This window comes from Lasioglossum baleicum, chromosome 11, assembly GCF_051020765.1.
Source record: "Lasioglossum baleicum chromosome 11, iyLasBale1, whole genome shotgun sequence".
In the NCBI taxonomy this organism is placed as follows: Eukaryota; Metazoa; Arthropoda; class Insecta; order Hymenoptera; family Halictidae; genus Lasioglossum; species Lasioglossum baleicum.
The window spans coordinates 6,227,006-6,497,620 of NC_134939.1; the positions used below are offsets into that span (position 1 = coordinate 6,227,006).

Here is a 270,615-nt window from a genome sequence, read left to right on the forward strand (position 1 = left end):
GGTCGGTGCTTTCATCACCGACGAGATATGTACTATTAAAGACTGCCAGCCCCTGTGTTATTCAGCGGGACCAGTAAGTGGGCGCGAGTGGCGCGGGGATAACGTGAAAGCTACAGTGATCTGATATACCACATTGCTAAAAGTTCTAAATAGTGCCAAAATAGTGCTAATTAGAAAATAATGCGCTGTCGCGCATACCCATGTTTCGACCCATTTTTCTAGTAAGATTCTAGTTATTTTCTAGTTACAAATCGAGCCTGTAGTTTACCTAAACGAACCGTGAAGCCGTACCCTAGTAGCATTTACGGTTGGCCAACGGTGGCCAACGGTTGGGAGTTTGTTGGGGAATGGTGGGGCATGGTTAGTGGTTTTGCCGACAAATCCCCAACCTAGGGCCAACGAAGAAAAATTACGTCAGTTTGCCGACGAATACCCAACGTTGGGCCAACGACGAATAACCAACATAGGGCCAACGACGAATACCCAACATAAGGCCAACGAAGAAAAATTACCGTCAGTTTGCCGACGAATACCCAACGTTGGGCCAACGACGAATACCCAACATAAGGCCAACGAAGAAAAATTACGTCAGTTTGCCGACGAATACCCAACGTTGGGCCAACGACGAATAACCAACATAAGGCCAACGAAGAAAAATTACGTCAGTTTGCCGACGAATACCCAACGTTGGGTCAACGACGAATACCCAACATAGGACCAACGACGATTACCCGTCGTTCAAGATATATGTAGCGTCGATCGTCATTTGGTATTTGTCGATTTTCACTATTTCATTCTTCTGTGCTGTGTCGAACTGTCGAAGTGGTCGTTCTTTGTGTCGCGTGTTCTACTTCATTTCATTAACAAAAAATTTTGATAATGTACAAAGTGGTGGAATTTAATTCAACACCATTAATTTAATTCAATTCAGCATCATCGTTCGGTAGAACAGCAGCCATATGGATGCAGCTACGCCAAATATTTGTAAGTATATTGTTAAATTAGTAATGAGTGGTTTAGTTTAACAATTATTTATACCTATACTTAATTATACGTGTTACCACGTATTGTAGATACTTTCTAAAGAATGTGTGTAATTTATGCATGCATTCAATTGCAATTAACAATTTTGTTTCCTTTTGCTTTTCTTGTTGTAAGATTAATTTCTATGTCATTTTTCAGATTTTACTGAGGCACAAGTGTTCGATGGATCATCAGCCATGCAGCTACGCCAATATCTATAACTGCGAAAAACAGTTGTATTTTAAGTACGTCGTTATCCGATTCTTGTTTCACCATCTTAAGTGGAACTGTTGTAATTATCAGAACTATTGAAGAGGTGTAATATGAATGTAATATCCTATTACTAATGTGCAACGTGTTATGTATGTAATATGAATGTAATGTCATATTACTAATGTGCAATGTGTGTTATGTACGTAATATAATATGTAATGTAAGGAATCTTACTTTTATAATATGTAATATATGTATACATTTCGTACATATATATGTAAGAAATCCGTTATATGCTAGCGTGCATAATAAGTTAGTACTTATATATTAATATAATATGTGAGGCAAAAATTGTTACCTCACAAAATGACTGATTGTGAGATATAAAAATAAAATATTTTTATAATACACATATATATATGTATATAATTAATTGACCCTACAGAAAGAATCCTTTTGTTGGCTTTTCGTATTATAGTAATGTAGGCCCTACGTTGGGTATTACCGTTGGCCCTACGTTGGGTATTACCGTTGGCCCGACATTGGACGTGATCGTTGGCCCTACGTTGGGTATTACCGTTGGCCCGACATTGGACGTGATCGTTGGCCCTACGTTGGGTATTACCGTTGGCCCGACGCTGGCGCAACGTTGGCTGAACGTTGGCCCAACGTTGGCCCTGACTGTTGGCCCAACTGCAAAAAAGAGCGACATTTCTAACGGTTGCCCAACGCAAACCCCCAACGTAGGCCCAACGAAACGCCAACCGTAAATGCTACTAGGGTAGGGACCTTTTTTTGTGCCACGCACAGCGGGGGGCACAGCGGGCCCGTCGACCCGCTCGAAATTTATGACTCGATTTCCCGCGCGCGTCCTCAAAACTCGCGGGAAACGAACAGTAAACGCACCCTAACACAGGGGCTGGCAGTCTCGTCGGTGCTTTCATCACCGGCGATTCTTGTCGGTAACTGATTTTTTAGCAATGTTGGTATTTCAGGTCACTGTTAGTTCCACGTTATCGCGGGAATTGATCTACTCAAATCTACTCCTTTACCTCGTCTGTGTTATTAGATTTAGAAAAATTGAATAATGTTGAACTTTGATCATTGTAGACAATGTATTTTCAAAATTCCTCGTTGTTAACATAGACTGCACATTAAAACGATTAATTCTCAAAAATGTCGGTATTTCAGATTGTGTGACACATTAGGTGTATTAAAGCTACCGTACTCTTGCGTGTTGATGGCGCCACTATAATGCGAAACACTTTCTTTTACTTGAAATGTAGTGTAGCAATTAAACGCATATTGATTAAATTTTATTTTACGGTTCTCTGAAAATCGAAGTATACAATCATACTTCTACAGAAATTGTCTTAAAATGTATTTTTTTAGGTTTGCAATTTCTTGATTCGCTACAGACTAGAGGCAATTAGATCTGCTATACTTACGTCAATTTAGCATTCGTCGAATTCCATAACTAGTCTAAAACTAATTTCTTTTAATTATCTTATTTTCTGCATATGATTTATAGAATTTCCTACCGTGTAACTCTTTCTCCAATGTGTATTCGTGAAATCTGCTATTAGTTAACAAATAATAATGCATTTATGTAGGCACAATACGAAAGTCTTTCATGCGTGCATTATTCTTCGAAATTGTATACTTTCTGTAATGAATAAATATCAAATTTTCATGGAGTATATATAATAATAGTTCAATTAATATTATTTTCCACATGTATATAACTTAGTCTATATTCATTAAGTTTATAGAAATCTGCTCAAGTGCTCAACTGCTCAAGTGCAATAAACTAGTGTAAAATAAATATTTGTTTCGTTTCTTAAAAAGTTTAATAAGTTTAATTGAAAATTATATATATATAAAAAACACAATATTTTTAAGTGCTGCTAAAGTTTTCACTGCCTTATCTTTCTCCTACTCGTTTCTGTGATAAATGAATGAAATGCAAAGAGTAAAAATTATTATCCTAAATTCAAGGTATCATGTTACACCATTTTTAAGTTCAGTTGCGTGTAAACTAATTAATTGGTCCCTCTACCGATGTTACAAATGCATTCAGAGATGAGTTCGTCGACCACTGTACATGAGAAGTTTCGGACCGAACGTCTTGATTCGATTTGGTGTAAAGTAAGCTTTAGAACCGGGACGACGTAATTTATTGTACGTGCTTAACCGTACTCCATTCGCGTAGATCTAATGGATAGGGGTTACCGCTGGTTACCCTTCTTTCTTTAATTTGCTTCGGATGCGCAATTTCACACGATAAAACTATGTCGAAAGTTACACTTACTTACCTTAAAACACTGTCGCCATTTACTTCTCTCTGGAACATACAACTCCAGCAACCGAATCATTACCTCAAAATAATAGTAATTATATCAAATTGCAGGATTCTAAACTTTCTTGTGTTAATTTAAAGTTATAGCACTGCGCCCCAGTTAGTTAATTCCATTTATGTAATCACAGTTATACGATTAGAGCTCCGTGAACAGTGTGTAATGTGAACGTTCGAACTGTTTTTATTAAATGATACGTACATATTTAATTATTATTAACCAGATGTAAGCGAAACTAGGAGAGTCGACTAGGTGAACCATTTTTGAAACTGGGAGATATCCAATTAATTGTAAATAATCGAGAAGTTAAATAGCAATTTTTATAATTTAAGAGTTAGCATTTTTCGAGCACTTCGGTAACGTATAGCACTCAGACTACCACCACCGGTCAAATGATCAGTTCTATACATATAGTAATAATAAGTAGTGACAAATAATAAAAATGTAATATTCAGCATTATATGCAAATTATGTTAAATATTCAAAGATATATTTCCACTAAACAACTTTGATATTTTATACGTAGATAATTTATTTATATTACACGATGCACACTATATAGTATATAAATACATATAAGTGTAAGGTACGATCCTCACAAAAACAATTAATTTGCATAAATATCCGCATTATTATGAATCGTTCCCGATTATATCATTACTATTGTATTTTATATAAATACGTACATGAACTTTAACATGACCAGGAAGACCATTATCAGCGTAAATGTTAATAAAGACGTGAATCATGCAACTCAACATTTCCACTGGAACAGTAAAAAAGTCCGGATACATACATATCGAAAGAAAATAGATGCTGCGTATCACTTTTCTAGAAAAACCACTGCAATTGGTAATTCCCAATTCATAAAATTAATTAACCTTTTTTTATTTCGCTCATATTGCGTCAAACTATCGGCAGAGGCTAACGATAATTATCCGATAGCCGCGGCTCACCTTTTCTCGTTACCTACGCAATTGAAATCTGGGAAAATGGTAAAGGTCGTTCGTAGGACGCAGCGCACATTAATTTGTTCAGTAAGTCCTTATGGCTTTTACATCTTAATGAATTCTTTCCAAATAATTATCCGTCATTGACGAATTATATTTTTTATACCTATTGTACGTTTTATATTTATACTCGTCATGATGTATGTATTACATTACACGACGCAGTCTTCTTGCATAAACTGCGGATCTTCATGTAAAATAAAAATTTTCTGTATTAATTGCAAGAAGTAGGTGTTAAATAAAAATTGATTTCATCCCTCTTGATAACTATAATACAGTGTAAAGAATATTATGATGTTAACAAATTCATTTACTCTTTCCCTTGTTACACATAAATTTCACCCTAAATTCACATTTGGAATTTTCTTTCAGTGAATTTTCATTTTAAAGTCTATTGTTTTAATGCAAGCTACTAACAATTTGATCACCAAGCGTGGAATGATTTCAATTCAAGATTACTGTTTTCAATAATGTTTCAATTTACTAAGAAAATTGAATAAAAATAATTTTTGATTGTTTTAATGTTTTAAATGGCAGTTCCTCCAGCATCCTTCTTTCTCGCCACTTCATTCGAGAAAATTACCAGTTCTTTTCTTAAAAAATCAAAACCAGTTTTAATTAAAACCAACACCATGTCAATTAAAAAATGAATCTGTGCAAAATTTCTTTCCACTGTAATGCGGAACTGTAGAAATTGTTGCTCTTCTCAAATTGTTGCTTTAATATATTTAATTATGTTACACATCTACTGAAAATCACCATTCCTATATACACAAATCTTGACAATGTTAAGTAGAATTTAATTTTTTTACTAATAATCTTGTGCAAGAAATATGGCCAATATTACAAACTTTTGTAAGTTTTGTATACACACAGATACTCGGCCATATTTAAAAGTAAACGGAAGTATATATGTATGTATAAAACATATCCTGATAACTTGCAAAAGTGATGCAATGTACATGAAACAAAATATAACAATAATGATTACATAAAATTGCAACATTTTTGATTTTGTAAAAAAAGGTGATTTGCGTATAAAAATCTTACCAGAAAGTTCGAGAAAATAACAGGCATAAATGTGAAAAGTTGCAACACGTTCTAACACGAATTTCATTAGTAATTTGAAACGGTGAAACAAAGCTTTGAAGTGCGATCAGTTTTGAGAGGCCTAGAAATTACAAAAAAAAAATCAATAGTCGCGTTAAAGTTATAAATAACATGCTCAAGAACACTGAAAATTACGGGAAAAAATAACGAAGGTATCGAGAAAAAAATTATTGACAAAGGGAAACGTTACACTCTGTATGTTAACTTTTAATACGGCATAAAAATCATTTTTCTAATTTTAATCAGCACTTAGAACGATGGATCATAGTCACAAATGAATGACTATTGATCTCTTTTCATTCAGTATGTTTCTACTTATTTCAGTGAACAGAATTAAGCAATAAATGAATAACCATTTGTTTTACTTCGCGTGACCATAAACAACATGAGATTCTAAAACAACAACAATGATAAGTTACACTATTAATTTACTAATTGATGAACACTTCGTAATATTGAATAGACAGCAGATTTTAATTCACAAAATAAAAATTCGTAGAATCCATAGTCGGTAATGAATTAACGTTATAAATGAATACACAGTGACAATGAGGAAAAGGCTGACCATTGTGTTCATTCAAATGTGTAGGAGTTTGTTAGTACAGTATTGTTCGCTTAAGTGTCGCAGGTTCGAGTCCGCGTTGCGACACTTATCCGGGGGTAGGTAAGTGTTTTAGGAATCTCTTGAGCTTATCTCGCACCGCTTTGTAAATAATGAAAAAGAAAACAATGTCATCATTGCATTAGTATTGTCTCATCGATATACTTGAGCTCATATCATGTTACAGTTTTTCGCAGTAGAGCTACTGGGTCTTTCGAGAGTTTGTACATACCTCGCAGTAGTGGGATTAGCTATGCGAGATTCAAGCGGGAAAAAATGCTTAAGCAATTTATTGTATTTTCAGGGAGATTGACTACCGGCCAGGAGCCGAAATAAGACGCATTCACCGATACGCATTATTCAATTCTTAATGACACGTTGCCGTAATAATAACGAGACAGATTCGTGATAAATCTGCTCAATGTCATGCATATGTCTTTTGTAAATATTTATTCTTTTGTAACCAATATTTAAGCATTAAAATAAATGTTATATTCGAGGGTTATTAAAATTAAAAATGAAATAAACTATTAAACGGGTTGTGCTGCAGTTACAGATTAATGTACATCTCTCAAATAGCCTTAACAAGTTGTTTGAAAATTTTCTTGTTAAAAAATTACTTAAGGGAGTTCTGACTAAATTCCATTCTCATGATAGAAATGGCAACACTCAAACTTAAATGTGTAGAGAGCGCTGCAGCTCTAGGAAACTTTTGAAAATCGCCATGATAGAGGAACAGGTCCCGACCTGGTTAAAAGAAAAAATAAATACTGTAATGATGAGACTGCGGGTTTTTATTTCTTCTCTTTGTCAATGTTATCGGATTGAAAACAATGCAACAGCACTTTGAAATTCTTTAAACATGTTTACTGTTTTACATTTCGATTGAATTAAGGCCGAAGGATTTAAACTTGAGCATCATTTACCATAATTTAAATATTCCCCAACTCATATTTCCGAGAAATTCCCCCAAACAAAGGTCCGGAGGGAGAGAGGTGAGGCTTGAACGTCCATCGAAAAAGGGGGGTAGGTTACCGCGTGGGAATTCTCCCTCAGTACCCCCGCCCGGAGAATACTGACTGTCCCTGGGGGCACGTTAAGCCCCTTTCCCCGCCCACGTTCCCGATCAAACCGTCCACGGTGTCCTCGCGGATTCCCTCCCCTTAACCAGCTTGTCTCGCTCCCTCTTCCCTTCATCCAGCTCATTCCAGACCATTGCCTCCTTCTCCCTGTCCCGTTCCGTTAACCTCTTTGTCGCCTGTCTCTCTCGCTCCTTCTTTTTCTCTTGGTCGCACCAATCGCCTCTCCCCCCACCACCGTTCGTGTAATCGAACCACCCACCAGATCTCTCGTTCGCTTGGCTCGCGATCTTCTTCCACGTTCCTCTCTCGCCTCTGCTCGTCCCATGTTTATCTGTCTCGCTCGCCGACTCGGCGTTCGACCTCTCTCTATCTGTCGTCGTCGCCGTTCATCCTATCTTCGTTCATCCCGCGCACATTGGATTATGAACCTCTCTCTCTCGCACTCCCAACGCCGTCCGATAGTTCCGTCCTCCGCGCTCTCGCTCGCCGGCTAATTAGTCTTTCTCTCTCGTACGTGCGCCGCCGCTGGTGGTTCTGTCCTCATCGCGCTGGTGGGTGCGGAGGCAGGCGCCACGAATCTCACCGCGGACATCTTCGGCCGCGCTCGGTCGGTTCCGACTTGCGGCCAAAAGAATTCGTCAGTGTTCGCCGCGCTGCCCTGCCGGCAAGTTGCATAGGAACGGAGTGGTGATTCGTTTCCCCGTCGTGCGTGTATATATAGTCACGAGTGCGCGTGCCCTGCTACGGAGAGAGAGGCTACGCGTTTAGTCGCGACGTGACGTGCACGCACGCATTACCGTCGGGGATCACCGCGACTCGAACCAGTCCCGGACGTGTAAACAATCCAATAAGGAAACGGAGTAGAAAGTCCGAACCCGGTCGCACGCCGGATCTCGAATTATTTCGAGCAAGGAGATCGCGTACGGACGATCCTGGGTACGCTTACGGAACATCGATGAGAAATAGGAGGAAAGATCATCGACGAGGGAAGATCGGAAAAATATCGATCTCGGATCGCGACGGACGTGACGCGACGATACGGCCTTGCGTATCGATCCCTCGAAAGTGTTCGCAGCACCGTGCTCGACACGAGATAACGGAGCCAAAGATTCTCCTCTCCTCGGAGTGGGCCAAGTTCTCTATCAAAACATAGCCACGTGACCGACGGCGCGGCTGTAAACACAGAGAGTTTGACCACGTGGTCTGCCCCCTCTCCTACACCTCCGTCGCACTCTCTCTCTTTCTCTCTCTTTCTTTCTCTTTCTCTCTCTCTCTGTTTCTCTCTGTGTGTCTCTTTCTCTTTCTATCTGCTGGTCTGTCTCTCTCTTTCTCTCACTCTTCCTCGCACCTTCTGCGTCTCTATCTTTCTCCTTCGCTCACGCGACACGCAAAACAGCCTACAGTGTGTATTCTCGGTCGATCCGCAGCCAGTCGCGGGAGAGTTCGATTCGAGTGATCCGCGACACTCCGCGCGCTGGCTTTTCTCGTACCGTTTCTCTGCTCGTGATTTCGCGTCGGGTCGGGTTTCCAGCGTCGCGCGTGTTGTACCGTGGGAAACAGAAAGGAAGTAACACTGCGACGACAACAACAACAACAACAACAACGACGACGGCGACTCGACGTGCGTTTTGTTTTCGTATTTTGTTGGTTCCTCGAGTGTGCAAATCGGATAGCGAGAGTGACCGGTGGGGTGAGACCGCGGTTTTTCGTTCTCTTCGCCGTGGTGGTTGGTGATCGGGCCCACCACGATTCTCTCGCGAGATCACGCCGTATTGTGTCGGTGAGAGGACAGCACCTCGCGCGAGGTGTTCTCGCTTTGCCAAAGTGGAGTACACGGAGGAGCCCAGCATGATGGACTCGGTGCCGGTTTCTGCGTCGGGGTCGAAGACCGGATTACCACCGCAGCAGCAGGGGGTACCGTACGACCTTGAGAGCGGATTCGAGCCGCAGACGAGAGCCCGGTCGCACACGTGGCCGCTGCCAAGATCGGAAGAGTACATCGAGGGGAACGTGGTCGGGAACGTGGTGTCCGGGAGCAAGGAGGGCGTCGAGGGCGTCGAAAGTGGCACGCCGCCTCAGCATGCAGCTCTCGGCCAAGGTGCCGGCAGCCTGCTTCCGGTCAAGAAGAATTCGTCAAGACGGAACGCCTGGGGCAACCACAGTTACGCCGATCTGATCACCCAGGCGATCACCAGCGCGCCCGACGAACGGCTCACCCTCTCACAAATCTATGAATGGATGATGCAAAATATCCCCTACTTCAGGGAAAAGGGGGAGAGCAACAGCAGCGCCGGATGGAAGGTGAGCGCGCTTTCACTGTCTTTCAGGTCCTAGCATAGTGGAGAATTCGGTGTTCCGTAGATTGCTGAAGACGTAATGATCTTGGGTAATACGGTGTCTACTCTGATCGGGTACCCTGATCACACGTGATCAGATTATTAGGCGCCAGTTTCAAGTATTATTGTTTATTTCATAGAATTAGATGGGTCGGGAAGGTCTAGGTTAGGAGCTAGCTGGTACAAATATCAAAAAGTAGGGTGATTCTTCCAGTAGTCAGCCATTCAAGCTATTTTCTAATTGTTTTATACACGTTGGAAGTGAGAAATAGGCTGATCATTGCGCTTGTTCAAATGTGTAATAATTTGTTATAGTTATATCAAATTTTCTGTTTTGACACAAGCACATCCGTCATTTTGACATCTAATATACATATACAAACATGTAACAAAGGCTTGTTTTATATTCATAATGTATGAGTAGGTCAGGTCTGAGCTAGTTGTCCTACATTTTACTTGTTTGAAATGTCTATTCTAGAAATCCAAATGTGCAGTGACTTCTATTAATATTCAGATGCTCTTAATAAGACGGTCATTGTTTCAATATTGAACCGTTTCGACTTTAATCTCTTTTAGATGTTGGAATTACAGAGAACTTTGTAAAATATTTTGCAACTTATTTATGTGGGTATCTGTGTCAATTATTATATGAAAATTTCATCGAAAATATGTGAAATATTTAAAAATAGTTTTTTTAAGAGTGTTCGAATATTAACGGGAGTCCCTCTGTGTATAGTAATAATTTTTATTTATTCAGTCTCATGGGGGGGGGAGGCTAACCTATGCATTCAACACATACACCTGTTTCCAGTCACTCCTTCTTTGGGAATCACCCTATATAAAATCATACTTTACCCTTGTAGGAAGGTGTTAATGTTCAATTGAAGGAGAGTTTGTATTTAGACGAAATATCTGTTTATTAGAAAGAACTGTTCGCTTCGCTGGTTCGCCTAAGACTGAAGTCTCCTAACTTTTTTGCGAACGCGAAAATGAAAACAAAATATATTTTTGTCGCCCATAGGTGGGGCTACTTTGCACCCCCACTCTCGTGAATACTTCTCTAAGGAGTGGGAAATTCGCGACAGTGACGTGTCGCGAGTTTGCCCTTGTAGCGGAGAATTTCCATGGGCCCTACACCCTCAACATGCCTTCTGCGTCTTCAGGTAACGGGTCCTTTTTACATTAAGGTTGTCGCACACTAGACCGACACGGCGTCTACCTGCACCGCGCCGCTAGGCCGTTTTGGGTTTCTTCTGTGTATTTCAATGAGGATGCGGCGGGTCGTCGGTACGGCCTAGTGTGCGCATCCCCATTGAAATACACAGAAGAAACCCAAAACGGCCTATCGGCGCGGTGCAGGTAGACGCCGTGTCGGTCTAGTGTGCGACAACCTTTAACGGGGTCCCGTACCATCGACTTGGGCCTTTAGAAATTCGGGGTTTTATGACTCTTTGCGAGGGCTATTGAGACTGTCGCTAATAAACCTAATGGCAACCCTAGCAGATTTCTTAATGACTCTACCTGACAGTTTCCTCAAAAATAGCTTCAATTGTCGCGTGAGTCCTAAAACCTCTCCAGCATTTGCACCGCACATGTTAATTCTACTGTGTGCAGCTGGCCGCTACATCCTAATGTAATTTATATAATAACTGTCTATCTCTATGAATGTTTTTAATTATTTCGTTTATTTAGTTTATTTGATTTAACAATTCATAGAACGCGCAATAAATGAATAGAGATATACGACGTAGATTATATTTTCTTTCTGCTTATGTTATCTCAAATTTTCGCCAGGTAGAAAGTAAAGTAAACTTGTCATACACCGTGCCTAATAGTTTTATAGGTGTTACATAGAATGCCTAAGCATTCTGTAGATTAGTAATTATACATTTTACCGCTAACACATACACCGACTCCCGGAAGACTTCAACGATGGGCCTCGAAGATGCACGGAAGGCTCTCGTGGTGAACCTAGGGAAAGCGGCATTAGAATCCCTAGATTCTAGATTGTGTGTTTCTGCAAATTATTTCCGATTAACTGACGCTGAATTAACACTACCGAGATATTTTTTCTCATTTTATGATCATTTTCAATGAAACGTCATTACGCCGCCGTAATTTTATCTGAAAATCTCCTTGTGAACCTATAACTATGTATACATAGTTTGAAGAAGCTTTCAACTATGAACAATTTTAACTTCGGATAATTCATTTAGGATTACACCAAAATGTCGTTTTACACCATTCCACGCAAACCATATTTTTGAAAGACGTTGCCTTTCCAAGACATTGTGACTGTTTCCTGGTAATTAATTGAAATTGAATTCCATATTAAAGGTAATGTACAATATTTTCGAAAATTTTCCACAAACGTATTTACGATCGCTTGATAACGAATCTTGCGTGGGTACAACGTTATCGTGACTTCGACTCTGTTTATCTCTTGTGTTCAATTAATTCGACGAAAGTGGAAAAATCAAGTTAATAAAATTGGATCTGTAGCGGCCAGCTGCACACAGTAAAATTAACATTTGCGGTGCAAATGCTGGAGAGGTATTAGGACTCACGCGACAATAGAAGCTATTTTTGAGGAAACTGTCAGGTCATTAAGAAATCTGCTAGGGTTGCCATTAGGTTTATTAGCGACAGTCTCGATAGCCCTCGCAAGGAGTCATAAAACCCCGAATTTCTAAAGGCCCAAGTCGATGGTACGCGACCCCGTTAATATAAAACGGACCCGTTACCTGAAGACGCAGAAGGCATGTTGAGGGTGTAGGGCCCATGGAAATTCTCCGCTACAAGGGCAAACTCGCGACACGTCACTGTCGCGAATTTCCCACTCCTTAGAGAAATATTCACTAGAGTGGGGGTGCAAAGTAGCCCCACCTATTGGCGGCAAAAATATATTTTGTTTTCATTTTCGCGTTCGCAGAAAAACCAGGAGACTTGAGTCTTAGGCGAACCAGCGAAGCGAACAGTTCTTTCTAATAAACAGATATTTCGTCTAAATACAAACTCTCCTTCAATTGAACATTAACACTTTCCTACAGATCTTTCTCGCGTGGCAATTTGAACTAGCACGTTCCCTTGCAGAACATGTTTACATGCAATTTGATCTTTGATTTTAATGAATACTATTTCATTATGATTGGTGACTTGAAAAATGTTTTAATTTACATTTGGACAGAAAATCGCATTCTCGCAGAATGATCTGAGATAACATTAGCCTTGAATTCAAAATTTCTAATTAAAATGTTTAATTCATGGTACACTGGAAACGGTATTAACAGTAAATGAGAGCAACGTTTATTTGCATTACACATTAATATAAGTCGATGAAAAGGGTACAATAAGTGAATATGGTGCATCCATATCATTATAAGAATAAATGGTCCACGTACATGTTGTTATATCTGTTCATACATTCATAACACATCGAGGCTCCAAAAAATTTTGTTTCCTACAATTATAATGCTTAAGAAGCGCAAGGAGCTCTAACTTAAGTTCTTTTCTAAAAAAATTGTTTATACAGGAGTACCCGTGCAAAAGCTGGCACATGCAACAAATCATTGTTTCGCGTATTACTCGGATACAGCCTGCATCTGTCTAGTCACAGAAAAATAATCAACTTTTATTAATGGCGTAAAATTGAATATATTACTGACGAAGTGAATGAATGAATATGGAATGAATAGATTGCAATACTGCTATATTATACGCAGTTACAATACCTAATAACTTTCGGAATTTAGAATGTGTCGATGGCAATTTTTTAATTGAAGGGATTAAGTGCTACTGCTAGTTATTGGTCGTCGTTATTACAGAGCACGATTTTACACTGAGAAAAGAATAACTTGCAATTCTCCTAATACCAACTTTTGTTTTAGACATCAGTATTTTTAAATAACTTTTTGACCACGTTATATACTGACACAGACTACATTTAGCGATTAATTTAGATTTATTTAGATTTCATGGGCTTTTTTAATACTTTATTTTATAATTTTAATAATTATAAAATGAAAAATACGAAGAGCTTGACCGGCCCGGCGGCGCGGTGGTGCGTTGGGTGTTAATCAAATGAGAGATTACTGCAAAACATTGTTTACATATAATGGTATATGTAGTAGGAAAAAATTCTGGAAAGACGAGATACTAATTTTTTAGCATATAAACACGTTTTTATAGGATCTAGCTCGGACACAAGTCTCATTTTTCATAATTAAATAATGCAGCTGACGTCACTTGTTAGGAATGCAGGTGGGGCACGCCCCGAGTCACACGTATTTTCGGCTCTAGCGAAATATTGGCTAGGCGATCACACACTACGTAGCGTGTGGCGTCAAAGCCTAAACATTGGGACTGCATCGATGGTGGGGACAGGCGTGAGGAGCGAGAGACCCCCTAGGCCCTGTGCCGTCGCAGGCGATTTCTTTTCAGCTCCCAATAACATGTCCCTTGTACAAAGTCGCGGGGGGGGGGGGGGAATCTGATGGAGAGGGAAACATGTAGAGTACTCTTGCAACGATGTCCAGGCCTGTTCTAGATCATAATGCCAAAACGGTAGTGACGCAGAGGTGGTCCTCCGAGAGGAAGTAGGGTCCCTGCTCCCCAAGATCAACGCTACACGGTTTGCAATTATGAACGAGACGAGACGTAGTCACAGGCAAGGAACATTGACTAATGGTACTGTGTGGCGGTGGTGCTTCTTCACTTTCTCCTTCCGTTGCTTTCCCTGTGTTTCTCTAGTTCCGCAAATATGTGCAGCACTTTCCAATGTCGCGTGGATACTGATTTTCCGAATAGATTTCCTGAATAGAGTACCCGATATTTCGGGGTTGGCTCCAGATCTAGATAGTTTATAAAATTCGATATAAGATTCCGTTAACTCTCTCCAACCTTCCGTAGATCCTTCTACTCTGAAGAAGCCTTCTTCAGGATACCTAATCTATAAGAGGCACAGCACGGTCTCCCCGTTGCACCCCATTCCCTGGACAGAGTTCCAGCTTAACCGCCCGATGGCCCCGGTGACGCCCTCGCGACGCCCTGGCTGCCCGAGTATAAGGGAACTAGTTTCGTTCAGCAAGGGCATCGTCGCGCGCGGGGAGGGGAAAGTCCAGCGGAGGGACGCACTTCACACGCCGTCGCACCTTCCCCTCCCATCCCTGTAGGCGTGGTCGTACCATCGCGACCGCCCTCCGCGGCACCTTCTATAAAGTGTCGCAGTTCCCTCAACAGCAGTGCTCGAGCACTTGTTCATCTCCCTCTATCTCTTTCTTTCTCCCCTTCATTCTCGAAAAAAGATAATAAAAGAATTTTTCTTTTTTAGAGGACTTTGAGGCTGTGTTTGACCCTGGAAGTCCGACTTCAACGAGGGGGAGGGGCCGCTGTAGGACTTACCCTTGCATACACCCTCGCCTGCGAGGTCGCCGCATCTAGCGAGATTTTTCGGTGATGTAGTGGCTGAGTCGGCTACGTATAGAGAATAAAAGAATTTTTCTGACGTCACCGAAAAATCTCGCTAGCTGCGGCGACCTCGCAGGCGAGGGTGTATGCAAGGGTAAGTCCTACAGCGGACTTCAGTCGGTCCCTCCCCATCAATGAAGTCGGACTTCCAGGGTCAAAATCAGCCTCGAAGTCCTCTAAAATTAAAGGGTCCACATCCCCCGTCCGAATTCGCAACCCCCACCCGGTCACGCGAGTCCTCCTTCTAGGATCCCCCACTCACGCTATCAAACGCGATTGGATGATCAACTGCCTCAGCGAGGCAGAACTATATCATCAACTATATCATTTTGTAACAATTTCTGAAGTAAAAGAACGTTGGACCTAAAGGGTTAAGACAAAAATAGATGTTTACGTGGTTCCTGTATCTTGCAATTTATGCACACAGTTCTTATTTTACATAAAAATCCGCACTTATTTCTGTTAGGTCAAAATGAATTTCTATTTTCTGTTTTCGGTGATTTGCTATCAGAAAACATACGATCATTTCCTTATTCCAGGAAATCATGAATAACAAAAATTTTAATACAATCATTAACATGTTAATGATTGTTCCATTACCACGTCGCGACGCGTCGGTCACATAAGGGGACGCTAATCTTTGACTAGATTTAGAAATTCAATTTTATCATAGAGGATGCCTATCCTCTTTGCATTTTATTAATTTAATTTGATTCTGCAAAAATTTGTAAGGTTGAGATTCCGACACGACTGATCTTGTTGAACTAAATATTGACATTACTAAACGTTGTAACAAATAAAGTAAATCAGTTCTCACAATCAAGCTCGTGAGAATCTCCGCGCTCCTATGTATCGTTTCGCCGGAAGTGCCATATACAATTTCGATAAGACGCCAGACAAAATACTCTCGGATTAAATACCGCGTCCTTCGTGAGATTACGATGATTCTAGGGAGGTACGACAATTCGCCTAAAGGTAGAAGAGCAATCTACAAACGCCGCGCTATGGGTTCAGCCGTGATCGATTAGGAAGGTTCCCACAAATGCTAGTCGTGCAGACCAGTCGGCGAGAAAATAAAAATTTGTCCGGAACGTAACGCGTTGAATAGAATGTTGAAAATCCAGCGTGGCACGCGACGAACGGTTTCCAAACAAAATGGCGGCGGCGAACGCGTTGAAATTCCTCGTCGGTGAACGGACGCAAGGAATTTATTTGCGATTTTTGTCGCCAGACGTTCGCCGGGGCTTTTCGCGTTGGTTCTTGGAGAAATGGAGACGGATGTGCCGTATGGCACGGTTTAAAACGCTATTGGAAAATAAATAAATCATTTTCTTTCATTCCTCGATTTTTTTTCTATATTACGCATTATCTACCGACGGCCTATTAATAGGATTTTTAATAAGTCCAAACAAAATTATTCAATTAAGTTACTGGGGGTTACTACTTGTTGGCTCACGATTGAAATTGCTATTGCTATTGGAAAATCTATTAAAAAATCTTTAGCCATGGACTTTCGAAGATTAATTATATATATATATATATATAATTTTTCTAATGCCTATACAGTTTTCTTATTCCGTCTATTAATTTATGTCCTAACTATAAAATTCGCAGTCTACTGAACACATTAATGTCCGAAAGAGGAGTATAGTCGTTAAAAAGATTCGAACGTGTCCAGAGTTGTGGCACATGAAGAGGAGCGAAGGAATGGTAGATGGAGAGAAACCAGCAAGTTTTTTTTCGATTTTTTGATGTTGAATACGTCGATTTGGGGTATTCCCTGCTTGTGAAAAGTGGCTATAGAGTTGAAGGAACAGGTTCTCAAGACCTACCGGTCCAGGTTTCGAACACGTTGCTTTTCCTCATTAATACTTAACGAAGTAAATTAACTGCGGTATGTCCAAGTATGTATTTGCATTGAAATCTAAGGATAATTTCTTTTCAAAAAGTGTGTTGTGGCACAGTGTACAATGAATTTTGTTTATTTAATCGTTATTGCAATCACCAAAATTACAATTTCCAATAATGTTATGCTGCATATTTTTAGTCCACGAATGTAAATTAATCCGTGGTCATCCAAGAACATAAAAATTTACAATGATTTCGCTATTTAACATATGTAAAGCGTCATTCTAATAATAAACACAGATTGCAATAAATTTTTCAACATTTTTCAAAACTGAATATAGCGAGTTATACTTGACAATATTAAATATGTAAATATACTTAATCATACTTCAGAATAATGCTAGTAATAATAATAATAAAAACATATGATACTAATAAAAACCAGTTGCAAAAAATATTTCAATATTTTTCAAAAATGGATATAATGAGTAGAGTAGCCCCTTACGTGCACACGGAGATAAAAAGGCGCAAATGATTGTATTATAGTTGATGTGAAGAGTCTCTCGATAGATAAATATAATAGACCGAGCACGATTAGAAGACACAATCGAAAACGAATGACGAGTTAACTCGTCTTCCCCGGTTAACAGGTTAAAAAAAGCCACGTGTATCGATTCGCACACGCGGTTTAACAGTTTACGGAGCTAACTTCTTCCCGCGGTGTAGCACTTTTCCCTCAAAGCGAGCCACCCCGCTTTTGCGAGCTGCGCCTCTGAAATCGAGGGAAACGAGAAACACACGACTGGGTGAACCGGGTAAAAAAAATATCGCGCGCCTTACACACTGCTCCAGTGATTCTTGCCGCTCGCAGTCCGCCAGCTTATGGTTTAAGCGAGCAGAACCATCGGCGCACGTGGCCATAGTGATCGCAGCTATGCGCGACGCACGGTGCGTTGAAATTACTCGAAAGTTATAGGTGATACGAACAAATGTTTCAGACGAAAGTTGTAGGATATACATGTTGTAGAAGAGCATCGTTCAAGCACTTTCTAGGGGCAGTACATTTTCGATAAAAAATTTTTTATCAAAATAGCAGTCGTATCGGAATAGAAATCTATACTCCCTCTGTCCCATAACAATAGTAGCAGTTGATGAATTTAATTTGTTCCATAATAATAGTAGCAAAAGAAAATAAATATAGAACGCAACATTTATTATCAAAAAACAAACAATAAATTAAAAATGTTACTCCTAATTTTTATTTTGAGTGTTCTGATAGTTTCTCTCTCTCTCTGGACTTTTCAATAATTCTGTTACTGCATTTTAAACTTGTAGGTAGGATTCCTTGGCTGCGAAGCTTTGCTTTCCTAATTATTGGAGCCATAGTTCTTCATTGCTTCCAGCATAACTTGTTTTTTCTTCATCTGGCTTTTACAAAGGGTTGATATTCGACTGAAATGAAACAATTGATTTCGATCAGCGGATGAAATTAGAAAAATAGTTACAATTCGTAATAATTAGGTTAACCTAAAAATTGAAAGATGTGTCAAAGCAAATGACTGATGTCATGAAACATTGATTTTGATTGAAGACTTCGCAATTTTGCGCTACAATATAACTTACAGCTGCTTTCGGCAATAATTCCCGTTTAAATATTCACTTGCTACTATTATTATGGGGCAGAAGGAGTACAAGTTAGTCTCACTAAAAGATCCTGAAATATCCGACAGGAGTATCTACAACAGTACCTATTTGTCTTTAACGACACGAGAATGTTGGAAATATGAATGGGTTCAAACACAGTCGCCACGGTATAAAAGAAAAGTTTCCTTCCGGTATAACTTTTTTCCAAAGTCGCCAAGTTCATCAATATTTCACAGAAAGGACTTAGGCTTTCTCTTTGTTGCACTCTGTCACAGTATGTATATCTACATCTGTCGTGTTTGAGTTTTGATATCGGAGTGCTCTGAACGTACAGAATACAATTATACGAATTTTAACTATTTTAAGATAAGAGTCTTGTAAGATCCTCTGAGATCATCGTTACTTTATCATACGACTTTTCCAATTAAAATATTATGCAACTATGTATTTATAAAAACAGCTCTTGCAAAATTAATTCAATAATTTAATTGTTGAATTTTTCCGTTTTTTTAAAAGAGGGCTCCTCGATAATAATTTTGAGATCGCAGCTGAACAATGCCTCATCTCGTTTTTGAAGAATCATCGATCTCGGCACAACCACTTTTACTTGGGACTATAATACTAATAAACGACAACGTAAATTCGCTAATAGTACGAGTCTGTATTTTGTCATGTAAATGTCACGTGATAATCGGTTGATACGCAATTATTAAGTGCAGGCTTTTGATCGTGCTCAAATAAGATTATTTTGTATTAATTATTGATTAAAAGTTAACAATTACAGAACAGTGGAACAAAAGTACTGGAAACAGTGAGAATTCTATTATTAATTAAATGAAATAAATAATAGCACAGAAAGTTGACTCACGTATTCGCACAAACGAAATTCCATTCTCATAAACAATATTGAACGCGCCTGTGTATGGGTGTGTATTCTACTGGTGCATGTGCAATAGCCCAAAGTTTCTTTGTTCAGAACGAGATACATCTTTTCTATCTTATATTAATTTTAATGAGTGCACGGTTCTGCTATTCTAGTTGGACAAAACAGGCTGTCGTTAAAAAAAATCGCATTTCTACGGGAAACTGCAACTAATGAATAAGTTACAATTAATTTGACGAATACAACATATCATACTGTAAATATCTATACCAAAATAATTAATTCACTTAACCACTTAACGCGCCAATTAAGACTTCAAAAGCGGTCGTTTTTCCACCAATTTTTTTCCACCAACGAGTATATTCGGCTGTATTTATACATATAGAAAACCAAAACGCGCGGAAAAGATCGTTTTCTTAAACCCGACTTAACTCGGACGAGTGCGCTAACAAGGGAAGGACCCCAAGTGTCCGACTTCGATTTTGATAATCTTTTGCGAGACGATGGTATATGGATCCCTCATGATGTCTGCAATATATTAGATGTAGTTACTCAATAGTTTTAAAGATATAAACAATTGAACTTTCACGCAACCTGCTTACACGGCTAATTGAACTTCAGTTGATGGTATATCAACAAGATATGAAAGTTTAATTGTTTATATCTTTAAAACTATTGAGTAACTACACCTAATATTTTGCAGACACATAATTAGGGATCCATATATGTACCATCGTCTCACAAAAAATTATCAAAATCGAAGTCACTTGGGGGTCCTTCCCTTATAAGAGGTTAATCAGTGTAGGCTTCTAAGACCCGATTTTATCTGCATCCGCCTATTTATTCATCGGAACATATTTTTACGCAAGATTTTCCACCGGAAAGGGATATTTCCTATGCAAGAGTTTCACGTTAACAATACCGAAGTGTTCGAGGCTTTTGTCGAAAATGTTCGAAGTCCTCAGCCACTACTCGGGATGCGAGACACGAGGCCTTGTCCAATCGCGTGGCGTCTGTGTCCCGTAGACATCTGCGTGTCCGGTGTGTGCTTTCTGCGCACGGTTGGCCGCGTGTGCGCGAGCGTATAAATAAACGAGAATAGTCGGCATTATCTGCGACGTGCATAACTATTGTGTTCGATGGCTGCAGTCCTCGGATTGAGACAGAGCTATTCCATGCTGCACTTTTCTCGCCATGCGCACAAAGGGGGACAAAATGTCAGTCATTTTTCTAGTTTCTTTTCACCTATCCGCGCGCACGGCTTTGACCATCGGCGAGTATTTTAGTTGGACACGTCGCGTCTCGCATGTGCCAACTTGTACGTTTTATAAAATGTAAATTTCGCACGCGAAACCGCGAAACGAATCTCCTCTCTTGTACGTTCAGTTTGTTTAATGTTGGACAAACTCTTTCGACCAAGTCATATAATTTATCTCTCCTTCGACCGATTCATATAATTTATCTCAGTTTTACACGCTTAACGCTACGTTTGCGGAACAACAAAGTGATTCTTTTTAAAATAACAAGAATACGTCCATCAAAATTTTTAGCTATTTGATGTAGAGAAATAAACTTGTTCAATAATTCCTCATGCATGCATCTTTACAATCTCAATAATCGCAAATTAAAAATATTGGAACCGGCCATTTTGAATATTTCTTATAAATGCTCCATATGAAAATTGATTGTTTCAATGTAAACTCTTAAATGTAAATGTAACACGAACGTACTGCAAGTGTACATTTTATTCGTGTTCCAAAAATTAAAAGTAAATATGAAATTCCTGTCGAATAAATTGCGAAAAAAAATATTTTTCATATCATCACAATTGAAGGGGATGCAATAGGTAATTAAATTTTATAGTACGAGAAACATATTCATTACCCATGTGATGGGCAATGTTGGTAACTTGTGGTGTTAAATTTCTAATTTAATAAAGCAACAAGAATTGAGGGTAGTCTGATAATTAACTCTTATAATTTGATCGTCTACTGGAATTGCACCTCGTGCTAACGTTCATTGGCTTCTATTACTTTCTCTAGCTCCACCCAACGATCCTCCTTATAGATCCAACATCTAACAAGCATTCGAGAATTGCAAAAATGAGAACCCAGCATGTGTCCAGGCAGCTAGAGCTCTGACAGCCGCCAAAACTCAACCCATTCAATAAGGTGCTCATTCAGTATTCGCGGTGACAGTGGTGCTTGTTTAATGGTCGCGGGTTCGGGATCTTATTGTGACCATTATCCGGGGAGGCAGAATTCCAGGAATTACCGACCGTTTCCTTTCTCTCCTGCTCGATTGGCTCTGAATGGATTCAGAAAAGCGAGAAGCATCGAGAGCGAGCGTGATACGTAGAAAGCTTATTTAGTAAGCTAAACACCTGTCTAACAACTGGAGGGGATAGAATGCGACTTCCAACTGGGAAACAAGAGTGACCACCAAGGGGGCACCACCAGAGACGCCAGATTAAGACGGTGCCCCCTACGTTCCCCTTCTACGACGCTTTCGCCACGGCCCGATCACGTGACGCGTTTCGTCTCTGACCTGCCTGTGTCACAATGTCACGTGACTAATTCGGTACTTTTAAGTTATTAGTAATTGTCATTATTATATGAAAAAGTCTTCTTCAAACAACTTGATTTAACACCATTTGAGTTTGTTCTTCAGTAGTAGAATTATCTTAATGGATATAAATGTATGTAAATAAAGATATTGGAAAGGACTCACAGAAATAGTCAATTAGTTAACACTGTCTATGATTGTATCGCAGAGTTATTAAACCATGCTTGTCTAAAGCTGATGCACAGTTTCCTGGATTATTGATCATTGAAAGCAACTGCTTTTTAAATTCAATTCTTTTTAAAATATTGGTGCCATTTATATATTTTCTTAACTGGAAGTTCAACACTGAAAATTCTTTATTCTTAAATTGAACGTGAATATGTTAAGAGACTGAATAACTATATAAATTCTTGTTCGTTCCGACTAAGTTTGTAAGAATGACGTTTATCAAGGAAGTTTAATATAAATATAGAAAGCTACCAGTTAACTGTTTGGGTTATCAAATTTGAAAAACATTTCAGACACTTCTTCGTTTTCGACTTTGGAATCTGTCAATTTTGACATATCGAGTTGCAATAGTGAGTTTGACTTTGAAAATAAGTTTCACGCTATTAAGGTTGTCCATACGTTTACGTGGTTTTTTATTTCACATTGTATACAGGTCGCAACAATTGCCTATCAGCACGCGCTATACGCGATAGCTTTTATTTGTTTTCTTTAGCGTGATTGCGCCGTTTTTGTCTTGCGTTAATAATAAAGTGATTAATTTGCAAAAATATGGATTCTCATGCGAATAAAAACGAGCATCTCCGTGAAATAAAGTTGTCGAGGCTACCTACGACAATTATGCTGTGTATGAAGAAACATGCTACTGTCGAGGAAACAGCACAAAAATGGTTTTCTTGTTTTGAGAAAAATATTTTTCGACTACGAACAAGCTTTTGTATCGAATGATCCCGGATATCCGTTTTTAAACTCAAAAGCTGCAAAATTGTGCAGACACGAGATGCAAAAATTACTGCAAAAATGAGAAGTAGTTGGAAACAAATGATGGGGACTAACTAACTAAATAAACATTTACCAAGTCAATAGTAGACACTTCACGCATCGAACGAAAATATCCATTATTAATTCGCATGTCGATTAGTGGAAAATGGGAAATATTAGGTAAAACGTGTTAAGTGGCGGGATATAAGCCACTCTCCCCTATATTTCGAGTGAGCGTTGTTGGGCGGGTTTAAAGCAGGCTTTACGCGTTATTTTTGCGCGAGGCAACCGCGTCGTTGCCGCGTCTCCCTCTCATCTCTCTCTCTCTCCTCTCTGCCGTGACTGTACACGACCCTGCAACCGACCACGTTGCCGATATCATCATCGTCATCTTGAGGTCATCTCTCCGTTCGCCTGGCTTTGGGCCCACGAAGATCAGGTCCGGCAGTGGCTTTCTCCAGGTTCTTTTCATTTTGTTTTCATTCGTACAATTCCCCGCTTCCTTCGATCACAGATCACACAGATCGAGCGTCCCACAGTGCACAGCAATGACCCAGAATTCCGAAGAAACCGGCGTTTATCATTCATTTATACACAGTGCTCCACCTAACTTCTGAATCCTAAATATTTCGCTGAATTCTTCTACTAACAAAATTATCAGATAAAAGTAAGTTGTCTAGACACACATCTTTTATTGAATGATTACAAACTTGGTAATCTGCCTTGGTTCACCCACACATTTTTATACTTCGAGGAGGACTATGCTTTTATATCACATGCTGTAAAAGACCTCTTCGTACCCTGCAATTTAATTTCGTAAATTTCATTGTAACATTTTTAGCGAATTTACATTTCAATCAGCTCAATAGTCTGCCTATGCCTCGCTTCCAATGTATAAATGTAAACAGTACATATACTAATAACAACTATTTTGGATCGAAGATCAATTCAGTCGAACACACAACTTTTGAAAAAAAGTTCAATGTTCTTCGATATCTGGTTTCCGAAATATCTCAAAAGATCTGGTCTCGACCCCCAACTTTGAGGGCTATTTTCACCCCTTCAATGTGGATGGTAGCCGATAAAATAAGACACATTACAAATATTTTTCGCACAACTATGTTCCCTTGTTAATTACTTTTCACAGCCCGTTTTCATTAATCTATGGTCGTTTTGAACAAATGTAAATGACAGAATGTTATTATTTATTTCATTAACTATATTCTATGCTCGGTACGTGTTATTCGGTTGCTCATATACAACTACGAGAAGAGTAGTGTGCGTGTTACTTTGCATTTGCGTGAAATTTTGTGGAAGCGAATATTCCGAACAATATTGAGCATGTTATAGCCAAAAACTAGCAATAACATGAAGAATGTATTTTTGCCGTTATGTACTACGAAACTTAACCCTTACAGACTTGGGCAAAAATTTTTTATTTAAATAAAATTTTTGCCCAACTCTGAACCCTTAGCACTCGAGTGGTGACTCAGAGTCACCACAAAAAATCGCTGTATCATTATTCAAAATATTGTTTAGATTGTTAAGTACTGTACGAGGTATTTTATCAATGTCAAAATCCATAAAATGAAAAAAAAATGATATAGAATGGAATTATTCTGAATCGGAAGAAATGTTTAAATTTCGAGATAAAAAATAGCTCCCTTCTGTCACACAGCGCACATATGGGAATACAATAGAATTGTTTGTTGTGGGTGGAAGCAAGTTCTGAATTAAAATCTGAGAAGACACACAGATGAGGGGAAGGAGCACGAATTAAGGGGAAAAAGTTATCCTCTCTCTGCCAGTACCAGACACACGACATAGACGATACGCGTCACGTGACTTCGCGTGGGGAACAGCGTGATAGAAGGGGAAGGTAGAGTGGGGACACGAGTCTTAATCTGGCGGCTCTGGTCATATGCGCGCTCAAGTCCGATTTCTACGCGGCGTTCTAGCAGTTGTAGGTTCATCGGCGGTGGTCAACACTCCATTTACCTTGCCTGGAGCAAGGCTGCAGTTTCTACGTCGTAAATTGTGACAGAATCATGCCGGGCGGCCGCGCTCTCGCAGTCGCTCGACGGTGCCACGCCACTGCTGTAGCACATGCGACAACGTTCACTCTTCTCTCGTAGAATTTCTCGCCCGGGGCGAGCAGTCTCGAAGACGCGCCGCGCGACAGGTTTCTTGTTATTTGAATTCCTTCCGCGAGCCGTGTCACCCTCAAATAAGCGCAATTATCGTTCACGGGGGCACGCCGCGTGGCTCATGGAAGCCCAACAGCTTTTCACCTTGTCTATCAGCGCTCCGGCCGTGTGGCAGGTTCCGGGGTGGGGGATAAGGTGGTAATTGCGTACGGCTCACCTGAATCTCGCACTATCTGTCTCGGTTTTATTGCCGGTAGTAAATAGCGTAGCAGATATCGCAATTGTACCTATTACTGCGGTATTTTTGCCCAATGAGATTAAAATACGTAAAAATAAATATTTTGTCCTGCATACATTTGTACAATTCGTTTAATTGTACGATTTAAATGGACGAAGCTATAGCGTCGCGAATGGAAACATCCATAGACAACAAAGTTTCCTCCCAACGATCGCTGAAAACCTGCAGTTTTGTTGTGTCTATCGCGATATCAAAATAATCTTCTCGCGGAGAAAGCGTGCTTCATGTTTTAATTATTTTTAGCTAAAAAATAATCTGAGCGTGTTTTCTTCGCAGATACGTTTCTTGATACGGCGACCCTGAAAACTCGAGCACCGTTCAAGCAATGGACTTAAAACTTTCTATACGGCTTCTTGCGTATCTCTGTTATGAATAATAGAACGAGACAAGTAACGTTTTTTCAAGCGCCACTTTTATGCCTTTTGGAGTTAGCTTAATAAGAGATAATTATTATCATATTGAATCGTAATTTACTTCACCTTTTCATTTGAGATGTCATCGACAATCAAACTCTTCACGTACTCAACAAGGCTCTCGGTACAATTGTTATGTCTTATTAAAAAGTTAACTTTTTAACAAAGTAATTAATGAATCATAAATTAATCTGAAAATTTTTATACGTGCTACTTTAAATCTTGCCTGGATATACTAAATATTTTCCGAATTTAAGTCGCGTATAATTATTGCATATTCCTGTAAAGAGCCGTTTGTCTCGGTCGAATGGTCAAGCATAACTCCGTGAAAATAAATTACATATTACACCTTGCTGCATGCAATGCTTACATAAGTTACATGAACATTTTCATTGATCTCCCGGTTTCCGAATTATGCTACCAGTTTCAACGCTCGTGTCTGTATGGAAATGGAAATTCAATAATGGAAGAATAATCAATAACATTTGCATCTCTGCTGCCATGGAAAAGAAGAAAAATATATTGATTCCTGTAACATTTACATTTACATTCCACTAATAAGATTTTAAAAAACTCAAGAAGAGTCAATAGTTATTAATTAGTGAATTGTAAAATTTTCCGAATTTAATTTCAATGTCCTAAAACTTGCTAATTGAAATATAAGTTTAGTACGTAAAGTGCTAGATGCCACAAGATCGAGTATAGGAATTATTCGACATCGTAATTGTAAATAAACGCGATTTTCAAGGCTCTAAGTGTAAATTATGGAGGACTCGGCGAATGCGTACAGGTCACCTGAATCGCACACTATCTAGCTGTATTTTTTCTTCATTCGCAGTAGTAAACGTGTGGAAGGTAATATCATCTAATACAGTCTTGAAACCTGAAAGTGAAGGACTCCGTAACACGTGGGTAGGCGATAATTAAAATATTCCATCGAGTAATCAAGAAACTCGACGGGCGCTTACGTCATTTGAAACGCAACATGGGAGAGTCGCGTGATATGGTAAAAGGCGTCTAGTTTGATCGCGATCCACCATTCACAGTATTCTTCCTTATTCATTTTCTATACATATACTGATTCACAATAGTAATATTATACAATTATTTCTTGCGTAAGGGAGAGTTATTAAAATCGTATCCTCTTTAGAAACGGTAAAGCTGAGCTGCGAAAGTAATAATAAACGCGTCTCAGAAAAGAATTATTTTCTAGAGGTATTCAAATGCGACTCCCATTAATTAGAATTTTTGTGAAAAGTGAGAACAATTAGTTTACCACGTGATGTGAAAAAGAGCTTGTTGAATAATTGGTCGAAATTGCAGAGAAAATACTAAAAGTTGTATTTTCACGTATAATTGATACAGATACAGGCCCACAGAAAAAAAGTTGTAAAATACAGCTTATATAACACTGCAAAAATTTTTGTAAAAATTTAAATGGGTAGGAAACATTGAATATTGAAATTTGCAGAGAAAATACTAGAAGTTGTATGATACAACTTCCAATATACGATGTTTCCTACTGTATTGTTGTATAAGTTGTATTTTACAACTTTTTTATGCGGTCCTATATTGAAAATTTAAAAAATAAATGTTGTATTTCGCAACTTTTAGTGTTTTCTCTGCAATTTCAATATTCAATGTTTCCTTCCAGTTGTTCTAACTTCTCAAAAATTTCCAAATCGTAGGTCCAATATTTAAAAAGTGAACGTCTTTTTAAGAGTCTCCGGATACTAATGGGACCCACTGTGTATATCTGGAGTATACAATATACATTTTTATCAAGCCATAATATTAGATCATCTCATAAAGAATGGGAATTGTTATTTACGAATGTTCTAAAGTAGGGGGTTAAGATAATTTCATCGCGTATTCCATAAAAATTCTTTGTGTACAATTTTACGCGCTCGGAATGCCGTCCACGATTAGAATACGAATGCCCCGCATATGTCAATGCTTTTAAATTATTTTTAGAAGACAGCAATTAAAAAGAAATTTATTTCGTCCGCGACACATTTCGAAGGCGTAAAAATAAATGTGGGACCCAAGTCTTGTAGAACTATTTCAGATTGGTCACTGTGTATACTATTTCCATTTTTGTGACACGTGACTCTGATTATAATTTAATAATATTAATGATTTTTTCTTTTTAAATTTCTTCTCATAAATTACACGAGACTTTATGCAGACACCAATAATAATTCTTACGTAATAATTCCCAGTGATTAAAACTGCAGAAATATTTCTTTATTAGGAGTTGTATTATTGTTCAAATAAATGTACTTAAACGTTTTTAAACATTATTAGTTTTGGAAGATAAAAATGCTATGAAAACATACAATTCATTCATTAAAAGATTGGACTAGTTCAATTCCGAATTATATTTATTTATGACAAAAATGAGTAGGCGAAAGAAATACTAGAACGATTAATAAAGTTTAAAAATATAAGTACATTACTTCCAACTTCTTAAAATGATTGAAAGACGAAATAAGTGTCTATTTGGCTCCTGTTTTTTGAAATTGATGGAGAACATTTTATCTATTTATTTGTAAAGTCGGGGATAACGTCGTATATGTAGAAGGGGAAGGTAGCGTGGGGACACAGAAGTCTGTTAATCTGTCGACTCTGATGCTGAGACAAGTTCGAGAGAATATAAAAATGCGTTTTACCGTTCATGAGGTAGTAACATTCAAAAATCCCAAGCAGTCGAAAATCCAAGTTTTTATTTAATACAGTCGAAGACCGGGATAATAATGTCAAAGACTTTATAAAACGCAGTCAAAGTTCATTCCGAAATGTGCTTCGCATGCTCGAAATTTCGAGAACGCTGATATTCTTATGTTGCGATATATTTTCGGGATTCTGACACGATTCCAAGAAAAATTCCCGACCCGACGTTTTCCGGTGCTCACACATCCCTAGCACTCGCGTACGTAACTGGATAACTACATAAAATCGATCATGCAGGGTAGAATAGCATAACTCAATCACTTTAAATAATTCCTTAATGATGCGTTTCATGAAAAATGTACGCGCATAATATAAAAGTTGCCCTAGTTATGGCTGGAGTTGATGTTCGTTTTGCATCGGTGCATGAAATTTTGCTATTTCAGATATTCGAATATTAACTTCATTATTTGAAACGAAACATCATATTTCGTACTCCAGAAAGTTTAAACAACGTTGAGTTTTTATCGAAGAATGTACTGATAAAGTATCCAAAGGACTTAAAGTTAATAATATTGGTGCTGAAGTTATTATTAAACTGCTGATTTTATGCATTTATGAAAAAATGAGTCGATCATAAAACTACAAATAAAAAAAAATTAGAAGTGCCGTTGTATTATTTTCAGCCGTTTAAAATCGTTAAAAAAATAAATAACCGTGCATGTAGCTTCCGTATCTTGCGATCAATACAGACAATTTTTATTGCACATAAAAATCCGCAGTTTATTAATACATCTTCGAGTTCTTTCTATTCCACCATTTTTTGTGCTTCTAATTACGAGATACTGTTCGAAACTTTCTGTGGACGTTATCAGGAAAATATAAAATGAGAAAGGAATGATAACTGTGTTATTCCACGGGTGATACAAGATAAGAGTAAGACAACGATCAGCGTAATCGGTCACTATTAACACTCCAATTCAAAGTGTTGGTAGTCCCTGTTTAATCGAGACAGTCGGTGAAAAATTGAATTTATTGCTTCTTCGCTTTTATCGCGAAAACAGTATTTTCTTTAGTAAATCTTTTGTATTCCCTAAGCAGCATCCGAGGTAAAGGACTGTTTGTGTACGCTATTGTGCATAGAATTTGCAACTTCCTGTAAAACTATCATTTTCAACGATGTGAACAGTTAGATCATCGAAGTAATTATTTACGTGCATATTAACCCGTTATTCAGCTATTTTATCATTAGATTCCGAATCTTTATTCAAAATAAGAAGTTTGTGCATCAATTGCAAGCCACACGAGTTAAATATGAATTTATATTTTTCACTAATGATAATAATGTATTGAAAATAATACTCTTAAAATTTGTTTAACTTTTTACTGTTTTAAACTGTGCACTTACTCATTTTTGTCATGAATGCATAAAATCTGCAGTTCGTGTGCAGTGCAAGGATTTAATTTATCATAAATAGACAAAAAAATGTTTATGTTGTCAATCGCGAACCAAATATCTATTAATAAACAATTTTCTATCATGAACAAAATTTGTAACCTAGAGGCTTTGGCATCAGAGTCGTCAGAGATTACGACTTGTGTCCCCATTCTACCTTTTAAGGTCTGGTCACGTGACGTGTTTTGTCTTTGCCGTGCATATGTCCAGCACTGGCAGAGGAAGGGTAACTTCTTCCCTTGAATTCGTGCTCTCTTTCCTCATCTGGCGGCTCTACTTGGCATACCATCGTTATCACTGCTCGCTTACGCTGTCACTTCTCGTACATTTTTATTGTCCATATTATTAGTACACTGCATATGCTAATGAATTTATATATAACAGGTGAACGTAAATATGTATAGTGTTAGTATATGCAACCCGGACTACCCTCGTGTCATACCGTTCAATACAACAGTTTCAACAAATTTCAGTGCCAAACATTGTGGTATAAAAATTGTAAGTGGTGCCCTAGTTGTAATGCAAGGGTCGCATTAATTCCAAGAAACGCCCCTTATCTAATCCAAGAGAAAGAGACAATGGAGGTCAATGCACGTAGCAATATATGTATGTGTAGAATCGGCAGTAATTAACCCTTTACGGTCCAAATGTTTTTTGGCATGTATATTTCGAGTAATTGTTGCCCGAGATTGGATATTATTTGTTAAATTTTATATTAATTGGATAATATATTATACTAGTATATATCCCAACTTGCGAACACAACAATTTGACTTCATGCAGAATAAAAATGTTTTGATTTGATTCTCGAAGTTGCAAATTTATAATTTAATTATTTACGTAACAAGCCATACACATTGTTCGTTTTTCCTATTATTTAAGACTCGAACACACAATCGACTTCCTCGAAAGGAAATATTCGTAGAATATAAAAAAATGCTCGTCCGCGAAAGGTTAATTATCCTAATAGATTAAAAATAATTTATTGATAAGCTTAAATTCTTTTAATCCTGCCACTACTTTCATAATAAGCACAATAGTGAGGATCGAAAAAGTTATACATTATATATAATAGTTCGTTTTCCTATTATTTAAGACTCGAACAGAAAATCTACTTTCTCGAAAGGAAATATTCGTAGAATATAAAAAAAAAATGCTCGTCCGCGAAGGCTTAATTATCCTAATAGATTAAGAATAGTTTATTGACATGCTTAAATTCTTTTAATCCTTCCACTACTTTCATAATAAGCACAAGAGTGAGGATCGAAAAAGTTATACATTATATGTATATAATAGTTCGTTTTCCTATTATTTAAGACTCGAACAGAAAATCTACTTTCTCGAAAGGAAATATTCGTAGAATATAAAAAAAATGCTCGTCCGCGAAGGCTTAATTATCCTAATAGATTAAGAATAGTTTATTGACATGCTTAAATTCTTTTAATCCTTCCACTACTTTCATAATAAGCACAAGAGCGAGGATCGAAAAAGTTATACATTATATATAAAATTATAAAAGCCACCAGAAATGAAGGAATAACATTTTTGAAAAATTTTTCATAAAACACTTCGAACGCAAGAGAGTGGAGCAATGGGTTAAACGAAACGAAGAGGTTCGAGTTGAATTTGTTTAGAAACAGGAAGGTTTATTTCGGGCCACGATCAAACACTTCCTACCAGTGGTAGCAACAGGAGGATACGCAAACATTGGCAGCAAGAAATATCGACGTTGCCAAAACTGTAAATAATGGTTTGAAAGTGAAAACACGTGACTGATATCGTCTCGCCTCGCAACGTTTCGCGATACTCACAACAGTATTGTCCGAGGTCCGGTTTAAGTATGCCTGCCAGTTAGTATACCGGGGGCCGTGGAAATCGAGCGACGGATAATGAAGAAAAAAAAAAAGAAACAAGAAACCGAAAGGAACGTTTTCCCTTTCAACCGAACACGATATCGCGTTTCGGTGGCGCTTGCACGTTCTTCAGGCTAAACGCGGCTGTTGCATGTGCACCGATAGATGCACACTCGGTGACGTAATGGTCAGACCCGGAGCGTAACCGCACTCTTCACGTAACATACCCTTGACTCTCCTAATGAGTATCGTACATTCGTTACGTGTGTTACGCTTCGCGGGCAGACGTGTGCACGCGTCGCACAGAGGCGCACCGATCAGCGTGCAGGTTGCACTCTGTCCGCGAAACCTCGTGGTTGCAGTTTCGTCGCTTGCATGCTTAGTTAAATTAGAATCGAGACTTTCGTTTTACTTACCTCCTACGGTGGTATTCCACCTTTGGTAATTTTAGACAAATTATGAGATAAAAAAATGCTTGGTTTAATGTATGCAATTATCTTTATTGCTACTTAAATTATTGTATCATTCAAGCTGCTTATTATTTCTCATGCCTGCCACGATATCACAGTATTGGTGAATCTCATCTTTGTATTTCATCTATATTTTAAAATAACATGGTTTAAATTTTGTGCAATTGTTTTTATTACTATTTAAATTATTATACGATTCAAGCTGAGTATAACTTTTCATGCCTGCCACAATGTCGCAATATTGGTAAATCTTCTCTCTTTCCACACATATAAAATACATAGAGAGAAACTTTATCTTGTGAATTGGAGTGATAGCCTTCAAAACATCACAAAATTTTATTCAAAACAGCAGAGTGATAATTGCTGCCTTTACATAATTTATTAACATCGAACTTGTATCAACATGGAATTAGAAAGTTCGTAACTAATTAGAAATAATTTATGTCCTAGGAGATAACAAAAATATTTAAAGACTGATGAGCGTCAGAATTATACTCTACTGTAATGCCATTGTGATGTAAATGAGTCTGAGCTCGTCAGAAATTAGATAATACTGTGGAATACATAACTATTGAAAACTTCCACTTGAAAATCGTGACGTGAATGAATACTTTATACCATTTTCATCGAGACGCATTAAGAGTAAGAAGTGTACAAAGTTAATGAATGCACGCTTTAAGAACTACGACGTAACGACGTAACAGATAATTGACGTCGTTGGATATTTTAACGTTGCTGGTAGTACTCGCATGTAGGATTTTACATTCACGACGAAAAAAAAGAGAATACAAGAGAGTAAAACCAAGTCATCAGACCTAAATATTAATGAAATGTGTGTATAGAGTTAAGCATGAAAATATATAAACTGTATACTAATTGTAGTATGCAGTTCAAAATTTATTCATTTACAATTCATTAATGTTGTTATATTGATAATAACATAAATGAATCGTAAATGAATAAATTTTTATATTTTACATTATAATTCCTTCTTAGTTTCTAAATTTCTCACTATAAATATGTTCCGTCATCTTGTCAAGAAAAATTAATGAGGATCTCTTTATGATAGATGGTTCACTCTGTTGTTTTTCAATATTTGGACAAAGTTAATAAAAATTGATAAACAAAATATATCGGAGTGCCTACGACTTTACAACGTCGCTAATAACATTTGCAGTTGATGCAGATCGGTGTGTGACTAGCACAATCCATCTTTGTTAATTGTTAAATATGTACATATGAAATGCAGTGTCTTATCGTCAACTATTACACAATGTGTATCATAAATACACCAGCCCATGAATATTTCAGTATTTTGATAATGTTAGACAAGATTAAAACCATAAAATGTCAATTCTAGACGTACACATAATACAAGTTTAAACAAATGAACATTACTTTACAACATGTAAACAGAATTGGTTCATTAATTCCTATAGAAATGGAAAATTTGACTAAGCCATAGGTGAATCTATTAATCCTTACGAATCCTGAATCAATTTTTTTCATATATTTCTTAAATCACTGATTTGAGATCATCTTCCTTTTCTATCATAATTCAAACTGGCTGCTAACAAAATTAATATTTAGTTAAAATTATTACACAAGTACTACTGCTGTAATTACTACTGCTGTAATTGGAAATGTGATATATGTACCTACATATATGTACTCAAAATATATGAATGTACATTATTGTACATACATGTTTACGATATACAGGGTGTCTCAGCTGAAGGAGGCCACCTAAATATCTCATTTATTTTTAATGTCACAACAAATATTTATGGCATAATTTTGGACAAAAAAAATTTTATTCTATAATATTCCTCCTTCGATACCATTTAAATTATGCCATAAATATTTTTTGTGACATTAAAAATACAGGAGATATTTAGGTGGCCTCCTTCAGCTGAGACACCCTGTACAGTACACAGTTAATGTTAACAAAACCTATTTCTTAAAATACTCTAATTTTGTTTTCACCATTGAAGATTGTCTTTCCAAGATCTCTCATTCACTGGTTCGGACTTTCGGACAATCGAGGTTCTGACGGTCGGTAGCTCTAGTGTTTAATAATCGGCAATTTTTAAAAATCGGGAATTGCGTGTTCAAGCACTTTTGGTAGTCACATCAGAGTTTCCGGATTAAGAGTTGTGTCCTCACTCTACCTTCCCTTTCCAGTGTCGCCAGAAACAACCGAAACCGGTTGTTGTTTCCTCTCCTTCTTTTCCCCTTCCACTATCCCAACGTCCCCCACTACGACCGTAGACCACGGTGCTCGTGCCGTAGATTGGTCTGGTTATCAGAGAGGGGGTAAACTGTATTCCCCTCGATTTCCTCGATCTGGCGACACTGTCCTCTTCTACGACGCTATCTACGACGTAACTTGTTCCCCTCAATTCGTGCTTCTTCTCCTCATCTGGCGACTCTGAGCCACAATATGCACGTGTGACACTGTTGCTCCGTTCACGCTTGTCACCCGTCCGATGGTCCTGAATCAAATGAACAGCTTTGTGCATTCAACGCTGCACCGCGGCTTGCATTCAGCGACAACAAAAAATGCAGCCGGGATTTCAGGTGACTGATCTTCACTGTCAATAAAAGCCCATCCATAGACAATAGTGTTAAGTCTTTTCCAACGTAGCCTGTGCGCATCCAGTTATAAGAATACCGCAGGCGTTTACACGCTCGCTGGTTAAGCATCGAGCAGGCCGTCTCTTCCCGCAGATACAAGGCAGCGTCGTGTCGGTTACACAGGCCGTTGTTGACTGCGAACAGATACAATGTATGAAAAATTGCGACGAACAGAACCGGCGATACATACTGCGTTTTTTCAGATAGCAGAAAATGGCCTTGATCGGCGGCCGCGTTTAAAGAGCCGTCGCGCAGCGGGTTAGAGCCAACTGTATGTATATCTCGCACTAAATATATTTCACTATTTTCTGCGGCCTGGCCGCGATTTAAGCAACCGATCCTATAAATCGTATCGACGATTTCTAAAATCGCGTGTGCCTCGTTTGACTCTCTAATGGCCGCTCGTCGAGCATCCAGGTTTCCGTTTTTGTAAAGCTATGTCCACACTGGAGCAACAACCAGCAACTTTTAGAAAAGTCCCTTTACCGAGTAAAAGAAGAAGAACGCAACAACTGGCAACAAAAAGTCGCTCGGTGTTGCCTCAATGTGGGCGTAGCAAATTTGCAAACGAAATATTGTGGATACATATACTCAAGAGAGAAGTGGGGGAAGTATTCAAAAATATGAAGTATAAAATATCACAAATTTCTTAACATTTCAATTTTCTATTTATTCAGCCCTATTCTATCTCTAGGTTTGGGCAGAAATGTTATTTTCTGTTAAAAAACTAGACAGGTCGCGATAAAATTAACATTTTATTTGACTTATAGGTGCACCGAAATATAATATTAAATACAAAATATCGCTCACTTTGTTAATATTTGAATTTCCCACTTATTTAGTCTCTATCTCTAGATTTGGGTAAAAATGCTATTTTTGCTTAAACTAGAGAGGTAAATTTAAATTTAATTTAATTTATATGTGTCGTTAACTATATTCCGAAATAGTCTTGTCTCGGAGGGTTCCTTAGAAGATTATTTTTAATATTTTCAAAAACCTTTGAAAAAAATGCTTCGAGTAGCAGAATGTTACTCGAGGTAAGAGACGACGAATTAGCAATTCCGAGTACGCATCTACGTTTTTCTGTGACGCAATCGCTTTCCATGGATTGGGAAGATTTTTCTTTCGACACGATCGTTCCAGGGGATTTGTGTGTGGTGCAATCTTGACTGACGCGTCGTACTTTCCGAACGAATTCGTGGCACTTCGAAACCCGATGACGAAACAACACGCCGCGCCAGCAGCGTCTCGGCCATCACATCGGAACTTTCAACGAGGAGATTCGGTTCTTGCCTCGGTGTTTCAGCCACGAATTCCAAAGCTATCCTTGACCTTCCGCTCTTATTTACTTTCCACTGCTGTCCGAGGAATTCCATTTCGCCCGGAAGAAAAAAACTATTCCGAAACAATAATATTGGGTCATCCCAAAAATTGCGTCGTCTTCTGACGGACAGCTTCCAATGTAAAAGAATAGTATTTATTCTCGTCTTTGAACAAGGATCGAAAGAATTATGGATTTTTTAAATAGGTCACACTTAATTTTCACATTGGATTCTGTGTTGGATTCTATCGTAGAAAATGTAGTGACTATGTAATTATTTAAAAAGTTCTAATGGGAACAGGTGAAAAAGGATTCTTGAAAGTAAAAGTTTTATGATAATATGGAAATATGTGAACATAAAAATGGTTCTAACAGGTTCAGATGTTCTGTTCATCAATATTAAAGAAGCTGTCGATCATTGTGAAACAAATACTGAATTACATTCAATAAATGTTATCTATTGTAACAATATGGTCGAGCTGCCGAGCTTTTTTTAATTACACAAAGATTTGTAACGAGTACCTCACAATTCTTAGATTTTTTGACGCCTACAGCAAAATGAAAAACAGGGCAAGATAATGAAAGATGCATTCTGCAGTCCATGTTAGTGAAAAACCATGTTGTCGGTGGATGGTTAGTCATTGATGTATCTATGGATCGTCGTTTTCAATGACGTCCTTCGATCTGTCGAATAGCATTTTTATTCCATTTCCAAAAACTTATTTCAATAGAAAGAGCTCCTATGGCGGGTTCATCCCGTTTAATTAACACTAGACGTACTAACAATTACTAAAAGAAACTGATAAATGTTGTGTTCTAAAAATAACCTAATTGAATTTATTCATATTATTTTAACAAGAAAATTCACTTGAACGAGGAAATTAATTTCGCCATTTTTCATGGATACATTGTTATACTTTCAATAATTGCCAAATAAAAAAGTCGATCATTTAACCGCGTTAAGTTTAGTGTTAAGTAAGTAATTATTGTAACATATTAGAATATTTTTACCTAAACTTATTGCGCTAGATGTGTGTTCGAGTAAATCGATTTTAAAATTCACGTTTAAGTAGAAACGGCGTCTAGTGAACAGGCTACCCTGTCACACCACGATGAATATACGATTTAAACCTTTATGCAGGGGTATTCCCAACCTCATTATTCAATTATAAAAAGGTTAAATTGATACGGCAAATAAAATAGAAAAGAAAGACAATGATATATTTATAAATATAGCGGCACAAAGTTTAGATTGTAATGAAAGTAATTGGACTTAAAAACATACTCATTGCTGATTTCAAGTATCCGATATCGTCGAAGTTTTTATCAGTTCAAAAATGCTTGAATCGCCGGAATAACTGGTAAACGGTTGGCGAAATTGTATAGATACATATAATTATTGTTTATGAATTTTTTCAAATTTTTGGTGGGGTGCACTGTGGTAAAAACAAACAAAAACCGCTTTTCTCGACGTTTTTCGAAAGTCTGGTGTGAATTGAAGTTCGAACAAGTATTCTGTAAGCATATTGGTACTGTTAAATATTGATCGATTTACAAACAGTTCGAGCAGATTAACCCTATTCAGTCGTAGCTATATTAACTTGAAAATTATACATTTCATCATGAATATGAATATGAATCAACATGAATATGAAATTGACATAGTACCTCGTACAACATTTAAATGTTTACTAATTGATTAGATGCTGTATTAGATAATGTAAACAGTATTTTGGATAATGGTACAACGATATTGAGTGGTGACTCTGAGTCACCATTCGAGTGTTAAGGGTGAATTTGGTGGTCCAGGGGCATTTGTAACGCATTAAAACACGATCATATATTTATCTTTTCTATAATCAGATCGAATCAACAATTGACAATATCTGCTATGAAACGGACAGAAAGCATCGAGCTACATGTCGAGACCGTGGAGGGCTTGTTTACGATCACAGTGACACCGTATTCACGTAAAAATTGGCGCGCGCTTTTCACGCGTCACGGTGCTGCCGCTCCAAAGTTGTTTTTTCTTCGGCGTTGCTTTTTTTTTGTCCATCGAGAGTGTCAAGTAGGTTCAAGAACACGCTCCTTGAGCGTAGCCGAGTTGCGTCACATTTCAATGATCGGTGGTGTGCGTGTGCGTACGTGCACCGGCCGCACACGCGTGCGCTCTCGCGCGGGTTACCGAATATTTTATGCGGGACATCGTATCTCGCCGAGGAAAGAAAAAGAGAAAACGAGATTCTCCCCCCGAGAAATGGAGAGAGAGAGGAGAGGAGAGGAGAGAAGGCGCGAAAGAGAGCAAAAGAGAGGAGAGACAGGCTCGAAGCCGTTGAAGACGTTCCGCAAAGAGGGACGAAGATCAACAAGGATGGGACAGAGATGAGGCAAAAGAAGAAGATGGCGACGAAGAGGGACGAGAAGGGGCACAAGAGGTCACTGCCTCGAATCGGGGATCAGGCCCAATCAGTTCGAGACAGATAAAACTCGTGTCGTAGTTCCCCGGCGAGAGCTTGCAGCCTCTCTGCAGCCGCTAGTGTGAAAGAAAATTTTTCTGACTTCTCGTTGTATCTTCCTGCGACCCAACAGATTAGCTCTCTGCTTCGTCTGCCGCCGATTTGCCTCTAATGTTTCAGAGAAACTGTTTTACAGTCGAACCCCTATGCAGCGATTTTATGCATTTATGACGAAAATGAGTAGGCGTAATTTAAAACGGTAAAAAGACTTTAAAAATACTGTTAGGTTATTTTCAACCTATTAAACATATTAACAAAGAAGATCAATTTCTATTAAACTCCAGTTGTTTGTTGCAAATCAAGGTAGAACATTTTTATTTTGCATAAATATCTACACATAATTCATGGCACACCTTTTTATTTGGACTTGTATAGAAATTCAAAAAATGCGTTTTGCAGACTCATACAAATCATATATATATATACATGCGAACAATTTAATAAAATTATTTAATTTATATAATAATAAATTTATTGTTGGTAAGTATTGACGAAAGAGGACCCAGCTCCGGTCGCGGTGTCCTTGAAATCTGTTATCAAGCTCAACATTCTGAACAACTTTTTCCTATACATATACCCGTCGCTCGATCTTGGTTTTCGAGATATCTGCATTCTGTAGAGTTGTTCGGAATGTTGACCTTGACAACATATGTGAAGATGAAGGTCATCGGAGCTGGGTCCCCTTTGGTCAATATTTACCTTATGTTTTAATGTATGCTATAATACATTTATCTTTAAATTAATACTATAATAATTATACTTTTACTATAATAAAAATCTTGTTAATTCTACGTACATATGTACACATAAGGCAACGCGTGTTAGTCACTTTTAGCGTGTTCCCAAAGTTTCAATCCCAAATTCGAGGTATTAACAAAATTGATCGATTTTATAGCTGCACATCGCACAAATATGTCGAAGATTTTACCAATGACTGAAACTAGAACTTCGAAACTAGTCAAACCTTGGAAACTAAAATGATTGTGGAATCTTATAAATCTAAAAGCAATTCCTGTGATTCTCCACTTCGAGTAGCATTTTACTTGAAGAACTGTGATTGGCAACTAACCTAACATCGCTGGCGAGTCCACAAATACTCTAAACGCTTTTAACGGATTTCTTAATGTAATATTTATTGCACTGTATATTGTATACATATACATATGTATATATATATATATATTTTTAATTCATATTCATCGACATGCTATAATATATTTAGTTTGCAAAAGTTGGTTTTATTTTTTAGCTTCTCTTTTGTCTCCTACATATTTATCTACAGCTTATGTTTTAGTATACACACACACACAAAACCGTAAACATTAATTTAAGATTAGATTGCCACATCAATTCAGAAATTTTGTTATAAAGATTCTGACTGTTCGAAAAACTTTCCTAGCATCCACGTAACGCTGTGCTGCCCGTCATTCGTGGTATAATGAGATGGAGCAGAAGAACTCGTTGTCTACTAGAATTACGTGTAAATGATACACGAACCTGATGAGTGTCTCTACGAGAATTCTGCACACTACGAGAAATGTCATTGCGACATGTGAATGGTATTTAATATTAAAGCACAGAGTTTATCTGACTGCGTACAAATTTGAAAAACCGTTTACTTTTTCGAATTCGTCAAATTGGAATAGGAGACAGAAACAGAAATATTCTTCATTTTGAATACCGTTTTTTAAATAGACATAATTTACTGTTATTTTGCGAAATAACCCAGCAGAATAAAAATGTGTTCTATGGAAAGTTGTTTTTCAGAGACGAGTGCATAATCATTCTTGAAATAATTAAACACCTGATATAAATGCATCATTCCAAATATAAATAACGTCTAGTTAAATTGCTTTGATTTAAAGCTAGAAGAGTTTTAAACAGCTGTAGCATGTAGTTGATAGGGGTATTACTGAAATAATTAAACACTTAAATAGTTAGGCAACATTCAATGCATTTTTTATCGCGAGGGGAGAAGACACGAATTGGGGGGAAAAGTTACCCTCTCCCACTGCCACTGGATTAGTCATGTGACATTGTTACACGTGTACGACAGAGACGGAACTTGTCACGTGACCGGCCCGTGAGGGAATAGCGTCGTAGAAGGGGAAGGTAGAGTGGGTTCTCGAATTGGTTCAAGGACACTTCCTGACACCATTATACGGCTACAACCTTAAAGGATAACTTCCGCAACTTCACTAAGTGAACTTCAATTTTGTTGAGCGAGCCGAGGGGAATTATTAAGGGCGGTTACGAAGAATCGCTAAGGGTGGAAAATGTTCGCAGAGAGTTCTGCTAATAATTGGGTTGGTGCATACGAAAGTAATGATTGCAGATGGCGCGAAATAAAATGAGAATGATTGACGAATAAAGAAAATCAATATTACAAACTGAAATAAAGTAAGAATAACTGACGAATAAAGAAAATAAATATTATAAACCAACATAAAATAAGGGTAATTGACGAATGAAGAAAATAAATCTGTGGTTGTCAGGAAGAACGCCACATGTCACACACTTTCACTTTCGAGATATAGCCTTTTAAAGTTTTGATCACTAATGCTTCGACATAGGACATCGGTTAAATTGTATTATTTTCTCGAGTCTTTCAAATTTGTTTTCATGACTTTTTTTCTGGTAAATACGTCAATCCTATACTGCGAAGCTCAATGAATGCATGAACTGAAATTTTTTCGAATTGTGACATGCGGCGTTTTTCCTTGCAACCACAGAAATATTATAAACTAAAATAAGTGTAATATATTCCATGATAACGCGAACGTGTTAACTTCAACGTGCACTGTGACAGAAGTGTCTTCTTATCAGCAAGGCCGTTTTATCCAGAAAGCATCTTACACTGTCTATGGCCTGCAGTGGAGGTAGATGAAGAAATTGTACGGTCCAGGAAGAAAGTTATAGGACCTGTAGACACCAGTACAGACCTAGAAAGAGATTGTCAGGAAAGAGTAATAGGAGAGTCTAATGAGAATAGTGGTAAGGGTTGATCGAATGTATTATTTCTTAGACTCTACGTACAGTATGGTACTTTCTTATCAAAACGAATAGGTGGATTGTGAAACTATTTATAACATAAACGTCCCAATAAAAAGGTATGTATAATGTGTACCCGACTGATACTACGATACTCTTATCTCTTCGAATCTCGTTTAAAGACGCACAGTCTCATCACTGTGGCTCGAATGTTAGCTCAAGTGTGCGAGAAGAAACAAAAACACGCGCAGACGCACAAATCGCTGGATCGGCCCATCTCACACATCGTTCCCTGCGTTTATGTGCATGGCAGCAGATTTTATGATAATTATAACATTCTTGTTTAAACAATAGCAAAATATTACCTTTAAACTTATTCATTTATCTTCGAAATATTAAGTTCAATACGATAAGTATGAATTCAATACGGGATACAAAATTCTGCCATTTTTTCATGATGGCTATCAATTTTCAAGTTAACAACGAATTTTGTAGTTTTAATATTATGTTGAAAAATATATGATATATATTGTATAATAATATAATATATAACACATTCTACTTGTCCTTGTGATAAGATGTGTCCTATCATGTTGTTGAACATATGTTTGCAAATTTCGAACATAAATAATTCATAAAAGAGTAGCAGGTGTTCAGTGCAATCGCAGCTGATTTCAATAATCTTGTCATTCTTTAAAATTCAAAATAAAAATTCAGCGTCTTGAAGAAATGTTGTACTTTCTTCAAAGGGGTGTCTCCTAAAATAATTTAAAATAACTAATAATTTGAAGTTCATTGTAACTAAATATTACAATGTTTTCTACGTATCTCAATATAATCCTTCACTTAACACTAAACGAACAAGTCATATGAATTTGGTTGGGAAATATTGTGGCGTACTTATAAAAATATACTTATTAGAACATCTATTTTTCACTTCATAACCAAACTCAATAGCAATGACCAATTTTGAACTCAAATTACACCGAACTTAGCCTTCCAACATCGTTATTTTTTACTGATTCTACAGGAACATATTCTTAACTATAATTCACTGACCGATAATCATGAATTCTTGAATTTTCATATTTCGAGTTTCTGCCAGGTTTTCGGGGCCGCGACCCCACTGTGCAAGGGATAGACGAGGGAGGTAGATACATTGCATAAGGATTACAGATTTACGCTTTCATAATGATTAGCGCAGACATGAAGACGGCTAATTAACCGATTTCCGAGAACGACCAGAGATACGCCCGTGGCGGTAGTCGTTCCGCGATATGTTTTGCATATTGTTCACCGATGGCAATTGTGCAAATACAGTTACGCGTCTTGACACTCGTAGCGTCTGCTCTTATCGGAGCGCGATCACGACCGTCACAAGGGATATAATTTATAATGGGCTGACAAACATCGACTCCTATCGCTAGAAAACCGTTCACGTGCTCGTTGACGCGAGCACAGTCAGCCCCATCCCGTTTTCGCTCGCCTCGCTGCAGAGACCCTTCCTGGGGATGCGATCGACGATCGGATATCCAAAGCAAATATTGAATATCCGTTCGCAAAGATGGCTCGTGGCTGACCACCCCTCAAAATTGAATGAAATCTATAGGGATGATTCGATAACTTATGGAATTGTATCCCTTACGAAAGCCTGCTTGAAACAGTAAAATTATTGGAAAAATTGGATTTCTCTATGCATTGTTTTCAACTTACTAACATTTCTAAACAAAGAGATATTTTTATTCGGTTCTTGTGTGCTACTGTTAACGAAGACCATTTTTATTTTGCATCTACTTACTATAATAATTATGAAAAATATAAGCAATGCCGTCAAATCAATTTGTAGGCACAATTTTTGGTAACTGATAGTTTTGATACATTATTTACACAAGCGTTTTATTTGCTTTTTACAAGTAGAGGCTGCTCTTTACTTTACCGAACTCAAAATTTGTGCCTTTCTCCTACGAATTATGGTATGTAATCCAGTAGATTTGTCAGATCGAAGTTTCGAACCTCTAGGATCAATAGTTGAGGAGCTATGCTTGCTTTTTGAGCATATTTCCAGTTTCTTGACAGGTAAGGGCGTCGCCATATTGTTTTGTAGTGACGGTCGCACGTCGCTTACTGAGTTAGTTAGGATTAGGTCGAGGGCGGCGGGGGCTTATTATGGCGGCACCTTTACCTGTCAAAAATGCTCATCTTTAAGCGACCATAGCTCCTCAACTATTGACCATAGAGGATCGAAACTTCGATCTTCATCCGCGCCGGGTACAAATCTACTGGATTACATACCAAATACATCATAATTCGTAGGAGAAAGGTACTAATTCTGAGTCCGGTAAAGTAAAGTCTACCCCAAGTAAACATTTCAGCTTGCAATGTATCTACTAAGTAAAAGTTAAGTATGCAATCAATATTAAGTGCAAATATGTCAACGTGTTTATGCAAAAATTGTTTAATCTTTGATCACTAAACATAATTTATAATTTACGTGCGAGAATGCCGCGAAAACCAGAAGTTAAACGATTTAAAATTACAATTGCTGTAAATAAAATAAATGTCCTGATGGTATATTCCGCATTGCTCTGCGCTGGAAATATTTCGCGAACATTGTATATGACGGTGCTCGGCACTTCAAAAAGTTAGTTGTACAGTGTCCAACAGAAGTTTACAAGGTCATTAGTAAGCCGATATGGGCACCGTACATCGTTGTTAGATTAACGGCTGTTCGAAGGTTAATTCGTACGTCGAAACCTCATCACGATTAGATGCGCGATTTATTAATATTACAGTTAAGTATTATTACGAAACTGATCGGTGGCAATCAATGTTATTTTTATCGCGAACAGCTGGCGTGAATTTTTTTTCCATATGCTCACATATACGATCGGAATCGTAATACATAATGATGTTGCCATAATGTGGCATGCACGTGATAGAATGTGATCTGGCAACACTCTTTGTTTACATTTTTCATTATTCATTCATTTCATATTTTTCCATTACGCATGGAGGTTCTTTCACCTTTTGAGAGGCAACTGTACGAACGTAATTACCGATAAATAATAATAAAAATAAAATTGATACTCTCTATCAGAAATATACGATACATAAACAAACAAAATAGTGGTGATACAAAACAAATACAACTCAGTATTCCTCGTTTGCAGTTTACGAGATTCATTAATATAACTAATTAAGAGAAAAGTTCGACTAAAATTTCATTTTACATTGCAATATTTTTGTGTATCCGAGCAGCTTCATTACTCGGCCAATTACTCGAATAGTGCAATGAGCAATAAGTAAATGTTTAAATTATCAATCGACAGCGGAGTCTGGGTCTATTTTGACGCGAGAAATCAGAAGCGTCATTCAATTACATACTCAGTTTCTGACGGATTAATTAAATATATACATAGCTGCTGAATTAGCAACAATCAAAAAGATGTACGTGTCTACACGAAGTGCCTTTAAAAATGTGTTTTAAAAATTTTATGAATGAAGCAGTCCGTGGATTTAAACACAATGAATGATATAATTATAAAAATCATCCGCTGTCCGAGGGTTAATTAATGTGCTATGATTTGTAGCTTGACTCAACCAGTCAGTTGAGCTCGCTAGACGAGGGGAAAGAACATGAAATGAGGGGAAAGAGTTACCCTCTCTATGCCGTATCAGTAGAGAGAGAGAGATCGGTAGTCCCCGATCGGAGTGTCCCCACTCTACGTTCCCCTTCTACGACTCTACTCCCCACATTTCCGCCGCGGTCCGGTCACGTGAGGCGATTTGTCTCTTTCATGTGTCCGGTGCTGATAGAGAGAGGGTAACTGTTTCCCCTCAATTCGTGCTCCCTCCCCTCATCTGGCGATTCTGCTTCAGACTGTCGGTGGAATTTTGAAAATGTCGCCCGCTCGTTAATAAACTTCCGGTAACAAACATCAGTCGGTATCATGAGCTTTGTCACCTCTATATTGGTAACGAGTTTATCATTATTGGGAAGATCGGCCCCGATCATTTTTCTACGCTCTCGTTTACGTTATCGAATTCCCCGTAATTTCTACGGAGACGCCACCGTGGCATTGTTCGCTTCGAATAAACTAAATGGAGCAATTCAGACAACCGTAAATCACGAGCAATTGTTACTATGATTTATGGCATGATAACAAAGTGATACTACTCAGATGATGCTTGTTTTTAATCGACAATAGTACTGGTTTATCATACAACATACTGAGGCCAGTACTATTTCCGTCGCATTCTGTTTTGAAAGCGAAATATAGGCTGATAGTATCATAGCTGATATATGTAGGTCATTCTTAATTTAGTCTTATATTAAAAATAGTGTTGTGAAAATAGTATAATGGAGTGGAAGATTCAACGATGTATAAATACTTTCTCGTTCACTACATTCGTACGCTTATAAAAATGCTGCGCATCGCAAAATAATGATCACAAATTAAGAATTTTTTATAGATCTTTCGGAAGTACGGAGTCTGTTTTAGTAAGGTATTTCGAAGTGCATAATTAGATGCAACATTGCATGCTGAAAGTTTGAAAAACCTGTCGACATAGATACATTATACATGTGATTAACAATCGAAAATTGAAGGGTACGGCGAAATCATACGCTAAAGAAATCGTGTAAAAAGACTTGAATGAAGACGGCCAAAGAGCAAAGTTCGCATGAGAAAGAAGACAAGTCAAAGATAAATGAACCGAAGCTGCCAGCATTATTGTAAAGCGTTTCAATGAAGATGTACTTGCAGAAACCAGAGAAACTAGATTTTTTCGATTAAGCAATTTGAAGCTGCTCATCTATCAGTAAAGCATGTGTGGAAATCGCCAAAAATTAGGCAACGAGTATGTTCTTTTTGGAATACGTAATTTTGTCTAATCAGAGTATTTATAACTCCAACAGTTACGTCAGCATGTGGACAACACATTGCGATTATGTGTGAGTTTAACCTTTAATTGATCTGTGAAACTGTTTTGTTTACTTCAGTGATTATTTTTACGATTTTAAGATAATTTGCGTTCGTTAATGTATTAATGTGGAATGATACCGAATTTATCAAAAAAAAATTTTCTTACTCCTTTGTATACTTAATTATGGTTGGTTAATCGTTACAGAATCTGCACGCAGATGTATGATGTGGTAATGGCCAATAAGATAGAATAACTGTATAAGACGTAGTAGGTGTAATTTTGTTATCAATAAGATTGTAAATATAATGCAATATTTGATTGATTTTAATGTGATATCATCGAACATCGAGTGCCGATAAATTGCAATTCGAAAATAATATTTATCTTCCTGAGGATCGCAATTACGACAAGATTGTATTGCCAAGCAATAGATAACGCAGAAGAGGCTACAGTTTTTGGTAAAATTTATTACCAGAAACAGAAAGAACAATATCTATGAAATTACACAAGTGCTTAGTGAGGAAGAACGGACTCGTAATTCACGGATGCAAACAGTAAATTTGAAATTCAAAAAGATTTGTTTCCATGTCTGGGTAATGGTACTGCGTAAATAATACAAATATAAATCTGAAGAACCGTTAACCATGCTTTTAATTAGTTAAGTATCATCAGGTTCAAAGGTGGAGCAACGAAATATTATCTGTGTATATTTATTCTTACAAATTCGACAGGCACGAACTCTTTCGTCGCATTAATTAATCGTCTGATTATTTCTCCAAGGACACGATCACAATATTTACTATTAAATTATGTTCTTATTACTAGAGATTTTAGAATCAATATAGTTAACACGTTGACTAATTAACGATACCAACTCCTGCCCAAGTACTTTATTTAATACAACAGAGAAATTAAGACTTTCAACTCTCGCGTATCGCGAATCGCGATCCGCCAAAAATTAATTTTTTAATCTTCGTATCAGCCGATAACAATCGACGTGTCACGGAATATTAGTCAATCGGATGCAACGAGGTTCGTAAATCACGAAAATTTCTAATGTTTACAAGCTGTTTAAAGTAATTCACGTTCCAGCACTTCTATCGCGTTCGATGCCCGCTGTCGAATAGGAATCGGTTGACGCGTCTGATCATGACCAACCAATTCTACTTCCCTTGCACGCTGGATCACTCGTGAACGAATTTTCAAACTCGATTTTCTCGAGAATGGAATGTCGACCGACAAAATGTTGTTCGTTTATTTTTGCACGTAGAATCACCTCTCGCGCCCCCTAATACCTAAGACCAGTCCCGAGACATCCAGTACAAACCGTCAATAATTTCACGAATTTAACATTGAACTCTAGCTGGCAAGTACACAAGGGAGGGGAATAGGAATTAATGAAAATTTCAAATGGTCTGACAAACCTACTACAGTGGTTAAGGGGTTAATGAAGTCCTGATGAATAACTCGTAAACACTACACGTGCGTGTACATATATGCTCCTCACATCCATACGACACATGATGAAGACACTACTTAAAGAGATGAAGATCTCGATGAATCGCGACGCCACTTTGGCGAACCCTGTATTTACATTGAAATTATTTACGTGTCTATTAATAAATAAATGCCCGAGGGGCGGCGAGGGGGTTCTATAATTAGTACTCGGATCTACGATCACCATCTCGAGCGACGGGGACACGTCTCTAAGTGCCAAGAGTCTCTCGGACTGTTTGTCAAGACTGTACCATCGCGTTTCTTGTGCGTAGTAAACGAAGTAAGTGCTGCTAGCATGGCACAGAGAGTGGACCAATCGTCGCGCGCGACGAAAGGGGCACGACTGGCTCTCGAATCGCGTCGCAATTCCACCGACTCCGTTGTTCGTCGTGCGTCGTACGTCGTACGTCGTTCCTAATACGAGTGTGGCTGTGTGTGTTTCACGTGTGCGACTGTATGCGCACGCATATACGCGTACCCGTACGCAACACTGGCCGAGACGTTTCTGCGTTCCGCGTGTGTATGTACGCGTGCGTGTCGCGCACATAATTATACGCTACTCTCGTCACCAATCGCGCTCGCCAGCTTGGGGTCAAAGTCAACCGCACAGGCGGCGGCGGCGGCTAGAGATCGTTCGAACACTATGTATAGTGCCTCCGAAAGTATCGGCTCGATCAATTTCCGATTTCTGAAAGCCATCGATTTTTACCACATTTTTATTAACTCGCTTTCTTGTCTGTCTGTTTGTCTGTTCGGTACAAATTTTGCAATTGATTTTTTTAAACTAACTTCCCGATGACCTAGAGGCTTGAAACTTTAAACATAGCTCAGAACTGGATGACAATGCAATATTAACTCGCTTGCTTGTAACTGAGTTATATATTTAAAATTGATAACTAAGAAGGATCTGGATCACTAATTTGTTTTAATATTGACATAAAAATCTTATGAAATTAATTTTGCTTGCTTCTTTGTTTTATTTTTCAGGAGAATAAAAATTTAACGGATTGATATATTATTGGTAGGTGGGTGTAACAATTTTCTGTTTCAGATATGATCAGGTGAAGAGAAACTGAAATAAACCTGAAATTTACCACATGTCTCTGTTATAATCTCATCAAAATGTTTAAAATCGATTGAAAAATTTAACACACACAAGACTAAAAAGCAGAAAATAATTGTTTAAATAAAAAAATTTTTAATACACCACGTTTTTAAGACGGACTAAAAAGTATAAAATAATTTTCCCATACAGATTCCTATCCGCATACAGATAGTCCTGAAAATTTGTGATTGTGAATTTTTATGGCTATGAAAATACTTCTAAGATTTAAAACGAAAAACGTGGGGCGCAAGGTAGTAGTAAGGAGTGTAAAGAGTAGCTGCCGTTGAGAAAACTCGCACAACAGTTCATATCATTCGCAGTACAATTTTCGTGCAAGTTTTTCGTTTTCAATCTTACAAGTATTTTCATAGGTATTAAAAATTCACGATCACTTTACAGGACAATCTGTATGGGGTTAGGAATCTGTATGGACAGGGTTAGAAAAAATTATTTTATACTTTTTAGTCCGTCTAAAAACGTGGTGTAATAAAAATGTTTTTTATTTAAATAATTTTTACCCTTAGAACTCGAATGGTATCTCTGAGGCGTCACTAAAAGTTGCTGTACTATTATTCCAAACATTCTTAGCATTATGAAATATATGTCGGTATCTAATCGATTACTAAACATTTACAAATGTTGATGATGTGAATGGAAATATTCTTGGTCGGAAGAGATGTTTAATTTTCGAGTTAAGATAGCTCCGAGTGATAAGGGGTTAATACTGGATTCATCGGGCACAGGCACCGACTACTTCACATTTTAAAAATAACGATAACGTGTCCATCCAAATTTTTAGTCGTTTTTTAATTTATATATTTGTTGGGTAACTCCTCGTGGATATTTATAATCCCAATAATTGTGAATTAAAAATATTCAAGTTAAATTACAATTTGAATGTAAAAAGTCCGACATTTTCGTGGGCCTCTAGCCTCAATTTTCATGAATTCTTTTCTTGTCATTTATTTATTTAGCTACTCTTTCGTCATACAATTTTTTATACAATTCTAATTACAGCGGAATGTCGATTATGCGGACGCCGGTGTTCCGAAACGCCGATTATCCGAATGCAGGATAAATCACCTACATAAGTGCGCAGCATATACTACGTATTTAACGATGTTTACATTTTAGGACACGTACTTACGTTTCCTGTCAAATTTCTCATTTGAGTGTGTCATCTAACAAGGGGACATATTTATGTGTCGAAGTTACGCAGACCGATTTTAGTGAAACTTATTTGGGAGGTGATTTTTAGAAAAGTATTCGACACACATGTTTTTTCGAAACAGCCCTCAAAGTTGGGGCTCGAAATCATGAAGATAGTCAACATTTTTAATTCGTAAAGGAAAATGTTACTTAAAAATGACTTCAGGAATCGCCCCTATGAAGTATAACATTTTTGGTACACGTTGTTGACAAAATATTACGCAAAACTATTAAAATTAACTGTGATTTTCCACTTCATGCTCCACGCATTTATGCGATCGAGTTTGTCAGCTGATTTTGCAGTGATCTGTATCAGATTCGGCATAGTTATTATTCAAATTGAGATGCTCCAATTAATTGCAACGTTGTCTGCAACCGGTGACCTCTGCATTATCGAGGAAAGTTACGGTACCGGTCGCCAGTGACCGGCACATCAATCAACATGCTAATTAGTATATAACCAAGGCCAACGGAATACTGAATTGAATGTTGTTTACAAGGGCAAGGTACATGTCCATCGCAGTGACAACTGAATAATGAGACAGAAAGTTCATTTACAGTTTTCAACTAAAGTCAATCACTTATGTATTGGTTTAACTAATCATCCAAAATTATAAAATGTTCGTCGAAGCTTTTATCTCAAATATGACGGAACCTTTCATGGAGAAAAGATACTTTTCTTCGATTCAAGCAAAACAGTTTATAAATATCTCCTTTCGCGTAAACAACTTTAGTCTACTAATTAGTGCTTGGTGCGTGCGCGAGAACCAGTGTTATTTCACGAGACACGCGGCTTTGAATACCAAACGTGTCGAAACGGTGTCGCTCCATCAGGATTTCGTAACAAAAACACGCGTGAAAATACCGAAGAAAGTGGCCGCGAATGTATGTTCGTTCGTATTAAAATTACAATTGTATTCACATCCGTTTCCACTGCTCCCGGTTTAACGACTCCGATTCGCTCGGACTGCGGAGCGTGTGAATCAAAGTTCACCGCAAGATGACCATCATTTGAATAAATTAAACAAGACTGTTCGACGAGAACGTATCGCGATCAATGTTCTTCGCTAATTCCGTTTTATAGAAAAATAGTTTGGGCAATAATAGTTCCTTAATTCCTGAGATAAGTAACTTTCTCCTGGCTTACGCACCTAATTTTGTACAATGAAACAAACTATTGAGCAGACCGTAACAAATACATTTACAATAATTTTTATTTTATTTCTGAGATTGTAAAACTATTAATAAATAGTACGTCAATTTTTGTGTGTTGTTGTTCGTTTTATGTGTTGCTGTGTTTAAACAAGTTTCAATATTCTGAAAGGTTTCAAGTCGAATGATTTATTACCATATTTAGGATCTTAATGCACAAAAAGTTTATTTTTAATAGCTGCAAAACGTAACTCGTGGACAATCATCAACTCTTGCACGGTAGTTAAAATGTAATAAACACTTGCAGATATTGTCTTTTACATCAACAACAGTACTGGAAATTGCATACCACCATTATCAATTGTCTAGTCTTTATGAGCGTTTTAGTTCGTTGAAATTTTCTATCTTTCAGGAAGGAAAAGATTGTACAAACGTGCTTGGAAAAACTTTCAGAAGGTAATACGCCTTTTGAGAAAGAATAAGAAAGTTTTTTGGTAAAGTTGTCGCATGTAACTTATAGTTTTAATGAAGAATGTGTATTAATGCTTAAGTATATTAATCTTCTGCTTCCTTTTCTGTTGCAGGTAAGTTCGAAGTTCCTCGACTTCCTTCCAAGGGTATATTGCTCATAATAATTAATTATCAGAATTTCTGTCATTCCTCTGAAGCGAGCATGGTGAGTTACATAAGAATGGGAAGAAATATAGATGTTGAGAGGTCATGGAGACAATGTCCGTTCATTGCATTTATGGACATTGTAGTTGTTTTCGCGCCTTTTCTCTTATAGCGAGACCGGTCAAATTAGTGCACACTAAAATAATAATCTTGTTTCGTTAAAATTATGATTAAATATTGTTATAGAGAATAATTATGTACTTTTATACGTTGTACAATTCACACATACACACAATGTTTATATGTATACAACATGATCTTGACGATAGTGAGACTCGCGTTCCCCTGATTAGAGAGTACGGATTAGAATCACTTTAATCAGGAAAGTGTGACAATGTGTTGATAAAAGTTCTACAAAAAGAAACCATTAAAAACAAAAAAGTTTTATGGAACTTCTGTGAGATTTATTATTAGACTGCGGATTTTATGCATTTATGACAACAAAAATGAGTAGGTGTAATTCAAAACAGGAAAAAGATTACAAGAGTTTAACAATGCCGATGTACTACTTTTAACATATAAAAATCATTAAGGAGAAAAATAAATTTTTACTTGGCTCATATAGCTTATAATTGATATATACAAATTTTATATTGCATAAAGATCCGCAGACTATTACAACGTTTTCTATTATTAATACATGAGATTACGAATGGGTTTTTTTTACCATTGTACCTCAATATTTTCTTCCATAGAATGACAAGAGTAATACAACTATACTATTATAAGAAAATATGCGCATTTCCATTAAAAAAAGTAATGCGTGATTGCATTTATAAAAAAATGTGGTCCTAAGAATGTAGTACTCTCCGAACCATCATATTTCTCCTTTGCTATTTTTCTGTAATTGCACTGGTAACGGAGTTATGGCCTGAAACAATTAAGTGAACCGCCCTACATATTTACAAAATGGCTAATTGGATATATGCATTCGTGTTATTTTTATGAAATAATGTAAAATAGTCGCTTTCAGTGCTCCGTAAAAGACGTTCTGGGACGGGGTAGGTAGGCCTTATAGGAAACGCAAATGATAGTTTAGGTTAGATAGATAAAAATGCGATGTGGCCCGCGATTTTGTTTTGATTTCGTTAATATAAAACATACAGTTTATGTCTCTGTAACTTGCGCGGAGAACAGTTATCCTCTCCGCCAATCAGAAGCGATCACTGATCAGTGTGAAAAATCACCGGGATTAGAAACGAACGTGACCGAATCCCGAATGATCCAGAAGTAGCAGTTCATACCATTCCTAGTCATGACGCGTCGGGCGTTTCGCGGGCTTTTTCGCGTTTCGAACCGGTTCGCGCCGCTGCGATCGTCCGTTTCCGTGGCGTCTCGGCCGGTCTCGTGTCGCCACGGTTCTCGTGGTCTCGTTATCCAACAAGTGTCGGTAGCGCGGGTAGAAAGTGGCGGCTGTGCGCGCGAGCATATCGCGGCGCTCTAAACTTAGCCACGCTCATATAAGCGACGCACCGTGTGGTCGCCAGCTTGCGTAATCGCTCTGTACTTTTTAACGGCGCTCCGATGCAGATGTAGATAGGCGGGGTCCGATCGCTCGTCACGATAGCTGCCTTCGAAACTGTTATGTAAAGATAATGCTCGCAGAAAAAGAAACAAAAATTTTGCTCACACGGACGGAAACGTGGTGTGCACGGCGATCTTCGGATGACACGTGCAATCTGTATGCTATAGCCACGCGACGAAGAAACGGCGCGTTCGAAATTCACTTTGACCCGTAATTGTTTCATTTAACCCTTCACTGTATGTATATCATTGTAACCCTTATGCACGGTGAATCGGAATAACATTGGCACGATTTTTAAGGGTAATACGACTTCATAAAATTTTCGGAATATTTACAATTCACACAGGTCTACAAAATTTATTTCTTAAATTTTTAATATACGCCTACATAAAAAGGTTGTAAACAACAACTTGTAGTATTTTCTCTGTAATTCTGACCAATTGCAATTTTTTTCGCGTAGTAAACTAATTGTTCTAACCTCTCAAAATATTCAACTCGTATGATTAAAAAAGTGTGCCAATATTATTTTGATTCGCTTTGATTCGATTAGATATTATCGTGCTTCAAATGATCTAAATCGAAATATACATAATTATCCAGGAAAATAAATGTCTCTAGGAATTCTGTGATTTCTTGATAAGAATGTTCACAACCTTCTTTCACATTCATTGGAACTGGGTATCCGAGTGTTGAGATAAGGGCTAAACAGATTGTACACAAGAGAAGAAAAGTATAATCCGCCCTATTCTACCTATTAACTTTCAAATAAACATCATTTTCACACCTGTAGTATTTTAAGAGATAGTATTAGTCTGCTGTGAGACTTAAACGCGGACAAGCAGTTCGTGTACATAGTAATTACCGACGAAGGCTATGTACATTACAATATGCACATACTAATTAACCACGCATATTGTAAAGAATTAGATTATGCGATAAAGCGTTGAGTTCCTCAGAAACGAGAATGCGTCTAATGTTTTAATTGATTATTTGAATACTTGATGCTAAAACCCTTAGGCCAACAACCTTGCTTCAAATGTTTTTGAATCTCCATTCTTTGAATAATTTTACATCTTAATTCTACGTAATAAACATACGCGTGGAAAATTTTCGATGGAATCGCAGGTACGATTACTCGAAGTTCGCGGAACGCAATAGAAAACGTACACTGTATCTATGCCTGTGCAACTTTTCCGCTGTCGCTTCACGACTCCCACTACTAGTGCATCGGTTCCCCTACTATCTACTATTTCATTTTGCCCCTATACGGTCTCCTAATCTTTCCACCTCCTCCTACAGTCCACAGGCGTTTTGTGCGGAGGACCCAGGAGTGAGGAGAGTCCTTCGATGGAAAAAATGCAATTATGCACAACCCAGAGGGGGGTTCAGGTGCCAGGTGCACGGGCTACCCATACCCACTAAAAAAACCATCGCCTGGGACGGTCAATGGACCGCCCCTCTACTCTCCACTTCACTTGGCTCGAGATTGTAAAATCCTAGGACCCCGCTCTTTGCATTTCTCCAAGGAGTTGGGACTGAGGAGAGTCTGTGGCCTGCGACCTGCAAGTTGTCCAGGGCTGGTCTATAAGGATTAGCTCAAAGAACGCGAAGAGCAAATCAAGCGCCGCAATTATTAGCCGTTAATTTAATGGAATTAATTCAAAATCATTACTTGAATTTACTTTCCCTTCAAAACGTAGACGGCTAAACAAGAAATTTTTAGCGGACCTGCGTTACATATCGATATTATCTTTATACAAAATAAGAACTTTCTACTTCAATTGCAACAAATTGAAGGGAAATAGAAAAGACTTTTCTTTTCTTAACCCTTCCGACTCGAAGGACGTACGGTGCACGTCCTCACGATTTATCGTATGCGGACGAACAACGTACGGTGTACGTCCTGATATAACATGATGGATTATCGTCTTTTTATGATTCTACGATACATATTCTGAATAAAAACGGTATTATGTAATATCTTACTCAATCATTTTTTGATGTTTATTTATAAATCTTCATTTTATTTATAAATATAAAGATATGAAATGAATTCGCGCGAAAACAGTGCGTCGTCGGCTGTGCGATGGGTCAGACGGCGTACCTCTGTCAAAGTTGGGCATACATTTTATTCAAATAAAAATTTTAGCCCAACTCTGACCTCCGTCGGGTCGGAGGGGTTAATATATTCAACGGGTTGAAAATAATATAACAGTATTTTTAAATTCTTCTAATATTTTTACCGCTTTAAGTCATACCTACTCATTATTGTCACGAATGCATAAAATCGCACACAAGCCGGGAAAAATGTTTTTCCAGCGGTTTTGCGCGGAGACATTGCTTGAGACCGTTCCAAGTGCGCTCGGCCTTTTAATAGTGGCTGATAAATACGGATCCGTATTGCGCCTCAACGGCGGAGTTACACGGATAACCTATGATCCGTGAGCGGTATAGTGATTCTCCTGCTCGGAGTGCAGATCTTGCATGCGTAATTGCGAATTATCGCTTGATCGACTTGCGCAATGCTTATAACTCTCGCGGCCCCAGAATTCAGAAAATTGGTCACGGAACGTAACGTAACGGCGCGAGGCGGCGCGGGTGCGGATCGCTCGACGAGGGTCGTTGGATTCGCCAACGAGAGACATCGTCAATTGAAACTATGTGGGATTGTGGAGCACGCGACACCACTAATTATACGCACGAAGTTGCTTGAACTTGTTAAACGACGGAAGACGAAGTTGTTTGCGGTTGCTGCGCGGTGACACGTTGCACATGCACATACCTAGATCATTTAAAATTCTTCCGGCTGATGCGATCGTAATATTTTGTACTCGCATTATAGGATCAATCAGTTCAAATCGTTCTCATTCATCTTTAATTGAGGACATGCGTACAATAAGGGCGCGAGTGCAAGAAATTGATTGTGGGAGAACGGCGTTCGGTCTCGGAAACGTTAGGACACTTAGTTTACTACTTGACGTGGAAAAAATTGTTTACAAAATTGTAATTGATCAGAGTTACAGAGAAAATGCTAATAGTTGTTGTGTACAACTATCTTATGGGCCTATGTTGAAAATTGAAAAAATACTTTTTGTAATTCGGTCATTGAGTTGAATTACTCTAAAAAATCTGTATCGATTAAATGTGAAAAGTACGACGAGATGGACGAGAGGTATGAATAATGTTTCAGTAAAAAATGCATTAATGAATAATTAGGCAAAATATATTGTTCACGAGCTTGTAAACTTCTTTTTCTCTACATTGATGAACTTTAGTGAACGTAACGGTGCAAGGAAACACAGTAAAACAATATGGAAAATTCCTTAATGACGGGGGAAAAATGTGCAATCTGGTTATTAAGGCAATGGCCATGAAACGCGAGGACACCATTTCGAGTGCTAGTTAGAAGCTTTTTCCGGTTTGAAATTCGAAATCGCGCGACTTTAAAATAATCGTTTGCCTTTGAAACGCGAGTGCAGTAGCCCGTACAATTGTAAACAAAAACGTGAGGCAATCGTTCGAGTTGTTTGCTTTTGTACATGTTTTTTTCTGTTGTTTTAAATATATAGGAATTTCGATGTAACCAGGTTTGAAAATAACCGTACTCCGTATACGGCGGGGCGAGCGTAATTTATTTCGTAACGAGACACTCGAGTGTGCTTGTACGCGCGTAATAATATTACCGATCAATGAATGGACGTTCACGTAATTCCTTTCGATAAACAAAGTCGTAGTGTTTCGGTCATATCCCCGGCTATTTTAACGTTTACATCAATACGCCAGCGCTCTTAACTGCATTAACTCGTAGCCAGACGGATACCTATCTAACGGTATGCGCAGAGGGTGCCAGGGACCTCTATTATCCGAATTGGTATGAATACATCAATGCGTACGATTTTCTGATGACTGAATATTTTTTATATACGGCCAGTGTAAAAAGTATTCGTACGCCCTTTAAAACAAGGATAACTTTTTTATAATTGTACCGAACAACCTGACGTTTTGTGTAAGCAATTAGAAGCACTGGTTTACTAATTGATCTGCAAAAAAGGCACACAATAAATATCAAATTTATTTTTCCTCCAGAAAATTTTTAAGGACAAACCAGTTCTAATCACTGCGAAACGAATCATAGCCAACTTGTAGCTACTTCTTGACCGCGAATACCTTTATTAAATCGCGGATCAATTAATTTGATCCCCAAACATCGTGTCTGTTTCACGGTGTTAATCGTCGCGTGCGCGTTATCGTAATCGCGAAACAGGCATTGTCATCCGCGTACAATCTCGAGGACTTCGTTTTTGTCCTCGGCATTCAGCATGCACGTGTACGGCTAACGGAAACGGATACCCTTCGCGTTCCTCTGGCCAGGGAAAAAGGAACCAGCCTTTCAAGTCTCGAATAAAATCTCTCCACAAAATCCGCGTTACCTTCGTAATTTTTCGAAAAATAAAAAATTAGTATCCTAGATCAGATGAAGTATTCGAATTCTGGAATTACAACAGCTTCAACTGCAAAGGGATACACGATACACATGTATTCTAGTAAGAATTATCTTCTTTGTACGTTCCTAATGTTATTGTTTACATCGTATAGCCTGTACACTTAAAAAAAAGTTACGGTCTAAAGAATTTCAATAAGAAATGTGAACATGTGCTCTTGTCGCTGCGACAAAACTAAAAGGCAGTCTCTATTAAGCTAGCGAAACGTATGTGATCAATTTTCGGTGTTAAATACAGTGACTGAAAAAGACGATAACTGTTTTAACAGGATGGGAAAAAAAATTTTTTCCAAAAATTGCAATTGATCGGAATTATAGGAAAAATACTAAATGTTGCATTTTACAACTTTTTTATGTGGGCATATATTGAAGATTTAAAAAGTATGTTTTGTAGATCTGTGTGAATTAAACATATATATTCTGATAATTTCGTCAAAATCGGTCGGCGTTGCAATGAGCTACAAACATATAAAGATGGTAAAAATTTTCACGATTTTCGGCGTATGTCTAAGAATTCTTACATCTTTAAATGCCTGCTGATTTCGATGAAACTTTTACAGTGCATATAATTGACAGGGACCTACAAAACGTACTTTTTAAATTTTCAATATAGGCCTACATAAAAAAGTTGTAAAATGCAACGTTTAGTATTTTTTCTACAATTCCGATCAATTGCAATTTTTGAAAAAATTATTTTTCACCTCCTGTAGTAAACTAATTGTTCTAGCTTCCCAAAAAAGTTCAAATCGTATAGTACAATATTAAAAAAGTTATTGTCATTTTTAGAGCGTCCTAATTTTAATCCGAGTCACTGTAGTTAATGAGCTACGTAATTAGTTAAGTACTTAAATAAATTAGTTAAATAAATCATAAATGGTTAAAAATACTCTATGGAAGAAAGCTAATTGAGACTGACATCAGCTTGATTAAGAATTTATTAGATGAAGATTATTTAGTTACACATATATTACAAAGATATTAGAAAAATGCAGTAGTGCGATTTACAATTATCATGAGAACTAGTGGTAATTATGGTAACAAACAGCCAGGACGTCACAACTGCACGAGAAGGACAATTTTTATGTATTTTCTTGTACTGGGTGTCCCATAAATGTTGTGCTTCCTTGAAGTATTTGAAAAATGAAGATATAGCCCCAAGTGTTCCCTTTACGGACCTGTTATTAAAAAAGTGGACACTTTAGAATTGACGAAATTAAAATTATTTAAAGTGAACGTTACGCCGCGATATACAGCCTCGGGCGGCTGCACACAGTGGGCTTGGATCGAGAAATTTGGTGACATGTTACTATAACTCTTGAATCATAAATTTGCACAATAATTCATTAAAAAATGATTCCTATATCTACTGGAAACTTTTCTTTATGGTATCACATCTAACTTAAAAAAGAGTTAAAAGTATCCGGGTTTCAGACGGAAATGTCCGAGAATTTTATGCCGTTCGTCCTGGGTTCGCGATTTTCTAGATGGCAATCCTATTATTTAGTTGTGCGGTGTATGATGGTGGAGCATGAAATATTAGCTTGTCGGTGTTGAACGGGAGCGTGCGTCGCACGATCGAAAGCGTGCCCTTAAAAGAGGCCAATAGCAAGTTGTTGGAGGTGCTCGCAGTGTCTTGATTCTGATACCCGTTCCTTTCTCGCCTCTGCCCACCTTGCGCCGTGCTATTTCGACGTCGCGGGTACAGAAAATCGAGAGAACCGAGTCTGAGAGAGGTCGAGCACGTTCCAAAAATATACGGCGAGCCCATCGAGCGGCATTTATGCGCTCCCGCGGCGTGGGAGGAGGCGGTAAGGTCGACTGTGTTTTCGAACGTTAGGTTACCTCACGAACGGAGCTTCCTATCCACCTCTGATCTCGGTGAATTAGTAATGTTTCGATGTGGTCGAAGAAACGTTCAAACATCGCATTACACGGTCCAAAACTTTTCGACCGGGGAATAGCTGTCTGTTTAGAGACCTTGCTATCGAATCCGCTAAGACCAGGAGTCGGATCAAATTTTCAATTAATCATGGAATACAGCAGAATCTCGATTATAATTCAATTACTAGACTGCGGATCTTTTGCATTTATGGGTTCTCTAAATTTTCGAAAAATCCTGGAATCTAACATTTGACAGAATACGATTTTGATTTGCTTCAGACCTGTACAGGCTACTACCACTGAAGATTTCATCTGATTCCACTTTCTTAACACTAAACCTATCACCACCCGTCCGAATGACTGTTTGCAGATTTTTTATTTTACAATTATTGATATAATAAAAATGATTTTATAAGAAATGATTCTATAGATATCTTCAGTAGAGCACATATTTCAATTGGAGCTGCACAAAATCTGAATAAAATCAATCTTGTTATTTATATAAGGGAACACGCGCGCGTATGAGTTACTTTTAAGGCTCGTTAGGTTTAGTGTTAAAATTCGTCTAGAAAAATTTCAAATTGCACACCTTGTCTAACAATTATTACTTAGTTTCAGTGCTGAATAATCGTAATTTCATGATTATTCATACATGTAGTTCCTGCAACTTGCTACCTTTGCAAATCGAACATCACTAATTAGTTCTGGCATGCTTCCTGTTTCTAGGCGATACACAAGTTGGAAACCTGCGACAGTAATAAATTGTAATACTGTTGGACTAATTTCAATAACAATGTCGACGAATTCTCGTTAGTACTCGGACCAGGATTTTAAGCTTGTCTCGCTTGAGAGCAGAAAATTTGTATTCTCAACTAATTTTATACGGTTTCAGTAGTGCGTTTCGTGTTTCGATCATGTTGAAGTAACGTCTTCTTCAGCTACTGGCATACTTTCAATAACTTCGAGTAGATGATGTTCCAAAATATCTTTTTGGTCGTACCAATGCACACTACCTGCTATCCGATGCGATGTACCGTGAATTCGGCTAATTTTTTATTTATCCAACCAAATAACTTGCATTACAGTACGATTTTTATTTCTTTTGGTAAAAGAAATACAAACTTCACTATTTTTTGGGGAACCTATCACTGCCGGTCAAATGAAGTAGATTCGATAAATTTCTTTATCCAAGCAATTGTAATAAAAATTGCACAAAATCTAAATAAATAGAGCCTTGTCATTTTTAGAAGCTAACATATTTTAATCGCTTTTAGTGTTCGGTAGGTTCAGTTTTAATTATTATGAGGAGGTATTTAATTAATAGTAAATTTTTAAATAAAATTATTGTAAATAAGGATGGATAAAAAGACAATTATGTTATTTTCATTTTATTAACATCATTACGAGCAGAAATGCATTGTTATTCAAACCCAGTTTCTCATAATTGATGCAGTATATTTTTATTTCGTATGAGGGGGTCTAGTAATAACGATATATCCCGAAATATTGATCAGTTTGTTTGTCACTGCCGTACGAATTTAATTAGTCAACTACACAATCACGAAACATTGTAACGTAAGAATTTAATGTATGTTGTAAGTGCATCCATGTAATACCCGACATGAATCTCAGTTGAGGTTTCAGATGCTTATCAAAAACAAAGTAAAACGACAATCGGATTGAAATGAAAGAGAGGACTTAAAAATGTTCAAGGGAAATTACCACCGGTAAAAAGAACGATAAGGTAGTGGAATCACGGTGACCTGGAGATATTGTTTCTTAGAATTATTGCAAGAATGAAAAAGTCGAATCATAACAAGACAGTCACGTCGAGGTCATCTGGTTGTTGTTGACACACTGAACTATTGAAATATCAATCGATTTGCAATGTATCCAATCGTGCAAACAATTGATCCAGATACTAAATATCAAAGAATCTGTTTATTCATATTGAATTCATTTTTTTCTTGTCGCATTATAATTTTGTTCATAACGCGAGAAAGAACATAAGAATAAAAAAATAAAAAATAAACTAGAATTCTTATTATACAAGAATAAAGATCAGCTTAAAATACAGTAGTATACTGTGTATTTGTTTTGAAAAGAATGCTTTTAGTTTTTGAAAATGATGCTTTCAGTATTTTAAATTTTTCCTATAATATTTTCATAGTTTATACGCATTTTTACTCGTGTATGCTCATTGTCCATGTGTTGGCTGTATTGTACGTATTTATAGTATTCTCTTCAGTTGCTATTATAATCTCTTGTTGGAATTCTTCTTTAATAACAATATCTATTTTTGTTTCGACCTTTTTACGAATTCTGAGTGATTATCTGTACAGAATTTACTGTTCTGCAGATGATTCTTCAACGCTGCAACACGTGTTATGACTTAAACAATTTTTTCCCCGATAAATCAAAATATTTATTATCGTCTGTGCCGAAACGTGTCATTAATTTTTTTAATTTTTTAGTTAAGTTAACATACTGTACATAAACAAACTTAGTATAAAATTGCTACATGCAGAATTGCTATACAGACCAGAAAGTAACTAAATGAATCGCAAGGAAAATATGTAACAATAAAACGGGACGTATCATATCTTTTAAAAAAATTCACGAAAAGTTATTTTCCTCTCGAAATATGAACAAAATTTAAATGTAAATTCTTCATTATGTGCGTGGTAGTGTATGAATAATAAATTTTATAAGACACTTTGACATATTTTACATTTTAGTGTATGTTTCGGAATATGTTTTGTTGTCACATGTAACTCTAGCTCGCCCACGTGGAACAGGTGGCCAATTACGTTATGAATGTAATTAAGCAATTATAATTAAGTAATTGCAATAACCATTTAAAACCATAATTTTTACAATGTGAAATCTCGTATTGTGTTCCGTTCCGTGTGCTGCGTTACATTATTATTGTCGTTTTTATTATTATTTTATAGTCGCATAAAATATGCAATATCGCGGCACGGCGTGATCATTGAAATCGTCGTGATCCTCGAAGACCGACGATCATTCTGTCATTTCGTTACGCAACGGGTGAATGCCAATGAATTAATGTGCCATTAATGACTTCCTCGTGTCTAATTGCAAGCAACGAGACACCCGGCGTGCTGTAATCCAGGTGCTTTCGTTTCCTCGTGGTCACGTTCACGTGCTGGTTTTTCTCCGTAAAATGTTACGACAAAAAAAATTTAATTGCTAATAATAATCTTGTTACACGCGGGAGTGATTCGATACGTCTATTCTCTCGAATTCATCAGAAAGTGACGTTTCCAGGCGCCTCGAATAATTATGTACAGGGTGCACAAAGAGTAATGGTCTTCTGTCCCAGGGATAAATCTACACTTGCCGTAAAATTGTTCATACCATAGAACAATTTTGTTTTTACATCAACAGTACTCATCGAGTACTGACATATGTCGCAAACGATTATCGAGACGTAGACTGTTCAAGTCTTTGTTGTAAAATTGAACTCTCTCTCTCCTCGATCAGTAAAACTTTAGAAAACATGAGGTGTGCTATCTTTACGCCTGTAAGACTAGTGGGTCGCTAATGAATAACGTGTAACTAAGAAAGAATTTTCGCGTTTCGCAGGGTTTTTTCGCTTAAATCTCTGTAGCATTTGAAACGCCTCACGTAACGATCCTATTCGCGGTAGAAAATCATGCTCCGCGGCATCGAGCAATGTGCATCCTCGAACAGGAAGAGATTCAAATGAAAAGGCGTCGGTCGTGGAGCGTGGTCGCAGCGCGCAAAGAACGGAATTCGGCGACATTTTAGCGAGACTGAATAAATTTCGGCCTTCTCTAGAAAGGGACGTGTGTTGTTCAATTTTGAAATACTGGAGAGAAGCACAACAGTCGTATGTAGGACGTGCACGCTGTACGTTACACATGTCGCAAGAAAACAGAGTCATTGGCGTGACATATGAGACGATATCGAGACGGGAATACCTGATAGAAATGTAGCCCGCTTCTTTTAGACACGCCGCTACCCTTCAAAGGATACCCATTCCAATATCCTCCGGTCTGACAAACACGTGTAATGGCGAACCTCGAAACGAAGAAAATAAACATTCCTACCTGTAATCTCAAACGATAATAAAATCACCAACCGATAAGGGGGTAGACTCTTTTTTCCAGGATTGCAAGGGTGCGGGATTCGCATTCTCGTTTCTCGATAATACAAAAATGGGAGTTTTCAGTAGTCGGAAACGCTGGATAAAAGATCGATCTAGGGCGCTGTCGCTCTCAAAAGTCCTACTTTTTTGTTTACGAAGCATAATTTGCATTATTCGGAAGCACGCAACTGCGCATGTAGCTATTTTTATAGCTATCATCCCGCCGGAAGCTTATTATGTACATACAGTTACTCAAATTAATATTCGGACGCTCGAAAAAGACGATAACTTTTTTAATATTGTACGGTTTGAACTTTTTTGGGAAGCTAGAGCAATTAGTTTACTACAGGATGTGAAAAAATTTTTTCAAAAATTGCAATTCTAGAAAAAGTACTAAAAATTGCATTTTGCAACTTTTTCATGTGGGCCTATATTGAAAATTTTAAAAATACGTTTTGTAGATCTGTGTCAATTAAAAATATTCTGGAAATTTACAATATTAAAAAAGTTATTGTCTTTTTTAGAGCGTCCGAATATTAATTCAAGTCACTGTATGTACAAAATTGATACGCAGGTTTCGTGTATATTTTGTTTATTTACAAACTCCAGAACAATCTATCATTTTCTGTGCATTTAGTTCGTCTTACTCGTCACTACGTCACACAAAATCGAGACCATTTAACCACTTGTCTTACTGTTTTTATTTTACAGCTGTAGTGATTGATATTTCTTTATCGTTCATAATTTCCTACAATAAATAAAAATTTTTTCTATTTAGAGTCGCCAGATTAAGACTTGTGTCCCTGTGCTGACAGAGAGAAAGAGTAACTTCCTCCTCAATTCGTGCTCCCTCATCTAACAACTCTGATTCTATTGCTTGTAACTGTCACTGAAAATGTTTATTTTGTATATGGATCTGCAGTTTATTCATCAGAATAACTGTAAATTATAAATGTATGTTATACTCGTTGGATTTTTGTCTGTGTTGGGATCACTAGACTGTATTCCTTTATGCAAACTAAACATTTTCTGTATTTATTTCAAGAAACCAAACACACAGTTTTTTCTTCTTTTAATCATTTTAGTAGACGAAAACTAATATATTGAAATTCTGAAATTTTGTAGATCACTGTTTTATACTTCCCGACTTTTCTCAGAAATGTATAAAGTGCTGCTCGAGCTGCCGAGAGATTGAAACCTTCAATCCAATCGGAAAACTGATCTAATTACTCGCGTCAATGTTACATAAAATTATTTTTCATCGTCTTATTCGATTGCTAGGAAGCTAATCATTACGCAAAAGTAAGTAGAGGGTGCAGGAAAAAAAGATGAATGAAAAATTCAATTCGAATGCCATCGAGCACACGAGTTATTGAGAAGACCTTGGTTAACTTGTCTTGCTTATCGTCACCTATCATCGTTCGATTATTCTACTTATCGTAAGCACCGACGTGTGCGTAACAGAGAAGCTTTTGAATTCGATTTCGTCGAAAACGGAGCTTCGTGCGAACAACGCCCATTTTATTTCGTTCAGAGGACCGCCATTTTGATGGCCCACAGTGGTACGACTGACACAGTGATGGGCATAAGCAATTCGAAATATATTTGAATAATAACTACATTATCAACTAATAATTTATTTTTTTTACGAAATGTATTATATTTATACATATACATATAAATATTGGATTGTTATGCCATCACAAAATAGTTCTACTGAGTACGAATTATTTGATGAATACTTTGGCATTTCGTAATTAAAATAATTTTATAGAAAATCTTAATACTACACGGACAGCTCTAATAATTAAAATTTTATTCGGAGCTGTATTTACCGAACACTTGCAACATTTCGCCCAAAATTCAAAGCTCGATGTAAAAATAATTTACTTTTTATTCAGCTGTGATACTGCAAAAACAAATATTTGTATCTTTGTCAAATCAAAATACGTTACGTTATTTTACAAATAACGTTTTTTGCGAACGAAATATCTTTCGGCCGTCCAAGAAAATAGGCGTTCCATACCGCTTTGGTCACAACTTCGGTAACACCCTGTATGCATGCACCGTGGTTTGCGTCGCGCTTGACCTTTGACTTCTTTTTTGCGATTATGCGACTGCATTGACGGAAGTTGCGGCAATCGCTTCACATTTCCCAGACCGCACGTTTCCCGGTCTTCGGATTATTTATGATGATCCGAGGAATTTCTTTCGAAATTGTTCACACGATAATCGGGCTGCGATTATTACTCGATTCCTCCGATTGCATTAATGCACTGTCATATATTGTTAACCTTAGCACTCGAATGGCGACTCTGAGGCGCCACTAAAAATTGCCGTACCATTATTTAAAATATTATTTACATTATGAAATATGACGGTATCTAATCAGTTACTAAACATTTAGGTATTGTATGAGGTATTATACCAATTTCATATCCATAAAATTTTAAAAATCACAGAGATTGGAAATGTTCTAGGTCGGAAGAAATGTTTAATTTTCCAGTTGAAATTGCTCCGAGTGCAAAGGGTTAATGGATACTTGAAGAAGATTGGACAACGAAACGTAATGTTCACAGATTTTTTCTGGAAAAGTGGATGATCTTTTTCCTTAACTCCTTGCCTTACAATATCGTGCCAGACTCGTGATGAAGATTCTGACCACAGTCTAATAAATATCTATGTTATTAATTTCCTTTAAACCGAGATGAAATTCTATTTTGGTTTTGTTAATGTATAGTTATTGGAGAACATTTAGGCATACAATAGATATAAATTTTCTCCTTTTTTAGCAAATTACGAACTACAAGGAAAGTTCTAATCACTGAAACCGTAAAATAAATCGTAGGGCAAGCGGTTAAAGAAGTACCGTATTTCATTCATTACATTAAGAACAATTTTAACTGCATGAAGAAACTATTTACATATATTTAGTTTACAGTTTTCGTAAAAAAAATATAGAAATTTATGAAGTACCAGTCTGGCATACCGGTTTTATATATTCGTATAAACAATAGTTTTCTATGTTGCTATGGTTTTAAAAAACACTGAAATCCAAGGACTGTACATAAATTTTGTTGGTCACTGATTACAATAATGATAGTTTCGTTTTATTGTTCACGCAGTTGTTCATACGCCAGTAACATTTTTGTTTGTTGTATAATACAATTTCTACGATGTTTCTTAAATAGTACGTACGATCATACTTGGTGCTTAATTGTAACTTGCGCATAATTGTATCATAGGCTAATATTAATGTTCGATCAACTCGGTAATGTCGATGCCAAATATTATCGGCCGTTAATAAATATTACATTGTGATGTGCTAGAATGAAATTTGTCCGGCGGTTTGGGCTACAATATACAGTGCAAGAATTCTTGAAGTTGCATTATCGCGCTCGTTATCACGAGCACACCGATAACCTTAATACAATGCTCAATTTTTGATGACAAATTGTCGAGTCTCAAGGAGAAACTGGTAATATTGATTCGTTTCTTACTCGAAAGGAAAGTTGTATCGCTACCATTAATTAGACTGCTCGTGATCACATAACTGTAGACATTTATGAAATAGTTTACAGAAACTCGAGTCGAACACGATTTTATCTATCCGTTTTACGCTTCCGCCAGATTTGAAATGACATTAAAATCTAATTAAATTTTGTGAAACATTATGTTTGGTGAAATACACCATTCCGTTTTCAGAATAATTAGAATAGCTATGGACAGCGCATAGTCGGCGAAAATGGCACACGTGTTGGTAATTGGTAGGCACGACAGTAACGCAAAAGTAATAATTATTTCCATAAATACGTATTACCTCCAGCTCGAAATAGACATGTGTTTGCAAACAATTGTTGAGTAAACTATTTTACCTATGATGTTCATCTCGCTGGAGAACGCTATCACTGAAATAGTAATTCCAGTACTTTGTAATTGATAAAAAAATTAGTGCGTTGCTTAAAAATTCGCATAAAAAATAATAACTAATTAATCGCAGGATAACAGCGGCACAGAACGGGTTGATAGTGTTCGAGGCATTGTAGTCAGGCCGGGGAAATTGAGGGGAATATACAGTCACCCCCTCTCTGCCATTCCAGGATTGGTTACGTGACATTTTGACACACGCACGACAGAGACGAGACGCGTCACGTGACCGCTTCGCGACGGAAGCGGGGGTTGTTGGGAGATACTCGTCGCCGGAGAAGGTGTAAGGTGGAGTGGGGGAACAGTCTTGATCAGGCCTTACTGGTTCGAGGGTCGCGCGTTACAATCGCGACACACTGCGCGCTTTATCGTCGTTATCGTTATCAGCACGCCGCTGTTAATCTGCCGGATTTTTCGCTCCGCTCTCGGTAGAATTTTCGGCCGAGGAATTTCCAGGGGCCGAAAAGAAGCGAGCCTCCGTTTCGTTACATTCGTGTTAACTTTCGTGACGAGACGCGGGTGTTATCGCAGCACGTTATCGTCGCTTTATCGTCACGTTCTGTTTGACGTGGCTTATATGCTGCCCGTGTACGCGCATTACAATGACTGCCGGCGTAGATTTCAATGGTTATTAAAACGATAATAGTCGGAATTCGTGCTCCTACAACAGGCACGATGATACAGGTCGCCGATCAAGCGAACGCGCGCACTATTGCAGGCCTTTGACCAAGGAACTGATTTTTCTTCAGTTCTAAAGCTGTCTCGTGTTCTAACAATTAAAACCCCAATTATGCTCGAAACCGTGAGAAACTTATTTTGTCCAGCCGGCGCACAGTGGTCTAAACAGGCGATTTAGCTGGACAAAATTATTCTAGCATTATTTTAAGACTTAAAGCCGTAGTTAAGTAGGTCATTGGATTCGTCTTGACACCAGCTACAACAATATGTAATAAAAAATACTTAGTGGTGTTTAAAAAATTAACATAAACATATTTTTTTATTAAAAAAAAAATTTTTGTAAAATTTTTTTATTGGGATTTATAGATGACTGAGTATCGATTAACTTTTGTTGGAAACATTTTCTTGCCAGATTATCCGAAATGTTCGAAACATCGTGGTGACAATTGGGCATTTGCGTCGAAAAGCTGATAGAACTACTTTTGCATCATTCTATTATTATTCTACTATCGCCTGTTGTCTCTTAATTGGTCGGCGTCTTTAATCGAAAACATTTTTTTTTCTAAAAAAAATCATTTTCAAAATTTAAAAAAAATTATAAATTTTCAAAATTGTTTGCATAAATTTTAGGGGCCCAAAAATACGATATCACTTTTACTCCAATCATGTTTTGATATCTTTTTGTCATTCGTGGCTTACGTAGAAGAGAATCATAGAGATGATTCGAAATACATATATCGACATTGAATTACTAAAAACTGTCTCAAATTCAAACGTGCAAGTTCGTGCAAATGAAATTGATTTTTTCGGACACTCTAGACTTCTATAAAGATGTTCCAACATGTTCCATCCTAAAGGTATTTAAAGGTTTTTTTTTGCGAGACTGTCAAAGTTTGAATGCTATATACGTTTGAAGTATACTTTCATTTTTAAGCAAATAAACAATATATTTAAGTTTTATTTGAGTTTTGTCCTTTTGGTTCATGCTGGTATCCATCATAGAATGAAAAATTCCACAAATATTTCCACTACTAGATGTTCACAACGAGATATACTAATGAATAGTGAGGTGTCGAACGACGATGAAGAAATACGAAGTTGAAAAATGAGTTGTTCGTGGGGGTATATTTTATTATGGGGTGATAAAAAGGGAAAAACAGCAGTGGTTCATCTTACCTGGTACCTTACCTCTCATTTACCGAAGCGGGAAATTTTCCTGCTGGATTTCCATTTTTTGGGTTTTGTCCAGCTAAATCGCCCGTTTAGACCACTGTGCGGCGCCGAGAATGATCGAACCAGTTGGTCGATCCGATTCACGAACTTCAAAAATTCGATCTCTTCAATTTTAATTAATAACATGGAGATCGAATCTCTAGCTTCAGACAAAAATTCGCAGACCTCATGTACGTTATGCACTCGATGTTATAGAATATAGTCCATAGGGGTTAATTGTTGAAAACTTTTTCGCAATTGATCGACAAGATAAACCGTCGAACTCCTACGAGATCCAGGGCTATGCCGGAGTCATTTCTCACTCGCACCGATATTTCACTGATTGACCTATTGACGGTCGCTAGAGCTTATATCGTCCGTGAAATTTTTTCAAGGTCGTCTCTATCCCCGACTTTCAAGGTCGTCGACATTTTTTCGCATATTAACACGTGTTTTTCATAATGCAATGTTGCAGTGCACATCAGGCCGAATTCAACGGTGTAAAACACTAACACCTTGAAACGACCTTGAACGAAAAGACTTACAATAACTCGACAAAGATTTTGAAAATGAACATTCTTTGTTTTCGGTGGAAAATCTTTTTTTCATTGACCTTGTGGTATTGTCGAATACGTTTTCTTCTTGAATAAAAAGAGAAAGAAGCTTGATCTTCGCATACACCCAGGCTTGCATCGATATGACAGGTATCCATTGTATGGACCGTTTATTTTGAAAGTGGTGTAGGTCCATTTTTTGTTGTTTCGAGAAAATTAAGGGTTAGCATATTAGTCAATTCAGAAATATAAATGAATTATGTCGAGTCTGGCAATGTTTCTACTAATTTATCAATATGTATAATTTGATTATATAAATTTCATTTAGGCGAATTTAACTAAAATAATTATTAATTAAGAAGAATTAAATATCACTGAAAATATATTTTGTGTTGATCAAATTTTGTTTAGAAATAATATCAAGAAACAAAATAGGAGTAGTATTTTTTATTTTGAACGCTAATTATATTTATATATTGTTAAACTGAGTCCCATGGAAATCACCGACACTGTTTCCACCGACAACATTTCATTAATTTTTTATTTAATAATTAATTAATTAATGTGGATTGAATGAAAATCAGTGGAAAAATGAAATATGAAACCGAGTGTTCTTGAATTAATTAATTAATAAATGAAAAATTAATGAAATGTTGTCGGTGAAAACCGTGTCGGAGAAATCTGTGTCGATGATTTCCATGGGACCCGTTAAACTTAACATAAGATATTGCTATTATTTATTTATGCTCTTTATGTGGCAGTGTTTTGAAATATTCATGGTGCAGAGGAGGTATATATGTATAAGGTAATAAGTGCTCCATATACTTATATTTTTCGTATGTAATAGGTCTGGCATCGTTATACAAAGGCGCCAGGGCATTCTCTCAAATCTTGACGGTCTTCCCCGACATGTAGGTCATAAATCTTAAATTCTGTATCCTCTTTCTTCCGTTAGTATTTTTTCTTACCCGTTTTTGAATTGCGTTTTGTAGATTTTTTGTTTAAACGAAATTCTCTTGTTTCATTACGTGCAAAATAAATTTATTATTTTTTCTACATTGTGTTTTATAACATCATAGTAAACCTGTGGTGTGGTAACCACGTGACCCCCCCCCCCCCCCCCACCTATGTCTATGGAAATTGGACTTGCACCACTTTCATAATCAATCACTACGAAATTTCTTTTATTGGCCAATTTTAAATTGAACAAAGCATTGGCATTTTTTAAGATATTAAATTTTAACCAGTTATAAATAAAAAGTTTACACTAGATTAATCACAAATTATGTGATATCTCATTTTTTTAAAGAATGGACTTTACACCACTTTCAAAATAAACGGTCCATATCATCGAGTAGCTTTATATATGATACATATGCTTCGCATTCATTACATTTTCCGAGCCAATTGTCGCTTCAGTCGTCGCGTTGCCGATCAAAGGATCTCGCAGTGGCTCATTAATGGGGCGGCGTATTTATTCCTCGTTGCTCGTTTCCTCTCCTCCGCGACGGAGAAGAAAGTTCCTTGGCATTAGGCTCGCCACTGCCGGATATTCGTATGGCCTTCGGCGGCGGGTTACGAGACGAATGTAAATTACGTACGAAGGGCCGAGAATCTGAGGACGTTCGTGTCCTCGTACCTACTCGCTTGCATACTTCGGGTTCGGTCTCTCATTACCTTGAACCCAGCTGTGACGAGGTCGCTGCCTCTGTAAAAAGGTCTAGTCGGATCGGCGATAGAGTCCACCATTTCTATTACCACTTGGAACCTCGAGTTGGTTCGAATAATAAATCATGCATGTAAGATAATTATGCATGCATGCAGAAGGATAATTAGCACACTCATTACGTCATTATTTGTGTATTTAGGTTATTATCACGTTGCTTATCGTTAACTAATTTGGTATACAGCAAAAGGTGGAAATCAGACACGTAAGCCCCTCCCATCTTCAATAATAATAACCCACTCAGAATTCGGCCCATTTACTATTGGATACATTTAATATATTTAATATTGGGTTGGCAAGAAAGTAATTTCAGTTTTTTAAGGTGAAATAAAACCGAATTTCTGTATTCAAGCGATGAACTTTAATCGATAAAATATTTTCTTATTTATTCTTTTTGGCAAAAGATCATCGAACAGAAGGGAAAATATCTTACTCATTAAAGTTCATAGCTTGAATAAAAAAATTGGGCTCTATTTCACCTTAAAATACCGAAATTACTTTCTTGCCAAACAAATATTTATTATACACTTAATATAATTTTCGTTTGTTATATTCGTACGAAATGCAACGTGCAAAGTGACCGTTGGTTAGCAGTGTCGCCAGATGAGGGGAGGCAGCACGAATTGAGGGGAAAAAGTTACCCCTCTCTGCCAGTACCGGATCGGCACGTGACATTGTGAGACATGCAGGACATAGACGAAACGCGTCACGTGACCGGCCCGCGGTAGAAACATGGGGGAATAGCGTTGTAGAAGGGGTCGCTAGAGGGGTAACACTTGATCTGGCAACCCTTGTTCAAGGACACGTTCACCAAGCAGATACCCATCGGCGAATGATCTTTCCATCAACATTAGGGAGCCTCTTTACAGCTTAGTGTTCGAGCATCGAAACGAGTGCGCATTCGAACTACCAGTAATTTATGGAAATCCCCGGATAAGATTGTAAATATACAGGTTAACTTCAGCAGCAGAACTTTCCAATCAACCTAATATTTATTCGTGCGTCGATTACGATCGTCGAGGCTAAGCCGGTCGGCGTTGTCTCATTTCGAGCAAATGAGAAACAGATAATCGCGCGGCAAGTGTGTCGCGATAAGATACTGCCGAGGATTTACCGGATTGCCGCCAGTTTCGACACTCGAACGCGACACATTTTAATGTGGCTTCTCGCGCCATTGTCTCCGAGCGAAATCCAGGGCTTTCGAATATTTTATAGGCGTTCACACGCTACACCGAAATCTCGGATACCCGAGCGTTCGAACAACAACTTCTTCGGTTGCGAAATGAAGATCGTCGTGCCAATCATTTTTTTCTACAGAAATATTCGACGAAGTTCTAAAACAACACTAAGATTTTTACTAAAATAGTTTATTTAGACATTTAGAATGGTTTTTGTTTGAATTCGATTTCGCATCAATGTGTTTCAGCCACTAAAATATAACATTTGCCTTTCCAACAAATGCCCATAAAATTCTAGAAACATTTCAATTGTTTTGTGTTGTTCATGCTGTTGCTTATGTCGATGCAATTGCAACTTCCTTCGGAATCTGTATTCTCTTCTTCATTAATTTTGCAGCAGAGATGTAACAGTTACGTAAAAATTTATATTCGAATGATTCATAGATCTTCATAGATCGAATGCTTATAACCAGACGTCGATTGGAAGTAAGATCTTATTTTGATAAAAAGAGATATAAATCATGATGTATGTAGAAAAATACTGAGGCGCCATCAGTGTCCTAATTGAAAGCGTAAGAAGATAGTACTTGACAACGATTTTAATCATTTTTAAAACGAACCACTGATGGAGCATGATATCAGAATTCACTTCTGCAGCTAGTACGATAAAATTAGAGAAACGTTTTTCAAATGTCCCAACTATTAGGTCGTTCGGAAAGTCATTTCGTTTTCTTAAATAATAACTAGACTGCGGATCTTTATGCAAAAATAAAAAATGTCTGCGTCGATTCTAAGACACAGAGGTTAAATAAAATTTTCTTTCTTGTTTTAATTGTCTTATTAAACTGAAACTAGTATGTTGATGTTCTTAAAGTTTCTAAAGTTTAGTACTTAAAGTGTTCTTAAAGTACGTACCAATTTTGTTATAAATGCATAAAATCCGCAGTCTAGTAAAATAACAAATGGAAGCAATGCCACTTTAAGCGACCATAGCTCCTCGACTATTAATCCTAGAGATTCGAACTTCGATCTGCATCCGCGCCGGGCACAAATCTACTGGATTACATACCAAATACATGAAAGTAAAGAGCAGCTCATTTTCACGATTGGGAGCACAATTGTGAATAAGGCAGCTTAGAAATGATGACCTTAAATTCTCCACGTTTTGCTATGTATTTAATTTTCTTTAGTATGTAATTATCATCTGTTTATTATGCAATTGTCTAATATCTGCACGGATATTAGTCAAATAGGCTTTGAATTAGATTTAACAAATATTTAAAGTGTGAGTATAAAACATTTGGACAAACACCTGTCATTAATGAACGATAACATTAAATTGAGCTCTTTCCTTGGACTTTTTACAATTTGATACAATAACAATTGCTATAAATGTGCAGGTATCCACAGTCTCAGTATTTCTAGTCTATTCATATATCTATGCAACACTTAAAAATAATGTTCAATAGCACCAGTTCGATGAAGAGTATGTGGACACCCCTATAAAATTGTTAAGTCTGTTTACAGTTTGATATTGTGTTGCCCGCACATCTTCCTCCTTATCTTACGACATGACGTACGTTTACGTTAATATCAGCGAATGTATTAAAACATTCAATATATATTATTAGTAAACTGTGGATTTTATGCGTTCACGAGAAAAATGAGCGAAGCATCAGGAAAATATAATTAAAATTACCGAGGAGAAAAATTAATTTCTATGGAATTCCCGTTTTCTGCAATTAATGGAGAAAATTATTATTTCGCATAAAGACCCGCAATCTAATTAGTACGCAGTATGTACAGAAAGCACTGATCATCTTTTAGTTAATGCTCTGTCTTCCACATAATTAAACATATGTTCTGCTTGTTCAAAAATCTATTATGATTTCACATTATGCCCACTAGTCTTGTTTAATTGTTCACAAAATTGAAGCAATGAAACCACTTCTTTGGAAAATCATTATTTATTAAAATTCAAGTAGTCCATGATTTTGAATGTATTATTTCAGTTACGTGTGGTTTATTAGTGAATCAATTTATAACTAATACATATCAAATATAACAAAATGAAAATATTGATCGTTTGCTAAAATCATATACCTACTTCTTGAGTTTTTGTAAATACATAATGAATTTCTGAAAAAAATGGTTTTACTGGATCAGTTTTTTGATCCTCATTGTCAATTATTTTATACAATCGAAAATAACAGGAAAATATCCTTCAATTTTCGTCATAAATGCATAAAATCCACAGTCTCATGATTAGGTCAGTTATTTAATAGGCATTTAATCTCAAACCTGTTTCCCACGAGCCGCAGTTCTTACGCTCAGCTATCTTAAGTTTTTCAATCGCATTCGCTGCAACGCCAGTGTCAATCTCATCATTTCCGCATTTTCTGATGTATAAAATCGAGCAGATCAGTTCAGGACACGTTCGGCGACGAGAACGCCGCTCCCCGCGCCGTCACAATCGAAAAACTCAAATGTCTCAGAGTCTACGGAGTGCTTTTCACTGAAAGCTTACACAATTAAGAAAATTTTGTTATACTATTATTACTTGAATGAGTGCGATGGATTGACTTGTTTTAAAATCGTTTCAAATTCATGATCGAAACACTGCAAAAGGCGACAAAGGTTTACCGGAGTGAAAGGTGGATAAACAAGTGCAACATCTTTACCGAGGGACGCACTTCCGTGGTTATTCATATTATTTCCACGCGAAACGCGTAACAATAACAGCATCCTATTATGTGTGTCGGCGGCTATCGGCTATAAATAAACGATCGTATCGATAACGGATCGAGAAAACATTCGTTAAGGGTGTGGATCCCCAGTTGACCTTGACGACTTTTCGATGGTCACGCCAAAAACGAAAGAGCGGCCGCTAGTAGAACCTAAGTAATAACATTTTCGTCCAGTAGGGGAGCTGGGTACATTGTCTGCCGTCACTGCATCAGTAAGGGTGCGTTCCGTTTCACGCTTCAAGCGCATACACTGTATAGTGTAGTATAAGAGTAGTACGGATCGCAAGGGTTCGGTAGCTGACAAACCATTTCTCTATTATATACATTTGGAACCACTACGTAGTCTCAATCGCTAGATAAAAGATCAATCTAATGCGTATGGTGTCTAAGATGGCCAACTTTTGCGTTTTCGAGGCATAATTTTAATTATTCGGCAGCAAGATGTCTGTACCGCGCGGCGCACTTACACACTCACCGCTCGGGCAGCGTGTACGTGTGCCTAGGCGGATCGCAAGGGTCCGGTTCTAGTAAAAGTACGTCTCGCTAATGCACATTTGGAGCCCCTACGTAGTCTCAATCGCTAGATAAAAGATCAATCTATTGCACATGGTGTCTAAGTTGGCCTAATTTTGCGTTTTCGAAGCGTAATTTTCAATCTTCGGCAGCAAGATGTCTGTACCGCGCGGCGCACTTACGCACTCGCCGCTCGGGCAGCGTGTACGTGTGCCTAGCCGGATCGCAAGGGTTCGGTAACTGACAAACCATTTCTCTATTATACACATTTGGAACCACTACGTAGTCTCAATCGCTAGATAAAAGATCAATCTACTGCGCACGGTGTCTAAGATGGTCTACTTTTGCGTTTTCGAAGCGTAGTTTTCATTATTCGGCAGCAATATGTCTATTCGGGAGGCTCTGCAAGCAGGCTTGACTTTGACCAGCCGTACCGCGCGGCGCACTCACACAGTAACCGCTCGGGCAGCGTGTACGTGTGTCTAGGCGGATCGCAAGGTTTCGGGAAGCTTCAAATCATTTTTCGTCCTTCGCCGCCTCCTGCACTAGGTACCTATACTATATCTATATCTATACCATGCAATACCTTCCTATACCTGGTATAGCATAGAGCACTAGGGTCGTTACGGGGAGCTATGGGGAACAATGCTGGCATTGCCGACAACTACTGCAAACCATTTCTCGTCCTCCGCTGCATCCTCCGCCGTATCTTGGGGTATCATGGGGCCTCGCCGTCTGACGACGTAGGAGGAAAATCAAATAATTTCAATTTTCGTCCGGCGTAGGACGAAACAGCGTTCACTTCAAATAATTGTCATGTCGCCAATTTTGAAGTATCCGTATTTTTAAAAACGGGGCCGTAAAGAGGACACTTGGGGCTATATTATCATAATTTTTTTTTTCAATTTTCTGGCGGTATGATAGCAATGCGCCTGTTTAAAAAACAATTGCAAAATAAACTATGAAAACAAATATTTTTTCAACTGAAATCATTTTTATTAAATACTCTTATGGTTACACTATGATATAATTTAATGAAAAACTTGTGACTTTGGGTATTCGGATAGTTTTTTCATATTTTCTTAGTTTTAAAAATCTTAATATTAATAAATGTGGATTCGAAATAATCGTTTATCTCGCACTTTCTAAAACCATTGTGACCTTATTTGTGGAAAAGTAACATAAAGTCGCAAATTTTTGGATTATAACCAAATAAAAATCGGTGGCACCATAGGGTCTTAATAATATGTATACAAAAAAAATTAATGATTAGCTTTGCATTTTTTATAATTTAAAGTAATGTACTCACCGCACTGAGTAATATCTACACTATGAAACTTTCGAAAATCAAGGAGTGCATATACGCAAAAACAACAAAGAAATGAGACAAAATTTTTTCCTTCAAATGTATGTCACAGTTCTTTCCAATGTCAGTGTTTGGGTTAGGTTCTATTACAATCTATGATCGATGCATTAATACTGTAATGTATTTCAATACACATAGATTTTTAAAAATGACATAATAAACGAATTATTGCCATGTTTTGGGGATTTTGCACCACTGTACGACGTACGATAGCGTAGCGGCTGTAAAACATTGGGCATGCAAATGGTCGGGTCATTATTGGGCGATCGACAGCGAAGCTATTTTCCAGAAAGCTGTTTTTAACGCGTCCTACTCATAATGTTTTACTGTAAAGTACTTTTTAATTTAAAACAAGTCAACACGTCATGTCCGATAAAGTGTCGACTTCCAGCTCAATAGTAATGACCTGTCATAAACCTCTCCATAGAGAACAGCCTCGGGAACGGCACATAAACAAATCGAGCCTATCATTGCTAGGTCTGCCTATCTGCCACCACAGCCGCGCCCGTAGTCCCAATGTTTTGACTTCGACGCTGCACGCTACATGGTATGTGTGGCCGCTGTAGCCAATATTTCGTCGACAGCCGAAAATGCGTGTGAAACGAGGTCTGCCTCCTCCGCTCTGATCCAATCGGCCGCTCATTCGTTCCTAGAGACACGTCACCGTAGTCCTGCCTGGGACGCTTCTTCTCACGCTCGCATCAATACAATGTCACCAGTTCGGACCCATACGAGATGGCGCCTTGCCACCCCGACAATCGCGTAGTAGTGGGCGGTAACGGTGTAATATCTTAACCCACTCAGAGTTTTGCTAATTCAATTACAGAATTGAATTACATTGTATTTCAATTATATAGTAATTCGGGCATTGTATTGGACTACTTGTTGGACATAAACAAATTGAAAATGTTTTTTCACTACATGAAAGGTGTCCCATCTCTACTTGGCCAAAAGTGTCTTCCAAGTGGAAGACAGATAAAAGAGTCACTGCACATGGTGTGCGGGTTTGACGGGAAACCCCAAGATGATTAGCTGCAGCCCATAACTGACCGTGGAGGTCTGCAAGGTTTATAGCACATAATTGCTATTGAGGTATAGGGAGATGTCCGAGTTTTTCTTCGTGGCTCCGACAATAAAGTAATAACGAAGTAAATGGATTTAAGAGAGGTTTTCTCTCAAAAATTGCAATTTGAATTTTTTTGTTTACGATTGATCTATGTAAATCGCAGTTTCTTCTAATTGTTTTAATTTTTAATTATTTTCGAGTATCCATACTTCCATGAGAGTTAATCTACATATACATATACAATTAGTGCACATGAATCTTTCCATGCAAGATAAGACTACTGTTTCGAATTTTGTTCAAATTTGAATATGTTGCAGTCTTTAGCAAAATATAGACGTATCTCGAAGAATTCTTTGAAATCTTGAAAACTGTTGGTTTTACGGACATGTAATATGAGTTGTGTGTCACAAGTTTTTCATTAAATTATAACGGCTAAACTAGCAAATTGATGAAACTTAGTTTTGGTTACTCATAGTGAAACCATCAGAGTATTTAATAAAAATTATTTCAGTTCAGAAAATATTTGTTTTCATAGTTTATTTTGCAATTGTTTTAAACAGGTGCATTGCTATGAAAGCACCAGAAAATAAAAAAAATAAAAATAATGATAATATAGCCCCAAGTGTCCTCTTTACGGCCCCGTTTTTAAAAATACGGATACTTCAAAATTGGCGACATGAAAATTATTTGAAGTGAACGCTGCACCGAAATATTGTATGGTGCAAGGGCCGTCCTGTCGGTTGATGCAGGACGAAACTAGAAGGGCCTCTCACAGACGGGCCTACCTGGGCCTACCCACACATTTGAAATGTCTGCCAGACGGCTCTGACGTCACCATGTCTGTCGGTCGTAGGATGCACTGTAGGCGCACCCTTAGTATTTACTGCAACATTTAAAAGAAAATTAATGATACTAAAAATAACATAAGAGGCCTAGTTGGGACCAGGGATTGAAAACTGTTATGATATCGGTTCCGATTCTCGAAACAGTTATGAAGAATCGAAATGGTGTTGTAACTGTTACACCACGAGAATATCGGTTCTGGCTTACATATGTAAAAATCGGATAAGGTAACGGTTTTGGAGAACCGATATTATTTCGGTTTTATAATTGTTAATTTTCGGTTCTGGATGTCGATTCCCGATTTCGGTTCTGTATTCTGTATTGTGTTCGGCCTTATACATATGTATATTCATTATTCAAGTAGTTCTTTATTGTTATTCATAATTTAATAATTTTTAAATTAGTAAATTTTTATAATTTGTCTCTACATGCATTATTTGAATTATCATCTGAATAACAATTTATTGTTGAAACAATAGTTTAAAGAAATCAATTTTCATAATGTATAGTTTGTTTCTATATTCATTGTTTAAATTACCATTTACATAATAATGTTTATTTAAACAATTGTTTTAACAACAAATTATTATTGGAATAATAATTCAATTAATGCATGTAGAGACAAATTATAAAAATTTATTCATTTAAAAATTGTTTAAATTATGAATAACAATAAAGAACTACTTGAATAATGAATATATAAGGCCGAACACAATACATAATACAGACCGGAAACCAGGAACCGACATCCAGAACCGAAATTTAACAATTATAAAACCGAAATAATATCGGTTCTCCAAAACCATTACCGTAATCGATATTTACATATGTAAGCCAGAACCGATATACTCGTAACAGTTACAACACCATTTAGATTCTTCATAACTGTTTCGAGAACCGGAACCGATATCATAACAGTGTTCAATCCCAGGTCCCAACTAGGTATCCTATGTTATTTTCATTATCATTAATTTTTATTATATGTTGCAGAAAATACTAAGGAGACAGGCACTGAAGGAAGTCTTCAAAGGGTTGATAGGACGCGGGGCAGCGCGCGGCGCGACGGAGGCCGAAGAGGCGGCCCGTATAATTTTTACGTTTACAATAAATTATAATAAATTATAAATTATAAAATGTGCACTTTGCATTCCCCGGAGATTCACCGGCGCGCGTACAAACCATATATATATATTTAAATATACTATTAATAAATAAATCAATTTTTATAATGTATTTGTTATTCAATGATCCTATGAATACATAAATATCTTAATTTCATCTTTGAATTTTTATTTAAAAACGCTACGAACTTTCGTTCCAATCTAATAATTAATTGTTAAAATAATTGCTTGAATTTTTATAATGTATAGAATAATAATAACAATTTATAATGCGGCGGAAGATACGGCGGAGGATGCAGCGGAGGACGAGAAATGGTTTGCAGCAGTTGTCGGCAACGCCAGCATTGTTCAACCAGTGTTCGTGCTTCCCGCGCGTCTCGCTCCCCGTAACGACCCTTATAGTGCTCTATGATATACCAGGTATAGGAAGGTATTACATGGCATAGATATAGATATAGTATACCTAGTGCAGGAGGCGGCGAAGAACGAAAAATGATTTGAAGCTTCCCGAAACCTGGCGATCCGCCTAGACACACGTACACGCTGCCCGAGCGGTTACTGTGTGAGTGCGCCGCGCGGTATGGCTGGTCAAAGTCAAGCCTGCTTGCAGAGCCTCCCGAACAGACATCTTGCTGCCGAATAATTAAAATTATGCCTCGAAAACGCAAAAGTAGACCATCTTAGACACCGTGCGCAATAGATTGATCTTTTATCTAGCGATTGAGACTACGTAGTGGTTCCAAATGTGTATAATAGAGAAATGGTTTGTCAGTTACCGAACCCTTGCGATCCGGCTAGGCACACGTACACGCTGCCCGAGCGGCGAGTGTGTAAGTGCGCCGCGCGGTACAGACATCTTGCTGCCGAAGATTGAAAATTACGCTTCGAAAACGCAAAATTAGTCCAACTTAGACACCATGTGCAATAGATTGATCTTTTATCTAGCGATTGAGACTACGTAGGGGCTCCAAATGTGCATTAGCGAGACGTACTTTTACTAGAACCGGACCCTTGCGATCCGCCTAGGCACACGTACACGCTGCCCGAGTGACGAGTGTGTGAGTGCGCCGCGCGGTACAGACATCTTGATGCCGAATAATTAAAATTATGCCTCGGAAACGCAAAAGTTGGCCATCTTAGACACCATACGCATTAGATTGATCTTTTATCTAGCGATTGAGACTACGTAGTGGTTCCAAATGTGTATAATAGAGAAATGGTTTGTCAGTTACACACTGACGCTGCATCATCGTGAGCCGTATAGTGACGTCACGTTTACGTATGAAGCCCAACTTACCGGGAACATGCTTTTTCTCGTCCACTGTTTTACCGATACAGCAGAATCAGATGTTAGCGCCCCGTAGCGAAAAATGCCGGACCTATACTTGGATCCTAAACCTCCGTTTAGGGGTATGTTTCCGTACTTTACAAAGTGTGTGTTTAAACACGTATGGTTTAACATAATAAACGTTGCATTGGCATTGTATGTGACCTCAAAACTTCTGTTGCTGTTTGATTTTTCTATAAGAACCCTAAATTTCTCGATATTTAAGAAAATGTATGTGTCTCGACAGTGGCAGCACTGTCGCGCCGCCCAATTTTTGTCGAACTCCGCTACATGCTGCCGAATAATGAAAATTACGCCTCGAAAACGCAAAAGTAGGCCATTTTAGACAGCAACGGCAATTGGTGGGTCTTTTATCTATCGATTGTGACTACGTAGAGGCTCCAAATGTGCATTAGCGAGACGTACTTTGTAAAGTACGAAACCCTTGCAATCCTCGTGTACATATACAGTGTCTAGCGGTGTGTTAGGGTGCCACCACACTCTCGCTCAAGCCGGACCCACACCCTTAAGATACCCAGCCAATAGGGAGCGGAGCTCGGGCCCCCGTATCTTCCACGAATCTTCCGAGTCGCGCGCGGTTTCTGCACTTCGCCCCGTGAATCGGTCCGCGTCCTCGGAAAGATACAGAAAAACTCACGCGACTGCTGCTGTGGCACCGGAGCTGTGCACATTTCACATAAAAAATATTGCAAATAATCACTAAAATTTAGTTCGCGATTTTGCATACAAGAATCGCACGTATTTAGTGTCCAGAATTTGGAATTATATCTGGGTGCATTTCAAAGAAAAAGTATTGCAAATAATAACCAGAATTTAGTTCTCCATTTTTCATACAAGAATATTTGGAAATTATCCACATACTTATTTTCACAAATTGGAATTATATTTGGGTACATTTCAAAGGAGAAGTATTGCAAATAATAAACAAAATTTAGTTCTCCATGTTTCATACAAGAACATTTGAAAATTATCCACATATTTATTTTTACACTTCTAATATATTATGTACAATATTATGTTTCGCTTTGATTATTATGATACACGTCCACGTATTCATGATTTGATCGAATATCTTCTGTCAAGGGTGAGAATAAAATTGGGGCGAGTGAAAAATATTATATTACAGTCAGTCATTTTATAATGAATATTTCTGAGACCACGTAATTACACAGCGATCGTCAGGTATCGTTCAGTTAATTAAATAAAAATTCAATATGCATTTGACGTCTAGCTAAATTAAGGAAATAAAAAGGAAAATAATTTACATCGGTGAATTGTATATTTTAGCATACAATGCTCACTGTAAGATGATAAAATTCTTACGTGGTCAATGAGGAGGTCATGTGCATTGCATTTTCATATTTTCCATCGATATTTCTTTCGTTCGTCTACGTTTCTCTTTTTCTTTAACTCTTTCATCGTTATACATATAGTGGATGATCAAATTATTATAAACAGATGAAAAAACTATAAAGATAACTCCTACCTTTATTAATATATTATTTGATTATAATCGTGTAAAATTTTATATTTCTAAATGCATTACTCATTATGGTATGTAATAATTAAAATGGAGTATATTCTTTTTCTTTTTTAAATCTTTTTAATGGATGAGTATTATTTTTTCACTTTGGTACAATATTTAACATATACATATTTAAATTGTATCAAATGAAACGCGAATATTAATTGACCAGAAATTCATAGCACGTTTGGAACAGTATTTTATTTTCAATTGCCTTTTATTGCTTTACTCTCAAATTACTCGAAAAGGCAACAACTGCTTCTTTATATTGTATATTGCAGCACATTTTTGACTCGCAAATAATATAAAATCGTCGTCATACGCGCTACTAAAGCAGAACAATATGTTCTGCAATAAAAGAAGTATTTTTATAAGTGGGATATAAATTCCATTTTTGTTACCAAACTTCAAATAAATAGTAGTTTTGAAGTGCTCATAATAATTTGATCACTCTCTGTAAAACCTCGATTATATGATTCTCACTATGTGAATCTTAAAACTATTTCCATTCTTTATCTAAGAATCATTAGATTTATATATATATATATATATATATATATATATATATATATATATATATACTTCTTTAAAAACTATATGTATAAGTTAGTTTCACAAAAATTACTGCTGTCCTTTCTTAGGAATAAAGAGAGAAATTATTCCATAAATATAGCAATGGTAGAAAATACTTAGGCCCCCAAGTGTCTATGACAAAAAGTGAAGACAATGCGGCTCACACTGGTGTTCAAATACGTATGCGCAAAAATTGACCAAGGACACTAAAAACCGCGAGAAAAGTCGGTAAAGAATAGAGTTGAACGTCCGATAAAAAGACAAGGACATGACAATGTCGTGGCTGCCACAATAGCTTACTTTTATCTCTTAATATCCATTTTAAATACTCGTGTAAGTACTGTGCAGATATGAAAAAAGCAAGGATTCTATTCTTTTTGCTATCTCAGCGATGGCATTCGTTCGGAAAGGGTTGAAGCATATTGACCGACCAGGTCCTTGTGACCTTTCGCATTGTCACTCTTTAGAGGGCATGTCATTTTCTCCACGTGATTGATTCTTTACTCTTTAACCATTCCCCTGCACTCTATTCGCTCCGTTCTCTTGTACTTCCTTTTTAACCCCTTGCCATATGACTTCGTTACCCCAATAAGTTCACTTAGCCCTTGCCAATAATTATGTCTGATTTACGTGAACAAAATTTCAATCATATTTATTGAATCGAATTTAACGCTCATTAGAGGGTCAGCACTAAGTACCCTGGTAAACTAGGTTAAAATTTTCTGTACACTCCTTTTGGCTAATGCACTGCAAGATAACTGCAAATATGAAGTTTCTTTAGATTCGTTTGAACTTTCCGATTTTGCAGCCATAAACTGTTCATTCTAAAGTACCGCAGTCATTTTTTGCGCAATTTTTAGTAAGATTCCGAAGTATGAATGAATAGTATATTCGAGAGTTAAAGTACGATAGAGTGTCAATTGTCCGAATGTAATTGCTATGCATTGTACGTATATTTTTCGCAATATACAGTAATTGATCAAATTATTATAGCCAAACGTAAAATTTCTCAACGTAAATAAATATATTCGTAGTCGGCAAGCGTCGAGATACTCCATAAAGGAGTGATAAGTAGACTGCGGATCTTTATGGATTTGTAGCAAAATTGAGTAGACGAAATTGAAAAGTGGTGGAAAATTTGACAAATTGAAAATGTCAATAGATAATTTCTCCTCTATTAAAATCATTAAGGGAAAGAAATAACATGCAGAGAATTTTTATTTTGCATAAAGATCCGCAGTCTAGTGATATAAGAGTTTAGGGAAGCGAAGTTTTCATTCAACATTCAACATTATGATTGTAAACTGGATTGGTACCACTAGCTCGGCCCCATTTGGTTCGGATAAGTGACGCTCTACAGTCCACGGGGCGAGGGACCGAGATCTTCGTTGTATCTCGGCGAATCGCAACGGGAGAATACAAAACGGCGTGGAAACGCTAGTTGGATTAGGTTAGCGTGCATTCCGCGATTGTTACGTCGACCAGTTTGTAATGCCGAACGTTGCCGAGCCGAACAACATTGACAAACGGCGTCTGCTCGTCGTGGTAGATTACTCGAAATGTATAACGGATGCGTTATTGGTAGGGGATAATAGCGTCGCGTCGAGGGGGTGGGGAGGAGAAAGATGGGGGAGAGAGAGAACGATAACAGGCTCACAAGAGATAACCGACTCTCTATCGCTCAAGTTTTCATAGAGGTTATCGTTCTGACCACCGTTGCCACGTCCAGCGCTCGAACTGACGAGTGTTTTCCTCATCTGCGAGTTTTATTCTCGAACAGTGCCATCATTTGATCGGCGAGGCATCTTCCTTCTCCTACGCGACTGCTGAAAAATTAACCCCTCGCTGTGAAAGTAGTTTCCTTATTATGTTCTTAGCGTTCTCTCATTAATCATGCCGTTTGATAAATTCCATTAGTGTTCGAGGGTTGATTAACCCCTTGTCTTGTGATTCTCTTCTCGTCTGTACTCGTCGGAGCTACTTTGTCGCTAATAATATTATAATTTTGTAAAAAAACAGTCGTACGACAACAAACCTCGACACATCTTAAAGCTTGAGAGCAATCTATCGTCCATTTTAATCGAAGATGTTTTTTTACGATATATCGGGTGGGATACTGAAGACACGTTCGTCTGAAAAATGCTACAAGTTGAAACGTCGCTGAAAACTTTGACAAATTTTTTTCGTGACTGTGAGCCTACCATGGATTTGAAAGTTGATCCTCCCTCTTTACAACGATCTCCCGAAACTTGATGTACAATTTTTTTTAATCGCTTTATTGAGATTTGAATGAACTTTAGGGTGAATTATCGGAACGCGAAAGTAGAAGCTTCGAGCTTTAAGGTGAGTCCAGGTTTGTTGTTATACAATTCTTTTCCATGAAGTGTTTCAATACTTCTTCAGTTCTGAAGAAGCATCTGAAGTCTGAATAATAATTTAGAAGAGAAGGGTATTTAATTCTATGTTCAATATAATTCTATACATATTTGTCCTCCACCTTAATTATCGCATTGTATTGTATAGTAATTGTATTTATTAAATTTGAATGTGTCTAATGGAGAAAATTTATCTCCAAAAGTCTTTTTGTTGTACAGAAAATTGAGCAACTTTGACAAAGGGGCTTATTTGTCTTTTTACGATTTCCAGTTTTTAATATCAATTTTCAAAAGCTGATATCGTGTAGAAATGAATTTTTTGAAACTGCTTTCCTACGTTCGAGGCGATATGAAAAATTTCATAAAACTTTATTGTGACACGCTCTCCATTATATGCATTTTGCACATTCAAATATGTTGCAAATGCATACATGTATGTATATTGGATATGAAACCATAAACAATTAATAGGATATAAATTTCAATGAATTTGTGTTTAGTGTTCATTTGACTTAATTAAATTGCTCTGCAAAGATTTTACAATTGTACAAATATAAAATTAGTCACCTGTCTAATTTAATTAGATTCCATACTACGTAATATTACATTAATCACTTTTTAAGTTAAATATTTGATATGTAAAGTGAGATTGGAAAATAGTGTGATAGAGTCATTGGTTATGGCGACACAGATTTTTTATTGGCTCCTATCGAACTTTATTTTTTGTATTAAATGTGATTATAAGGACGTTTGGAAATTACCGGAACAGTTTGACGCCAAACTGACTCGGGTATATGAAATTCGAGCGAGCACGTCGGTAAATATTTTTCAATAAACCGTATATGTATAGCACGGTATGTAGGTATCAATGGATCAACAACAAGATACAAAAAATATAGAAATTGTAAAGCCATTAAAGAAATTCTGTCCGTGTATAATTTGTCGGATATAAATTGTACACGATTTGTTATGTAGCACAATTTTATTGAAATTCTAAAAGTGATTCGAACGTGCACAATTGACGATTTTAAAAGAGTTCTAGCAGATAAATATATTCTACAGAAACGATGTCTATCTGACGTCACACGTAGAAATGCGCGCGGAAGGAAATATTATTCGGTCTGAAGTCTCTTCACCTGTTTTCACTGATAAGAGGCGAAAAAATAATAATTATCATACCGCAAGGAGCTCTCACAGATTTCCGTCTTCGTTACGAGACAGTTCACGGCGCCGTGGTTTATTTGTGGTTAGGATTGGAAAACGCGTTGTCATAAAGATACGGCTACCGCATCCTATTTACAAGTGTCTTCAAACCGACCGGACAATTTAGTTGCTTGTGTGGAACCCTTTTTGATAATTAAAACTCGGAACGAATAAAAGTAAGACTAATGTCACTTGAAACACTTTACACTTAAATGTCATACACATACACCTTATGATGGTTTATCAGTCACTTGTAACATGGTGTGTTTGTATTGAAAATGATGAGGATTAAGATTGTTTGTAAACGAACGACAATGTCATGAATTAATTTTGTACACGCTATATATATTGTATATATTATAAGAATGCAAAATTAGTACAAAACGCGTCGTCAATTGATACAATTGTCCTCTCCTCAATTTAGTCCCGGCTTTTTCAATTAAGTTCCATTTAAAAAAACCGCTTGTCTAACAATAAGAGAGTAGAGCGGGAAGCTCATGCATTTAAAACCGGGGCACTAACAAAGAATCTATTAGGTTGTAAAGAAAGAAATGCAGGATTTTTGTTTCTTTGTTTTAATTGCAATTTTATACCAATAAATATTTACCTTAATTTAATGAGTTACATGTCATTTTAAAGCTTCTTTTACGCTCTATTTAATTATGCTTTTGATATTTAATTTTATTCAAATTTGTATTAAATTGTATTTTATTTCAGGATGTCAAAACACGATTTTCGCATTATTTTTTTTCTATGAGCACTGTTCATTCGTTGACACTTCCTTCGCCCCATACTTCCTTGATATTTCAAGCCGCTTGAGCGGCACTTGGGCCTAGTTTGAACTCATTAGAAAAAAATAATGCAAAAATCGCGTTTTGTCATCCCGAAATAAAGACGAAATAATTTAATAAAAATTTGAATAAAAGTAAATATCAAAAGCGTAATTAAATAGAGCGTAAAACAAGCTTTAAAATGACATACAACTCATTAAATTAAGGTAAATATTTATTCGTATAAAATTGCAATTAAATCAAAGGAACAAAAATCCTGCATTTCTTTCTTTACAACCTAATATTTAGTCGTCTATTGCCACTGGTCACTGATTCATGACACGACCAACGATATCTACAGCTCAAAAGTTAAGAAACATCCATATGTGTACCAGACATTTCACATGTTTCTTCACTGTTCATTTTACGATGGACCTTATAAAAGAAATTCTGAGTTATGTTTGACTGACCCTCGTAGAAATAAAATCGTGGATTTTCTGTGTCAAATTGAGACGTGTAGATAATTGTGTTGTATGATGCAAAAGAAAAAGGGAGACAGGCATTAGTAATTCTTAACATTTTATAAAATCGAACAATTAAATTATTTAAAATTCTGCAATAGTTTCAGAAGATTCTAATGCAAATTAAAAAAGAAATTCTGGTTTGTATTTGACCGGTGGAAGTAGTGTGCACGTGCTCGTGGATTTCCCGTACGAAGCCACGCGCCAGACCCGAGCGATATGTGCGCGCGCGCGCACGTGCACTTGCATGAGTTCACGAATGCATCTTACAAGTTGGTGGGACAGGCCAGAGAGGGAAGAGTGAGAGACGTAGAGCGGGAGGAATCCCGAGCAAATGGGCAACTTGTTGCATTTCGGCCGGGAACGGCTCGATAATATACTGCACAGGAATTCTATGTATACATATACTGCACTGTGTACGTGCCAGGATTGTTTAAATTTCCTCTATCTCGAGCGTTCGTGGTCCTATCACGTTGACTGCCACGTCACTTACCCAAAGGTAACATGGTTTCCGCGTCAAAGTTAAAAATATACTGCCGACAAGATAGTCGATAAAAATATTTTAATTGGAATATTTATTTATGCTTCATCTTCTTTGAAAGATTGTTCTTCAACACCGTCATACGTGCCACATTTTCCAATTTTCTCTCACTGGTGACAAATTGACAAAATGGTCAAATGTGACCGGTTTTTTATTTGCGAATTACTAAAAATATAAAAATGAATTCTTAAAAAGCATTACTATGACCCGAATATTCTGAAATTTCTGTTTCTCGTTTAATTTAATATGAAACACCACCACACTCGTTTATACTTTGATTGTTGTAAAAGCCTACACGTTATTCAATCTTGAAATAGTAGTAAAAATTGCGGATACTAATCTAGGACGTAAACGGTTAAACATTTACCAAAATCCAATAAAAAATTTTATATGTAAATTAATAAACATGTCTTCGTAAAAACCATGTTTTTCTATCTTGGTAATACAATATTCCTGAAGTTATCAAGCAATCTACTTCGTTTTTCGAAATCGTTAACGAACATTTCTTGATGGGGCAGTCTTTCCTGAATCTCAAAAAAAGGTCATAAAAGTGAAAGATTAAATATTCCTATTATTACCAGAAACGGGACACTATAATAAAATCTATACGAGGACAATATTTTTAATATTTAGTGCTGACTTTTATGTCCGATGATGTCATCACACAAACTTTCGGTCACTTTCCAAAAGACTTGTCGAAAAATGTATCTAATTAATAATTCTTTCCTCCTGTAACAATATTAATACATTGAAGACACAAATGCATAAATTGTCTAGTAATTAATGAATCGAGGAGAAGTTTAGCGTACAGTGTCCGGAGAAAAGATTCGTAAAACTGAATTTCGACGATGTTCGAAGAGTTGTTGGAGAGTGGTGGTTAAAGGCTGTAAAAGGGAGTCGGAAGTTACTGTTAACAGTCGGCTAGAGTCCCTGTCGGGGATCTTTTACGGACTTTTATAATAAAACCGACGCGTATTACTGTAGTAGACTGGCTGATTTACGGCGACCCTCCACGGAAGTCCAACGCCGCTGGAGACGCCCGGTTTACCGTTTTCGTTCCTGGTTTTTCTCAAGCTAATGCTTTCATTTAATGTCTCTCGTCCTTCCGGTAATTTGTAACTTTGGCTCAGCTCGGGTTTTGCTTTCTCAATTGAAGTAGAATCGTCTGTGCCACTTGCTGACGCCGACGCCAATGTCGTCGCCATAGCTTACCAACCTTTTTGAACTCGGAGAACCCGGCTTTTTTCTCCCCCCGCCCTTTTTCTTCTTCTCAGGTAAACTATTTCCGAGTGCTGTTTTACGGGTAATTCAGGATTTTAGAATATCAGATTGACAATAAAAAATCATAATTATTGAATTTACACAGTATGATTTAATCAATGTTTATACAGGGTGTTCTAACATGGTATGAACATAGAGAGCTGATTTTATATGAGAAAATCCTCAAGGTAAAATATTTCCCATCGCAGTTGATCTTGAACGACCTTGAAAGACATTGAGTCGTATTGGATGGTACACAGAAAGGTATATCTTTCTTCCGCTCCAGTCCTCTACGCGTCCACCTACCAAAAAATTATTAACATGAATGAACGTCAATTGAGAATTAAACGAATAATTGAGAAATTAGTACAAAGTAATGTGACTATTTTTAGAAGATTTCGCGATGAACAAATTACTTAAAATCACGTCAACTGAAAAGTCCTGGAAGTACATCTACAAAGAGTGTACAGTGACTTAGAGACAACTATGATCAAAATACAGGCAACAGCAGGCAATAATAGACACCATTGCACTGGAATGTAAAGTACTCGCAGCAGTAGAGTACCAGGACAGGCGAACCGCACCAGGTAAAATTATGAACCAGGAAATAACTCGAAAATATCGGCGCATCACAGGAAGCTCATCACACTGCGGACACACCCCCGCAAACATACTGGAAAACCAGGAATGCAAATTCTATCTGGATGTGACCACTCGCGTACATCATAGGATAAAATAATGGCACGGGGCAGGCCTGATATAACCCAGCAATATGAAACAGCACAAATAACATATTTAATAGATAAACGTACCGCAAACCGCGTGGAAATAGGAACGGAATGAAGAAAGGATCAGGAAATATTTACCGCAAACTAAAATGGTTAAAAGTAGATTTTTATTTAATTTCTGCTTCTTATAATTGACCTAGAAAATGTTGTATTTTGCTTAAAGATTCGCAATCTGAACATAACAATCGTCTTATACAAGAGAGGTCATGATTTTGAATAGTAATTTGTCATACAAGTTCTTATAAACTATTTGTTAAATTAATTTGATTTTCTCGTTTTAATCAGAAAACTTTCACTTATTGTAGAAACTCTTTTGCCTTGACAAATTCAGTTTGCAAATCATAGTTTATTTAAGTTTTGTAGCGGCGATCGCATGTGTTTGTCATAATTTTCGAACAGTAAAACTATACATGTGCATTTGAAATATTATAAAACATATAGATTTAAACAGTAGTAATTTAATTTCTGAGTATTTCCTGACAATGACTACCTGGCTCATACAGTTATACATGTCCTCAGTCGTAGGAAACGCGATTTCAACAGGAAAAGTAGTGGCTAGAACATTTTAGAAACATTCCACTAATTATGAAATGCACACACACACACACACAGGAGAAGATATATTTAAATCTCCATCACTTTAGAGAGGACGTACGCCTTGCTCGTTCGTTGATTAAATCTATCTAAGAATAGAAAATCGAGGCCGCTTTCGTATTTCCCTGAATCGGAATTTAAATGTCGATTAAGATCTTCATGTTTCAAATTGGTGTCCATTAATTTTGATAGACCTTGTATATGTTTACTAATACATTACCAGGAATACTAGAATGATACTGAGATGATGACTGAAAACATCTCAAGAATTCTATTTAAGAAGACTTAAGAAAAGAAACTAAAGTGGCTACGTAGCTCTGTTTCTAGCAGCGACGTGAAAAATCTTCATTTTGCATAAAGGCCCTAAAAATAAAACGTTAACCCCTTCCACCATAATCTTTCGTACACCTACAAGAATTTCTTTGTTGTCGTCTTCAAGATAAGTATTGGATAATTGTTTTTAATTTAAGAAAATATTTGAAGTAAATAATTATGTACGCAAATGAAACCTTCAGTCTTTCTGATCAGTACAAATTCTATAAGTTCGATAACAAATGCACCTCCAGTTGCTAACCAAAGAGTAGAAAGCTGACGCTTTATTCGTACATAGCACGCGATTATTTTTTTATTCGGACAGCTGTAAAATATTCGACGACAAAATTATTCGAATAGTCCCGTTTGCTAGATTGTCGACGGAAAATCTTTTCAGATGTAACAGCCTTGATGTCGTCACGTTACCTTTGAGCATGCACGACAAGGACACCTGTACGCACTGCATTTTTCGCGTAATCCCCACTTGGCGGTCTTCAGTCTCGACTTCAGAGCCGCTCTTCACTTTTTAGCCAGTTGAAAGGTTGCTGAAACATCGATGCTGCTTTATACCTGCATAAACCTTCTACACGTAAGTAGGAACGTAATTTCGCGTTATTGCATTACACTGTGTTTTAAGTGCCTCGAAGGACAGAAAATTCTTCTACCGGGTGATTTGAGAAGATATCGCGAAAACTTCGAATACTGATTCGCGTACCTCATGTCTCTTGGATGTAATCAAAACAGATCTAAGTAGGTGGCAAATTATTTTACATGTGGATACATGCAATTTTTTTAGGCAAAGTAAAAATTGTCTGCATTAATTGCAAGATACAGGAGCTACATAGATGTTAGTTTTCTTCCTTAATCATTTTAACAAGTCGAGACTAATACAATAATATTTTCCTCATTCATTTTACCACGCTTATATTAGCTTGCCGAGTTGTCGTTGTTGTTGTTAGATGCGTCAAATCTTGTAATCGAATTTTAAACCACTTCCCGATGAGCTAAAGACTTGAAACTTCAAACATAGCTGAGAACTGGATGATAATGCAATATTAAAAAAACAAATTTTAAAACAAACTGTGCGTCTAGGAAAAAAAAATGTTAATATTAACCGTCACACCTCGCCGCGCAACGCTCGGTAGTACGAATCGCGTTCAGCGATCCCCACTCCGCACGCCAGCGCTCCCTACTCCAGTACGCGTTCCCACTCCGACTCAAGCCCACTCCACTAACCCACTTCGCACCGAAGGAGCTCATCTCAGTGTGGTGTTTCGTTCATTCAGTTCCTTTTCGGACAATTTCGGACTCCATCAAGAGACGTTGTCTCTTGGAGTCATCTCCTCATTCTATCTCACGTATTTCTATACCTTGCGTTTCTATATATCTTACTATTTCATACCACTATTACTATATCTTGCGTTCCATTTAAAAAAAGACAAAAAAGTAGAAAATAAAAAAATATATTAGAAACAACTTTTTAAAAACCACGCGTATATTAAAATGCACTAAAAAGGAGAAAATAATTTTTTTAGGCATTAGTGACTATAAATAAAAGCGTGAGAGCGCCCACGAAGATTACGTCAATATAGTTTAGCGCTCCACGCTTTTATTTATAGTCACTAACGCCTAAAAAAATGATTTTCTCCTTTTTAATGCATTTTAATATAAGCATGGTTTTTAAAAAGTTTTTTAAAATATATGTTTATTGTAACATCTATCACGCTAAAAGCCAAATGAAGCTTGTTCTTCTTCTCTGCCAGGCAATTGCATGGTGCACACGTGTTGCGACCGGTATAATAAGACACGTGAACAAGAAAATTTAAAAACTTAACACACGTCATTTCGTAATACAATCTCGACCATCATTGCGCGCTGACCACAATTACCCTATTCTCCCCTGCGCTATCTTCTTGTCCAGGTATGTAGAACCGTTTGAACCGCGAGGGTCTACCGTCCACCTAAGCAGGGGTGTATGTCTCTTGGCGGTGACGCCCGCGACGAAAGGGTGTAAAAGTCACAGCCTTACCACCTGGGGATGTTTCCTTGTGATCAAGCTCAGCCCTGCTGCTCTTCTATATTTAACCGATCCCCACGTCAGCCAACCCCGTTGCCGCTCGAGTCGTTTCGAAATCTTTGCTCCTCGCCTCGAGAGTTCTCTAAGGCTGGTCTCTCTCTCTCTCTCTCCACTGATCAGGGATGGCATCCGCGTTAATGCAGAGTAACGAGCGCTTTGTAACGGAGGAGAGCTGCCTTATGGCGTTTGTTGGCAAAGGCGAGAAGCGAAGAGTCGCGGCCAACTGGGTCTGATCCAAGAGCACGTCCTCCCGCGAAGGGTAAGAAAGCTCGTGAGGAAATTACCGCGTGATTACGTTCCCTTCGCGGGGAAAGCGGAACGACCGGCTCATGGAGCAACTTTCTTTGCTTTCTTTTCCCCCTCTCCGCTTGGAAATTGAAGATTGAAGGACGCCGCTTCTCATTGGCACGGCCACCGCGGGCCAATTGCCCGGCTTGGTCCACCCGAGAAGCTGCAGGACTGGTCGGGGCGCTTCTTGTCGCGTGCCTGTTCACTCTCCGGCCACGTGTCCCCGGTTATGCGAACAAGACGTTCGCCGAATATTTTCTTCTTTCTCGTAGATATCAACACAAGTTCATTCGTTGTTTTTCAGTCAGTCGAAATAGTCTTCGTACACCCTTCACGGTAAAGCTCTCCGCTATCTGACTGTTTAAATCAGCGCTCGGATTTACTAACTCGCGACCCTTGGCGGTCCTAGTTCGGAGCTCCTCAGGTGCGTTCCATAATCGCTATTCGTGGGAGACGCGCGGCCGGGTCGAGGGGGCGTAGCCTTCGAAACTCGGCTGTCGCGAGTAAGTAAATCCGAGCGCTTGTCTAAATATTTCGAAAACAACGTGGGAAATACAACTATCGTATTTACTTTTCATTTATCAGGCATCTTGAAGGTTATGTGAAGGTTGTTTGAAGGTCAACTTGGTTTTCTCAAATAGAACATATTTATTTCCTTACAGTTTCTTGTTCTATATCAGAAAATTGAAGAAACTTTTGTCATGTTAAAAAGATATCTAATTCGCTAAAAACTTATTTCAATTTTTCCACTCCTAAAGCAGGGAACGTTTACGTCATATTGACCCTTAGCATTATTCGAAATATTGTTTAGATGATTAAGTATATCGGTATCTAATCAATTACTAAACACATTTAGGTATTGTATGAGGTATTTATACCAATTTTTGAAACATTCTAAATCGAAAGAAATGTTTAAGTTTCGAGTTAAAATAGCTTGGAGTGCAAAGGGTTAAATGATAAGGTGAAAGTGACAGCAATTCCATTTTTTTGAGAGTTTTTATTACAAAAAGAACCTCTATAAAATAATTACTGTTCAAAATTTCTATATGCTTTTCGTGTGTGTACATTAATAGCCTTATAAGCGTATACTTACTACTGTATAAATACGCCCTACGCAGTAGGGTAGTTTCAACAACTGGAGCACAGCATTTACATATTGCTAGTCTTCCCGGATAGCGAACTCTGTAACCCACCCTTGAAACCGTCTGCTATCTTTTATAAGGTATCCGCAGAAGCAAGCGCAGCTACTTGTTCCTTAATGCCTAATGAACTGTCATTATTTCAACCACAGAAGCAACATGTACTGCGTCGCATAGTAGTAATAGTATTAGTGTTCAATTCTTGCTGTTTGCCAGTCTCATCCTTATTATACCTCATTATTATTTTATATTTTCTCATCCTTATTATACGTATAACTTCTAATTCTTTCCCCACATTCACATGCAATATCACTTTATTTGCCGTTATCTTCTTGTCTTTAAACTGATTTCTTAATATTTTATTGTTGTTTATATGTTTTCTCATACCCAATCTAAATTTACAATTATGACTCATTCTTACGACAAAGTCCGTTTAAACTTCAAGCTTTTAAAATGTTTTTTTTTTTATTTATTAACACGTCGATAATTAGACACAATTAATACAGAAAAATTGTATGTTGCACAAAGAATAATAATTTTAATTTATAATTAATAACTTTTTTAAAATCTATTCTTGAAGAAATTACTTCATTTATCCACTGTTTTAAATTGCATATATTCACTTACGTGTTAAATGCATCGAATCCGCAGTCTAATGATCGAAAGTCGTATTCTTTCTCTGTAGAAAATCGTAAGTGAGTAAGTAAGAAATCGTAGTAGCCGAGACAATCGCAAACGAAGAAAAATCACTATCGTAAGCTGGTGGCTCGACAAGGTAGATCGGCCAGTAATTGCGTATTTCAATTTAACGATCGATCGAATGAAAATCACGCGTGTTATTGCCAGTCACAGTGGCCACGTGGTCGGAGTGTTGATGGCGTTTCGCGAGACTTTTAACATACTAATCGCCGGAGACAAACGTTTTCGACAACGTTGTAGTGCTTTTAGATAATCTCTTATTGATTTTTCGAAAAGTATTTTCATTCTTGACACACATGAAAGTAAGAATATCAATTCATCCTTTCCACTCGATTAAAATTATTAAAGGAAAAATGAAATGGCTTACATTTCTTACAATTTATGCAGTCAATTTTTATTTTGCATAAAGATAAGATACAAGAAATACCAAGTTTCTCGTAACAAAAATTTATTACAAGCTACCTTGATGGATTTAATGTTGAAACTATACATATAGCCCTCAAATTCGTGAACGGAAAATTAAATATTTGTAATATCCAAATACTGTCTCGTGGTATATTGTGAAAACTAATAAAAACGAAATTTTAAATATGAAAATTGACAGTCTTTAATTAGATTGTTGACGCGATTGTATTATAATTTAATTAGTTATTTAATATAATTAGAATTCTAACGGAAAAATCGTCTGTGGTGATACGAAACCAACACATGAAATTATAAAAAACCGTATTAAAAGTTCATTGGTTGAGGAAGGCGTAAAGATTATAAATCTTGCTTAATAAAATTCCTTTAAATTACTTTAATTTCATTCCATCTGCGGTATTCTCTTTGTCGTTCTCCTGTGCCATTACACCTTACAAAACGAAAATTCTCTGATTTGAATCGTATAATTTATTACAAAAACTGGTATCACGGAATTTGGAACAATACAAAAGTTAAAAAAATTACTGATATCGATGTGTTATTATTCAGAAATTGGAATTATTAAAAACGACACAAGTTTCTACTTGACTTTAGTTTATTGCAATTTACGCAATTGGATTTTGCACAGAGATTCGTAGTCATAAATTAATGAACATCGATTGGAACGATAAAAATCTTAGCAGAGGTTGAAATTTCTACATAGAAAAATACGTCAACTGAACAACGTTCTCGGTTTTCTGTGTAAAAGAAATAGTCATCTGGTAAAGATAACATTTGACAGCGAGAGTTTTGTTATTTTGAAAATGAACTCGCGCGGCAGCAGGATTTTTTCAAACGGTGGAAGTTCAACAGAAATATGATTTTTCCAGAGAAAAAATTACTTAAATGTTTTGTGAAGGTTCCGGTGCTTCTTCCTCTGGCTGCGAATAAAAGTTAATCACAATCGAGGAATATTATACTTACACTATACGAGGAATATTAAATAACTCACGTAACTATACAAGTTCAGAAGGAATGATTGAATTGAAGACATTTCTTTATACTTTATATCGTATTGTTTTAATACTGCCAAAACGTATTGACTTCTGCTGTCTGAAAAGTATTCAAGTAACATCAAAATAATTTATTTAACGAAATAAAAATTTCTTGCATTTCGCAGATCCTGAAGGTACACCGAATACATTAGTGCAAACATTCACTTTTAAATCTGGATAAATAATTCCTGTTCAAAACTCTATACATCAACATATAACATGAGTGAAAATGGAAAAACTACAACGCTAAATTCCAGCGATTAAAAAAAATTTTTTATTTCAGCAACATGACTTCAAAATGACTTCAGAATGGCAGAAAGTTGGACGAAACGAAAGACGTGAAGTTTGACGACATTTTATTTATAGAAGACACGTTTTTTCTATTTACAGTTTTACGTCGCATCAACTGATAGGTTACTAGAAACATTATAAAATAAGTCAGGATACATATATTACATTATTTGTGTTTCTACATTTTTTCAAAAATGCTGCTAAAAGATATTTTTACGAACCCAATGCAATCATGAAATGCGCGAACACAATTGAGGTATTCGAATGCAGAAAAATCTGACATGCGAAGAGAAGATGCGGCGGAATTCGGCCGTGTTTTCTCAGCGGCTCGCTCGTGTATAATTTGACCGTGGGTGCAACGATACGCTCGCCAGTGCAATGCTGTCGCTGACGTCACTGGTTCGGACGATTAGTTTGACAGTGGTTCTCCGTTTTGTTGATACTTCGTCTGGAGCGAAAGGTTAACGCGCAAAAACCGTCTGGTCCGTTCTCCGACCGTTCCGATCGTAGCCTTTCCACGATTTCCCGCGCTGCACAGCGCACAGTAATCTAAACGTTCTTCTCTACCAAAAGTCAATTTTTAAATTTTCATATTTTCATCATATTCCTTCTAATACAAAGAACGTTGCGCTTCATAATGTGAAAACTGTAAAATATATTTTTTTCTTAGTATAGTTATTAGTATTCTCAAATACAAATGTACCCAATATCGAACACGTTGAGTGTACACATACAGTGAGCCACGAAAGTATTCGAACGCTCTTTAACATAGAATAACTTTTATAATTGTACCGAACGACCCGATTTTTTATAATCGAATAGAAGTATTGGTTTATGAAATGATGTGCCAAAAAAATTTTCCAAAAGTTATAAATTCCATGGTCACATGCAAAAATAAAAAAAGAATTTTTTAAAACTTTTCTATTTGGGTCCTTAATGAAAATTTAAAATATATGGTTTGTAGACGCAGGAAAAACGACACGCATCGAAAGATGTACGATTCTGTGGATCAAAAGTCCTGTAAAACTACGATTTTCACCATTTTTAACCGCTTGTAGCTCGTTAATCGATGTTGATGAAATTTCCTGCATGTGTGAAACTTGTATAGATCTACAAAACAAATATTTTACATTTTCTTTAAGGGCCCAAATAAAAAAGTTTAAAAAAATGCCTTTTCTATTTCTGCATGCAACTTCGTAAATTGTAATTTTTTGGAAATCTTTTTCGCACATCATTTAGTAAACCAATACTTCTAATTGCTTACAAAACATCCTGTCGTTTGGTAGAATTATGAAAAAGTTATACTGTTTTTAAAGGGCGTTCAAATATTTTCATGGCTCACTGTACATGATATGGAGCACTTAGTATCGGGCGATGATGTTAATGGTGGTAAAAACATATGGAATGTTTATTTTTTGAGTGCAATTACAGAAATGACGTTAGTGATACAAAATTGATACAATGCTTTATCTGGTTTACATTGGGGTCACGAAGAGTATGGTGTTGTAGCTGTATCGTTCACATGATCGACACACAGACGTGTAGGAAACTGAAAAATTGACATAATGTAATATTAATTTTCAAAAATTGACAAAAACAGCCTAAACAGACTAAAAATCACCAATTATATAAAGACCCAGAGGGACTTATTATCATTTTCTATGTGGAATGTCACTGTGACAAAAAATCTTTTATCTTTCTCTCTTCAAGGTTATATCAATGTTTTTTAAATGGAATGCTATATTTTTGTATTAATATCATGAAAGTAAACAAAATCACAAGTTCCACAAACGTCTTTCAAATGACCTTGAGGTAATTCAAGACTGTCGAGCTGATGGGTTTCTGACAAAACCGAAAAGTAGATCCAATATAAAACATTTAAAGCGTTTAAAGAGATTGTTGTATTATTTTCAGCTAATGAAAATGATTAAGTAAACAAATAGATGTGTATGTGACCTCCGGATCGTGGATTAACCCCTTGCCGTCTATTAACGAGTCAGACTCGGGATGAAGATTTTAACACAGTCTAACAAATATGAATGTTATGCCTTTCTTTCTACATGAAATAAAATATGAAGCGTTTGTAATCAATATTTAAGCATTAAAATAAATGTAGCCATACAAAAAATATACATTTTCTTTTCTCTTCTACGATATTTTTGGGGATAAAGACGTTTTAATTACTGTAACTGTAAAGAAAATGTTACGGCAAGGGGTTAATGCAATTTTTATTTCGTATAAATATCCACCCTCTCTAGGACTAGTTATAAGAATTCGTCCGAAGGTGAAAGCATGCGAGTTGACATTCCGACGAAGCTAACGATATGAAAATGAGTAAAACGCCGTTCGCGAATCGACAGTGCACAACACCACCTATATAACAGTGCATCGAGTGTTTTCGAGGATCGGCGTTATTAAGAACTGCGTTCTGACCGGTGGATAAGAGCGTTCATCGGCAGGAAACCGCTTCTCCACTCCAGAAAAAAGACTGCAGTACGTCCGACGAGGAGGATCGGCTTGGAACGCTTGTCGCCGTATTATGTAATATCGCGGATTGCGACGCGTTATCCGCGAAAGCGACGCCGCGGCGTTTTCCCTCGAATTTTCCATTGGCGGCCAACAAAAAAGCGGTCGATCATCGTCATCGACGGTATCGGTCTCCCCACGCCAGTGCGATGTAATTACGAGTTTGAGGAAAGGAAAGTCAACGGAAACGTAATCGTAATCGGCCGCTATCAGAGTCACTCACGGCCGGGACTGCAACGATTCGACGCGACGACGACGGCGAGAGACGCCGCGGCGATTCATGCGATGTCATTTGCCGCGCAGTTGCGACGCTCGCTAAGTTAATGCAGATAATTTGAATTTGCAAGTCTCATTGAAACGCGCGCGAACGCCACGGACACGTACAGTGTCCCACGAAAGTGTGGCCTCGTGTAATACGCTTCTCGAGCACCAACAGCCCATCTTCGCGAATTTTTATTTCGAATACCACCGGTTTGAATCGTTTGAAATCTGGCATCTGATTAGACACATCCTTTGCCAAACTTATTCAATTTTTTCAGCTAAAATTTTCGTCGAGTATTAGGTTGGTCCACATGAAATGTCCGATTTGTACCAGACTCGCCAGATTGAGACTTGTGTCCACGCTCTACCTTCCCCTCTACGATGCTATTCCCCTTCCGCCGCTGTCCAGTCACGTGACGCGATCTTTTTCCCCTTATCTGGCGACTCTGATTTGTACCAACATATTGTATTATACAGAATTTCTTCATTTACAAAATTATCATTCAGTTCTCTCTAGCATGGACGAATAGTATATTCATCCACCACCACATTCCGATCGAACATCGCATAATGCCACCGTCAATGTATTTGTTATTCCACTCGTACAAAAACGTATGCGACAATCACATTGATTGACGTTTACACAATACGTTATTTAAAAGAAAGGTTACATATCTACACGAAGATAGGACTTTAAAGATCAGTTTTGTATCTTTAGAATAGTAAATTAAAAAAAATAAATCTGCAAGCTGTAACAGTATTTCTTATAATAGCATTTTAAAATCTTCCTATTTTCCTCGGGATTTGTAATAATGTTTATCAAATTCTTCACGCATTTAGACGCTTGCTGTATTGACCTTTCTGAATTTGGATGTACGTATAATGACGCTAGCAAACATTTACAGGCGTCGTGCAGAAAAATCACGTGCGTCTCGCTTGTACGCGATCTATCTGCTTTCAATGTTTTCTTGAAATGATGATTTGAGTGTTGCTGGTGTAAGTTACGAAGTGTTCGGATCCTGGAAAACTAGCTTCTAACAAAACTTCAACATTCGCAAGAATAAGTTTTGTATTCGTGTACATGGAAGATTTATGTAAAAATATTTCCTTAAAATGTACACTATAATACCGTTTAAGAATTTTTCGTATTAGGTCGATAGATTTTGAGCACTGTTTGCAATTTCATAGATTGTTAATGTAAACATGTTCTTCTATTTTCATGTGATTTTCATTTATTTTGTAACACATTTTATAAAAACCTTGTATAGGTTTCCTGTAAACATTTCTGATACAAACTTTCGTGATTCTGAAAAGTCGAAATTAACACTAAACCCTACCACTGCCGGTCAAATGACCGGTCTTACATTTTTAATTTTATGATTATTGAAATGATGACGTTGCTTACGTGGAAAATGATTCGATAAATTTCTTTATCCAAGCACATATTGCAATAATAATTGCACGAAACCTAAATATGTAGAGAACATTATTATCAGCTGAAACATTTTAATCGCTTTCAGTGCTCGGTAGTTTTAGTGTTAAACATTGATGTTGCGTGAAAATATGTTAATAACACAAAATACGCGACAGACTACCAACGGAATACAAATTGTAGCAAAGTTAAACACTATCGATCTAATTGTTGTTATTATCAACCGTAGGTTGGACGTAAGATGCTGCGTGTTTTAAATAATGAAAATTTCACGGATTCTTTCAACGAATCGAACTTAAGCTTTCAACGAGTGACCAGGACATAAAAATCGACGTGCGTCTAGAAATAAATCATTAATTCGACAGTCCCGCCTTTTTCAAAAATAGATCGCCAGTACGGATGATTTCATTCCATACTTTCGTCCAACTGGATCGGCAATTTATCCCGGCACGAATCGCGAGGTCTGATGCGATAAGGCAGATAGGTAGACAGAGAGAGAGAGAGAGAGAGGAACGAAAGAGAGAAGCGCCACGACACCGTCACTTTCGAGTTCTATTCTGAAACGGTGAATTTCCGTGGGGCCTTGAGCCTAAAAAATTCCAGCGAGTCCGCCGACGACTTTATTAAAATGCCTTCTTTCTCGAATGGATGTAATATACATAAACGCATTTAAATTGAATCGGCGAAGGTCACGAGTAAATATCCCCAAAGAAGGCCCGATAAATTCGATGAACGCAGCCGCATACGCACATGCCTGTTTTTCATGGGTTCGGATTCGCTCAGACACGAGCCAGGCCGGCCGAGAGAGAAACAGTGACCGAACAGAACTGCGCAAAAGAGTTCTCGAAATTCTACGGACTGTTCGGTGCACAAAGGTACAGCGAAAGATAAAAGTATTCGTGCATCGTCGGATTGTTTGCCTCGGCCAGCACGGCGCGGTATGGTGGCAGATTATAATACGCGTACCTACACGGGTCTGTGGGCTTCAGGAAACGCAAGGCAACGTCTCTGCACTCGAATTTCTAAACTCCCAAAATATTCCCCCTTTTCCATTCAATTTATTTATTTATTTCGCGGTAGTCGCGTTAACAATAGCGTCCGTAAGTATTTCCTTCCAAAGATTGTCCTGCAATCTTGATGTTACTCGTAGGTGATACAACTGTAATATATCAGACGATTGCGTAAGTTCGTGCACGATCGGAAAATAAAATTCAATGGTTAAATTTGAAAGAGTAAAGTCTTAGTAATCAATTATATATAGAAACCATTCTTTTTTCTAATTGTAGAAATTCTACATTTTTCTTTACACTCCGCTGTGCAGTACAGTTTGCGATATCTATGAAAATCACGCGGGGACGAACTTATGCAATCATCTAATATTATCGTTAGACTGCGGATCTTAATGCAAAGTAAAAATTGTCTGCATCGATTGCAAGAAACAGAAACTGAATCGAATGTTATTTTTTCCCTTAATGATTTTAACACAGGAGAAATCATATATTGATATCTTCAATGTTGAAAATTTTTCAACGATTTTGAATTTCATGTACTCAATTTTTCTGTAAATGCGTGAAGATCCGCTGTCTAATTATCGTATATTATAAAATATATTATCAAATGAGCCGTTGAGAGTGCAAAAGTGGTGTAAGTCGATCATCGACGAGGACGATGACAATGAGCAAAAACTTGCTCTGTCAATTTCTGTTTTGCAGGAATGTTACTCGTAGTAACATAACATAGACGGTGACCGGTTTAACAGGTCGCCAACCGATCAACCAATCATAAACATCCTCCAAAACGGAAGTTATTCATTCAACGCAGAAACTGAAAAAATTAACATTTATCACAACAATTACTATCTCATTTTTACATCTCCTGCATCCAGATCGAATTGATTGCTCTCGTTATATCGATATAGAAGTGAATTTTTTAATCCGGCCAAATAATTGCGGCAATCAACGTGTTAATCGTCGTGATCAATATTACAATGTGAAAGTATGAGACAATGGCGTACGAAGACTCTTTTCCCTCGCTCCGTGTGCGAGAGAGCCTGCAATTGGGATCTGTTACAAAAGCTCGGCCAGTTTTGTATTCGGCTCCAGTAAACGTGTCGCGGCTCTTTTTCGTTCTGTTTCTTTCTGCTTCTTCTCTCTCTCTCTCCCTCTCTTGGTTTTTATTCTTTTATTCGAAACTGCGCATGGGTTCCGTGAATCGCGGCGCGTGCAGCATCGGATCTTCCTCGGCGATGCAACGGAGAGATAAAAATGTCTGTTAACCGCGAACCGAGGTTTTTCGTCGGAAATTCGTGCATTCTTGCACTCGACCGACTTGAAACAATCTTGTCTGCATTAAACAAATTGTATCTTTCAATTTTCTATTCGACAACTAGAACCTCTCCGATTCGAACAGCTCCGTAAGAGAACAGTTTTATTCAGTTCCTCCTCGTTTACCTCCGTCTAGACGCAAATAACCTTAGCCGTCGATACACTTCCTCACCGGTGGACAAAAAAGAACTAATTAATCTGTATACGATAATTAAAGACATTGATAAAAGAAACGCATACGCGTGAATCCAAGAACAGCTACGATGTTACATCGTTGTCGTCATTCTCGACCTTGATGACTATTCGATGCTACGCCACGAAACCTTTCAGACGTGTACAGTTCTGTGTATTTACATGGAATCAGACGAGAACCAGCTTGAACACTTTCTCTAAATGCAGATCGTGCCGCCGCGCAATTCAAGTAGAATACAAAACACTCGTTAATTAAAAAAAAAATTAATTACTTTATTAATAGCTCAATTGTGATGAGAATTATATTTACTATTACACTGTTTCTTTCCTGGATGTTTTATCACTTTATAACCAGACTGCGGATTTTATGCATTTATGACAAAAGTGGATAAATTAAATACGGAACTGAACTGATCCCAGAAGAATTTAAAGACATTTTTATATTATTTTTTGCTTCCTGAGACGATTAAAAAGCAAATACATTATCATTATGAGTGACTCGAATAATTTTTATTGTGCATAAAGATCTGGTTATAACTGTAATAATTAGCATAAGATCATAAAATCTTTATGCAAAATAAAAATGTTGTACCCAAATTGCAACAACCTAGAGTGAAGTAGAAATATATTTTTTCTCTTAATATGTTTAATAGGCTGAACGGTATAATTAAATTCTTCTAATTTGTTTAATGCTTTAAATTACACCTACCCATTTTGTCGTAAATGCATAAAATCCGCTGTCTAGTCATAGGGATACAATAAATTCCGAAAATATCACGAAAAAACACGAGGGTCTTCAAAGTTAGTAATTTCTACTCATCGTTGCATAACTCGAACGGTATCACGTTCCTCAGGTTTTATAAATAGCACTCTATTGTATGCAAATATCAAATGTTTAACACAAAATTATAATCTGAAGAAGCACCGAATTGATGTCCATGCAGCGTATGTCCGAATGGAATAAAAAATATTTCACGTTTCGTACAGTTTCAAGGAGTAAAAACACTTTATATTATGTGTGCAAATAGCAGATTTTATTTATTTATGACAAAAGCGAATAGGTAAAATACGAAAGTGTGAAGAAATTATAAGAATCTGTATTTACAAAATTATATTGAAAGAAGAAATTCATTTTTATGCAATTTGCATTTCATACCATTCACTTGGAAAATTATTATCGTGCATAAGGATCCGTAGTCTACTTAAAATCATAACTAGACTGCGGATTTTATGCATTTATGATAAAAACTAGGTCTAATTTATGACAGTAAAAATATTTGAAGAATTTGAACACACTACTATATTATTTTCAACCCATTAAACATATTCAGCAAGAAATTAAATATTTATTTAATCCCAGCTTGTTGCAATTCACGTAGAAAGTTTTTATTTTTATACACAGTTTCTGGAAATTAAGAACTTCGTTGTAAGCTAATACTGTAAGTTAAAAAATGAGAACAGCACTCGTCATAAATATACAAATGCAACTGTACACTAAGTCTAATCTGGACAAAGTAAAAAATTTCAATGGCTTGAACAGTAAAATCTCGCGAACTCGCATGTTCGTTCCAGTTATTTTATATAATACGAAGCGGTAGTTACACGCGTTTAGAAACGGTATTCATTTCGTTGGATTAATCGCTAAATAATTACACAATTGTCGTCCTCTGTTTGTTGCTGATGGCTGTTCATCTAGCCATGGAATAATTTCCGTTTCTAGAGGATGGGTTTTCCCCGACACGGGCCCGTTCTTTCGATTTCACTGAGAAAATGTCACCAGTACGAATCCCGTCCGAATGATTTCCTGAAGAACGGTGGTGCAAGAGAATATTCAAGTAACCGCGTTTCGCCGTCGCCGATTAAACCGATCCGGTTCTGTAAATCCGCCCGAAATATCAGAGGTTGAATTCGAGCGCGATACGACGCATTTTCGTAGCGTCGATCTTGTTTCGCGGTTCGACGCAAATTTTTCGGAGTCCGTCCGATGCGAAAGCCTGCCGTTCGACGGCTGTCACTCGGAACAGTGGTTCGCAAACTTGCCCCATTCGCCAACTCCGAAAACACCCAACGCTGATTCCTAAAACTGAACGAACCTGGTTTAGGACTCTGAAATATCAGTCGCTTTTAACAATTGTTTTCTCGACAACCAGTTGAACTTTTTCAAAACTTTAGGGCGGGTTTATTCAACATTTAGTGCAACAATAAATTCTTATCTTCGTAACGCTACTGAAGTTGTAAGTTTTCGAGTAACCCAGCGGATACAATTTTTGTCTGGAGCACAAAAACCAAGGTTTTTCTTAATCTACACGGAATTCTGTCGTCGATGAATGTATAAAATTTCAGAGAAAGTGGTAATGACGATTTCAAGAAAAATGTATTATACTATATTTCGAGGATAAAATATCGACTTATTTACGCAAGAAACCTATATAACTTAATATTTTTAGTTCATCGACGATGGTCCAATTCTTGGGATCGAAGCGAATCGAAATGATCCATGAGCATTAACGAAAGATGAAATCATACTTTCGTAAAAAATATAAGGACAGATAAAGAACGCCGGACGTATGTTAAAATAGGTAAAAAGATTTATGAAGTCATTCCGTGTTTTGTTACTGTTCTTATTTGGAATCGTTCTTTGTACCCATAGAATAGGAATCACGCGTTCGGCTTGCGTTTTCCAATGGAAACATTAATTACTCCGTCAATAATGCTGGACCAGATAAACGGAATAGATGACTGCGCTCGGATCAGCGACAGTGTCGTTGGCTGGAAATGCGCACTACGCGGCCGACAAGAGAACTGGCAATGCACGTGATCGCAACTGCACTTTGATCATCTGTTTAGACTGTGTTACCACCATCGTGGAACGCGTGCGCGACGCACCAGTGCAAAAACGCGGGGAACCACTCGAGACTCGCTTCGCGATTCTTATTAATGAGTGACGCATACGATAATATTACGAATTAGTCAAAACGTCGAAAACAAGTTATTTTTTGAGCCGCTCCTCTTAAACCACTGTACGTTCAGCAAACTTTTACACTGGTTTTCAACTCTAACCTCCACAAACAAAAAATAATGCGAAATTTAAACTGACAGCCCTTAATGGCACCTTTCGACAAAATAAAAATTGTCCAAGTCTACTGTGAGAAACGGAAGTCAAATGAAAATGTATTTCCTCTTTTAATAATTTTGATAAATTAATTATATAATATGACAACAATTCTTCTACTATCTTTACACTTTGGTTTTGGATCATTTTTGCCACAAATGCACGAAATCCGCGATCTAGTAATAGTACAGACGGTTGAGTGCCCAGTTCCTCCAAGCCTGAACGGGATCGAGTGGTTCTTAATCCATTTCCTCGATGAAAATCGGATTAAAGCCGATCGATCTGATTGGGACCACCGCTTGGTGCGACGAAAAAGGCTTTATTATGCACGTCAACGTACTGTAGATGCCTGACGGACGGTCAGAATTAGATTGGAACGCAACCTACGCCAACCTTCAAATTTGTGAAGGTGACGTGAGACGAACAGTGATGCGCGTCAGACTCGTCTGGAAGAGTGAAAGAGAGAAAGAGGAAGAGAGAGAACGAAAAACGAAATCTGAGCGACGCCAGACGATTAGCTTTTTTATCGCGACCAATTAAAAATGGTTTAGCGAAGAAACCATTGTTTTTATTCCCGTCGGACGACCCGGAGCGCCGTGACTTACAAGATACAGAATTTGGATTTTAAAGGTAAAGGAGCTTCGCAAAAAATGGCCACGTTAATGGTTCTTTCGGGACGAAAAATTCAATCTTGGCTGACTCGGTAACTCTTCGGCGATAACAAGAGCATAATTACTTGTCGGTGATGAGACGGGAAGGAGCGAAAAGCGCCGATTAATATCAAGATACAGTCTAATCGGAGGTCGTTCACCTTGACCCACGTGTGCCAATAAGTCGAACTTTCCACGGTGTGTGTCCGATCTTAGGGTTCTCATAATTAACCTTTATTTATTCAAAGTTACAAATCAAGTTCGAAATACATAGAAAGGTATACGAGTACATATTATGTGAATCAATATAAAAGTATCTGAGGAATGAGTATTGTTTTATCGTTGTTTTGATATTACTAGTAAATAAAAGGCTTAAAACATCACTATAGGGCGTCGCAAAAATGTACTTCCTTAAAAGAGGTGATTCCTGGGAAAATTCGAAGTAACTTTTTCCTTTGCCAAGATCTTGTCTGATGTTTTGTTTGCGAGTTATTAACTAAAAACACGGACCAATCGGAGCGTGGCTACAGCAGACGGACTCCGGTTCGGCTAATACCAACGCTAAGTTCAGCTGTAGCCGCACTTTGATTGGTCTGAGCGGTTAGATTTTATCAGATTTTACTGTTCCATAGAAAATTGATTTTCCAGCCAATAAAGGCACTTAGTTTACAACGAATTTGCGACACTATCAGTTTGTAGCAATGCGATATCAGATATCAATGTTAACGCTTTGAAGGCTGGTAACACGCATACATGTGACTGCACTGAGTGTGCTGTTATCTGCTGATGTTGAATAGATGTGACATGTGACTATGTATATCGAGAAGTGCACTCTTAAAGCTATCATTCTTGACATAGTTCTATATTTCCTTGTATAGTAGGTAATCTCTTGCATCAATCATAAATAACGTTTTCTTAAATACATATATTCAATTATACATGTCTAACAAAATTTTATTAAAACTTCGAAGCAAAGGAATTAGCTTAGTAAATATAACAATTCAACTAAGTAAGTAACTTTAATGAACGAAAGAATCAGGAATATGTTTATTAACATCGATGTTAACTAAATCAATATTTTTGAGATGAATCGTTCATTCTTGGTAGCGTGTCGAGTTTATGGTAAATATTGATTCACAGACATGCATTGCTTCGTAGTGATCACAGCGATCGTAATTTTAGGGTCGTTATGCGATTTCTACGTATGATAGAGCCTATGGATATGTATGCATGTGCATAAGGAAAATGTATTTATATTTTATTTATATGTTACAACCTGAAAGTGGATTAGCTTCCATACAAATATAAATCAATAACACTCTGTTATTTCTATATTTATTAAAAAATATATATAAAATTTTAGTAAATCACAGGTGTACAATACCAAAATAAGAAAACTTGAAAATTTTATAGTAAACCTTAGCGAATAGTTCCGAAATTTAGTAAAAAATCTCCTCAACTTCGATAAATGATGTTTAATGTTTTTTTTTCACGCAGCTGTCCTGTATTGTTTCATCATGCAACAGGTTCTTTATTGGAAGGCCCCGTGCTCATACGTCACTTTTCCTCATCAGCTTTTTAATTATCACCGGATTATCTCGAGTCAATATTTAAATCTGTATAAAATCAATTTCTTAAAATAACCATAACGCAAAGATTGCGCGGTGTTCCGCAATCTTGATAAAAAAGTATTCTTCATTATTTTCGATGTTAATTAGATCAATTACATAATTAGAATATGGATCGAATACATATAATAATTGAATAGTACAAATTCCGGTTTGGAAAGAAAGTTGAAAAACCGATTGTATATAAATACTGAAATGAATATGTTAAGTAACCGTTCAATTAGAAATGTTCACGTTTTAACTGAGAATCGCCTTGGTCACGAACATGCTGTAGTAAAACTAATCTTCATGAATCAGACTAATGCTTGACATGCAAATCCACAATCGCATTCTATTATGCTGTTCTGTGTGGCAGCACACAGATCAACATATGACATGGTAATTTTACGTTTTCTAAAAATACATTGGGTAAAGAGAACTATTATATATAGATAAATTCAATATAATTATGATTTTACCTATTTTATTTATGTATATTGATTTGTTTCTCTTTTAATTTCACATATATTCGCTAAACAAACTGAAAATTTTATTGAAACAAGCAGACTTCATTCCAAAACCGGTGCGACCAGTTTTTTTTTTGAAAATATTACCGTTCGAGAACCGGTTTTTTCAAAAGGCGACTATTGTGTATACCCTAACGCGAATGCTTCTGCGTTTCATTCTATACGAACGTGCATTCGATGCACACGAGTAAAATATCAATTACATACTGTACTCGAATCAAATCGTACAAATCGTCGATATTTAAACTGTCGTAATTTCGCGTGTACTGTTCACCTCGCCTATTTAATCAAGATTGTGTTATAGTTCCATCGATAATTATAATCGAAACTCCCATCGCGCTTTGAAATTAAAACACAAAGATAAAATTAAGATATGTACTCATAGGTGGACTGCGGATTGTATGCATTTATCATAAAAATGGAAAGATGTCATTTCAAACAGTCAAGACATTAGAAGAATTTAAAAATACTATTCTATTAGGTCGTTTGGAAAGTCATTTCGTTTTCTTAAGTATGTAATAACTAGACTGCGGATCTTTATGCAAAATAAAAAATGTCTGCATCGATTCTAAGAAACAGAGGTTACATAAAATGTTCTTTCTTGTTTGAATTACCCTATTAAACTGAAACTAATATGTTGATGTTCTTAAAGTTCCTTAATTATGTCCATATTTAAATTGCACTTTAAATTGTACGTACCAATTTTTCTTACAAATGCATAAAATCCGCAGTCTAGTAATAACAAATGGAAGCAATGCCAACACGGAAAAACAAAATTACTTTTCGAAAGACCCAATATTATTTTCGACCTATTAAATATATTAAGGAAGAAAATAAATTTCTACGTCGCTCCAGTTTGTTGCAATTGAAGTAGAATATTTTTCTTCTGCATAAAGCTCCGCGGTCTTCTAATATCTTAACCTAAAACAACTAAACCATAGAAGTACTCTTCAAGTGAGCAATAACAAATAATTAATTCTTTCTAGCTTAAATCTGGATTTATATGGTACCTATCTTATAGTATCATCGCGGATTGTATGAACATCCGGACATCCACTGGTTCCGTGCACGCGAGCTTCGAGCGTCATTGGAGTTGCATAGATGCGTTGCGAAAATTCGAGTACGAAACAAATTCGACGGATAGTCCCAGACCTAGTTTCGGCCACGATATTCGTTCCCATGACGAATGGATGACGTTCAGGTAATTTTTTCTCGCGATTTCGAGCGCTCGGTTGTGCGCGGGAGAGATAGATAGATAGAGAGAGAGAGAGGGCGCGCAGGCGCGTTTGCAGTCGGCACACGCGGACGAGCCCGAGTCCGAGCCCGAGAGCCCGATCCGCGCAGCAGACAGAGAAATACCATCGCTTGCATATAGATAAACCAGGCGACTCGTTGTCCGAGGTCGGCGCTCAAGGTTGCCGGTGACGTCACTGGACCTCTTCCTCGATCCCCACCTCCTGCACCTACTCCATCGTGTCGCCGCGCCGCCACCTTCTAATATCGCGGGTTCGCGTTTAAATCCGTAGCACGGTGGAGTCGGTCCGCGCCGGTCCCACCTTTGCTACCTTGTTCCACTTGCGCGTCAACCTGACAAGCGCACACCTCCCGAAGGATCATCATCCGACAAGGACTCCTTGTTCACTTAGTAGACACCAACTGCTTAGAGTTGCCTCCACCCTATGATCACAGACGTCTGCCAGATCTTTAAACGCCGATTTATATACACTATCCGCACAGACACGGACCGGTTCAGTATAAGAATTAGACTGCGGATTTTATGCATTTACATATGATAACGATAGGTACGCACAATTTATAGCAAACGGTAGATCAAAAAGATTTAACGACGAAAGGAAGAAAGAATTTTTACATAGCTCCTGTGTCTTTGCCGCCAACAAGAACATTTTTTATTTTGTTTATTATTATAATCTTTCAATTGGTTTCTCCCTGAATTGGTGGCATTCATGTTCAATACTAGGTTTCCCCAGATATTTTTAATAATGTTACACGATCCGGAGATCTTGCTGACCAGAATTTTAATATTTTCAAGTTGCAGAATACGCTTTTAACGATTTCGGTGAACGGAGGAATTATCATGTTGAAATATGAAATTATTAGCAGCAGTTCTTGTGGCATGTTTATTTATTTGCTCCTGAATAATACATAAATATTTCCGTCTAGTCATTTTGTCACTGATAAACTCAAATTGTATCCTTATATCGATCGTATTTATTGTTACTTTTACAAAGCAATTTTACAAATTACTGCAGTAATTCCAACGTTTCGATCTTTTTTTCAGATCATCTTCAGGGTTAGTATAATTGCGTCTGTGAACAATTATTTTGTTAAGAATATTTTGAAAAACAGAAATGCAAATCAACAGTTAGTTGTAATTTATATTGTTAAGTAATTTATACTCACTGTAGCTTCGTGATAAAATTAATAAATTCGTTGTGAAACTGTATGCTGGCATTCGGCAAGAAGGTATGGGATCATGAAGTACATATGACCAACCAAACATGACGGAATTATAGTAACCATGAAGCAGAGTTGGGCATTAAACGATTAAAATTTTAATAATCATTGATTGATTGATGTGTACGACTAAAAAAAGAAATCATCGAAAAATCGACGATTGATTCAATCGATTGATGAAGTTAATCGTCAATCGTTGATTAAAAGAAGAAATCATCGAAAAATCGACGATTGGATCAATCGATTGATGAAGTTAATTCAGTTAATTGTCAATCGTCGACTGAAAGAAGAAATCATCGAAAAGAAAACATAAAAATACATACACAGAGTTTATATTATAGACCAAATGACAATACACCTAAACTCAATTTACATTTTTGTCAGTATTCATATATGTATAGTTATGATTTCGTATTCCATTTCGAAATTTTAGCAGTTCATCATTAATCAATTATCCGATTGACGATTACAATTGAAAGGAATGTTACGACTAAAAATTAACGACTAAAGTCGAAATTTAATCGTTAACCGCAATTAACGATTAATAAGTATTTAATCGTAACCGCAATTAAGGACTAAACTAGAAAATTAATTGTTAATTGCGATTAACGATTGAAGTAGAAAAGTCGTCAATCGTTGATTAAATTTTTGGCCCAACTCTACCCTGAATATGATCTGAAAAAAGATCGAAACGTTGGAATTACTGTAGTAATTTGCAAAATTGCTTTGTAAAAGTAACATTTGATCGAACCTTTGCGCCGAAAACGTTAGATATTTAATATAATCTCAAAATTTAAATAATTATTTATTATTTTCCACGTCCTTTTTGTTAATCATTTCCATATGTATGTATCTCGTAGTTTACCCTTGGTAATTTTATGAGACGTTTCCCAATTTCCGTCCATCTTAACTTGGCCACCGAAAATATTTTTCAAACGATGTCTGGCCTTTGCTACTTTGTTCCACTTGCATTGGAACTGTGAGGCAGGTGAGGTGCATACACGCACCTGTTCAAAATATTACCATCTAAGGACGTCCTCTTATCGTGAATTGCATTTCTGAGGGATTATCAAACTTCGTTCCGAAAGATTGTCATCTACCTACTTGAAATTGTTGCACATTATTTTATTTACTATCAACACTTAAGTACCACGGTGCATCCTGACGCACCCCCTTATTTTCTTCTTTGTTCATTCATATAGAGAAATTATCATTATGCATTATACGTAAAAATACAAAGTAATTCTTTAATTTCGTCACTTGCTTTGTTTGCTTTGCTTTGCGAATGACGTGCTCACTCAACTGTCCGACCGATGAGGAAGTCGTTTGGTGAAAAACGCATTTAAAAATAAACTAGAATGTTTCCTGAAAAATTGAATGAACGTAGAGGTTTCAAAATTTTGCAGATGTTGTCATGCACCTTTCAGTGTACAAACATATTTTTGAAATGTCTGTCCTACCTTTGTCACTTTGTTCTGCTTGCTTTTGAACTCTCGGAATGACGCATGCACACAATAGTGTATAAAGAGGGCTTCTCATTTGGAAGTACATCTTTGAGTGAGATCCCAAATTTTTAAATTAAAAGAGCGCCAATACTTGAAATTTTCACATATATTCTCACGTGCGTATATTTCGATTGCAAGAAATAATAATAACCAAATAGGATATTATTTATCCCCTTAATAAGTGTTTCTTGCAATCGATGTAGACAATTTTTATTTTGCATTATGATTCACAGTCTATTCATGAAGATAAAGTTCATAGAAAGTGATGGTAATTATTTTAGAGGTTATACTGCAATTGTTTGTAGACAATTGATAAATTCACGAAGAAAGGGCTGTGGACCAATTTGTACACCAAATAAAATGTATAAAATTTTAGTAATTTCTGACGAAAGCGTGAGATACAGTCTAGAAACCAAGATTCAACGTGATGAACCATGTGTAATAGATTGATGTAGATTGTAAAGTGTCCGCAGCAACATAACTGTAAACCAGCGAGGTTATTTATGGTTGAATTCGACAATGTATTTAGTGATTTATACGAGAAAAGTACCTGCACGATTTCACTGGTTGTGAAACGAGAAGTCTAGAGTCCATCGTTCCAAGGAAGTGACGTTTTCTTCTTACATGTAAATGAATAAATTATTTCGTTGACACGGATATCTACTCAAGTGTCACATTGACTTTTTAATGGGGTTTCGGAACATTTTGAGACTTCTTCAGTCGAATTCACTAGAATTTCTCTTGGGAAAGTTACTAGACGATAATTTATAATGCATACATTTAAAACATCGTAGGTAAATCAATTAAAATTTTAACCAAGATTGATTAATTGATGTGTACGATTAAAAAGAGGTAATCATTGAAAAATGGACGATTGATTCAATCGATTGATGAAATTAATCCTTGTTAATCGCCACACGGTCTATCCATAAATTGTAATAAGCAGGGAGAGATAGACAGAGAGCGGAGATGGAGAATTGACAGAAATATATCTCAACAAAACCTCAGTTTGCATACAGTTTTGATTCCGTATTTCATTTCGAAATTTCAGCAGTTAATCATTAATCAATTATCCGATTGACGATTACAATTGAGAAGAATGTAATCGTTAACCGCAATTCACAACTAAAATAGGAGTTTAATCGTTAATTGCGATTAACGATTAAAGTAGAAATTTATTGATCAATCGTTGATTAAATTTTTTCCCAGCTGTGATCTAAAATTTGTTGACAATTTTGTATGTATTAGAAATGTATACAGTGTGAACGGTAGACTCGTTCTTCCGACCTAGAATAATTTCACATTTCACATTGTACCCTCCATGCCTCAAAAGTTGTTTCCTGACAGGAATTTAAATTAAATGGAATGCGGCAGCAAGCCGTCCGATTGTGTCATTTCACTCGCACTTTCGGTTCTAGCCAAATTATTGGCTAAAGTGTGTGACGTCACGGCCTAATCATTGGCTGCGAGCAAGGACCCCTTTTGCCCCAGCGCCGTCTCGAGGGACAACATATTTAATAATATAAACAATATTATGAGTAACGGTACAGCAATTTTTATTGGTGACTCTGAATCACCGCTCAAGTGCTAAGGGTTAGATAGCTTTTACAAATTAAACAACCAATTATTTGAATGTAGTAGGTTCAGTGTTCAGCTATAACAATAACTTATCCTATTACACTAGTACTACGATAAAATTCGAAAAGCTGCCCAGCAAATGAACAAGACAAAATATAATTTTACGCTACATTGATGTTCACCGAAATGACTTTTGTCCAGCTGGGTGGTTCGCAACATCGTTGTGTTGGGGGGAATGGCGCGCGTGGAATCCCTGCGATCTGCCCCACTACACCCACACGTTAGGCGTGTACTTGCCGACTGTGCCTACCGCGGTCTCGTTTTCATTGTCATGAAACTAGCAGCACCGAATATGAATATATCCATTCTGAAATAAACGAAATTGTAGTGTTAAACTTCATTATCAAGTAACTAATAATAATCATTAAGGGGGTAGACTCCTTTTTCCAGGATTATTGTACGATAATACAAAAATGGGATTTTTCCGTAGTCAAAAACGCTAGATAAAAGATCGATCTAGGGCGCTATCTCCCTCAAAAGTTCTATTTTTTCGTTTGCGAGGCGTAATTTGCATTATTCGGCTGCGTAAATTGCATTATTTTCATAGCTACATGCTGCCGAATAATGCAAATTAAGCCTTGTAAACGAAAAAATAGGAGTTTCGAGGGTGATAGCTCCCTAGATCGATCTTTATCTAGCGTTTTTGACTACTGAAAACCCCATTTTTGTATTATCGAGAAATAAGAATGCGAATCCCGCACACTTGCAATTCTGGAAACGAGTCTACCGCCTCAATAACTCAATAACAGGGTCTGTCTGGAAAGTAATGCAACCATCTTTAAAAAAAATCTATTGAACATATGAGTACAAACCTTTAAAATTCTTCAAAGTAGGACCCTTTCCAGCGCGATTTCCATGCTTCGTATGCTCCCTGGAAAGCGTTATCTGGAGCCTCTCGTAGTACCTCGTCGCAGCCTCGTCTCGTTCACTTCCAACCAAAACTTTTCTGTAGATTACGGGGAAAACAGTAAACGGTACTTCTTAGTTGGAAGTGCTCAAAAGACTCTAACAAAGGGTCAACCGTGTCAGAAAAGAGCCAACTGGATGCTTCACCACGACAACGCGCTCAGCCACATCTGCCTCCGCGAATATCTGGCAAAAAATAACATCACAACACTTCCTCAACCCCCGTACAGTCCTGACTTGTCTCCCACCGACTTCTGCTTGTTTCCAAAAATTAAAAATGTGCTAAAAGTATGCCATTTTGAAAGCGTGGAACGCGTCAAAGAGGCTGCGACGAGGGTACTACGAGAGGTTCCAGAAACCGTCTTCCAGGGAGCAAACGAAGCATGGAAATCGCGCTGGAAAAAATGAGTCGACGTCCAAGGGTCCTACTTTGAAGAATTCTAAAGGTTTGTACCCATATGATCAATAGATTTTTTTTTTAATGTGGTTGCATTAGTTTCCGGACAGACCCTGTATATACAAATGAAATAGGCAAGACTTGTGCAGTGTCGCCAGGTTAAGACTTGTCTCCCAGTCTCTAGTCTTCCCCTTTTACGAAGCTGCATGGACCTACAGGACTGAGCATAAGGTAGGGTTTTAGGCGAGAGGGGGCACCAGACGAGATATATCTCATCGGTGTTACGGACCGCAAGTGTTGCCATCTATATAAACTAGCGGGAACATTTAAAATGTATTATACAAATGAATCACGTATATTCACCGCATATTTTAAGGTGATTCTAATTGTAAGTCAATTGTGACATGCGTAATAATGTTATTTCTATTTACGTATGTCTTATCATAAAGGATATATAAATGTTTTGAAAAATTATCAGTGATTTTATAAGAAATATGTAAAGGATCAATAACAACACGATGTACTTAATGGCCAGAAAAATATATTAATTTATTAAAATAATTTCTTTCGCTAATAGCAACATTGTTTTTTTGCTTACAGATATAATTGTACCTGACTTTAACGTAATTATTAATTATACACTTGATCAGGTGATGATGATCGTATAATACATGCTGATGATTACAATGGTTTATTAAAGTAAGAAATGAATGTTGAGTGTCTATTTTTCTTATGATTCCATTGCAAATATGCAGACGCTACACTAGTATTTAGAGTCGCCTATAGAGCGCACCACATGTGGTCCGTAATGATACCCCTTCCGTCTTTTCTTGCACCCCCGCAGGCTAATGCTCAGTCCTGTGGGTCCATGCGAAGCTGTTCCCCCACGGTTCTGCCACGGCGCGGTCACGTGACACGTTTCTGTCGTTTGAGTGTCATAATGTCACGTGACTAATCCGATACAACCAGAGACGGGGTAACGTTTTGATCTAGCGACTCTGTCCATACAGTGACTACATTTTCTTGGGAAATATACAGAACAATTCAGGAATCGTTTCCAGTGATAAAAAATTGGATTTAAAACCTTCTATTGAATAAATCGTGTAGATACATACGTGGAAGCTTGTAGGCTTTAGAGCGCATTTTCAGGACAGCTTCCCTGTACGCGGCGTTGGAAAAGTTTCCGTTGACACAGAAACTGCCATCGCGACGGTGAAAAACACCTGTTAAACACCGATCACCCATATCCATGGCAACAACGGCATCGATCCTTAGAGAATTTTTTATAAAGGCACCCTTGTGCGTGCTCACATCGCTCAGGTGCGTTCACGTAATGCGTGTACATGCATGTAGACGACTGAACGGCGTACCTATATATAGGCTCGCGCTCAGATATATAAAACCTTGCGTATCTTTTATGAATATACAGTACGTCGCATTGAAGTCGTCCACGTTGAACGTGTTCGCGGAATGAGATTTTCTCTCAATGATTTTGCTTGGTCATTATGGAAACTATTTGCCTTAATACACATTTGAATTTATCATTGGTTTGTAAGGTTATAATCCAGATATTAATCATGAGGTTGCACCGTACCTCTCTGTAATCGCCGAGACGAATGGAACACCCTGTAGATATAATGCGATGCGAATAATTTTCTGCGTTCCGAACCGCCTCGTTATCAACGACGAGACGGTATTGACAACGTCAGTGGAAATTAGAAAAAGGTCTGTCAGAATGTGGAAACTTGAACTTATATGTCAACTGTCATTATTTTACTGTACAGTCGAGGACAAAATGAAGTGGACACCCTTGAACAACTAGTCTGATATTGAACCAAACGACTTAATTAAGATTAAGAATCCTTTACTAGGTAATGCATAAAAAATGAGTGAAAAATTACCATTGACGAAGTTCACGATTTTTAACCTTCATATGTGTGCCTACAATGAAAATTGAATATGTGCCTTTTGTCTAAGCGTACGAGACATTACAGCGGTAATGTTTATTTTCAACTTTCTCAGAAAATGTAAGATTGGGATTTAGCGCCTTCCGTTTATACTACGTAATTCCACTTTATACATATTACGTTAATATATTCCTATATTATTTTGTAAATTGTTATAGTAATGTATGCTATATATAGACCAAACTAGGTTTATGGCATCAATAAATAAATAATTAATATGCCTTTTGTCGATCTAAATAAGTTACATACGTGAACAAAGTTTATATGAGCAATCAATAATTAAAAATGGCAAAAATTATTTGATTGGAAAGAAATGGATAATATAAATATATTTAGTGGATTCTGTTCGAAATTTTTACCGCTGGTCTCACTTGATATTATAAGGCAAGTGGTTGACAATAATAGCAAATGTAATGTATAGCTATTATTTAATGAAGTTTAATGAAGATTTCACTTTGATTGAAATTGCGTTAAACTGGGTCTAGTACATATCGAAATTTCCAAGCAGATCGACCCACTGTCATGCCTAGAGGTCTCTCGATTTTATGATGGGAAGCACTGTCGCTAGTTTTGTATCTCGCCACCTTTCACTTCGAGACTCTTATTAATATAGGTGGAAACATCTACCGTTACGTGCGAGCACTGGTATGCATCGCTTACTATAAAAGCAGAGAAGGGGATGTTTCTATATAAAAAAGTTGCTCGAATATTTAGGTACTTTTCCAATGAGGCTTTGTTTTCGAGAAATTTCCAGAAAATTTCCTCTGGTTTCTTATCAATTATAATAAAGTAGTTTTATGTAATACTTGTTACCGGTAGAGTTGGGCAAAAATTTTACTTGAATACAAATTTTGCCCAACTCTGATTGTTACCTACTTCGCGCTGAATATTTTCTTCTGAATTCGTTCCCGATGAAATACGGTGCACCATGCTGTACGAATCAATGTTGATGTAAATGTATATTACTTTTATATGTTGGGTACGTCTGTATTTAATTTTGCTTTTTAATAGATATAAATTAACAATTCTGTTTGAATATTGGTTACCAAACAATTCCTTTTCACATTCGTGTTTATTCCTGATTCCCACTCATTAATCGACCATTTTTAAAATACATACCGCGTCGCTTGTAATTAAGCGATAGAGATTTTATAATGTCCAACACTTCTAAAAGGTAAATAAAAACGTGTACATAAGAACAATCAACACTTGAACATATTCAAGGAATTTCAAAATACTGTTGTATTATTTTTCGTCTTGTTAAAATTATTAAAAAACTATGTAGTCTATGTAGCTCCTATATCTTTTTATAAATTCGGTACTAATCGCATAAGTCGCAACAGAGATTATATCATTTGAGTTGTCCATTTTTTCTACTCCGATTACCGTATCTCCAGAAACAGTGGAATAAACGCACGCAAATAAAATGAGAGAGGGTTAACAATGCATTTATAAGCTCCGTTGATTTTCAAGTATTTGTACTCGGTTCAGATATCGACCGTGAAATCCAGCATTCTACCCACGGCCCGGCATTTTTCATTTAAACACTCTCGAATCGCGTTTAATAAACGAGTCAAAGTTATGTTCGTCATTAATAACGTTACGTCGCTGTACAAGTGATCGAAGCACCCCTTTTTCCATGTTCGAAACTCATTTTGCATTTATCGGTTCGATGGTGCCGCGAATGCAACTGATGCGAAAAAAGACATACTCTTTTTTTTAAAATAAATTCAACACTTGTACAACCCTATACGTTTTAATTCGAGACGATAATAAACTATTTATTATGCATTAAGACGAATATGCACGATTTTGATTACGAAAAATTGATTGCGCAATATTACTTCAAATTATATCACAACTCATACGTACAGTCGACGAAGGTTACAAATTAAATTATTTTTAAATTTAATAGAATTATTTATTTATACAGTGTAATAATTATTAACTGTATAAATTGCTACAAAATAATTTCCTGTATCGATTATTGTTAAATAGTCGTAGTTAAATAGGATTTAATGTTTTATTTGATTAATTAATTTATTTAAAATTTGTTTTAACCCTTTCACTGTGGGAAAGCAAAAATATATGTAGGTAAATAAATATATGCAATTCTCTTTGTTATCAAAAACGTATGAAATCTGCGATATACCAATAAGAATTAAACCAACTAAAATTTTTACAAAACTTTTTCGTATTTGGCCATTTCGTTTCGCTCTTTTTAGCATATATGCATGAAATTCGCAGTTTGAAGATAAAAGTTAAAAAGAAAACGAATATTTTTACAAAATTGTACAGTAGGTACTCGGCCATTTCACTACGCCATTTTTAGAATAAATCCATATCAAATCTGTAATCCAATAGTCCAAATAAAAATAACTAATACTTTTGCAAACTTGTATACTGCATGGCCATTTCGTTCAGCCATTTTTAGCATAACAGCAAAAAATGCCAAAAACCAATATTTTTGCAAAATCGTATAGTGCTCGAAATTTTCTTTTGTTAGATACATTTGTCCCCCGCAGCGACACCCAAATTCGGGATGCATCGCGCCGATTTCGTCGGTCATCATTGTGCAATCTGTTTCCGGTTTGCATACTGCACCGCATCTGTCAATCTCGCATCGAACGTGCGTCGCTCGCCGAGCAATTTAGACACACGGCGTAGATCGTCGATCCGTTTCGACGGAATCCTTTTGGTACGGCGCGGCGCGGCGCGGCGTTCAGCTGGCAATGGACACCGGTGACAATAGTGAAATAAGCAGATGGCCTTAAAAATGCAGATCGGCCCGCGTTCGATTCCCGGGAAAACCGATGGAAAAAGGGGTTAGCCGGACCGGAGAAGTCGAGCAGATGTCGGATCGCGAACGATCGATTAACAGTGCGACGATTATGAGCGGATTTTCTCGCCGCTTTGCACCCTTTGCTCCCACGCTTTGCAGCCGGCCGACCGCAACAGTCCCCCGGGGAAGATGAATGGCCAAGATTTTTGCACAAAAGTCTTCCTTACAGCCGCGCCATGGGACAAATTGCCGATCTAGACGGCTAAAGCACCGGACGGAACAGACTTAAGGGGAGATTCCGGACTGGCGCCGTCAAAAGTAACTCATTCTGCGGAATTCATTGCGAGAGAGAACCGCGGCAAATTATTTCGTCGGAGTTCCGACTTGTTATCAGCCGAGTTTTTGTCAAGCTTCCTGCAAAAACACTAAAAATTCCCGCGATCTTCATAACAAATTTCTGCTTCCGCATAATCGGTTCATAAATATTATGTAACGCAACTGCATATCCACGTGTAGCGACTGTATGATTAAAAATCGATTAAAAATCGATTAATAATCTGAAGATTATCATTTTCAGCGTCAGCGTCATTTTCTTCTATAAAGTGTTTCTACCACTATTTCTACCACGATTTTGTGTATACCTATTTCGACCAAAAGGTGTCTTTTCACACCTTTGCGTTTGAATGCAAATAATTGCCAAAACTGTCGGCATTTCAAATTATCAGTTAAATATAGATAATTTGAGCAATATATTTATTGATACATTGATGCGTGGAATATTTTCACCTGTCGTTTCTTTGTACAGAACTCATACGTTTATTCCGGCTAAATCGAGGATATTGTGAAATACATGCATAGGCCATCTACGGCATGTACATTTCACACTATACTTTCTCGCCACTTGGTCAGTCATATCGACCCCAAATCTAGTGCTATTATAAATGGTTTCTGGAAGACGTTTATTGTTTTTTCCACCGTTACAGATTATAATTGATATGATGCTGCAAAATGGTGTTGAAATCCTTAAGGTGCCAAAAGACACCTCATGGTGGAAATATTAGGTGTGCAAATAAGTTCTCCCTCCTTTTCTTGCAAATTCAAGATTTTATTACATTCTACGTACATAAAATGTAATAAAATCTTGTCTGGTGTGACTCCCAATCTTTCTGCCAATTCTGCCAATTCTTCTTGCGTCTGGTTCGGATTTTCGTTGAGCAATTCCTCGAACCCACCGTCATCAAGCTTTCTCGGTGCGCCTGAACGATCGTCACCTTCCAAATAAAAATTTCCGTCTTTAAACCTTTGGTAGTGCGGAGTGGGGTACGTCCGTCAACGTGGCAAGTGCGTTAATTGGTTATTTTTATTATAATATGAACAAAATTTCTCTGGCTTGTATTTATTAATGTAGCATAAGTTAGTATGAACTATTCGACATAGATGTCGTCCAAGAATAAAGGTGTTTTCCTCGCTTAAATCAATCAATGCCAAACAGTCACGTGCGAGGTACACGTACAACTTTGAGGTTACCCTGAACGTGCAATAGTTTACAAGTTATTAATATATTCTGTGTTGTTATTTTAGGTAAGTACAACAAATATTGATGTAGGTTTACATTAAATAAACCGTTTCTATTGTATTTTTTAAAATTTATTGCTGAGAACACTAAGAAGCACTTGCCCCGTAAATATTACTACACGGGGCAAGTGCGTGCTATCACGGTGGAGTAAGTGCATACTGTATGGGTAATTATAAAACTAAACAATATACTTAATGCAATACAAAGCATTTTGTAGCAGGCTTGTTAATCATTCTTTTCCTGCCCCGTACTACTTGAAACAATAGGTTCGAAAGCATTTTTAAACTTGGTTTTAATATCACTGTATCCCCTTTCATATTTCAGCATAAAAGTACATGTTTGTTTAAAAATATATAAAACTAAACAATATAATTTAATGCAATAAGAAGCATTGTATAGCAGGCTAGTTAATTATTCTTTTCTTGCCCCGTTGCACATGAAACAAGGTTTGAATGCTTTTTTAACTCTCAAAGACGCTCTTGCCGCAATTTTCGGGGCAAGTGCGTAGTAGTTGACACTTTGTACAATATCCTATCAAAATGATAATTTTCAAGCAAAATTAGAATCCTACATAATACTAATTCATCAGTAATAACTGTGGCAAGAGTTTGATACCAAGAGCGTTAAGTTTTTACATACCAGACTGAAAATACATCAATTTAAAGTCCAACTTTGCAAAAACAAGGGCGCACTTACCCCACTCCACCTTACCACTTTTTCCATCTTCTGTAAGATACAGCGTTCTCTTCCAGTGCCGCACAAACCATTTCAGTAGCATCAACAGCTGATTTCTTAAACAAAGGATATATGCAAAGAGTAAGCAGTGACGCAAATGATGCTTCTCGCACGTCATATTGCTTGAAATTGTTGCATAGGACGGGAAAGTCTCAGAGTGTTCATCACGACTCTTCTTAAAACTAAAAGAACGCTCTGTCAGATGACACCAATATCGGGAAGTAATTTGAATTCAGTCAGAAGTTATGATCGTAGAAAAAAGGGGGAAGGAACTTATTTGCACACCTAATAGGTATACCATATGCACATTTTTAGATCCAGAATGAGCTGGAGGAAAATCATATCGCTGAATTAATTTAACAACTATTGTACGAAAAGCCAAAGAAGCAATTGTGGAGAAATTATTAAACTTGGAGAATAATTTTAAGTCAACATTTAAAAAGTGTCTTTTGACACCTCTTGGTAGAAATAGTGTTAATGAATTCAACTACGTGAACATTTGCCTTCAATCAACTAAACTCTTCTTGTTGGAAAATACAAATGTTAACATTTGCACAATCTCTGGGAGATTCATGAATTTTATACTGTTTTATTTTCCTTTGAATTATCTTGGAACAGATCAATGAATCAGATCTGAAATGACTAGATCAAATTACGAAACTGTGAGATCAATGAAGCTAACAATATTGTCCTATTATAGTCTCAATGTATTCAAAATATTTGAAGAAAAAACACATTATCACTTTGCATGATCTCTGGGAGATTGACGATTTCAATGTACATATCCTGTTTTATTCTTCTCTGAATTATCTCGGAATTGTTCAATGAATTCTTGCGTTAGTGGTTCTATGCAATACAGCAACGGCAGAATCATGCAACGAAAGCTCCAAAGAAATGTCAACGAATACCTGTGACCCGCGCGTATGATTAAATATATATAAAATTAATTTACATAGCTTTGAAATATTGTGTGCTCTTTACTCCGTAATTCTTCCCGCGAGAATAATATGTTTTTCGTCTGTTCGAAGAGACGAGCGCGCGCGAAACGAGTATTTCCGGTTTATTTTTCCTCGGTGTACTCATTATGATTAATTTCTTTGTCCAGAAGAGAATTCATAAGACCCGAGGAATTGATCGGCAGCGAGTGTTCCCACCTGTACGTTGGAAAAAATAACGCGTGACTTCGAAACACGTGTGCTCGTATATCCTCATTATCATTGTGAACGCGGTTTCGCGATTTCTGTACTTCCATACGCATTTCGACGGGGTTCATTTTCGTTTTGCGTTCGTGGGCGTGTCCATCGTATTTGCATATAAACGAACTATTACCTGTGAATCGGGCTATTCTCGGCAGTTCATTGATAAATTTTAATGAGAGGATGTCGCCCACCCCGAGCGTTAATACAATTAGACGAGTTTTCCTTGGAACGATATTGGGGGCGGAAATAAATTTAATTAAACGGTAGCACCGAAGAAATGTTTCCTCAGCTCTTCGATTGGTTCGTTTTTCCAACCGGGGAACAGGCACGGTTTAAATAATTTGCCGCAAACAAGGAGAACGAAACTGATGAGTCGAACTGTTTTACATACATTAGGTTTAAGAAGTCTTCTATTCGATCATTTTAATTCGAGAAATGATGTCCCAAATATCGTATATACTATATGTATATTGAACACCTTTTGAATTTCACCTACATTCATGCATGTAAAAATTAAATATATTCATCGCAGGTGCAAAGAGATTGAGATGGTGCGTCGTAAATAAAGAAAAAATGTTCGTGGTGGTACTCTGCAAAGCTTCAAATTTATTTATTCTGTGCTACAATTATAATCTGCACATGATCATTTTTTGTCGTACATGATTACTCGGAAGAAGAATGAATACATGTTATCAGATATATATCGACAACACCCAAATAGAATTTCTAACAGGAAATTAATAATATAGATTTTTTAATGGATGTGGTATCTCAGAAAGGTGTAAATGGTGAATGTATGAAACTCTTGTTGCGATTGTTGTCTTTGAATCTCTTCGATTCGATACTTCTGGTCACCGCGAGGTCGGCAAATTGTCCCACTGCGCGCAGCTGTCATTAAACGGCCATCTTGATCGGTGGTGAACGCTTTAGATCCGGCGATCTGTTGATCAGCTCGACCGATTTCGCCGGTCGACGTTTACTCCCCCGTAATTTGTACTCCATTACGCGGGGCACGCTGTTTGCATTATTAATAAGGTAATTAGTCGAAAGTCTGTGCCCGCTTACGATACGAAGGAACACTCGTATACGCGATGCATCGTGACGCACGCTCTGCATTAATAATGGCGGACAGCACGTATCCGATTATCACACAGTTACGAGAAGAAACGATCGATTCCAGTTTCATTTTTTCGCCTTAAAGTGGATGTCGCGAGAGGCTGCCGATTAATTCGGATTTTTCATTCTCAATTTGCCCCTCAGTATATTAAATTGCGACGTCGAATCATTTAGAAATATACAGGGTGGGTTACTTATTATTATTATTCGTAGCGGAAAATGGTTCACGTAGGGTTGATTGGTATCGAGAGGGGCACATTTTGTCGTTAATATATTTTTTTTGTAGGTGGGCGCGTAGAGGGCATATGAAGGTGATTTTCAAAAATGATTTTTGCTGTGTTTTATTGGGTTGAACCATCAACGAATAACCATGATTCATCCAGTATTTTCAGTTAATTAAAGCAGATTCTCAAAAAGTATAACAATATAGGAAGTAAAACAAAGTGATTTTGAAATTCTTTTTCACGGGATGTCGTACTTCCCGGCACGATTTACGAATCACGACAATTTTTAGAAACATACGAGGTTGGTTTTTTATCATACAAACTATGAATGTAAAACGTGTAGAGTAAAAACTGCACCGCAGGATTATTATAAGCCACACAAATGAGGTCAGAGTAAAAAGAACATCCATCGTAACTTCTTTTTTAGAATACCTGTGGCACGCAGAACACAAAACATCACAAGTCATGTTCCACTTATTTTCTAAAATTATGTTAAAATCCATGAATAGTTATATATTATTAATTAAATAATTATAAGTATGGAATTGGAGCATGTGGTGCAATTGTTTCCGAAAAATTGTCTTGCATAAAAATTCGCAGTGTACGATTTCGGTGACTGATGATTTTCAAAAAGAAGCTCCTGATAGTCAATGTCCATAGCAATCGATTATTCAACAATTTTGAAGAATTGGGAACTAAAAGCTTTCACAGACTATTTTCAAATTTCTTTCATTTCAAATGCCTAAATCGTCGACTTGTCCTACTCTCGTTCCTCCTGAGGAAATACGTGGCGTTATTAATGGCTCGAACACTGCCGATGGGACAGGGCCGCGTTATCTCGATCACTATCGTTCGGGATTTTTCCGTCCGATTTCACCAGAACGCATAGTGTAGAACGCGTAGTCGGCGAACGACGCATCCTTCGCTATTCCGTTTATCGGTTAAGCAATTAGCGACACGAGAATCTGTTGGCGCGGACGCTTTTGATCGCGTGTTAAGGTCCCTCCAAGAAATTATAGACCGGCCTTTCACTGTTCAAGATTTCAACCACGATGCTCTAGTGCCACAACGATGAATATTCTTTACCGTTATTCGAACAACGAGCTATAAAGAAATTGACCTCACTTTAAAATTTTAACCCTCGATCTGGTCTGGTACAATCGGAAAATTTAATCAATTTTAACCCTACAGTGAAGTATAGTGGAAAATATAGCATAATATAGCGAACAGGATTCTTTGAAATCTTTAGCCATGCGTTGCTTCATACGAGAAATATTTATGTTAGTTCTTTATGTTATTATTAGACTGCGGATTTTATGCATTTATGACAAAAAATGGGTAGATGTAATTCAAAACAGACGAAAGATTAAAAGAGTTCAACAAATATACTATTTTTAACATATAAAAATTATTAATGAGGAAAATTAATTTTTACTTAACTCCTATAGCTTGCAACTGATGTATAACAATTTTATTTTGCATAAAGATCCGCAGTCTAGTTATTATACTTATGTCATTCGTGTGGGGTTCCATATGCTGCCTATTTTTCAAATTCTTGGAATTTTCGTGAGAATAGCCGCGTGAATTTTATGCGTTTAACATCAATCCAGTGTCACCAGATCAGGGTCAGTACCGGTCAGTACCGGATTAGTCACACGACGTTGTGACACATGCACAACAGAGACGAAACACGTAGAGTGGGAAGACAAGTCCTAAAGTCCTAAATATAACTCTTGTGTATACGGTCGGAGTTATTAATGATTGTTACTAGTAGACTGCGGATCTTTATGCGAAATAAAAAGTGTTCGCATTGATTGCAGGACACAGGAGCCAAATAAAAATTGTATGGTTCTTTTAATTATCCTATTAAGCTGAAACTAATACATCGATGCCCTTAAATCTTCGTAATTCGTCCACTGCTTTAAATTGTACGTGTCCATTTTTGTGATAAATGCATAAAATCCGCAATCTAGTTATTAGTTACTTGATAATGAAGTGTACACCTTAGACTATACATAATTTATACAATACGCGACCACCACGGCAGTTAACGTATTAATTGTTAAGCGACGAGAGTAATCAATAAGAATGATCTTTTTTACTGTCTAACTTTTAATTTACTGTATATTAAATGAATTCTTACTTCTTTAGTCATCAGTGAAATTCTCAATGCAAAAGGGTTGATATTCTTGTTAATCTAGCGAATAGTTAATTAACCGAGAGCTAGAAAGCGGCATGCAAAGCGCGCCGTGACTGTAAACTTTCAGTAACAGGCTTATTTTTATTCGTCCCCAACCGCGTAATTCTCCCACGTGGATAATAGTTTCGGTCGTGCTTGTCATTTTACCTGGCGTCGTCTTTCGTCGGCGGTTCCGCGGCGCTGTTTTATTGCGCCGCTGTGCTCACATGGATGTCCGCCTCTGTCTTTATGCAAACCTTAATTGCTCATTCGTCGGTCCTTGGTTTCGAGTCGCGATCACCAATGGAGCGCATGCACCGTTCGACGCTGAATTAAGGCGCTCTAACTTATTTTTCACGCGAACTTTCGATCATGTCGCTGCCGCGCCGGGAGATTAGCTGCTGCGCCGCTTGCGAACCTTTCATACTATACAATTTAACACCGCGTAGATCTACCGATCACTGAAACTGATTATTTTATAGTATTTCATAAAAATGACGCATTTATTCAGTTACTTAGTGGATTTTATCACGATATGGACTAGCAGTCGTACATTACACGTCAAAAGGATAGCACGCGTATAAATAAACTTAAAATATTAACAAAGTGAATGATATTTTCTATGTAATATTTCGACTATCTCGATTTATACAATTTTTTAATACTTCTCCCACTTTCTTCAATACGTTGTTTATACAACTATAATAAAGTGTAGGGTAAAGTGTCCAAATATGGTATAGTCCCCTATTATGGCACTACCTTATATCTTGTAAAGGAGACGTCGCACTCTAGTGACAAAATCCTCAAATAATAGTTTACCATGTTTACTCAACAGTGTGCAGTGCATTCGCACCATTCTATAGATTTTAGTATCGATCCTCAGCTAGTCGTGTCTCCACGTGTTGAATATTCTTGTGGTTAGATTTTCGATTGTATCTTTTTCGAGGGAAGTAAGTGATTTTGAAATGTTTGAACATATCTGTAGTTTCAGTTTATTTATATTAGGTTGTCCCAAAAGTTTCTTCCGGAATGTGTTCCTTTAATATCGCTAAATAAATACAAACAATACGATAATGTTTATGTTAATATTTTAGTACTTCTTAATATGAATTTGCATTATGTGCATGCATCGAAAACCAACTTTCGGGACAACCTAATATTTATTTAGCAATATTAAAGGACCACATTCCGGAAGAAACTTTTTGGACAACCTAATATTAATGCTTGCCAACTGTTGGTTTGGGCTGAAATTAATTTTCTCTATGTCATTATCAGTCCACGTGGAGTTCCCAATATGGCACTACCAAGGGTTCTTGGTGTGGGTGCCGAATATGGCACTTGCTGTCATATTAGGGACTCAAGGTGTACCATATTAAGAAACCCTTTCGCTGGAACCTGCGAATGACACAACACAAAAAAAAAATATTTTTCCCAAGCTGTATTAATTTTTGAACAAACTTGAACCCAGAATCTTATAGGGAGGATGTGCATCTACAACTGGTAATTTTTTTGATCGAGAAAGAGCATTCTAAAATATCAAAAAATGACATCAACAAAAAGTGGTTCATATTTGGGCACTTTACCCTATATAAATTTTTTACATGGGGGTATAATGATAAATATGACAGAATAATGTTAAATAATGCGTCAAAAATTCATCTGCTTGACAAAAGCATGTCTTTTTGTAACATTTAATAACTTTTTTGTATACTATTTATACTAAACGAGATGTTTAAAGGTGCTCAAGTCAGATGGGACACCTTGTATATTTTAACACATTTTCTTTATATATTTTACCAATTCTATCTGAGCTACATTTTGGCCTGCAGAACCGCGTGATTGGTTGTTAAAATTGGTGAATTTGCCACGGCGAAGTAGACTTAAGTGCATTACAAATGGCCGATAGAGCTGAAGGCAACTGCATTACAATTAAGAATGCTTCGTTATGCTCCTGAGATTATTGGCGATGCCCGTTGACCATGTCGAAGTGGAGCCTGCTTTATATTTCGAGCAGCCCGTTGGGAAATGGTTCTCCTGCAATTAAGAGATTCAGATATCTACCCTCGGGGGATGAAAAAATTTAATTTTCCGTCTTTTACATTTTTCCGAAAGTACGCAGCGCATGGACTTGGATGCATTAATGTAGGAGCATTAATTATATATTAGCTAACACGTGAGCATAAGTGTACTGAAGAATGATTTTCCCGATGCTGATACATTTTTTATTCATTTTGATTTTGTGCCACTGCATACAAAGTGAATCGAAACTTTTATTGTGATTCAAATGAAAAAAATTGAATAAAGAATCGGTGTATCAACGCTATTCCCTTAAATTATTTTCATTGTGTAATGTAAAATAAGATACAATTAAAATTCTGTTCCGTTTTCTGTTACAGGTGAGTTCCGAGATGATTCTTCTGTACAAGGATATTTGCTATTCGATAAAAGTTCCCTACCGTTGTTGAACTTTTATAAAATAATCAGGTATACATAGTTGTATTTCTTAAACCTACATTTTCTCTTGTTGTTCTATCTTTGTTGTTTACTAAAGTAACCCAAAGTACCTCCATCCATAAAAAAGATTTACTCATTCATATTCATATTCATGTGTTCAATGATATTTAGAATTTGATTTGATTTTATTATTAAATTCCGGCACATTTGATCTGTCAGATTAAATGTTCTCAATGGAGCTTATCATATCAAAAGATATTTAATAACAATAGGATAGGAAAGCTCGAATTAATAGTTAAACATTATCACTTTTACGTAATTTTCTGAATAAATAGGTAAATGTAAACGCACATGCAATTAGCTCTTGAAATTCAGAGTAATGTGACACGAATATTGGACGAGATACTAAACATGTTACGATTAAATGGATTTCCACACTGAAATAAATGTATACCTACAGGGTGAACCTTTTGGGTTGAAAACTTTTTTGGGAATAATAGTATTCAGCGGGATCTTCAATGTCACTGCACTTGTTTGTGTAATAGTTGTGAAATGACCTAGCAAGTTGAAACCTTTACAACCGGGTGTAATGGTCATGACCAGAGTCGGCAGATCAGGGGAATTGACTCGAATTGAGGGGAAAGGGTTACCCTCTCTCTGCCAGTACCGGTGTCACGTGATATTATGATGCATGCACGACAGAGGCGGAACGCGTCACGTGACCGGGCCGTGGTGAAAGCGTGGGGGAACAGAGGTGGAGTAGGGAGACAAGTCTTAATCTGGCGGGTCTGGTCATGGTCAGTAGAAAATAAAAACAATTTTATGAAAAAAATATTTATTAATCAACCGTCGCAAGCCGGATGCTTTTGATGACGCTATGGCAGCCATGGACATGATTATGAAACTATAAACGAAACACTTATTTTTAGAATTGTTTCAAACCCTGCTTTCAGTGCATAGTTGCGTCTGAATTATTGCGTCTTTATTTTCGAAACACTCGAGAGCACGATAAGTGCATAAAATCCACAGCCTATTGATGAGCCGTCACAAGGCGCGACAGATTCGACGTTCTGGCGTCGCGCACACCTGTCGAGGACCCTTTTCGCAGGCGGCGACAAGCAAAGCAGAGGCTCCGGATAGATTCAGGTTGATAAAGAGCGTTGCATTATGGATTACCGAGATACACGGCGAGCCGAACGTGTGGCGAAACGCTGATTGAGAGGCGCTGCCTAGCAACTGGTGTCCTCGCAACCTTTTTCCACCCCTCGTGTTGCAACCCACTCGTCGCTGCGAGTCTTGTCGGCTCGTAACGGCTCGCCCCTTACCCGTTATCGAGCTTTCAACCCCCGCGACGACGTCGTTTCACCTTCTGTCGACGATCTTCGATGTCTACCTGTGAATCTTGCTGTCCTATTTCACCCCTACGGCTGACAGTTCGGCATATTCGTATTACTTAAGCAGGATTTCTCGTGTAACTCCTCGGAATAATTTTTTTATTGCACTTTCTAAAAGCATAGAACCAATGAAAATGTTCTCCCAAAATAGGAGATATTAGGGTGGGTTTAAATGAGACTACCCTGTGTACAAAGGGTGCCTCTGCTAAATGGAATCACCGAATTATCTGCTTTATTTATTGCTGTATGAACAAATTTCTGAGAAGAGGATTATATCCCAAGGAGTGCGTATGTGTAATAGTAGAAAAAATATTTTCGTAAGGACATTGGTACCTTTTTGAATCAAACATTATGCTTTTTCTTCGATATTATTGTAGAGTATAATAACCATAACATTTCCTTCACTCAATCTCAAAATATCTGTGTCTGAAAACAGTGATATCTTAATTTTCATAATTTTGTTAATGTTAACACAGTATATTTACATACGTTATTGCATTAGAAAGCACACTGTTCATATTATATTAACATATGTAGAATGTGCAAATGACAGATGTTCGTCTATCATAAAGTTCACACGACTAATGTTCATGTAAACGGAGGTTCTGCTGTATGTACAGTGAGCCACGAAAGTATTCGAACGCCCTTTAAAATAGAACAATTTTTTCATAATTGTACCAAATACCTGATTTTTTATAATCAATTAGAAGCATTGGTTTACGAAACGATATGCAAAAAACATTTTCCACAAATTATAATTTACAAAGATACATGCAAAAATAAAAAAGGCATTTTTAAAACTTTTTTATTTGAGCCCTTAATGAAAATTAAAAAATTTTTGTAGATCTATGTTAATTATACACATGCTGAAAATTTCATTGAAATCGGTTGACGCAGGAAAAAACGACACGCATCGAAAGATGGACGATTCTGTGGATTTTAAGCAGAAACTGATCAAAAGTCGTGTAAAACTACGATTTTACGTAGCTCGTGTGTATGTTAATCGATTTCGATGAAATTTTCAGCATGTGTATAACTAACATAGACCTACAAACTATACATTTGAAATTTTCATTAAAGGCCCAAATACAAAAGTTTTAAAAAATGCCTTTTTTATTTTTGCATGCAACCTTGTAAATTATAATTTTTAGAAAATGTTTTTTGTATATCATTTCGTGTAAACCAATGCTTCTAATTGATTATAAAATGTCAGGTCGTTTGGTACAATTATAAAAATGTTATTCTGTTTTAAAGGGCGTTCGAATACTTTCGTGGAACGCTGTACTTACTTGATATTGTTCAATCGTGCGCGTTGGTGTTTCTTGAACGAGACATTATGCGTAAATTGTAAGTAATTAGAGCAAATTCAGGGAATATATTACATATTCGACAGGGTCTATAGCGATTAATATCGCCGCTTGTGACGTTAATGAAGCATGAACAAAATATGACCGAGGCGGAGTCACAATAATACGTATCGCGGAATGGCCGCGAGCGTGAATGATAATTGCTGCGTATTTGATAGATTTTATGCCGATCATTGATCGGACAGCTTGTAATCAGCTCGGAAATTGCGTATTCTGTGGAAAATGGGGAGCCAGATATATCCATATTCATTTTAGTAGACATAAATCACGTTACTGTTTATAAGTCACCCGACACCTGGCTCTTTCTGTGGTTACGTATGCACATTGTAATGTACAAGTTTGCAAACCAATCTTACCGGATTGTTTTAGTCTTTTGTTGGCCTTTTTATGCATGTTAAATGCCTTTCGAAACCGTCTCCGACAGTGAAATATTAAAATTCTTCAACAAAAAGTATATTGTTATTGTTAAGGTGAAGTGGGGTAAGTGCAGACTGGTGTTTGTAAAGTTGGATTTTAAACTTATGCATTTTCAGTCTGGTATGTAAATATTAGATTGTAAAGAAAGAAATGCATGATTTTTGTTCCTTTGCTTTCATTGCAATTTTATACCAATAAATATTTACCTTAATGTAATGAGTTAAATGTCATTTTAATATTTGATAGTTAATTTTATTGAAATTTTTATTAAATTATTCGGCTTTTATTTCAGGATGTCAAAACGCGATACCAGCGTTGCACTGTGAATTCGTTGACACTTCCTTCGCCCCATACTTCGTTGATATTCCGAGCCGCTTGAGCGGCACTTCGACCTAGTTTGAACTCATAAAAATAATAATGCGAAAATCGCGTTTAGACATCCTGAAATAAAAGCTAAATAATTTAATAAAAATTTGAATAAAATGAAATATCAAAAGCATAATTCAATAGAGCGTAAAATAAGCTTTAAAATAACATATAACTCATTAAATTATTATAAGATAAATATTTATTGGTATAAAATTGCAATTAAATCAAAGGAACAAGAATCCTGCATTTCTTTCTTTACAACCTAATACTTAATGCAGTCGGTATCAAACGCTTTGCACAGTTATTACTGATGAATTAATGTTACGTAGGATTCTAATTTTTCTTGAAAATTTTCATTTTGATAGGATATTGTACAAAATGTCAACTACTCTGCACTTTCCCCCGAAAATGGGGTAAGAGCGTAACTTCAGAGTTAAAAATGCTTTCAAGCCTTGTTTCATGTGCAACGGGGCAAGAGCAGAATTAATAACAAGCCTGCTATAAAATGCGTTTTATTGCATTAAATTACATTGTTTAGTTTTATCGTTATCCATTTTTAAACAAGCAAGTACTTTTTGCTGACATATGAAAGGGGTTACAGTGATTTTTTCATTTAAGCGAGAAAAACACCTTTATTCTTGGTCGACATCTATGTCGAATAGTTGATATTAACTTATAGTATATTAATAAATACAAACTAGAATAATTTCACTCATATTATAATAAAAATAACCAGTATATGCATTTGCCCCGTTTACGAATTTACCCCACCTTACCTTACTTTATAATAATATCTAAATATGTTATTTAATAATTATTAGTACATCTTAGATATTTTATCAGTCGAGGACCCCTTTAAAATATACAAAACAAAGTTGGATAAAATTTTATCATCCGAAACTTCGTTTTCAGGAAAATCGAAAGTAGAGCAATAAAATAGAAAAGAAAATATATAGAAAAATAGAAAATAGAAATCGTTTGACGCGTCTGGTCATGACTGGCCCATTCTTCTTCCCGCATATACTAAAGAACGCGACCCTCAAACGAAAAAGTTCCATTCCTTCCCTTCGATTTATTTGTACATGTAGAATCACCCCCTCCCCCTTTGTACTACGATTTCCGGTCCACCCTGTACATCAGTGTGGAATAGTATTATAAAACGGGGTGCTTAATAATATAGTTCATTAGGGGCTAGTATCTTCCGGCTAGCTCTAGCATTTCTGAAAGAAACTATCACTAATTAATAAGTTAGATTCAATATAATTGACAGGAAATATACTATACCTTTCACGTCTTCATTATATCAATTAATTTACACTATCTATTATTATTATTATTATTATTATTATTATTAATATTAATTTGCTATCTGCAGCGATAAATTATACCCTATTCTGTTATCATTGTTTTACGCCCAGCCTAATGGTTTTAATAAAATTGACGATTGTTTACAACCATCAATTATCACCCAATTAGGACACAATGATTTCTACCAAATCTGCAACTAGCACAGAGAAACAAACTTTTACAAAGAATACATTTACAAATAAACTCGGCGATGTCTCAGGTCGCGCATCTGTGCTTAAGTGACGATACTTCCAGCTTCAAGGTCAACTTGCCAATTATCCAATTAGCGTGTGAATTTGCGTAGAGAAAGGGAGGATGTATACGATGGAGAGAGTCCAGCAATATAAATCGCATCATGAGGAGGAGAACAAAGAGATTGGTCTAGTTTCTCGCGCGTTATTTGTCTTCCGACGGAGAGGTGGCGGACAAAGGGAGGCTATTACACCCCTCGGGAAAGGTGGCTAGGAGTCCGGGGAAGGTAAAAAGCGGAGAGCAAGGGATGTCACACTTGTTGCTGCTCCCTGAATTTCTCTTGGCCTGTTCCCTTCATACCGGGTGACATATATAACAATGGTTCCAACCCTTGCAACATCAATTTTTTCAACACTACCACGACTGGCATATTTTTCATCCACCTACAAGATTTTACTGACCATTGTTGACTGAATAGTATCGTCTCTCATTTTCACAACTTACTGTTTCCCTCGTGTGTGAAATTGACACAATGATTAAATAATTAATATAAAATGATAAATAATTAAGGTTGGACATTATTTTGTTGAGGATAAATTTCAAGATAAGATTTCAATGATCTTAGGTCTGGGTTAGGTTCTCTGTATTTTTTATGAACAATTTATACTTTGCTGTTACATTTCTCATTATCTTTAATGGTAGTTATCCTATTATGCTAAATGTAACTCAATCCTAAAGTACATTACAAGCTAACAGAACTATAAAACTTTGTGGTTCCGATTTTATATGCACCACCTCGTGCATTCCGTTCCTTTCGTCGCGTTTCTCGTGCGCGAAGCATCGTGTGACTACGAAAACGTGACCAGAATCCGAACGCCGGTATTTCGTTTTCTTAACAATTTCATCGCCGAAATCTTACGGCAAGGTTATTCTTCCGGTTCAATTCCTGCTGTAACCAGCTCTTTTCACGCTGATAAACTCTTTACATCCTCGTTATGAACACGATCATGCCCTTTCTCGCGTTTGTATGCTGAATCCGAACTCGCAGTTCCGTCCTAGAATTCTTCGCGTCGAATTCGCTTAGAAATAGACCACCATTCAAATCAAATTAAATGCACCTTGCAAATCAAATGGGAATCAAAATTTCTCTTTTAATAATTCAAGGTGCATACGGAGGTTTTTGTTTAATTAGAAATGCCGTCAAAATAATTAGAGCCCGTCAGAATAACGGATATCAGATTTTTTTCGCAATTAGTGAGACTAGGAATTTTTTAATTCACTTCTTTAGTCGAGTAAATGTTACCGTACATATTAAGTGAACTCTGAATAAATTCAACCCTGTTATTATTATTATTAGTATTATTAGTATATATATTTTATGTATCGTATGTGTACACATAGCTATATGTATACATATCAATATACTTTTAATTTAATGGTGCATTTTAATTACGATTATTGTGATTGTAAAGATGCATTCATGAGGAATTATTCAACAAATTTATTTCTTTGGGCGTATAAAATGAATAAAAATTTGGCTAGATACATTCTTGCTCTTTTCATACAGTATTATAACACATTAATAAACCCAGTGTTGACTACCAGCATGAAAGTCGATATTTTGATTTTCGTGCATTGTGAGTACAGTGTGAAACGTTCGAGTGCGTGTCTGGCTGATTGAAATCGATGACCACCAGTGTTGACGGCTCCGCTCGTTAACGATTTTCACTCAATTCATCGCGAATGTAGAACGCTTTGGAATTACACCGGGCCCAAGAAGGCGCGTAGGAAACTTAATCGAGCTTAATTACCGCGAGCCTCTTCTGGCGCGCCATCGGTAATCGTTCGAGCGAACAGCTCCGATGAAATCCGTCGGACCCATGATACGCCGATTGAATACGTTCAATTCTCGACAACAGGCCGGGCGAGCAACCTCCGCCCGGTAATCCTCGCCTATTAAATTAATTGTAAGCCGAGGAGGTAGACTGCCAGTCGAAGAATTACAAGCTCGTGGGACGTTGAATTGATCGCACGGCGACGAGAGACAACGCTGTTCGCAAATAACTGCGTCACCTAGCGCGAAATGCGCTGCAGCTGTTGCCGGTAAATTGATCGGATACCTGTCTTCTATCCGACTGTCGCACCTGTCGATTTAACGTTAGACGATACTCTCTAATCGAAAAAAGAAACATCGCGTTCGCCGGCACGCTCGGTTCGCTCGAGCGTCGAACGATGCGCCTCAGGTTAGGGTTCTCGGCCGAAAAGCATGATTCTTTGGGAACTAGAAACTTTCGTCTTAGCGACTGGTATTAAAATTTACGGATGTATACCAAGTGCAATGTGTGGATTTGTTTTGTTCATAATTTAAATATAGTAAGCATGATTTGAGAAATATTTTTATATTGATTAGATTTATTTTGATTTATTTTGACATTAGAAATTAGGCATGAAGGATTGATGTATGTGTGAATGTTTGACGCTGCCGAAAAATTTAAAAAGTAAGCTTATTATTATTATTATACTAGAGTGAGTGCCCCAATATCGCCTACCATGTGCACCGCACGAACGTACAAAAATAGCAAATACTTTAACTGGAAAAAATTAATTGATTACGAGGGCCACGGATTAATTTATACACCTGACGCAAAGACGACCGCTGGGTTTGGTTGATTAAATACTTCTTGCCAGAGGCACAGCGCCTATTTCAACGACGGCGCAATGAATCATGACTATTAACGCCCGAAACAATCCGTCGGGAAAAAAACACTTCGGATGATCGGCCGAATAAATCTGGCGAGCTCTTAACAGCGGTGGAGTTTGAATAATGACCTTGTTATGAACACTTTACGCGGCCACGTAACTTTCGCTACTCATTCTGCTACTCACCTTCCGCCATTATCGCCTTAAAAATCTGACTAGCTCCCCGTGCCGGTAATGAACGCAAGGAGCCCGTCGCGTCGTGTACGTTGATTTTCTGTCAGCCAGAAACCGATTAATCAAACTTCGCTTCATTGAATTGTTTCGAGGCGTTTTGTTTATCGTTCCGTGCCCCACCGTCGCCAGAAGGCACTCCTGATAATTTTTCATCAATTTAATTTTTACCCACCCTCCTGATCACCCGTTCAACCCCCTATGCTTTCGCTCGAGCCACTGCGAAACGATACCAAACACTCAGGAAAGAGCTTGCGAAATTTAAACAACTCGACGAGAAATCAATTTTTGCAATTGATCCACAGTCTATTTATCTGTTTCAATTATTTTTAATCCTGGAAAGGTACTTACAGAGGTACATATACAGGGTGTCGCATAATTGCCGGAAAACTTTGATAGGGGTGGTTCCCGAGATCATTTGAAGTAACTTTTTCCTTAGTCGTTTCCTTGACGAGTTATTAACACTAAACCTACCGAGCTTTACTCGGTAACTGGTACATGTTCCCTTATAAAAATGACAAGACCGATTTTACTTAAGCTTTGCGCGGCTCCTATCGTAATACGTGCACTACTAAAGATATCTAAACAATCGTTTTTTATAAAGTCAGTTTTGAAGTGAAACTTCTTTTGGCAGGGTGCAAGCCTAATTCGCGTCACGGAAGTGGTGGGGAGGGTTAGCCAAGCTAGTCTCAAATAAAAAATGGCTGTATCTCGGGAACGGTGCGTTCTACCGCAAAAATAACGAAATTTTCAAAAGGCTCCATCGAATGTACGTAGTCTTTTGAATTTTTCAAAAAAAAACACGCGTGGAAAACCACGCGCGGCAGAAGTGAAACTTCTTGCAGTCTAGTAACGTTTAGAAGTAAATTAAGATTGGAAATGGTAAATAATCCTAATGAAGCGACAACAAGATCAGGAACAACTCTCGATGCAGTATTTGCAAGACATTTAGACAAAATTGAATCAAGAATATTTATATCATATTTTAGCTATCACAAGCCAATTGTTTCAATGATAGAATCATAGAAAATCATAGAAAAAATAATGAACGATCAAAATTTGCGACGCAAAGAAGGAGAGCGTATGGGAAATGCTATGAACTAATGTCTCTTTCTTTCCCATACGCTCTCCTTCTTTGCGTCGCAAATTTTGATCGTTCATTAGTTTTTCTTTGATTTTTTATGATTCTATTATCGAAACAATTGGCTTGTGATAGCTAAAATATGATGTTCTTGATTAAATTTTGTCTAAATGTCTTGCAAATACTGCATCGAGAGTTGTTCCTGATCTTGTTGTCGCTTCATTAGGATTATTTACCATTTCCAATCTTAATTTACTTCTAAACATTACTAGTTATTATTTTTCTAATTGTAAAATAAAAAACCTGGAACCGGTCATTTTGACCGGTGTTGGTAGGTTTAGCGTTAACAAAAAACGCGGATCAATCAGAGTGCGGCTACAGCGGACCGATTTCGACTTGGCGACACCCCGCTGAGCGTGAGGTTGTCGGTGACCGAGCCGGAATCCGTCCGCTGCTAACGCGCCATGATCGGTCCGCGTTTTTCGTTAATTAACTCCTTAACGAAGTCGCGGAGAACATTTTCGCAAAGGCAAAAGTTACTTCGTATGAGTTCGGAATCCACTCCTTTCAATATTTTCCGACATTTTTGGGACACCCTATAGTTTGTCAGGAATGCGGGCTGTTTCGTCGTTAGCAGAATTTCTTGAATGAAATTATACAGTAGCCTCGTTTGTAGTGGCGAGATAGATGATTTAGGGCGGCATTGCACACAGGTAAATGGCGACGGTCAGCTCACGGTTGGCTGCACGTAATTCAACAGGTGGGTAATAGAAAGGTGGGGTTAGGACCAGCGTGTTACCTCGTTTTCCTCGGTCTCATTGAATTCCGCTCGTTTACTCCTTCACCTCACCCCCATCTACTCACCTATCCTCGTTTCCACCCTTTCACGCAACTTCCCTTGAGTACCTCCCTTTACTATCTGCTTTCATAATCAAGGGTTCGTATCTCGTTAAGCTCGTCCCTGAAGAAGCTGAAGGGCGGTTCTTAATCTGAGAAATTGTTTTATCGAGAGAATTTGTTAGCGAATCGTACAGTGAAATCTCCGTGGTACACAGTGGTTCGAAGACCACAATTAGCTGGACAATATTAATTTTCAAATCAATACCCATATATCAAGACTGTTACACTAACCAATGTTAAATGATTAAACTAAAAAATATTAAAAATAAGAAGTGGTTTAGGTGCAAGTAAACAATTTTTAGTTTGCATGCTTATTAGTCCAATATAAATGGCAAATATAAAATTATATGTCTATATTTCCTAAAATATGAGTATTAAATTAGTAGCGCATCCGAATAACCTGTAGAATAATATTTCTGTGGATGATTACAAGGAGTTTCACAGAAGGTATAGTAATATTAAATTATATTATACTAATTTTTCTGATATTCCCTCATTAACCCTCCTGTGTGCACGGGTTAGGTACGTGGAACGCATGAAGAAAATTGTTATTCTGATAATCTCGAATTCTCGGAATTCCTTCATAAACTCGTATCATATAGTAAAATGGCAGTCTTATTTATTAAAATAGTGGCTCCGATACGCAACTAGGAATTCCTTTCATCCGTGCACCGATTTAATCAAATATATGGATATTGAGGTATTTTTACGGTTGCTAACTCATCAGTCAACACGCAATCTGTTGCGGATTCCGGATGCAAGCCATCCACTCCGAAAGAAATTATCTCAACGTTTTGCTAACGCCGCAGTTGACTCCATCTGGAGATTAAATGACACAAAGATGCAGTTGTGCATTCCATGCTAGTTCACCGTTGAGATACAGCCTGGTTCACACCGACCAAAACAATGATTATCGACTAAGCCTAAAGGTTTTAACAGTTTGATTATTTATTTGAAATATTTACACATTTTGCACACTCACTGCCTTTTTTAAACACAAAAATATTCATTTTTATTACTGTTACTTATATTTCCTATAATGCAATGGTTCACAAAGTTGTCAGTCTTCCTATGAATCCAGCTACTTGAACTTCAATAATTTGAAATACTTAAATGCTTATATTCAAAGTTTCAAGTTTAATAAAAAAAATAATTAAACAGTATTTTTGGCGTGAATACACAATTTTTGGTTTTCGGTCTTATTAACTCAACGTGAATATTAAATATAAAATTGTACGACTATATTTCTTAAAATATAAGTAATATTAAAATTAATATCTCATTCGACTAACATGAACAATAATAATAAACCCAGGAATTATCTTATAAAAATATTCAAATCTAATGATCCTATCTCTCATTTTTGGAAGCCTCGACACTCAAAGTATGAAATTCATTTACGGGCAGTTATGGAAATATATGAAAATTGTAAAACAGCACAGGAATATTTTCACTTCTACAGCTGACTAACAATATAATAACAGTAATAAAACTATAATATGTTTCCATTCCGAGCTCGATCATTAGCAGAGATACAGAGGAGAAAAAAAGATATCGAGAGGCTTCTCGTGCCGTTAATAATGAATCGATCCGAATGATCACACCTATAAACCTAAGTTTCAAGAGTCGCGATGGTCGCATGGAAATGCTCTATAGTCGAGCGCTTTGTCGAAGTAATAAAGGTTTATCGTTCGCTCGCCTATCCTCCGACCGACCGCCATTGGATGGCCGACACTATAGGGCCGAAAGTTTGCCGATTTAATTTTTATAGTCGTCAGCGGTAATATCCATTATATGGCAACGAGTTCCACTTGGTTTCCGCTGGTCGTTCGAAAACTGTTATCTGAAAGCACTCGTCGTTCGACTCTCTGTCCTTTTTTTCTCTCCTCGTCGTCGCATCGGTTCGCGTTTTCAGTGGATCGGATCGATCTGGAAACTTCAAATCTTGACACTAGAGCTATCGAATACCCACAATCAAACTTTCCGGAACGGTGCACTTGTTAGCCCTTAAGTAGTGCACTGTTTGCTCGGATTACGGAAGTCAAATATAGGACCTCTCTTTAAGTATCCGGGCATTGATATAAGAAAGCTGCCGCAAATTCATTTCAATGTCAAAAGGTCAACAATTTTTTTTCTATTGCGTCTTATTCTGCTCGTCGCAAACATAAAAAGTGCAAAAGACACCAAACTCAGCCGTTCTCTTAAAAAATTATAATAAAGTTTCTTCGTTATCAGTCTGATTTTATTTATATTATATTTTCGATATACTTCACACACGAAGAAATAATTTCAAAGGGCTCCGTTAATAGCACGCTATACGTATAAACTCCATCTGACCGAGGAATGAAAATATAAATAAAATCAGTTTGATAATGTTAATAACTTCACCGTAAATTGAGTTTTGACCGATGGTTCCGTTTGCACTCTTTATCTTCGTGATGAATAGAATGCGATGGGGTAAAAAAATGTTGACCCTATGACCTTGAAGTTCAAGGTCAATGTTAATTTTGCGACAGCTTTCGTACATGAATTTACCCACCAGACCGAGGGTGTAGAATCTCGCTGTGATAGTCGCGACATACAATTTTCGTACACCCTGTGCAAGTAAAAGTATTCAATCTGACTTTTGTTGTTTCTAAACATTCCTGGATGAAATGAAACAGCAGAATTCGATGAAGTTCCTCGGTTTCCGGGTCGACTTTTTCGAGATTGTGGACCAGAAGACCCCCTTAAATTTTCAATGTTTATCCACCGGAATCGACCACCTCGTTCGCAAGGCGACCTGTGCGACCTGACTAATTCTCGCACGGCGAACGATCGGGCCGATCAGACGCTGGCCGACGCCAGTGGCATTTCTCACGACTGAAATCACGAGCAATTGATCCCCAATTTTCCCTGCTTGATATGCGAGCTACGCGCGTTTCGCCCGCGTGAGGTTATATCCGCGAACACGCGCAGAATGAAGCCGGGCCATCCTCGCAGCGGTCTGAAGCGAGTTGACCCTGGCTGAGTTGCAATTGATCTCAATTAGTGCTCCCTCTCTTCGTTTTCCCTTGTCCCACCCCACCCCCGCCCCATCCCCCGATCCCCCGTGAGCATTTACTGCCGTCCCTTTCCTGGTCGCCATCGAGCCGCACCAATTTTTTCTCTGTTTCGTTCTTATTGCGAGGGGTGCTCAATAAACATTGCGAATTTTCAAATTGCGCCCCATTCGCATATATGCTTGGTGTATGTCAAAATTTTTAGAAGTGTTATTTATATCGTGTACAGGCACTACTCCTCGACACGTTGACTGCCGAATAATTAACCCCAAAAATGTCACATAATCAAAGTAATTGATCACTAAATTTTTATGCAAAATAAACATTTTTTCACCTCGATTGTAAGAAACTGGAGCGAAGTAAAAATCTTCTTCTTGATAGACCTGCTAAGCTGAAATTAACATAATAACAATTTTTTTATACAATGTATAAATACCTTTTATAAATTACAGTTTTAAATATAAAACTTTTTTGTCTCTAGTGATCTTTTCATGCAACTTTTACAAACATGTTGCTGACACTTTTCTGATTAAAATTACACCAAAAATCATGCAGTAATTTAATCAATAATAACCGTGTCATTTTGACATGTAGCGAAACATGTGTGCGAAATATTGAAATGCTTGATCTGTAATTAGGTTGCGGATTTGATGTATTCATAACGAAAGAATAAGTTGAATGCAAAACAGTAAAAACCTTGAACGATTTTAAATATGCATTCTTTCCAGCTCATTAAAATCTAAAAAAATAAATGTCTATGTATCTCCTGTATCAGGTAATTTTTATTTTGCATACAAATCCGCAGCCCAGTAATAATTTAACCAACCTAATGCAAAATAAAAGCCGAATAGAAATTTCAATCTTTGTTTAATGATTCTAACCAGCGCAAACTAACACAATGATATTTTCAAATTCTCTGAATCTACCCTCTGCAATAAATTGCATTCATTTTCGTCATAAATGAATAAAATCTGCAGTCTACTCATAATATGTCTGAAATTGACGGGTCAGAATATTATTCCATATTTGGTCAGTTCCTCCAGGATCTTGGATTTGCGCGCTCGGTCGCGCACAGAAATTATAATTACGAAAAATCATTTCATGCGGTTTTCCGCGTCCATCCCCGGCCCCCTTCCCAAGAACTGTGCAATATCGACGAAGTCGGGTCGCCGGGATCGTAAAAGTAGAAAACGGTGGCGCGGTTGTTATGAATGCATCGCGAGGTAATGGTGTGCCACTAATAGTCGAACGGATCGTTTTTTTCCGCTTCCTCCCCCGCAGCTTTAGCCTCCTCCACCCTCGCTCTAGTCTCTCCTCTCTCTCTCTTTCTCTCTCTCCTCTTCCTCTTTTTAAGTTCGAGTTTAAGACGCACGGTTATGCTTCCTTTATTCGAAATTACGAGCTCGGCCATTTATGGCCTATCTGCAAGAAGAGCGTCGCCGGCAAAAACTAGACGATCCTCCGCGCATCTCCGTTGAACATCCGGAAACTCAAAAAGAAGCTCGATGAGAGCGAAACTTTTCGTCTCTGTGATATCAACCGCGTGTCTCCGCTCGAACTTTCGGTTTCGACGTTTTTCTCAGGCTTCCCGTCACGTTCGATGCGACGCCACTCCTAATCGTATGACTCCGACGACGGTCGAGGCTCCGATGATTCTTCGTTTACCCTAATCCCCAAATTTTAGCCATTTACGTTGAACGACAATGTATCGTCTTTGGCTACGAAGCGTGATCGTTCCATTCTAATTTAGAAATTTAACCATATTAGCTTCTCCCGAAAGTCTGTTTAGATTTCAATTATATTCAATGCAAATTTCGACTAGTTTCGCAATAGGCTTCCCAAAATGAAACTTGGGAAAAGATGAAACATTACTGGAAAGATGTCTAAAAAATGTCGGAAAACCTTACAAAATTTGAATTATAGAAAGTTCGTCTCGTTAGCGCGTCTCTTTTGGACGGCCGATGAAAACCGTGGCCATTTTGCGAGACAGCCAACGACCGATTTCAGGTCGTAGCTCGCAATCGACAGCGACAACCAAGTCTTTAATCACAGCCGTCGTGGCCTCGCCGAATTTGGGATTCAAATACGCCCCCACCGATCTTCCCTTGTTCCAACACCTCAACTTGGTCAGATTCCGATTCCGTATATCCCAGTTCTTCAACTTTTATCCCTTCTACATCCTCATTCCTCGCCGTTTCTCATATTCTCTGCAACATCGCGATATCCTATCCGCGTGTTCGTCCACGTTAAATCTTCTTCAACGAATACTGGGTCATTGTGACGCGTTTGTCGGAACTCTCACTGAAATATGTCGATAAGACAGTTGCATTTGTGGAGAAGTATTTGTAGCAAGAGAAATGTAAGGTTCACCTTAATATTCACTAGCAATATTGTTCACAACAGCATTTTTTAAATTTTTTATTGAGAGCTTAAGTGGAACTCCCCATTTTTTTTAAGTTTAAGGACTGTTAGGGAAAAAATGCATTTACAAACTATCATCCCCCCTAAAAATGACGGTCGGGGGAAAGTGTGGGGCTCGACACGGTACTCTCGAATGTACCGAGCCCATACCCACTAAAAAAACATAACAGTTCAGGACTCAAAATTGAGACCCGGTCCACCTCCTACTGGACCAAAGAATGATGAGCACTGGGACCCGCTTATTCGCATTACTCCAGTGCTCACATATCTTTGGCTCTCTCCCACACCTATTCTTGTCTTATAAGTGGAACTCCCCATAGGGGGTTATAAAGAACATACAAGTTATAAAAAAAACATTAGGATCAACACAAGGTCTGATATACATTTGGTTGATATGACATCTTACAGTTATAGATTAGTAGTGTAGGTACAGCAGAATATAACGCATTAAGTACATAACTTTAAATCTTTAAATTATATTGCTTGAAAAAATTTGAAAGAAGATGGCATGCCTGAATATTCGATTCATAAAGTATCGATCTGATATTTAAGGGTGGGAACAAATTGAACTTGCTTAATCCTTTCATAAGATCAACTCTTTGTGATTCCAACAAGGTACATTGCCGAACGATATTGTTAAATCGAATATAATTCATCCCCTTCTTTCCCTATTATTATTATTATTAGACTGCGGATCTTATGCATTTATAACAAAAATGGGTAAGTCCAATTTAAAAAAGATTAGAGGCGTAGAGAATTTAGAAATACCAATGTATTATTTTCAATCCACTCCAATTATTAAAGAGAGAAAGAACATTTTCCTTGGCCTGGGTTTTTTAAAATTCATGCAGAAAAGTTTTATTTATTATATATAATATATATATATTAATTATTATATATTATATTCAATGTGAAAACACTTTGATGTGTAAATACAAAATAGTCTCTGGTAGAGCTCGAAGATTAAGTAATATTTGAAATATTCGGTTATCGTGTATGAGATGTCCTTAATGAGATGTCTTTAACAATAACCAGCATATTTATCAATGAAACGAGACTGTTCATTCTAAAATCGCGAGATTTCATAAGCGACAAGCTAATAGTTAAACCTAAAATAGTTTTTTCGATTGTATCTTATTTGAGCAATTAAACGATCGATCAAAACTTTAAGGAGTATCAAACAACAGATTCACCTACTTTTGGCAAGCTTTGACATCAGGTGCTTCATATTACCAACGTTTAGGTTATTTGAATGTACGTTGGAATGGGGCAATGCTATAACGAACGAGGGTCCAGAGCCAATTAACTGTAGTCCAGGCCGTCGTGCTAGATAGGTTGCATTAAAATCGCCGACACAGGTTTGAACGACACAGATTCCGCCGACAACAATTCACCGATACCATACTTGATCGATATCAACTTTGGCCGACAAAGGTTTTCATCGGTAACGGTGTCTAGTTTCTGTTTCTTCATTTTATACAATACATAGTGGTAGCTCATACCACAATCTGTTGAATAGACATCGGCTGACCTGAAAAAATATTTCGGATATTTTAGTATTGCTTTTTCTGAACCAGTATCCAAGATTAATTTCTCCAAAATGATTTACTTCGCACTGAGCACTCTCAGAGAGCAGGTCACGCGACGATTGGAGGCAGTATTTGAACTCTAACCATTTTAAGACAAATTTTAAGAAAGTGGTATCAAATAGAATCTAATTTTCAGTGGTAATGACCACTGTAGATAGAAAATTCATCAAAAAATCGTATCAAATTCTATAGTATTTTGTATTCTAATATTTTGTGAAAATTTGCATACGCCATAAATGCATGAAGATCCGCAGTCTAATGATAAGATCCTCGTTTTTTCAATATTATCTGAGTGTATAATAAAACAATGGAAATGTCTGGAACGAAAAATTCATTTTGGTCACGTTTCGATTGTGGAACCACCGTGACCACCGCGAAAGCGTTAATGTGACCGGTGCGCTGGACGGTCACAAACTGTTCTGGTGTAAACATGAAATAGGTTGACGATCACTGTGCTAGGGGCTAGGAGAGGAATACGGAGGATGAGCGGGCGATATAGGGAGATGTTGGGCGGAGGAGAACGAAGAGGTCGCACGAATACTATAGTACTATAGTCGATCTGCGCGCGAGCAGTCGGGAAACCACCACTGCACAGCCGGCCATGTCGGCACTGCCGTCGCCGCCGCCGACGCCGCCGCGACGCCCGGCGCCGGCAGACTTTGGGTTTCAGATTAATGGATCATTTTTCTTCCCTCGACTCGACTCGACTCGACTCGACTCGACCCGACTCGACGCTCACCTATACCCAGTTTGCGAGCAGCTCACCCCTACGACCACCTTCCTGCACCTTCGAAACTTCCATCTTCCGCTCACGCCAACCCTCCTCTCTTCCTCTCTCCGTCGCCCACCCACCCTCTCTCTCTCTCTCTCTCGATCTCTCTCCTCTTCCACGCGCTCAACGCCGTCCCGAATGCATCGTGCACCAGTGCGCTTCGCGATTTTCAATGCGCCCTCCAACCAGCCCGGGGATCGACCGTTCGATTTCGTGGAGGATCTTATTTCTTCGCCTTTTTTTTTCCACCGTAGCTTTTATGGACCGATGAGAAACCCATTGTTCACCGGCAAGTGATTTATCGCTCGGCAGACGTCGCTAGACTGCGGATTTCATGCATTTATTAGTTTCCTTTTTTTGCTGTACACCAGGCGCCATCTAATACGCGCACCTGAATCACTTGCTCGACGGAGATCGAACATTTGCTCAGGGATCAACGATCTGCGGTAAGCAAAGGTCCTTATTTTTGACTTTCGACTTCTTCACCGTAACTGATCAGATTTTTATTCTGCCATCTATGAAATTATGAGAACGCTGGAAAACGAAAAGATGTTTTCTCGCGCCATAGTAAAATAAAAAGATATGTACAAAGTTGTCTGTGTACAGATTGCAGATTAAGGTGGTCCGTGCCTGATCGGAGTTGCAATTCGACTGATTGGCTTGACTCAGACTGATCCTTCACTCAGTTTAATACTGTGCTGGGAGTAATAGTAGGTAAAACGAGAAATAATAATATTTAATAGTTTGTTCATTAATTTTAAATAGCTGCTCCCTCAATTATGCCTTCTCCAGCACGAGCTTCGAGTAACAGTTATTTAGGAGGTTATTTATTGGGATGGAACGAAAGTGCGTAGCGTTTGTAAATTAAAAGCTAACATTCAGATATTTATTCATAGATTTATTCAATAACATATTTTCCATTCTGTTCTATTACTTTTTGCCATTTTCGAGGTAACTTCTCGTGTTATTGAATAAACAAACTCTCAGTAAAATAAGTCTCCGTACACCCTTTAAAACAGAATAACTTTTCTATAATTGTACCAAACGATCTGATTATCTGTACGCAATTAGAATCATTTGTTTACTAGATGATGTGCAAAAAATATTTTCCAAAAATTACAATTGATCATTAAAACTTTTTTATTTGGGTCCCTAATGAAAATTTAAAATATGTGTTTTGTAGATCTATGTTAGTTATACACATGCTGGAAATTTCATCGAAATCGGTTGACGAGGGAAAAAACGACACGCATCGAAAGATGTACGATTCTATGGATCAAAAGTCGTGTAAAACTACGATTTTCACCTATTTTAACCGCTTGTAGCTCGTGTGTATGTCAATCGATTTCGATGAAATTTTCAGCAGGTGTGTAACCACTATAGATCTACAAAACATATATTTTGAATTTTTATTGAGGGCCCAAATAGAAAAGTTTTGAAAAGTGCCATTTTTCTTTTTGCGTGCAACCTTGTAAATTAAAATTTTTAGAAAATATTTTTTGCACATCATTCAGTAAACCAATGCTTCTAATTGCTCACAAAACATCAGATCACACATTTGATATAAATATAAAAAAGTTATTCTGTTTTAAAGGGTGTACGGAGACTTATTTTACTAAATGTATGAATAAATACCTCAATTTTATCTTCGATTCTTAATTTGAAAACGCTTCCAACCCAATATTCGAAGTGAATCTAAGGACATAGATTTAAAGTGATGAAACGATGACTCGTGGATGGAGAATGAGAAGTCATTTATGTGATCAAGAATTAGAAATAGTTAAGCATTTGTAGTGATCTGATTTTATTGAAAAGTACTGCGTGTGGTAGCACTTTTGGTATATGTACTTCGATTTGTTAAAATATTCGCTCGTCACAGCATACTCTACGTAATGCTAGTTTAACCCTGGGTTAGGCATGCTAATTTTTGCGACCATGATTAGACTGGCCAGTGACGCGCATCACGCAATTAAAATGACGTATGTCTGCAGTTTAAAATTCAGATGACCTCAGAAGAACCTAAACAAGGAAGTAACTTTCAAGAAAATAAATATATATTACAGAACATACAAATGAAGAGATACGAAAAAGATACCGAAAGAGACAACGCTCTGTCATTTTCACAATTTTTTAAATGTAGTATTGAGATAAAGTAGTGAAGTATTGTATACAGACGAAATAAATAAACATGTATTCAACAAGGAACGAATTTTCAAGAAAATAAGTATATTATATTACAGGTTTGTATATATTTCTAGGGAATACTAATGAACAAAATTATAACAAAATTATACGAGTCACAAGTGAAGATTAGTTTCAATGACTCTTGCTGTATACATTAGAACTGCTGTCAAAATTATAAGTCGGCCTTACTAACAACTAGGAATACAGAAACAAATATTATCTTCGTTAGTTGAACACGAGGCTCTAATTGCAATACACATACTGTGAGAAGGTCATAAATAGTGTAGATAGGAGTACACGACTACAGGAATAAATCAAAATTGAGAACGCTCTCACAACACGTCTATAATAATATAATTAATCCTCATCCGTCTCTCCTCATCTTATATCCCCAACTTAATTTCTCCTTTTCTACCAAATTGACACGGTGCCAAAAATTAATACGATGGAGAGACAAACAATTAAATTTCTTCTTTTAAAATGGAGCATGCGATATGAGACAAAAACATCATCCACCGAACATAACTTTGTTCACTTAAGTAAATAAATATTTTGTATAACATAATTACTTGAATTCTTATACCAGTGGGACATATGTATACATATATCCTACCATAGTTGTCCAGTGGAACAAGATTATGTCCCACTACCCCTACGAAAAAACCAACCCTTAAGTAAATCAATATTTTGTATAACATAATTATCATGAATTCTTATACCAGTGGGACATATGTAAATATATATCCCACCATAGTTATTCAGTGGGACAGAGATTACGTCTCACTACCCCTACGAACTAACCCTTAACCCGGCGTTAGTTAGGTGGGGTCTCACAGACCCCAGAGATTTTAGATTGATTGTACCATTGTAACAACGTGTGACAGTTGTTAAGTATTTTTGAATAATAAAAATTTATTTCCGTGGATCTGCGTTTTTACTCTGATAAATTACAAGCCTCTTAAGCAATACCTAATCTTACATTTATAAAAAAGGTATTTATTTCTATAATACAATATATTTTTTCCTGGGGTCTGTGAGACCCCACCTTACCACTTACGATACATTTTTCCACCTTACCAACGCCGGGTTAAGTAAGTAAACCTAAAAATAGATTTTTTGGTTTCCTTGCTTCCATTAAAATAATATGGCTTCTCTTGTAAATCGCGAAAAAATAAACTGTTCGTCGAAGGGTTAAAATGCAAGAAGAAAAACTGCTATTATCTTTGCAACATTTAGCGAAACTCGGCGGAGCAGGATATTCGCGTCGCAGACAGATTCATAAATTGCAGGGCGAGCGGTGATCGCCGACGGAAGAATTCGTCTTCGCTGGATCTCGTGGCCGAGCTAATTCGTGTTAGTGCGCCGCAGAGTGTCCCGAAAAGCGATCCCGAAGTAGCTCTTATTTCCCCGAAAGCGAGCGTAACCGCATCTCGTTCCCCGGGAAATTTCCCTAGTAAATCCGTGGCCGAGTCACTTGGCCAGCTCGTAAGAAGCGTGCAGCACCGCGGAGAGGGCGGATGAAGTATCGTCTCGGATGCTCGAAAGTCCAAGTGGCTTACAAATCGCGGATTTCCGTCGCGCCGGCACCATTTACGCGAATCCCGTTTCACCCCTGTACGCGGAATTTCGAAAATCTCTCGTCGATGCTCGATCAACGTCCGGAGCTTCGATTCGGCCAAGAATTACTCGGCCCACCCCTCGCGTTTTAACTCCCTTTTCACCCTTCCCCCATCGTTCATTTCACTACTACCCATCCGCCGCTCTAAGGAACCGGCCAAAAAATCGTGCCAACACGTGCTAGCGAGAAATCTTATGCGCCGGATTAAAAGGTTGTTATTAACACGTTCGTCGCCGTGTCCCGAAACCTCCAATCTGCCAAGAATTATTTGTCCTTTGAAACCCTTTCTCTCATACTTCGTTTTAGCGCGTTCGCTCCTATACGCTACTGGCCAGAAAATTATGTGACGGATTTAAGGAGCTACACACACCCGGAAGGCATAAAACTGACGTGAATTATGATAATATAAATTTATTAAGTGAATCACGTAGTTCGAATCACGAAAATATAAACTTTTAAATAAAGTTGAAATTTCCACAATTTTTATCTGAGACCAAAAGAATTTATTAAAAGAAGAAATCAATTTCTATATGTATACTTCTATTTCTTGTAGGTGACACGGACAATTATCGTTTTGCATAAGAATCCGCAAGTTATAATTAGGATAGTCACGTCATGTCACAGAAATGATGCGTGTCGTTTTTTAGCTACTGTTAAGGGAAAATTATATTGTTCAATGAATCTCGACAATTTATTCTTCTTGTCCCACCGCTATAAAAGTTCCTTTATGCCAGGATAATTGAACTTATTCGTACATTAGTATTTTATTTATTCAAAGGACAACAATTCATATAGATGAGAATTTCAAATTGATAATTAGACTGCGGATTTGTATGCATCTATGAATGAATTAACTGGATGGAATATGAAACAGTGATAATTGTAAAAACTCTAAGAATATTGTTATGCTGTTTTCCACGTAAAAAGAGTATTAAGGGGTGAAATTCATTTTTATTTAGCTACTGTTTCTCACAATCAGTCTATAGATAATATTAAATACTTGAAACTCTTAAAAGAGAGAGCTTAGAACGAAATTTGTTTTCCTATTAAATGGACAGTGTAAAAGTTAAATATTTGTTTTCCTTAAAAGTTCCGGTCAGTTAAAAGTAATATAGATACCTCACTTTTTAATATACTTAGTATTTAAAGTGTTTGTTTGCTATAATATTAAATTATCGATTCACAGATTGAAATGGAACTTAACGAGATAACAGTTCTGTTATTTTAACTCGCTGAACGGAAGTCTATGCGCGAGACCGGATACGATATGTTTCATAATTCTTTCGAAATTCAGGTCTTAAATTATATTAGATATTTTAATAAACCGCAGAATGAAGAGAACCTGTCTTACTACTAAATTTTTACAGGCAAAAACCGGAATAGTCGTCGGTTAACTGCATAAATCATTGAGTTCCAGCGTTCTTACGACCGCAGTTAGCTCTATGTACGTCTGGTAAATTTGTTTCCTCCTTCTTCAGTGAGGAGATAACTCAATTCTTGTTTGTAACATTACGTGAGAGATGTGCCGAATCATTTTATAATTACATTTTTTCGTATTCGTAAACGTATTTTAGGTCGAGATTACTGATGACGTGAATTTACTAGAAATTAAAATGGACGGTGTAAAATTGAAGTTTACAAATATTGGGATAACACTTGTACACACATTTGACATTTTTAATTAATTATTCTAGTATTAACACATTAATCGCCAAGCAATCGTTTAAAAGAAATTGCACAAAATCGAAATAATTATAATACCAATAAAATTCAGAAAGATTGTTAAATATATCACAAACAATTTCTTACCGTCAAATGACGTAAGAAAAATTAGTTTACTAGCTAGTGGAGGTATATAAAAATCTTTGAAATGATTGTATTCTATCGAAATAAGGAAGAAAATAGTGAAAGTCAATTAATGTGTATCTTTGATAAAAATTTAAAACATAGGTTCTGTAGAACTGTGTCAGTTATAATTCTTGTCAATTAAATGTTTTTAAAACATTTATATACGTATCTTTCATCGAGTACATTCCAGTACACGACGAAAACGACGAGAAACTTTCGTTCTTCAGGTTATGTTACTGAAGCTTCTCATTATCAGAAGCATTATCTAGAGTAAATTTGTTTCCCCACATATACAGTGGGTAACGAAAGTATTCGAACGCCCTTTAAAACAAAATAACTTTCTTCTAATTGTGCCAAACGACCTGATTTTTTATAGTCAATTAGAAGTATTGGTTTATGAAATGAATGCAAAAGAGATTGTCCAAAAATTATGATTTACAAAGTTACATGCAAAAATAAAGAAGGGATTTTTTAAAACTTTTTTATTTCGGCCCTCAATGAAAATTTAAAATATATCTTTTGTAGATCTATGTTAGTTATACACATGCTGACAATTTCATCGAAATCGATTAACATACACACGAGCTATAAGCGGTTAGAAATTGTGAAAATCGTAGTTTTACACGACTTTTGATCAGTTTCTGCTTAAAATCCATAGAATCGTACATCTTTCAATGCGTTCTCTAAAAAAAATCCACGAACATCCGCCATTTTCTAACCGTCCAAAGGTAGTAATCCCACAATAAGTTAATTCGTAGAACGAAGACTCCACCGTAACGAGAGACCGTCTGAACACCGCCATCGCCACCGTCGCGTCGCGTCGTCACTATAGTTTCTCCTCGTGCTGGACCACCAACATTCTCAGCCACAACCCGGGGGTTGATGCAATCCGATAAATATCGATCGACCGGCCAGCCTTGAGATTCCATTTAATAATAATAGCGGAACCTCGCATGAAATCGGACCGGGGAATAAGAAAGAAAACGGTGACTGGTCAGGGAGACAAAAACCAACATCCAGAGAAGAAGGCGGACAAGAGAGAGAAAGTAGCTTGCGGAGAGAGAAAGAGAGTACTAGGGGAGAAATAAGGCGGCGGGTTCGGCAGTCTGAGAGGGATGAAGACGGGGGACAGAGCCGCCAAGCTTTATTTCCCGGTATTAGCATAATAATTGTAGGACTGCACGAGAGTTGCTCAGCTAGCTCTGTGGCGGAGCCAACGCATGAATACCGGGCGGACCTGGGCGAACAATGAGAGAAATAGGAGCAGATCGGTGTGTCCCGAAGACAGATACGTCGAAGTTTTCGGGCGGTTTTCAGAATGGCGATCGAGGCTGACTCTTTTTGAGAAGATGGGACGTGAAAGAAGGTTACGAGACGTCTCGCAGGCTAACCCAGTTGCCTGTGGTGTCGCGAATCGCTCCCTTCGATAAGATATTGTACAGTTCGTCCGTCGGATGATAGCAACGCAAAAAATATGGTCTCGGAGTCGCCGGATTAAGGGGGTAGTATAGGCTCTATTTGTAACTAGAAAATTACTAGAATCTTACTAGAAAAATGGCTCGAAACATGGGTTTCCTGGTTTTCAGTTAGTGTCCTTATTTGAGCAAATTTTGGGCTGGGTGAGAGCTCATTCGAAAGAGGAAGGTTCACCGCAGGGGGCTCTGGTCATGAGGTTAACGAGAATATGTTTATATCTAATAATATTAGTGTCCAAAGTAGAGTAAAAATCTAGGAAAAAAACCAGCAGATTTCAATGCATTTTTCTGTCTCCAAAAGACTTTTTGACTGATGGGATGACCAGAGCCCCATGCAGCGAACCTTCCTCTTTCGAATGAGCCCTCACCCAGCCCAAAATTTGCTCAAATAAGGACACTAAGTGAAAACCAGGAAACCCATGTTTCGAGCCATTTTTCTAGTAAGATTCTAGTTATTTGCTAGATATTTGCTATTTACTAGGATCTTACTAGATTTTGGGTCGAAAACATGGGTTTCCTGGTTTTCACTTAGTGTCCTGATTTGAGCAAATTTTGGGCTGGGTGAGGGCTCATTCGAAAGAGGAAGGTTCACCGCATGGGGCTCTGGTCATCCCATCAGTCAAAAAGTCTTTTGGAGACAGAAAAATGCATTGAAATCTGCTGGGTTTTTTCCTAGATTTTTACTCTACTTTGGACACTAATATTATTAGATATAAACATATTCTCGTTAACCTCATGACCAGAGCCCCCTGCGGTGAACCTTCCTCTTTCGAATGAGCCCTCATCCAGCCCAAAATTTGCTCAAATCAGGACACTAAGTGAAAACCAGGAAACCCATGTTTCGAGCCATTTTTCTAGTAAGATTCTAGTCCTTTTCTAGTTACAAATAGAGCCTATACTACCCCCTTAAGACCTGTCTCCCCACTCTACCTTCCTCTTCTACGATGCTATTCCCCCACGGCAGCGCTCGGATTTACTTACTCGCGACGGCCGAGTTTCGAAGACTACGCCTCCTCGAGGGCGCGCGTTTCGCTCCCCGTGGCGATCCTCGAATAGCGAGTATGGTACGCGCCTGAGGAGCTCCGAACTAGGACCGCCACGGGGAGCGAAGCGCGCGGCCGGGACGAGGGGGCGTAGCCTTCGAAACTCAGCCGTCGCGAGTAAGTAAATCCGAGCGCTGCCCCACGGTATGGTCACGTAACGCGTTTCATCTGTGTCGTGCGTCTAATTCGCTACTAGCAGAGAAGAGGTAACTGTTTCTCCTCGATTCAAGTCATTTCGATGCTTATAAAGGTATGGACTATTCTAATTACGAAAACATTAATCGATCATATATCAGTATGTATTTATGTGAATATGAAATTGTCGAACAGACAACGTTTATTCCTCATGAAATCTACGGTTAGAGTAGTGCGCTAATATATGTATATTTATACATATAATATACGTATGTGTAGCTAATTTTTTAAGACTGACTAAGTTCATGCATTTCTGTCAGAAACGAATACGACGAACGTGACGAAACACGAAGCACGAATATCAATATTGGTCCCACTTCGATGTCGATATGATAAATGAATTGATGCCGGAAATAAATTACTGCTGGCTCCAGTCAATGGAAATTACGTTCCATGAACATTTTAGTTTAATCATGACGCGAACAGATGAGCGACTGTTTTCGCATGCAGGACGACAATTCGTTTCGAATGTTTCTGAAATTATGAAATAAGAATTAAAAATTCCAATCTTCCTTGCCTGCCAATTAAACAATTGCACTTAACGTTATTGTCGCACCAGACGTTCTTTATGTCTGGCTTACGTAGCATCTTAAAGTCGTTCCCATGGCAACAAATGCCTCGGAGTGTGTAAGGAAGAGACTATTTCTGTTTCTTCGTTTTTCCTTTTCGCTATTCATTCTTCTCTTTCATCTTGTTACAACATTGCTGTATTATTAACAAACGTCAGAGTTTCCTTACGTAATCAACTGGCTCTTCCTTCTAACTTTTACGTTCTCGTGTAATGTACGTCCACGAATTATTTATAATATATTATAATTGTAATGCTTTAATTCATCTAGTACATAATTTCTTCTTTCTGTTCCAGGTAATGCTCAAATTCGGATCGTACAACATACGCCGCGATAGTAGAATTGGGAACAGGCGGAATTTCCTTATAGTTGGTTCTGTATCGGTAAACAGAGGTGAGATTACCAAATTCCAGTCTATATTTGCATATCTAGTTGCAAACGAAAGTCTATTCTTCCTCATAAAGCACTATGGGAATTATGATCAAGCTATCACTTTAGCAGAGGCTACTAAAGTTGCAACCTAATCCAGAGATCGGCAAAAAGTGCTCGTTTCGGCCGAATTCCGAGAGCTACGCTCCCTTTTCCGACTGCGCGTCTCGCTCCTCGCGACGACCGTAGTTCTCGAGCCACCTCAGGCCCATGTAGCATTGTGACACATGCACGACAGAGACGAAACGCGTCACGTGATCGGACGGAAGCGTGGGGGAATAGCGCGGAAGAAGGGAAAGGTAGAGTAGGGACACAAGTTGTAATCTGGCGACTCTGGCCGCAGCAGTTTGAAAAATGTGATAGAATCAAAGAATGCCACTCGAGAAAATTGAAGGATCAGTGTACGGTGTATCCAGGCAGTTGGCATTTCCTCGTATCGGTCACGTTCCGCCGTTTGTCGACTCATTGTGGCTCATCTTCCCGGCATTCCACTCGAGGAAGGCCGTTCGCCGGAAGTTTTCCCCGCATAACAAATTCGCGGGACGCTCGCTCGGCCGCGCCGCGGCGTAAACGATGGTTCCTTTATTGCACACACAAGCAGTCCATAAACTCGCCCTATCGCAAACACGATAAAGGTCTCCTCTTTGTAATAGACAATCTATTTTTACGCGGCCGATCCCGCACGCTTATCGCGAAGGCACTAAATCGGTTGTTCGTCGACATAAGCACCTCTTTTTGCCAGCCTTCCTACTTGAACACGCTCGCGCGCACGCCACCGACTTCGGATACCCATTTAAACGATCAATTAGCGCTCCTTCACGTTTTTCTGATACGTCCGACGAACAATTAATGACTCGCGCCTCCTGGCTTGACCCTGCGCGCGACTCCTGTTACTCGCTTGACGGAATTAGGCGCGAAATGGATGACTCTCCAGGCTCTCGTTGCGCGCAAAACGCGATTAATATTAACCAGAGAGGGATGAAATATTAATTCGTAATTGAAAATAACCCCTCCTCCTTTCTTTCCTTAACGCCTTATCAATGTCTTGGTCAGTAGTAGACTGCGGATATCTTTATGCATAAACATTTATATTTCTTCTCTTAATAATTTTATTAAATTACTGGTAGTATAATGGGATTCCTAGAATCTTCTAATATCTTCACTAGTTTATGTTTCATCTGCTCGGTTTTATCATAGATGTATCAGGACTAAAATGAATATTTTAACACCTAATAATCATCACCTTTCACATTGACTTGTAACATTCAGACTAAATTTTCTTAAAAGTTAGTAAAAAATGGGAAGAAACCCATTCACAATAACAATCTTAATATTTCCGTGCATTATTTCCCGTTATACTTTATCACATTTAGAATATATTCCCCTGCAAATATCCATCTTTTACCGACGTTTTCACTTAATTACGCTACATATTTTTTCGTCGTTCTTTTTACCATACACAAAGCCGCGACCGCGTCAAACAATTAACACAAACAAAAATCAGAGTCGTTATCAACATCATACAGTATTTTCTCCTGAAATATATCTCCAAACTAGCGAATTATCGAGAAAAAATACGCGCAATTCAACAGAGTTCCGACGGGGAATCGAATAACCATTTTCCTGATCTCGAGCGACATTCGACCGAACAGAATGTGAAAAAAACGAAGGGAAAAAAAGAGAAATACCGAGATGAAATTAATTTGCCAAGGATGCTGTGTATCGGAACCTCTGAGTGTCCCATTTTTCTCTTTTTATCTGTCTCACAGTCGAAGAAAACATTCTTGTCGCGGACTTCGCGTCGTCTTATCGCTCTCTGCGAGCTTCTCGCATCACTCGCGGTTATTAATTACGAGGGCGAAAACCCGGACATCATAAACAGGTTCAGTTCCGCCGACATCCTCGGGAAAAGGCGAAGGATTTTCGAACGTGTCGCGTTCTGCATTCGTCACGTGGAAAATATATCCCCTTTTCTTTCTCACTGAACGCGTCTTCTGTTGTGTCTCCTTTCTCGCGGACGTTGTATCCACAATATTGTTTGAATCGTCGACCGGTAAAGTCTCGTGCAGTATCAACAGTAGGATCTTCATGCAAAATAATAATTGTTTGCCTTAATTGCAAGACGCAGCAACTAAATAAGAATTCACATTGCACGTTTGTAGTTTTATTAAATTTGTAAACAGTGTCGACATTTTGAAATTATTTTGATCTCTCTGCTGTTTCAAACTACACTCATTTCATTACACAAGGTGAGTCACTTAACGTTGCCACCTCAAATATCCTTGTTGTTTTTAAAGACGTTAGCGTTTACTTACTAGTATAACATCCTAGTATGACAGTAATGGGGTTTTAGAGTTATTTAAATTGAAATATCTCCTGAACTACTAACTTTTCAACATACGTACATAGGTTAGTACTTTTTTACAACGAATGTCCAGCTGCATCGATTGATGTATTAAGAAATACCTCATTCCATTTGAAAAGATGAAGGTGACCTTCATATCTTTAAAAACAAGTACCTAAAAACAAAAATTTTTTCTGTATTGTATGAACCTTATTTTAACATTCAATTTTGTCCTTCAGACATTTGACCTATCTTTAAAAACAACAAAGATATTTGAGGAGGCAACGTCACGTGGCTCACCCTGTATAATAATGTTTAACTGTTATAACCAAAAAGAAAAAAGTCATAGAATAACAAGTATTTCATCGACTAAAATCGTATTGGTTACCAATGAGGATTATAAATAACCGAAAAATTTTTACCTCTCGTTGGTAAATGTTATCTTTGAGTGAAATTCATTTCGATCACTTCTAATAGTTATCAATGAGAGAAATTTATTTCGATCGTTCATAACAGTTATCATATTTTACATCAAAGGGACGTCATCGTCTGCCTGCCCATTTGGAACATAAATTTGAAGTTGCAAAATATGGAAGAATACCTTATATCCATTGTTATAAGAATATTAATCCTGTTTTAAAATGTTACCGTACTTCACCGTTCCTCCAGCGGATTAGGCGATATACCTGTAAAGGACGTTATAGCAAGCAAAAAACGCATGCGAATCATCAACCCCGACAGATGGACAACACGTGGGACGAACCCATCGAAGCGACGAGAGCGGACTACCTTTATAAATCTCGTTATTGACGATCAAAGACAATAGACCAAAAGGAATTTCTGTGACAGTCCCCCCACTTCTTAACCAGAAGTCCTTCCGACACTCCCCCGTCCAATTAACAAACGCAACATTTCCTCACCTAAATCCACTCTCTTAACCATTCACAAAAAACCGAGCTGACAACCGCAGTACTATTTTGACCGTGGCCGGAGTAATTTCTTCTCATTCGCTGTCATGATTTTGGAAAATGTGTTGTTTTGTGCTTCACACTTATTAAACCGTATTTGTGGAAAATAGCAGTGTCTTGTTGATCCGACGGAGGAACTGAAGATTCTGAAAAATTTGTAAGTGCCTAGACATTAGTATTTTATGACCCAGGATTAATATTCTTATGTATAAGAATCGATATAAGGTATTCTTTCATATTTTGCTACTTCAAATTTACGATCCGAATGGGCAGGGAGACGATCACTTGGTACGGGCATAGCGACGAATGACCCTTTAAACTTCGCTTGGACACGATCGTGTTCTGTCTCATCTACACGGTCGTGTAGATTCTAGTAGTAGGCTATTTATAATTCTACACAATCAAATTTTGCAGGAACTTTAACAGCTTATACCTCAATAACTATTTGTTTGCGACATGTGGCTCCTTTCAAACTTTTTCTCTTTTGGATGAGTGGAAGGTATTGATGTAAAAACAAACTCTGACAACAATTTTCTTTGTTATAAACAATTTTGCGACAAGTTTCTCTTACAAATGTCCACCCCTACGACGGATGACCATTACTTTTTATACACCCTGTACATTTAACTAACAGAATGAATATAAAAATCTTTTTGTGTCAGTCGTCAAATATATTCGAAATGTTATATAAATTTTTCAATATAACCCTGCGACTGTCCGAAATAAATTTTCATTCTAATGTATACAAATTATTCACGTTTACACTTCCGCTGTGCACGTGCAATAGAGATTGATTTTTCTATGTGGAAGAATGCAAATGGAATTGAATATCACACATACAGACACGCGAGTAGAACAGTGGCCGATTGTGTTTATGAAAAGGAGACATTGGGAAAATTATATTTGTCGAAAAATATGTCGTATACGAGTGCTACTGTTTCTTGTCGTTAAATATTTGTATGTGCTGTACGCTTGTTCTCTATTGTGTTATGTTAGAGTTCTCTTGTGAGAACAATTTTGTCCACCAATTAGTTCGATTAACGAAGATTTTACTGTAGACTGTTCTAAAGATACCATTATTCTATTGTATCTATCAATCATCTGTGATCATCAGACTGCAGACTTCTCCATTTTTATCTCGTTTTTTATATTTTGGTTTTAATATTCGAGCACAATTCAGCACAGCTGTTGAAATTATTGAATTCTAACAGTGTGGGGCTAACTTCTAGAAGGGGGATTTTATACATTTATGACAAAAATGAGAAAATGAAAAGCAAAACAATGAAAACATTTAACCTTCATCCGTCCCTCGTATCAATTCGAATTTTTTGTAGGCAAAGTTGCCCGAAACTTCGTAGCTTTTATTTTTTTTAATGTGAAACACATAACCGAAAAACCTAAGATGTAAATGTTAACTCATCAATTTTAATAGAAAAAAATCGAAAAATAACTGTTTACCTTGTTATTTCATCGATCTTTTATCACTGTGTCAATTTGACACCGAGGAACAAATTGAGTTCGTGAAATGAGGGACAGATGAGGGTTAACAAATTTGAAAAATAGTGTTGGGTCATTTCCAACTCATTAAAATCATCAAGAAAAGAAATAAATGTCTCTGTGTCTCCTGTACTTTGAAATGACTGCAGACAACTTTTATTTTGCATATAAATTCGGAGTCTGGGGATAATAAACAATTGTATACTTCGCCCACCTAGATTTATGAAGTTAGTTGCTGTGCACCAGGGATCGCGATGGAAAGATCATGCAGGGAAGAGGAATCGTTATCAATGGTGTCAGGGTCGCTTTGCTCGTTTTATCCCTGAGTTATTCTAGCATCCGAACGCGTTGATTCTGCTCGAGTGGTCGAGTTTGATCGCAGTGGTTGAAGTAGCTGTTGGCATACCGACACATAATTTTATTGATCGTCGCACTGCCAGTTAATCTATCCCAATCATGTTTTTTGTTGAAAATAAACTTAGACCACAGAAAACTTTTTCACCGACAGTGCTGGGAGTGCACGCAAATGCAGAACAATGTGTTTTGCAATTGCTAGGTTGCTTGATCTGGATCACATTATTTCTTATTCAATTCTAATCTGGTGACAAGGTGACTAAAAATTTATAATGACTGACCTATATTTTCAATTTATTGATATCTTTTTACTGCAAAGTCTAGTAGACACGTTTCGAGTTTGATTAAAGTCGACCAGACAGTAAGTTGGCTCACCTGTTGATAATGCGTTAAGATTCTTACATGTGATATATGTTTCAAGTGTTTTTCCTTCGCGAGAGATAATTCTTAAATCCCATAGGGAATGCTTAGTATTACAGCCTTCGGCTGCTCTATATTTATCACACATTGATTAGAGATAACCCGGACTTTTTATAGAAATCATTCTATTTCACATTTCGTTAATACAACGAATCGATATAATATTGGCACACTTTTTGAGGCACTTAAAATAGTTCTCTAATATTGGAGCATACGATTTGGATCTTCTTGAAGAGTTAGAACAATTAGTTTATGCAAAAAGGAATTACAGAGGAAATACTAACAGTTGCTGTTTACAATTTTTTCATGTGTGAGTCTATGTATATGCAGTAAATCATATTTTAAATCAGAATAACTTTTATATGAATGGACCAAACGACCTCAATTTTTCTGTAAGGCTAAAAGTATTAGTTTAGTAAATGACGTGTAATAAATTTGTTTTTTGAAAAAATGCATTTGGTCGGAATTGTGACAAACAATAGCAAAAATTGATTTTTACGACTCGTTTAGCTGAGCCAATAACGAAAATTTAAAAGATGTGTTTGGTCAACTGGTATAAATTATATACGCTCTGAAAATTTCATTGAAATTAGTTAATTGGTTTGCGAATTATAAACGATCAAAAGTGTTAAAAATTGCAATTTTTCAAGATTTTCGGCCTTTTTACCACTTTTGATCGTTTATAATTCGTAAACCAATTAACCAATTTCAATGAAATTTCCGGAGCGTCTATAATTTATACCAGTTGACCAAACGAATCTTTTGAATTTTCATTATTGGCCCAGCTAAAAAAGTTGTAAAAATCAATTTTTACTATTGTTTTTCACAATTCCGTCCAAATGCATTTCTTCAACATATTTTTTACACATCATTTACTAAACTAATTCTTCTAGCGTTACAGAGAAATTGAAGTCGTTTCGTCCATTCATAAAAAAAGTTGTTCTGATTTAAAGTGTGTGGAATCAGTTATGCTCCATACTGTATGTGAGACCCCGAGAAACATTTTCAGAATATATACATATAATTGAGCTCTATACAAAACGTATTTTCTGTCTAATTCCGACCAATTTCAATTTTTTCGTAATAGTTTTTGAACCTAAACTAATTGTGTTCTAACTTCTAAAATGAAAATCCAAGTCGTATGGTCCAATATTAAAAAGGTTCTCTAAAAACTATTCCAATATTGTGTTGATTCACTGTGAATTTGAGAACACGTGAACGTTTTTCTTGATTCTCTTACGTAAAAGAACGTCAATGGCATCGATCAAATAGTCTTTCTTCGTATTTTACTGTTCAGATTGCTCGCATATGTCAATGCACCTGCAAGCTCTACTCGATTATCTTATCCGATGGTAGTTTTATCGCATGGAAATGTGTGCACGAGATTCGTGTTTCCGTTATATAACGAATTATCAGGCACGTTGCCGCGATGCGTGCGCCTGTAATTAAGTGAAAACTGAAAAACGAACCTGTGTCGACACGACGCTACAGTATAGCGACTCCGAAAAGTATTGACACACTGAATCTTCAATTTTCGGATAATTCGAAATATTAAGTACAAATTTTATTATTTCGTAAACAAGAGTCGTGCAACAACGAACTGCATGCATTATAATTAAAAAGTTGCACATTATCTTCCGAGATGCACATATTTTTCTTGAAAATACAGTGCATAAATTCCAAAAATGTTGTACTTCCATGAAAGGGGTGATTTCTAAAATCATTTGGAATAACTTTTTCCTATGCGATAATGCTCTCCGCGGCTTCGTTAAGGCGATAGTCTCGTTTCCAGGATTGCAAAGGTGGAGAGCAAACACGGGGGTTTTCAGTAGTAAAGAACGCTAGATAAAATCGATTTAGGACGCTATCTCTCTATTTTTTCGTTCACGAGGCGTAATATGCATTATTCGAAATCATACTAAAGCAACAACAGCTACATGCTGCCGAATAATGCAAATTACGCCTTGTAAACGAAAAAATAGGACTTTTGAGGGAGAAGGCGCTCTAGATCGATCGAAAGAATAAAAATCTAGCTTTCTTGATTACTGAAAAACCCCGTTTGTGCATTATCGAGAAATGGGAAGGCGAATCCCGCACCCTTGCAATCCTGGAAAAAGGAGTCTACCCCCTTAAAGAGATATTAACGAAAAACACGGACCAAAATAGTTATACATGTTGAATTGAATTATGCATTAGAGGACAAAATAATTGATTCTAAAGGTAAAAAAAATAATGATTAGAAAAATTAGAATTTCCGGTACGATATTCATAAAAGTTTCGAATCCGTTCGACCAAGATTCGAATATACTTGCAAGTATTATTTCCGTTTATCAAAGTACTTGTAAAAGGTTCGAAACTGTCTGGCATAGGTTCCAGTATACTTAGGAGTACTATTTCTGTTTTTCAAAATGCTTATAAAGAGAGTTCGAATTCAATCGATCAAAGTTCGAACCTGTTTGCGAGGTACTTGATCCCATCCCTATCTGTCATCCAGCTGGAATCTGATAGCCGCACTCTGACTGGTTCGCAATTTTCGTTGATAACTCCTTAACGAAGCCGCGGAGAACATTTTCGTAAAAGAAAAAATTACTTTAAATGATCTCAGCTATCATCCCTATTAAGGAAACACACTTTTGAGACACCCTGTAGATCATATTGACACAGTTCTTGTTGATTCGAGAATGAATACTGTCCAGCTAATTCCATTTGAACCGCTGTGATCTGCAAAATCGGTGGCACGTCCTTCACGATTTTTCGTCCACGGGCAATTAACCAATTTGCGAGATGATCGTCACGCAAGAGCGGGACCGGAGATCCGAGATTCAGTGTTCGCATGCTCTCCGGCTCGTAGCCGAGTTAGGAGGATTCGACGTTGGCCCAGGCAGGCGTCGCGACGTCGCGTGGGCGTCAAGGGCATCCATCATGCCTTCGCGTGAATTACCGCCGTCCCCAACCTAACCTGAGTTGTTCCTAAAGAAGCGGCAGATCGGGGGAAAGCTGGAAGAAGGATGTCCGAACTGGATCTCTCACGGTCGGTTCGCGGGCGACGAATTTTCTCTGCTCCTGTTTTGTTCTGGCTGCTCGTCTTTTTTCTTCTCGACTGCTTCTACCTTCGGTTCTCACGTTTCCGAGATCTTTTTTTCGCGATCTCGTTTACTTCCGCTCGTCGCCGGCCAGGATCGACGACCCCCGAGCGATTTCTTCGTCCCCGGTCGCGAAATGTAGTTTCCTTTCAAACGGACGTCTGACCGCGACAAACTCAAAATTTCGACCACTCTTCATCCGGACCAAGATTTTTGGAAATATTTTCCTCGAGCAGAGTTGGGCAAAAATTTAATCAACGATCGATGACTCTACTTCAATCGTTAATCGCAGTTTACAATTAATCTTCTAGTTTAGTCGTTAATTGCGATTAACGTTTATGAATCGTCAATCGGATAATTGATTAATGATTAACTGCTGAAATTTCGAAATGAAATACGGAATCAAAACTGTATGAATACTGAAAAAAATGTAAACTGAGTTTGGGTGTATTGTCATTTCGTATACATATAATATAAACTCTGTTTACGTGCTTTTATGTTTTTTTTCGACGATTGACGATTAACTTCATCAATCGATTGAATCAATCGGCGATTTTTCGATGATTTCTTTTTTTAATCGTACACGTTAATCGATCAATCATGATTAAAATTTTAATCGATTAATGCCCAACTCTGTCCTCGAGAAGCTAAATCCTATAGTAAGGTCTCCAATTGTGGAAAAAATTAGTACTTTATTATTTCTTAATCTCCGTCTTATTTAACTATTATTTCCTGTATCAAAAATCTATTCCGAAGAAAATCTTGATAGACAATAATTTTCCATTTCACCCGAATACTGGAGGAATCTATCTATGTGTAAGAGTCTTCATTTTAGAAAAGAATGCAATTGATATTGCAGATGCACCATTGTACTTTAAAGAAGAGAAATGTCCTACGGATACTCTTCGTCACGATTACGTGAAACACCCTGTATAGTAGCCCACATTAAAAATCCCGCGGCAGTAAGTATTAATTCAGCGCGAGGCAGAAAGAAGTCGCGGATGGAGACTGAAGGAAGACATCCGACAGCATCTATTAAACGGCGGACCGGAACTGGACGCGGCAGACACCTTTAAAAATTAATACGGGGACACTTTTGCCATCGCATCGGCGCTCGCAGCGCGCACGGAGGAGGATATCGGTCAGAAGTAGAGAATGCTTTCGCTCGAATTAGATCCGGGAGTTCCGGGACTGTCGGCGCACGCCGATTTCGCCACAATTTATACGCGGCAGTATTTTTGCACAATTTGTGCTGGTTATGAGAACGTGGTAGCGCGATGGCTTCGCCGTGAAAAATATAGCTGGAATTTATCGGGAAGACCCCTATGTGCGCGTTCTCCCTTGCCTTCTCTATCAACGACAGAATATCCATTATTCGTCGCTGTCCCTGGCTCAGGAACGACTCAACCATGATAAAATTACGAATCCACCAAAAATCCTCCCGCCATTCGATTTTCGATCCACGAATGTATATGACAATTTACTCGCGAAGTTCCCTCGTCACGTTTGCAACTGTTTCTTGGAGGCTGTTAGGTCCGGAATACTCGCGAGAAGCTATTACCAGAGTGCTCAGATGAGGGGAGGGAGCACGAATTGAGGGGAAAAAATTACCCTCTCTCTCTCCCAGTACCGGATCTGTCACGTGATATTGTGACACATGCATGACAGAGGCGGAACCACGGTTAGGGTGTCCCTTAAAACACGAAGGTGCGATAAAATGTTAGGACGCCCTCTAATTTTATTCCTTTTCATGTTCTAAGTAAGTGTGTAAAATATTAGCCTAATCGGATTATTCTAAACCCTGCCTCAAGAGGCTCAAAGTTAGAATATTCTGTAAAATTTAAACATATTTAGTATTTTTGTCGTTTTGAGTGAAAAACTGCTTACAATAGATGAGTATCACGACAGAATATAATCACACAATTTATTTATATAATACAATGTTTAAACAGAAAATAGGTTGGTTGAAAATGAATTTTTGGTCAATGTTTTCATGGGCATAGCTCTCCGTGTATGCTGACTGACCAAGAGAAGGTTCTGAAAGTTTCCTTCGTTTTTTACTTCGCCTAAATATAAGAAGAAGAAGAAGCGTCACTATCGCGATGATTATCGAGAACTGCTCGAGCTTGTTTGCATTTATTTGGGTGGAACACCCCCAAGAGCAGTTAAGTTTGCGACTTGTGGTTGCATTCAAGATGCCCGCTTCATGTCTCGGGCGCTGGATTCTTTAAAAATTGTACTATTTAAGGGACAATTCAAATTAACACGCCATGAGGAGACACCACTACGTCAATTTTGTTTATTTGTGTCAACGGTATATGTGAGAGCGTGGTTCACCGCACCCAACGCCATTGAGGCTCCGTACCATGACCTTCAATTGTTGAAACAACTTTATGACTATGCGAGTGTGAATAAAAAAATTTCGGACGTAGCCGTGAAAAAGTTTTGTGGCCATCTATGGTATCTGACACCTGAGTGGTCCGTGGTGGCCCTACTAGATGATGCTGTTCCTCTGGAACGTAGACGCAAAATGGCTGCAGTCCTACGTTCTGAAATGGCTGATGGTCATAGCTCCCTCTCTATTGGGTACAAACGTTTGTCCCTAAATCAAGAAGCCGTAGTTCATTTTTATCTGAATATAATAATATTCATTAGAAACTTTCCGGAGATTTGACTTGTCTTATGACTTTTTAAATTTAAACCCAGTGGACTGGAGTGATTGTAAGGACTTTCAGGAAGCCCGAGATTTTTTCCGGAAGTTTCCAGTTACAAATGATGCCGCTGAAAGAGCTGTGAGCTTAACGGCACAATATTTAGGCGAAGTCAAAAACGAAGAAAACTTTCAGAACCTTCTCTTGGTCAGTCAGCATACACGGAGAGCTATGCCCATGAAAACATTGACCAAAAATTCATTTTCAACCAACCTTTTTTCTGTTTAAAAATTGTATTATATAAATAAATTGTGTGATTATATTCTGTTATTGTGAAACTTATCTATTGTAAGCAGTTTTTCACTCAAAACGACAAAAATACTAAATACTTTTAAATTTTACAGAATATCTCCTAACTTTGAGCCACTTGAGGCAGGGTTTAGAATAATCCGATTAGGCTAATATTTTACACACTTACTTAGAACATGAAAAGGATTAAAATTAGAGGGCGTCCTAACATTTTATCGCACCTTCGTCTTTTAAGGGACACCCTAACCACGGTGTATTATAGAGGTGTTCGGACTATTCTCGGGAAGGTGAAAAAGATAGAGGTTGGTTCTCTGGTCGCCGCCAGATGGAATCCTAGTCATTTTCACAGTTTTCAGCTTGTCCATGTAGCCCGTGCTAAGGTATCTACCGTACATATACCTTAGCACGGGTCACATGAACACGCTGGCACATACAATCTCATTCACACACGTACATGAAAACTGTGAAAATGACTAGGATTCCATCTGGCGGCGACCAGAGAACCAACCTCTATCTTTCTCAAAACTTCAGCCTTACAGAGGTGCTTAGTCGTAACACCTCTATAATATACCGTGGGCGGAACCGAGCCGTGGCAGAAGCGTGGGGGAATAGCGTCGTAGAAGGGGAAAGTAGCGTGAGGACACAAGTCTTTAATCTGGCGGCGCTATTAGGTCGTGTAATATTAAATATTAGAATCGCCATTGTATGAACTAGTTCACATAAGAGAATTTACGTTTAATTGAATAAATAAACACTGCGGATTTTTATGCAAATAAAAAATTGTCCGAGTCTATTGTGAGAGACTGAAGTTAAATGAAATTATACTTTCGCTTTTTTAATGAGCTTGAAAAGTCAGAAATAAAATAACAATACACTTATTGTTAGATTCTTCTAACGTCGATTTTGTATTTGACGTATAAATGCATAAAATCCGTAGTTTAATAAGTTGAAACTTCGTTGGTATTAATCTGACAGGAACTGTATGATTATTATGACAATGATTTCCCCAAGATTTCGATTGCAATATGTCTACGAACAATGAAGTTTAAGCAAACATTTTTCTAATTGTGAAAGAAGATGTCACGTATTTTTATTTATACGCCAGTCTTCTATAATAGTTTAAATGATTCCCAGATCGTTTTATTTAAGTAGTTAATTCATTTAATTTTGTGGTTGCTTTATAATTTCGAAAATAACGATCTATGAGAGCAGATCGAAACACCGATTTTGTTTTCTTAATTTTCAAACAGTTGATCCTGCTTCATATTTCTTAATATTCAACACGAAAAAATTTTGTTTCATATCTCAAGAATTGACGACCTTGGTGCAAAAACTGGGTAAGTCCAGATTCCGAAAATTATTTAATTCTTACCTCAAACAATCGGCGCAATATAAAAACTTAAGTGAAATTCCAATAAACACGGTTTTACTGAAAAATGGATTTGTCCGATTGTTGCACCAAGGACTTCAATTACACAAATTATATCCGAGTAGTCCGAGTATCCGAGATTCGATCAAGCTAATTGTTATACAAACCTGGCAAAATCAATCGTCCTTGTTATTGATTGCAGGTACGCGTGTAGCGTTATGTGTATCTTAGCTGGCCAGAACAATTCGTCAAAAAGAATTCGCAATGACAACGGTCAAAGAGCTGACCGATCTGCATAACAAACCTCGATCGTTAGTCAAAGTCGCCACGAGTGATTGAATTTTTCATTCGGCCGATCGCGGTTACAATCAATCCGCTATCGTCGAATTCATTCTTTAATCATGCTGCAACGACCATCGTTGGAATCGTCGCGTGCACACTCTCGCCACTACGATTATCTTAAATTTTTCAGTACAAGTGGCAGAGCTCACTGCCATAGTCGCGTTCAACTTACGGGAATTTAAAGGCAAAAACTCACCGACATTTACGAGTAACTCGCGGAGGCAGTCGATGAGTCTAAAATTTTAGAAAATTGCAAAATAAAATAATTCATGCTTAGTATAAACTTATTTTTTCTTCATAGTTAATAGTTAGGGCGTGAAATCGACACTCGAAAATATCTTGAACATGAGAAAAGGCATGGAAACAAATTTGAATAAAAATTTCTAGAACCTTTTATAGTTATGAAACTGTGTAAAAATAACTTTTTTTAAAAATTCACCTGTTTTCTTCCGATTAATTTTTTGCTGTTTATGTTGTAAAATGTATATCTTTTAAACGAGAGATTATAAATGAAATACTCCCTGTGTCCCATAATAATAGTAGCAGTTGATGAATTTATTTTGTCCCATAATAATAGTAGCAAAAGAAAATAAATATAGAACGCAACATTTATTATGAAAAAAGTAGATTACATTAAACAAAAAATTAAAAATATTACGCCTAATTTTTATTTTGAGTATTCAGATAGTTTCTGGATTTTTCAATAATATCGTTACTGCATTTTAAACTTGTAGGTAGGATCCCTTGGCTGCGAAGCTTTGCTTCCCCTATATGTATGCGTGAGCTTAAAATTATTCGAGCCATCGTTCTTCATTGCTTCCAGCATAACTTGCTTTTTTTCATCTTACTTTTACAATGGGTTGATATTCGACTGAAACAACTGATTTAGATCTGCGGATGAAGTTAGAAAAATAGTTATAATTCGTAATAATTAGGTTAACTTAGAAATTGGAAGATGTGTCAAAACAAATGACAGATGTCATGAAATATTGATTTTGATTGAAGGCTTCTCAATTTTGCGCTACAACATAACTTACAGCTGTATTCGCCAATAATTTCCGTTTAAATATTCACTTGCTACTATTATTATGGGACAGAGGGAGTATAATTTTGTGTGAGGGTTAAAACTGAGTTTGTGCAAATTTAAGTAAAAGTGTTTCTCAACTAGCTATTTTCATATACATATAGTAGGAGATCAAATTATTAGATCCACTTACGACAATTGATGTGTTTCCATTCAAGCAATAAATTTTCAAATGAACACTAACTGCATATTTTTTTATTTTTTCATAAAATATACACATTTAAGCAGCACTGTATGTATCAGGGACCAAAAATAACAGTTATTCTAAAATTTTTCTACGATAAAAATCATTAATAAAAAATTGATTATTATTGAAATTTAAGATAATCTACACAAAATATAAAAAAAAAATTCGAAGACCAAAATTATTAGAAAAAAAGGTTTCTATACTTTTTGGTTACACGTAACAGTTATTAGCGTCCAAAAAATTGGATCGTTCTCGATAACTGTTATCGATGAAGTAAATCTGTTTCGATTGCTCAAAGCAGTTATCGATGGGAGAAGTTTATTTAATTCGTTATTTAATTATTGAATTGCCAGCTCTTTTTCGGATGGAGCAAGTCTGTGAAATTCATTGAGATGGTTTCGTACAACAAGACCATAAGAACAACACAAAATCTGTTTGTTTGTCACATTAAATTTTGATTGTACCAATTAATTTTGTGAATAAAAAATTTATGAAATAATTGATTGTCTACCTTTTGAAAGTTGTACTATTTAATAATAACTACTACAAATTTCCTTCATCAATAACTGTTATGAGCGATCGAAATGAATTTCTTTCATTGATAACTGTTATGAGCGATCGAAATAAATTTCTTTCATTGATGACTGTTGTAAGTAATCAAAATGAATTTCTTTCAACAAATAATTTCGGTTACTTATAATCCTTATTTGTAACCAATACGATTTTAGACGATGAAATACTTGTTATTCCATGACTTTTTTTCTTTTTGGTTGTAACAGTTATGATCCCCAGTATGTATATCACACTGAAAATAAAACTAACAACCTTTCAATTATCTTTCGTGTGCCTTTTAAGTGACTGCCTCTATTGCAATCGTTGGCCTGGTCGTTACGCGCGTGCCAGCCTCTAAACTAGTTACTTTTCTAAGTACCACTCTTCAAGCACCACAAATTGCTGCAGCAATTATTTTTTTATAGTAGTTATTAAGGTTCGATAGCCTGAAAAATGCTTTGTACGAAATTGACCTCGTCAATGGAATCGAATTAGTGTGTACCGAGACATCCGTGCAGATCGGCAGGATGGTCTCTTGTTGGCAGTTTTGCCCGGTTGCGTTCCCAACCGTAATCTAATTAAATATCTTTCAGTAGGAAACGTGCGCGACATGTTGCGAAACCATTCTCGCAACAACGATCGAATATTGACAATACCATAATTGCGGTGAAGGTAGAGCTTTCAACATTTTCATGACCATTATGAAATTAACACCTTGCCGTATTTTGCCGAGCCAGACTCGCGATGAAGGTTTTTAACAAAGTCTAACAAATACAACTAAATAAAATTTGATTCGTTTTTAATCAATATTTAAGCATTCAAATAAATGTAGCCATACAAAAAATATACATTTTCTTTTCCGCTCTACCAAAGTGCATAAAGACGTTTTCATCACTGCAACTGTAAAAAAAAATAGTACGGCAAGAAGTTAAAACGAAGGGTGCTGCGAAGTAGCCGATTTTTTACTTTGCTGCCAATGGAGTATGTCTAAAATTTCGAAGATTTGTCCATCTTGCAAATAGCAACTGTGTGTCTCCAACTGTTTAGCAAACTCATTTCTTAATTTAGGTTTCAGGCTATACTCAATTTTAATTCGAATGTCTAATTTCGCTTGTTAATAACAACGACAAATTCGTTTTTGTACCATAGTACAATCAAGAAACTTGACATTGATTGCCAGAATACATACACGAAAAAAGTAGTTACTTCAATAACACGCGTGTTATTGTAATTTTTTTACTTCGATTAATATCAATGTATTCTTTTCAATAGTATGAAATTTAGAAGCAAATCGTGATGTATTTGAATTGTCTATCATGAAATGATTGAAAATATTATTCGATTCAATACCGTGCATTATTATTCGTAATATTTCTCTTTTTCCTTCAATCAGATATGTTGTTAAAAAAATTTGAGAAATGTATTGATTTATACTGGAATTGGTTTGAGGCCATATCTTATTTTTTTTTTAAACATTGATGTCAAGCTATTCGCTTATATGATTGGCGGAAATGAGTTTTGCTATTGAAATTCAATAGTATTAAATATTAAAATAAGTTCATATGATATTGGCACTATTCAATAGTACATCTTATTGAATCAACAAATATTTTTTTTGTTTCGACAGGACTTTTTTCTCAGTGTAGAATACAACGGTGCGTGTTTTGTTCAATAAGTTCGTGTAGAAAAAAATTTTGTTTAAAGTTACTGTTCAAAATCGGACATTTCACGTGCGACTGTAATTTTGCCGCCGATATTTATCGATAACAGATCACACCTGAACCTCTCTAGCGTCTCGCAGCATTGTCGCAACGAGTGCACGCGGTGTTCATCGTCGTGCTTCGGGCGAGTTCGAAAAATCGGGGTCCCTAAGTAAGCTAACAAAGCGAGCATGTTCCGCCCTGGGGTTCGGGGCGTGTGCCAAGAGATATCGGGAAGGAGGCACGACTACACTCGCGCTTGTAATTCTGCGACAAGAAGACTCGGTTAATTCGCCTCGAGTCTCGCAAGCTGTACCGGCGAGCGGATTCCGGCCGATTGCAACCACTTAAATCAAGAACCTGGACTGGCAGCCAAATGCGAGATCGAACGTTCAATTCGGACGGCAGTGAACTGGCAGCACTGGCCGAACAAGAGAGAGAAACACACAGATACCGAGAGGGAGAAAGAGTCGGAGAGAAAGAAACTAAAGTAACAAGGACGAGGAAGCAGGGATGATAGAAAAGAAAAAGAGAGTTGCCCGAAGAGGAAAGAGAATAATAGGAAGACCGGGCGGAAGTGGATATAAGAGGGAAACAGTGAGCCAATTCGCTAATCCCGATTTCCGATCGCGCACGTCGATTCTTGCGTATTTACGTTAACAGCTCCAATCAGTTCTCTTCCCATTTCCTTGCTCGCAGATACCGAGAACAGGCTCTGTACTCCCGGCTCCATTCACCTCGGCTCGCTTCCTCCTTTGATCGGCCGATTCGCATTCCACTATGCTAGTTCCTCTCGCTCTCTTACCTACCCCCTTTCTTCCCCGCGGACAATGCTCGTCTACCCCGTTCCGAAGTCCGCGTGTTACGCTGTGGCGAACCGTCGCGCATAGAGGAACACACTCACGCTCCTACTCGTGGCGATCCTGCCATATTTTAAGGATTTCTGAGGGTACGCGCTTTTCAGGAGATACCCGTTTCATTGGTCGAAAAATTCGATTTCTCTTATCTGCTCTTAATCCTAGCGGTCCTCGGAATGTCCTTGCCGAACTGGTTTTCTAAAAGTCATTAAACTCTGCAGACTTAGGAAAGACTCGAGATTGTTCTGTGTAGTTCAAAAGTATGTTTAAAAGAATTGATGTACATCAATACATTATTTTCAACTGATTGATATGATTGGATAAATATAATATAGTAGTGTGTTTTAATTCTTCTAATATTTTTACTGACTTAACTCTTGTGTAGCCAATCAAAGTGTATAAATTATTTAAAATCTTTCTGTATTTATCATGTTTGCACGAATTCTCATTATTAGACTATAAATTAATAATATCAGCAAGTAAAGAATGGACATTCTTGAAATTGTTGAAAGAAATACAGTAAAATGTTCATTTTTGTCATAAGTGCATGAAAATACTTGCATTCTAAAGTCGGACGTTTTGTATGAAACAACCTAATACTGAAGAAGTCGTTCTGAGATTGTGTGACTTTTTTGAGCACAGGTGCGACAGTCACTGATATACTTTATCCTAAACTCACTATAGGAGCTTGCTATGTAACACTAACGCCCTCACCCCATAAACTCGATCCGGTTGTTTATCACAACTAGCATAAAAAAACAATGTCAGATAACGGTTCTCGAAACGCGTATCGTCGATGTATATTGCACAACGAAATAGTGAAAATATGTTCGCATTTGAGGTCAGCGAGGTTGCTAATCAGAGTCCGCAGAAAAGATCGGAAATCTTCTCGGTGGGGAATCGCCGTGCTCCGTCAGACTCGAAAAACCGATTCTCCCGGCAGATAATGAAACAGATATATCGTGATCTCGCGGAAGCTGAAAAATTTCGTGGTCTGTGTTCTTCTGGACCCCGCCGCGGTAATAGATTCTTTTATCGACTCGGCCCCAGAGTCTAGACCTCGCTCCGGTCTCTTTATCGCGGCTGAATTATCGGCAAATAGAAAAGAGTCGGCCAGATATCTCGAAGGAAAGTTCAAAAGTTTATCATGACATAGGTGCGGATAATTGATCGAAGCTCCCTGCGCTTTCCCTCCTCTCGGCTGTTTTCGAACTTTACTGGTTGATGCTGAAGTTCCTGGACGCGCGTAGATCGGGCCACTGCCAGCAGCGCACAGTGGTTTTTCGAAAAACTGGGACAAAAATCATGATTGAAAATTGAATTTATTCGCGAAGAAAAAATATGATCATTAAAATTTCAATAAAATTCTGGCCATGTTTACATTTTTTTCAAATGCATCTAATATTAAGTGATTAAATATTTTATAACAGTGTTTGTAAACCAACAAATTTACTTTGAAAAATATATAAGATGATCCCCCGTATCAGTAAACAAGAACGATGCACGGGTAATTGGAAATCGATGGTAAAGTAGGAAAAGTTGCGTTTTTGAGTAATCCTCGTTGCTTACGGTCCAATTACCTGAGCTTAGAACATAAGTACTTAATTTTCTATTGCACAGGAGATACAATTTACTCTCTTTTTTTCAATATATCAATGTAATATTCACCGACCATTCAAATTTGAAGTAATTCTTACAAAATATAGCTTATTACAAACTTCTCATTCGTTTATTTTAAATGCAGAAACAACGTGAAAACCTGTCAACTGTTTATTGCCCTGTTTTAACAGAATTCTTACTTTTTATCTATATAAATATTTTAACAAATTCGATTTAATAACTGTCAATCTGAATCCGTTTTCTGTCTCACCAAGCATGAATGAATGAAAATTGAAAAAGAACACAAGAAAAGTACGATTTTATTTTAAATTTGGATGGGGGGGGGGGGTAGCGGCGGACACATAAGCATGCACTGCTGTACAAACGTGTAAAGTCGACCTGTGTTTGTCCGGTTGCCGGGCACCGTGTACTACCCGGGCCAGAAGCCTTTAAACGGACCGTCTTCGCACTTTCATCGCAAGAACGACTTTCGAGTTCCGTTATCGTGTCGCCCACGCGGAAGATAGTGGACGTCCGCGGCAGGACAGCCGGACAAGTGTATACTCCATAAATTACGCGTTATACAGTCCATTCGGGAGCGAGATAACCACCCCCGAATCCCTGTGGCTCCTCACATTGGATGCCCCCATCTTCGTTCAGTTCCTTTCGCCAGCGTACGACCGGCTGTTTCTGCAGACTTTATACGGTTTTTGACGAAAGTGCTCCGGGGTTTATCGACGGTCACGAGAGCGCCGACTGCTCCCGCCAGAATCAACGAGCCACTTCGATGGAACCCGTTTCTCGATTGTCCCCTGTCTCTTTTCCATCTCGCTCTCTCTCCATCTCGTAGACCTCGTGCTACCCAGCATCGGATCACCTTCCTGCTTCAAATAGTATACCGATATGCGAGGAAAGCGTCCGCCGTGAAATTACGGTATTCCCGCGGACTGGGTGTTAGTCGCCTCGCGTCGTCGTTCCGAGGAAATCGTGTATCGGCGTCCTGTCGAGCTTCCCTCCATTTTAGCATTGTTGTTATGATTATCATCTCTAGACTGCGGATTTTTATGCCAAACGAAAATTGTTTCCGTCAATACCGAGAAACTGAAATTAAATGAAATTCTGACTTCTCAATTATGAACATTTAGGGAGATATAAGTCATCCTCAATTAGGAAATTAATAAGCTGACAGTAGACAGTGACAGTGTTTTTTGATTATTTTTTAGGAATTTTTAAGCATGGTACTTGTAGGAGGAGTTTGTAAGAATGTATGGGAGGAGTTAAGGAATATTGGTGGGGAGATGGGCGTTCCCGGGCTGACCCAATTAGTAGGAAGGTGTAAGAATATTGTAAACGAAGTAATAGTTCCTTCCATTCCAGTAATGCTTCATAACCCCACTTTCACCTATTCTGAGTAACTGAACCAACGGTTCTACTAATTGCAAGATTCTCCCATCACTTCGCTGGGATTCCTCCCATTAGTTTCCTTCGCTCCTCCCATTAAATTCCTTAGCTCCTCCTATTAGCTTCCTCAGCTCCTCCCACAAAACCTCTCCGGCTTCATTCATCAATCCCCAGCATTTTTCTTATAAAATGCAGTGTGAATTATAATTGTAGTACTTACTTAAAATTCAATTTCTGTGTCTACTTCTTTGTTTTTGTTTCGCATCTCCTATCATTGTAAAAAGATTCTCCGTGTATTATAGGATGTATTAACGTCATTTTTGTCGTCATAACAATCAGAAAATGAAGAAAAGTGATGATAAAAGTTCCTGTAATTCGTTCGTATTTGTGCCAGTGACGTAAATAAATGACGTGATTACAACTAATTGTAGAACTAATATAAATGAAGAGCATAAAGCGAAATTGTATTGAATATCATTAAAATTAATACTGTGCTATGTTATAAGGATTTTTATACTCGATGAATGCATAAAGTTCCAATATCTAGGTGCCATTCATATAGCGAATAAAAACATGAAAGGGGAATACGAACCATATCAGAGTCAAAAGGGGGATTTCGCCGACTGGCGCTACTACCGCGGTAGGTGCTTTAGTTAAAAGTTCATAACCAAACGACATGAGCTTTTGAATATACTTTATACATATAGCTGTTTAGATTGCAATGCAATCGCGGGCTAATAGATTTTCCAATTATTTTTACTTGAAATACAATCTCCCAGAAGCGATTACAGGGACGTTTGAAAACAGGAAACAGCTCAACATAATTTGAGCACACCAACAAAAACCAATGAAAAATCAAGTACTGCAACGGGAGTGCTACAAATCGATGGCCATTTTGTTCTACGAGAACAAAACTCCTTGAAACATTTTTGCAAAATTATCAGATCGAGTGTCATGGCTAGACCGCGGATTTTATGCATTTATGACAAAAACGGGTGCGTACAATGTAAAACAGTGTACATGTAAAAAATATTTAATGACATCAACGTGTTAGTTTCAGCTTAATAGAATAATTAAAAGAAGAATAGAATTTTCATTTGGCTCCTGTGTACTAAAATCAATGCAAACATTTTTTATTTTGCATAAAGATCCGCAGTCTAGTCATGGCGATCGTTTCGTGGATCAGCTTGTAAAGATGAAACGTGCAGCTGCCCTCTGATCGCTGCAATCCCAACGTTTCAAGACACAATGCAACACTTGCCACTTTACGTGGCCGTTTCAGATGTCGTTCATCTGTCTAAAAACAGTTGAATAAAAACACCAGGACGCCAGTTCATAGTGTCCGGTTGTTAGCTCCGCCCACGAGGTTTCATTGGCTGTTTCCCATCGAGTTGAAGTTCGCTCGGTAAACTTCCACCGATATGTATACATCCGACAACAGGATTCGTCCCTGCGTGTAGGATACCGTCGCGGAGGAGGAACGGCGGAGAGTCGATTTAAAAATCGGAACGACGGCGCCAAAAATGTTCTCATCTTCGGAGCGTACGGTCGATAAGGGCGGAGAAATGATAGAGCTGTAAAATTCTACCGTATAGTCAGCGACTGAACGACTCGAATAGCTCGGATCGTCGTCGTGAACCCTACGAGGTCTATCACCGTACAAAAGGTAAAAGGAATCGACGATGCGAATCGATCGTAAAATCGCGTCCTCGTCGGTACTCGCGACAACGCCTCGTCAATAAATACTTCAGCTTCTCGATGGCGACCGGCTGCTAGACGTATTCCCCGAAACGATCGGTCAACTTTTCAGCATAAAGCTCGCAGTGAAAGTAACGAGTTCTAAGACGGATTTATCCTTTCGAATTTCAGTGCACACTATATACAGGATATCCAAAAAATGCTGCAATTCCTTACATGGATTTATTCCTGAGGACACTCGAAGTAACTTTCTCCTTTGCAAAAATGTTCTCCGAGGCTTTGTCAAGGAGCTATCATCGAAAAACGTGGACCAATCACAGCGCGGCTATCAGATTCTGAGCATGGCGTTGGCATTGGCCGATCCGGAATCCGTCTGCTGCAGCCGGGCTCTGATTGGTTCGGATTTTTTTTTTTTTATTCAATACAATTTGAATCTCTAGGTAGAGATTATTTTGCAATACATAAATTTTCAATACATTGTGATACTTTTTATAATACAATACAAAATATAAATAAACGTCGGTCAATACTCAAGTAGTTTTAAAGATGTACCGTTATCTTAAACTTTTAAATCACAGGCCTTCAAAAACGAGTAACTTATTTGGCATATTTCCACCGTAGGTCTGGAGAATAGAACATTGCATGAAAGCGGAAGAAAAAAATGCAGTTTCTGTAATTGTTTGATAAATTCCAATCTCTGTTCATCAAACGTGGGACATTGCCATAACACATGGTCAATTATCCTGAGTTTCATAACCGCAATGACATTTTGGATCATTTATGAAACCTATTCGAAAGAGAGAACTGGCAAGATTGTAGTGTCCTGATCTACATCTGTTTACCGTTGTAATAATCTCACGTTGGAGATTTGTGTGACTGAACCACGGTTTTGACTTTCGGTTGTGGAAGTGTGTGAAGTAGTTTACACCTTTGAATAAACCTTCTTTCTCTATGGTATTGTATGTATTGTTTATTGCCACTGATTTAGCCGATTCCCTTAGATCCGTGAAGGGAATTTTGATGGAGGATGCTGCTACCGTGTTAGCCGCCGATTTCGCTAATGCGTCAGCAGTCTCGTTGCCCAGAATCTCCGTGGGAGCCGGTACCCAGTAAAATTTAATTATACTGTCGTTTGCGGTCTCGGAGGCGAATTTGAAAACATTTTTTCTTATTTCGAGAATATAGGGATTCGTTTTTGTGTTTATAATAGGTTGTTGTAAGGAGAGTAGAGCGCTGAGAGAATCCGTAAAAATGAGAAAATTCTGATTGGGATGATTCAAAGCTATTTTAACGGCGTCGTGTTCAGGGCTATAGATTCTGCAGTGAAAAATTGACGCGTTTTTGGTTAAACTTCTTACAACTGTTATATCTAAGTCATTACAGACACATGCAGTTCCTACAGAAACTGAATTTTTAGACCTACTGCCGTCAGTGTACAGAGCATAGGATTTTTCTTCTTTAATTAAATTTTCAATTAATATATTGGGATTTTCTACATATGTAAGAAGATTTAATATCTCCTTAACAAATGGCCTAAGGAATCAACCCTTTCAAGGTTTCCCGACATTTTTAGGACACCCTGTATAACCAGAGGAATAAGTATTCTTATTCTTTTTATAAAATATGGCGAAGACATTTTTGGTTATTAATTTCGAGTTGTTTCTGAAGAATAGGTGGAAGTAATTAAATTCTCGTGTCATAAAATAGATTAAAACCTGTTCGTAAGCTAATACTTGGTTGAGATAGACCGGAAACGACACAGACTTTGTATATCTGATTTAATTTGTTAAATAAATCATAGTCAGTTTGCTTCAAGTATTAATGCCACGTTCTGTTTCTGCGCGAATATTTTCTTGTCAATTAAGAATGGATTTTTATAGTACAGATATTTGTTACTTAATATACTTTGCTGCACTATAAACATGTATCTACAGCGTAGATTCTACGTGTTGATTCTACACGTACACCCATAAACAGCATGCATATACTGTAATATACGACCCATTTTTAGCCGTGTTATGCGAACGCAATTCTGGCACTATGTTATAGGAATCTGTATTATACAGGGTTTATTGTGCACGAAGTATAAAAATTTTAAAAAATCATTGTCGAAAGTTTACAGTAATGAGGAAGAATTATGTATATATTATTTGTATACATATTATTTATGATGTAATATTATTATACATATAAAATCGACAATTCTTTCTGCATTTCCTGTAATTTTTTAAATCCTTGAAGGTGTTAATTTTTACTGGCCCGTTCGATGTAACAGTTTACAAAAACACAAAGCTTTTAATCGAAAGTTATAAAGTATCAAAGAAGAGGTGCACTTTTTGGTCCTGCAATGATCTTGCAAATCCCTGTAGAAGTCACAGTTGAACTATTCAGGAGATGCCTTCACTTTTTATCGTGTATTCTCATGACTGACATCAAAACGTCTTCAAAACGCTATTACCCGTGTCTTTTGTACAAGCAACGCTGGAAGATATGAATTATCAAAGTCGATGTCCAAAGTCCAGCTGAACAACCTCCCCGAGTAATACCAATGCCGACGGCATGTCAGTTGTGACAGTTCCTATCTCGAGAACGGCTTGTGCAAAACGCACAGGTGGTGTTTTGAAAATGTTACGATATCGGGTCACAAGAATATGCAACAAGAAATATCAAGAATCCATATCTTTTCCAGATCGGAGAAATTATAAAATGATCAGCAGTCCTCCATTTCCTTCAATTTTCATGCGAAAGATTTATCTCATCAAAAATTTAATCAAGGATTAAACCAAGTCTTAAAGTACCAGGTAGTTAACTACCAATTAAACTGGTAAACGTTACCATATAAAAATAATATACAAGGCTCGACATTATCTATGAATGTATTTCTACAATTCCAATAATTGTCAAATAAGGGACCTGTGACATTCGACCGTGGTATAAATTTATTGTTAAGTTTGAAAGTGATTAACCGCGAGGACCACGATGCATACACCTAATACATAGAATGAATTATTGTCCGCGACTCACAAGAAGAAACTCTGAAGTAGAGATCGTGGTATTGTACGTGTACTAATAACACACGTGTATTTAAATACACGTACCTCAATACGTGTCCTTTTCAGTACACGGGTACACGTGTATTTAGATACACGTGAAATAGGGATCTCTACTCGGAAGGCATCCGAGTCACGCACACATAGATTTATCAAATAATTGTCCACTTAATAATCGTGAATAAAAATATTTCGAACTTGTCATTTTAAACGTTAACAAATGTAGGAAAGAAGAGCTGTACTTACAATTAGATCAACCTGATTTACAAACCGTAATTAATCAATATCACGTAGTGCATGTAAGTTATTTTATGTAGGGCATAAATGACTATGTAATTAAAATTACATAATACCACCCTAACTTCGTATCAGAGTGCCAAGACTTGTGTCCCCACTCTACTTTCCCCTTCTACGACCGAATTCTCCCCACTCCTTCCGCGGCACGATCACGCGACGCGTTTCGTCTCTGTCGTGCATGCGTCACAATGTCACGTGACTGATCCGATACTGGCAGAGAGGGGGGTAACTTGGCACCCTCTCCTCATCTGGCGACTCTGCTTCGAATATGGGGCGGCTGTAAAAAAAAATCAGTCGGGGAGCTTTTCGAGCATACCGTTGTTTGAGCAATTCAATCGTGCTTTCCTCCTCGGCTGCGCAATTTCGAAAAAGTAATTTTTATTTGCCGCGGTATCGTGCCCTCTTTACTTAAAAGCCCCCTGCCCCCTGCCCCGTTTCGCATGCAAGACGAAGACGAAGGGAAATTGTTATCGCTTCGCGACGCTACTTTCATATTAGGGTAGAAGCTTTTCCGAAAATTTTTGGGAGGAAGTACCGGAGCGTCGTAGCCGATTCAATTTGCCTAATGAACAAGCCAGGAGGAACATGTCTCTGTCCTCTACGGAGAAAAGTATTATAAAACCTATCTCTTGTGACTCAGTCTCTCGGATCGATTTTGTACACGACACGAAACGAGCCTGACAATGCAATCGCCCGTGTAGATTTCAGTTGGTCGCGTTACTCGCGAGCGCAGGACAATAAAGAAGCTGGAATCGAAATATCGATAACGGCGAGACACTCGCTGAAGAGAGGAGACGTACTTCGGGTCCGAGGCTCGTAAATTTCGGCGAAATTGAAATGATACTGTTGCAGAGGGAACGGATGGGATAGGGTCCATTAGAAAATTCGCGACACCGCAGTTGTCTCGCTGGGAACGTAATTGCCGAAATCATCCTTCTCTCTACGTGTTCCTCTGATCGCGATCTGTCAAGCCTAGTTCATCGAAAAATTCGTAGCACCTTGTTTGTTTCGAAAAAAGTTGGGACACGTTTTGTTTTTCAGCTATAAAATTTCATAGGATGAGCATCACGCTAAAAAGCTTATACCGTTGTAAAGGTATAATTACCAGCTACATTTTCGCTTCAGAGAGTATAATGATAGCGTTACCACTAAACCCACCACTGCCGGTCAAATGACCGGTCTTGTATTTTTCATTTCACAATTATTGAAATTATGAAGTTGCTGTATCGTTATAAAAACTGCACCGAATCTAAATAAATAGAGTCTTGTCATTTTTGTAACTTAAATCATTTCAATCGCTTCTAGCGCTCGGTAGGTTTAGTGTTAACCGATAAAACAAGAAACGCCGGTTAGAAACACACAAAAAGAACAAATTCTAAAATTAATTTCAGTTGAAAACTAATTAATAAGAAACACAGTAAAACTTTAAAAAAAAAGACTAAAAAGTAGAAAATAAAACAATATATAAAAAAACTTTTTAGAAACCACGCTTATATTAAAATTCACTAAAAAGGAGAAAATAATTTTTTTAGACATTAGTGACTATAAATAAAAGCGTGGAGCGCCCACGAAGATTACGTCAATATAGTTTAGCGCACCACGCTTTTATTTATAGTCACTAATGTCTAAGAAAATTATTTTCTCCTTTTTAGTGCTTTTTAATATAAGCATGGTTTGTAAAAAGTTCTTTTTTATATATGTTTTTTTAGGTTTTGCTTGGCACGCTACACTGAACAGGACTTGTTGCTTGCAATGCTCGTAAAAAGTTTGTTTCAAAAACCGAAATAAAGTTAATGTGGAAAAACAGCACTGTCCCAACTTATGCGGTGTTCCAACCTTTGCGACAGTCCCTTAATGATAATAGACATTCTAAATACGTTTCTGTTTCAAGATACACAATTTAGTCCAAGAGCCCATGTAAATTCAACATCTCATGCGTCACAATAAAGATCAGATTCAAAATTCCTTTGACAGATAGAAACAAAAATGATCGTAAGGTACCTGAAGTAATACAAATGACTTTAGCCGGGCATTTTTACGTTACGAATGCAAATCAAAGTAGTAAGATTCTCCGAAACAGTGTTTGCGTACGGGGACACGAACGAAATCTAAACGCAGGTTGAAAGTAGATACGCGGGTTATTGTTACAATGAGACAGGGAAAATATTCAACACACGTCGTGACCAGTGAACGCATCTTTCTGTTCGCAGAACTCCATAAGACACAACCTGTCGTTGCACAGCAGATTCATGCGAGTTCAGAACGAAGGCACCGGCAAGAGTTCTTGGTGGATGATCAACCGGGACGCGAAGCCTGGCAAGTCCTCGCGACGAAGGTAAAACAGTCGAAACGTTGTCTTTCCGACTTGTGCAAACTAGAGAGCAGTGAAGTGTCTCACGTGTGTCGTTGTGTTTCGTAGGGCTATAACAATGGAGACCAGTAAAGTGGACAGACGACGTACTCGCGTCAGGAAGAAAATCGAGGCGCTGCGAAATGGCGGATTGCAACCCGACGCGACACCTAGCCCGAGCAACAGCGTGAACGAGGGTCTTGATCATTTCCCCGATAGCCCTCTTCAACACGGAAGCGGCTTCCAGCTCTCCCCCGATTTCCGGTAGCTTAAATTCAACATTTTCCACAGAAAATTTAACAAAGATAGAGATTTGTCAGATACAGTCAGTGAAATTGTTCCATTAAAAATTGCATGGGTCTTTGATCGATGTCGACTGAATTTCTGGTTGTTAACGACTGCGGTAGTTAGGTGTGTTTTCGATTCCCTGATTACTCATTAGTATTTTAAATCGTTGCGTAGAGCTTTGACTACTACGATAATTGCTAACATTGCATCGCGATCGCCAGTGAAATTTTCATAGTTCCTGTCTCTCGAAGTTAACACCACGCTATCTCACTCAAAAATGCTCTCGCAAGGCTTCCATGGGGTCTTCTTATAATGTACACCATTCATTCCCACCAAAAACTATAATACTTCTCAGTCATTTCAATCTTGTTGGAGATGCCACGAAGTAAATGATTAAATAAGGAGGAGCAGATTAAGGTAATGGTTTATGAAGATGCAGGACTTCCTAATAGAGAAATTGTGTAAGAAATCATGCTGATAGATACAATAACATAATTACGCTCAGTGGTAAATTGAACTTCAGCGTATACTTGCTACTGCAAAGAACTTCTCCTCATCGACCCCCACCCCTGCAGGGTGGTTGATATTTTCTGGACGAATTTTCCTGGGAAAGCGACCTTGCCTCAAGTGCTGGCCAGTGTCGCCAGATTAAGATTTGTGTCCCCACTCTACCCTTCCCCTTCTGTGACGCTGTTGCCCCACGCTTCCGCCTCGGCCCGGTCACGTGACGCGTTTCGTCTCTGTCGTGCGTGTGTCACAATGTCACGTGACTAATCCAGAGAGAGGGTAACTTTTTCCCCTCGATTCGAGTCAATTTCCCTGATCTGGCGACGCTGATCCTTGCCCCTGGGCCACTTGAGATGCCAAGGTTACGTGGGAAAGTGTCTTTCTCTTCACTTTTTGCGATTCCTTGCAATTGCTTTAAAAATAAGCAGGTCCCATTATGTAGTTAATCATTTTGTTAGATCAGGTGATTCGTATGGTAAAACTATTTCAAGTAATAACTGCGGCTGATGTATATTGTTTTGTGATGAGACTGCGTCTATTCAGGCATTATGCAATTTTTCTTGTAACATGTGATGAAAATCTCCGATAAAAAGATTTTTATAATTTCAGTAATTTTTAAAGAAAAATTAAAAACCAGTCCTTGTCTGGAATCAGTTTTTGAACACGTGTTACAAGAGGAATTTGTTCGAATTCATAAAATGAATTTAGTTAGAGGCGTTTAAAGGAAGATGTGAATAATAGTAGTAATATCTAATGAACTACTCTGTATACGTTATCATTTGAAATAATAGATCAGTTCGACAGATTTCAGTTTGCACTGATTTTAAAGAGATTAACATGCAATAGCTTTGCAAGTTTGATACTTGTTACATTTTGCTCGCCTCAACGAAATGATAAAACTGAGAAGTTAATTAATCAGGAAATTGGATAGATAAGAAATTGATGTGTTTAATGTATATGTTTGAAATAATGATTTTTTTACAGTTATCTTTAAATAACATTGAAATTATTTTTTATTCAAGTCCTCGGGCTTTGAGCAACGACTCCTCCTGCAGTCGATTAAGTCCAATCCCGGTGCTCACTGGGAAACCAGATTGGACACCTACGTACGCTTCTTCGTATAGCCCAGAACAATTAGGTACGTGTCAATATCTTGCAAATACATTTTATATTTACGTATGCTTGTTTCTCACGTTCAATTTAAAGAGACTATTCCAAAACTATTGAAGGAATGTTGCTAATTTATCGTACCGCTAAAGAACTTTTCTTAAAGATAGGGTGACTCGGTCCACTAAATATAAATTCTTCTTTTCAACATATTCCGGCAAAGAAGAAAAGAGCTTTCAGTATTTTTTTTAATCTGAAAAAGCAAAAGTTGCGTCAGTTCTATGTTCTCAAATTCAATTTTGAGATGTTGCATATAATGGACATTAATAAATTAATTCACTCGGTACAAGTTTCTCCTACATTTATTATTCAAACAACTTCTGACTCAAACTCAAACGTTGATTCAAACAACAAATCATCTATCGACTAAGTAGTGTTTTCCCAATTTTTGAGAACCATAAACGCATAAAATTCGCATAAACGTTTACCGTGGGTAGAACAACGTATCGAGCGATTTGCATGTCAAACGTTTAATCGATCCTTCCATTTTTGTTTCGATGAACGTGAACGCAGCCGGTAGCTTTGCGGAAACGATGAAACTGGAATCCTATCAAATGTATCAGACATCACCACCAAGCCATCAGCAGCAGACCGGACCGCCGCCATCTTATTACGAGACCCAGTATCAGAGAAGCAACAGCATTTCCACGCGATCGCCTTCGTTCGCTTTGCAACCAACGCCTCAAACCACGAGTCAGCAAAGATGCCCGATCCACGGTCTGCAACCGTGCGCTTGTCAAATGGTGAGCAGAAAAATCCAGTTTGCGGATATTAACAAAAGACCCTTCCCAAAAAGTATTATAGAAAGGTATTGAACTGTGCAGTGGAACTCCATTTATATATTCGAACCATCGTTATCAGAATGCCCAATTGTGTCCTTTTTTCTTTAAAGATTAAGCACTGTTAGGAAAAAATGCATTAACCCACTAACACTCCCCCTAAAGATGACAGTCGGGGGGAAAGTGTGGGGCTCGACACGGTACTCTTGAATGAACCGGGCCCATACCCACTAAAATACCTAACAGTCCAGGATTTTAAATTGAGACCTGCTCCAACTCCTACTGGACCAAAGAATGGTGAGCACTGCGACCCGCTATTCGCATTACTCCAGTGCTCACATAGCTTTGGATCTCTCCCACGCCTGTTCTTGTCTTATAATGCTTAATCGTGTCCTACAAAGTACCGATGATATTTTTGTAAACATTAATATATTTGTATAAAATTTGATATGAATAAAAAGTATTAGGTGTAGACATTTTCCGATCAACTTCACACTATCAAGTTAGGCTCTATACGAAGGTGGCAGGTTCTTATACTTCCTGAAAACTCTGTACATTATGTACGTGCTGAACTCTACTCACAATACACTTTATAGGCTCTATACGAGACGCTCTATACTTTCTATACTTTCCACACTTTCTATAGCTTCTATACGGGTATCCCTCTATACCCGTTATACACTTTCTAGTCTACCTATAACTTCTATACTCTATACTTTCTATAAGGAAATCATCTATACTAGCCTACATATTTCATCGCTTCTATAGCTTTTAACTATCTACATATATTCATTCTATTCTACCTGGAATCTTTACAGTGTGTACTTTATAGTCTTTATAGTCTTTACAGTCTATATTACTCTTTCTCTTTTCTGCGTATACACTTTATACTCTATACTCACTACACCCTCTATACTAATCTACATACAATCTTTATACCTTCTATACTCTCCATATCATTATTATACTTTACCTATAGTATCTGTTCTTATACTATCTCTCTACACTTTCCAACATATGGGTTGTATTAAATGTTTAACCCTTAGCAATCGAATGGCGACTCTGAGGCGCGACTAAAAGTTGCTGTACCATTATTCAAAATACTGTTTACGTTATTAAATATTAATAATTATTAAGCATCTGGTTATTGTATGGGGTATTCACCAATTTCATATCCATCAAATTCAAAAAGTCATAGAGAATGGAAATATTATTATGGAAATATTCTTGGTTGGAAGAAATGTTTAATTTTCGAGTTAAAATATCTCCGAGTGCAAAGGGTTAATGGGCAATGAAATGTTGCTGCTACCTTACTCCTACATGAGGAAAGTAATGTTCATAACAATGTCTATGCAAACATTTTCAATACATATGGTTTAGCTGCTCTAATAATTTTTATAGCTTTGAGATAATCTGATTGATTCAAAACTGTTAGATTTCCATTTTCCATTGATCATTAATCTGAATCGCTCTCTGTATAAATGCACCTAATGCATAATTTTCTTCATGTCGTATAATGTACAGCCTCTCTACTCTGCCAGATACTTAAAAACGTATTCAAACATCATCAAACACGTTGCGAATAGAAAAATCAAACTGCGACCCAAACTAATGGAACAGCCTAATATTTCACTATTTTTTTTGTTCAATCTAGACGAACGTATTTGATTGTTTTCTTCTTTCGAAAAAACTGTTAGACCGCAAGTCCAGTGGCAGCAATGTCACCGTCGTACCAGCAGAGCGAGCCGAGTCCCACAGCTCTGGGCAATAGTCAACAGCAGACTCTGCAGTACATAATGCAGACGCAACAGTGCCAACAGCAACAACAGCAGCAGCAGCAACAGCAAAACGTGCCGACGGGAGCTAGCCCACCGCAGACGCCAACACCGTGCGGGCCTACACCGAGCACAATGATGGGCCAGTTGATGGGAGCGTTGAATAGCTCCACGATCCTTGACGATTTGAATATCAACATCGAGTCGTTGCATGGTGGATTCGACTGCAACGTCGAGGAAGTAAGTTCTCATTGTTTTATAGGTACTCATATGAGCCATTTATATTCGGTGCCTTTCGCACAAACAGGCACAAACTTAGGTGATACATTCATCAGTAAACTTCGGATTTTATGCATTTACGACAAAAATAGGTACGTGCAATTTAAATTAGTGGACGAATTACGAAGATTTAAGGACGTCAGTGTATTCATTTCAGCTTAATAAGATAATCAAAAGAAGCATGAATTTGTTATTTGGCTCCCGTGTCTTGCAATCAATGCAAACATTTTTTATTCTGCATAAAGATCCGCAGTCTATTCATCAGTTATGGTTTTAGAGTTAGAGTCATCTATGCTTCCCAGAGCAATACAGAAGCTACCGAAACGATCATGATGAATTTTATTAAGAGGATCCACATGAAGCCTTATTATAGAATGTGGTTTTATATTTTAAACTGCTATATTTTAACGCTTCATTCCAAGTCAATTGTTTCGCGTCTGTCTTTACATCTGTCATGTGAAAAGAGGTATATGATGCTCTAGCAAGTTCTAATGTAAAAGAAAGGGAACAAGTGAAGCCGCAAAGGGTTTATTTTGTTCAGCGGTACAAGTGTATCTGATAAGGGAACCCCGGTGGCGGTGATAATAGGTAAATTCTCTGGTAGGTCTAATGAACAGTTGTGCAAAGTCTCGTTAGCTCCTCTTGGCAATCGCGCTTTCTTGAATCGAAATTCGTTGGACGATCCCCTAAGCGAGAGTACCACATTCACGTTCCAGGTGATCAAGCACGAGCTGTCAATGGACGGGACGCTGGACTTCAATTTCCAGCAGGGTGTGATGGGTACGACCGCGATCCAGGTGAGTGATCGCAATATCGGGCAAAACGGCTCGGTGTCGCAGAGCAACATCGTCGGAGGAGCGACCGGGAACGGAAGCGCGGGTGTCTATGTAACCAGCAACGCCGCGACCCCATCTGCACCACCTTCGTGGGTCCACTAGCGCAGGTACCCGCCCTACCCGTCACCTTTGTTGCTGGACGGTCAGGTGAAACGCCCGAGGACCGTCCGTCGCACAGCTCATCGGTGAGTCAAGCATTATTTGTTAGAAGAAATACGCCCGGTCGTTCACGAACGACAGAGTTCTAATCGATCTCACGCCGGTGGTCCGTTTCGCCGCAGAGGAACAGTCCTCGCGCTAGGGAATGAGTAATCGATTTGCAGAGATCGAAGCGCGGAGAGCTGGCTCACAAGGAAAGGCTGCAAACTCGAGGATTTGGATTACTGTCAAACCTAACGGGACTGTAGAACGCGACGAACTATGGCTAGGAAATCATTTTTCTATTTCGTGAAAGTCTACCTTGAACGGATCAGCCCGCAACCCTTGAACAACTGTTCCCTTGATGTAATAGATTCTAAGCAATATTTACATGTATGCAAAATTAGAAAAAGCTATTAGCTAACACTTACAGCAGGCCTGTCCAACTTCTTCTTCGTCGCGAGCCACACGATCCCCACCATCAATGTTCCCCCATTACTTAAGCCTTAATGTCATGCACTTCTGGCGATACGACCGTCGTGTGTGTGAAATAGTGGGGGAACGTCACTTCCCACCTTAGCGGAATGAAGAAGTGGGAGAATTTGGACAAGCCTGATCTACAGTACAATATTTACTGAATGGAATTGAGAGGGAGATAAACACGGAGACTGACTGCCATTAGTAGACGGCGGATCTTTATGCAAATTCTAAAAGCTTGTAGCTTATTTTATAAAAACTAGGATGGCGGCTCAATTTTTCAACTAGAGAATTCCTTTGCGTAAGCGTAGAGTAGAGATGTCATTAATGTTTGTTACAACGCATGCTTTCTTGTATTTGAAAAATGTGCACTATAAATGCATAAGGACCCGCAGTTTAGCTACTAGTCTAGCCCCTACGCCAACACCTTCCTTACGTCTTGACCCTTTAGTGCAAGAATCGGGTCTGTGAGATCCGTGAATTGAATTTGTACTGTTTTAATTTTCTTCGAGCTACCTTGGAATTCTCCAAATAAAATCATTATTGCGCACTGGAGGGTTAATCCAGTGATGGGCACGGTAGGAGCCCCACAAACGCTTGCTTCCCCACCAACCTCTCTTTCGGTGAGCGTTATGCCAGGGACGGTTTTATAATTGATACAAAAATGCCTATCCCTGGGTTAATAATTCCTTTCTTCCACCGAGTCATGATCATTGATTTCATCCCTACCCGAATGAATTCAGCGAAATATTTTTGTTCAGTCTTTGATCATATTCTACAGTCCCAGGAAGTTTGACGAATAGTTCGAATATTCTCAGTTGGAACTTTTCGTTGTTAGAAACTGCGAGTTGCCCGTTCACGTATTTGTTTATATATATTTCTATTCAGTTTGCTCTTTAAATATGTAACACCTGTTTTACCTCAACATTGTCGTACGACCTCCTCAACAGGAACACTGACGCATCCACCATCGGTAGTTATTGTAATTGTGTATATTATCCGTCTGTACAAAGTCTTCTATTAAATAAAGCCATTTATTGTTAAAGAGGAAAAACAGAAGAATATATTTGCTCGCGTGTATCCCGCGCGCCACCGAATCGTTGTCTTTATACTTGTACAAGGTGTTTCAGAATGTACGGTGCGCCATCGGGAAGAGACGGTGAACAATAGACTGCGGATGTATATGCATTTACAGCGAATGTAAATAGGTGTCGCCAAAAAAGAAAAGAAATGCAATAAAGGCTATCCACGAAAGTACCTTTGCTTTTATTTAACCAAATTCCTAGCGAAGAAAAATTGATTCACGCGTTTCAATTTTGATAAAAATGCGAGTTCACATTACGATCCGCAGTCTAAGCACTGAAAACTCGATTATTGTGCCAGTAATTATGGAACTGGACTGACAAGTGAAACGTTTCTGGTTTTCAAGTATTCGTTCGATACGGTTTCGTTGATTAGAAAATATTTTTCTACATGCAGTACTTATTGCTGGAAGGTAATTCCTTTTTTTTCCATTGGCCTTTAGTGTCACATTTAGTTGCGATATATTTTGTACAATATCGTTCGAATCGATGCAGCGCCAAGCGAATAGGAATTCTTCGAGTTTCCCTATTTGCTACTTTCACAACTACCGGCACGAAAACCTGAAATTCTCCAGCAAAGTGTTCCGGTTTGTTTCGTTTACTTATTTCATTCGGGGAGCCGTCGAATCCGACATACTGTGCCGTTCGTTTCGAAACACCCTGTACATCGAAATACCGTAAGCGTACGATAATGATTTCCTTTTAACCGTACCTGCTCAATACAATCTTCCGTTCTCTGCGTGTGCACAAGGTGTTCACCCAGCTTCACCGGACAACGTTTTCCCTCGAATAGGAGAACGTTTTGCTGTTGTTACAACAAACAGACAGTCTATGTTAATCTTTCACACCTGCAGCGTTCCCCGGAAACACGAATGACCTCCGATTTTTTAATTTTATTACTACGTTATGCAGTTCTGTGTCATACAGCGAGAGATATAAGGTTTTAACAGAGCACTATTAAAAGCAAACACAATTACAATCGAATTTTACAGTGGCTTACACCCAAGAAACGAAACCTTTGATATTAAAAATAAAAAAATTGTGAAAATATGCGTTAGAAGATTATGCAACTACAATCGACGATTGTATTATTTTATTAAATGGATACGCATAGTTTCTCTAAATAAATACACACTCCTCGTCATTCTACGTAAATAATCATTGAGCTATAATCATGCAAAAAGTTATTAGCTATTCAGATTTTTTTTTTAAATTATTGAGAATAATACTCGTACTCTTTATTACCCTGTGACATTTCATACAACATTTTTTAATTGTTTACGTCTCAATTCGTTTAACTAACTCGAATATGGAAACAATTGGAACTGATTGTCTAAAATGTTTATAATAACGTTTTTATCATTGCACGCTAATATCTTTTTACGAAAATCGACGAGAGATTATCTATTCATGTACAAAGGAATGCATTTCTGTTCAAAAGAAAAATTGTTGATTATACAATCGTGGTTGCTCTTCTAAAAAATGTGATACTACGGACACAATATCATCCAAACCTGATGAAAAATTCATTTCTCTGTAACTGTGTATACACAAACATTTTTAAACAGAACAAAATTGATCGTTCTTTTATACGTTCATTGCGATTGAACTTTCAAGGTTCCGTTCTCGGAACTAATTATTCATTCGCCAACTTTGCGCGGGGAATCCTCGATTTTCCGACAGTGGACGAGGATCACCGAATTCTCCCTGACTTTGAGTAGTTCATGCGAACGTGACGGTGCCCAATTGTTGTGACCTATTTAAGTTAGCCGCCAGAAAATGAGAAGTTGGACGAAACTCTAGGAGCAGCGGGTTCAAATAGACCCTGGAGCCGTGGTTCGAGGTCACTTCGATTTTTCGGATAATGTTCGGAAACTAATACATTCACACTCGCTATTTTGTTTGTAATGACAACAGTGAAACATTCTGACTAGTGTTTTCGGTGCATGCATAAGATGTGATCGAGGAGAAACCGGACTCCGTCAGTTTCCTTGCGGAGGTATAGATCAAGTTTGAGGGGTTTGCTGGTCGCTTCGCCCCTTGTGTATCAGTTTGTCAAATTACATCGAGTTGCGAATGTCGTGACATATGTTATAAACAATTTAGTAGAGTTCGCGTGGGTGTGGATGTGAAATTTATTGTGAAATTACAAAGATCTGCTGCAGTTCAAACTGTTTGAGCATGACTATTTCCTCTTCTGGTCTGCCAAAGTGAAATGGGAGTTCAAAGGGCGTCGCTTTGACGCTGTAGAACAGGTCTGGTCAACTTCTTCTCCGCTTCTTCACGACTCCCACTACCAGTGTGTACCGGTTCCCCCACTATCAATTATTTCATATTGCCCCTAATCTCCTCAGCCTCCTCCTGCACTCCACAGGAGTTTGGTGAGGAGGATCCTGGAAGGAGAAGCAGTGTCGCCACATTAAGAGAAGGCAGTATTCTTCTTCTACCCGGTCACAGAAGAGATTGCAGAACTGTTGGATTCGCTATATCAACCCTTGCCACTCGAATAGTGTCTCAGAGTCACCAATAAAAATTGCTGTACCATTCACAATATTGTTTAAATTATTAAACATGTTGGTATCCAATCAATTACTACACATTTAAGTATTGTGTGAGGTGTTATATCAATTTCATATCCATAGAAATGAAAAAAAATCGTATACCATGGAATTATTCTAGGTCGAAATGTTTAATTTTCGGGTTAAAATAGCTTCGAGTGCAAAGTTGTTGGCTGATTGATAGATCCTTTTTCAAATTTCGTCAGATTATTTTCATTTATGGGTACACGCACATTGTTAAGTCGCAAGGCATTGCATGTGGCACGCGTTAAAATGCGCGCAGCTCAATGAAAATCGGTAGACTGACACACAAGGGCATGGATAAGTGACCAGCAAATCCATCTAGCTCCGATACCGTCGCAAGGAAACTGACAGAGTCCGGTTTCCTTTTGATCACAGTGTGTGCGTCACGAGAACAACATTGATCACCGGCTGTGCGCGGACACCTTGCAGAATTGTTCGCTCGGAAATTATCCGATCGCATAATCGGTTCTCCGACAAGACAGGTGAATATAACGATAGGCAGTGGAAAAACTTCGTACACTTTTCATCAATGTGAAATTCTTCGAATATAGGTAGACATTTCTATATTCTACGATGTGTAATTAAATAGTGAATATAATAGGTACTAAGTTTACTGTAGACTATTATTAAAACAAAGTAATGGTGGTTAGTTCGAGAGGAAAACAAAGCGCAGATGTATGGTGAAACCTCCATTATCCAAACGTCTCGCTCTACAGAATCTTGGAAATTGTACATTCGTGTAAAAGTGTATATTTTTCGTGGTTCGGCGATGCCATTTCGTTGCCGATCGCGATCGAGAACCGCGCAAACACATTGTCTTTGCGAACGCGACGTTTCACGGATTCGCGCGGATGATCGGTTGGCGGACGCTAATCCGGGGCGAGAGGCACGCGCATAGATCCGTGGAGCGTCGCGTGCTCGAGATAGAAAATTCGATCGAGAGAGAGAGAGAGAGATAGAGTGAAATGAAAGCGCAGTGTTTTCTTCCTGCAACTTGAATCGAGTTCGAAACTCCGCGGCACGGAACCGATTTCCATCGGCGGCCATTTTGTTTCGGTACGATCTCGAGGATAGCTCGGGTCGAGAAAGCACCGCGCTTTTTAGGATTAAGAGAGAGAGAGAGATTCAGTATCGTGCGAAGCTTATCTCTAAGGACTTTTCTCGGTGAAAATAATGATAGATGTGCGTACAGCTGGTAGCGATATTGTTAATAACATTTTGCTCTGTATTTGCGAAGCGGCGAGAGAAAGCTGGTCGTTCCAGTGAAACAAGATGGAGGAAGTGGACGGTTCATTTCAACGATCGGAAACATCGAAATTCGTTCGTTTCGCCTGTTTACCGGGGAGCACGAATTAACACATTTTTTTTTCATTTGAATGTATCTTCCTCGAAAGTTTAGTCACCTCATTATCTATTTGACGAAGAGTTCCGACATTCGACGCTGCCGCAATATTTGCAACAGTGTGAATTCCACTGTGCTCGTGTTTATTGCGAAGTATACTTTGAAATCTATGATTGTCATTTGTGAAAGATCCCCGGTCAGCAGGTCTCGGTTAGGTAATTAAATTACATATAGTCAGTCACATAAATTTATTTGTATAATTTATTTAACGCATGCTTCTTCCGAGAAAGAAAGAAAATATTAATATTATACGAGGAACGTGTTTTATTATACTCAGGTATAAATTGTTTAATGTAAAAAATAGTATTTAAAAGAATTTATTGTTAAATAGATATATAGATAAATACAATACAGATATATATATATATATAAATATATTTTAAAAGAATATAAGAAATAAAGGATATAATAGTTTTTTGTATGAAAATATTTGTATATCGTATTTTTAATTTAAAACAATTCTTGGTTTAAGTTGATCCTTTCGAAATAAATAGGAGATAAATCTTTTTATGTTTTAAAGCATCGCAAAGATCGATTTTTAATTTGCACTGGAATGCTTAGGAATACGACACGCGTGGCTTTGTTACGAACAATTCGAATTTCGATTGTTCATTTGGAAACGTTTATTATATTATTTGAAAAATAATTTAATTTACTTCGATTCGAACGTTACTTCTGGTCATGTAAGGTAATTTGTTGTTCTGCTCGAACAATGCCCGAGAAACAGATTTTATTTGCGACCTACATCTTATTTTTTATTAACCTTAACTGGTATGGGATAAGTTTAGTATACATTAGTGTTTTGTAATTTTTCTAACTTTAACTCTTGAATTTCGTATAATTTCTCGCATTCTACAAGATATAGATTTCTGTGGCTGATTATACTCGAAGTAAATTTACGAAATGCGATTTCAAGGAGACTCCGGTAAATAAACATTTTCATCCGCATTTGAAAATCACGAGCTCATTTCAGATACGTATGTTTTCGAGTAGAGTATATATTCTTACGTTTTAATATTCCCACCGAAGTCGGAGGATTAAAGCGTTTCGAGTGAATAAACGTTGAATTTGTACCGCAAAATTCGAAAATATGGGACCCAGAAGTTTCCCGTCATATACATACGTCGAAATTATGTTACCCGAAACACACTACTGTCTAAATATTCTCTTATTTATATGTGTTAGTTTGGATAGTGGATGTTCTACTGTACTATTAAAATAAAGTAATGAAATAAACTAATCTACGGTGAATGTTTAAATGAACGACACCCTCCACAATTGAAAAATAAAATCTTTCAAATGTACCAACAAAAATGTTTATTACTTTTACCGAATTTTCTTGTTGTTTTACATAATTTACTTCCTAAACAAATATTTTAATACATAATAGTGCACAGAAAAGATTTTTATATTTTTCAAATAAAAATATCTCTTTCCTACTGTCTCACAGTTTTGATACGCTAATATAATAATTGATGAAGTACTGCCGAGGTCTTTGACGATGTTAAAAAATACCTCAAGTGTTCATTCACGGTTCTCAGTTATGCACAGTTGTCACAGAAATACCTTGAAGTTATGAATAATAAAATCTTTCATTAAGAATTCAGGAGGAATTTATTTCTACGCCTATGTAAAAAGATTTACTGCATTTTTGTTACAAAATTCGATATTGCTAAAAAGTAAACGGTAGCTCCGAAGAAAATTCGTTTAAACAATTGTTAAAAATTCACGACAGAAAACTGGTCTCTGCTAATCAAGTCATCTGACGAGATCGCTCGAATAAAATGACGTCAGTGAAGAAAAGAAAGAGACACAACGCCGATACACCCACATAACATCGATTCATCTACCTACGAAAAATAATATTTGCGGAGCTGCACCATAACAATGTTCGCCGGTACAGTATTTAATAAATCGTTCCGACACTCTGTGTACGTGCTGTCGTATGTTTGCATAGCCTGTATTTTGTCCGTGATCGGAATTGACTTAGCCGTAATAACAGTTGCAGTTCTCACGACGTCGAATTATCGCGAAAATATTCGATCATGCTCGCGACAAAAAAAATTGTTGGCCGAACCAGTGCTTTCAATAACATTAGAATATTTCGAGCAAACAGAAAAACTGCGCGTGCAACTGTGCGGAAGACATGCACAATTATTTTTCGAGCGTTCTAAAAAATATCAGGTGGGTAAGTAAATAACAAGACAACAAATTCGAAGCATTCTGGAGCAGAACAATTTCAAGTATGACCAACTTCGACATGAAAAAACTGTCTTTTCGTCATCTGCACGTCCAGCACCGAAGAAGTGAGTATGATTAAAAACATTGCTTTTTGGTAAAATCGTGGACATTTGAGATAAGAGATTAATTTTGTTTCTAAATACTTTTTATGTAGGAATCTAACTATTTACCCCTTGCCGTATCTTGAAGAGCCAGACTCGCGCGCGATGAAGGTTTTTAAACAAAGTCTAACAAATATGAATGTTACGCGTTTCATTTTAGATGAAATAAAATTTGATTCGTTTGTAATCAATAGACTGCGGATTTGATGCATTTATGATAAAAATGGGTGGATGTAATTTAATATAGTAAAAACATTAAGACGATTTAAGAACATCCATATGTTATTTTCAATTTATTAGAATTGTTAAAGATGAGGACGAAATTTTTATATGGTTCCTGCATCTTATGAGTGACGAAGAAAATTTTTATTTTGCATAAAGATCCGCAGTCTAGTAATCAATATTTAAGCATTAAAATAAATGTAGCCATACAAAAAATATACATTTTCTTTTCCCTTCTACGACAGTTTTGTATATCATGACGTTTTAATCACTGTAACTGTAAAGAAAATGGTGGACATTTGAGAGTAGAGATTAATTTTGTTTCTAAAAACTTTTTATGTAGGAATCTAACTATTTACCCCTTGCCGTATCTTGACGAGCCAGACTCGCGATGAAGGTTCTTAACAAAGTCTAACAAATATGAATGTTACGCGTTTCATTTTAGATGAAATAAAATTTGATTCGTTTGTAATCAATAGACTGCGGATTTGATGCATTTATGATAAAAATGGATGGATGTAATTTAATATAGTAAAAACATTAAGACGATTTAAGAACATCCATATGTTATTTTCAATTTATTAGAATTGTTAAAGATGAGGAAGAAATTTTTATATGGTTCCTGCATCTTATGAGTGACGAAGAAAATTTTTATTTTGCATAAAGATCCGCAGTCTAGTAATCATTATTTAAGTTAAAATTAAAATATACATTTTGTTTTCCCCTCTACGACATTTTTGTATATAATGACGTTTTAATCACTGTAACTGTAAAGAAAATGTTACTCCAATGGTAAATACATCTTTCCTTTATTAAGAAGGCTACAAGTGACTGCAATTCTTGTTCATAATTGACATGCAATTGTGCAGTAAGTCACAAGTACGTTGCGGATGTTATGATTTCATAACTTGATTGCGGATGTTTATGCAATATTCAATTTTTGTAGACGATTTGAAGAAAAAGTGGAATCAAATAGAATCTTATTTCCAGTGGTAGTAGCCCGTTTGTAGATCTGAAATAAATAAAAATTCCATTGAATTTTATATTCTACCCTTTTTCGAAAATTTTCAGAAGCCATAAATGCATAAAGATTCGCAATCCATTTAGAACACGTACGGATAGCCGAAATTTAAAACAGGAGGAAGACTTAAAACATTGAATGTTAAATTCTATTGCTCGAAAAATCCAATGTCAAAAATGTTTGAGTTCCTTGAAAGCGGGGGTTCCCGAGGTAATTTCAAGTGACATTTTCCTTTGCGAAAGTGTCCGCCTCGTCTTTGTTAAGGAGTTATTAACGAAAAACACAGACCAATCAGAGCAAGCTATGACGTAGCGATGGTGTCCCGCCGCGGTGAAGCAGTGAACAAGAGTAGAAAGAGAAAAAAGTCTATCCTTTTACCCAGAAAGAGGTAGAAATATCAGGTACGCGTGGCGATTATGAGTCTCTATTGTCCTATACCTCCTTTAAGAAACTTTTCAAAAGGACAGACTTTTTTTTCAAATAGTTACCCATCGCCTCTGCGTACCAATTTGCAGGAAAAAAACCAGAACATGTCAATGTCATAAATTCTAGTCTTACAGCGGTCCCTCGCGTGTCGTAGTTTTTGTCTGATTACCCCGTCGTTCGATAGGCATAATGACCTTCCTCAACTATTCAGATAAACATTGCGTACAATCAGTGTCGTTCGAACCGCGGTAGAGAGAAGGTCTCTAAATGAGTGTCAATTCAAAGTTCACGGTTCTTAATAGCATCGCTGTGTGTTAGACAAATGTGAAGAATGATCGTGAGTGTAGAAAAATTTCACGGCATCTGTGTAGCATAAACATACGATTTATTTATCGATAAGAAAGTGAAAGTGCAATTCCGGATATTTGACGTTTCTTAGCTTTCGGTACTGAAGTTAGCTGTAAAGTTCGTCTCCGAATGGCCCAGTGACACGCATTTCGAAGCAGCATGTGCATTTACAACTGAACAAGTAAGTTTTAATTAAATTAATTTCTGCTCCTTCTCTTGTTCACTCGTCTACCGCGACGGGATGCCAACACTCCGTTCAGCGCCGTGGCCGCGCTCTGATCGGTCCGAGTTTTTCGTTAATAACTCCTTAACGAAACCGAGACAGAAGTTTAGTACAGCACATCCTCTATAGTCGCAGAAACCTCGGGGAGGTTCGTTTGCAAAGTTCGTTGACGGACACTATTGAGTACCAAAGACCGAGCCGAACGTAGAAAAGGACAGCGACTGCAACTCTCCGCGTCTCTTTCTTTCCCATACGTTGTCCTTCCTTGCGCCCGAAACTTTCATCGTCAATTAAACCACTAAATACAGTTGAAATTATATCGTGTTTGGTATTATTTTAATCCGAAAAATGCCGCAAATATATTGGCGAAAGTTTCATAAAAAAATAAGTATTAAAAAAAATTTTATATTGGCGTTAGTAGTGGGGTTCACACCGATATACCCGAGCCAAGATCAGAGTAAAGGGGATATTTTTTTTCGTTCATCGTGTACGACCTTTTTGCAACCATAGAGGATTTACTGTATAGTGAAAGTCTCGATATTTTTGCGAATATCTCTGTAACCGTTCATTTCCTCAAAACAATTCTTTCGGTATCGTATTATCCCCCTCCCCGGCGTTGTCACCATAGTAAGCCGCCGCCAAATGACTTGAGGAACGTACATTGTGATCGAATTTAATTCGCAAAACGTGAAACTTTCAAAAATACTTGAAACAAAACGGATAATTAGACTGACATCGTTCCAGTAATTAATGATTACAGAACTGTCTACGGACTTTAGAGTGTACCAACTAATGCCATAATGCGACCCTGATGGTTATCGAGTGTAAAAAAACGGGGGCTGACGCGCGCGGTAAACCTGATTCGCGGATATCGAATGTTAATAAGCTGATTCATGTTAATCGCGCCGGTTTTAAACGGGTTTTAATTCGGCAAATCATGACACATAGGGGGCTTATGCTCGGCTCACGTATTTTCGCTCGGCGTTAGTTCGTTGTCGCAGTTTGTTACTGTTTGACCTTTTTTTCTCGTTTAAACGAGCCGCGATTGCGGGTCATTTAGATTAACTCTAGATTTAGAATAAAACTTCAAAATGTTTCTCCTCGCTGTCGTCACATAAACTTTCGTTAATAATTCTCACATACGTGCGGAGTCTTTTTCAAGACGCGAAGGGTTGGAGTTGGAGATTGTTGACAGCCCCGGGTGCAGTGTCTAAACATTTTGCAATTCAATTAGAAATTCCATTGTTGTCACAAAAGACGATCCTTATACATACTATTATTAGTTTGTCGAAACTGTTTCTAAACCTTTTCTCAACATTAATCGAAAGATTTATTTTAAAACTGTACTTCAAGATTTGCTATTCTATGGATAAGTCTTTTGTTTGTCTAAAATTTCTGTGTTTAACTATTTACAATAATGTTTATAATAAAAGAATAATAGAGTAGTTGATGGTATCTTATGTATTATTATTGTTATTATTATTATTGCTACAGATTAAAGAATTTACTGTTGACTAGAATGAAAATTTTTACAACTTGAAGCCAATACTTAGAATATTTTGTAATACTTGGAGACTAGAGAGATGAAGACTGTTATACACTTACTACTATTTTTTGGTTGTACAATTTTTAATATGAAAATTATTAATGTTCAGCTGTGAGGGAAGATATTCTATAAAGTTTAATCAATCAATTTTCAATCTGACAAACCTCTTGATACTGTATAATGTCACTAGTAGAATCTTTCTACAAAATCGTATTTTTACTGATTATTTCATAATTATCTGAAGAAGGGAAATTTAGAAAAAACAGAATAATAACACAATTAATTTTTATTGAGATATTTAAGTGTTATAATGTTCTACAGTCATTGATATGTATTTGTTTCCATATTGGCAAGAAGAAGTTCCAGTATTAAAAATTACGTTTGTTACAAATATCTGAATAATTTTTCGTTGATGACATTGCTTCGATAAAAATACCGACTCTTGAATCGCGGTCAGAAATTCAGCTGCAGTTACGTAAGTTGATTTTGCCAAGCGTAATTTCGTTTACAAAACGCGGCGTTGATAACAATCATTCCGCAATGTATTATCCGCCAATCGTTATATTAATTTTAACAGAATAATCCGAACCAGAACCAATAACTTTGCACGTGAAAATATGTATTTTTACTTGTGACTGCCGTCAACAAAATCGAAATCTTAAACGTCAATAATAATAACAACATGAATGATAACAGAACCAGCGCATGCTTAACGAAATAATACTACATTCATCGAAAACACGTCTACCAATTATAGTATTCAACGCTCAAGTTCTCTTGAACAAATACCGTGTTCCTTGAATGTCCGTCGGATTGCTAAAAGGAACGTTAGGTATCCTGGACTGCATAAGTCGCGATGCATCCGTTGCATTAAAGCTCCTCCCTTTCTCGGGTCGTGAAATATGCTCGTGCAATTTTTGCAAACGAGCCAATTTAGAGCGCAAACTTTCGCTGAGCGACGGAATGTTTGATTAAATTTCGAGTCGCCAGTTTTTCGAAAGAATTCATTGAAACACGCAACAGTTACAAGTTCCGTTCCGACGCGACGATATTAAATGCATACTGTATTAGGCGTTATTGAAAGGACGACTTTTCGGCGGCCGTTTCAAAAAGTTTTGTCATTTCGAGACGCGCCGCATGCATTCCTAATGCAATACAATTTTCTCCGGTCGGATGTCACGCGCGAATACGTAATGCTTATTTAATGCATACATTACTTTTTCCTATAACCGCCTAACGATTTCAGAGCTGGATCAATTAGGTAAATCCAAGTAATTGTTATTACATATTCGTGAAACAATGAAAATGTTTAAAGACGTATTATTCAACTCGGAACTTTTGAGTAATATTTAGGTGATAACTAGACTGCGGATCTTTACGCAAGTATGGCTTTTGGAAATTTTCAAAAAATGCTAGGATATAAAATGCGACAGAATTTAGTACGATTTTAATTTATTCCTAAATCTAAAAAAGTACTACCATTGGAAATAAGATTTTATTTGATTCAAGTTTTTTTTTAAATTCGTCTACAAAAATTGCAAATTGCACAAACATCCGCAGTCTAGTGATAACAGTTATTTAAAAAATGAGCAGATTGAAACAGTGAAAATGTTCGCATTATTTAAAAATACTATTGTACTACAATAGGACCTCCATTATCCGATCCTCTAAAATAATGTGTATGCAATATTATTACACGCCTCACTATTAGTACTATTAAGTATTAGTAATACTATTGTACTACAATAGGACCTCCATTATCCGACCCTCTAAAATAATGTATATGCAATATTATTACACGCCTCACTATTAGTATTATACACGATACAAAACTAAACAAATATGAAAAATTATTTGTCCCTCCTAAAACCGTGTTATTGTTTACTTCATGAGCAGTATTTTTCGGTGAACTGCAATTTATAACTATAAAAAATTATAGTCTACCTATGTTTAACACTAACATAAAAATGACAAGATTGATTTTATTTAGACTTTGTGCGGCTCCTATTATAATACGTGCTCTACTAAAGATATTTATACAATCAATTCTTATAAAATCATTTTTATTAGTTAAATAATTGTAAAATAATAAATCTGGAACCGGTTATTTTGACCAGTGGTGGTAGGTTCAGTGTTAATTAAGAATACGAATACTTTATTTTTATTGTTCATTGACAGTATATACAGCTACCCCTTTATTTGTCAATTCTTGATGTAGATTTGTGCTGTTTTATGCAAAATAAAAAGAGTATCTCAATTGCAAGACACAGGAATTAAACATAAATTCATATTTTTCACATGAGAGATCACAAAATCTTGTAATCTATTCACTGTTCGAAATTGCGCCTGCTCATTTCTTTGATAAATGCATAAAATTCGGTGTCTTCTGATAAGAAACATGGCGGACGGTGTATGAAAGATACGTCCGTACCGTATCTTGCGGAATCACAGGTATAAACATTCGGCGGACACGGGAGCCTACTTTGTTGTCCGTACCGGCGCGGCGCGGATAGTATTTACACGGACGAATATCGGCTCGGATTGATATTAGCTTTCGGGAAAATATTTTTCAGCGCTGGACGACGGCGAAAAAACACGCTGCCTCGCTGTTACGGGGTCTAGCATATTAGCGCCTCCGGCATTTCTGCAATTTGTTCGACGTATGAAACATGAACGCCGTTTCCCGGTAGTTCCGGATCGACATTCTTCCGCATTGTTCGTTTTTGTTTCCCCGGCTTTTGACTTGAATTTCATAACCATTTTGTAGCTTACAATAGTATCTATACCGGGCTAACGAATTTCGTCTCTCGATTTTCTATACGTATTCTTTTCTTTCTACGTCCGTTCAATTTCTCTCGCTTACATTAAGCCCTGTTCAACTCTTATATCAATAAGCAGCATTCTCTACGACGTTCGACGATGTTGCACTTTATAATTTCAATGCATATTTTTGTCTCGAAATTTTTTCGTAGCATTCATAATACATACGCTTTTCTGTGCATAATTAAAATTAAGAAGTTTCTGTAAGAATTATCCCATTTCATTGCTTTCGATAACCAACCATTTTGACGACATTCAACGATGCTGCACTTTCAATTTTCCACGAATGTAAATTGATCTGTGATCATCTAGGTACACAAAAATCTATAATAATTTTGTTGTTTGTCAAGAAAAATGTTTACGTCGGTGCTACATTTCTCTTGCAATTGTTTTCGATGAATTCATATTATCAATACAGCCCTTTCGTCCCAATCAAATTATTAAAGAAAGAAGATAATTCTAAACTATTAATTCTAAACTCTAATAGAGGATATTTTATAAGTAGACAGCGGATGTTTATGCAAAATACAAATATTCTACCTGAATTGCAACAAACAGTAGTGACATAGACAAGTTTAATAGGTTAAACATAATATAACACTATTTTTAAATTTTTCTAACAGTTGTACTGTTTTGAAATACACCTACTTATTTTTGTCTCATTTTTGTCACAACTACATAAAATCCGCTGTCTATTTATAAATATCGATTAATTTTCTAACGAAAATTGAGCAAACTCTACGACGACTACAATATTGATATGTTTCTACGATGAAATTTAATTAAATCAAAACCACTAGTAAACGAAAACAAGATAATCTACAAACAATTACAATATTGTTGTTAACATTATGTAACAATTATTGAGTAATTATTATTAACATTACAATAACGACGAATTTTGTGTTTATTAAACATGGCTCTGGAAGCACAGTAAATCACGATTTCTCGTTGCTAAATTATTTACGTTTCCAAATAAATAAATTTCTGATAACATAGTCATTCGTTGAAAGTTTGCTTAATATTACAATCCCCGTAAAATATGCAACACAATTATTTTTCGTGAGTACTTCGTTAGCACACTTTGAGCAATAATAACCTTACCATTTTTGATCTCACAAGTTGTCTAAAATTGACAGTCCTACATGAGAATTCGCCCTTAAAATTGATTCTTCACCCAGAAGTTTCCACGAGAACGGACCAAGAAGCTGAGTAATTCCCCGTGCAAATTGAATCATTACTAGACGGCGGATTTTCTGCCGTTATGACAGAAATGAGTAGGTGTATTTTGAAACAGTAAAAGCATTAGGAGAATTTCGAAATACTGTTACATTATTTTCAACCCATTGAGTATATTAACCCTTTGCACTCGGAAGTCTTCTAACACGAAAACTAAATACTTCTTCTGACCTAGAATATTTCCATTCTTTATGATTTTTTTACATTTTTAACCGACTTTGAAAAAGGAGGAGGTTACTCAATTCGATCTGTATGTGCCTTTTTTTCGCTTTTTTTTCTATGTATGTTCACCAATTACGCCGAGATGGATGGACCAATCGGAACGAAACCTTTTGCATCTTGTACGGTATGTCTCCCGATTGATCCCTTGGAAACAAATTTTTCATTTTTTCATTCTTTGCGGTTTTTATTGCAAATAACCAATAAGACCGAAAAAACCATCCTACGGTGTTCTACAAATTCTGCTCGTTCCACTAACAAGTGTGAAATAAAAAAGAATTTATAAAAAAAATTAAACCTACTTCGAAACCCACTAAAAAGTATGAAATAATTTCCATTTAATTTATGTGACTACACACGAACTTAAATACAATACAATCTTTTCGGAGGCGGCGCAAAATTGAAAATTTTCGACACTGGAAATTACGAAAATTATTAAATTAATGTATCTTCTCTTCTCACCATATTCCAGTGAAATCATAATCAGCAACATCTGTCATTTGGAAAATTTTCAATTTTGCGCCGCCTCCGAAAAGATGGTATTTAATTTATTGTATTTAAGTTCGTGTGTATTCACATAAATTAAATGGAAATTATTTCATACTTTTTAGTGCATTTTTTATAGTGCGTTTCGAAGTCGGTAAATTATTTTGTTGTTACTCGATCAAAGCGTAAATCTTAGGTACGAAACACCAAAGATTCATGAATATTACGCAACATTACTAAACCAGTAATGTATTTATGATGAAATTTCCACTTATACAAAACTTTGTTCTCTTCTAACAAGAAACACCTTGTGTTTTATAACATCTATGGTCATAAACATTGAATGTCAATTATTTTCTTACCATATGTATATGGTATACACCTGGATGTGTATTGTTGGAACAGGCATTTTGTCAATTTGAATTTACCGCCAAGAATCGATTCAACAACCTTCGATCATTGTGTCTGATTGGCTAACGTCAATATACGTCGTCCCAATAGTTGTATGTTTTGCTTTCTCTCAACGGTCTTCATCTCAGTTCAATTCAGACCAGCATGGAAAACAGTCACTCAATTACACTCTTTTAAACAGTTATTTATACATAGCAAGTATGTTTTTTCTAAATGCTTCACTACAATCAGTGTTTGTGTGTTCCCTTGCTAAATTTCTACTATATTCTTTTATTATATATTTCCAGACGCAATTCTCTTGATAATGATTCAAACCCGGATCGAAACGTTGAGAAGTTAATTATTGCAAATCTGCTTTGTCCGTATTACTGATCGAAACCGTGCGCCGAGAGCATATATCAATTTTCATCAAATACGTTTATGGTATTTGATTTGATATAAAATAATTTAATAACGTAACAATTATTTTACAGTACTGACATAGCAATGCTGAATGGTGCCTCAGAATCGCCACTTGAGTGCTAAGGGTTAACACTAACCGTACCACGTACAATATGTATCGGATATACAGGGTGAATCACGAATCGTGATCAGTAGAGATTACTCTGTAATTAGCTGCCCGATCGAAAATATTTTTATCACATATATACATGGTTTCAAAAGAACTTTCACGTGGTTACAGAAAATTTTTTTGGTGGAAGAAATTAAAAAGCAATTTTTTGGAATCTTTTTTGCAATTTTTTGAATGTTATGATTACGTTTCCGAACTTGCCTTGAAATCCCCTAACAGATAGGCGTAAAAAATTGTAGGTCTATTTGCAAAAAATTGAAGGTCACCTTGAAAGATCACAAAAAAGAGAGATGACGAAAAATTTGCTATACTCACGTGAAAGCTCTCTTGAAACCTATGTCTTTAATGCTATACCTGATCAAAATATTTTCGATCGGACTGCTAATAACAGAGTAATCTCTACTGATCACGGTTGGGGTGATTCACCCTGTATATTGTTTTATAATATTACAAGACAATTTCTATAACAACACGTGCTCGAATAAAGAAACTTATTCAATAATTTCTAACGGAAGCATCTTTATAATTCCAATAATTAAGAAATGAACAATGTGAAAACGATCGAAAACGGAAAGAAAATAAATTTTCATTTCACTCCAGTTTAATGCAATTGGATGGAAAATGTTTATTTTGCATCAAGCCCCGCCGTCTAATCATTACACACTTCTAGAAATTCAAAAAACAATCGGTTTATCGCGACGCGAGTAATAAGCCGTTTCACGACGAAAGTTGCCGAAGAAACTTTTCTGCGCGCCGGACTAATCGCTGGATCGATACGCGACTGATTAGAGAATCCGTAGTCGGGTACGTTGCGGCCCAACGCGAGATCTAGAAGAAGAGTTGGGTTGCAGTTTGCAGTTGCATATAGGCGATTCCGGCGTGTGCAGCTTCGACTCGATGGATCGATAAAAATCGGGTGATTCTTCAGCACGGATAGGTAGGTGGAAGGTGTGCAGACGTTCAAGTGGGGCAAAAGGGAACCACTTAGCCGAAACTACAGGAGTCTGGAAGTCAGCAGCTATTCGGCAGACGTCACTGGCGCCAGCGGACTACCTTAAACCTCCCCCAACCCTCTCCCAACCTTCCAGCCCCTCAACCCCTGTACACCGACAATCTCATTCCCCAAAAGCGTCGCAAGAATTATAAAGTTGGTGGAGGAGAGCACCGGGGTGACTTCTTCCCTCGACCACCCACTCCTGTCAGCCAGCCATCCCCTTTCCTCGCGGTCCTCCATCCACCACCTCGACCTAGCGACTTCGTTTCATCCCCTCGCCTCTTTTTCTCTCTGTCCTCCACGCGTTCCTTCTTCTCTCCCGGTTTCTCTTTTCCTCGTCGTTCACCAATCTCTCTCTCCCACGTTGCACCTCGCTCTCTTTCTCTCTCGAACGAGCGGCTATGCTTTTTGCCCCCGCTTCGAACTTTCCAACACGAGCTGAAGAATCGGTCCCTCGTTTTCGGGGGAGTTTCGTATCGTCGACGGCCTCGCGACGCGGAATCTGGTGTTCCCCGTGAAATGCGACGCGACGCAGGAAGTCGTTCAATTAGGGTCGTGTACCGTGTGATCTCGAAACAACATCGCAGTTCCGCGATCAATGCAGGAATCCACCGGTCCTTCAACATGTTCGCAAAGTTTCAAAAAGTGGCCGAAATCGCGAACATTAATTTCATGCCTTGGAGGCATGTCCTTTACTTGATTGAGTACTCGAGCAATGATTGCAAAATGGTCAGAGTTAAAATATTGTCGGAGTGCTCTATGCAAAGTACATAATTTTGAAGAGACTATATTCTATAAAATGGATACTGTACCAGAAATCAAAGAGAATGTTTATAAACACTGAAATATTCAAAATATATTTTGGTTGCGTTCGAAAATTGTAAAGGAGAGGTAAAACTTTGTACATTAATATTGAACTTTTCAAAACGTGGTCGAAATCTATTTAATTTTTCTATTTAATTTAATTTTTCGGAATTTTGAGTGCTCTATCTGTGAATAATTTTGTAGAGACTATATGAATCTCTTAATTCTATAAAATGGGTAACATTCCAGAAATCAAAAAGAATGTTTATACTCACTAAAATATTCAAAATATTTTTTGGTTGCGTTCTAAAATTGTAAAGGAGAGGTAAAACTTTGTACATTAATATTGAACTTTTCAAAACGTGGTCGAAATCTATTTAATTTTTCTATTTAATTTTTCTATTTAATTTAATTTTTCGGAATTTTGAGTGCTCTATCTGTGAATAATTTTGTAGAGACTACATGAATCTCTTAATTCTATAAAATGGGTACCGTTCCAGAAATCAAAAAGAATATTTATACTCACTAAAATATTCAAAATATTTTTTGGTTGCGTTCTAAAATTGTAAAGGAGAGGTAAAACTTTGTACATTCATATTAAACTTTTCAAAACGTGGTCGAAATCTATTTAATTTTTCTATTTAATTTTTCTATTTAATTTAATTTTTCGGAATTTTGAGTGCTCTATCTGTGAATAATTTTGTAGAGACTACATGAATCTCTTAATTCTATAAAATGGGTACCGTTCCAGAAATCAAAAAGAATGTTTATACTCACTAAAATATTCAAAATATTTTTTGGTTGCGTTCTAAAATTGTAAAGGAGAGATAAAACTTTGTACACATTAATATTGAAGATGTAATATTAATCAGTCTTCCGGTATTTCAATAAATTAACTGCCGATGTCGTCGTAGAATCATTTTTTTAAATAGGATACTAGTGCAATTAGCTTTCACCGTGTTTCACTAATGTTTAGTAACTTTTCAAATAAAGAAAGTTAACTGTTTCACATAACGATTTACGTAAAAGGTTTTTGAAATATTAATTTGCGAAGGTGTGTAAAATCAAACATAATTTTCTGAGAATTCCTTAAACGTATTCCACGGAGCAGTCTCCGGTCGAATCAAATAATAAATTAGTAATTAAATAAATAAATAATTAGTAAGTAAATAAAAGTTGCCCCCCTTCCCCAATATAATGCTGCGCTGATACGATTCATCAGGTGTTACATGTATACAGAGTCGACAAGCCTATAGCTATTTATGCAATCGACGCACGCGTTCTTCTCACGATCAAGCCTTCTTTTCCACGGTCAGACGTCGCGACATTTCCGCCGATAGGAATGCGTGGCCCCGGGGGCACGCTTTATTGACATTATGGAGGGATCATCGAGGCCGACAAGTTCGAGTATCACACTCGCGGGTCTGGAAACGGGTACGGAAGAGGTGTGTGACGAACGAAACCAGCGCCAGGACGAGGTTTGCCTTCCTTGGTGGGTGTTGCTGTCGATGAAGGAGGTACAACGGTTTTGTATTAGGTCGTTGCGTTTGAACAATAACGTTAAACAACCGCAACTATTTCTTATTGATCAAAGAATCACACATTTCTTGATTGTAATGGTAGACATTGAATTTTTGTTTGGTCACTCCACATGCTTCATTTGCAAGATTGTTATCTCTATCTTGTAGTTCTTTTTACTGTCAACAAATAGTCCGTTGTTTATTGCAAGTGCCTGGAGCCACATAAATAGTTTATTATTACTTTGATCATTTTAACAAGCTGGGAAAAATACATACAGGGTGTCTCAAAATTCCTTCAACGTCCGGAAAGGGGAGGTTCCTGACAATGAGATTATTTGAAGCAACATTTTCCTTTGCAAAAATGGCGTCCGCGGCTTTGTTAAGGAATTATTAACCACCACTCTGACCTACGATTTATCTTAAGGTTTTAGTGATTAGAACTTTCTTTGTAGTTCGTAATTTCCTAAAAAGGGAGAAAATTTATATCTGTTATGTGCCTACGTGTTCTCCGATAACTATACATTAACGAAACAAAAATAGAATTTCATCTCGGTTTAACCTTTAACTACCCGCGCCCTGAATTTTCACGTAACTACCCGCGCGGTGTGTTCAGTACACTACATGTATCACTGTGTGACTGAGTACTGTGCGGAGCACGAGAGAAAACTAGCGGGCAGGGGAGGGGTTAAGAAGATTGCCTTTGCGTTCCTCTTGCCCCGTTCCCCTCCCGCTAGTTTTCTCTCGTGCTCTGGACAGTACATATATTATTGTATTATTTGTATTGGTGTACTTTTTACACCAGCGCGGGTAGTTAAAGGTTAAAGATAATTAATAACATACATATTTATTAGACTCTGTTCAGAATCTTCATCACGAGTCTGACACGATATTCTAGGGCAAGGGGTTAACGAAAAACACGGACCAATCAGAGTGCGTCCACGACGCGCGTTGACACAGTCGGCCAATTGAGTTTTGCCAACACGCGTCTAGTCGCGCTCTGATTGGTCCATGTTTTTTATCAATACCTCCTTAACAGAGCTGCGGACGCCATTTCTTCAAAGGAAAATGTTGCTTCAAATGATCTCAGGAATTTCCTATTTCCGGATGTTGAAGGAATTTTGAGAAAGCCTGTAGATTAGCACTCTTAAATCATTGTAAACATTTTACTGTCTGCGCCCACTCATTTTTGCCATAAATGCATAAAAGCCGCAGTCTATTGATTAGTCACCACATTTTCACCAAATATCACATAATACTATCGTCGAAATGTTGTTTTCCACAATTACAAAAAGAGGACACGACAATCACACTGATTAATGTTGAAATCAAATGTATTTAAAGGAAATTTATATGTGTAAATTATAATTGAAGACAGGATCGTAAGCTTTGTACCTCAATGTGACGTACAATGACCTTTCAACTGTAATCGTATTTCTTGACACGTAACAATTATTCTTTAACTATTTTGTTCACTAAAAATTCATATTGTCCCTTATAATGGTAACCGCATTGATCCGAAAGTGATATCTTTGCTGGTCTGACCTCAGGCTTTTGGAGGGTTGAAACAACGAAACTGTCCATTTTTTGACATTTTGCCCGACATATATTTGTTCAGTGACCCAAAAGGCAGGGCCGGCCTTCTCTATAAAGGGGCCTGGGTGCAAAAAACCATTTGGGGACCTAAATTTTTTGTAAAGTAAAAAAAATTACAAACACGAACACATATTACACATATATTATATATATTATATTATTTTGTTTTTGCTAATACATTAATTACTTCAGAAAAATTACGTTATTTTATTTCTTGATCATGTTGGGGCCCTCACAATCGCGGGGCCCCGGTGCATAGCATCCGCCGCACCCCCCCAGATGGCCGGCCCTGCCAAAAGGTACAGCATATTTCAAATTCAGCCATTTTCGCCGAGGACCTATTTCATGTGGTTTAGTGCGGGGTCCTTTCACGACATATATATGAAATTTTGTGTGTGACAACGGTGCCTTATCATTTTGTCCACCAGTGTACATCATACATGCATAAAATACTCAGTCTACTCATTAATTTTTAGACGCACCTCGTAATCAGGAGAAAGGAAAATTCGGGGAGATGGATAAGTGCAACTCTAGTCCGCACAATCAATTAATTGATTCTTTACGAAGTCGCTAGCCGGCGATAATAAATTCAAGCCGCGATCCGACGACTCGACCGGCGGCGTCGAAGATAAAATATGTCATCGTCGGCGATGCGAGTCATGCGCCGATAGTTGCCGGGAAAGTTCTCGTTTTGATGTGGCCACGAGAACCGGCCGAATATATGGGAGTGACGTGGCGCCAGGATCCGTGTGAAGAAGGGCGACGCGAAATATCGTCGACGAAGTTTCATGCCTCCCGCCGTTCCCCGATACACGTTGGCCTACTTTTCGACCTCGATTGCCCAGCGAGGCGTGCGTCTACCCATGTGTACGGTGCTTAAGGGGTCTTCCTACTTTTATCCCCATGGAAACTATGTCATTTTCATAAATTTCTTTTTGGTAACTACCCGGTCGACCTCTCCGAAAATTAATATCCACTTCGGTAAACGGTTCAACCCTTCACACATATAATTACGAGTCGGACTCGCGATCAAGACCTGAAACAAGAACTTAAAACTTTTAGGTTGAAACACAACTGTATTCTTGTGTTTAAGCACTCGTATAAATATAGAATTAATATTTTCTTTTATGAAGTAATCGAAAAAAAAAGATAAAGATTTATTGTCAGCCTGCAGGTCTTTATGCAACAGAACAGAACAGACATAAGTTGAAATTGTACAACTAAACTTTAAAAGATTACAAAAATCTAAGAATGTAGTTAGAATGTTTCCAATATTTCAAAATTATTGAAGGGATCAAATGAATTTTTATTGAAATTTCCACCCCCTCTTTTCACAATCGATGTAGAATATATTTATTTTGCATAAAGATCCACAGTCTACTAATAAGCTGTATTTCATTCAAGCTCTTAAACTCTTTTAATCACCTACTCATTTTTATACAATTATTAAAAACTATTATATATACTATTAAAAATACAGTTCCGTCCAATATCTATTTTTCGACACACTTTGTGCGCCAATTAAAAATCAAAAATGGCCGGAATTTGTTTCTTGGGGTGGGTAAATAAGTTTTTCTGATTTCGCGTGACTTTGGGTACTGCAGTGGTTAACATTAAAAACCATAAAAATTTGTCCAGCTAGCTTCTATCTCACCATTCTGTGCACCGAATCAAAACGAGAACCGGCGAGACGTCTATCTCATGGCGGATGCGAACTCCGCAAAAATAAAGTGGAGGATAATAAAACGGTGACGTAACAAACGTAAAATATTCGGATAGTCCCAGTGGTACGCCATAATAGGTCCCCGCAATGTCCATGGAGATGCGTGGTACACGTGCGCTCAGTGCAGTTCTAAAATAAGCTGCAAATATAGGCCGGTGAGGCGCTCCATCAGCCCGGCGGAATTCCATGCTCCGCTTATCGGCGTGCACGCCGCTTTTTCTTCGTCTCTTCTTCTTTTCTTCTTTTCGAGGTCCCCTGCCGCGCCCCGAATCACCACGGCGGAATTCTTTCCCCTATTTACCGAGTTAACTATCCGATAATGCCGAGCAAGCCAACCATAATTGGTCCTCGAAGAGAAGCACCGTCTTGGTAACCGAGAAACACATTTCTCCCTCTTTTTTTTTTTAACCGTTCATTGCAATACCGTATCAACGATGCATGCCGGAAATAGTCGCGATTCGATTTCAGTTTAAGGACCGGCTTAAAGGGTTGTGCCTTTCGCATGATAATCGATTTTCTTAAAATCGTAACGTAACCACTATTTAACTCGTACATAGACTGCGGATGCAGTTATGTGGAAAATGGTTGGGTGAAATATAAAACGGTAAAAGATTTTAAAAATTCAAGAATCTTGTAATGTTGCTTTTAATGTAACAAAGTCGTTAAGGGATGAAATCAACTTTTATTTTATTTCTGCTTCCCACTATTAATGTGAAACATTTTTATTTCGCATAAAGATCCGCAGTCTACTCATAAATTGTTTAAAATTGACGGCTCCAAATGGAAACACCGCCCTTGAGGGGGTTGTTTTTTCACAAAAATTTAGAAATTTTTCAGAAAAACGAAGGAACCTTTGTGTGATTTTTTTAAAAATGAAAAATAATCACAATTACATGAGTTTACATATTTTAACGATATTTTGTAATATTTCTTTCCACTGATCGGAAACAAAAAATGGGCACGTACAATTTAAAGCAGTGGACACGTGAAAAATATTCAAGAACATGAAGGTATTAGTTTCAGTTTAATAGGATAATCAAAAGAAGAATACATAATTTTTACTTGGCTCTCCCGTGTTCGGCAATCAATGCGAACATTTTTTATTTTGCATAAAGATCCGCAGTCTATTAATCATTATGAATGTAATCATGGCTCGAACCAGAAGAAACGAATAATCTTGATTATTTAAAATTAAATTTCTTTTGATATTCTTCAGTCTTTAGCACGATCAAAAAATAAGAAAAAATTTGCAGAATTGAAACATGTTTTGCAAGTAAAATTTTTGTACATATATTATAAAACACCTGTACTTTGAAAAATGCGAAAAAAGAATTTTTGCTGAAATGAAAAACCAGAACAGCCCCGTTAAAGAACCATGCTATTAGACGGTTGCGAATACACAGATTCGGGATCACCCAGTGATAGAGCCGTCACACAGAGCACTACCTGTTGTGGGAGTGAATCGGGGGGGAAACCGGTGAGGTGGTTAACAACGTTAAACGGAGAAATCTCGTTTCTGCGTGTTCGACCGTACGAATTAGCGGAGAAATTATTTAAATTATTCGTTTCCAATGGACGGCGGGTCACGGGTAGCTCCTGCGTACACCGGCTGCGAGGCGGAGGAGCGACCAGTTAATAAAGAGCCGCTGACAGCGTGACAGTAAAGTAACTTCGTTCCCCGGAATTTAAAATTAGATTCATAAAAATTATTCTAATAGATTCTCGGGCTGGCGGAGTCGCCGCTCCGGGGCAAATGAGGCAAATTCGTTTTGACACGTGGCCGTTCCCGCATTCTTCTCCCGTTCTACCATCCCCCGCAACCTGAAGACAGTCTTCGCATTTTTCCTTCCTTCGTCTTCTCGAAGAACGTCTTCTTCTACTTCTTCTTCTTTGCGTCCTCTGCGAACGAGAGGAGGACCCCATACTCACGTCCTTGTCTCCTGGTTAACGTCCGCGCCGGCGGAAACGAGGACGTGAAAAGGGAAGAGACGACGGGTCGGTGGTGAGAGTTATGCAAATGCAACGATAACCGAACGTCAATCAGGAGGAAAGTTAAGTTCCAGGGATAGGGCTGGTCGCTCGAGCACCCGGAGAGACCGAGATGAAGAGACCTTGTCCCGAAGTTAAGGGTCTGCCTACCTATACCATCACCGACTCGAGTAGACTCTTCTGCTGCCGCGGTTTTCGAAATTCACCCATTATAACTACGGTTGCCAACTTTTTCCGACACAATTCCGGGACATATTGCCCAAATCTGAAATATGCAGAATGAGTCGCCTAACTTTTGTACCTCAAATATTGGGTTGGGGAGAAAGTTTTTTTCTTCGTATTCTCCCGATAGATGATGTTACCATGTCATAACTCTGTTAATATTAATCGGATCTGGCATCACTTGAGTGCGTCTGCAAGGTGATATATCATAGAGTAATTACTAGACATCGGATATCTTTGTGCAAAATAAAAATTTTTTAGCTGAATTGCAACAAACTGAAGTGAAATAGAAATTTATTTTCTGTCTTGATATATTTAATAAGTTAAGAATTCTTCCAATGATCTTACTATTTTAATTTCACCTACTCATCTCTGTCATAAATGCATAAAATCCGCTGTCTAGTAATTACAAACAAGAAATTGTAATATTTGTTCATTTGGTCAAAAGTTATTACGTCTTGAAAATGAGTGAAAACAAGGAAGAAATTAGATAGATTTCGAAATTTTATTACAAAAAAGGAAAGAATGCGACTCAAGCTGCTAAAAAAAATTGTTATGTTTATAGACGTGATACAGTGTGATACAGTACGTGTGGCACAAAGTTGGTTCAAGCGTTTTGAACCTGGAAATTTTCATATCAAAGATACACCTCGTTCTCGTCGACCAGTCACTGAAAAAGTCGATGAAACCATGCTAACAGTTGAGAAAGACTCGCATTAGCAGTCGTGATATCGGTAAGGAACTAAACATCGACCACAAAACAGTTCTAACCCGTTTAAAGAAGGCTGGATACTGGAAAATTTAATGGATCGAATTTCAATTTGCGAGTCGTTGCTAACACGAAACAGTAACGAACCTTTTTCGAAAGGACTCGTTACAGGCGATGAAAAATGGATCACGTACGTTAATAATGTACGAAAAAGATCGTGGTCGAAGCGAAGCGAAGCTCCGCAAACCGTGGCAAAGCCAGGATTGACGCCAAGAAAGGTGATGCTGTGCGTTTGGTGGGATCATAAAGGAATCATTTACTATGAGCTGCTGTCATCCGGTCAAACGATTGATTCTAACCTTTATAACCAACAACTGGAAAGATTACGTCAAGCAATCGAGAGGAAGCGACCAGAATTGATAAACGGAAAAGGTGTCGTCTTCCATTACAATAATGCCAGACCCCACACATCTTTGGCGACCAGTCAAAAATTAAGAAAGCTTGGCTGGGAAGTTTTGATGAATCCACCGTATAGTCCTGATATTGCACCATCAGACTACCATTTGTTTCGGTCTCTACAGAATTCTCTTAATAGTGTGATATTTACTTCAAAAGTGAAAACCTGTGAAAATCACGTGTAGCAGTTTTTCGTCCAGAAATCACAGAAGTTCTACAGTGACGGGATTATGGTTTTACCTCAAAAATGGCAAAGGGTGGTCGATCGAAAACGGCACATACTTGACTTAATAAACTTCATTTAAAATATGGGAACAGCTTGATTCATTTTTGCATTAAAGTACGAAGAAACTTATTCCCCAACCCAATATTTCAAATGTTTTTTAATTCGTATGTTTTTTAGAGATAAGCGAAACGTGTTGACGACAAAGTTAAACGGTTTAATAGAGTTCGCACTATGCTATAAAAATGATGTTTTCGTCATTTTGTCAATTGTTTTTGTCATTTGTCATATCTTGATGTTTTTGTCATATTTTTTTTAAGGAGATATCAATGTCACCTTAATTTTTTTAACGGTTCCTTTCATTAGAAATTCAGTGACTATAATTTCTCAAGACTATTCAAGGTCACAGACAGAATTCAACATACCTTCAGAGCCTATTTACAAAAATGTATCGACGTAAACAGTCATCATTTCGAATATTTGTCTCTCATATTTTAAAACTAATACGTTTTCTCTGTCTGTGATCTTGAATGACCTTGAACAATTACAATAGTATGTCATATCACTCTCAATATATCATTCTCAATTTATTGAGAACCAATAATTTTATTCTGAGATGAAAAGTTTGTGAATGTTTTCGACTTTCTTTACATTGATCTCTTATATCAGTTTACTGAATAGAATGCTTTATTAATTATTATATGGTGCCGGTTTAGATACATATTCGTGTTTAGATGACCAAGTTAAAAATTAGAAAATAATTTGTCATACTTGCCTGTTGTTTCATAAGTACCTTGGTTGCGATGACACAGCCCCCCTTTCTCAAACTCTGAAGTTAGGTATACGAATCGCTTTAATCTCCGACAGAATTAGTACGAAGGAAGTTTAAATTACGTGCGAAAGAGCTACTTTCGTCTTGTCATTTTGCCCCGCAGCTATCATTGAACTCTCTTTCGGGGTCCTGCCAACTTTTACTTACTTAAAAGGCGGGTATTTATAAATATAACAGAAATAAATTTATATGCTTCGAAGTCGTTTTACATTTGTCAGCATGATACTTGTATCTACAGCCAATTAACTGTTACAGATTTACATTATAATTCTTTAGCTTATGATGGACATGTCTTTGTCCACTCCATTACTGTCTCTCAAGTATCTTGACTTGATCTTCTATTCAAAAATATAATTTGTAAAGCAGCTTTTATTAGAGGATCTAGAAGGATTAAACAAATAATCAGTGTGATGAATTTTAACCATGCAATTTGGGTTCATTAACACATTTGTGCTTTATTTAAAAACACAAATATTACGTACATATAAGAAATACATTGTTAATATAGTAAGTCCTCTACAAACGCATAAAAGCTGTAGCAAATAAATCCAGAAAAAATATCCCTTCCACTTTAGAAATCTGATCTTGACTCGGGTATATCGGTGTGAACCACTACTAATGCGACGCGGAGAATCGCAGTCGTCGGTACAGTTCAAAGGCCCGTGCGTCCACACAATGTAACACCAATATTTAATCTTTTTTATTATTACTTATTTTTTAATGAAACATTCATCAATATATTCGTGGCATTTTTCTGATTAAAACAAGACCAAACACGATATAATTTCAACTGTATTTAGTGGTTTAATTGACGATGAACGTTTCGGGCGCAAGGAAGGACAGCGTATGGGAAAGAAAGAGACGCGGAGAGTCGCAGTCGCCGGCACAGTTCGAAGTTTGATTGACGATGAACGTTTCGGCCGCAAGGAAGGACAGCGTATCAGCCTTTGGAGCTCAAAAATATAGCTACCCATCTCAGATAAACGCATACAGATCCCCCCGAGGCTTATGCGTTTATGGTGACAATACTGTATAAAGTTCAGGACATTTGATTGACATACAGAGAAATTATGTGAGAGAACGGCGGATGTATTGTCTCGAATAGGAATCTGTTTTAACTCTCATACATATAAATTTTAAAAAATAATATGCATAAAATCAATCTAATATTCTTCACCTAAATTAAAAAAATCGTGGCTGTCGCGATTGGTAGCGACCGTATTAACATCTTTTGTAAAGTGCAAGGAGCACTCAAGTGAAATCACGGCCCGAAAGGTCCCGGCAAACGATTCCATTGCTATTATAGCTGCGAGCGTAATTCTATGAAAGATACTTGATATTTTACTGCGCCAACGAGTGGGTCTCTGGGAGGAGATACACATCAGAGACTCGCAACGATTAAAGTAGCTGCAAATAACCCCGGTAATCAGTACAGAAATTAAGTCAATTAGTGTGAAGGCAGGGTCGTGGTCGAAGATCGGCGAAGGCAAAGGGGCTAATTTAAACTTAGTTCAAACGAATTTCATTCCACGCTCGCGCGCCCGCGTGCTCGCTTTCCTCCCCCGTGCCTTGTCATCCCCGTTAAACAAGAATAAAAAGACACAGCGTACTGCTTCCGAACCGGCAGCCATCGCAATTTATGTTTTTAAACGGAACAAGATTACTCAAACGGCAAATTGCACAAGCGTGGGGAATTATCGTAATCGTAAGTATTCCGGTTTCGAAAGTCGCGGCAGACCAGATTTCTCCCGTGAATTACTATAAGTTGCTTGAACAGGGAGATTCATTTCTTGAAGATGAAATATAATAGTTAGTACGACTTGTACAGTATTATAATTAAACCACTTGTTCCGAATAAATATTTATCTAAAATAATTATTCAAATAAGTTCTTTTTAGAAGAATAAAATATATTCGAATAAATTCTTTTTAGAAGAATAAAATACTCGAATAAATTCTGTTTAGAAGAATAAAATATTCGAATGAATTCTTTTTAGAAGAATAAAATATTCGATTAAATTGTTGTCAGTCGAATAAATTCTTTTTAGTCAAAAATAAAATATTCGAATAATATTCAATCGAATACTTCATCAATATTAATTCAAAGTTCGAATATCGCTTGCAAAGTTATTCGAATTATGAGAGTAATTGTTGACTGTTTTTGTTTTTAATTTCAACTAATTACTGAAGTATTACTGAAGATTACTAATTAATGAAGTGGCCAAAGGAGGATTCTGGTATAAGCCGTCGAAACTCTGAACTTGTACACTGTTAAAACAATTCGGATGTTTGTATTCTCAGAATTATATTGGATCACAATTGACATTCGATTTCGATAAAAATCTAGCTTTTAACTCGCGTGCTTATGTATACAGACTGCGGAAAGGTTGAGCGAAAGGGCGGATCCCAACGGGAATAAAAAAATTGTGGGATGCCGGTAAAAGGAATGGGAGGATAAACGGATAGAGAGGATATTAAAAGTTCTACAAAATGGTCGATATGGAGAATATATACGGAGGAAGGGGGTTCGTTTAAAGTTACTGTTAAAAATCGGACTTAGTATATTACTTCAAAATCAATATAAAATTGTTAGGTCGCTACTAATCTACAATCAGAGTTGGGCAACAATTTTATTTAAATAAAAATTTTTGACTGCCTACAGCCAGTCAAAAACGTCTTCATACATTCATACACCCTTTAAAATCATGTGTCCTTTTTAAAAGTGGACCCCACGAATTCACCAATTTTATCAAGAGTCTAGAACAATTATTATATAATAGTTTACTAAATGACGTGAAAAGACAATTTCAAGGAAATCGTAATTGACAGGAATTGCGAACAAAATAGTAAACATTGATTTTACAACTTTTTCATCAGAGTCTCTAATGAAAATTTAAAAAACACGGTCGACATTGCAATAAGCTAAAAACATAAGAATAATTTTACAAAAGTTATTCCGTGTTAAAGTGTATAGATATTTTTGACTGACTGTATAGTTTATGGTGTAAGAGGTTAAGGGTTAAATGAGATATACATAGTTCACGTACGGTTTACTGTCTTGGTTGCTCGTCGGAAGTGTACAGAGAACCCGACGCCGTGGATATAGTGTTCTTGTGGAAATTCGAAGACTATAATAGGGACGTGGAAAAAGTGGCCCGGTTTTCCTCGGCAGGTGTGTGCGAGACGATCCGGTGTCTGTGTATTCTAGCTGCCGGGCACTTGTTGCTCCTCTGGCAAACCCCCTGGGTGTTTACACGCTAAATAAGTGTATACAACAGCACCGTCGACGAGTGGCTCGCTTCGCCACGGTGTTTTCAAAGCGTCAGCTTATCCCACCGTTTCGATCTTCCTGTACGCCAACACAGAGGGACACGTTTCTTCGCGGCAGGATGTTCCTGTTGCACGGAATTAGGGAACTTTTTGCCGCGGTCGCGCAAAAATAAAATAACAAACATTTTCTCGTAATTACCGAACCAACGATAAGGCTCTCGACTTTCATCTCTCCATCATTTTCGCAAATACAGTGGGTGTACAAAGTATTCGTACACCTTTTAATAACTTTTTTATAATTGTACCAAACGACCTGTTTTTTTTTATATTCAATTAGAAGCACTGGTTTACTAATTGATCTGCAAAAAAGATTTTCCAAAAATTATCATTTACAAGGTTACATGCAACAATAAAGAAAGGATTTTAAAAAATTTTTTTATTTGAGCCCTCAATGTGAAAATTTAAAATGCAGGTTCAGGAAACTAGTTAGTACTGTTTTGTAGAAAAATATTGTTTTGTAGAGGTTATGTGCGAAATGACCGATTCAAATCCAGAATAGTTGCACATTCGGTATTGTATGCTATTTGTAAAAAAGACTGAAACAAAATCAAAGAGTTAGGTTGGGAAGTGTTACCACACCCACCTTATTCACCCGATGTCGCACCTTCTGATGATCATTTGTTCAGGATAATGCAGCATTTTTTAAGTGGAAAAAATTCCGAAATGTAGAAGTGCTAAAAACCGCACTTTATAAATTTTTTTGTCAAAAACCATCTACATATATTCTACCGATCACGGATTGAAAAGTTACGTACTAGGTGGCAGAAACTCATTGATAAGGATGATGACTATTTCACTGATTTACTACCTTAACTTTACGAAAAATATACGACATTACTTTCCGGTACCCCTAATATTTCAAATTTTCGTTAAGGGCCCAAATAAAATGGTTTTAAAAAATGCCACTTTTATTTTTGCATGTAACCTTGTAAATTATAATTTTTGGAAAATCTTTTTTGCATATAATTTTGTAAACCAATGCTTCTAATTGATTATAGAAAATCAGGTCGTTTGGTACAATTATAAAAAAGTTATTCTATTTTAAAGGGCGTACGAATACTTTGTACACCCATTGCATGTCTTTGGTGGATTACCACTAAATCCACCGAGCATTAAAAGTGACTGGCACGTATTACGTCATAGCAAGGAACAGATTAAGTTTATATAGACTTCCTGATATTTTTATAAAAATATACGTTTGATCTATATATGTAAGAAACTTATGCAACCAGTTTCTATAAAAGAGTCATCATTAGACTCCGGATTTTATGCATTTATGACAAAAATGTGTAGGTACCATTTGAAACAGTTAAAAGATTAAAGGATTAAAAGACTTTCAGATTATTAATATATTATTTTCACTACATTAAAATTATTAGTGAAAAATATAAATTTATATTTAGCTCCTATGTCTTGCAACTGATGCACCAACTTTTTAATTTGCATAAAGGTCCGGAGTCTAGTTATCATGATTTCAGCAATTCTAAAATAAATAATATACATAATAATATATATAAATAATATATATAAATAATATATATAAAATAAATAATATTTTATATGATATACTAAAAATTAAATAACTCGTTGAAACCATCTATTATTTCTACAAAAATTGACTTTTAGTGTGGGCAAAATGATAAGGCACTTTGAATATAAAATAAGAAAAGTATTAAAATTCAACAAAATTACACAATTTTTGGCAGTTTTAGTAATGCGTGGACTGCCCTTTACGTTGTACCACTTCAATCATTCTCCTTGGTAAACTTCTATATAGATTTTTTACATCATTTTGATGTATGCTTTCCCAAGCTTCTAAAATTGCTGATTTCAATTCGGACACTACACTGTATTGCTCTTTCCACCTTCGTATAATATTCTTGACAGTCTTCCCCAAACGTTCTCGATAATGTTCAGGTCAGGAGGCCTTACATGCCAATTTAAACCTTTATATTTTCCCGTTACCAAATAATTTTTTACTATGCGAGCAGTATACACAGCTGCATTGTCTTGCTGAAATATATATTTTCTGCCAGCAATCCTGCGAGCATATGTTCCAATTTGCTTTTTAATTAAATTTAAGTAGCCAGCACTATTTATAAGGCTTGAATAAATTTTATTTCCATTTTTCCTCTACATATAGCCGATTCCTCCCCATATCATTACTGTACCGCCACCACATTTTCGACGAGTCAAAACCCTTTGTTCCTTTCTGAAATCATGGAAATAGTACTTGTATCCATCTGGACCATCCAAATTTAGTTTCTTTTCATCCGTGAATACAAGTCGTTTCCACTGAGATTTCACGGCATATACATATATGAAATTTTGTGTATGTACAACGGTGCCTTATCATTTTGTCCACCAGTGTATACTTTCTTTACATTGATCTCTTATATCAGTTTACTGAATAGAATACTTTATTAATTATTATAAATTTAAGTAGCCAGCACTATTTATAAGGCTTGAATAAATTTTATTTCCATTTTTCCTCTACATATAGCCGATTCCTCCCCATATCATTACTGTACCGCCACCACATTTTCGACGAGTCAAAACCCTTTGTTCCTTTCTGAAATCATGGAAATAGTACTTGTATCCATCTGGACCATCCAAATTTAGTTTCTTTTCATCCGTGAATACAAGTCGTTTCCACTGAGATTTCACGGCATATACATATATGAAATTTTGTGTATGTACAACGGTGCCTTATCATTTTGTCCACCAGTGTATACTTTCTTTACATTGATCTCTTATATCAGTTTACTGAATAGAATACTTTATTAATTATTATAAATTTAAGTAGCCAGCACTATTTATAAGGCTTGAATAAATTTTATTTCCATTTTTCCTCTACATATAGCCGATTCCTCCCCATATCATTACTGTACCGCCACCACATTTTCGACGAGTCAAAACCCTTTGTTCCTTTCTGAAATCATGGAAATAGTACTTGTATCCATCTGGACCATCCAAATTTAGTTTCTTTTCATCCGTGAATACAAGTCGTTTCCACTGAGATTTCACGACATATACATATATGAAATTTTGTGTATGTACAACGGTGCCTTATCATTTTGTCCACCAGTGTATACAGGGTGTCCCAAAATTCGTGAAAATCCCGAAAGGGGGTGGTTCCTGAGACCATTTCAAGCGACATTTTCCTTTGTAAAAATGTTATCCGCGGCTTTGTTTAGGAGTTATTAACGAAGAACACGGACCAATCAGAACGCGACCTAGACGCGAGTTGCCCAGTGCGCCAACTGTCTATTGGTCGACTGTGGCAACTTGCGTCTAGATCGCGCTCTGATTGGTCCGTGTTTTCCGTTAATAACTCCTAAACAAAGCCGCGGATAACATTTTAGCAAAGGAAAATGTCGCTTGAAATGGTCTCAAGAACCACCCCTTTTCGGGATTTTCACGAATTTTGGGACACCGTATGTATACGTTACTTGCTTGATTTTCTACTGGCTTTTGATCAATCGCCGGTTAGTAGCATCACACACACAGACTCCGATTATTGGTCTAATCCCCTGTCATGAAATTATGTGGGTAAACTGAATACATTTTCAAACACTAAGAACACATGATCATAATGCTGACGTAAAGCAAAAGTGTTCGTATTTAATTTAATAACCAATACTTTTTTACTCATTATCAGTATAATATTCCCTATGTGCCACATGAATCTTGACTGACCATTTTCAAACGCTGAACGTTTAGCAAAATTTAATGACTACGTTAACGAACACAATTATGACAGTTGCTGCAGTGGAAATTCAAAAGAAATCCATGGACACAGCTGCGCGTTACCTCAACATCCTGTACATTGTTAAAATGTTTTATTAAATACAACGCATCACTTTTACTAAATATTAAAACAATTTAGCAGAAGAAAGTCATGGAGTGACCAGAGCATAACAGCATTGCACTACGACTTTAAATAATAAATTGCATACAATGAATATGACTATCTTTAAGTAAATTACGAGATTGTGGACGTCGCATATATGTGACGTGTTAATATAGTGTACGTAAATATAAAAGAATGTATTGTTTTAATCAAAATAGCTACCATTGGATTCTACACATTGTCTCATACAAATTTCCAGCTTTTCAATTCCGTGTTTATATAAATTCGTCGTTCTGGTGTCAATACATTCCTTAATGGTGTCTTCAACGTTTTCTTCATGGCTGAAGAGATGTTTAAAAAATCTTTAAATGTTTAAAAATTTTTAAATCACATTTAAAGATGTTTAAAAATTTTTAAATCACATTTAAAGATGTTTAAAGATTTTTAAATCACATTCAAAGATGTTTAAAGATCTTTAAATCACATTCAAAGATGTTTCAAGATCTTTAAATCACATTTAAATTGTAAACACATTTAAATGTTTAAAGATTTTTAGGGAAACACCATTTAAGATACTAATGAACCAAAATCGCACATTTCATATGTTACATCCTAATATTATCTTCAACTTACTGAAATGATTTAAAAAGAAATAAACGTCTATGTACACTAACGAGCATAACTGATTCAACACACTTTAAATCAGAATAACTTTTGTATGAATGGACCAAACGACTTAAATTTCTCTGTAAGTATAGAAGAATTAGTTTAGTAAATGACGTCTAAAAAATATTTTGAAAAAATGCATTTGGTCGGAATTGCGAAAAAGAATAGTAAAAATTGATTTTTACTACGTTTTTTAGCTGGGCCAATAACGAAAATTTAAAAGAAGTGTTTGGTCAAAAATTATATACGCTCTGAAAATTTCATTGAAATTGGTTCATTGGTTTACGAGCTATAAACGATCAAAAGTGGTAAAATGGCCGAAAATCTTGAAAAATTTCAATTGTTACCACTTTCGATCCGTTTATAGCTCGTAAACCAATTAACTAATTGCAATGAAATTTTCAGAGCGTATATAATTTATACGAGTTGACCAGACGTCATTTACTAAACTAATTCTTCCACCCTTACAGAGAAATTGAAGTCGTTTGGTCCATTCATAAAAAAGTAATTCTGATTTAAAGTGTGTTGAATCAGTTATGCTCCTTACTGTACCTCCTGTATCTTGCAATTAATGCAGACAATTTTGATTTTCCATAAAAATTCGTTCAGCAATCAATTTCGAGACATTCGTTGGAGTCAGTTCGGTGCACGGACGTCGTCCCTGAAAGGGTTAATAGAGAGGCGAGAGCGAAAGACAGCATTTCCGAACGCACAGCGTCCGGAAAGTGAATAGAGTAGCAGAAAATGTCGGAAGAAAAGCGCTTCCTCGTGCGCTTGCACACAATGAGCGCAAACGAGCGGAGAGATGTAACAAGCGGAGAGAGTGTTCTCGTGTATACGCCGGGTTTGTAACGAGTACAACGAGGGCTCGCGGAAGGAGGATCAAAGCACTTATTTCCGCAAGTGTGTGCGCCGGCAATCAACACGAGCGTGAACCGTTGCGTGACATCAGAACACGCGCGAGAACACGAGTGCGAGGACAGTTAAACGAATGCCTTAGTAAGTGGACTTCCTGCCTGTCGTTTATTTTTCCTTTTTTTCAGAAACCGAAACAATTTACTACATAGTAGATATTTCAAAACAATCATCTCCGATTTCCATGATTTTTTAATATGTTGTCGGGGTTATCGGCGCGAGGTTTTGGTCGGCATTTTAAATAATAAAAGTTGTAATTATGGATGATTCAAAAAATAAGTGAAGAAAGGAATAATATTTGATTGTTGCATATGAAATGTCCGATTTTTAACAATGACGTTAAACAAACGCAATTTTGTGCCCAATGTATTCTATCTACGAATTTCAAGTTTCTTCATTGTATTACGGTAATAATAAGATATAATGGCCGTTTACGTTTTTCATTTACAAGACTGTTATCTTGATTTTGTAGTTCTTTTCTATCGTCAACGACTAGTAAGTTAATTAATCATCACGTTTTGACCAAAAATCGCATAAAAGTTATTTTTCCACACATATAAACGGAATACACGACAGTCGTGTTGGTTGACGTTGACATAAAATTTATTTAAGCGTAAAATTATACATCTAAATTAGAATTGAACATAGAATATTAACACTAAACGTACCACGCTATAAAAGCAACAGGCACGTTGTTGCCTTATAAAAATGGCAAGAATTAATTTATTTAGACTTTGCGCGGTTGTTATTATAATTTGTGCTCTAATAAAGATATTTACTAAGTCATTTCTTATGAAAGTATCTTTATAATTTCATTATTTGTGAAAACAAGATCTAGAACCGGTCATTTGACCGGTCGTGGTACGTTTAATGTTAAGGATTAGCTTTGTATATACCTCAGAGTTATATTATAAATTTTATTATAATTTATTATAAACGTTTTATAAGAGTCACATTCTAAAATCGGACATTTCATATGCAACAACCTAATACCTACAGTGACTCCCACTAATATTCGGACACTCTTAAAAAGACCATAACTTTTTAAATATTGGAATATACGATTTGAAATTTTTGGAGATGTTAGAATAATTGGTTTGCTACACAACGTGACAAAAATTTTTGAAAAAACTGCAAGTTGTCGGAATTGCACAGAGAAAATACTAAAAGTTGTGTTTTTTAACTTTCTTATGTGGGCTTATATGGAAAATTTAGAAAACACGTTACGTAGATCTGTAGCATTTAAACATATTCTGAAAATTTCATGAAAATCGGTCGACGTTGTAACGATCTAAAAACGTTTAAAGATGGTAAAAATTGCAGTTTTTCACGATTTTTGGCCTCCAACTCTAGTAATTCTAAGGATTCTAACATCTTTCAATGGCCGTCGTTTTTCCCCGCATCAACCGATTTCTATGAAACTTTCACAGTGCATTTAATTGACACAGATCTACAATACGTATTTTTTAACATTTCAATATAGGCCCGCATAAAAAAGTTGTAAAATGGAACTTTTAGTATTTTCTCTACAATTCTCCGACCAAATGCAATATTTGAAAAAATTTATGTTCACATCCTGTAGTAAACTAGTTGCTCTAGCTTCCGAAGAAAGTTCAAATCGTATAGTACAATATTTAAAATGTTATCGTCTTTTTTAGAGCGTCCGAATATTAATGGGAGTCACGGCAAGTTACGCGCGGCTGATCATGGCCAGCCGATACTACTTCTTGCGAATACTCTGTAACACGCGATTCCGTCGAATTTTGGAACTTGCTTTTAACATTTGTTCTTTTTTTAGTTTTACAAGTAAACTGACCTAGTGTCCGCTTGTGCCACTCGTCCCGAGACACCCTGTATATAGGATACACCCTGTATTCGCCATAAGAAGAATGGGAATTACGTAAGTCTCATGCTTATTCTTAATTATGCACAATTATACACTCGCCTCTAGATGAGATTTCAATGATTTTTTAATATGTCGTCGGGGACGTTATTCTAACCAAATTTTGTTTTCACGTGTATGTACAACTCCTGCTGTGGTATAGTTCGCAAAAATATATTATGTACATGATATTTCTGACGGATATTTTTCTGATTTTGTTGTTCTTGATTTTCTGATTATTGGTTTGAGTTAGGTTTGGATGAGGGGAGGAATTTACACCCTCCGATTTTATTTCACAATTCACGATTTTTATGTGTGAATAGACTGCGGATTTTATGTAGCCATGTCAAATAGATCAGCCTTTTTGAAAGCGAATTGCTGACATTCGAATAAGCACAACCTATAAAATTATGACAAAAATGGGCACGTGCAATTTAAAGCAGTGAACGAATTACGAAGATTTAAGGACATCAGTGTATTAATTTCTGCTTAATAAGACAATTAAAAGAAAAAAGAATTTTCTATTTGGTTCCTGTGTACTGCAAGCAATGTAAACATTTTTTATTTTGCATAAAGATCCGCACTCTACACATGAACAATAACAATGCTTGAGGTAGCTAGTAGGAATGGGATCAAGTTCAATATGTACTCACGAGTCAATTTCAATAACAAAGTTTCAATTCATGGATTTCGATTACTACTTAAAAGCAATAATGTATCAATGATTATATTTGAAAAGTATTCATGGTATAAAAAATAGGACATTCCATTTAAAAAAATCAATGTGACCTTGAAATGTCCTCCACCACTCCACCCACAAGAAAGCAATTAATACTACGTAATGTAGCCCGTCATACCAAACAACTTTTGTGGGAACACTTTTTTGATAACGACAACGTCTTCCGAGATATCCTGCTGAGCTCATTTCAGCAGGACACCCTGTATATGTATGGAATTATGTACATTTTGAAAATTTCTCCATGTTTAAAATGAGAAATTAAAATTTTTTAAAATGTTTCCATATGTAATATAATTATTTATTTTGTTTGGAAAGCACTCTTTCGCTATTTCGTAAAGCTTTGACATATTTTCTAAGTGAGACTTCTTTATGCGGTCCCTCTCCACCGCATAAAAAAGAACTTTCTTTAAAATGTTGTGAAAAATTATTTGTTATAGCTATGTATGAAGTCTGTGAATATTTTTCTTGTACGGTTCTTTTTCTGCGGTCCCTATTTACCGCACAAAAACAGGTTCGACTGTATTTATTTTCCGTACATAGTCTGTGTGATCTCTAGGAGAAGTTTCCAATTCCTGCGCACCTACTTACTCATAAGAAACAATGTTACTGTTATGTGCAAACGTTCATGTCTCCCATAAAGAGCACATTTGTATTTGAAAAGGAGACGGTCGAAACCGGGATATTATTATTGAAATGCTCAGTCGCGTGACTTACGCCGCGGAAAGTAACGTTATAACGAGATATCGGGGGATGAATGGAAACGCAACAAGCTACACGCTCAATGTGCCAAATTGAGGAGGGTCATTTGTTTGATACAAGCGTCGCTGTGGTAACCCATGACAATTCCCCATCCTCTTTCGTCCTGTGCGTCGCTGTCTCGTTTTTTCCTTCTCTCGGGTGGTTTTTTTTTTTTGTTTCGACGTCGTAATTTCACCGTTGGTGATCGACCTGCACTGGTTCCCGTGATTGGCACGCGTCAATGACAGGAACTGCGGCGCAGTCCCTCGCCATTTCTCACCCGGCCCACGGTGAAATGGTCCACGGTGCGGTCGTCATCGTGCAAAGGCTCACGCTCGAGACTTTGACATCTGTGCCATAAAAGATTAATGGATCATTCGTCTGCTGCTTCGATCCCGATTTCGATTACTCTCTTTCTCTTGACTGTAGCGCGCGTGTATCGCGTCGTTCCTTTCTTTGTCACTCTTTTACATGACTATACCGCTCGAATTGCTTTGCAGTCGCTATTCCACACGCGTAGGAAATATTTTTGACAATGCTCGCTGTAGACTAAACCACTCATTTGCGTGTTTCATTTAGTTTTCGTTTCGTTCAGTATAACTTTATTTTCTCCAAAATTCTTCATTTAGCATATAATATACCACTGAATTAATTCTTTTCTTTGTTGTAACTCTTTTCTCCGACCATACTCCATGGAATTGTTCTGCAGTCGCTGATTCACAGGCAAAAGTTTCGCACGTTTTATTTATTTTTTGTTTTACTTTCATTCAGCTTACTTTCAGTTTCTACAAATTCTTCGTTTAGCATATAATATACAAAGTGAGTCAATTAATTGCACCATCGCTCCTTTCTTCGTAAGGTGGAGTGAAGTAAGTCCGTCTACGGGGCAAGTCCGTTAATTGGTTATTTTTATTAAAATATGAACGAAATTTCTCTATCTTGTATTTATTAATGTAGTATTAGTATGAACTGTTCTACATGGATGTCGCCCAAGAATAAAGGTGTTTCCCACGCTTAAATCAACCAATGCCAAACAGTCACGTGCGAGGTACACGTACAACTTTGAGGTTACCCTAAGCGTGCAATAGTTTACAAATTATTAATATATTCTGTGTTGTTATTTTAGGTAAGTACGACAAATATTGATGTAGGTTTACATTAAATAAACCGTTTTTATTGTTTTGAAATTTATTGAGAAAAACACTAGGATGATCTTGCCCCGTAAATATTACTACGCGGGGCAAGTGCGTACTATCACGGTGGGGTAAGTCCGTACTGCATGGGTAACTATAAAACTGAACAATATATTTAATGCAATAAAAAGCATTTTGTAGCAGGCTTGATAATAATTCTTTTCTTGCCCCGTAGCACTTGAAACAAGATTCGCGAAAGCATTTTTAACTCTCAGAGACGGACTTGGCCTATTTTCGGGGCAAATTTAACCGTTCCATTAAAAAGCCATGGATTATGAGTTTTTAAAAATTATGATATTGATTTCTTAAAATTTTTATACTTCCTTTTGATACAGCACGATTATTGAAAATCCTATTAAACTCTTGCCCTGCAATACGGTGTCAGACTCGTGACGAAGATTCATAACACAGTCTAATAAATATGGATGTTATTAATTTACTTTCAACCGACGAGAAATTCTATTTTGCAGACTCTGTTCAAAATCTCCGTCACCAGTCTGGCACGATATTGTAGAGCAAGGGACTAATAGGATTTCCAATAATTGTGCTGTATCAAAAGGAAGTATGAAAATTTAAAGAAATTAATATCATAGGTTTTAAAAGCCTATAATCAATGGCTTTTTAATGGAGCCTTCAATAGCAACAATAATTTCAATTGTGAAGCAAAGTGGCGTCATTTAATCATCCGAATGAAGATTTCTAAGATTCCTTTCCATACGATAATTGAAAATCATATTAGGTGTGCAAATAAGTTCCTTCCCCTTTTTTCTACGATCATAACTTCTGACTGAATTCGGATTAATTCCCTATTTTGGTGCAATATGAAAGAGCGTTCTTTTAGTAGTTTTAAGAAGGGTCGTGATAAGCGCTCTAAGAGTTTCCAGTCCTATGCAGCAATTTCAAGCAATATGGCGTGCGAGAAGCATCATTTGCCTCGCTGCTTACTCTTTGCATTCCAGCTTAGGAAATCAGCTGTTGAAGCTACTGAAATGTCTGTGCGGCATGCGGCACTGGGGCAAAACGCTGTATGTATGTATCTTACAGAACATGTAAAAAGTCGTACCAAACATTTAAAGCCGGAAATTTAAATATAGAAAACGATGCTCGTTCAGGTGCTCCGAGAAAGTTCGATGACGGAGAGTTAGAGAAATTGCTCAACAAAAATCCGATTCCTGATGCAAGAAGAATTGGCAGAAAGATTGGGAGTCACACCAGACAAGATTTTACTTATTACATTTCATGTAATAGAATCTTGAATTTGGAAAAAAGGGGAAAGAACTTATTTGCACACCTAATAATATGCTTCCGGTAGGCAAAGCGTGAAGATTTCGATTTCAGGGTAGTCTGCTGTACACATTGAGTTCGATCGCAGCAGAGCTGGGGAAAATAGTATTTTAAATAGTAAATAATAAATATATAATCCTATTTATTTTAAAGTATGTGTACAACTTTGAAAATGAAATATTTTATTTGATACAGTAATTTTTGGAAATAAAATAATTTATTCGAGGCAGTGTTTTTCTTTGAAAATAGTACTTGAAAATAGTATTTTAGTTGAAGAATATTGGGAATATTTGTTTTTTTTTTATTTTCAATTTCAATTTTAAATATTATTGCATATTATTGCATTTATGAGTGTAAATAGTTTCTTAACGATAAGGTAGACTGTATGTTTATGCGGTTCCTCAGAGAGAGATTGTTAAAATATAAGTATTTTATTTTATGGATCAAATTGTTGAAATAGAAATATTTTATTTCGAGGTTCAGATTGTTAAAACAGAAATATTTTATTTTGAGGTTCAGATTGTTAAAATAGAAATATTTTATTTTCGAAATTGTATTATATATCTGATTTAAAACACTATTTTCCTTAAGCAAAATAAAATCTAAAATATTCAATAGTATTTGAAATAGTTGTTTCGCCAAATAATGCCCACCTCTGGCTCGCAGCTCCAGATACGCGACGCATTAGTTTATCTGTCGCGGATCGATCCGGAGAGGATCGCGAGGCGTTAATTCCTCAAAACCAGTGCGTCAAACCGCACTTCCTCCGCCAGACCCGTCTCCTCTCGGCAAGACTCGGCTTTGGTCTCTCTCTGCACGTGAATCGTGATTACCGCTTATGTGCGATGCACCGTTGTCGACGTCGGTCGCTCGCACGAACGATTATCGACGGTGTAGCGCGCGTGCGAGAAGCGTTCGTTCGGTCCGCGTCTCTTCCTGGAAAGGATCGGAGATTGGTGACGCCTCAGGATCACTGGAGCAGCATGATCCGATGCGAGGGGTTTGCTCGATCGCGTATTCAGTGGCCTTGATATAATTACATCGGCCTGGTAGCCATCTAAGCGACACTCTTGTCCCGTTAACGACACTGTCTTGCGGCGTTTCCCGTCGACGACGTTATCGACGCTCTTCTATACGTAATTGCGCGCAGCCGGCTACCAACACAACCGCAGATCTAACCCTTGGACGAAGAAGAAACTCGCGAGGAGTGTGCCTTTCGCACTCGCACGATGCGGGCAAATTGTCCCAAGTCTCTTTTCGGTTACTTCACATTTCCGTTCCCTCACATTCATTATTTTCGTTTTTGTTTCAAATACTTATTTCGGCTGCTTTTTACTTTACCGGACTCAACATTTGTGCTTTTCTCCTATAAATTATGATGTATTTAGTATGTAATCCAGTAGATTTGTAGTCAGAGCGGCTGCAGATCGAAGTTTCGATCCTGTAGGATCAATGGTTCAGGAGTTATGCTTGCTTAAAGTTGTACAGTTGTACATCGAAAAATAATTAATCACCTGCTTGTTATTTTATCGTTTTTTTTTACTACTGTGTCAATTTGACACCGAGGGACGGATTCAGTTCATGAAATGAGGGTTATGAATTAATTAATTTGATAGCGCTAATGAAATAGATAGTAGGATAGTAAAGAGATAGTAAATGTCATGATTGAATCTGATCGATTCAGTTGATATATAGCTCTACCCGCTCCATAAATCAGTCGATAATTCAGTCAGAGAGGTAACCTCTGATTTAGTATAGCATTCGACTGAAAATAGTAACCCCTACCACTGCGAAATTCAGTCGTTCAGTAAAACAGTCGACTGAAAATAGTAACCCCACCACTGCGAAATTCAGTCGTTTCACTAAAACTAGTTGACTGAAAATAGTAACCCCCACCACTGCGAAATTCAGTCGTTCTACTAAAACTAGTCGACTGAAAATAGTAACCCCCACCACTGCGAAATTCAGTCGTTTTACTAAAACTAGTCGACTGAAAATAGTAACCCCCACCACTGCGAAATTCAGTCGATAGTTTAGTAAAACTAGTCGACTGAAAATAGTAACAGCTACTATCGACTAAATCGATAGTTTTTAGTCGATTGCGCCCATCACTATCTCCATCGCGCACGCGCAACGTGTCACATATTACTCTGGTCATCAGAGAAGGGGTACCTCGTATTCCCCTCGAGTGACGGTTCGGTCACTTTCTGGCGACACTGTGCGCAACACCGTATAGGTTAGGTTCGCTCTCGATCACATCGATCGATAACCGAATCCCTCATCGTGCGGACCTGGCTGGCCACAAAAACTAGCAAATAGTGAGTTACATACATAATCAAATAAACTTATTTAGAGCTCTACGGTACAATGGCGGTCGTGCGAATCAGTTCCAAAGAACAGCGAGGAAGCATAGTAGGCAGAGTCAGCTGGCGAAGTCGAGTAGGAACGTGGCGTCGCGACGTCGCAGAACTAACACTGTCACCGTTGACAAATCTACAACCATCCTTCGCTGATAAATTCAATTAAATAATTATACTTCACCTCCGGCCGGTGTCCCCTCCGTCGTTGCCACGTTGCAGCGCGAGCCAATCCTAATCTTGAAGACGCCGCGCCGCTCCGGGTCGGGCAACGAACAAGCGAGGAGCCATTTCTGAAGTTTATAGCCGGTCCGGGATCAGCCGAAGCGGGCGAGAAACGGGGAGGGCGGTTCGTCTTAATATAAAGCGAGTTGGTAAGTTCGGCGCAGCCAGCAGAAGCTAACTTATAATGCGATTTGTTTAATCGGCGCCGACTACTTTGTTCCGCGCGGCGTTTTCCGTCGTTCTTCGCGAGGAATGGGCCTTCTTCTTCGGCTTCCCTCTTGTCGCTATCTTATTGTTAGCCACCTCTCCGCCCCGCCGCACCCGCCAACCGTCGTGGCGATCTCTGCTGTCGCGCAATCCGTTCGACACTATCCGAACTAACGTTGCGATTCTACCAAACAGATTCATCAACACGTCTGGCAGTTCTCTGCTCTTCCTCCTCTCTTTTAACACTCTGTTCACGAAGCACCAAAAGCGACTATTCTACACTACTTTGCAAGTAACGAGTGTCTATGCAATTTTTTAGCTGTGTTTTTCTAATAGACAAAGTCTGAATAAAATGAATCTTCTCGTTCTTATAAGGGAACATGTACCCGTTAATTTTAAGCTACAGTGCGTTTAATGTCCGTGCTGGACGAAATGATAGGATGTCCGACATATTCGAATATTTTGTGTAACTTAAGAGAAGAAAATGCACACATTTTGTGCATCCTATGTATCGGATGCGTCCTCGAAAATGAGCATGCTAAATCTGAAGTTTGCAAAGTTTAACGAGATATAGGGCTAGTGGGATCCGCTCAATGTGGCCGTTTATGGCTTACCGCTTCTACTTACATTAACCTCGTATACGTGCGCGTCAGCAAAAAGATTCGAAGCTGACTGTGTCGAAATCTGAAACATATACAAATAATCTTTATTATTCCTTGTTATTATGGAATAAGTCGTTAGAAAGATTTGTGAGACGATGAACAAACATTCAAAAATAAACAACAACGAAATACCATTTTGACCCAGCATTTCAAAGACATCATCTAATTACTGCAAGAATTTTCAGATCTCAATAAAATCAAAATTGTACTAAATTCTGTCGAATTTTATATTCGACATACATACCCTTTTTTGAAAATTTTCGGAAGCCATACTACTTATTACTCAGCCTCTAAATAATTTGTTACCACTTTCTTTTTCATTCATTATTTTTATTCAAAGAGAACACATATACGTTTAATAGATGTAGTAATTTTATTTAAAAAATTATCTTAATCGAGAGTAATGTGTTTTAACACTTTGCCCACCGGAAGCCTATCAATAGAATTTTCAATAATTGTGCTGTACCAAAAGAAAGCATATAGAAATTTTCTTTTACATTGCAATCTTAAATGAAACTATTAGATGACGTTTGCGAGTGATTTGTTAGCTCACAATAAAAATTGCTGTTGCTATTGAAGCATTAAAAAGTGTTTAGCCATGTACCATAATTTTTTCAAAATTATGCAATAATCACCGGTCTGTAATGTGTTAATAACATATTTAGCTACTTCAGTCCTACGGTTAAAAATTGGACATTTCCTATGCAACAGTCTGATACAATTACCAGCGGAAGAAGTTTCGCTGGTCAACGTACGCGACGAAGGATCGAGCCACCATAAAAATTTCTATAAACCTGAGATTCCGATTTATGAGACCGTTTCTTGTCGATCCCCCTCGACCTCCGCGGCAATCAATACCGAAAAGATCTATATAACGTATCCAGCAACTCCTCAGCGATTCAATGTTTTTACCGCAACGCTTCGCACCGGAAGCGCCGTTTCTTCCCGCTGCTGTCTCATTCCCGCTCGTCCTCACCAATCTTCCATTGCTCCCGGCCGGAAGGAACCCCTCGTAGCTCTTCGCCGCCTGCTGCACCCCCGTTCCACCCCCACGCCGCCAGTTTCTCTCTCATCCCCGATCCGAGGCGAAGCTAGCCGAATTAATAGACACTTTACCTTCCCTTTTTGGACAATTTGAGAATTAGCGTCGACTGGATGTAACTCATTCATGGGTAGTTAACGACGACCGGTCTTTCAGGGGTGGGTTGGCGGAGGGAACGTTTTCGAGGGGAGTGGGAGTAGTGGGTCGGAGATGGTGGACGGTTGCGCTTAATACGCGAATCATAAGTCCCGAAGTTCTTATACCGCGAGCTGCCCCGTAAGGAATGGCCGAAGGGAAAGAAGCCGCAAAGAAACTCCCAGGGAAAAAGAAGGTCGCGGCCGGATGACGAAGACGATGGCTGGTGTGTGCTGGTGTACCAACCCCTTCGCCAACCCCCCCGCCGCCCTTGCAGGCAGGATAGCGACGGTTTGCCGATGAAGTGGTGGGGAGGGAGAGGCGGCGGAGGTGGCGGCAGAAGAATATGCGGCTGCAAGAAAGAGCCGTCCAATATTTCAGCGCGGGACGATCGCGACTGAGCGACCAGAGCAGCGACCACTTGAAATATCTTGTCGCCGGGCGAAAACTTTCAGACCCCGGCGAACTGAAACATGCTGACGTAACCAGAGAAGATGGCGGACCGGGAACCGGCGGCTCCGGTCGTCGCTGGAACAACCTACGATCGTCGATGGCCACTCCACCGACCTGTCCTGCCCCGCTTTCCTATGTACGTATCAACGGGGTCGCGGTCAGTCACGAGACCGAAAAAAAGCAGACATCGCAATTGTTATAAGTAGAGTGCAGATATTTATGCAAAATAATCATGTTTTCCATTGATTGCGGAAAGCAGGAATAATATAAAAATTTGATTTCATCCTTTAACGACTTTGCTGCGTTAGAAACAACATTACAGCATGCCTGAATTTTTTAATTTCTTCTTAGTTATACGTAGACTGCGGATTTTATGCAAAATAAGAATTTTCTGCATCAATTTTAAAAACCACAGGTCAAGGAAAAAGTTCTTTACTTCTTTAATAATTTTAGTGAGTTGAGAATAATACACTGGTGTTTCTAAATTCTCTTCGCATCTAATCTTTTATAAATTAGACTTACCTATTTTTGTAATAAATGCATAAAATCCGCAGTCTATGTAGTTATAAGATAAAATTTAAGAGGTAATAGTTACATTTAATTAACCAATTTTGGTTATGAATAATTATTATGAGCGGCTAAAATTATTTTGGCTACCAGTAATCATTAAAAATGACCGGAACTTTTTTTGGTTACCGGTAATAATTATCGGCGACCAGATATTTGGTTGATCACCAACCGGTAGGTATTATCAATGACCGGGATTTGAGGTGAAATCCTACTCAGTACATAAGACCATGTAACCCAGATTGTCCGGGTTAGGCGACTTATGACAGAGTTGGGCAAAAATTTAATCAACAATTGAGGAATAAATTTCTACTTCAATCGTTAATCTTATATTAATAATCTTATATTATAATAATCTTATAATCGTTAAAATTGCGATTAATGATTAAATTCTTATTAATCGTTAATTGGGAATAACGGTTAAAGTTCTACTTTAGTCGTTAATTGCGATTAACGATTACATTCCTTTCAATTGTAATTGTCAATCCGATGATTGATTAATGATTGACTGCTGAAATTTCGAAATGAAATACGGAATCAAAACTATATGAATACTGAAAAAATGTAAACTGAGTATAGGTGTCATTTGGTTTGTTGGTGAGTCGGTAAATTCTGTTTACGTGCTTTTATGTTTTCTTTTTATGATTTCTTTTTTTAATCAACGATTGACGATTAACTTCATCAATCGATTGAATCAGTCCGATTTTTCGATGATTTCTTTTTTTAATCAATAATTGACGATTAACTTCATCATCAACCGATTGAATCAATCGTCGATTTTTCAATGGTTACCTTTTTTCACCGTACGCATTAATCAATCAATCTTGATTAAAGTTTTAATTGATTAATGCCCAACTCTGACTTATGATTTAGCACGTCATGGCCTAATTGTACCAACTCTATTTAAATTTTAACTACTTCCTGTAACTACACATTCTCTTGAATATTTTTTCTTTATCCAATGTTCTCAATTTTTATATATAGTCATTTTCTATTTGTACAACGACCAAGTTAAAATAGAAACGTACACTAAATTACAGCGACAGAACACAAAATAACATACAAATAATTGAGATTACGAAGGGGTAACTTTTGCAAAGTTTGTCCATTTTCTTACCGTTACGAAATTATCAGAATCTACCGAAAAAAGTGAGTGCACGCGCAAATAAAAATCTTCTTAGTTTCAATTTTACGAGAATATTTCATCTGCGTCACACAGAAGTATATAAAAGGAAGAACGCTAATACAAGTTTCTACGTTCCCATTTTTTGGTGCATTACTCATCACGACGAAATCGAAAGCTCTTCCTATCGTGCTCCAGTCCTCCTTACTTTTTACCCCTTTCCTCTCTCATTGTAATCCACGCAAAACCATAAGATGTTCAAAAGGCTCTCGCACAGTTATCAAATGAATGATTCGCGTCTCTTCTAATTTTTCTCCTTCAATCAAAAGCCCAGAAATGTTAAACCAATGGATTTTCGAACTAACGCAGGATTAATGTAGCAGTATTTTATTCAGCATTTTTCCCAAAAATAGAAAATAATGTTTTCTTCCACTTTTTGTAAATACTTATTGTCATACAACAGCATTTTGCCATTTCTCTTCATTAACGCGCATGAACTTGAATATTCTGTATGATTCCCGGAGAACGAAACACCTATGTGTCACTGTTAAATTTTTCAGTAGAAAAAAAAACCGTTGAGAATATCTGTTGAACTTTTATAATATATGAAGGCTAAAATATGGTGTCACAGATTCTCCTTTGGCTTCATGTATGCAATAATGGATACGAAATCAAGTTTTCAAATTTTTTCACAATTAGAATATTCATGAGAACGCACGCACACATGGATACAGTATACATATAACTAGACTGCGGAACTTTATGGAAAATAAAAATGTTTTGCATTGATTGTGGGCAGAAACAACATAAAAATTGATTTCATCCCTTAACGACTTTGTTGCATTAGGAGTTTTATATTTTATATTTCACCCAAACAATTTCTTCATAAATGTATAAAGATCCACAGTCTATATGTTATAACAAATATCATTTCTTAGATAGACAGATAAATTTCTTTAAACTATTCTTAGTTTTCTACATAAATGTTAGTTTTGCAAAATCATCCTGTAGAGAGAAGTTTCCTATTTCGTTTTATGAATGTCTGTATGTGATAATCAAAGCACGAAACAGAATTTTATCACAATCTAATTAAGATTGACTTGTACCGGTAATTTCTAAAGATTTTGATTAGTAAGGGTAATGAGTACACTAATATTCTTAAGAAATTAAATTTTTCTACTAATTTCTTGTTGAGAAATGTATATTGTACTTAATGAAAGCAGAATCATTCATCAGAAAGAGAACTATCGTGTTTAGAAAAAGGGGAGAATCTAACATATCCCTTTTTTAGATAAAAAAGGGATGAGAACAAAAGTTTCGTTCTATTGGTGTAGTGTCAGAAGAAAATGTCGCCACATTTCAGCAAAGAATTTCGACATCAATTAACACCGTAAATAAGTGATAATTTTAAGATTCGAAAAACAATATTAACACTAGAACTACTGGACGAGTCAAAACGACTTGCTTCTGATTTGTTCTTTCAGAAGTATTAAAATTATAAATATGTTTTACGGAGAAATTTTTTTAGTGAATTTCTCTATCGAAGTACATATTTAAATAAAACTGGTACGAAGTCTAAATAAATGCAATTTTGTCATTATTATAAGGCAATGTATGCCAATCGCGTTTAATGCTCCGTGGTTCTAGTCGTATCTCTGGACGAGATATCTCGCGACCCAGTATTGGCCGATGAACGCTCCTGACGAGATATGTCGCGCCCCTTGCCATCAAAATTAGCTATAGACGGTATGGTAGTAACATCACACTCAAGAAACATTGCATGGACTAGCGCCATTGTTGTTAGACGCAAGTGGTAGAAGAAAAGTAATAGGAGCATACCATATATGCTACGCAGAACCTAATAAAACACGCAGAAAAACAAGAAAAAGTTGCCAAAAGTGCATGAAACCAGTTTGCGATGAACACGCGCACACAAATACAATATGTAAAAATTGTCATATTATTAATCAATTACTATAATTTAATATTTTAGGTTCATAAACAAGTAGCATTGAGAATTTTGTATTCTGTATAATTTCTTTCCAAAATTTCCATTCGAAATGCGTCCAAGTATGATATAATATTTCGTGTATGGTTACCCGGGTTATACAACAACCATATATACAAGTTTGAGGTTTAGTTCCTCAAAATATTTTACACAAATTTTTTCCACGAAACGTTAATCGACTTAAAATTGTAGAAAGAATGGGGATCCAGAACGGTTTTGCAATATTTTGTCAGGATCGGTTGCCTATACAAGGGTTAATCACTTCGTTCTCAGTGACGCGTTATGTCGCGACGTCGATACCGTTCGTATAAGGTCACATTCTTTTCCTGTCCATTTCCAGCCGGAAACATTGCTTTCAGGGTAACATTTTTTCGAAAAAGCTCATGTAATAATGAAGTACGCGAGATATGTCGTCTGTAATACCACACGAACGGTATTGCATCGCGTGATAACACGTCTCTGATCTGTACAAAGAGTATCGGCGTCGCGTCATAACTCGTCTGTGACCCTATACGAAAGGTATCGATATCGCGACATAACACGTCCGGGGGAACGGAGTGGTTAAGCAGCGACTCTCGAGCAGAGTTGGGCAAAAATTTAATCAACGATTGACGAATTTTCAACTTAATCGCTATTAACACTTTACCTACCGGAAGCCTATTAATAGGCTTTAAAATAGTTGTGCTGTACCAAAAGAAATAGAAATTTTCTTTTACATTGCAATCTTACATGAAACTGTTAGATGACGTTATTGAGGATGACTTGTTAGTTCACAACGAAAATTGCTGTTGCTATTGAAGATTCCATTAAAAAGTGTCTAGCCATGTACCACAATTTTTTCAAAATTATGCAATAATCACCGATCGGTAATGTCCTACTTTAGTCGTTAATTGCGGTTAACGATTACATTCATTTCAATTGTAATCGTCAATCGGATAATTGATAACGATTAACTGCTGAAATTTCAAATCAACACTGTATGAAAAACATACTGAAAAAAATGTAAACTGAGTTTTCGTTGAGATATATTTCTATCAATTCTCCATCTCCGTTCTCTGTCTCTGTCTCTCTCCTTATTACAATTTATGTATAGACCGTGCGGCGATTAACTTCAACAATCGATTGAATTAGTCTCCGATTTTCGATGATTTCTTTTTTTAATCAACGATTGACGATTAACTTCATCAATCGTCGATCTTTCAATGATTATCTTTTCTAATCGTACGCATCAATCAATCAATCTTGATTAAAATTTTAATTGATTAATGCCCAACTCCGCTCTCGAGCGGTTCGAAGCGATGTCCTTGTAATTTCGCGGTGCAGCAGCGTAGAACGTAAAATATGTTAAGTGGTTGGGCATAAACGACCCTGCCCAATAAAATCGCGATCCTGTGAAAAGTGGTATGTACGCGGAAGCCGGTGTGTCGGTGTCTCTGGTTGGTCCGTCGGGCGTGAGTCGAAGGTCGTGGCAGGCAAGTTAGTCGAAGAGGGAACAAGGTCGATACAGTCGATGTGTAATGTGGCCCGATATCAGCCGAGGCCGAATAATGCTGCGGAGGTGAGAGAGCCGCGCGTCTGGTTCCGCCGCTTAGGGGTTGAAGTGAAACTGAGCTCACGGGGACGAGAGCGGGACGTCGTCGGCGCCGGGACGGCGCGCCACGGCGCCACGTGGCCAACCCCAACACCAACGAACCAGGACACCCACACATCCACCGGGAACAGCTAAAGAGTGGAGGTAACCTTCCGCGTCCTTCTTTTTCCTCTTCCCTTCCCTTGCTTTTACTCACACTCGCGAGGACAAGCCCCACACACGTCCTCCCTCCCTCCATCCAGGACTATCTCAAATTGCCGGGGATATCGCGCTCCTTCTTTCCTTCTATCGGTGTCCATCCCCTCCCTCGCGAACAGTAGAACAGAGGGCCAGATACGTAAGAGAACGATTCCTCGATAATGGTCGTTTCTCCAACTCGTAAGGTGTATCGGATCATTTTTTTAACTGGCCGGTCCACAGTGGTCCGAGCGGCCGATTTAGCAGTCAGAGTTTAGCAGAATTACAATTTAATTTCTCCAGGAATTATAATTACAAAGTAATTGAATTACATCGTAATTCAGACATATTGTAATTTATAATTCAGATCTTCGTTCAATTAAATTAGAATGTAATTCGTAATTGCAGTTGGAGTACAATTATAAAATACTTTGTAATTAAATTATAATGTAATTCGTAATTGCAATTCGAGTACAATTATAAAATACTTTGTAATTAAATTAGAATGTAATTCGTAATTGCAATTCGAGTACAATTATAAAATACTTTGTAATTAAATTAGAATGTAATTCGTAATTGCAATTGGAGTACAATTATAAAATACTTTGTAATTAAATTAGAATGTGATTCGTAATTGCAATTGAAGTACAATTATAAAATACTTTGTAATTAAATTAGAATGTAATTCGTAATTGCAATTGAAGTACAATTATAAAATACTTTGTAATTAAATTATAATGTCATTCGTAATTGCAATTGGAGTACAATTATAAAATACTTTGTAATTAAATTACGATGTGATTCGTAATTGCAATTGGAGTACAATTATAAAATACTTTGTAATTAAATTATAATGTAATTCGTAATTGCAATTGGAGTACAATTATAAAATACTTTGTAATTAAATTACAATGTAATCCGTAAGTGCAATTGGAGTACAATTATCAAATACTTTGTAATTAAATTACAATGTAATCCGTAATTGCAATTGGAGTACAATTATAAAATACTTTATGATTAAATTAGAATGTAATTCGTAATTGCAATTCGAGTACAATTATAAAATACTTTGTAATTAAATTACGATGTGATTCGTAATTGCAATTGGAGTACAATTATAAAATACTTCGTAATTAAATTACAATGTAATCCGTAAGTGCAATTGGAGTACAATTATAAAATACTTTGTAATTAAATTACAATGTGATTCGTAATTGCAATTGCAGTACAATTATAAAATACTTCGTAATTAAATTACAATGTAATCCTTAATTGCAATTCGAGTACAATTATAAAATACTTTGTAATTAAATTACAATGTGATTCGTAATTGCAATTCGAGTACAATTATAAAATACTTTGTAATTAAATTACGATGTAATTCGTAATTGCAATTGGAGTACAATTATAAAATAGCGTTACGTATTATCTAGGAGGACGAGGAATAGAAACTACGCCGCATAGACAGCAAACAAGTATATGAAAGAAAAATTATAAAAATATATCGCACTTCTTCAAAGTTCTGGTCTATAATTTGAACAACTGTATTTGAATTATATTGTATTTCAATTACACATCTAATTAAAATACTTAGTAATTGAATTAATTGAAAGGTTTGAATTATATAATTCAGTTACGACGTAGTTGAATTACTATATAATTGAGATACAATGTAATTCAATTGTGTAATTGAATTGCAATGTAATTGAATTAGCACAACTCTGCTAGCAGTTCACTTGGTAGAAAATTATTTGTCTTATATCGGTGTTTAATGCATCTACATTACTTTCTAAATGTCTAACAATGCCGGAAATGTCGATTTTAATAAAATTTAATGAAAATTATAATTAGAACAAGCATTTAAAAATGAGTATTTCGTGAATACGATTTTTGATAGATAAAATTACTAATTTTCTTTTGTTAAATTTTTTTAAAAAATGAAGAGCATTCCTTTACCTTGAAAATTGCGTATCTGAAATTTAAAATTACAGTTCGTTATTTACTAAATAATTCTTAACGGACTAATGAAAGTTGTTGAAGTTATTATAATAGATGCTTGGACAAGGAAATTTATTCCACTTATTTTCCATAAATGAATTTTTATAATTTCAATAATTAGAAAATATAAAACCGGTTATTTGACCGTGGTAGGTTTAGTGTTAAAACGACAATAACGTCTTTAGCCCTTTGCCGTTCAAAGTATTTTCTCTCTTTTGTTTCAGAGCATGTTTCAACATCGTGCAATTCAATTATGTCTACATATGTAGCTTTGCTAGCCCGCGCAGAGCAGCTGGGAAATACATTTGTTGGTACGTACTGAAAAATGTATTATTTAAGTTTTCACTTGTGCATTTTTTTTATGAATCATGCGTTCTGTTGATAGTGATACCTATTAGTTAAATGAATGAATCATGATGGATCTTCGCCAGTCAGTTTTTGTTACATTAAGTAAATCGCTGCGGCGATGTTAAATTTCTAGGGTTACCGGTTCGGCAGTCAACGCATTAATTTCGGTATACTTGAAACTTTAATGATAATCCCGTTTGTATTTAACTCACAGAATGTAGAATTAACTCGCGAACGGGACAATCGTGGCACGTGCGGTGCACACAGAGATTTGCCAAATGGGATAATTGTAGTGCGTGTGCGAACAGGATAATTGCGTTGCGTAATACGTATCGACAAACGTAGAGTGTATGTGTGCGAGCCTATTAGGGACAACGGTGTTAAATATAAACACACTAAAATGAATTTCTGTTGATGAATAGTGTTGAAGCAAACTATCATAAAAGGTATCTCGAAAGAGGAACAGTTTTTTCACAATAAGAACACAGAAGGTTCAGCTATAATAATCTCTCTCTAATTAAATGTAATAGTAAAACATTTTTCAGTATATTCATCAATAAAACAGGTAAAAATGTTCAATTCGTGTTGAACAATAATAATCTCTCTGTATTTAATATAGTGATACTATTTCATAATATGTTCGAGGATAAAACACGTAAAACTGTTCAGCAATATTTTAAAAAAAAAATTGTAAGTTTATCCTGTAGTTTATTCAATAGTAATATTATTTCATAATATGTTCGAAAATAAAACACCTAAAATTGTTCAAGCTGTCTTCAAATTATATTAAAAAGAAATGTTGCTTCTCTATCAAAAAGTTCCTCGTATAAATGAATACAAAGGTTTATTAACCCCTGTGGTTTAGTACAGTTAGTGTAATCAAAGTTGACATTTATCAGAGAAACTTGTGAACAAGTTGACTGAATTATATGAACACAGAATTAACTTGTATTAAAGTAATTTATACATTCCTACAACAGTGAATGTGATTAAATAAAAATGGCATTCTTTCCAAGTGAAATTAGCTGGAACAGTACTGGAGTTTTAAAGTAATCTGGTACTTCCGAATTCTCCTCGACAAGAGGAGGACATGTACGACAATGTAACGGCGACGCAATGATCTATGATTCACGAAGAACTCGATTGTCTCCCTGCACGTGTATTTTTACGTCGACTGTCAATCATAGTTAGAGTGTTTGCCTACGTGGATATGCAAACACTCATCTAAGAATACATATACGTCTCGCGAGCTTCTATTGCATTCAGACAATTAGATCTACGATTAGACCGCCAGACGTTCCTGCAAGTAGCTTCCTCAATATTTTTTGGGGAACGGTGCTTTTTTTATTCATTCAAAGTCTCCAAAATAGAATGATTCTAACGATCTTCGGAAGTGATACCAGAAAACGAAAAAATTAGAGAATTATAACATTATGTCTCGTAACAGACAGCATCTCGGAAGACGGAATAAAATTGGCTGAAGACTTTTCAAATCTCAAACTTTTCTTCAAGTGAAATGTACAGGGTGAGTCACCTAACGTTTGTACCACAAATATCTTTGTTGTTTTCAAAGATACGTTAAATGTCTTGAGGACAAAGTTGAATGGTAAGTTTTTATGTCATTTTTTTAGAAATATCAAGGTCACCTTCATTTTTTTAAATGGAACCATCCTTTTTAAACAATTACAATGACAGTCCCATTCATTACGAATTCAGTGATTGTAATTATTCAAGGTGATTCAATGTCACAGACAGAGAATTCGTATTAAGATTTAAAGTATGAGAGCAGAATACATTTATTAGGAGACTTTTAGTAAACGTACTAAGGTCCCACAATGTCATTGAATGTTTTCAATCATTTTCCAAACACGATTGCGCCTTATTACCATTGCGTCTTATTCCCATTATTCAATACACTGTTTACATTATTAAATATGTTGGTATCTAATCAATCAATAGACATTCAAGGATTGTATGAGGTATTATATCATATTCATAAAATGAGAAAAATCATATACATAGAATGGAATTATTACTAGGTTGGAGGAGATGTTTAATTTCCCAGTTAAAATAACTCCGACTGCAAAGGGATAATTTCCGTATTATTATTCAAATAATTCAGCAATCGATATTCGCATAAAATATCCGAATACACAATGACTTATTCGATTCGAGAGAATATAAAATATTCAACTGGAAAGAATTACTTCGAATAATTATTTCAGATAAACACTTATTCGGAACAATTCGAATGCCCTGTTGTAGATCAGAGCTGGGGAAACATAGTATTTCAAATAGTAAATAATAAAGAATCCTATTTATTTTAAAGTATGCGTACAACTTCGAAAATAAAATATTTTATTTGAGAGGGGCAGTAATTTTTGAAAATAGTATTTTATTCGAGGAATATATTGCAAATATTTGTATTTTGTCTTTATTTTTAATTTTAATTTTAAATATTATTGCTGAAAACAATGGTTCGGATTCAGCACATTTATGAGTGTAAATCGTTTCTTAACGATAAGATAGACATAAACCGCATAAGTTTAAGCGGTTTCTCAGAGTGTAATAACAATGCAAGAAGTAAAATATTTTATTTCGTGTTTCAGATTGTTAAAATAGAAATATTTTTTATTTTCGAGATTGTATATCTTATTTAAAATATACTATTTTCTTTAAGCAAAATAAAATCTAAAATATTAATTAGTATTTGAAATATTTGTTTCGCCAAATAATGCCCAGCTCTGTTGTAGATCACATATCGATCTCCTGAGACCACCATACCCTAATACAGTTTCCCAAACGGGATTTTTCAAGTGACTAACTCAGGTTGCAGTCAGAGATACAGTGAGTTTAAAAAACAAATAAAAGAACCAGAGAACGGTAGTTCGCAGGGCTAACAGATCGCGATCGAATGGAGAAAAAGGGAGTGAGAGGGGGCCGATGGAGGGGAAAGGGGTGGACTGGATTCGCAGAGCCGGAAATGTGTTCCGTGAGAGAGCACGTGGTCCGAATAAATATGTCGGACGCGCACGTGCCAAAATCCGCGGAGCGTGGGTGGGATCGTAATTTCGCGCGGCGACGATTTTTCAAAATCAAACGTAACCAAAAGCCCATACGATAAATCCGCTGGTGTTTCTCTCTGGCGGCAGGCGCGTCGCGTAAACGACACGTAACTCAATGTAATTCAATCGGCCTCGCATTTTTGCTCACGTTACCGCCGTATATCAGCTTGCAGATCATACATCGACAGCGTGGCACCGATGTGTGTTCCCTTTTTTTTTTTTCGTTCGTTTTCGAAAGGTGGCGGGGATGTCGGGAAAGGGGGGGACGGGGGCAGCGGCGGGAGAAAGGTTACAGCGTGTCAGTGATAGATAGAAACGACGCTTCCGATGAAAATTAAAAATATAAAAAATTGTCTGCCCGGTAGGGTGACGCCGCGAACCGAACTATTTTTTAAATTAAATTCTGCCACTTTCAACGGTATTGGCATTGCCAGCCAACCGTGCGTCGCAGTTTTTCCGATGCCCGCAATCCTGATGCTGCTGCTTTCCAACGTGAGACGTCGAAAACTGAAGTAGTAGCGTTGCCAGGTTTGTATAACACTCTGTCCTGTAACATGCACATTTGATGTCCACGCCCGAACCACTTATTCCGAGTGCTGTGGGAGCCTCCGTTTTTTCAGAAATTATGCAATCGAAAATTTTACGTGTACTGTAAGCTGAGCCTTCCGTTTATAAACAATACGGTTTAACACTAAACCAACCGAGCCTTAAAAGTAACTGGTACATGTTACCTTATTAAAATGACAAGATTGATTTAGACTTTGTGCGGCTCCTATTATAGTACGTGCTCTACTAAAGATATTTGTACAATCATTTCTTATAAAATCATTTTTATTAAGGTGGAGTGGGGTAAGGGCGCCCTAGCTTTTGCAAAAATGGACTTTAAACTGATGGATTTTCAGTCTGGTATGTAAAAACTTAACATTCTTGATATCAAACTCTGGCCACGGTTATTACTGATGAATTAGTATTATGTAGGATTCTAATTTTGCTTGAAAATTATCATTTTGGTAGGATATTGTACAAAGTGTCAAATACTACGCACTCATCCCGAAAATGGGACAAGAGCGTCTCTGAGAATTAAAAATGCTTTCAAACCTTGTTTCAAAGTGCTACGGGGCAAGAAAAGAATGATTAACAAGCCTGCTATAAAATGCTTCTTATTGCATTAAATTATATATTGTTTAGTTTTATAGTTATCCATTTTTAAACAAGCAAGTACTTTTATGCTGAACTATGAAAGGGGATGCAGTGATATTAAAACAAAGTTTAGAAATGCTTTCGAACCTTGTTTCAAGAGTGCTACGGGGCAAGAAAAGAATTATTATCAAGCCTTCTACAAAATGCTTTTTATTGCATTAAATATATTGTTTAGTTTTATAGTTACCCATACAGTACGGACTTACCCCACCGTGATAGTACGCACTTGCCCCGCGTAGTAATATTTACGGGCAAGTGCATCTTAGTGTTCTCCTCAATAAATTTTAGAAAATACAATAAAAACGGGTTATTCAATGTAAACCTATATCAATATTTGTTGTACTTACCTAAAATAACAACACAGAATATATTTATAACTTGTAAACTATTGCACGTTCAGGGTAACCTCAAAGTTGTACGTGTACCACGCACGTGACTGTTTGGCATTGGTTGATTTAAGCGAGGAAAACACCTTTATTCTTGGGCAACATCTATGTAGAATAGTTCATATTAACTTATTCTACATTAATAAATACAAGCTAGAGAAATTTCGTTCGTATTATAATAAAAATAATCAATTAACGCACTTGCCCCACTCCACCTTATTCCAATGATTGATCTGTGGTGGTAGGTTTAGTGTTAAATCGTCTTGCTGAGTTTTAGATGGTCACTTTTAAAAAGAATCTGCAGTCTTCAAATTAATGATGGATACAAACATGAAAATAATTTTTCTATAGTTTCACCATCCACCTTTAGAAGAATATAAATGATATAGTGGAGTAAGGAAAAGTTAATTATTGTACGACCCCTTTTTACGATAATGGTTTAGAAGTGGACAATTTTTTAAAAATCAGTTTGATGTCCAAATACTTTATGCACCCAGTATTTTCGAAATCGTTTAATCGTGATGCATATTTCTCACAAAATCATTTGAACATTTTAATGAACAGTCTAGTTACGAGTCTGCAGGTTCTTATGGACAATAAAAATGTCAAATAAATGTTTTTCTTCCTTCTCTTATTAATTTTAATAAGTCCACAACAATATATCTGTCTTTTTAAATCCTGCCGATGTTGTCACTGTTTTATAACTTTCTTATAAATGCATCAAATCTGCAATCATAGTAGAAGACACCTTTTTAATTTTGTTCTATGTTTATGTATTCATGTGTACACAGATGTAGAGTAATTGGAAGATAAATGAATTGTAAATTGATATAGTAGAAGAGTTAATGTAATGAGTTGATTAATTTCAGCTGTACATTTGATTTCGGGACAGATTTATTGATAAAACGATGCTAAGTGCCAACCTGAATGTACAGCGAAGTGATATTTTGAAACGGTCGATAATTATCCGTGATACGCGTAATTATATTTAACCACCGAGTGTGTCTATTCCAAATATAATCAGCGACATGCATATACAATTTGTCAGTGACCATGTTTTGATCCTATTTTAAACCACAGTTCCATTTATATCGAAATGGCTATTTTGACTGTCTTTCTCTGTAACTTGAAATGATAGATCTAATCGTTTCTCTATTTAGTCCGTGAACGAAAAGGTACTGTTATGATCGTGTTAATATCATTGTGAGCCATTATTGGAGTTTCTTGGAGCAATTAGTCGTTTCGATTGCCCTTTTGGAACATTTAATAGGCACTCGTATCTACTAGCTTCCTTAAACTCATTGGACGTCTTATAATCAAAAGTTCAGAGTTATTATATTTGACATACACGTTTAGATACGCGGTGCTTTAAGGCCAATTAAACTGTGAGTGGTTTTCAACAGCTTTTTATTTTGAATAATAATTTATAAGTAAATGTTTGGAATAATGCTGAATTGTATTTAACAAATATTGTATTATAATTCATGTTTTTTATTTGCACATTTAAAGGAACTTTTAAAGCTATGAAAATAATACATTAAAGAACGAAACATCTGAGAATGTAATATTTATTTGTTGATTGAAAGTTTGTTTTTCAAATAACATTTCAACTAAATACCGGGTACTTAATAGAAAAAGTAAAATGCCTTGACATTTGGATAATTATGTTTTGATAGATGATTTCATAGACTTTGGAAATCAATATTTTTGACAATGTGTAGAGTTATTATAAATTGTAAGTATCATTTTCAATCTGTTTCGAATACTATTATCTTTAACTTTTCTGCAGCCAATCATTTTCCGGTCACCTATCCCGAAGAAATATCCTACTGGAAGGTGTTGCATTGTCAGAGAATGCCACGATTCTTTAAACATACCGGCCACTTTTTACAGTTTATATTGCAGTTAAATAAGGTACAAAACTTCACATCAATCGTCAGTTTAGTGTTTTGTGATCCTCGTATAAAGGCAGCCTAGTTTTTTGATCAGTCGGAGTACCTTAACCCCATAAATGGACACCACTGTATATGGTTGTACCAGACCCGCCCATATCCCCCACTATACTCGTGCAAGCTTCATATAGATATCACAAGCAGTATTTTAGTTGTGGCCCTCTGTGATTTCGATGTTTAGCATTAGCAGAATAATTATTTCGCAGATAAGGCTTCGATCCCATTCATTGGCACACCTTATTCAACATTGATGTTATCAAAAATATAGTCTTCAGTGGACGTAATTAATTTACCTTTAAAATGAAACAACTTTGGTTTAAACATTTTTGTTATAACCCCTTACGAGATATTTCGATTTTTCGAGATAAAGAGAACGCCCTATTATACAGAGTGGTTCACGTTCTTCAGGTTGGAAAAATGTGAAAATCGTATGTGTGAGATTGACCCTTTATGTATCAAAGGTTGTCACATTTTTTGTCGCATGTTTTGTTATTAACTATACTGAATATATATTTCATTTTAATGGGACATTACACTTTCCCGGGTCGGAAAATCGACTTTCTAGAATGTATCCTATTGGAAAGTCTCATATTTCAATAATATTCTCTGAAAATTTCCAAGGAAAATTTGAAATACTTTCGAAGTGATAGACGATCATAGCAGGCATAGCTGATTGAACGTAAGTAGATTTAATATGTGAAAATTTGTTTGTCAAAACTTTAAACGCGTTTTTCTCAAAACAACGTTTTTGTAATCGGCGTGCATGATAACTTGAGAGCCGTTTAACCGATCGGTCTGAAATTTTACTATGTTCTTCTACACAACAACAGCCCCAGTATAGACTAGAATAAATAAGATTGGTTAATTTCTTCCTCAATTTTTAACGTTTTATTATACGAAGAAATTTTTCTATTTTTTCGATTTTTAAGATCGCCAACTTTGGAGGTCCACCATTTCGTGAATTTTTGCTCAAGAAAAATAATCTTAGTCTATACTGGGGCCATAGTCATACTTCTTCCAAGGATAATTCTTTTTCTTTTTCAAACGTACCAGTGAGCCGCAATCGTGCACGCCATAAGATCAAAATTTAAAAATGACTTCCATGAGTCTGCAAAAGACACCTATAAAAAATCATTTACAAAATTATATAAAAATTTTTTCTTGTATTTGGAGACGTAAGATATATGTACGTCAAAAATATTACGGACTCAAAAATTGGTTTTTCATTACTTTATCAGTCCCATAATAATAGTTCCTTCTGTCCCATAATAATAGTAGCAAGTGAATATTTAAACGGAAATTATTGGCGAATGCGGCTGTAAGTTATGTTGTAGAGCAAAATTGCGAAGCCATCAATCAAAATCAATGTTTCATGACATCTGTCATTTGTTTTGACACGTCTTTCAATTTTTAGTTTAACCAAAGTACAGTAAAGTCACGTTTACTGTCTAACAGCCTGTGTTCTGCACGGACAGTGATCGCATAAGGACATTATTTTTTTATGATTGAGTCTATCACGCCGACCGCGCCGAGAGTTCAAAAGAAAGCTGATCGTAGAGAAGGACAGCATGACAGTGGAGTGGATAGACACTGGACAGTGATCGCGTACCCGATCGCGGACAGTAAACGCGACTTTACTGTATTACGAATTATAACTATTTTTCTAATTTCATCCGCTGATCGAAATCAGTTGGTTTATTTCAGTTGAAATCAACCCATTGTAAAAGTAAAATGGAAAAGAAACAAGTTATGCTAAGAGCAATAAAGAACGATGGTTCCAATAATTTTAAGCTCACGCATAGAGGGAAAGCAAAGCTTTGAAGCCAAGGGATCCCACCTACAAGTTTAAAATGCAGTAACGAATTATTGAAAAATCCAGAAACTATCTGAACACTGAAAATAAAAATTAGGAGTAATATTTTTAATTTATTGTTTGAGAGAGAGATGTAATCTAGTTTTTGGATAATAACTGTTGCGTTCTATATTTATTTTCTTTTGCTACTATTATTATGGGACAGAGGGAGTATTAAAATTTTCGACCGGGAAAGTGTAATGTCCCCTTAACACTACAACTAGCGAGCACTAAACGCAATTGGCATACATTGCCCTATATTAATGACAAAATTGCATTTATTTAGATCTCGTTTGAGTTTTGTTTAAATATGTGCTTCAGTAAAGAAGTTCACTAAAACAATTTCTCAGAAGAACATATTTATATTTTTAATATTTCTAAAAGAACGAATCAGCCATTTTGGCCCCTTCGGTAGTTCCGGTGTCAAAAGACCAAAAGTCTCAAAGTTTCATTTATAGAACCAATGTTCTATAAATGGCAGAACAACATCGTTCTTTACCTGAAAAATCAATTGGCATAAGGGACAGAAGGGGGTTAAAAAAATGGCATCCGAGATCAGTGTAACCCTTTAACGGTTCCTCGTCAAGCGGTCAGCACTCGTTTGTCGATGTCCTTTCTCGAGGACACGATACATCCGCGCGTCGGAAAGAAAAACAGAGAAAGGGTGCACGGGTGAGGAGGTGAGAGGTATCGAAAAAGATAGGTAGAGCGAAAAGGGAGAGGGAAAAAAAGCGGGTAAAAGTCGGGGAACGCGTCGGTCGGGTACGTCGCATCGCATTGGTATTTTGCCAAAGCGGCGGGACGATTGGTTGCCGTGCGGCAAAGTGGATCAGCCGGTCGCATAAAACTCGTCCCGCACAGGAGAAAAATTCTAAAACGCGGCGCAGCGCTTCGCTTGACCGGGAAACATTGCCGCGTGGACACTTTTCTTTTGCTGTCTCGCCGCATTCCCGTCCTCATAAACAAAGTAATGACACACGGACGCGAGCAACCAATTCCCGGATTTCGACGCGCCCCCGTCCCCTATTCTCTGGACAGTTGGTAGTCGTGCGCGAGCGCGTATGCATGTGTACGCGAGAGAATCCGGAACCAACCCCCTCGGAACCCGTAAAACGAGAGGAACGCTGAAAACCATCGGCGAAAACGGCCTGAGGCGTCCGTGTAAATCACGGCGACGACGTCGACGACGACGTCGACGCGGAGGGGTACGTCTGCTCTTTCTGTGTCTCACCTACGCCACGCCGTCCCATACCCCGCTCCCGCCGGTCTCGTTACTCGTTAAACAAAGCTCACCGCTCGACAGGACACTCTCTCCGTCCCTTTCATTAACTTTCCGATCGCGTTTTCCCCATTTCACAGCTACCACGGGCCCGCGTACTCATGATTCATTGATGCTCTGTCCTAACTTCAACCCCCTGACTCCAGTCCAAGATTTCAAGCTGTATTTAAACCTCTCGTTACGACGAATTTGGATACTCTCATTACGACGAATTTGGATACTCTCATTACGACGAATTTGGATACTCTCATTACGACGAATTTGGATACACGTGGTATACGGTAAATATTCAACCGTGATCCATCTAGTAACCGACAAAATTGAGAAAGTACAGGAAGGGGTGGTAATGTCGTCCTCCCCTGACTCCAGTCCAAAATTTCAAGCTCTATTCAACCCTCTCGTTACGACGTATTTGGATACACGTGGTATACGGTAAATATTCAACCGTGATCCATCCAGTAATCGATAACATTTTTCAGAAAGTAGTGAAAGGGGGGGGGGGTAATGGGGCCCCTGACTCCAGTCCAAAATTTCAAGCTTTATATTTAACCCTCTCGTTACGAAGAATTTGGATACACGTAGTATACACTAAATATTCAACCGTGATCCATCCAGTAAACGACAAAATTTTTGAGAAAATACAGAAAGGGATGGTAATGTCGTCCTCCCCTGACTCCAGTCCAAAATTTCAAGCTGTATTTAACCCTTTCGTTATGACGAATTTGGATACACGTGGTATACGGTAAATATTCAACCGTGATCCCATCCAGTAATCGATAAAATTTTTCAGAAAGTAGTGAAAGGGGAGGTAATGGGGCCCTGACTCCAGTCCAAAATTTCAAGCTTTATATTCAACCCTCTCGTTACGACGAATTTGGATACACGTGGTATACGGTAAATATTCAACCGCGATCTATCCAGTAAACGATAAAATTTTTCAGAAAATGCAGAGAGGGGAGATAATGTGTGCCCCTTGTAATTTTTGACATTAAAACAAAAATATTTAGCGGGGAATGCTATAATTGGTTGTGTCTACTGGATCTACATGTAGGGTAATAAACTTATACTGTAGCACAGATTTTAAAAGAATTCACTGTATCTCAGCAGCACAACGCTGCCTCCACAGGGTTGATATTGCCAACGCAGTCACGATGAAAATCTCTCGAACCGGTTATTGTTTCAGAAGAAAACGGAATACGATTTTAAAAAGGAGGAAAAACATTTGCATTGAGGAAACAAGCGGAGAGCGGAGGCTGTATATATGAAGCACCATTAAGAAAGTTCTATTTAAGGTATGTAATAATAATGACAGTGGCTGCTCGCAAATATTTCCTTTGGAGAGCGGAGATTGTCAAATACTCCTGGAAGACGGCGGGCGTCAATATGCACAAGAGTCTGCAGTTTATTTTACAGTCGAAACTGAACCGTTTACTTTCTTCGGTAGATATAACAAACTATGAATTATTCGGGATATAATCTACGCACATTCATTGTCCGTATGATTGTTCAATTTAACAATGGAGCAGGAGTGTTTTGACGCAAGTTAACAAACACATTAACTCGCGTTGCACTTCAGAATATGGTCGGTATGGCAGGGATTCCGGTCGGGATATCGGTGACTTGAAAAGCCCAGGGTTTTGAGAGTTTCCCGCTGGGAACATAATCGTTACACACTAACAAGACTTTCAGGAAAGTTAATTATTGAGTGGATTAACACTAAACCTACCGAGCCTTAAAAGTAACTGGTACATGTTACCTTATAAAAATAACAAGATTGATTTTATTTAAACTTTGTGCGGCATCTATTGTAATACGTGCTCTACTAAAGGTATCTATACAACAATTCCTTATGAAATCATTTTTATTATTTCAATAAATGTAAAATGAAAAATCAGGAACCGGTCATTTTGACCGGTGGAAGTAGGTTTAGTGTTAAATACAGGGACCCTAACTGTTATAACCCCAAAAAGAAAAAGTCGTGGAATAACAAGTATTTCAGCGAATAAAATCGTGTATTGGTTACAAATAAGGATTATAAGTAACCGACAATTTTTTCTCTTGTTGGAAACTGTTATTGTTGAGAGAAGTTCATTTCGATCGCATATAACAGTTATCAATGAGAGAAATGAATTTCGAACCGTCGTAACAGTTATTGATGGGAGATGTTTATTTCGGTTGCTCATAGCAGTTGTCGATGGGAGGAATTTATTTCGATCGCTCATAACAATTATCGATGAAGGAAATTTGTAATAGTTATTATTAAATGCTACAACTTTCAAATGGTAGACAATCAATTATTTCATAAATTTTTTATTCATAAAATTAATTGCTACAATCAAAATTTAATGTGACAAACATGAGTTTTTCCAAATTTTCTCCTGACAAATTACACCGCAAATCGTCTAGCAATAATTTTAGAGTATGAAAGGCTCGTTCAACGCTAATTATGCACGCTAGTTTTGAATAAATACGGGAGTCTATTTCTCTGATTTTCCCAGTAAACTATAATATTTTCGTCTATATCGATACGTTTTTCCCGAGTGGAACAGAATCGTCCGTGAACAAAAACAGTCAACAAACAGATTTTGTGTTGTTCCTATAGCCTGTTGATTCGTCTTGTTGTACGAATCCTTCACAATGAATTTCACAGGCTTGCTCCATCCGAGAAAGAGTAGACAACTCAATAATTAAATCATCGATAACTGTTATGAGCAATCGAAATAAATTTTTCTCATCGATAACTGTTATGAGCGATCGAAATAAATTTTTCTCATCGATAACTGCTTCGAGCAATCGATATAGTTTTTCTTCATTGAGGAGGATCCAATTTTTTGGACACTAATAACTGTTACTTGTAACCAAAAAGTATAAAAATCGATACTTTTTAATCATTTTGTTCTTCGAAATTTTTTCTTTATATTTTGTGTACATTATCTTACATTTCAATAATAATCAACTTTTCATTAATGATTTTTATCGTAGAAAATTTTAGAATAACTGTTATTTTTGGTCCCCGGTTAAATATGACAAAGACGAACCTGTCATTGAAAAGCTAACCAATGATGTAGTAATTGAAAGCGTGTTGACACCACGAACAGTAAAAGAAGTCGAGAGTGAAGAAGAAGAAGATGATAGCAGCAGCTCATGCAATATTACTTGGCGCGGGTGAAATGATTTACCCAATAGAGAATTTAATTTACAAACTTCATCTTAAAAAACTGAAATTATATTGTACAATCAATACATATGTTATTTTTCTCAATATACCATTGTAATCGGTTTCAAATTACTTTCATCACTTCAACTTTATTACAGGTGTAGTCCAGTAATGCGGAATAACTGGTGAATCGGCACCGTTAGTCTCAAGCATGTCGGATTATCGAAATTCTACAGTAAATATTTTGCAGCACGGATCTCAGTAATTAAGGAGGCATGAGATCATTATGCGCTTGTTTAATTGCATATTGGAATTATCGATCCGCCCTCCACTCGACTAACAAGAGGCTGGCAGTATTTTTTCGTCGCGTGTTTTGTTTTTTTTTTACAGCCCATAGTCATTCGTGTATTTGGCAGGATTTTGCAGAAGCCGATAGCCAAATAAACTGAATTTTTACGGATATTTAAAGCAATCGTGTAGTTTGAGCGTAAACTAATAGAATATTTTGAGTGATCTTTATTTTCAACTGTGCACAATTTTATATTGAAAATCTATTTAAAGATTATGCCCGCGGCCGGTCATCACGGACCACGGTTGCCAGTTCAAGGACCAAGAATTTCGAGCCTCCAGCACAACGGATTTCGAACACCGAAAAAGGCCGTACTTCACACCCCAGGGTAACCCCATGGAGCAGACTAACCAGGAGCACAAGATGACAATCCCCCAGCAAACCGTCGGCAGCCATCGAGCCAGGGACCAGACCAACGAAGCCTCCGCGCCGCACAGTGGTCTAAATAGGCGATTTAGCTGGACAAAATTATTCTAGCATTATTTTAAGACTTAAAGCCGTAGTTAAGTAGGTCATTGGATTCGTCTTGACACCAGCAACAACAATGAGGCTGGCAGTATTTTTTCGTCGCGTGTTTTGTTTTTTTTTACAGCCCATAGTCATTCGTGTATTTGGCAGGATTTTGCAGAAGCCGATAGCCGAATAAACTGAATTTTTACGTATATTTAAAGCAATCGTGTAGTTTGAGCGTAAACTAATAGAATATTTTGAGTGATCTTTATTTTCAACTGTGCACAATTTTATATTGAAAATCTATTTAAAGATTATGCCCGCGGCTGGTCATCACGGACCACGGTTGCCAGTTCAAGGACCAAGAATTTCGAGCCCCCAGCACAACGGATTTCGAACACCGAAAAAGGCCGTACTTGACACCCCAGGGTAACCCCATGGAGCAGACTAACCAGGAGCACAAGATGACAATCCCCCAGCAAACCGTCGGCAGCCATCGAGCCAGGGACCAGACCAACGAAGCCTCCGCGCCGCACAGTGGTCTAACTAGGCGATTTAGCTGGACAAAATTATTCTAGCATTATTTTAAGACTTAAAGCCGTAGTTAAGTAGGTCATTGGATTCGTCTTGACACCAGCTACAACAATATGTAATAAAGAATACTTAGTGGTGTTTAAAAAATTAACGTAAACATATTTTTTTATTAAAAAAAGAAATTTTTGTAAAATTTTTTTATTGGGATTTATAGATGATCGAGTATTGATTAACTTTTGTTGGAAACATTTTCTTGCCAGATTATCCGAAATGATCAAAACATCGTGGTGAAAATTGGGCATTTGCGTCGAAAAGCTGACAGAACTACTTTTGCATCATTCTATTATTATTCTACTATCGCCTGTTGTCTCTTAATTGGTCGGCGTCTTTAATCGAACAAATTTTTTTTTCTAAAAAAAATCATTTTCAAAATTTAAAAAAAATTATAAATTTTCAAAATTGTTTGCATAAATTTTACGGGCCCAAAAATACGATATCACTTTTACTCCAATCATGTTTTGATATCTTTTTGTCATTTGTGGCTTACGTAGAAGAGAATCATAGAGATGATTCGAAATATATCGACATTGAATTACTAAAAACTGTCTCAAATTCAAACGTGCAAGTTCGTGCAAATAAAATTGATTTTTTCGGACACTCTAGACTTTTATAAAGATGTTCCAACATGTTCCATCCTAAAGGTATTTAAAGGTTTTTTTTTGCGAGACTGTCAAAGTTTGAATGCTATATACGTTTGAAGTATACTTTCATTTTTAAGCAAATAAACAATATATTTAAGTTTTATTTGAGTTTTGTCCTTTTGGTTCATGCTGGTATCCATCATAGAATGAAAAATTCCACAAATATTTCCACTACCAGATGTTCACAACGAGATATACTAATGAATTGTGAGGTGTCGAACGACGATAAAGAAATACGAAGTTGAAAAATGAGTTGTTGGTGGGGGTATATTTTATTATGGGGTGATAAAAAGGGAAAAACCAGCAGTGGTTCATCTTACCTGATACCTTACCTCTCATTTACCGAAGCGGGAAATTTTCCTGGTGGATTTCCATTTTTTGGGTTTTGTCCAGCTAAATCGCCCGTTTAGACCACTGTGCGCCGTCTTCGCATAGCAGTGTTGGGCATTAATCGATTAAAATTTTAATCATGATTGATCGATTAATGTATACGATTAAAAAAAGAAATCGTCGAATAATCGGCGATTGATTCAATCGATTGATCAAGTTAATCGTCAATCGTTGATTAAATGAAGAAATCGTCGAATAAATCGGCGATTGATTCAATCGATTGATTTAATCGTCAATCGTTGATTAAAAAAAAGGAATCATCGAAAAAAAAACATAAAAGCACGTAAACAGAATTTGTATTATGGACCAAATGACAATACACCTAAACTCAGTTCACATTTTTTTCAGTATTCATACAGTTCTGATTACGTACTTCATTTCGAAATTTCAGCAATAATCATTAATCAATTATGCGATTGACGATTAATAATCGTTAATCGCAATTAACGACTAAAGTAGAAATTTAATCGTTAACCGCGATTAACGATTAATAAGTATTTAATCGTTAACCGCAATTTTAACGACTAAACTAGGAGATTAATTGTTAGTTGCGATTAACGATTGAAGTAGAAATTTAGTCGTCAATCGTTGATTAATTTTTTGCCCAACACTGGCATAGAACAGGGGGTCCCAACATATTCCCCTTCGAGAACCGCAAGGTTTGCACCATTCGTCAAACCTCTTCCCACTACTATTGAGTTGGCAAGAATGTAATTTCAGTATTTTAAGGTGAAATAAAACCCAATTTTTCTATTCAAGCAATCAACTTTAATTAGCAAAATATTTTACTTGATCTTGTTCGATGATCTTTCGCCATCTTTCTAGTAGCTTCATAATTCCGCGCTCATAAAACTTCAAAATTCTCCCAAAATTGGGATTTATTTCATCTTAGATACCGAAATTACTTTCTTGCCAACCCAATATTAGGTCATCCCATCAGAGTTATGCTAATTCAATTACATCGTAATTCAATTACGCAATTGAATTACTACATTGTATTTCAATTATATAGTAATTCTACTACGTCGTAACTGAATTACATAATTCAAACCTTTCATTTAATTCAATCTTTTTTTATTGTAAGCTTAATTGGAACTCCCCATAGGGGGTATAAAGCTATATACATTAGTAAATAGTATACATCTTACAGTTAAACATTAGTAATTTAGTAATGTAGGTACAGCAGAACACATTAGGTATATAACACATTAAGTACATAACTTTAAATCTTTAAATTACATTGCTCGAAAAATTAATTCAATTACCAAGTATTTGAATCAGATGTGTAATTGAAATACAATATAATTAAAATACAGCTCTCCTAATTATAACCCAAAACTTTGAAGAAGTTCCAAAATCAAGCAACCTTAGTGACAATAATTTTTGAAGAAAAAGAATTTCATAAAAACTAATTTAAAGCTGACTGATAATTAAAATGAACCTATTATCAATCAAGGTGATCTTATTATTGGTATTGGTAAGCTAAAAACGTTCCTTTTTTCAGTCTTTTGTTATTGGAGGTTTAAAGAGGTATTTAGTGGTTTAATCGACGATGAAAGTTTCGAACGCAACTAAGAACAGCGTATTGGAAAGAAAGAGACGCGTACAGTCGCCGTCGCCGGCACAGTTCAAAGACCCGCGTTGTCGCTGTTCTTCGTTGCGTTCGGAACTTTCACCGCCGATTAAACCACTAAATACAGTTGAAATTATATCGTGTTTGGTGTCATTTTAATCAGAGAAATGGCAGAAATAAGTTAGTGAAAGTCCCATAAGAAAATAATTAAAATTAAGAAGTTTGAAAATTCGATTCATTCGAGTCAATGTCGTGGTGTTCACACCGATATACCCAAGTCGAGATCAATCATCGCCGCCCTGCGGCGCGAGTGGCGTTGGTCGGCAGTGGAATGGGTAGGCATTGAACAGTGATCGCACAGGCGACCCCGGACAGTGAACGCGCGATTACTGTAGTAAGTTCTGTGGATCCACAGGTAAGGGTGGATTTATAGTGGAGCAGCGAGGTGAGCTGTGCGGTGAAAAAAAAAGAAAAACAAAGAAAATACATGCGTACTTTTTCATTAGTATGTGTCGAAATGTTGTCACGAATGCTGGTTTCTTTTCACCGCGCCACTATCATCGATGCTCGCAGCTCCACTATAAATCCACACTAAGTCTCACGCCCCGAAGTAGAAATTGTTCATAGCTGAAAATGAAGACTCTTCACAGTTGAAAAGCAATCAACACGTCTGCTTGAAATATCCGTAAAAATTCAGTTTATTTGGCCACCACCTTCTACAAAATCCTGCCAAATATGCGAATGACTATGGGCTGGTAAAAAAAAAAAACAAAACACGCGTCGAAAAAATATTGTCAGACTCTTGTCAGTTCGAGCGGAGGGCGGATCGATAATTCCAATATGCAATTAAACAAGGGCATACTGATTTGATGTCTCCTTAATTACCGAGATCCGAGCTGCAAAATATTTACTGTAGAATTTCGATAATCCGACATGCTTGAGAGTTCAACAGTGCCCATCTACCAATTATTCCGTATTATTAGACTATATCTGTAATGAGGTTGAAGTGGTGAAAATAATTTGATACTGATTACAATGGCATATGCGATTAATTGGGGAAAAAATAGCGTGTGTATTGGTGTGGTGACAAGTTTACCCTGGTGATATCAACATTGTATTGTTTATTGCAGTCAGCGAATTTAAAAATTTTTCGAAGCATTGGGAGCCTCATCTGCCTCGTCACTCCTCCTTTTTTTACTGTCCGGGGCGTCAACACGTTTTCAATTATTACATCAGTGGTTAATTCTTCAGCGACAGGATCTTTGTCATATTCAATCCACTCTCAATAGTTATATCTTTTCTGAAAGTTTTATTAGTGTGTAACGATTATATTCCCGCCGCGAAACTCTCAAAGTTCCGGGCTACTTATCGGAGGCACCGAATCCGTGCCATACCGACTGAGTCGGCTTCGTCCCCTCCCGGCAATCGTTACAAATGAGTTAAGGTCGACTTACCTTAGCCAGCCACGGGCCAGTCCGGCAGCACTTTACTATGTACCCTGGTTTTGTATCCAGCATTTCCCAACCGCGCCGCAACCTGCCGGGTTGTAAAGTGCTGCCGGACTGACCGTGGCTGGCTAATAAGGTAAATCGACCTTTATTCGACGCAGCAATTTTGTGTATAGAGTATAGAGTGACTATATTCGTCACGTTGTTCACTTTTAAATATTACCATTTCGGTGTCGCGGCCCATGGTACCGATAGTACAGTTCTGAATTACCAACTCTGTAGGAAATGCACTGGTACGATGGCGGACTCTATCGAAATGGAACGGTTAGCTAGTGAACTACATGACGTTGCAACACACAAGCTGTGTGTTCGAGGACGCTAGATTTCACTACGTTGTCAGCTTAAAAAGTGCAATGTTACCGCATTATATTCATGCGAACAATGCCATTTGTAATCGCTTACGCGAAATTCTGATCAACGCCATATGTTGTGGCCATGATTATGAATTTTTTCGAAATTATCATGAGACGCAGTGGAATAGGCCTACAGGGGATGCCACTGACAAAAAAAACGCATCAACGATAGTACATCATGGGTGATGTAGAAATCTATTCATACCAGCGTCGCTCCAAAGCGCCACACCCGATTCACACGGTACGGGCCTGAGGTAGATCGAGATCTATGACCATCATGGGGAGCGAAACACGAGCAGTGTCAAGGTTATTAGTTGGGTTATGCGTTGTATTTTATGTAGTGATAAATGAAAAATAAAAATTTGTACGTAATTTCTCACACCCCACAAGTACTTACACATTTACAATTGTTATGTACATGTAATTTTATTGGTGAAAAATAAAGAAAGTTAGTTACCACAGTTCATGTGTTCTTTCTTCCGCACCCTCAAAAACTCCCAAGAACCTCAAAAATCGAATTTCACTACCGACTCGTCGAAAATTTTTCGGCCGTCTGGCTTGGCGTTGACTTGTATTACTGAATTTCGTGCCACCTCCTTCGACATCATGTTCTCCTAATACAAAGTTCAATTTTCGAGATTTTCGAAAATTTTCTCAAATTTTCGGCAGTCTGACTTGTCGTTGAGTTGTACTACTGAATTTTCGAGAGATACCTCCTTTACTATCATGTTCTCCTGGTAGAAATCCAAAAATTCCGGAAAATTTTCGAAAACCTCGAAAATTGAACTTTGTATTAGGAGAACATGATGTCGAAGGAGGTATCCGAATTTCAGTAGTATAACTCAACGACAAGTCAGACGGCCGAAAATTGGGGAAAATCTTCAAAAATCTCGAAAATTGAACTTTGTATTAGGAGAACATGATGTCGAAGGAGGTATCCGAATTTCAGTAGTATAACTCAACCACAAGTCAGACGGCCGAAAATTGGGGAAAATCTTCAAAAATCTCGAAAATTGAACTTTGTATTAGGAGAACATGATGTCGAAGGAGGTATCCGAATTTCAGTAGTATAACTCAACCACAAGTCAGACGGCCGAAAATTGGCGAAAATTTTCGAAAATCTCGAAAATTGAACTTTGTATTAGGAGAAAATGATGTCGAAGGAGGTATCCTAATTTCAGTAGTATAAATCAACCACAAGTCAGACGGCCGAAAATTGGCGAAAATTTTCGAAAATCTCGAAAATTGAACTTTGTATTAGGAGAACATGATGTCGAAGGAGGTATCCGAATTTCAGTAGTATAACTCAATCACAAGTCAGACGGCCGAAAATTTTCGAAAATCTCGAAAATTGAACTTTGTATTAGGAGAACATGATGTCGAAGGAGGTATCCTAATTTCAGTAGTATAAATCAACCACAAGTCAGACGGCCGAAAATTGGCGAAAATTTTCGAAAATCTCGAAAATTGAACTTTGTATTAGGAGAACATGATGTCGAAGGAGGTATCCGAATTTCAGTAGTATAACTCAATCACAAGTCAGACGGCCGAAAATTTCCGAAAATCTCGAAAATTGAACTTTGTATTAGGAGAACATGATGTCGAAGGAGGTATCCGAATTTCAGTAGTATAACTCAACCACAAGTCAGACGGCCTAAAATTGGCGAAAATCTTCGAAAATCTCGAAAATTGAACTTTGTATTAGGAGAACATGATGTCGAAGGAGGTATCCGAATTTCAGTAGTATAACTCAACGACAAGTCAGACGGCCGAAAATTGGGGAAAATCTTCAAAAATCTCGAAAATTGAACTTTGTATTAGGAGAACATGATGTCGAAGGAGGTATCCGA

At 37.2% G+C, this 270,615-nt stretch overlaps 1 protein-coding gene and 1 long non-coding RNA gene across 2 annotated transcripts; both read left to right on the plus strand.

Annotated features, from left to right (window-relative positions):
• The first annotated feature begins 9,095 nt into the window (after positions 1-9,095).
• Foxo (forkhead box, sub-group O) lies at positions 9,096-200,825 on the plus strand. The gene is made up of 7 exons (XM_076433826.1): positions 9,096-9,697; positions 188,134-188,258; positions 188,343-188,537; positions 190,091-190,206; positions 190,749-190,978; positions 192,712-193,029; positions 193,785-200,825. The coding sequence occupies exons 1-7, from the start codon at positions 9,245-9,247 to the stop codon at positions 194,004-194,006; spliced, it is 1,659 nt and encodes a 552-aa protein (XP_076289941.1). The 5' UTR covers positions 9,096-9,244; the 3' UTR covers positions 194,007-200,825.
• Positions 200,826-230,732: 29,907 nt separating this feature from the next.
• LOC143213716 (uncharacterized) lies at positions 230,733-266,323 on the plus strand. The gene is made up of 4 exons (XR_013010021.1): positions 230,733-231,371; positions 233,086-233,187; positions 249,893-249,979; positions 260,934-266,323. It is a non-coding gene; the product is annotated as an uncharacterized LOC143213716 (long non-coding RNA).
• The last annotated feature ends 4,292 nt before the right edge of the window (positions 266,324-270,615 follow it).

Bases quoted from the DNA above. Each gene is read 5' to 3' on its own strand.
- Foxo (XM_076433826.1), top strand. From the start codon at position 9,245: ATGATGGACTCGGTGCCGGTTTCTGCGTCGGGGTCGAAGACCGGATTA. The intron at 190,207-190,748 runs GTACGTGTCAAT...ACGTGAACGCAG, and splicing joins GTATAGCCCAGAACAATTAG to CCGGTAGCTTTGCGGAAACG. The intron at 193,030-193,784 runs GTAAGTTCTCAT...TTCACGTTCCAG, and splicing joins TCGACTGCAACGTCGAGGAA to GTGATCAAGCACGAGCTGTC.